Source organism: Falco biarmicus, chromosome 1 (genome assembly GCF_023638135.1).
Source record: "Falco biarmicus isolate bFalBia1 chromosome 1, bFalBia1.pri, whole genome shotgun sequence".
NCBI classification, from domain to species: Eukaryota; Metazoa; Chordata; class Aves; order Falconiformes; family Falconidae; genus Falco; species Falco biarmicus.
In genome coordinates, this window is record NC_079288.1 from 102,393,177 (window position 1) to 102,681,534 (window position 288,358).

Genomic DNA, 288,358 nt, shown 5'->3' on the forward strand with positions numbered 1-288,358 from the left:
CACGGTGCCCCTAAAAACTGGACTGCTTCAAATTCATACTGATAAATTGCATGAGAAAATAAACAGAAAGAATTTTATTAGTCTGCTTTGTAACTTTTGTTAATCACCATGGTAATTTGCAATACGGATGTCCTAGAGAACAGTGAGCTGAATGTGAGCCAGCAACGCATGCTCATAACAAAGGACCAGTGGTATCCTGGGCTGAGAAGCTTCCCTGGCAGGTTGAGGGAGGTGGGCCTTCCCGTCTACTCCTCCCTGGTGAGATGTGCCTAGGTATTTGTTGCTGTCCTGGACTCTCCAGTACAAGAGGGACATGGACATACTGCGAAGAGTCCACCCGCAAAGATGGTGGACTGAAGCATCTGTCACATGAGGAGAGAGTGAGAGAGCTGAGACTGTTCAGCCTGGAGAAGAGAAGGCTCCAGAGGATCCTAACATTGCATAGAAATATCTGATAGGAAAGGTAAAGAAGATGGAGCTTTTCTTAGTGGAGCCCAGAGACAGGACTAAGGGGCAACAGGCACAAAGTGAAATACAAGAAATTATGTTGAAGCATAAGGAAAAACAATACAGTGAGAGCAGCTGAACACTCACAACAGGTTGTTTAAAGAGGTTGTGGAGTGCCTGTTGTAGGAGATAATTTGAAACCTGACTGACACAGTCCTGAGCAACATGCTGTAGTTGAGCCTCCTTTGAGCAGAGGGGTTGGGGTAGATCATCTCCACTGGTCCCTTCCAGCCCCAATGATTTGTGGTTCTACTTGTCAGAATTTGGCTTGGGCAATGCTACATTCATCTGATATTAATGAAGATTTTGTGGTTTATATTTTTAGCTGTTCATCAAAGTATTTTGCTTAATGAATGTTTTGTAAAGTACAGCATGCATTGCAATGCTGTTCTAGTGGGTTTTGGCATTACATAAGTTTCCATTTGTGTCTGTGTGGGGTTTTTTCTGTTTGGTTGTTTTGGGTTGTTTTTAGGGTTTTTTTATATCAGAGTCCCTAAAATAAGTTAAAATGAAATTAAATTGACAAGCTGTGGGTGGAAACAGCCACGGACTGAAACCTGGGAAGGAATGTGGAGAGCATGGACAGTACAGTGACTGAAGAGCAGTGGTGAGCCAGGAGGGCCACAGGGCAAAAGCCAACAGAAGATGCCCATCCATGCTTCTGGGAGCTGCTTACTGAGGAAGATCCTTGGGCCCCTCGTCAGGGAAGATCCAGGGGACAGAAGCATTTCTGTAAGCCAGGTCGGGCTGTTGGATAGGAGGAAATCAAGGCTGAAAGTGTCCCGCAGAGTGTTTTGTTTGCTTTTGGATATTCAGATCAGGTGATGCTGAGTGAATCTCAACACAACTGCTCCAGGACAACTCAACCAGGCTGGGAAGATGATCAGAGAAACCCACGTTCGGGTGAGTTTGGAAAGAGGCTGGTGGCACACTGAGGTAATGGAGGTGGGGGTGGCTCAGGGACAGGCCTTGCCAGGATGAGGTGACAGTGGTGGGCACAGGGACACAATCGCAGAAAGCAACTTTAACTTCAAGGACAGACAGCTGCGAACAGCCAGGGAACCAGAAGCGTGGGACTGACCCCAGCCACCACGGGTAAGCAGTCAAGCCAAGAAATTGTGAGAAGCTGGGAGAGGCTGTGCAGTCTCAGTCTGCACGGCAGAGCAGTGTAAAGAGGGTGCCGTGCTGGCAGGTACAAGGCTGTGGCAAAACAGCAGCAAGCAATGGTATTCCAGAGACCAGCAGCGGCACTGGTCACACAAGTGCTTTACTGGTCATAGCAGGAGTGGCTGTAGCTCCCTGTGGTGGGACTGCAGGAGCAGAACCACAGTAAGTCCTGCAGAGGTTTTGACAGTGTTTGGGCACGCTGCAGCCTGTCTCCTCCTCCTCCTCCTTTTCTTGTGGGTGGAGGCGTGCTTAATGCTCATTTCCTGCAGCAGAGGTTGATGCAGTGACGGTATTTTTAGTGGGCACTACTAACTGTGTCTTTGAGGCAACACTGCCAGTTTCCAGTGTCTCCAGCTTGTTGCTCAGTCTAAAGTGGGTGTGTGCTTGGTCTTTGGGTCAAGTGTATTGCAGCTGAAAGTTTACAGAGGTGGTAACACTTCAGGACTCTGAGAGTTGACTGGAACCTCTGGGCCCCTCTGTAAAATAAATCGCTTTGCTATGTAAATGCCCTCAGCTGATGAGCAGCAGGTCATGATGAAAATGGTGAAGTTTCTGATCCATGGAAGATTTACCCTATCTCAGGTCCTGCAGGTTTAAAGAAAAGCAGCTGTTTAAAGCATAAAATAAAGAAACAAATTCCTCTGTGAAAAAAAGAAAAATGTCATTTGATCATCTTTGATAGCTTAGAAAAAACTTCACAGTTCTTTTCACAGAGACGCGGCACTTAGGGACATGGTTAGCAGTGGGCTTGGCAGTGCTGGGTTGACAGTTGGACTTTGATCTTAAAGGTCTTTTCCAACCTAAATGATTCTACAAAATTAAGAGGTACTGGGCTTTCAAAATATGTGTGACACAGCTTGTTATAAGGCCTGTCTGTGAGTTAGCTGTCTTTTAGTAATGAATGTACCTTGGAAATTATTTGGGGTTGGGTCTCTGAAAAGAAAAGCAGCAGTGGCAGAATGTTGTTTGTGTTCTTTGGGGGTTTTTTGCTTTAAATAGGTAGGAGACTGATTCTGCTTGCCCAGAAGTCGAGAAAGTATTTGGGGTTACGACAATACTTTTCTTGTTAAACACCTAAATGTCTCAATAGCTTTTGAATATATAGTGAGTGCAAGATTTGGCTAAAAGGTAAGGAAGAACCCAAACAATAAAACGTGCGTCTGGGCTTAAACTTTCCAAATATGCAATGGTTCCAGCTGTGGCCATCTCTGCTGTGAAGGAGCATTTCAAGAATGTAGGGATTTATCAGGGCTGGTTTCATGGCTGATGCATGCAGAGCTCCAATTTCAGCTCTGGGGTGGCAAAGCCGCCTCCTGAGCCCTGTCAGGACTCAGTGTGACCTCCTAACAGTAGCGATGCTGCTGAAGTAGAAATGCAAGATACATTTCTGAAGCTGTGCAGGTCTGGAGAACCCTCTCGCCTGGAGTTTCTGTACTAAGCCTGCCAGAGGAAAGGAGCAGCACCTGCAGCACTGGCTTCCCTAAAAGCAACACCGATGGCAGCAGCAGTGGCTGCCACAGGGACCCTATGTGCTGGTTGAAGGTGGAGCGCCACACTGAAAGGTTTAGGTGATGACGGTGCAAAGCAGTAACAGTAGCTCAGTCTGGCTCATCATTCTTTTCTGACTTGGGATGTGACCTGAAGAGCAGTGTCATGTACCTGTTCTGTGACAGCAGGAACATCATCCTCCACCAGCTGGGAATTCTCCCATGTTGCGGAGGTGGCTTGTAGGTGCCCAGCTTTCAGTGATGGTCACTGGGCTTTCATTGCCTTGTTTCCCTCAACTGTTTGGAAAATCATAATCTGACAAGCCTCACTGAATTCTGAAATGACAGTGCATACTCTAACCGTTATTTTCAAGTATTTCTTGTCAAGAAATAAAGGTGTTGCCCACCACCTTCCCTATACACTTTTGGACACGGTGTGTAACTGAAAGCCCACACTGGATGCTAGCTGCAGTCTCCAGGTCAGGACAAGCCTCAACCATGGTGCAAAAAATCCAGAGGAGACCATGAGTGTCCTGGAGCAGTACTAAGTGCTGTTATTCTAAGGGCAACTGGTCAATCAGTCGTTCATGCGCTGGGAGCGAAGGGAGGGAGCAGGCGGCTGGGCAGTTTTGATTTAAATGTCAAATTGTTTTGAAACATAGTCTGTGCAGTATGTAGGTCAGTGCTAAAGGGGCAGACTGTATCTGCGAAGGTGCTGAGAACGATTAATTTCCCTGGACAGAATTCTAGGGGTTTGGTGGTTGGTTTTTTTTTTTCAGTGTGAGCTCAAGTAAAGCTGCACGTTCTTATTCATGATGGACTCAGGTTTCGGACCATCTGCCCAAAGGGGAAATTTATCCTGGCAACTGCTGAAAGGGGAGCTCTTGTGGATTGGCACCAGTTTGTGTATAAAAAAACTTAATTTTTTTATTTTTGCTGCGTTTAGTGTAGCTTTTCAAGGATAGTTTATTGACATTTCCTTCTGTGTTCTCTAACCATTTGCATCAGCGAGAGCTGATATTTGGGTGCTTTCTAGCAGCTGCCAGGCATCTATCAGCCTCCTTCCACTACCATGAGCGAGCCCTACCTGTATTCCTGTGGGAAATTGCGATGACGGTGCTAGCTGAGAGCTCGCTTCTGTGTGAGTAGCCCGACTGACTGGTGGGTCTGAAGGGCCCCGCTGTGTTTTTTCACCAGTCAGTCAAATTTATGCTGGTAATTTTGTTAGTTACAGCGGTGAAATCACACGGGAGTGAAGGTCTCCTCTCGTGAGTTGAGAAGCGTGGGTCGGATCTGCTCTGAAGCACGAGGGATGGATGAGATAACACCTCTGCAGCCATCCCGACTGCTGTGTAGCTCTGTCAAGTCCTTTAAGTTCTTTAAGAGTTTCTTCAGTCCTTGGCTTTTTATATGACACCTAGCCTGGCTCAAGTCTGCGTTGCCAAACAATAGATGCTAATGGTGTAATATTATTTTAATTATATGTGTAATTAAACTGTGTAATATATTTTAAATCCAGCCTAATGGAATATTTAGGGAAGATTTAAAACCTCATCAATAGTCCTTTATACGAGCGTGAAGCTTGCTTCCCTTCCTCCTTGATACCAAGCAGCCTGAAGTTCGGTCACGGCCCTGCAGTCTCAAGCAAAACTTTTAAAACTTGGCTGATATGAAGTTTTAAATGAATGTACAAAAAAGTCTGAAAATATCATTTGATACTCTAAAATATTAACTTTAAATAGTGATTTATTACTTATCTTTTGCCCCATAGTTTGGTGCTGGTTATGCAGGAATAGATTTTTAGAACAGACTCTGTAACTGTTACACAGCCCTTCTTCTGGTGCTTTACAGATTAATAGTGGTCCTCAAATGGTAACGAAGGAACACATCTCAAGGGCCTGGGTTTTTATTGTGATTGCCAAGATGCCTGAAAAGAAGACCTGTGTTAGCCCTTACTTGCTTTTTTCTGTATTGTCAGATACGCAGAGTCCCTGGTAGATGAGAAGCAGGTGGAGGGATTATGCACAAAGAAGCCACTGGATGTATTCTATGCAGAAGGCTGCAAAGATTGTTTAAAGATGGCTTTGCTCGATAATCATGTCAGCCCTATTTTCTAGCACAGTTTGGCAAGTTCCTCTGAATGCTTCTCCTGGTATGTGCACACATAATGTGTATGTGCTGTGTGTCTTCAAAGAGTACAACTTCATAATTTAAAAGAAGGCTTGCAAAAAGTGCAATTTACTGAGTAAAATCTGTTTTTTCTGGAATCCTGATGGATTGATTTATCACTTCTGCAGTTTTTTCTGGAAGCTGCCACATCGTGGATTTGTGCCTTCTGGGTCAGAGATGAAAGGAGCTGGCCAGTGACTCTGTGGAATTGAAATAATATTTTCCGAAGGTACAGTAAAATTTTGGCTGTTGGGTTCAAATGCACTGTTTTGCCTCATCAGTGAAGGCTACTAATTCATATTTTTGCAGCAAAGAGAATACTTGCATTCTTTGTTGCAGAACGTCTTTAGGTGTTGCTGGATTTTTGAGCATGAGTCAAAAAGTACTGTATTTTCATTTTGACCTCTTTTTCATTAATTGCGGAAGAAAAATAACCTATAGTGTGGGATTCTGTTTGTGTATAAGTGTGCACTAAAGAGTTTGGATGTCTGTGTTCATCCAGAATTTGTTCATGGGCTCGTCAAAACTGGCAAATTATCCAGCACGTAAGACTGGCCGTGTGGTTGCTTTTGGACAGTTGGAATTATAAAAGCAAAATAATGCAGATGTCTTAACATTATGTCACCCCTGAAGTCTGTGAACATAATTAGAAATGCCTTTGGGAGGCTGAGTATTCCCCAGAAGTGTAAGCATTGCCGTATCAGATTGGTGGCTCTCCTGCTGCAGTGTGCCTGTTTCATTGCTGTAGCGCTCAGTGCTGACACCTTTCCCAAAGTCCGCAGCCTTGGAGAGGCAAGGGAAATTAACAGGGGAAGGAAGTGCACTGGAAGCAATTTCTCGATGATATCAGTTTAGGAGATGATTTAGTTTCACATTCCTATGCAGTACGGTGTTACCTCGAATAGTTTCTTTATGGTGCCTCAACCAGCGGCAGGCACTGCCTTAGGGAGGGGGAAACACTGTGGACAGCTTCAGCTGCGTGTAAATGTGCTCTGCTGGACTTTGCTTAAGCAAAAAGCAGGCATGCTAGGTTTTTTAGTCATGCTGATAAGTGCATAGGCAGAGAAGAAAGAAAATTTGCCAAGTAAGAAAGCATTACGGACCATCACCAAATCAATAGCAGAATTGTTCTCTGCACATGGATGTGTTGCTGCTTATAAAGAGCAGAGGCTGTTCTGCTGTCCTGTCGTAACATCAACCTACGCAGAAGGACCAGTGGGAAGTGTGCTCAGAAACATGCAGGAGTTTAAAATTATCCTATATGCATTATATATATATTTACATTTTTTTTAAAAAAAAAAACAACATGTATTTATTTTTGTATATGCATTTTCTGAAATCTCCCACCTTCCTGTGGATGTTTCAGTGCTTTCAATTCAAGTAAGTCAAACTTTTTTTTATGGGGGAAGACTACAAAGAAAATTGCTCAGATAGTACCGGTGGGTGTTGCTGGCGCTCGCTAGGCATGACACGCGGGCTGAACCACCCGTTGGGGGTGTGGGCAGGTACCTCAGTGCTGGTGCGAGCGGTGCTCTGTGCATTTGACCATAAAAACCAAAAGAACTTCTGTGTCTGTTGGTTTGTCCACTGAGTTAGCTTTGTAATTTGAAAAGCAAGGCCAGTTGTTTCTGAGTTTCGCTTTTGTTGACATTTTTTTCACTGACACGGTCTTGTTGAGGCAAGAGCAGTAATTTTTAGTAATTATCTTCACCTAGTTTTGCATATAGGAAGCTGACTATTAAGAATAATAGACCTTAAACATCTTTTCTCTAGAATTCAGCCAGTTAAAGATATTTCTTGGTAAATATTCTAATATTCCTTTGTCTTTGCCAACTTAAAGTATTCTGAAAAATAAAGGAAAACCAAAATCAAGTTATAAATTAAAAATCCCAGGAGTCTACCCATGTGATTCATACTTCTTCACCAGGTCTTTGTTTTCTCAGGTTTAGAACTGTGATAATGTGGCAGTGGCCTCCCTTGGAAGCCAGTGCTTTACCTTTGGGAAATAGTAGGCTTTTCTCTGGATGTGCTGCTTTAAATCCCAGCCTGTTTCAAAGCCTGGTACCTTCTGGTAGCTGGACAGGCAGAGGGAGGGAAGGGAGGAGCTGGCAGGGCCAGAGAAGCTCTGATGTTGGAAGGCTCCTTGTCTTTTGACAGATGTGTCTATGAGCAGTACCAAAAACGTGTAAGGACAGATCAGTGTCACCGAGCATATTCTTCCATTCTTAGAATTTGTAGCTTTGCAGTGTTTTGGTTTCTAAACTAAAAAAATAAAGTTACTAATTGCTAGAAAGTGAAGCAATCAAATACAGCATGTGATTTATGGCTTAGCTGTGGGCAGGAAATATTTGGAAATATTTGCTTCCTGAAGAGGTTAGTTTTATGTCGGCTGAAATTGAGGTTTTACTGGGGACAACTCCAGAAATGCCACACTGGGCCTTACCGTTCTGACAGCCAACTGAAACACTGCAGGTGATAATTTTAAAATAATGTAAATATAATGTAAAAAAATGGAAACCTTAATAAAATCAAGTTGAGATACTGATTCCATTGCTTAAATTGCAGCATTTGTAACATTCAAATGAAAGGAAGAGGGAGGAAAAGCACTGATTCTCCTGCCTCCCTTCCCTGTACCTATTCTTGGGCACCTTGCTAGGTGTCATTTGGCCAAGGAATCAAACTTGGCCCTTCAGGCAATTTGTGAGAGCAGAAAATGGGGTCAGCTTCCAGAAGATTTCGGGGCATATGCTACAAGGTCATTAGTCCTGGGCTGCACCCATGCCACAAGCAGAAGTGTGATGGACGTGCTGGAGGCGTGGCAGCAGAGTCCGTGTTGCCGTGCCTTTATTGCTAGGGCTGCCTATGCTGGGAGCCAGCAGTGGAGTGTGCTCTCCTTTCAGCAATCCTGTCTTCAGGTGTGCACTTTTAAATTTCTGTAGGGCAGCTGGAAAAAAAATAAACCAAAAATTCCCCATTCCAGTGTCCCACGTTTCTCTGAATTCAGGTATCTGCCTGCAGTTCTGCTAAACCAGCATTACGGAGTGGCATTTTCAGGAGTTTTAAGCATCTGTCAGTGGTTCCAGGATTTTCAAATGGACTTTAGTAGAGCAGCTAAATAAGATTCAGGTTTTAGAAAATGAGTTGTAGCCCTTACTTTCCGGTGCAGTGCTCACTGCAACATCTTGAAACCAAAGCTCTTGAAAACCTTTACACTTGATGAGGATATTAAGTAAGGCTCGAGCATTTTGGGGACAGTTGCAGGTCCTAAACTCAAAGTGCTGGAAAGTGTGTCTCAAAAAAAAAACCAACAGCGATGTCTTTGAAGCAGTACATTTCAAATACAGTGGTAATAGCTGGTTGTCCCAGATGTGAGTGGTAACAGTTAAATTCTGATCTCTGGGATGGCGCGTTGCTATTTTCTGCCAAGCATTTGTTGTTACTAAAGAACTTCTTCTGGCCCAGCCAATAACATTTTTCCAACGTATAAATATCTCTACATTCATAAGAATGTTGCACCCCTTAAAAAAAGTCAGCGTCAAAGCTGTTGGAAAATACAAAGTCTTCTTTCTAAGACCATTAGTTTCTTTAACTTAGTGTTTTAGTCTGGGTAATCTATGCAGTGACATCAACAGCCTTTGCCATGAAGATTTTGTAATGTGAGCACAATGTAATTTTTTAAATTTTTTTTTTAATCATGGGTGCTTTTGAATACTGAAGCCCCCCATGCTGTCTGTCTTTCCTTTCATAACACAGGGTTATTCACCATTTTCCCCAGCTGCTTTCATCCTGCCCCAGGTGTCTTTTTCTGTCCTGCTCCTCTCTGGTGAGTGACAGAAAAAAAATCTTCCATTGTTCTTAGTTGTTGTCTGCTTAGGTTTCAAAATTAAAAACCAGTTAGCAGCCATATCCCGTGCAAGAATGCTTTATTTCCATGGATGACCATCAAAATCCTCAATTCTTCGTGTTATTCCTACACAGAATGCGAGAAAGCAGCCAAACCCATCTGACAGTCAACTTTGCTTCTGCACAGAAAGAGCGAGCCTAATACCGAAAAGAGCTTACAAGGCATACGTAAATAGCTCCCTCAGTTCATCGCGTTTCATGCATCACTTTATATGCACCACTACTCCTGTTGGCTTCACAAGAAACTCTGCATCTAAGCAGAAGGTAAGGGAACGAGGGCTTTTTGTTGGAGCAGTCTATATTCTGCAGAGAGTGTCCAGTAAGTATATTATTGGAATTAAATATTGTAATATGATAACATATAATTTCCAAATAGTTTCTTATGACCCAGTAGAATCCTATTGTGGGGTGGGGGAAGCGGGGAATAACTCACTGTTAAGGATACATAAAGAGGTCTGACTTTGAGGACTGTCAGTTTTTATCAGACTTGCCTTCAAAGGAGTGTCATTCTACTGATAGGTCTTGGGGTCTGATGTATGTCCAGCTTGTTGAAAGTATTTATGATGGGAAATGGCATGACAGTGTTAAGATAAATGCTTCAGTCCTCAAGCATGGCTTGGGAGCTGTGTGACAGTGACAGGGCAAAGTACTGCTAAACAGTTGAGGTTTGTATTTTTTTTGTCACCGTTCAAATCACACCCAAATCCATGTGCTTTATGATTTTAAAGGAAAATTTTAAAAAGTCTGTGTATGCTTTTAAAATTCCAGATTTCAGCTGAAACTCAAACTATTAAACCAGCATAAAAGAATCTGTGCTGGAGAGATTTCCAGCCAGGTTGAAACACAACCGGTACTGGAATTTTCATTTGAAAAATCTGATCTTGCAGAACTGCTTTGTGTATTTCCAGGCCGTTAGAGTCTGGACAATCTCAGATAAGCGACTACACTCCGTGTATTTCTTGTAGCTAAATCTAACCTGCAGAGACTCACTCACACCACAGACAAATCTGCCTTGTGAAGAGGCATGTACAGCCTGGGAGTTTGCAGTGTTTGATCATGATTTCTGCACGTTACACAATTCACAAAGATGCTCTTCCACAGTCTTAAATGACCCAAAGATGTCCTTTAATAATCATCTTTGGTTTGGTGAAGCAGTTCCTGACTCCTGCACGGGATGATGGCTTGAGCTATGTGGACTACCCATACATATAAATTTGTAAATGGGCACAAATGTTTGTAAGGCTGGAGGCAAAAATACTAAGAGTGTATTTCTAAGCTGTATTTCCTGTGTCTTGCTTAAAATGACATTTTTAGTATCTGTGGCACATGGCTGATTAAGCTTAAACCACTAGAGCTTTAAATCAGGTTACATTGAGAAGGCTGTTATTTTGGGTTTGGTTGTAATATGTGTGCATGGATTTCTAACAGAAAAAACCCCCAACAACCCACAGAGTTGTTTCAAAGCATGTCACCTGTTTTTAAATAATTAGGTTTTTTCAATTAAGACTTCACCTATTTTTTCCTGTTGTTTGGATGAAGAAGCTGTGTTGTTCTTAACAGTATCTGTACACAAATTTGACAGCAATAAATTAAGAACTCTTATAGAAACCACAAAACAAATTCAGCTTTATTAATTTCTGGAACTAGATTCAGAAATATAAAACTGATTTGGTTTTCCTGAAGTTGAGTATCCCCCTACCAAACTGTAAGGGAAAGAATTCTACCAGAAAGTACAGACGTGTCCATTTCTCAAGGGCACTGGGGAGCTGCAGACCTATAATCACACTAGGGCTGGAGTGTAGGTTATCAGTAAGGAAATGTGTTTTTTTTTTTTTAAATTTTTTTGTTTCCTCCTCAGCAGTGATTAACATTCCCAAGAAGTGTCCAGGGATTTTTCCATTTTTAGAATAAGAGGCTGAAAGGCAATGTTGTGATAACCTTTTCTGATCCACCGTTTCATTAGAAGAGCGTTTGCTGCGTAGCAGGCCTGAATCCCACCTTTTGGGAGGCAGAAGCCCTTCAGGAATAGGATGCAGTGCGATGCGCCAGCTGCTTGCTTGCATAATTGTCAGCAGGAGGAAGAGGAGGACCCTTCTTTTAGTGTGTCAGCATGGGTTCAGTAGGATTAGAAACCCTCAACACTATACAGGCTGGCACAGCAATAGTTTAATGAGGAATATATCCTTCACCCTTTTTCACCAAAGTGTCGGTAGTTGGGATGGTGGTTCCGCATTTGTGGAAGCAAGAGCAGACACTGAACTGTCACGGCTATACCAGTATGCAGAATATTTTCAGTGTTTCATGATTAAAATGGAGCTGCTTGGGTTTTGGTTTTTTGGGGTTTTTTGGTTGGTTTTTTTGTTTGTTTATCTATTTATTTGTTATAAACGTATCAAGGTTTTTCCTTCATCCCCTTCCATTACAATACATTGAAGTTCCTTGGAAGGGATCACAGTGTGGAGGCATGGTTAGCAAACCTGAGCAAAATCCATTTAATTTGTTAACTTTTCCAGTCTCCCTTAGTCTCTCAGTACAGAAGCTGAAGCATTTTACAATTACAGAACATATTTGCCCATCTTTCGGGTTTCGAATGAGGATGGTCATAATACCTTCTGAATGAACACAATGACTTGGAAGTATCCCAAATTTAGGGAGATGAGTGCCTCTGCAGGTATGCTACGTTTTTTGTCTGCCAGCAGGCATAACAGCAAATCAAACTGATTTGAACCTGGATCTTCTCTTGCTTTGAAATCAGAAGTCATTCCTCTGAAGCATACGAGGGGCTGCATAAACACAAAACAAGTAGCTTTGGCACTAGGGCTTCGGCTGATGCTGCTGTGTAGAGAATCCCTACGGAACCCAACCTGGCAGGGCAGGGTCCCATGCTGAGCAGCTTTGCTTCATTTGCTGAATCTTTCTGAATTTCGTAGTTATAGGAACAAGTAAAAATTGCTGCTTTCTTCTGCCCATGTAAGTTAAGAAATGGAGGAACTGATAGGGTCTCTGCTGTGTCAGCTGCTGATTTTTACAAAATATATCAGAACTTTGAGGCTTTGATTCCAACTCTAAATTTGGTTAAGGTTTGCCAGTGGGTTTAAAAGGAGGGTGGGAATAGGGGCACAGGCAGGCAAGATAATCCATAAGTATCCTTTCTTTTGGAAAGAAGGCCAGAAATAATGCTCCTGTTCGGGGGAAAAAAAAAAAGTACTGAAGTGCTGAAGTTCAACATGTAATTGAGCTCTGTTGTGAATAGGGAAGAACTGATGTTGAAAGAGCAGAGGGTAATCACTGTCGATGGATCTGGTACCCTTTGCCGAAACAGAGAGTTTAGGGATTCATTATTGCAAGAAGTAAGAGATTGGTCCATGGGGACGATTTTTGAGCCCTAAATGCATCCTGCTGTTTTCTCACTTCTTGCAACAAAGGAATATAGAGAATCCTGATTTCATCTTTGCTGGCTTGTTGTAAATTAAGTCCCCCTTGTACAGGGAATTCATGTAGTAACTTCACACTGTGTGAAATAAATTTGAGTTCTGAGGAAAATAAAGCATGGTAGTTTAGTTTTTGCTCCCTTAGTGAGTAATCAGACAGTGTCCTCAGGGTTGAAGCAAAGGCGTGTGAGCAAACTGGGTTACTTCCTGGCCAGGGCATGGTAATGTTGCAAGGGCTAGCAATAAGGGATAAATGTGGGTTAAGAAGTGTGCTGGTGAACATGGAAAATCCTGCAAATAACGAAGTTTAGTCCAACAGAGATTAAGTATTTATTTTGCATTCTTTGCTTTTAAAGAAGAAAAATCATCGTGAAAGAAATCTCATTTTGAATGTAGATCTCATAGTCCTCAGAAGAGTAACCACTGAAGTTTAGCCAGAAAAAAAATACTATTATTTCCTCTTGAGGATTAGATTCTTGAGATACTCATCAATGCGTGCAAGAATATTACATCACTGTCCTCGGGGAATAACCATTTCAATCTTTTTCTGTGCCATTCTGTAAAACACTCAATGAGAATGAACCAATTCCCTGAATGAAATCTCAGTTTCTCTGGCCTTTTCCCTGCTGAAGAATCCTATAAACACAAAAAAGAATTAAACAGAATAGAGGAAACAAAGTTGCACTTTTTTATTAAACAAAAATAAAAATAAAAATCCACGACTTGCTATTTACATGGCACTCAGTCAGAAAAAAAAAAAAAAAAGCAAAGTGTCATTTGCATTTTTAAGTGCAAACAAGGTTAAAAAAATGCTGTCAGGATTTTCTCCTGGCACCCAAGCGATGAGCAGTTAGCCTTGTGCTGGCAAACGTAAGTAGTATGCAGAGTCGTAAAGCTCTTTTTTTTAATTGCATCGCTACACTGGTCTGGTTTAACTTAAGGCCCTGTATGTGTTGGTTCACTGTTTTAGCGAAGAGACCTCAACGGGCATCTTCATCTGTTTGATTCGCATTTCTCCTGGTATGGTCTGAGGCTTCTGCATCTGGGAATGTTTATCGTGTGGAGTCTGGACAGTGGTGCTCAGTTTTAGAGACACCATATGTCAGGTTTCCGTATGCGCGGCAGACGACTCGCAGACAGGAGGGAGCTTTATGTTTCAGTGCCTCGAACAAGACACTGGCCGATGGGCTGCCCGGTAGTTTGGCAGTTCCACAGTGTTAAAAGGAAACAGAAAAACCAGCAGGCAACCAAGCACGGGTTACACCCCACTTCTGCTGGGTTTTTAAGTGTAATAGTGACATAGTCTGTTAGGGACAGGAGGGAGGGGGTCTTCAGTCCTGCAACTTCTCGTGCACAGGAGGTTGACTGTGCTGACTGCTCTGTCTTGATATCTGTTGGGACAGTTGATCCAAAGAGAGCTGGGGTTTTTTTCCCCAAAAGATAGGCTACAGTTCAGACAGGATTGCCGAGTGGGTTCCTGGCACGTAAGTGACAGGCAGCTCTGTGCGACTGTTAAAAACACGTGATGGAGGTTTGACTTGTAATGCAGTAATCATTGCATGTTACAATGAATAGGCATCACAGTTAGCCATAAGCGGCGGTTCCACGGAGATGTAAATGTTGTGCGTTTACGTACGGGCACCACCATGATCTGCATGACAAGAATCATCACAAGTCTGCAGTATGCTTTAAATTACCCGTATACCTCAGCCCCTGCAAATATTTTAAATATAGTAAGAAAGTTGATAGCTATCATTTGGTATCTGAGCCTCTCATGGCTTGAATTAAAATTGGAAATCTTGCTCGGAGGTGGTTGAAGTCGTCAGGAAGCCCAAGCCCTTGACTGGCAGTGGCACCGGTCATTCTACCTGCAATAACAGCTGGTGGTAGAGATCTGTGGTCTTGGGAAATTTGTTGGAAGCCTCAAACTCTTTTCCTGGCAGTACAGTGTGCACATCATGGAAGTCACCCGTTGTGTTTGGCAGATGGAAGAGAAAAAAACAAACCAACCAAACCAGAAAAATTATTTGGTTTGTAATGTTAGTTATCCTCTCTCAGTGCATCTTTTGGTGAATGTAGAGTGGGACGTGGCAGCAGTGGTAAGGGTCAAGTTCACAGTCACACTGGAAGGCGCCAGGTTTCTGAGGGGTAAATCTGCCAAGTTTTATGAGCATCAGCTTGAATTCTGAAGCACCTTCAGACATGAGAGACTAGTCCTACAGGCTTCAACAGTGCAAATAAAGAACTGTGTGTTCTTTTGGGGTTGGTGAACATCCTCAGACACAGTTTTGCTTGGGGTGAATTTACTGAACTCATTCCTGTCTTGACACAGGGAATGTTAGTGATGCCAAGGATGTTGCCTCTAGAGACAATGTGCATCGAGGCTTTTTGAGTGAATGTAGCCATGGTGCTGTGAGGTCTGCGTAGAAGCATCATGCTGTAGGTTTCTTTATTTTAAATTACTTCATGTTAATGTGCCAGTGTAAATTAACAGGATCTAGCAAATAAGTAAAAGATGTTTCCCCATAGTATAGTATTTTTATTATCTCATGATACCAATAGATTTACAGTAATACCAGGGAAAAGTTCTCTTAGAAATGAAACTTTCAATGTTTTATCCAGCAGCAGAGTAAAATTTGATCAACAACATGTTCTGGAAATGTGCATTTCAATGTGCTGATTACACCTCTTGGTTGGAATCTTCGTTTTAGAAAGAAAAGCTAAGCAAAACCTATTGAAAGGAAATGTAATGTGGTCTGGAATGGCAGTTCCTTCATACATCTGTCCATTGGAGGTCACTCTTCCCTCCGATTGATTTATACCTTGTAGCGGACATCATTAGAGAAGCAGTGAGATTTCACCTTGTTTAGCTGCTAAGAAGGAAATGCTGCTGCGTTTTCTCGGGGGTGTGCTGTTGAGTAGTGTTGATTAAAGTTGCTAGCACTGGGAATAGTAAAAGAAATGAGAAAGCATAGTGAAAGTAGAAGAAACCATGACCAGCTATTGCTTTCTACCAGTCAGTCCCATTAACCTTTCCACAGGCAGCACCCTCAAGTCAGATGTTGATGAGTTTTGGATCAGAACCCAGCTACAGCACTAGATGAGTTGTGATGTTGTCGGGAGAAGCAGTTAGATCTGAAAATTCAGAGAAGAGCTTTCAGTAGTTCACTTAGATTCCCAGATGATGAAAACAGGAATCCTTTAAGTCATACAAAGTCACAATCCTTTCTTTAAAAGTCAGGCTGCTTGAAATAAAAAATGAAGAGCTTAAAGCATTGGTTTCATTGGAGAATTTAGGACTTCATGAGGCTCTCTGTAATCAACTTGAAACTAGTAGGACTAGTGTAGTACTCGTTTTCTGCATTGTTGGCCCAAAAATACCACTTTCTGAAGAGGAGATGCTATTACTATTAAGATGCACATTTTCAAAATGTTTAGCATTCAGTATGTTCCTACAGTTGTAGTCAGATAATGGTTCTTTTTCCCACCCTTCCTGCCCTTCTTGCCCTTCTTGCCCACCCTTTTTTTCCTTTTCTTTTCCTTTTCCTTGAACTGGCTTTTAACCAAACCTCACAGCGAGAATGCTTCTGTACTTGATGAAGAGAGGAGTAAGTCAGGCTCTTTTTTTACTCTTATTTGTATGTTTGGAAGTATTATTGGAATATGATAGTGAGTTGTTACTGTTGACGTCTGTGTGTAAGTAGGCTGTGGGTGCGGTAGGTCCGGTTCTGAGCTTGATGACAGTGCTGCAAGGGCTGTAGTGAAAATCTGGGCTTCTCTTCCATTTTTAAAGCTCCACGGTAGGCATGGAAAGGTAACTGTTATTTCCATGGGCTTTAATATATTAATTTTATTAAAAGAATAGTTGCATTACTACTTTGCTGTGTGAGGAAAAAGAGAGGTATAAAATTAACAGATACTACTCAGTATGCTATGCCGGTCTTTCCACTCCACTGTTCTGGCAGCCTTGCCTTGCTGTCAAGATGCTGCTCATGGAAACAGTATTCCAGTGTCATTACTTGAGTATACACTGGGCCTAGACTACACTGAATATTATTAAAGAAGCTCTGCCAGTGAAAGATGAGAAAGTTAGACTCATGTGCATCCTAAGTTCAAATAGGAACTAATAAGGCCCTTCCCAGATGTGTAGAAATTACATAGGTGCTGTCATAGGAGCAGCTGAAGGGAAAGGAGAATGGTTATCCTCACTATGAAATAAATGATGGTCTGAAAATGTGAGAGAGAAATTACCTAATCATTGTTTCTTCACAGATATATCCCAGTGAAGTTGCTCATATGCACGTCTCTCCATATGTGCATGTTAAAATAGAAAACTCTCCTGTAGTGTTCTAGTTTTTGGTAGTAAGACTGTCTTGTCATTCCTAATATTCCTGCTTAGACCCAGAAAATCATGAAACCTGACTAAAGAATGTGTGGCCAGTTTTAGGTAATCTTTAATCAAATTTATAGATACTCCACAGGAAAGTGTGTTGAAGTTGCCCTGGATGTTTAAACTGCTCCTTGGAAAAGGTAACTCCAAAGCTTATGACAGATTTTAAGCTATTTTTATTTTTGTAACAGATATTTATAAAGCTATAATTTAGGAATTGACTCTGGATTAAATTTATGTGCACCTTTTCAGTGAGAAATCAAGCTGGAAATTGCTGGTGAACGAAATTACTAACAACTCCTGGTTTTGAGAGGCTTGGAAGCATAACAGGAGTAGCCTTTCTGGTTTCCTAAATTCCTTCAGACTTCAAAGGAGCTTTTTTACTGATTTGGGTTTGGCTTTTTAGGCTAACATGCACTCCAGTTCTTTATGTATTTGAACTTTGTGTACATCCTCAGAGTTGGGTCTGTTGTAGGGAGCTTGGAGAATTTATATTGTAACAAGTCCTCTCTTATCCTTTCTGTTCATGTAGGAATAGTATGAAATTCAGGGTTTATGTGGCAGTCTCGCAAAGGTCCCTTTGAGCTTGGTGGCAGCCTCTGCTGTAAGAGAGGTGAGATGCCCAGGTTTAGTGACCTGCCCCAGGTCACCCAGCTAGCCATTGGTGAGGACACCCTGCCCCGCTGCAGTGGCCACAAGGCTAAGTGTGCTGTTGAGTGGAGTCTTTACATGCAAAGATCGTTTGGAACTTGCATTTCTAGAGCTATTAAGTACAAAATACCCTATGAATGAATGAATACTGGGTGCTCGTGACAAAGAGCTCTTGCTGTCATTGTAGTGACACAGTTGGACTTTTTTTGCCCAGGAGGAACATGTGGATGAAGCAGCACATTTCTAAATGCCATTGAATGAGCAGCGCCAGCGTGGTGCTGTGGGTGCGAATAGCACTGTTGATGTACACGCTGATTTGCACACACATTTTGAGAACGTCTCTGCATCTGTTTCTGAAATGGCTAAGGAGGGAAGAACCAGGGAGATTCCCTGGACAGAGGAAGAAGAGGTTATGGAAGAAGCATGCTGCAGAGGAGGCTGGGGGGTTCCAAGGAAGTTCCAGCTGGCCTCCGTCCTCCCCTTCCCCACTCTTCTGTCTGAGTCTTGGAAGTCCCTTCTTCTCTGGCAGCCACGTGAAGCATGATGCTTTCTTCACAGTACACAAGAGGGGAAGTCAGGCGAGGCTGGCTTGCGCAGAAAGTGGTGATGGGAATCTTTTCTGCTTTGTTTCTTTTCTTGGCAGCGTAAGTCATTACGTGTAGGTGACTGATGCTGTAGAGGCTTAGGGCAGGCTGTGTGTGTGGGTAGGTGTGAGCGGGGGCCAGGGCTGGTACTAGTACAAAAAAGAAGGCAGACGCTGCCCTAAAAATGTGAGAACAGCTGGTCTGTAGAAGCTGTCTGTTCTGGCCCGGGGCGAGTGGATAAGCCTGTAAGTCTAAGAAAACGAGATATTGTTTCCTTAGGGAAGTTTGCTTAACTAATATACTTAATTTGCCAATGGTTTTCTTTAAATTAGAGTTACGATCCTTTGCCTGATTGCTTCAAGATGTATTTTTGTTTTTTCCTGCAAGGACTCTTAAATCCCAGGAGAAGCCCTTCATGCATCTGTTCTGGCTTCACTAGAGATAGTGATGGGTGACGGCTGTGATGCTGTAATTAGAGATGGCTGCTTGGTTAATAATGACACCTGTGTCCCCTGGTGACACCTTTTTAGTGTGAGTGGTTAAATGCATCCCATAAGCAAAATAAATGCATTCATTCAACATTCTGAAAATGTTATTCAGAGCTTGTTTTCCCAGGAAATAATATAATTCAGCAAAGTGTCAATTTGAAAATATTAGAATAGGCATGTGAGTACTGAACTTTTCAAAACCGTCACGTTCAGGGTGCAAACCTACCCTTTAAGACAAAGCATGTTAGATATATACTTTTTATGTTAGGTATCCTCATATGTTAGAAAAGTTAAGATGGAAGCAAAGTGCACAGTGCCAGCCTAGCCTAGTTCACAACAGCAAATCCAAAATACTCTTTGAAATTATTACTGGTGGCTCACGTGGTTGTAACTAAGAATGGGAATTTGGTAAACATGTTTCACAATTCACCTCTTGGAACTTTCCAGAGTCTTAACAGTGAAATACCAACCAGAAGATTTCACAAATTCTTTGTTATTCAGTCTCGGCAACTAAAATTTGCAAGTAACATTCTCATCTGTGCAAACGCAGCTGTATGTTTTGTTGTTGTACCGGGCTTCACCTCCTTTACTGCTCAGTTAAAGCTTGTTTAGCTTGCAGATTAATTAGCTATATGTCTGAAAATTTGAAAGAAATAGAAACAAAAATGAAAAAGCTACTCTTACAAATGTGTCTTAGGATGTTTAAGACACTTTATTTTTGGCAAATCCATTACTACTAGTAATAAAGGTTCTGCAGCTGGGACTGTGTTACCTGTTCCATTAATGATCCATCATGAGACAGGCTAAGCAGACTCATTGTGAAGGCTTTATTATCTCCATGTTTTCCTGGCTGAGCTGAAGACATCTTAAAATAACAATATTAAAACCATAGTGCTTTCAGAAAATTTATCTGATTTCTTTCAGAAAAAAGGGGTTTTTTAGATTTGAAGCTACCATTAGTCATACCCTGTGCCACTGTTAAGATTAACAAAAAAAACCCAAAACCACAACCCAAAACAAAACCAAACAAACAGATTCTATCAGAAAGGTCAATGTTGTCTTACCGCAAAACTCGGTGGACTAATAAATAGATTTCACCTGTTGTAAAGAAGAACTTCTGTCCAGTGTAATTCAATCCATGGTGTTTCAGGAGAATTAATTTAGCCTAAGGAAATCAGATTGAGGATGATGGCGCAGCACTGTGCTACTGTCACCACAATTGGTTCATTTTTGTTAAAGCTCAGCCACCGCAGCTGCCTTGCTGGAGCACTGCAGGGACAGAAAGCTCCATCCACCCCAACTCTGCTTCATCTGTCACGAGGCTGTGGCCATAATGCTGCTTTGGGGGACAGTGGGGATGTTTGTGTTGTCGCTTAAAAAAAAATAATCTGCTTAAACCCCTGCTATTTTGGTGCTTAGAACAATTTATTTGTGAAAATGTAAAACCTGTATTTCCAAGAGCTATTTTTGGTACTACATTAAACATACAGACTGCTAAGGGCCTGCTGTTACCTTAATTTATGTTGTAACATCTAAGTTCTTTTACACAGGATCTTGGGAAATCATCACGGATTAAGTTCATGGTTTGGTGCAAGTGCAATGAATTATGTGCATCCAGTGAAAATTATTTTAACTGCCTCGTGAAGGATAAAATTTCAAAATACTCAGTACTGATCTAATACTACTCCTTTAAAATTACCAGCCTGTTCACCACATGTTTGAGGGATAGTTCCTGTTGTAAAACTGTGTGACCTCACATATTACTACTTTCTTATGTATTTTACAAGAAGGTTCTGACCACTGCATTTTCTTAAGTGCATGATCTTGCTGATGTGTAAAACACCAGTCTGGGATTGTTTAGCAGACTGAGCTCTTCTTGGAATTTAGAGGGAAAATAATTTTCTGAGTCCTAAATAATTATAGATGGGAGCTGGCTAGAGCAGCTCATCTCTGGGTGGGCAGGTTTGTGTCTCATACCTCTCAATTCTGCCCAAGTCATTTATTTGGAGTTAATCATATCACTCCATCTAAATGTCTGTTCTTTTTTACCTATCTGGTTGGTCTCAGTAGAAAGGAAAAAATGAGCTCTCATTCCTGCTGTTGCATTGAGATTGTTCACAAAGGACGTGTTGGATTTCCAGCATGTAGGCATTTCAGTGGAGACAGCTGGCTTTCCAGAAACCTCCATACCTCTCACTGGATGTCATTCCAGTATTTACATGGGACTGAGCACTCCTGAATATCTTGGTGGGGAGTTGTTTCTGTACGGCTGGTGAGACCAGCACAGGGAAATGTTCTTTTTTCCTGTGCATTTTGGGTGTGTTTTGAATACAAGCTTTACCAAAAGCTACATTTTGAAGTCTTTCTGCTTTCCAGATGTCCTTCCTCTGCCCTCTCCTTTCTTGGGTGGTTTTGAATGCTTTTCAAGAATCAGCCAGGATGGCCCTCCAGTGATAAAAATGCAGGGAATGGACAACGAGATCGAGTTAATTATGTTTCTGTTCCTTTCATTCCTTAAATATATGTGCCTGGTGACAAGAGTTAAGTAAGAGGCAAAAATAAATGTAGATGTATCTTGTATGACAGCATGTTGGTGATGGGTTTCTGCCATAGATTTCGGGTCTGGACCTTCTGCACCAAACTGAGCTTTCTCAGAGTTTGGTGACCAATAAATTGGTCTTGGAGTCATGAGAAAATGCACTCAGAAACTTGGAGCTGTGCCTGAATACTCCCAAAGAAGAGGTGCAATTCAAGCAATACGTGTAAACGAAGGCTACCACGTATTCACATTTTATGGTCTCTTTTTTGCTTTGCTGGAGGAATGAGTGCAGTTTAAATGGAGCACACTGTTGATGCCAGATTCTCTCTGCTGATGCCAGTGGCCAATTCCTGGTACAAAGAAAGAAAAATACTACTTCAGCATTGCTTCATTGTTGCTGCAGGTAGATATTGGGTGAAATGGCAGAATCTTTCACTGAGATACCAAGAAGGGGAAAGTAGGGGTATCAGATAGCGTTGCCGTGCTCTGAGAGGTCCAAAAGACTAACCTGGCTGCAAGTCCAGGCCCAGCTGTTCTAGCTGGGGGTGTAAAGGAGCCTGCCTGGCTCCGCAGAACCCAACGTCAGCCCTCCCTGCGGGTTCTGCTGAGTGTCACCAGTGTCCTGGGGAAGCGTGTCGCTGCGGGGATGGTGGTGGTGGAGTTCTGCAGCCAGTGACCATCTACTGTCGGAGAGACTCTGCTTAGGAATGAGCTTGAGAAGGGAGGCAATCCTTAACTACCATCTGAACCCTTTGCACAGGAAAGGCTTGTAGATGAAAGGACTGAGTTTATATTCAGACCCTCTCAATAAGATATTAACTACACAAGAGGAGCCGTGACATATGGGCCAAGTTCCACGTTTTCAGAGCATATTTCAGAACTAATTGTGCTGACAAAATTTTATAAAGAGCAGCTCCAGACTCTTTTCTTTTTGGCAACAGTCGGTTCTGGCTGCTCACTAGCAGATGAACGTGCTTTTCTGGTTTTATTATTTTGGGCTTGGCTCACATACTTACTGTACGGATGATGGGGGGGAGGGGTGTGGGGCACGGAGAATTACCTACATTCATTAACCAGGCTTAAAATACTTGCAACAGTCAACAGCTTCTTAACGTGTTGCCCTGAGTGCCTGGGGAGTCGAGAGGGGGAATAGCAATAGGGTTAGACAAGGAGAGGCGGGAGCGAAGCCTGGAATAGGACCCAGGCTGTGTTGTTGTTTGGAGCCAATATAGATGGCTGTCCACGATCCAGAGGGCTGAGGTCTAGTCTGTGGAGAATTCCGACATGGTTTAGTCTAGACTAAACATTTTTGGATGCACTGAGTCTATTGCTCTTGCTCAGACTCCTCTGCCAGGGACTAACTGGAGCTGATGATCACCTATCCATGAGAATTGTGAATTCCATTTGGAAGGTGCTTTTTTTCTTCTCTGTGTTTTGGTGGTTTTTGGGGGTTTTTTTTGTTTGTTTGGTTGGTTGGTTGGTTTTTTTAAAGCATTTTACAGGTTTTGGCAGGAGGGTACTTTTGGCTCTAAAATGACAAAAATACTTTCAGCATAGATTCAGGTATAAATGTTAATATTCTCCAAATTCCTTGATTTTAAAGTGATGCCAGTTGCAAACAAACAAAAATCTACCTCTCTTTCCAATTTGGTTAACCAAACGTTACTTTCTCTATTTCTTTCTTTTCAGACTTAAAAAGCTCTTTGCTCCAGGCCTTGTAATAAGGAAAGCATTCTTTCCTTCTTGTTTTGGTAGGAGTTCATTATATGTTTTTCCCACAAAATTTGCATGTCATGGTAGAGTGATACGGGTGGGGTTTGCAAAGTACTTGCCCTCAGCCTGATGTTTCTCTCATTTAAGTCAGTGGGATCAGTGTTAGCCTGACTCTGGGCACGTTTGAAATCTCATTGTTGTTCAGACAGTTTGTGTTCATTCATTTTTTTTAGAATTCACTTTGTGTGAATGGACCTTGAACGCTTTTACCTCATACTGAGCTATCAGCATGTATTGACAGTGTGAACAAAGGGAAGGCGCTATATAGTGTAATATAATGAATTTTAGGAATTATTGTGGATTTGCTTTCAGTTTTATGAGGAGATATGAAGCATCTTCTTCTTTTCTTATCTTCAACCTTGTCAGGGAAGGCATAGGAAGAAACCTTAAGGGCAGATATTTTAATGGTTGCCAGTCAAACAAAGGGTTTTTTTGAGAAGCAATATCAAAAGGCAGTCATTGTTAAAATTAAGGGGGCTTTAATTAGTTTTTTGTGTGTGTTTACATAATGCTAATTCAGAAGCAAAGAGATTTTGTAAAAGCTGTGAAGGTTTTAATAATGCAATTTTAATCAGTATACCTTTCCAAATTCTTTTAAAATCAAAACCAGATCCAGAAGTAGTGGCCAAGGGAGCTGCAGAACTGGTGAAACACTAAGAACCAGAAACTTTGCAAAGGAAGGCTACTTATCACATAAAGATCTTCAAGCTGCTGTCTCATGAGACAGTATTTATAAGAATAAGGTAGCCTTCCTGTGATTGGGATGAGATGAAAAGTTGCTGTGGGACCAGATGTTTGCGTAAAAATAGTACCAAAGCTAACATGAAATCACTTGCTGTTAGTAAAAGAATTGGTAGGTAGGCATGATACAGTATTTGGGACTTCAGTAGCCCGTGCATCTGTTGGAATCCAGGGTTGCTATTTTAAGTCTGAATAGTTTTCTCTGAGAGGACCAGACTTCGCAATATACAAATCTCTCTGGATGCAGAAATCCACCTGAAGCTGGTAAAAGTGTAAGGGCTGGGAGTAAAAGATCTAATAATCACCGTTGCATATGTTACTGTAAGAATCAGGAAATTATTGTCTTCTCTTTGTGTGGTGAAGTTCGTTTCAATACTCGTTCTGAAAGTCATAGCTCAGCTGTCTGGCTGAATGAGAAGAAATGCAGACTGCAAGGAAAGCTCTCCTTGCTTACTCATGGCTTCATAATTTCTATGGTCAAGCCTGTTATGTCATGGGTCTGTTAGTTCTGGCTCCCATTTTGACACAGCTGTCATACAGCTTTATGCTTGACTCCTCTGTCTTGTCAGGAGTAAAGGCTCCCTGAGGGGCACTGCTGCAAGGCTGCTTCTCCCTTAGGGCACTGTGAAGTAATAAGGAGGACATGAAGTAGCACTGGCAAGGATTTTGTCATCAATCTGAGCAGCTTTGCCAGCAAGAGCTCTGCTTCTTTGTTTGTTTGCAGGTTTTTTATTCACATTCCTGCTCCTTCCTTGCAGGTTCTACAGACCAATCTTTTAATGCTGCCCATCAATTTCAGAGGAGGATGCTCACTGCTGTTGAGGAAATCTCAATATTCTTTGCATTAATTGTGAACAAGCTTTCAGGAGCAGTTGTAGCAAGACGTAGAACTCCCAAGGTCCCATCTTCCTCTTCTCACAGTCGGAGCTTCTAGAAATCTTGAAGTCTTCCAAGCTTATTTTGGATCTCCTGTAGGGATTTCTACAGGAGTCTTTGAAGCGGTCCGGCTCTTGCAGAGAAATCTTCTCCTGTAGGGTAGTATTCCTGCTTTCTCCTGCCTTGTCTGTGCCCTCTCATTTATTGGAAAGACTTCTGAGAAACTGGCAGCTGACCGACCCTCAACAGGATCAGCTGTCCTCCAGTTCTGTAACCAGCAGTTAGTTGGTTTTTTGCAAGTTATTTGAGAAGGGGTGGATGAGGACTTGGGAGCAGTGCAGTGTTCTTTGAGACAACTACTAGATATTTTTTTTTAGCGGTCTTCAGCAATGCTGACTGTATGATGCTGTCGAAAAGGCTGTGGGATCTGGCAGGAATTGAAGAACTTTTGTCAGCAAGCTGAACTAATTGCTTTCAGTGAGTCCTCAGACGATTGTGATGGTTCGTTGCTCTGTCTCTTGTAAGGTCTTTTAAGTGCTGAGTTTCATGCAACTTAAACTTGTCCACCCTATTTGTTCAGTTTCTTTGCTAAGCCTCCAACAGCGAACTTGAAATTGTAATGCTAACTGTATTTACAGTGCTTAGTGGTTTGTCTTCTTTCCCCTGGGTCTTCGTGTAGGACTTTGTCTCCTTGACATTCCATCTATACATGAGAGAAATTGTTAAATGTAAGTACATGCAAATAGGAAGTGAGATACAATGAGGATTTTTTGAAAACTGATGCTAATTCCAGTTTCTAGACTATTGTCTGTCAGTCCAGACAGCGGTTCCTCTTGAGTCGACGTGTCTCAGTCCTGTGGTCTCTTGACTCACCTTTGTGGGTAGATTTCAGATGCCTGTACTGAACGTGAAAGTCCTAGTAAACAGCTGAGATGTGCTTGTGAGACTCTCTCAGCCATGTCATCTGCCTTCCTCTGCATCTAGAATATTCTACCATCCTTCCTGTGTCCAACCAACATCAACTCCGAAAGTCAGCAGGTCAGTAGAAAAAAGGATCATATTTAGTGTTGTTCGATGGAGGCTTTTGGCGTGAAGCTGTGGGAAGCACTGTGATGTTGTCAGGCTTTTCCTGCTACCTAGGGAAAGGATTGCGTGGTGGCCCCACTGATGATTGCAGCTCTCTTTTTCAGGGATCAGAGTGACACAAAAGTTTTGCATGGTGTAAAATTTAGCCATTTGCTCTTGTGAAGGCGAGTACCTGGCTTTTCATCGAATGACAGAAGAAAGTCAAGGTAAAAGGCTACTGTTGTAATTGAACTTTTTTTTTAATTATTTTTAGGAGTCCAAGGCTGATCTGTAAATAAAGCTTTTGCACTCACTTGTAAGAGCTTATGCCAGCTGTGTGCCCTCTAATTACATTAGCCCAAGAACTGAGGTGTTAGGAGCATCACCAAGTACTACAGGAGCTGCCAGGAGTGATTTCTTCCAAGCACTGATGCATAATTTCAGCCTGTGCTGAAGTCAAGATGTATTTTAGTGGTAATTCTTTCACTCCCTGCTATGGTGTTACTTCGGTCGTGTCCTTTTAACAAGCAAAATGGAAAATGCTGGAGAAATGCCACATTGAAATACATAATGCAAGGACGGAAAATATCGGGTTCTTACATTGTTGTAAAAATGAGGATATAAAAGACCTAAAAAAAATAACCCAGCGATGTTATTCTCAAACAGTAGAAATAACAACCCAAATTATATTTATTAGTATCACACCATTGAAGTCAATGAATTTGTCTTGATTTAGACCAGCAGAGTTTCTTACCAGACACACCAATTACTATTGTATTTACTATTGTACTGTTTTATGGAGAGAGGGCTGTCAAAAATGCAATTGTTGAACTTTTTATTCAACTCATATGCATAATTCCAGTTTATCAATTAACCATAACCATATCATTAATCATAGTTCATAAAATTAAATACAATATATTTAATATAAGAATAATATATAATAAAATTATTCATCATTTTAAGGTGGTGTTTTTGGTGAACTATGCTGGTGAAAAAACACATTTAATGCAAGTTGTACTTGGGAGATGTGCGAAGAATTTTTTCTTAAATAAACCTGGGGTAAAAAAAAGAAGCAATGAAATGTAGAAGAGGCCTTGTCACATGGTTTGAATTTACCTGGCCCACAGCCAGCAACCACAGATTTGATTTGTATACCAGCAGGTCACTGGAGACCATAGCATTTGTATTAAAATGCACTTACCTTTGTTAAAAGGCAGTATATACAGATAGTGTGTGATAGATACAGTTACCAGTTTTAATAGAATTACCCTACAAAAACCAGCAAGAAAGCTGCCGCATGCATCGATATGTCCTCTTCTGCTGTTTCTTCTATCATTTTTTCTTGATGTTTTTGCTGTAGTTAGACGCATTGCCTATTGTTAGTTCTTCTACAACGATAAAAAGGAGACCCTTTACATCATCATAATAAAACTGAAATACATTGCAACAGAATTAGTCCATGTATTCAAAAAGGGGTTTAAGGAGTCAATAAATATAATTATTTGAACTAATTCCATAAAGGAATAAGACTGACACGCTGCAGAGTATTCATTGGCTCATACTTTTGACTGGCTGCATTACACTTTGCATTGGAGGAATGTACAACTAATTTTAACAGAAAACACACAAGTGGATATTTTTGTAGGAGAAAATTTTGTAATTGGTTAAACCAGACAAAAATAGATTTCCCAAACTGAATATGAAATTCAACACATTTTCCTTGCTTATAATGGACAGATGCTTTAAACAAAGAACAGACAGTTTATCAGCAATACTCTGCTGTGAAGTGGTGGGGCAGGCAGTGGGAGGATGGAAGGAATGAACTCAGGTGGACAAATGAAATGGACAAACTGTAAAGGGCTGGATTTCTTTCTTTAGAAAATAACTGCCAAGTAGTTTCTTGACTTAAACAAAAGGGCTAAAGTGAGACATTTTGGTTATATCCTCAACTCAGCCGTCATTGAATCACAGAATAGTTTGGGTTGGAAGGGACCTTAAAGATCATCTAGTTCCAGCCCCTCTGCCACGGGCAGGGACACCGTGGACTAGGATTTAAGTACAAAGCTGTGCACAGCACACTGAAAATATACTACTATGCCTCTAAGATGCTATTGTTGACAAAGTGTGTGAGTTTTAATATATGGACCAGGCTTTATTTTTTGTACGCAGAAATACAAGGAATTGAACTATATGGAAGCAGAGAGCGAAACCTTCCACCACGGGATTTTGGGATGTCATTCTTACTGGTGGGAAGACTGCACGAAGAAGGAAGGCAACAGCCCTCTGTGGTACTCAAGCTCACACCACCTGTACTAGTAGACATATTCAGAATCGGACGTAAGAGCAGTCACGCGTATGTGGTTTCTGCAGTTCTGCCCCTTGTCCCCTGGGTCAAGCAGGGAGCCTTGGTGCTCTTGGCTGAGTGTCTTGGGGCAGTGGTCAAGCTGGATGCTGCAGTTGGCAGTTAGTGGTTTGGGTCAGCTCTGGCTTTGCATTTTCTGTTCACTGCCTTGGATTTCCTTTAGCTTCTCTGCTACAACATTTGTGTGCATTATAATAGCTTTATTTGCACAAGCACTGATTGAATCTTTTATTTTACTTAGATGATTTCCCCTTTGACCCATGTCCCCTTCCACCTTGCTGTTCCGGGAACTGATTTCTTTCCTTGAGGCAGTGGTGAGGGAATATTGGCTGTTGTCCCTCTTAAGTCAGAGGCTTTATGTATGCAAAGCCAACGTTCCCTTCTTTTCTCTTTTGTAATCTCCTCTAACATATTGCCAATGTGTACGTTATTTCCATCTGCTGACACTTCACTACCGCATGTTTCAATTTAGATAATGTGAAAGAAAACAAAGCTCTAACAGGGCTGCTTGATCTGTGCAAGACGGTCGTGCTCACTCAGAGCTGTCTGGATGGGAAGGTGTTTCTGCCTGGCTTCAAAGTCACCCAAACGCCGTGTGCTGGGGAGATTGATTTCCAGCTCAGATAGGGTATTACATTTCACTTAAAAGGTTGACTAGAGGGACAGAGGTGGAAAGGGGGATAGTCTAATGGGAGAAGATGGCAAAAGAGGTTAGAAGCGGAGGAGAGGAGAATGAACAAGCCTAGAAAATAATGGATGGAGTGCAAAGGGAAGGAGAGTGCCAGAGATGACAGAGGAAGCACAAGGATCATCAGAGGCTGCAAGAAAAGAATGGGAAGGGAGAAGCACAGACAGGGAAATAGTAACTTTACAACAGTTAAAATTCTGGAAATGGTGCTTTTATACGATCCCTTAGATCATGGTACTTCTCCCTGTTGTTATCACAGGCCTCTCCTGTATTAAACTCCTTTCTGTGCCTTTATTTTTTTTTTATTTATTTTTTTATGTATATTTGAAAGGCAGTATAGTGAATTATCTTCCAAACTGAGCAAACTTAATATCTTAACCCAGAATAAGTCAGAGAGAATAATCTCTCTCTCTTTTTTTTTTTTTTTTTTTAATCCATAGCACATTAGTTGCTTATTGGTATTTCTTATTTTGTCTGGTTTTGTCTGTGTCTTTAGCGTTAGAAATTCTTCATAATTTTGCCCTGGCTTTCCATAGGAATGGGGTTAAGCCTACTAAAAGAGAGCAATTGTATATATAAAAAAAAGAGTATCAGGCAAGCATTAGCCTCTTGGGAAAAGGAATTCCAGTAAGGAGCACTAAATTTCAGAATATCATAAAGCTTTCCTTTAAATTGCAAAGTTCTAATTTGAAAGTGATGAAGACCTGGCCCCTGTCTCAACTGGTCAGCTCCCCAAGGACTCTTTTTCATCCTTCAAGCCTGTGACTTTATTCAGTTGTTTGATTGTGAAGAGAAACCTTAGAAAAACACCTTTTTATATTGAAATATTTATAGCTAGATATCATAATATTTTTCCAGAAGCCAGCTGATGACAATTAACAGATAGCAGCAGCAGCAGTACATTTCATTTTTACAGAGCAATAACTCATTTCAGGAGCTGTCAAAATTTAAGGCTGATGATAGGATTATTATGGTGGAAAAACTGAGGTGTCAGTTCTGTTATTCCTATCAGGCTGGGAGTGAAATCCTATGGTAGTAATAGCAATCAGGACAGAGTCATTAATGTATTAATAGAGGAACAGTATTTCTCTGTCTCCCCGCCCAGCTCTGTCCCTGGCTGTATTTTGATGCTTAGACCACCCAGGCTCTGAGGTGATTGCTGCAGCTGAAGTCTTTGTCCAGTTCCAGAGCATGGCCAAGAGGAGTAAGAGTGACAGAACGAGTTGCAAAATAAAAAAAACAAACAGTGAAACCTGAAGAGTTTGCTACTGTTTTGTATTCCTGGGATGCAGCCAGGAGGATGAGACTCCAATACTGAGGGAGGGCAGGTGAAGGAGAGTATAAACCTAGAGTTCACTTAGCCGGTCTAGAAAGGAGAAATGCTAGATGGAATGCGAATGGTGATGTATAAAGTGATCAGTGCTTACTTTTTTGTTCTTTCATCCTTTCATAGGTGATGAGAACAAAGACATACCTGATAGAGTAAAAAGGGCAATGGGCTTTGAACAGATGCTGACTAAACATCTGTGGGATGTTTAGGAGCTGACTTAAGCATCATATAATAAAAAGAAATGCTGAGGTTAGGTTTTCTAACGGGCTGCATATTTTGGTAATTACTAACCATGTCTCAGTCGTGATGTGGAGGACAGTTCAGTCGCAGCTTTAGGGAGTGCCTAAGTGATTTCTGTGGCCTGTGGGTTGAGGGGTGGTTGCTTTCTTTGTCTGGAGTATATAGTGCTCAATTTTACCAGCAGCCAGTGTGAGTAGGGGACTAGGAAAATAAGTTATGTCATTCAGCTTGGCAAATTCTGAGTTTGTGTTAACCAAGGATACAAATTGTTTAGTGTAAGTGAATTTTGTGTTATTAGCGGGATGAGAGTTACGAGTGGGATATGTGAAGTTTACATGCAGCTGCTGTAGGAGAAGCACAGAGATTGGTACGTTGGGACAGAAAGCCCTTTGCATGTTATGCTGCAGAATATTTATGTCACGTGTGGGACTGTAAGAGAACATTAATCTTCATCCGTTTTCCATCCTCTGGCTTCAACCCGTTCTTGCCAAGGGAGGCTGCTGTTGGCATCATCCTGGGCTCTGTGCGGAAGGAGTCATCTTGCATCGTTCCCCAACAGAAAACAATCCATTTGTGCCTTTCTTGTGGGAAGAACAAATTCTGTGGGACTGTCACAGCTTCCCTTTGTTCTGACTTGATGGGGGGGTTGGGACTTTTCTTTTGCATGAATAACCTGAGAGAAGAAATCATTGCTGTCCATGGAAATGAGAGAAAATCGATGCCTGTGTCTTGTGTAAAGGAAAGAGGCAGGAGCAGCAAAGCTGCCTCAGCAGCTCGACTCCTAGCTAGCCTGTCCTGCAGTGTTGTATTGATTGGGCTTTGTCCTGCGAGTGGCGGGGCCTGTCTTCCTTCAGTTTGTGATGGTAGGAAAACTCATTTACCAATGCTTGGGTAGTAAAATTGACCTCAGGGGGGTTGGAGGAGATCAGTCGATTTGAAAAAAATCTACACCTTACTGAAGTTTGCTGGGTTGAAGCCATCAGATTGAACAATTAACGTGTGTCAGAAAACAGGAGTGCCTCGGTGGGGAAAAAGGGGGTGGGAACTGCTAAAAAAGAAAACATCTTGTTCTCTTGAATGTTTTCCAAGCAGTGTCTGATCTAGTTTTGCAGAACTGTTGTGAGGATTTCTGAAGTAGTCAGCCCAATGAGGGTGGAGAGACCCCAAAACAGTGTAGGGTAGGAGTGGACTGGAATCCATGCCTTGGTGATGTACAATAAAAATCGACAGAAATGTGTCTCTTAGCTGAGTCACCTAGTGCATTACCATACAGCTCCGAGTGTTTGTATGTGATTGCAGGTGAACTTGTAGAAGAGTCACTTTCAGTTAGGTAGGAGGTAGGAGAGCGAACTGTCGAAAAGCACAAACTCTGTAATCCTTTACAGAAACAGGAACACCATTGCCAGCCTCCTTTTGCTGCTGGATCAGAGTCTCAAATTGTCTTGTATATGCAAGACTGCATGAAATCACAGCTCTTTCATTCCTAAAAGTTCAGAGCTACTTACTTAGTGGAGATTGTGACAGTATTGTGATTTTTTTTGTGCGATGTCCAATTTGAATGGCATGATTTTTTCAATAAATTTGCCATTCACCATGGATTAAGTTGGAGATAAACACAATATAACACATCTCTAAGAGCAGGCAAGCGTTTTCCAGTTCAATGAGAATGAAGAAAGTCCATTATTGCCATTTATAGTCCAGTCTTTCAGTAGTCTAAATATTGCCATAAGCAGACCCTGAGAAAAGTATCCTGTATTTCGGAGTCTTCAGCTTTTCATGGTACAGAAGCACCTAAGCTGTCTCTGCCTTCTCTAATTTCTTTTGGTTTGGGGTTGCTGAGACGGTGGTTTTGTTTTAGTGGCATCTGAATGAAGTCAAGTATTGAAGACTTAAGAAAATCCTGCCCAAGAATCACAGATAGTGCTGTAGGGGCTGTTCAGACCTTTTGAATATATTCACTTTTAATACTTTCAGTAGGACTACTTTAGGAAATATCAGCTGTCCCTGTCTTAATTTTTATTTTTCTGTGGACTTTTCATCTTCACATTTAGATTCTTGCCTTCTGAATGTCTCTGCCTTTTTCATACTTCACTCTCTGTTTTGATATTTCTGTTGCCCTTGCTATTCTCTACTCTTGTACTCCCTTTCTAGGGAAGTATGAATATTCAAGTGTTAATACTGGAATGATTTTCAGTGCTACAGTTTCAGCTCTTAAACTTGCAGCTTTCCCTTGCTTTCCTCAAGTTGATGGAATCTTCAGTTTGAGAGCAGTCGCATTGATTTTCTGTGTTGATCACAGTAGTTATTTAACATAAGAACAGTGGAATTGTGTCTTAAATTTTTTCATTAATTTAGCCGTGACTGAATGGGACAAGGTGCTGAGTAACTGACTGTAGTTGACCCTGCTCTGGGTTGTACTAGAGAACTCCAGAGGTTCCTTCCAGACTCAGCTATGCTGTGATTTGTGGCGATCTACTTTTGCACCCAGCAGACGGTGAGAAGGTGGAATAAGTGAAGCTTTCCAACCTACTAGGATACTTCAGTCTTCTGAAAACAGATATTAAGAATCAGACTTCTCTGTCCTGGACCTCCGCAGAAGTCTGCATCTGATGCAAGCTTTTTCTTCCAAAGACATCCCTCCTCAGCCAAGCCTTTCAAGATTTATTGTCAGACAAACGTTCAGTCAAATTTTTCCCTGAATGCTTTTGGTCAACACACGTTCTTTATTAAGTATCCAGAGTAAAACCCACAGTTGTATCATTTCAGCACAGCTCCCCATCATTCTAGTAGAAACATCCAGCTGACACAGATGACACTTTGACAGGATGTAAAAGAAATCTTCATTAGGAGAATACCTACCCTTCTTCATTTGCATTTGTTCTCTTTTTTCATTGCATTAGTACAGGTTTTTCAGCTTGTTGTTTTAAGAAATGCTCACTTTTTCTGAAGATTAATAAGATTTCTGTATGGTGGGTTTATTTAAAATATTTGAAAATGTAGGACGCACAAGTCTGACTTGAGTCTCATTAAAAGAACTTAGCCAAAAACGGAAAGCCTTTAGAGGCCTATTATAGTGAATTGTAGTAATTAGAAGCATGAATTCTGTCTAACTGCTTCAGTTGATCTGGAATTTTTCCCAAAATCTGCAGAAATTTAAGGACCGACGTCTGTCCAGATAAAACACACTGCTTTGGCTGAACAGTCAACACTGTGAATAAGTACTCTGGTTTCAGGTTCTTTAGAGGGCTCAGCACCTCTGGCAGCAGCAAGAGCAGCTCTATCGGGTTGGTCCAACACTGCTTAAGCTTCTGGAGATGCATTGATCGTAAGCACAGATATATAGTTGTGGACACGCCAATGTCTTTCACTGTCAGAGCTGCTGTTACAGATGTGTCCTATGGAGCCAGCAGCTATCGAGACCCCACTGCCATCCATGTGCCTTCTAACCAGGACAGAGAGTATTGGAGGGACTGCAGTGCTGTCTCCGTTAGCTGTATATTCAGAATAACATTTAAACAAAATGCTTAGGTAATAGCGGAAACTGTTTTGGCTTTGCCAAGCATATATATGCTGTTTTAGTTACGTACGTCAGAAGTAGTGACTTGAATTCTTATTATCATCACTTACAGAAAAGACCTGCTTAGCTTTCCAAGGATGAAACAGAGTTTACGGGGTCCCCTCCTATAAAGAAAAATCTGTTGTGGTATGTTCTTATGGGTGATGCCTTTTTAAGGGCAGATAGTCTGTGGGATTCTCCAGGAGAATGTAACATTGCTTTTAGTAAAAAAGTTAATTAGGTATTCAAAGGAATAAGAGGGAAGCCAGATTAAACGCGTTACATGCTTATCTTGCCATGATTATGTGTTGCTCTTTGCAGTAATCCCAGTCTGTTTTCTATAGGAGAGACTGTTCTGTGAGAGTAAGGTGACAGTTCATAAACCTACAAACAAATGGGTAGTTAGATTAGCAATGGTCAGAAAATGTTTCTGTTTAATCCGGTTCATCTGAGAGGACAGAGTAAAGAGAAGAAATTAATTTTGTGCTTGGATGGCAAGAGATGAGTTTCATCATTGTGCATGGATGGAAGTGAACTCAGCTTTGTGTCACTGGCCTCAGTAGTGGCATGTGGGTTTCTGGCATGTTCACTTAGATTTTCTGAAGGACTTGGGGCTATGTTTTCAGGGACTTGGCAACCACCATTGCGGCCAGAGTTCTGAAGGCGCTGTGAGCAAAGCAGCATCCACTGAGACAGTTCAGCTTGGGTTCTCTGACTTCCCCTGGAGATACGGCCCTCACTGTGTTTCTAACTTCCCCCAGCTGTAAGATGCAATTATCACATATGTGAAACATTTCATATTCCTTCAGTAAATCAGCCTCCACAGACACATACTCTCAGAAACCTTTGGCCTTGTAAATCCTCCTGAAAAAAAACCCTACTTTTCTTCCTGTAATAATTTCATACAGGTGAGCAGTGGGAATTAAATTATATCTCAGTCTCCACTGTGAACCATTCAGGATGGTGAAAAGCTTAGAAACGAATGTCCAACACCATCTGTATTGTAATTTTGAATGTAGTCTCCCCATTGTTCTTGGCACAAGGTTTTAGGTAAATGTTCCCAAAGAAAACAGTCACTTTGTGTAAACTATCTATATATTGTCTGCTTTAATTATAAAAGCATCAAGCGGCATTTCCTTCCCCATAAAATTGCCTAGCCTTATATTGCCAGATGTGGCAATAAGTCATATAGCTGTAAATCAAACCAGTCCCTTTCTTCATCAGACTAAAAGCTCTGATTCTCAAATGCTCTTTGCTATTGCTTCTCCCTCAAATTTAGAAGGTCTTGTTACAAGATGATATGTAAATTTAATCTCCAGTTCTTTCCTCAGTTTTTTTCCAACACTGGTAAGCAATCTGAAATGGTGAGGTATGACTGGTATTGCGCAGCGCTTGTCGGGAGCTGGAATGGCCTGGAATGGTGCCCTGGAACCGATTCCTGATGTACCGGAACCGCGTCCCTGGCTATATGTATTAGTCTTCTGGCACCTCCTTCCTTGCAAAATTAGCTAGGTTTTTGCTCTGCTGTTTTATGATGTTTTACATAGCGCATACATTGATGACATCCATCTGTTGATTTACTGTGATTCCGAGACCAATAAAGAGCTGAATGTAAAAGCTGGAAGGGTAACTAATCCTTTTGAAACCAGGCACCCACTTGCAAATTCAAGTGACTTTCCATGTAGGATTGTTGGATAGAACAATTTTTCAAGTCAAAATTTAACATGGAAGCCGCATTTCCTATTTTCTAAATAAGAAAGTTATCTTTTACTTCTTGGTCAGTCTGATTTGCTCATTCTGAGCAGAATTTCATTGGATTTTGCTGCTGCTTTGTCTTTCCTCCAGGGTAGCAGTTTGCACTCGTCTTAAAACTCTACTTATTTTCACCTCTGAGTTGCTGGAGCCTTCAGGGGACATCTCACTGTTTGCAAGGTATAAGTCAATGCAGATTTTCTTTTGAATTCCACACATTCATATCTTGCCAGCTGAGGATATTTGGATCAGTCCTTCCTGAAGAAAACTATCTGTAGAGTTCTAAGTATTAAATTCAGAACACTTTCCCAGTTTGCTTCCTAGAAGGTGCTGGTGTTTAAGTGACCTGCAGGAGAGGCTGAAAGATGTAACTTGTGCCCTATTAGCAGGCAAGTACACAAAACCCAAAGGATTGTTCCTGCTGATGGTGTGTCAGCCTGAAATGTTGAATTTTGACCAGCAGGAAAACAAAATCAAACTTCTTAAGCACCTACACAATCGGTTTCTTGCAGCGGGAAGCTGTAGCAAATATTAGGCCCTTATCAGCCAGTGCTCTCTTGGCAAAGCCAATTGCTCAATGTGTGCTAATTATTAAGTGGTGTTTAAATGCTTCCCTCTCTATCTTCAGACCTGTTGGTGTCAGCAGGCAAGGGGAGAGAAAGAGAAAACTTTTGGTACAGAATTCACAGAGAGGTATTTTGAGTATCAGCTTGAAGGCAGTATGTCTCCTGACTTTGAACAAAGTCTGTGTTTAGTATCTATAGATATTTATATGCAAAAAATCAAACAACCGGGCACTTAAACCCATTGCAAAGTGGACTCACCCACCTGTCCAGGAGGCTGGAGTACTGAGGGTGTATATTTATTGATTTATTGACTAGAAGAGTTCTTGGTCCAGTATGGACTGATTAATTCCTTTGACTAGGAAAGGTTTAATCTGTATCATTGCGTCTGGCTATGGTTTATTTCTTTGTGACATTATCTGCATGTTTTGTTCTTCTACTCTGTAACTGTTATTGATTCGGGTTTCGCTTTGCCTTGATGTAGTAATAAAAATGGCAACTACATGAAGCTTTTTGCGTGTTAGCCAGACATTATTTTGTCTGAGTCTAGGATAAGGTAGAAGCCCCTTTTTATAGGACATTCCATTAATAATGTTTCTTTTGTTGTACATTTTTACTAATAAACTATGTTATTTCTGCACAGTAGCTATGTAACAGTATTTTTTTTTTTTCTCTCTGGGACTAACATTTCCATAAATTTGTCTATATCTCTGGTAGTGTAGTGGCAGGTTTGAACGGATTTTTAAATACCTGGGTGCACAATTTTTAAAGGATATTGTATATACCTATTATGACTGAAAAAGCATGTCATGGACCTGTGAAATTAGGGCTTATCTACATGAGGAGAGACCTGATTTCTCTGCAGAACTGTGACACTGCAACACCCATAGTAAAGCAGGAGATGGAAGACTGTAAGAGAGGGGAAGCACTGCAGATCTCCTGCGCTGTCGGTCAATTGGGTGTCAGGAGTAGTTTCAGTGTCTTATCATGTGGTTTAGGCACTGCTTTGGGAAAAGATATACAGCTAAGGATGATCTCTGTAGCTTTTTCTAACCCTATCTTCTGTCTGTTCCAGGGAAATTGAGACAGTTGCATGTGTGTTTTTGTAGACCAATCACCCACCTTTTTCATTGCCTTTTGCTCATACTGGATTCTGCCTCTCTCCAACATGATTTGGTCCCAGGAATGGACCAGTCAGAGCCTGGAACCTGAAACTCAGAGTGAAAAGGTGGGCACAACCTCTTCATACCAATGGAATAACTGCCCTGAATTTAGTGGGGTTAAAGCAATGTGAAATTGTGTTAATGAGATCAGAATGCAGTTTTCAACATTTCAAGTTGAGTGTATTTAAGTGGTTTCCTTAAGGTCTTTAAGCAACTGCCTTTTTACTATGCAATTGCTTGGCGCAATTATGACACATTAAGGTTAGCTAGAAAAACATACCTGCTGCATTTTTTTGTAAATACTGTTCTATACAGAAACTATACATTGGTTAAACTGGAATGAGTTAATGGTGGGATTTCTTCAATTGTATTTCATACTGGAAATGCTGTCCTAAAAAATGGTGTCTCTTGAAGGGATTGAATCAAGTGATGTAAAGTAATAAGGGAAGGAACAAAAGTGCAGATAAATGTAATCATGTCTTTAGATTGCTGTGTTTGAATGTAGCATGCTGCCAAGTAGGTTAAATAGCATCATCTTTCAGTGAAAAAGCTGCTTGAAGCTGATAATTACAGTGCCTTTGAGAAAGCAAAGTCTGTTCATTATAGAGTAAATACTTTATGAACTATGAATCTCTCTTTATCTCATGCAAAACTATTTTAGATTAAATCTCTTTCCAATTTGTATTGTTCAGATAATTATATTTAGCTGGGGTCAGAGTTTGGATAATGCATTCCCAGCCCTTGGGTTTATTAACTGGCTCCAGGACCAGACCACAATGTCAAACAGCCCAAAGAGGTTTCAGATTTACTCTGTGTTTTGGCTCTTTTCAGCTGTGCTGCTCCTTCCTGTTGCAGTCTAATCAATGTAGCCATTTGATAAGTGCTTCTCCATTATGTGACTTGCCTTATTTGCTGAAGTTTTGCTTTCCAAAGAGAAACATCCACTTAAAATGCAGAGTCTTTGTTTAAGACCACATTCTTCAGAATGAGCCTCTTCCCAATTCCAAGTAGTAAACCACAGTTAAAACAGTAACAGAAAGATGGTTACACAGCAAGGATCAAATCTGAGAGTAACATCTGGATTTGTTAGTATGAGCAGTTGGAGTATGCTGAAGTGCTGCTTTTAGAGCAGAATTTTCTCTGCGTTTGGCATTTTGGTCACCCTGTGTATGTGCTTGGTCCCATTAATTGTAATGGGATGTCCAGGCAGAGCAGGCTGGTGCAGTAACAGAGCTGAAATCTGTTGAGGGATTAAAAAGGACCTTTGCAAATGCAATTATCTCTGCACCATAACCAGCATCCTGAAGAAGCTCCATGCAGTCGCCTTACTGTTAAGCCAGGCATGCGCCTGACATGCTGGATAGTTTGTTTTGCCTCCGTGATCCCATGTTTCATTTGAAGACCTCTTCCTCAAACACAATATCTTTCCATGTCCTCTGAAATATGTGGAAGTTTTAAAAGCATTTCCTCATATCATCTCAGTTGGGAAGAGAGGCTGTTCTCCTCTCCAGAGTTTTACAGTGATGAGCCCCCACATCATTGTTTCTCCTGTTGTTGCTGGCAGCTTGGAGCTCTGCTTTCAAAATGAACAGAAATGCATCAGTGGTGCCTTCACTGTGAGTTTCTGTGGGCATTAAATCACTGATGCCATTGGCGTGACCTCTTAAGGGTTGCCTTTCTTTGGATGGTGTGATGCTGCATACATTGGGAATGTCAGCCAATGTTTCTTTTACTGTTGGTACCCTCAGTTCTTGCTGAGGCCTGCGTTGCCAGTCCATTGTCGGCAGTTGCAGAGAATGAGCTGTTGCATGTTTCTAGAAATGTAACTTGAACTGCATGTAATTTGATTTTATTCAGCGGCCTGTGTACATGAACTTCCAGAGACTGTTCTCTAAAAAAAAAAAAAAATAAAAAAAAATCAAGTGATTCTTTTCCCTACTGATGAGATACCTTTCTGGAGGAAGAGGAATTGGAAAACCAGACAGACGTGGAGTGAGATTTGGGGCTGGTATGCAAACAACTACCTGGCACTGGATGACACACTTTAATTTGGTGTACCTCTAATTCCATTTTCTTTCTGTGTATTTTACCTGTAAATTTTGCAGGATTGTGTCTTGTCATGTGTTTATAGTACCTTGCACAATAGAGCCACGGTCTTGGCTAGCTGCTCTAGCCACAGTACTAGTGACGATGAATAATCGTGTATTACTTTCCTCAGATGTGGTTATATGCCAGTTCATATATCTTTGAGATATTAAAGTAGATTTCTGATGAACGTGAGTAAATTTCCTGTCTTCTGCTATATGTGTTGGAGCTTTTATTTGTCTGCGAGTCACACAGAAAATCTTACTCATTAACAAAAAGGTGATCGAAGACAGGCATTGTTTGAGAATTTTCATTCACACTTGTTCATCATAGCGTTCCCCCTGCCCCCCTACCATCAGTTGTGATACAGTCACGGAAAACTTCTATGTAGTACTGAATGCATCCTTTATGGCTGGAAACCTGCATGTTTCCTCTTCCCAGAAAACAGAATTCGCAGCTTACATTGCTGAGTGACATTTTTTACAAGTGTTTTCACTGTTGAACAATTTGTTTCTTTTCTCTGTAGCTTGAGGAAAAGGATGTAAAACGAGCCAGAAGCATCGCAGAAGTCAAGGCGTGCGGAGGCGCGGCCAAGCAGTGACCCCCACAGTGATAGGAATGGCTTCTGTTGTGACAAATTGCAAAGCAACAGCTCTGCCAGTGTGACGCTGGCAGGGGCTGCAGCAGGCAGATTGTACGCAGAAAGGAGTAATGAATTAGCAGGTGAGCATCTCTATGTCTCATTAGTCTGTCTGGACACTTTGTGGGTTTCCAGCCTGTGGTGCAGGAGAGCGCTTCAGCAGGTTATTGTTGGAATGCTTTGGCTGCTGAACAGAGTAGGGAAGAAGGTGAGAATGGAGAACAGAGAGAGGAGGAGTTACTGATTTGGGACCAGAGCAGTATAAAGGAAGCTGGGCATTCAAGTTTTCTGCCTTGTTCACGGCAATAAGCAACCTGAACTAAAAGATTTTTAACACATTTGGCAATTTTTCCTGCAGAATTACGATGTGAGGTTTCTTGGTCTTTTCTTGGCTTCTTCCAGTTTTAAACTACTGTCTCCATCTTGACCAAAATAATTGCAGCCACCACTGCTGTTGTTTTTGGCCTGGCCCACTCGTTACAGCCTGTCTATGGCTATGTACCATTTGCAGAAGCAGCTGCATCACCTCCCCATTTGAAATCAGGTACCTGAAATAACCGTTAGTTTGGTGAGAAGAATTCTTAGCTCCTTTGCATAATAAAGTTAGGCTCCAATTTTTAAATATTTTTCTGTTTGTTTTTAAAGTCAGAACTAGCCCAATATCTTTCTGCCTTAATTTCAGTGGGAAATTTTAAGGTACATAGCACTAGTAAACCAGCCTTGTTATTGATGCCTGCTCTGTGCATGGACTTCTGGTTTGCATAAATCAACGGTTGGCCCCACAGGCTCGTATGCACCCCTTCATGAGCTTGATGTAAGCTAGAAGACCCTAGCCTTGTGTTAGGTCTTCCTGAAGGATGCTTGCCTAGAGTCAGCATTAAGATCTTGCTGTGACAGCAGTCTAAACCAGGAACATTAATCTTCAGTAAGAGGACTCCCTCGTTCAACTGCCACAGCCATTAGCTACTTTGCAAAAAACAGTGGTTTCAGCTCAGGATTTTCTAAAGTCACAGTCTTGGCACCAAATATTTTGCGGTAAATTTCATTTCATAGATTGGACTACACCCAGCATTCTGATTATAACTAGAGTATCTGACACATCCTATTTTAAAGTGCAGATCATATTGTAGTGCATATATGTGAAGAAACAGCAAGCCAGCTTTGCTCTTAAGTGATGAAAACTAATTTCCTGGAAAGGTAGCTGTAAATTTGCTCAGAGCTTTAAGCAGCAGAATATTAAAATGTGTCACTTCTGGACATGCAGGCTTGTATTTGCTTTTTTGTTTCAACTCCTTCTTGCTTGATTGTAACCCTATGTTAGGATTTAATTCTAAGAAAGAATTTTAACCAGTACTGAAACTGAAGAAATATCCAACTCCTTTTTAAAAATTATTTGCTTAGTTTGGAGCCCCAGTTTAATTAGGAAATCTCTAGGAGAGGATTTAAAATCAGTAAGACTTTGTTGGCTATGTTTTCCATATTTTTGCTCCTAGGATAATTCCTAGAAAAAGAATGCAGAGTTGTTAATAGTACTCATCTTGCTTTCCTTCATCTAGAAAGCTGAAGGAGGAACGCCTTTTTCCTTTCAGTGCCGATGAGTCCCGAAACAAGATTTTCCCCTGGTCCAGTCCCCTCCTGCGTACCTCCTGCTGCAGATTTCGTACACCCACCTCAGGGGAGCACAGGGCAGTTGAAAATTCTGTCTTTTACTCTCCACTCTTGTAGTAATCATAAAACTGGGTCAGGAGCTGAATTTTGTAATGAACAATGAACAGCTTAATGACAGGATTTTAAAAAATGGAGGAAAAATATTTAGAAGTCTGTGATGTGAGAAAAATTGAGAACCAACAGAGATATAAGTAATGAATAAATGTCAGGTGCTTGAAGTTACAGGTAGCTTGCTAGACTTGAAGAAGCAAACATCTTTAACCTGCCATTAAAGGAAGGATAGACATAAAAGCTATTGCTTTTACGCATAGTGATCTTGATTCTGTGCTGAAATTTTGAGCTTCCAGTCTAGAACCATCCCTCACCCAAATTCTGTATGCAGCAGTGCACATCTTGCTTTATAACCTTGTGGATCCTGGTTTTGGCAGTATCGTTTGCAGGTTGAGCTCTGTTCTTCCAGATCTTGCAAGTGTCAGCTGCTAGGTGCAAATATAGAATTCTGTTTATTTTGTTTAATCTCAAAACCAACATTATATCTTTAAGGCAGCATCTTTTAAAATTATTATCAGTTAAGTAATTCATTTTTCTCATTTCCTGCTTTTATGTATTCAATTCAAATGATTTGTACGCTTACTAGGTTAGGCCTTCCCCTGCAAAGCACTCAAAAAGCTAAAAAAATAAGAGCACTGATATGGGATTATATTTATTTCAGATTCCTTGTGTGCTTAAGTTTTTTACTGTAGTATTTAATAGATTCCCAAGGAAAACTTCTGACAAGTGCTTTAGGGGTAATCTGGTTTATCTACCTGACAGTGAGTATTTTATAGCATTTAATCCAGAATTGTTATTCAATGTGTACCTGTGTAGTCAAAACGGAATCTTTGCTGCTGTCATTTAGGAACTACTCTTGTGCATGTGATGACATTGTTTCAATAAAATAGAAGTACTTAGCTTAAATTGTAGCATAGAAGTGTTAAGCATGTCTCCCAGGTTGATCAGACGTGACTTCTGATTTTAGATGCCTGTTTTGAAACAGTCTATGGGAAAGAGCCTGGTTTTAAGCTTTCTTTTTAGTGTCACACTGTACTTAGGAATATTCATGTTCCTTGGTGGCTCCACAAAGGAGGCCTGTCTGTTGGGCAGCTGTATGTATTCCATTAACAAACACATGATCCTGCCATTTTTTGAACCTCAGGTTAGGTTCTTCAAGCCAGTGTTCTGAAGAGCGAGTAGAGTTAAATTCCTCTTATTGTGGGAAGCTCCAAAACAACACCAGCTCTGCACTTCGGTCATGTAGTTACAGGGTGAGTTATGGCAAAGTCCAGAAAAATCTGCTGGTCTCTTCTGTGTGGACATCGTACACTTATGGCTTCACCCTAAAAATCTCAGGCCTGTGTAGCCAGTAAGTTTGAATTGTCCATCTGAAACGGTCACTTAAAAAAAAAATTAAAATAATAAGTCTATTTGGAAAGGCCATCTCCTAACAAGGAGTGGGGTAAAAATGGGGCTTTCTGACTGCCAGCATTTCAAGGTTTTAGCTCAGTCTTTTTTTTTAACAAAGCTAACCTTCACGGCTGTCTAATAAAATGAAATAAGAGTGAAAAGTTCAAATATTAGACTTTCCTGTGGAGTAGGTTTCATGGTAGCCTGACAGCCAACATCAACAGTATGATAGTAAGGAGTTCATGTTTCTGTCTAGTCTGTGGTGGCCTGCTGAGATGGCATATGCCTGGGAGTGAGTGAAAACCCTCATGAGAAAACCTAACTTGCACTTCATAGAGACCACTAGTTCAGTGACTGAAGGAGATTTTTCTTTTCCTCTTCAGTATCTCGAAGTAGGTATCATTTATATGTCTCTGTGGGGGAAGAATGGGAAAGCACATGGTGGCTCAAAAAAAATGTATTTTAATTTGTTTAAATAGCTGCAGAAACCTCAGTCTTGGATCCTGAATTGGGTTCTCGGTCAGATTCAACTGAAATCCATAACTGGTTGGGAGAGCAGAGAGCAGAAGTTCTCACAGCTCATGCACGCAAGGGAGCATCTTTTGTTGCTGTTAAGGTTATTGATAGGTTGTGCATGTGTGTGTGTCGAGGCAATAAAAATAAAATTATTTTCTCTCTTAAAAGGCATCCATTTCTCCCATGGAAAAGCAAGCATATTGGATACATTGGAGCTGACAAAATGGAATGTGGCTTGGCTTTGCTATCTGGAGAAGTAACTCAAACCAGGATTTCAGAATAGAGGGGGAAAAACAGGAAGAAATCTTTGTAGCAGCATTCCCTTAGAAATCTTCCACTAGGCCTTTTTATCTGGTTGTTGTTGGTGGTGATTTGTTTGGTTTTTTTCAAAGTGAGATTAACTATGTTTTCAGTTTGTCTGCTAAAAGTAGTATGTATTCATCCAGGGAAGAAAGTGTCAACACTTTCTGAAGATCAATGAGAAAGTGTAAATTTACCAACTTCTTTAAGCAATTGACTCCAAAGCTTGAATTGTTTATGGCTATTGTCTTCTTCATAAGCAACATTTCCCCTCACTGTGTGTGTTGTGGGAATGCAAAAAGACCCCAAACCCATGCACGTAGTGCATGAAAATAATTGCCCACAAAATAATTTTATCAACAGAAACTAATGCACAGGTTTTGTGAAAGTGACAGTCAAGGACAGAACCTCGTCCTTGCTTCTTGTTAGGTGCTAAATACAGAAGAAATGTGAAGGAATGCAAATTCACGGGCATTGTTCTGTGGAGTCACTTCTGGAGTATCAGAGGCAGGTTTGTAGAGTGATTCCTATTCATCAGCCTTCTCCCCTAGCAGTGATGAGCTAAATTAAGTGGACAGGGATTTCTCTTATCTGTTATTCAGCTACTGAGACAAAACACAAGTGTTCCAGAGAAAAGCAGAGAGATACCTCGCTAAGCAGCAGACGCTCCTCTTTTTCAGCTCATTCCTGAGCTTTTCCCCTGAGCAACTAAAAGCATAAGTCCAAATGTTAGATTTCTTTAGAGGTGACCAGTAATTCAGCTGTTTTCTTGATCATTTTGAAGAAAAAGCAGACTGCTGATGCTAATTCTTGCAAGGCTGATAGATCAGTTTTATATAAAAAACTAAGATCTTGGGGTTTTTAAACTCACATTATAAACTACACTGTACAGTCAGGGCATACAGTGAGGGAGAGATATAATCAGTAAATACTAAAGTATGTTTAAAATTAGCAGTATGCTCCTGAACCCAGTTAGACGGTTTCTGAAATCTGCATTTGGATCTACATAAGCAACCACACCACTTTGAGCTTGGCGACTTCCTTTCCTTAAAGGAGGTTGTTCTTTTTCTCAGAGAAGGAGTTCTAACTAAATCTCTCAAGTAAAAATTAAAAAGGGAGACGTATGTATGTGTAAAAAGTAGGGCTGCAGTAAGATTGCAGCATAGTGTTTACCTTGAAGCATACTCCATGTCAGTGAGATGCAGCCGTATGCTGGAAGATAAGGACGTGAATCACAGCCATAGGAAAACTGAGCTCACCGCTTGTGCTGTCTGTGAATTTATCATTAAACATTTAGTTCTGTGAGCACCACAAGCCTAGTTTTCTAACACATTTGTGTCTCACTGAGGACTGATTTTGGAGGCTAAGAAGATAATCTTGAACTGAAGCTTTTTCAATGTATATGGCATTTTCAGGACTTCTTTCCCTGTGAGGCTGATGATGCAGCTTTTCTTTTAGGACACTTGGACAGTCTTCTCCTTTACCTTCCTGCCTATACTGCAAAATTTGCAGGAACCTGGTTATCTTGGAGATCTCCACTCATTTGCCAAATTCTGTTAAAATTAGACAGTGAGACCAAAACTTACTAAGTACATGTGTATACACAGTGATCAATAAAATTTTGTTTCTGTAGTAAATTAGAAAAAAAAATGTTTGCACTTTTCAACCATTTACCTTCCACTGATTCAATTTTCAAGAGGTCTTAGTGGCCTGTATGTTGATTTCTAATAACTGTTGGCAGTTGTGAAGATGAAGAACCTGAAAATTTAGCCCATAGCGACAGATCTTCACTACCTTGATTCTTAGCAAACATTTATGCTGTCACATTTGTTGAGAGTAAGACCAAAGATCTTTTTCCACTAACTTCAGACAGAAGGAAACAAGTGACTTGTCTCACTGATGAGTTCTCACAGTGCAGCAACCTTGGATCCACTCCTGTTGAAAGCTTTGCTCCCCACTTCAGCCCACCCCCCAAAAAGGACAGTCAGGCAGAACAAGCCCTCACTTCTAATCCCTCTTTAATGAATGCCTCAACTCTGTCCTCCTCCTTCCCTCCCTGTGCATTCCTCTATAGCTTTAAAATGTGCTGCTTCCTTCTGGAGTCACCGTCCCTCCTTAGAGTGCAGGGTCTTCTCGTTTTTCACAGGGCACTGAAGCCCCTGGTCGTGCGCAGGAGTTACGTAGTCAGTGTAGATGTCTAGAGTGACCTCTGTGAGCGAGCTTGAAGCTGCTTCTGCATGCTGTGAGTCCACCCTAATCATTCCAATTTAAAAAAAAAAAAGAAAAAAAATATCCAGAAAACAGTTTCATGTGTCTGTGTTTTGTCCAAGTTTAATGCCCATAGAAGAGCCCACATGGATGGGAAATACAGTGGAAAAGAGGACCGGGGAAAGGAATGAAGAATTAATGTTGGCAATGGTGTATGGAAAGAGATTAATAGGAATGCAATAACAGCCACCCTTAATGTGAGACAGAGACCTTTCCAATTCAAAATAATGAACAGAAGTGAGTTTCCTCCCTTACAAGATATTGAAGGCAGAAATCGTTAACTTAGACAAATGCTGGAGCTTTGGGGCTTCAGTACATATGTTTTCAAGTTTTCTAGTCACTGGGAGATATTGGAAAAATATTTTCCTAGATATTAATATTGTCCTTGTTGTAAAATATATTCCTAGACCAAGCATTTATTTTAGAGGACTCTAGCAAGTCTGTATTTTTATTAAAAAGCCAAACAAACAAAGACCTTTTTTCTATTAATGGCAGATGGTAGGCAAAACGTGAACCTGCAAGAACAGGAAAGGCCCAGACTCTGCTATAATAGTTTCAGAAAAATATACCTTGGGTTGTGTTCTAGCTGGCAGGAAAGCTACTTACTTTAAAAAGAGATTCTTTTAAGTAGGAAGTGAAAGATTGCTCATCAGTAAGACCAAGAAGGTCTTGAGTTGCACCAATCAGCAGAAGTTTTTCCAGATGTGTTAGCTTGGGCTCCGTCTTTTCTAACTAAGGAGAAGTCTTCTTTCCTATCATACTTCTTTTCACTTGGTGCCTCTTTTCCTTTTGTTTCTTCTTGCCGCAACAACATCCTGCATCAATCTTCTTTCTAGGGTGCTGAAGACTGATTATCCCTTTGATGTACTGACCCCTTGATGAGGTGAGATACTCAGCTGGTAGCAATCCATGGTTTTCTAAGGAACTGCACTAGTGTATACTAACTGAGGATCTGCCCTTCTCTATATCGTTGTATAAAAAATGCGGATGTTTTGGTATAGGTAGAGTGGAATTAATCTAAGTAGCTATGTCGGTATTTGGGGAGGGAATCTGAAATAGAGCAGTACGTAACGGATGAGTTGCTGACTCATGCGGGGTGGGAAGTTTCAGTTATCACAGGCCAGCTGGATGCAAACAAAAGTGCAGATGGATAACATCAGTGAAAGCTTAGATGAAAAAAATGTGAGGATGCTGGGATGAGACAGGAGAAGGACTGTGAATGATATTATAGCACAAATAAAAATGAGAATAAAACATCACTGCGCTGTCAGCACTTAAAAGCAATCAAGAGAGCCAAGTCAAAGTCCAGGAAAGTAAAGAGCCTCCTGTTGCCTGCTGTGGTCTTTGGACTGGCCCCGCCAAGTGGACTCAATTTTGCTTCCAACGGCTAGGTATAAAGACTGCTCTTCTCCTTCAGCTATTTTAACAGCTCTTTTGGGCAAGAAGACAAATACTTTATTGGACAAATGTGATAGCCAGGCCAGAATATTTCAGGATATTTTCAATGCTGGTTTCTTTCTTTTTAGTGTAGCTGTTTGAAAGGATAGTGTTTCTGCACACTGTCATAGGAGGGTGTGGGTTTTGGGGTTTTTTTTATGTTCAGCGCTTATCTTGATGCCAAACCATAACTTCATTTCTTTGGGGTTTGGACTGGCAGCTGAGTAATTTGCTGCAGCTGAATAGAGCAACTATGTGAAATGCAGGTGGAGGCTGAACGTGTGAAAGCAGGCAGTACAGTCAAATCCTCAGTGTGAGGGAAGGAACCACGGGTCTCTCTTCTGAACCATTTTGATATATTTGCCTAGTGGAAGATTTGAGCAGAGAGAGGAAAATCAGTACTCTTAAGAAGTGGGGAGTGGGGTGCTTTTCCAGGAAGATTTAAGGTAGAATTTAATTTTACATGGGGCCTGCCATACTCGAGGTATACCAAAGTAGTTTATACAGTAATGTGTTAAATATAGAAAGGTGACTTGGCAGGAACAGAGCAACCAGTCAGTTCACACATAGAACACATCGCACAGTAAATGAAGGGCTTCAGTAGTAGCAGGGATGTGAATCCTGACCTCTAGCAGCTCCTGCTGGGGTGATTTTAGGGAATTACTGTTTGCTGCTTTCCACTCTGCCCCTTATCAGAGGGGTACAACTCACTTCTGGCAAAGATGACTGAGGAAGGTAGCTTTTAAATCATCCCCACATGCCTTGCCAGAGCTCATGAATTAGAGCCAAAGCTTCTGGCTGTCAGAGCTGGGTGGTACATAAGAACTGAAGCGTTAAGAGAAGACATCAGCTCCTTTCGGAGGTAAGCAATTGCAATGCTGGCTGAGTCAGGTTATTCAAAAGCTGTGGTTTTGTTTTTCTAACAGGGTTAGTTCCAGTCTGTGTCTCATTAAACGGCTTGCATTCCTGGGAAAAACAGCCAAAACGTCAAAAGGCAGTGCTGGCCAATAAGAGACTGTTTAGCCTAAAGAGGAGGCTCAGAGGGGATCTTATCAATGTACATAAATATCTGAAGTGAGGGTGCAAAGAAAGAGCCAGGCTCTTTTTGGTGGTGCTCAGTGACAGGACCAGTAGCAACAGGCACAAACTGAAGCACAGGAGTTTCCTCCTGAACATCAGGAAACACTTTTTTCACCGTGAGGGTGACTGAGCACTGGAACAGTTGCTCGAAGCGGTTGTGAAGTCTCCTACCTTGGAGGTACTCAAGAGGTGTCTGGGCATGGTCCCTGACAACCGGCTGTAGGTGGCCCTACTTGAGCAGGAGAGTTGGACAAGTTGACATCTAGAGGTCCCTTCCAACCCTAGCCATTCTGTGATTCTTCCAATGGCCACGTTTTGTTAAGCTTAGATAAATCTGTTGACAAGGAGACTTATTAACACCTTGCTCAGTTTTAGTTGAAATGAGGGTTGGTAAGCAGTAACTGGGTCAACTGACTATAATTTTTGCAAAGCTGATGTACTTTCTTCTCTTATCACCTTAAGGATTGGTGCTCTCCCCCAGCCCCAGGCAGGTACCATCGGTGGTGTACAAACCTCCTGAAACGGATCAGCCACTTGAGAGAAAAGAAGCCTTGATGCGTAGGAGGATTTCCTTACACTCATTTCCTGACCCCTTAAACTACAGGTTTCTGCTTTCTCAGTTGTGCAAAGCCACAACTTGTGGGGGTATTTAATTACATAGGAAAAGGAAAGAGAGCTTGGGGAAGAACACTCGTTTAATCTGTGCTGTTCTTTTTACGAACACGGTAAAATGAACAAAACTGATGAAATTTACCGCTAGGATTCAATAGACGCAAGAGACGATTGCTAATTCACAAAGTGTGCTCCTCATTATAGCCTTTGTTCCTTTAAGGAAATAAAGATAAAACACACGTGTGAAAAATAAGGAAACGCAATGGGAGAGCGTACTCTAAACTGGGTCAGGAGTGCACTAATGGCTTCATGTGCCCTGGTTCTTGCTAGGATCATTGAGGACCTTGCTGGTGCATGGGAGAGGAGAAGGTAGGAGAGGAGGCTACACTTTCCTTTCAGGTTTATGCAAAACCACTTAAAACTTCAAGCAGAGTCAAAGAAATAGCAGGTTATGATTAGGCCAGCATGGAGTGAGGGATACTGACCTGTGTCTGAGGTTGGTTGTAAAGGTCATTCTATATTTGGGTGAGCTGTTGAGCACAAAGTTGCTGATTTTATACTCTTCATATCTACGGAACCCAAAATTTCATTATCTGTTACTTGACCAGCTCTCAAGACTAGTCTTTGGGTGATCTGCTCAAGAGCCAGGGTCTAAGGTACTATGGAAATGTTTGCTTCTTGTATTTTCAGTGATCAGCTGAGCAGACAGCATCTTTTGCATGGGTATATGCCAAATTTGCATGTACTCCATTTTTTTACACTAGCAAAAGTTGTATTTATATATCTGATCGACATTCACAGATTCAATTTGATATCCAGAGATTGGCTGAGGAGTCTGGGTGTGCAATTGCAAGCTTGTCTGCATGTAAGAAGTTTTTCAAACGTTTGTCTCTTCATATCTTTACAGAATCTGATTTATGTAAAATGAAATGTTATCCTGCACCGCTTGTTGGTAGTAACTAGAACTGCACAAAATACAATTAAACCACAGACCATATAAACTTAATTCAGATTTCATTACTGTCTCAAGTTAGGAAAGCTTTCCTATAAAACTTGGTCTAATACTTGAAAACCTTTTAAATTACCTGAGCTGATGAGTGGTTTTGCTGTTTAAGTCATATGAAATACATAGTTTTACATAGCTGTAAAGAAAATTAGATAAAATCTTGCACTTTTTATGATAGTTGTCTTTAAGGTGTTAGGTTCAGTAAAACCTGAGGTTCAAATAAAACTTGGAGTGTACCTACCCATGTGGATCACCAGCAAAAGTCATTTTTGCATGACTTCTGCACGTTGCAGCAATAGATAAGGGGCTGATCAGTGGTCTGTTTCCCTCAACTGCTGTAAGAAATCCCTTGTATGTCTCAAAGGGAATGCCTGTAGTGTGATCACAGAATTGAGTGCGAGGTATTGCAAAGATTCCTGTGCTAGTTTTAAGCTGTATAACTGTGATGCTGTGAGCAGCCTAGGCACTGCAGTCTGAACCTCAGCTCAGACTTATTTATCTAGTCTTTATGTTGCTGCAGCTGGACTTATCGCTAAAGCTGGGTTAACACAAAGTGAGCTTGGATGCAGTGCTGCATTGCATTCATTCCTGTGCACTGGAAAGAAGAGGCATCTTCCTGGTTGAGGAAGAGTAATTGGGATGCTTAGAAGTAGTAATTCACCAGTCGCAAAAGACACAGAGTTAATGTACTGCAACAGATAAGACAGAAGTTACCAGAATACGCTACTGCTAGCCCAAAGGGTTTGAGAAGCAAGCTAGAAAATACTGAGAAAGTCCAGAAATACTGAGATTTGCAGTCATATTTTAGTATTCTATATGTTTGCTTTTTAGGCTTTCCACCTATAAGGTTTAAATACTCAAGCTGTAACATGTGAGCCTTAAAAGTCTTTTGATTTTTATCAAGGACAGTTGAAAGTCTATGCCTGTGTTTCTTCCAGGGCAATTAGAGACACCATGTCCTGTGAGACTTGCCAATACTGAGGATGACCGAGAGGCACTTTGTTTGCTATTTTTGATACACATCAAGGAAGTTTTACAGCAACTGCTCCTGTCATATTTCCAATTAAGGACTCTGCTTGGATGCAGAATGAAAAGGATGCATCAGGTAGCAGTGCTCTGTCACTCCGAAGCAGTGACTCCTCTTGCTTTTCCTGGCTGAGCAAGTATCTGACCTTGCCTTCTGCCAGACGAAGTGAAATATTTATCTGTCTTTTGCTTCCTCCTTCATGTACCTGGCTGTCTGTAATCACTTATCTCCTTGCTCCTTTCTTCCATTACCTCGTGTGGTTTTGGTTTTTTTTCTTCTTTTTTTTTGTAGTGCCCCTGCTTAGCTAATCTTGAACATGCTCCAGAGTTGGAGCTGCACAACCTTGTTCAGCACAGTTCCCTCTGACTCTGTGACACTGGAAGAACAAGACTGAAGGGCTCAGCTATTTGATTGACGTATCTTAATCAGTGTTTTGTGTAAGCAATAAGTGAAAAGGATCAGCCAATGTCCAAGTGCTGGTAGAATTAAGGAGCATTTTCCACATCCAGCTGAAACAGCTGGGGGAACATTGAAAACTGATTTTTAATTTTTGTTAGATTTTTATGCCAGTGACTGTATGTAGATCTGTAATTTGTGTCTGTTTTGTAAGCCTGCCTTCCCCCCGACCCTTGTTTATGAGTATTATTTCTATTTGAGTGAATGGAAACACAGCAAAGATAAAAACTATTCCCCTAAACAAAGAAAGCTATTGCGAGACCTTAAGTGTTTGCGAGTTCACCACAGTGGCATTTGTTCTGTATTGAATGTGGAATCGGCCAGCTGTAAGCTGGCATTTTTACTTTGCCCAGTGTATTGAATTCCGTCTTTCTCCTGTGCTGAATTCAAAGTTCTAGCTGAGTGTAGAATGAAACCTATGAAAAGACCGTGATATCAAATGTCTTTTCCAACAAAGTAGGAAGGGAGCAAATAGCAAATTGATAGACTAGAAAAAGGACTGTGCTTCATGCTACGTGGCACTCTAGAAGAATCATTAGATGAGAGCTTTTCTAAGGTATTTTGTATTGAATAGTGATAGGCTAAGCCCTTTTCCTCCTTTGAGGTTTTGCATGTATCTTTTTCTTTAAGATGCAGTTCTTATATAGATGCTAATAAGAATCCATGTTTACAAATTCTAATTACTTGGATATTTTAATAAAGGGCATTGTACTGTTGCTGAAGATCTGACAAGGGGAAAGCTAGGTGAACGGTGATGATGGTGAGTGAAACAAATGGTAGCATTTTCTGATATTTTAATTTTGTCTTGGTTTTCCTTAGATTATGGACTTACCCATTGGATGCTGAATGCTACACATGAGTTTTGGACCTCCTCCTGTAAGTTGTCCTGAAGTCAAAACCTGTTCCACTGTACAGGAGGCTGAGGGAAAGCTGAAGAAAGACACTGAGAAAGCTAAAACTTCAAATTAAAGTTGGAAACTGTAGGGCAAGGAATACCCTTTAATCTTACTTGCTTCATTATTACTTTAAGCCCATTAAAACCAGCAGAATGCTTGGGCCCCTACAAGCTCATGGTGGTTCATGTTCCTCCACAACTTCTGAATTCATTGGCTGAACTCAGCTGAACCTGATAAATCAACACAGGTATCAGAGTTCCTACAAATGACACACGTTGTGTGACTTGGCATATTATCGCACACGGCTTGAGACTTGGTAAAGAGCCTTTTTACATTGCCAATCAAAGGAAAAGCTGCAGTCAGTGTGTACAAGCAAGCATGTGATAGGAAACTGCAGGAAATCAAACTTGATTAGTTCCAGTGCTTGGGCACTTGCATTTCTTCCCATTCTTCTCTCCTGCTTTTCTCAGGCTCCCTCAGCAGAGTGAAGAAATAGGAACATGAGAAGAGAACAAGCTTCCGAGACTAGAACTACATTTAAAAATTAGGTCTCTCATTTCTAGTTACTGTAGCAGCTTTCTGAATTTCAACCTAGCTTAAATGAAACTGCTAGGAAGAAATGCAGATAAAGCCTAGTAAGTTGTAAGCCTAATTTGCAGCAAGCCTTTGGCTCAGGTGAAAATGGGATACTGTTTAGGAATGGCAAAAGGTACCGTGATTTCATTCATGAGATATTTAAAATCTGAATGGGTTTTTTTGGAGAAGTGTTTATGGGGGTAAGGAGCCAGCGAGGCTTTTGTTTTTAATGGGTATGTATTTGCTTTTTGTCACCTGGTATTCTCTGGAAGAGTAAGAATCCCAGAGTTCATAGTAACTGCCTGCTGAGTACTGTTTGTGAAATGAAGATGGAAAGAGGAGAGATTGATGTCCCTTAGTTATGCTGGTCTTGATACCATGGTATCCTATTAGAAATAATATTGGACATAAATAAACCTGAGCGTTTTCTTAGTTTTCAGATGCTTTGCAATTTTTAATTGTGTTTAAAATTAAGTGTTGTATGTTGCTGGGACAAGCCAATGCTGTAGGGAACTTCCTGTAACCAGGGGCCAATAAAACTAAGCTTCCCGTCTGGATAAAGGTGTGCAAACCAAATAAATTGAGTAAGTAACTCTATGTTGTTTAAAGTATTTTCCCATATAGTTATCATACAAAAGTGAAACTACTGGGCTTTAAAAACTCAGAGAGACAGAGGGGGGAAACCCCAAGTTGCAAAAATCTGCACAGAGCACTTCTCACTTGAAAGGGATGCCTTGAGGTGTATTTCTACTACTTGACTATAGGCACAGAGCTGGTTTTATGATACCTAACGTTGATGGTGAAGCTGGACTAGATTCCCTAGCTCGTGTTTTTTCTCAGATACTCTTTTTTTCCCCTTGAGCTGTGCTGGAAAACCTGCTGGTAATCTGCACTCCCAAACTGGTGACAGGATTAATTCGAGCTGAACATTATCTTTACAGAAAAAAATGATAGGAGGAGGAGTTACAAGAAGGGACTGCTTTCTCCCTCCAGATGACTTCTACCTGTAATGAATAGAGTTCACTGCTATTGCAGTGACAAATTTTAGTAGAGGCTAACTTTTCACCTCTGAAATTAGGTGCTTAGCTTTTAAAATATATTAACTATTCCTCCTTTTAACAATGTTATATGCGCATAGGCATGTCCATTTGTTTGTCATAAACATTGATGGGTTCAACTAACAGACAAAAAAGAAACAATAAGCAATGAAGAGTCTCTGTTCATACATATTTTCCCATATATTTTCATGTGTATATATGTATGCATACCTGTGTGCAAGTACACTAATAAATTGAGGTGAATTTTCAGATACTATCCTGCAATTTGTTGCTAACAGACTGGAATGTGCAAATCAACCCACAACAGTCCTAAAAGAATACCCTATTTAGTGTTTTAATCGGGTTTTTAGATGCAGATAAGAACATTCAGCCATCTCGTGCTGTTCTGAGGATTTCTGGAGAAGCATCAGAGGGAGGAAATACTGGTGTTGCAGCCATTGAACTACCAACTGCCTCTGTCTGTGCCCGAGCACGGCATTCCCATCAGAGAGCAGGTGTTCTTGCAGGTGAGCTTGTGAGATGCTGTAGCAAAGTGCAAAGACTGTTCCAAGATCACTACTCTCTTTTCCCACTGTTCAGCCTTTCCTCAGCCCGGCAGCTGGGAAAGCATTCTCAGTAGACACGTGCTCCGTATTTTAAATCTTCCTTATCCACTGACCTCTTGCAGAGGCAAGCTGCTGGGTTGGATAGGCGTTGGGTCTGATGTGTTCAGTTGGTCCCATGTTGCCATAGTCTTACTTGCTGTTTTCTGTGTCTGACTGCACATTGAATCATATTGCCGTCACCTTGTCAGGGAATAGACTTTTGTGTTTCTTTTTCATGGCATCTCTCAACAGACATTAGGTTCAGAAAAATAAATTTTGCAGGGAGCCCGGCTCTTCCCAGGAACCCAGAGCAGATCTTACTTTTTCTTTGAGCTTAGTATTTGCTCAGAACTCCTGAGGTGAAAAAAATATTCATTGGATAGAGGTTTAAAAGCAGAAAACCAATAATGAAGGAAGAGGTTTTTCTAAAGAGCTGCTTTCCCATCTCACTCGAGTGTTCTCTTGGTTTGAATGCCAGTAAGAACAGCAGAAGTCCTTTTGCTTTAAATCTGTTTGGTCCTTGCTTATGACACACTTGATGGCTGCTTGGTCCTTGTGGGATTTACTTTTTCCTCTACCCCATGTAAATTCATCAGAAACAGATTGCTGTGGTAGTTCCCCTCTTAAACAGTATATGAGTTGTTGCTTTCTCTTGCAAACCCCTTCTTTTCCTTTTCCCAGAAACAGCGAGCAACTATGGTGAATGGATTTCTCTACAAGGTTATTTTACAGGTCAGGAGGTTAGCTTACTTTTGTCTTTTGATTTGAAGGGTTTCAGAAGAAATCCTCTGTGTGTTCTCCTGAATTGTAAAGGCTGGTAAGAATGAGAAGCCAAAGTCATCCATTAATCCACAGGCAAAGTACTATTCAAGCAGCTGCAGTGAAAGCTCTCACATGCTGCCCTGGAAATAACCCCAGCCTTGACGTGGTAAGACAACCCTAGGTAAGGTCAGAAGCTCAGTTCTCATTTTCATTTAAGCTTCTGGTTTTAAAACAGTATTTGGAGTTGTCCCTTGTGGTTATTTTGATGTCTTACAGTGAATGGATCCGTGGGGGGGTGGGGGGAGCACAGAGAAGTGGAATCCAGAGAGGCAGAGGTTTATCTGCTGAACATTGCTAGTCTCTCATCTCAACTTACTGTTGTTTTGGCTTAAATATTTAATGACTATGACCTCATGTGAGAGCAGCAAGTGGTATCAGGATTTTAGCTTAAGCTGCTTTGCAGAGACAAAGCACCTGTTTTAATTCCTTCTGGAAATGGAAGTGCTTTGGAAGTGTCCCAGCAAATTCAAGTCAAAGTAGTAATACTTGCCTGCCTGTATGCTTTCCCATGACATGTGTGAATTTGAATGATCTATGTACACTGTGGAAGAGACTGAAGCTCATGGCCGGGATTTTCAGGAGGGCATGAGAAAGCTGGGGGTCTCCGTCCTGATGGTTTGAATGCTAATCCAAGTATGGCACTTCTGTGAGCCTTAGGTCAAACCTCTTTTAACTTCTTTAAGAATCCTGCCTGTGCTACCTTCCATGTGCATTGGGGTCAATGTGCAGTCCAGAACATGTAACACAGTGAGTTCAGTGGTTTTGTGCATAAAACTGTTTATTTAGATAAAATATAGCTGATAGTGCTAGAGTTAGATTGTGACTTCACCATCTGGTCCAAGTAAGGACCAGTGCAATATGGAAGTTGGCATGAAAGCAACAATGATGCAAAAAAAAAGTCGTAATTTCTTTCCCTATTACAAGCCCACCTAGATTTGGGATGGGAAGAGGGGGGCAATCCCAAAATTCAGCCAACTGTATAGCCAGTATTTCTGGCTTAAGGCCTGATATTACTACGAATAGACGGTTACAGTTTCTGGAGACGGTGGATAGGAACACTCGCTCCATACCTAAACGGTGATGATGCTAAAAGAATGAGTTTCAGAAAGAGCTGTCCCCACCCCCAGTTGAAAAGTAAAGTGCTCTAACATCTCACTTCACTGAACTTAAGCAGTCTTATCCAAGTATCTGTAGTAACAACATCTAGGAAGTTCCAGTGGTGTTATAGTCTCTGTGTGAAGCTTTCTAAACAACAATTATCTATTTCCACTTTAGTCACATGTATTCCATACTGACAACAGAGGCTTAATAATGTCTTCTGTCAATTAAAAGAGTTAAGAAGGAAGTTATTGCATAGGTGCATTATATATGCAATACATGCAGATCTACAAATAATATTAGCATTTCAACTTTCTGGTTGCATCTCCCTATAAAGTTACTGAAGTTTCTTGTATGCCACAAATATTTTCTGAAGTACTTTCTTTTATCTGAGTACTTACTCATAAATCTGAATTTATGCCTAGATAAGTGTGCTAGCAGCTTGGAAACATGTGCTAGTAGCTCTAGGAACTTCCTTCTCTTTTCTGTTTTGATCCAGCCGTCGTTCTCTTATGTGAGACCTGTTGAGTGGGTTGGCATCCATAAGATTTACTGAAAGCACTTTGTACTGTGGTTCTGGTATGTTTATTTGTGACAGATAATTTTCCTGCAGAATTGGGATTGGCCAGAAATAACAGTGCTCATCCTGATCCTGCCATTGCATCCACAGGGACAGCTCCTTTGTGTTGCATGCTCTTCATCGCAGAATCTCAGTTTGACTTTTTGCTCTTGGTGTTGACTTCAGTTTGCATGATGGTGTACTTTTTCTGTGATATTGGACTGAAGGAAATTTTAATTCCTTATTATGTTTAATTATTCATTCTGGAGAATCCCAGTTCAAATATATGTAACAGATAAGAACAGTTTGCACCTGACCTTGGTGAGATGGATGGTGTATGCATCTGTAGCAATACAGCTCCCGTGTATTGCACATGAGGAAGAAGCAGGTGGTCCTTTCATGGAGAGTAACCTAAAGCATTTAAAACACCTGATGAGAAGGTTGACTTCATCCTAAGTAGAGACTTACAAGCTTTCACGTGCATCCAGGTGTTCAGCTGTGCAACATCACCATCACACAGGGAGGGGACTGATGTCCGAGTCGCATGACACTGAAAATGTGCTGGCCCTCGCAAGCACCAGCAGTCCTCCCAGAACCACACACAGTTCTGCACTCGCTCTATGTGAGTCGCTTGTATGCTCAGTCTGCATGGAGGTTAAGGGTGGGGTTTTTCCCTTCCTTAAGTTAGAATTGCCCATCCTAACTGGGTGGGGAACTTAATAGAAGAGAGTTAAAACTTGACTTGGAGCTTAAATTATTCTAATTAACTTGGGAGAGACCTGCAATGGCAGTGCACAGGAATCATTGTTAGATGGCCTAAATTCCTAATAAAGGCCACTTGTCTCTTGGCTGGTTTTATGTCTTTCAGCTCAATAATATAACAGAAATAAGGCTTTGTGCGCTTCGAGGTTGAGCGTCTGCTTGGTACTTTGCTAGGTATCAGCTGTCATGCAAGATGCATTTAATGCAAAGATAGTGGCGATAGCGGCACAAACTCTTTGCCTCTTTTCTTTATAGACACTGACATCATATAATTCAAAGCTGATGTGTAGGGGATGGGACATAGCCTGCAACTTCACATGGTCCTGGTAAACATGCCCTTTGAGCCACTGGCGGTTTACAGCAACAGTGGCGTCTCTTGGGTTCCAACTGTGGTCAGTGTTAAAAAATGCTTACAAAGGGGACTGCTGGCAACCATCCGCCAGTTGTTGGTTTTAATCTTGTGATATGGAATAACCTTTTGTAATAGAGTCAAGGAAATGGAAGTAACAAAAACTACTGACGTGATCAACTTGAAGTATTTCGTGAGGTAATCAGGTAACATCATAACCGTTTTGAGTGGGCAGCTTCAAACTGGAGACATTCTCACTGGCTTGCTTAAGAAAAAGTCTTTCAATGGGATATTAGGATTTTTACATTTCATTTTTCCTTTCTGCGGTGCAGCTTTTGTCTTTTCTGGGTTTAGAGTCGAGCCAGGGTAGTTAATTTTCGTGATGTTTGAAAGGTAAGGGAATGCTTCAGTGTGCAACCTCCATCCCTCCTTACAGAGACTTTTATTTGCGTGAGGCAGTGAACCAGGGTACTGAAAAAATATTCACTTCATCTCTCTGCATTCATCCCCCTCCCCAAAAATTTCTGTAAGAATGGGACTAAAATCAAAGTACTTGTTAACAATTTACAAAGGAAAAGGGTCCAGCTAGTGAAGCCAACAGGAGGTGTACATGCAACAGGGTACAATGCTAATCTGGTTCATATTATATTCTGTCTAATTTTATAGCTTTATGGGATTACTCATGAATCAAGCTGCTTCATGGAGGGCATGGCCTTTATGAGAAGGCTTTATGGTGTCTTTGTTGTCAATCAACAGTTTGTCTAGGCTGCCACAGGTCAAATTTATGTAGCATGTGCTTTGGAGTAGGTTGATTCAAGGCAGACATTATGCTAATGTGCGCAAATAGTAAATAAAAGTCTGCAGAAAATGAGAAGCTTCAGCCAGTCAGCTGGTTGTGTGGGGCGTGCATGTCTGTCTGCCACACTGGCAACAATTCTTTTGTTGATGGGTAGCCGCTAGGGGAGGGTCAGCCATGCGTTCGGCACAGTTGTTTCAGCTGACCACAAACTTCTTCAAAGAAATAGATACTTGAAGGGTTTGTTTGCAAATCTCCCAACCAGAAGGAGACTTTAAACGACATGGTGCATCTCTTTTCTGTGGCCATTACACTAAAGCCCCAACATTTCCTAGTGAAATTTGCTTCTAGAGTAAGCCAACATGGATGGCACTGCCTTTCACAGAAGAATTCTTACAGGGGACTTAAAACCTTCTGGCATCTTTCTCTTCTTTGTCCCCGCTTTCCTTCTGACAAGTATTTCAAGCATTGGAACAGGCTTCCCAGGGAGGTGGTGAAATCACCATCCCTGAAGGTGTTTAAAAAATACATGGGTGCAGCACTTAGGGACATGGTTAGCGGTGGCCTTAGAAGTCCTGGGTTAACAGTTGGACTTGATGATCTCAAAGGTCTTTTCTGACCTAAATGACTCTATAAGTTTAATTTTACCTGCTAATATACTGGGAGTTCATTCCCTGTTCTTTCCACTAACTGTTTTATGTGCTCTTTTGGCAAAATGTGCCTGATCACCTTTGCTTTAGAATTCCAGTGTTCTAGTGTGTTCACAGAGGTCTTGTTGGGCAGTACTTTGCTGCAGAAGTAATACATGTTTGTGCCTGAACAGTTATCTTAGGACATTAGCAGCACTGCAACATTTGTCATACTTCCATTACTTATGCCCTTCATTGGTTATGAAGTCCTGGGAATGAAATGTTACTGAAATCCAGTTCCTCAGGCCTGGCTGGCTGCCCTAACAGAAAAGTGTGCTTTGACAATTCCAGAAATTCAGTCAAGCTGTCACACTTCAGCTTACAATAAATGCTATGGAAAGAAAAGCCACTCTGTGGTCATAATAGTTATAGCATCTGTCCCATTTTGCCTAACTGGGGGCAGATTTCCACTTCAAAGACAGTAGTGGGCAGCATTTTCTGCGTTACTTAAGCCCTCGGAAGGTACCATTTTGCCCAATCAATGTAAAAGGGGAAATGGAAAGTAAAAAAAAAACCCCAACACCCCCCCCCCCCCCCCCACCCCCCGTCAAATATAATTATTGAGAGTGTGTGTAAGCAGCCATTCATGTGCATCCAGCAAGTGCTCTGCCTCACCTGTTATCTATAGGTGTATATTGTCTCTCTGTCTATATACAAAGGAGGTTGCACAGCTCCCCACTGTCCAGAGGGCCATACATATAAAAGTGTAGATTGGGAATTTTTACAGCCAGAAAAAATGCTAGCAAAAATAAGTGTGGATAGCATGCAACAGTTCCCAGACCTCCAGCGTGCAGGTATAATTCAAGTCTGTTCCTCATGTAGAGGCAATTCTCTAGAATTTTGAGACAGAGGATGTGCACACCACGCGCTGGCCATGCAGGATGAGAAAGATGTTTTCCGTCTTTATTTTCTTCTGAAGGCTTAAGGTAAGTACAAGCATTTAAATAGGCCTTTGATGCTGTTGGTATCTGTAACAGTGTGTTAGGGTCACTGCCTCAGCAGTTCCAGGAACTTCTTGCAACACAAGAACCGCTGATTTCTGTATCAGTACCACAGGCCATTAAAAGCCTGGTCTTACTGGATCTTATTTTTAGAATGATTTATGAGTATTTGTTTATTCATTGCTTTTGAGGATTTGAGGTGGTTTTAATTGGATTTTATTTGGCACACATTGTTTCAAAATTAACCACCTAAAAATAGGAACCATTTTATGGAATGTATCTATTATATGGTAGTCACAAGTGCTGCCTCTTTCCACTACTTTTTATTTTTCATAACGTACTTTACAACTGTAATTTTCATGTCTCACATTTTTCTCTCCATTTTCCTATGTCCTGTGGTTAAATCTTGACCATAAATCTTACTCTGCTTTGTTAAAAATAATAGGTCTACTATGTTTCTTCATTTAACAATCTACTGGATTAATAGTGTCTTTAAAACAATTAAATATGGTTGTGCAGTTTAATATTCCCAGTTTTAGTGCACCATGAAGGAGAAACTATAGCTGTTTTCATTTACAGAGTGCTTGCATTTCATAAGCTGTCTGGCAATTCTTGTCCGACACCTTGGTACCGAAATCCCTTTCTTATAGTGCTGTGGTAAACACACCAGAAGGGTAATATCAAAAAAAATTTCTTGCAGTTTTGGAAATCAAATGACAGAAGTCATTGGATGGCAAATACAAACTAAAATGTTAAATGTGGTATCTCAGCAAAAAAGTGGCTTTGGGAAATACAAAAAAAACCCCAAAAACTTGGGAATACACAACTTGAGTTATCATACAGTGGAGCTAGAGAGGCAGTGGTGTTTTGGATTGTAACGCAATATTAATACACCTGCACGATGGTAGCAAGAAGGTCTGGAGCTGCTGGCAGCACTTTTGTTACCTGTGACAAATTGCGTGGAGAGCAGAAGAGACATGTCAGCTGCAGCCAGGACTGTGCTGCATGATGATAGGTATATGACTAACTATACAGGCACGCAGAAAGGGATGGGTTTCCATTGGGGAACGTAAACTTTGGTTCTTGTATATGCCAGCTTTTGGAGTTTGGCTGGGTTTGGGTTTTTTGTTTGGATATCTTTGTTTGTTTGTTTGGGGGGTTATTTTTTTTCCTCCTGTAGTATGACTACAGGCCTGCAACTGAAAGGTCTTTGTGTGTTGCCTTTTTATTGTGTGTGCTCACAATGCCTGCTACAATGGGGCGCCACTCCATGAATGGGACCTCAGGCATTACTGAAATGCAAATATTAACAAATTTTAAAAATGAGGCGCAAGCATTCTTTTCAGATGTATCCTGTGCTGAGAAACTAATTTACATTGCCTTAGATTTAATAATCGCAGCATAGGCCTCCTGCATCTCTAATTACTTGGAAGGGAAAAAAAATTCTACTTTTCATTAAGCCAACGGTTAGCTGGAAACCTGATCTGGTCATGTACACATACTCTGGTTTCACAGTAAAAAGATCTAGGTCTCCAGTCTCCCTGCCTGGTGGAGGATCCTGCCATTTGGTTATATTTAGTTCCTTTTTTGAGAAGGAGAACCTGAGACACAATGTATCAAACATTTAAGGGAGTTAGGCTTTGACACCAAAGCCAAATTTCAGCAGAGCTGGTATCTGGAAGTAAATAACAACCTGTGGTTTTAATGATAAAGATTAAAAGAGATTAAAAGGAAAAAAGAAAACAAATTAAAAGAAAAAAAAAAGCCCAAGCAACGGATGTACTTTTTGGTTTGTGGAGGTGGCAAAGAAAGTAAATTAATCTGTAAATACCATATCTAGAGTGTCCTGTACCTTTTTCTGAACCAGACTGCATTATCCCTTCTTAAAGAAAGAAAGATGTCCTCCATGGCCCTCTGCTACAGCAGTTCTTACGAAAACAGGCAACCATCTGCATGATGCTTAGAAAATATGTTTGGTTTTCTCAAACAGGCATTCACAGTGGATGTCTCTGCCATTTGAAATAGGCAGCTTGTTTTACCACAGGCTAATTTTTAGTGATAGTCTGTTTTGGAGAGAATAGAATTAATGCTTCCCAAACTGACCACTATTAAGAAAGGATGGAGACTGGCAAAGAACACAGTAGATCAGAAACTCAGTAGATTCTAATGACTCCTAAATATCAGGAAATGTCACTGCAAAACTGAATATTAAATCATGTGTGCATACATGATTGGTGAAGACCGAGATTTTTCTAGACTGTAGATATTATTCCTAGATGTTATAGTTCAGTTTACTAGGGTCTTATCTCAAAAAAAATCTAGTATTTGAAAGCTGTTATGAAACAGCATTGCAAAAACTCCTGTGTAGTTCATTTCTGTTGGTTTTATAGAGGGAATAGTCTTCTTTTAAAGTATCTCAGTTTGAATTCTTGCTCCAATTAAAACTTGCTTTGGACTTGTTTTGTGTTGCAGGCACTTCTGCTGTGAGAGAACATGAGATTTCATCCAGACCATGCTCCAGAACCTTTATAATCAGGTAATGCCATATTTTAATCACAGTGTTGAGCACTTACTCCCATGAGTATTATCCTTGCACTCCAGAATCTGGCCCTGTGCAAAACCTTTTAGACTTCAGTGTCTAAGGTTTTTGCTTCAGGGCCTAACCTTGGGTTCATAAAATATTTGTAGCTGTCAGCCTAGTGCATCAACAGAAACTGCACAGATGCAGAAAGCCTATCTGATGAAGCATTAGGAAGAATAATTTTAGAACTGCAAATACTTAACAGACTTTTAACAGATACATATACATATGTACATCCATATATACATATATAATATGTGTGTGTGTGTCAGACTTGAAATACACAGAGGAAAATCTATGATTTCTTTGACATTAGTATGTCCAAATTTGTCTGTTAGAGATGAGAAATGTCTTCAACTGCACTTTCAAATACTGCCTTGTTTTAAGTTTGTTGCAGATACTGAGTCTTATATTAGAAATAGCTGATGAGGCATCCAATTTTAACACCTTATTTATGCTCTCTTACAGTTCTGTGAAACCTTGGTTCTTTGCTCTCAAAGACCGCAAAACAAAGTACCTGCTCTGGCCTCCAGGTCTGTCTTTTGTGTATCTTTATTTCTTTGGCGTTTAGAAACTTTCTAAGCTAATTTGGAAAAGTTCAATCTAGGACACAACATGCACAACCTTATTGAAAGAATGTTCCTAAAATCACAAAAACAGCATTAAAAAATGCCAGAAGTTTGGTTCCCCGCACTGTTGTGTAACGGTTGGACCGGATGATCTTAAAGGTCTTTTCCAACACAAATGATTCTATGGCTTTCTGCACTTGGATGTTCCATTCAAAGTTCTGTTCAGCAGCGCTCCATGCAGCTCCTGGATGACAAGGAGCCATCAGAACGGCTTTTTCTGCAGAGTTCCTGTGAGATGTGCAGTGAGTTGCTTAAAGCAGCTCTTCTGGTGTATTGACCGGGGTGGAGAGCCTGACCTTGTACATTTGTAAAATTGTAGAGCGAAATCAAAAAGAGCACGGCTTGAAACTTAGCTAGATAAAATGGAAGAAATCGAGATCAAATAGTGAATTGCACCTATAATTAGCCTGCATGAAGCACCAGAGATCGTGCTGGTCCATCTGTCCACTGTAGAAAATGGGTGGTTTACAAAGCACTCAGGTATGTTGTATTATGGAAAAACCCACGAGGAAAACAACACTGTTGTTTTCAGGATTTGAACAATGTGCAGTGAAGTCTGAGGTCACATAGTTAGTGAAGTTAACAGAATGTGGAATTGCTGCACATTAAGTGAATGGTACCCGTTTTGTGCATGGGATGAGGGAAAAGTCCTGTGGGAGAAGTGGTGTGTTACCAAGTTAATGCCAGTCAGTGTATTAATGCGCAGACAAGAGGAAGCTTAGGCTGGCATCCTGAGTTTAGCGGTTCTGAATTGACAATTCTGATTCTGTGGCTTCGCAGACTTACTGTCCTTAACTCACCTTTTAATATATAATTACGTAGCTAGCAATTTACAGGACCTCAGCCTTTCTGATTCTGGTCTTTCCAAAAAGTAGCTCTTGTACAATATGCAACTACCCGCTGTTATGGTCCGTGGAGTGTAACAGGCTGCGATGCTGTTATGCTTGTAATAATGGATACATATCCAGGCATTCCTACTGTTTCAGGAAAAAGTCCTTTGGGTTTTTTTGGTTGGTTTTGGTGTTTTGTTTTTTTTATTTTGTGTGAGAGAATATAACACAGTTTGGGACCTGTGTTCTCTGACACAGCAGGGCTGCTCCACAGGCTGGTATGGTTAAAATATTCAAGACACCTCCTGAAAATCAAGACTGGAGGTCTCCTCTTAAACGTTGCTCTGAGGCAACTTGTAGTTGCAACTGAGGTTTCATAGAAGCAGCATTTTCCTTTTCCTGTAGATGTATGATGGTTTCTGGCAGGCAGTTCAACTGAAAAGATGATTATATTTATGCTTTCACACGTGCATTCTGAAACCCTTTTGAGTAGCACCAGTCCGCTTGTTTGTGCTAGATGGAGGCCAGTGTAGAGACGTATTTTGGTTGGTTGTGACAGATCACAGGAGTGGTAATACACAAGGTACAACAGAACAGTCTCATTTTAAATGGGGATCCAGATGTTTCCCGTATTCACCATCTCTCGTAACACTAGCTGATCCTGACCCTGACAAAATTCAGTCCTTGCTTCGAATGCTGCTAAAGCGTGAAAACGCAGGAGTGTTTTACCTCTGGCTCCCAAAAAGTGTTTGTAAAGCTTTTTGTTTCTCCCCTGGGAATACCCCAGTGGTATCCATTACCAACTTGTTACTGCATTGCCTCAACTGTGTAACATCTTCTAGGCAAATATAAGGGACCAAAAGCGTGTTCTTGAGGGGTTTTGCCCTCAATCTCTATGTGAGTGGATTGTGGTTTCCATCTGGGCTAGGTGATGCTGCCTGTTGTGCAGCAGAGGTTTGGTTGTGCGCCAAGCTCCCAGGCCGGAGGGCAGAGGCGGCTTCGTGACCAGACTCTGGCCCGGTGGGAGCCTGGGGGGCTCCATAGGTTTTGCTGCACTGCCTGGGGTTGATCAAGGTTGATCAAAAACGAGAACTTGGGGATGTTGTCATAGGCCTGGGGGCTCTTCTCGAAGCTCAGGTGGCTGGTGGGGTGAATGGCGGGAAAGTAGTTTTTTCTTTGCAGAAAGCCTGTGGGTTGCAAGCACGTGGGTGAGAAGTAGTGGGGGGGCTGAGCACGCTGAGGGGCCAGTAGATGAGGGGGTTTCTGTGTGTGCATGCAGGGGCCGTGTTGATGGTAGGCCGGGCCACCTCAGGTGCGGGGGCTGCCCCTGCCACCTCAGCCCCCTGTCTCAGCCCGCCTCAGGTGCAGGAGCTGCCCTCGCCGCCTCAGCCCACCACCTCAGGTGCGGGGGCTGCCCCCGCCACCTCAGTCCTCCACCCCACCCGGCCGCCTCAGGTGCGAGGGCTGCCCCCGCCGCCTCAGCCCGCGGCCGTGCCGTGCCGTGCCGTGCCGAGGGTGGTGGCCCCTGACGTCGGTGTGCCGGGCCGGGCCGAAGGCGGAGCCGCGCTCGGGGGCCGGTGCGGCTTTATTAGCGGCGCAGGTCGGGATGCGCGGCGCAGGCAGGGCGCAGCGAGCAACAGGAGGCGGCGCGGAGACTCGCCGCCTCACCGCCGCTGCCCAGCCCGCCCGCCCGGCCCCGGGGCGCCGGCGCTAGCGGGGCGCAGCCTGCGCTGCCAGGGGCGGCCCCGGGGGGGGACTCGCCGCCGCCGTCGCAGGGGCGAAGAGGAGGAGGAAGAAGGAGAAGGCGCCCGGCAGGAGGAGCGGGGCCGGCAGCGTGCGGTGTGGCTGGGCGGCGGTCCCCGGGCGGCCGGCTCGTGATGGTGCTCCTGCCCCTGTGGGTAGTGGCAGCCGCGCTCCTGGGGGTCCGCGCTGCAGCCAGCCGGCAGGTGAGGGCCGGGGGGGCCGGACCTCCCTCCCTTCCCTTCCCCTCCCTCCTCTTCCCTTCCCTTCCTTTCTCCCTGCAGGGAGCAGCCGCGGGCCTCTGCCCTGCCCGCGGGGTCCCTCTGCCAGCGGCCCCGGGAAGCTGCCGCGGCTGCCCCCCCCTCCCTCGCTGCCCGCTCCGGCCGGCCGGCCCCGGGCTGCCCCCAGGCGCTCGGCCGGAGCGCGGCTGTCGGGGCTGGGACGCGCCCGCCGCCGTTCTGCTGTCGCCCGGGGGACGGGCAGCACCGGCCGGGGGCTGCAGATGGGCTTTGACAGCTGGGGAGCCGCCGCCGTGCCCCCCTCCTTGTCCCGAGCGTGTTCCTTCCCCTACCGCACCCCGCAGACGCCCTACCCGGCTGTCCGCTCTCCCGGCGGGGCGGGCAGCCTTTACCGGGCAGGCAGCATCCTCGGCCGGGCCTGCCGCGGCCGGGAGCTTCGCCCGGTGCCCCGTGCTGGAGCTGGGCCGGGCGCCAGGCTGCGGGCCCTGCGCTGCGGGGCAAGGCCGGTTGCCTTTCTCCTCCTCTGGCACGGAGGGGACGGGCAGCTGTCGGCAGCCGTGCCCCCGTGCCGTGGGGAGGCCTGCCTTGGGCCGCTGAACTTTTTTTGGCACAGCATCATGGTGTATAGAATGGGTTGTTCAGCATCAGGATTTCTTAGCAGCTCTATTTATGTTAAACTTCTTATAGACACTGTCAGTACGTTGGTGGGAACAGCTGCCTGTGCAGTTAAGGAGAAACACCATCCCTGAAAACCAAAAGCAGAAATGTAAAAAGATGGTGCAATACCGACCAAGTAATTTTTCAGCCTTCTCAAAGCACTCTGCTGTCGCATGTTGCGTAGCGATGACACTAACAACTTTGTGCATGTGTTTCTTTTCTCTTCTGCAGGCTGGTAAAGAACAACAGATCCAAATAGGTAAGTCTTTTTAACTATTATCGCTGCTATCGCAATAGAAATAAAAGTAGTAAGCTCAACAAAGTAGTGTCTTTTCTGGAAAAAATTATCTGTATGCAGGCAAGCATTCCCTCATGTACCCCTGCACCGTTGCCACCCAGGAGCATTTTAGTTGTGCAGGGATGTGGCATTACTTGAACTTGCATGCTCTCGCCTTATGCCTTCCTGCATCCCAATACATCCGCGCCTCCCTTCTTAAATATAAACCCACAGAAGTTAGAAATTGCAGGATGCTTAAACTGGCCATCTGAATAGAATGGCACATCAGCTCTGGGCCAGATGCTTTGTCTTCGTTTCTTTGTTTCTGAATCAAGGAGGAAATGCCTACTCTGTTTGGCTGGCACCAACCATGTCTTCATAGCATTTTTCTTCTGTATTGGAAGTGTTCAACCTTTTCTTTTAGCTGGAAAAAAATTGTCTGATGCTGAGGGCTCTTTGTATTCTGTTGGTGGCACAGGGTGCTTGCTGTGTGCCTAGCGACAGCAACACGTTGAGAACTGATATACTTAGGTAAGATGTTGTAGAGCAGCAAAGTTGGTGTCTGTGATGAATGAGGGTACTGGAGTGAAAGGTGCTTGTTAGTGCCCGCGGGGTACTTGCTCTCTGACTCTTTTGTAAAGACAGGAAGCTTCATGTAATTAAGAGCATGCACAGGCAGTTTAGTTTCAGGAGATCTGCCTTCATTTAAACTAACAGATAATTTAGTGCTCTGTGGGATGGAAGAGGTTGCGGAAGGAAGGTTGTGGAAGGACGTGGAAGCTGGTGTTCCCTCTCCCAGGGTGTTAGTGCAAAGGTATGGAGTCTCACATACTCCTTAGCTTGCACAGTTGTGAAATGAGCCTTTTAACAATGTGCTGCTGAGTGTGAGTGTCTGCACGCCGGAGTGTGCTCTGGAGCTTTTCAAGGAGAGGAGCGGTAGCAGTGGGAACAGACCCCAGGCAATTCTATTTCCAGTCGTTGTTAGACCTCCAGTACTGAGGTTTTGGTTCAGGTTTTGAACTGAGGTTTTGTTCCAAAAAGAATTTCAAGTATTTATCTAAATTTTGGAGGTCTTGTCTCAATTTCAGTTCTGGCACTGCATTCTTCTGGGCTTAGGTTGATTTCCACTGTGATCAGTGAATAATGGGAATTGAGACAGTTAGGTACATTTAAACCTAACTGGCAAACAGACTTTTTTTCCAGTGGTATGCTGATCCTGTATTTTATTTCCAGTCGTTTCCATGAGAAATGGATTGTATTTGAATTTCAGAAACCATAAGCTATACAGGAATGCGTCTTTTAAATTACACAGTACATCAGACAAAATTCCTTAATCTGGAAAATCACTTTTTGTCCTTTAGCTTTTTCCTTTCTTTCATGCTCCCAGCTTTGCTGTAGTCAGGAACATTTGAGGCACACCGGAACTGCAGGAGAGAGATGATAACCGCATGGCAGAGGGTGAATTGGGCACCCCATGCAAAGCCCCAGGTCCGTGTGCTCAGTGTGGGACGGGCTGTCTGCCTGGTTCTCATGGCACCTGGGAACCTTGTGCAGCTGATGTGACCTCATCCTCCTCTACCTGTCTCTCAATTATTTTTTCCCCTCTTCTCTCTACTCAAGGTTGTGGAAAAAATTAAGGACAGGTGGGAGGTGAAGAGAGCGTTGGCTGGTGGGTCTGTCCACTTGCAGATCCATGAGTCCATGGTCCCAAGTGTCCCGTGGTGCGGCTAGGCAGTACAGGACCCCTTTGGGATGGGACTCAATGTCGATGGGAGCCCAGAAGGAGTGAGCTGCTGGCCCATCTCTGTCTCCTCAGCACAGCCACGCTGCATCCTCAGTAGTTTTTTGGTTCAGGCTAGCAAGACTGAGAGTCTTGATGGCTCTCCAAGACTAGACTGTTTGCGAGTAGCTCTGGCTTTCAGGGATCGATGGTGCTTTGTTGAGGGGAAATCTGAATTTTCAAAGCAGAAATAGCCAGTTAACACTTAGAGTCATTGGGATTTGTCCGACGCTTTGCTTTAAGACTTATTATTTATTTGATCCTGTAAATTCTGATTGAAAAACTACAGCTTACTCGGTTTAGAGTTTTAATGACGATGGTGCAACCTGCATTCGGATTGCCTCCAAATGGGCTGTCCTACTTTCAAGTCCCTATGAAGTGTCACTTTGCATCGGTGTTGTACGTTTTGATTTGGCTCAGGGCTGGCTGCTGTCAGCAGCTAATCTTTTCTCATAACCTGGAAAGTCACTTAAGACAAATTAAAGCATATAGGATTTTATTTATTTTCTTTTTAATATCGGTACAGAATGTATTATAGAGGTAGGGAGTTACCCAAGTTTAATTAATCATGTTAATGCAAAACATACTGCAAATGCCTGGAAACAGTCAGGAGGAAATCATACTGTTGTCACTTGTGAAAGAGTAAGCCTGGAGGTTCTGGCACTCGGGTTGGTGCTGCATCTTCACTTTTCCTGCCTCAGCCTCCCACGCAGCAGAGCCTCATTGCTGCTTCGGGAAGAAAATTCAGGTGTCTGACCTGCAAAATGGCAGTGCCAGGCTGCCCTGCCGCCTGGATAGAGCACGTTTGCCTGCAGTTCAGCAGAGACGGTGAAAATACCACCAAGAATTTCTTGAGCGCTCTCTATCCGTGGCACAAGCTGACAGTGAAGTGAAGGAATTGAGGATGCTAGAGAGTGGTATATACCATGTGATCCTCTCTTCTTGCAGTCCCTTGCTTTTATTCATCTAACTTGCAGTGTCTAGCACTGAAGTGTACTGCGTTGCCTCATCCCTGTTGAGGTGCCAAGTTGTGGGGGAATTCTCAAGAAAACCATCCCCCTTTTCTATCTTGTCTTTCTCGCTAGGCATTTCTGCCACCTAAAGGCAGCCAAATACAGAGTGAATGGTAGTTCTGAAGAGATTTAGGTTGTTGAGAGGTACCAAAAGTGCTTCTTCATTTCTGGAAACCAGCAGCCAGTGACAAAGGCAGAAAACAGTGGTGGCAAAACCCTAGCTAGGGTCGTCTTGTTTGTCACTGCACCGTCTTGTCTTGGTGTTAAGCAGCACTTTGCTAAGTGACAGGAACAGCTCTGTGCTCATCCTGTTGTGGTATCTCTGGGATAGAAGGGTAATCTCTCAGAACATGAGACACCTTTTTATTGAATTGCTGTCCTCTTAATTCCTAAGCAGCAAGTAATTATTTTTTTCCCAGTACTTCCACTGCAAAGCTGGATGTCTGCCCTCCAGCAATCTGATTATATCATAGCTTGTGAATTCCTTTCAGAAGAGGCAGGCACAGTGATGTTCTGGACGTGTTATGTTAGATCCAGTCTTTTTGCTGAGGTAGCTGAGCTTCCAGCCGTTAGAAGCCACATTTGGATACAACCTCCAAGAGAGGAGGGGGAGCTCTGGAAGCTGAGAGTAGCTCACTGGTCATCCCATCATGTCAGGGGCTCGGCATATGATGCTGGGACAACGTGGATGAGATGTTCTCAGGAGTTCCCGCACATATGTTTCTTTGCGCAGTACCCAGCATCTTCTCTGCCGAAACAATTGTGCTCTTGGTATAATTTTAATAGGTTTCCACATTGCTATTCCTAATTGAGAAATTTGCTAGCAACATAGAGAGGCAGGAGTGATTACTGCACACAGTAATTAATCTAAGTCTCATTGCTGTGGCTCAGAAGATGTTTGGGAAAAAACGATGCTGCCAACACTTGCAGTGGACGTAATTTCATAGGTCATGGTGACAGATGAAGGAGCTCCTGTGATCTAAAAATTACTTTGTTCACAGAAGTGGGTCCTCTGGCTGCAGTGCAGAAGGCTGGAAAAAGGAGAGTCCTGTTAACAAAATCTATTTACGTGCAGTGTGAGCCAAAAAATAATCAGAAAAATCAACACTCAGTGAGGTTTAAATACTTTTTAAAAGAAGAAAAAAAGTAATGTCTTAAAACTTGGGTAGCTTGGTGTAGACATAGAAATAATTTGTCTGAACTTTCAGAAATGTGTTCTTTTCCACTGATTTCAATTTAGACCGTGCTTTTGAAATTTCTCTTAAGTAGATGTTTATGCATTTGGAATTCTGCCGTGAGCAACCACATAAATGATTTTTGATCAATGTATTTCACAAAATTGTATGCCTAAAAAAATAATGCTCTTCCAAATGCAGGTGATAAAGTCTAGGACTTTTGAACCTTCATTGTCCACAGTGGTTGTACAGTGCCAAGACAAATGATGTGAGCCAGTTGTACTAATTCTTCAGTTTCATGTGTATTTGAGGGAAAAAAAGTATGGAGAGCCTTCTTCTGAGGCATTGTCTAGCTAATTATGTTTTGGCACACAATGAAAGAATGTGATGTTCTTTCTTAAGTGCTTCCTTTCAACTTAAACATTGTGCAACTGGAGCAGCAGTTTAAAGCCCGATGAAAAAATGAAGAAAATTTGAAGTGCTTTTTCTATTGCTCTGTGTTTCTTCTCTGATCCCTACTGTAAGCTTTGAATTAGCAGAACAGATTGACTCTGAAATTTTAGCGTAGGAAAGGGAACACCTACAGCTGGAATAGCATTTCCTAAGATCATACAGTCTGTGGAAAAAGGGTAATATAAGTCAGTGGAGGAGTTTAGATGTCTTCAATATTCAGTCATGTCACATTTAATTTTAATTGCCTTTGAACAAAAGGCATTTCCTCTTCTAGCTCAGCATTCAGAGACTCTGGAAAAGGCTTTTGCTGACTCAAAACCTTGACAGTTCTTATTTTCCACCCTTTGTTCCTACCCTCTTGTGGCTAGCTGGCTGTTCTTGTTATTAGCAAAATAACTTTTTTTTTTTGCCTCCGCACGTAGAAATCTGGGAATACTGCTGCAAGATGTGCAAAGCAATTTCTCAGTTGTGTGGTGAACTCAGAATTTGATCACCAGACTGTGGTCTCTGGCACTGAATGTCCCGCTTTAAAAAAAATAATAAAATAAAGCCACAAAGAGGCGAGGTAAAAGGAGGAATGTCAGTCTGTGAATGAAATCTCATCGCTGAAGCGCAGGGAATGTGAGGATCTAGATTTTTACTTTGACCCAGTTAGGATGTACAACCCAGCCGCTCTGCCTCCTTGTCGTGACCTGGTGTCTAATTAATAAAAATTAGTTTAGAGTTTTAGTTTGGTCCCTTCTCTAAGGAGAAAGATTAGCAATCCTTACTCAGAATTCCCAGCGTTTTAGATGGGAATTATCTGAAGGATAATGTCCTAATTAGGATACTGGTTTTAGAGCCTGGTCTTGTAGGTGTATTGCAGAACAGGTTGTGTTGGCTGCTACTGAAAAACACAAGGTGACTGCTGGCTGTGGGACATGGAGTTTGTTTTCAGAACAATGGTCTTGAAAATGATAAGGAATTTTCACTTGCCTGGGATATTGTATTTGTATATTAATTTATAGTGCAAGAATTTATATGTCCACATACATCCTGCTAGTATCATACGTTGTTTTCCTGTCAAATCCCTCACCAAGTGGCATAAAAGAAAACTGGGGAAAGAACAAGTTATATGAAGCCATTGAATGTATGAGTGTCTTAAAATAAGCAGCCACTGCTACCAGGAGAGAGGAGCTAGCTACTGAGCTTTTTCTCTGTTAATTCTCAGTTCCAGCATGATTCACACTGGGAGCAGGTAAAAATTAGCTCTTTTAATTAAGTGTATTTATTTGAGGAGTTCTCAGTGGCACTTTGTGGTAGCATCTGAGCTACCCAGTTGTGGAGATTTTTAAATGAAAAGTGTCAGTTGTATCACTCTAATATTGCTTTGGCTAGTTCTCTTGGGAAGAGAAGAGCTAAAGAATAAATATTTCTCTGCTAAGTGTCTTTTTAACTCTCACGTGGTCTAATACGCAGGTGATAAGATGTAGGCATTGCTCCAATTCTTGGCAGCGGTTTGGCCCACAGCTTGTCCTCGCCTGGGAATCTCTCTCCTTCTCCTTTAACAGGATGAAAATTGGACACTGAATGTCCTGATTACTTCCAGATTACAAAGGTCTTGCAGAAAAGATAAACTCATTTGATGGACTTGTTTTACAGTGATGTGAAATTACTTAAGGCAATGGGAAACACGTGTGTGTCCTGATGCAGGGCTGGAAATGAGATAAGCGATAACAGGAGAAGACCTTTCTGTGAGCAGAAGAGAAGATTCTCTTCCTTTTCTCATCAGTGCCAGAGAATAGCAGAGGGCGGAGAAGGAAAAAGTGACTCTCTTAGGTTAATAATGCTATTTTCAGGATACAGGTAAGGTACTACATAGAAAGAAGCTTTTCTGGGCGGTGTGGGGTATATTATATTCACTTAGGCAAATTCAGAACTCAATTCAAAGGTTTCCAGTAAGTTCATGCAGCTGCTAATTAGGCAGGAATCCTGAGCTGGCCGGTGAGAACCACAGAAAAATGATAGGCAAATGAGGCTTTCATGACTGCTCTTTTTCTCCTGTGGCATTGCTTGCATGGCCGTCGCTTCTGCAAGTTAGCTTTGGGGTAACTTCTGCTGGAAGGTGGTTTCCCACAGCCTTGTCTGGCCACACCATTCAGGTGTCCAGGGGTGCTCTGATGCTGGTTAGAAGTATTACAGCACTGACTTCCCCTTGGAAGCATGCCTTGTGTGTAGGACGTGTTGCCTTGGCTAAGGGTCCTGTCTTTGAGCTTCTGTTAGCATTGCCTGAAGGTTTCTTGAGAGCTATCAACAGAATGCAGTTTTGCTGTTTTCATGTCTTCTGTGTATTACAGTAAAGCACACATTTTAGGTACAAATTTGTCCGATTCTGTGTTGTGTTTTTTTAAAAATAATTAGTTACTCTGTTGGTTTTGACCTCTGTTACTCAAGTTACACAAAGAGGAAGGGCAATAGCAAGTTGCTGAGTAAGGGGATTTCTCAGAGGAGATCTATAGAGGGAGTAGTTACTGCTTAGACTGCTGCTAACATCAATTAATTGATCAGTGGTATATGATAACCACTGGATTCTTTTCCCTATTTCGGTTTTCTAAACTGCACAAATAGGTATGGAAATTGCAGTTATAACCAAGCATGGCACTTCATTTTCCAAATCTTATGAGAGTTCTTGACATGGGAGCAAGCAGTTCTGTTTAAGGTGTATGAAGGAGTTGCATGGCATTTCTTACCAGAGCATTCAAAAGGATCGTTGCCTCTTCTGCAGCTATAAAGCAAAGCTGAACCCCAGGAAACTCCACAGATAAATGTAAATTAATATCTTTTGGGTTTCTTTGTAAGTTTTATGAAAACAATCTTATGAAAGACCTGGCTCTTGAAAATTCTGGCATGTGGAGGGTATTTTGCATGTGCTTAGTGTGTATTCCCGCATCTGTGGTGAGTGTCTGCTTGAGGTGTGTAACTGGGCATGGCTTCTTGTGTTTGTTCACATTGGTGTGATCCATATGCTTTCCCTGAGGTTGAAGCGGCCTTCCTCTCACATTATCCCTGGTTTGTTGTACCTTGCTTAATATGGGTAGACTTGATGATCTTAAAGGTCTCTTCCAATCCTAATGATTCTGTGTTGATGTGTCAAATGCTTTTCTTCTTCTTTCTTACATGTCCTCTCAGTGTCTGCATAGAAGCAGTACAAAACATTTTTATAATAACGCTTGATGGTGTTAAGAGTAATAAGGGTCTTGCTGTAGGATACAGCAATTTATAAGCCTGAGGGTTCCAGCTAAAGAGAGCAGTGACGTGTACCTGGCAGTTGCATCGGTTTGCTTACAACCAGACTAGCTATCTAGTAGATACTTTAATGCACGTTGGTGTGGTAAGTGGCACTGTCACCTGTCCTTTTAAAAAATGTACAGGTTTTTGTCGTTCTCCAGCTGAACTTTTTGGAGTGATATAGAGTAGCTCTAACAGGAATCCTAAATTGGGAATTTTGGAAGGGGAGATGCGAGGCTGAGGGTTCCTACCCATCTGGCGTTGGATGTTAGGCCTGACCATGCAGCAACGGTGTTGTGTTGTATTGTAAATGAGCTGCAGCTGGAGTGCTCCCTGAATGAGCATAGCCTGTAACAGCCAAGGCAATGGTCTGTTGCATCCTTGCATCTACTGTTCGTTTTGGTGACACACGCTTGTGTGGCTGCACATCTGGTCTTCAGTCTTCAGGCTTGTTCTATGCTCTTGTTCTAATTTTAGTTTGGTTTTGGGTATTTCTCTTGGCAGAATTACGAAAAAGCAGACCGAGACCGTATGGGTTAGTGATTCCAATTAGTACCAATGCAGACGGAAGCTACATCTCCAATATCCTCTCTGCAAGTCATCAAAGAAGATCAACGCGGGAGGTATCCCAAAGCCCCAAACAGCTGTATTTTAATGTCACTGCATTCGGAAGGGAATTCCATCTCCGGCTGAAACCCAACACTCATTTAGTGGCTCCCGAGGCCGTAGTGGAGTGGTATGAAGACTCTGTTGAAGCTGGAAATGATGCTGGTAACACGAGTCAGACTAGAACAGCTACAGAGAGATTATGGAAGCGAGAGCCCCTGTGGACCAACTGTGCATATGTGGGAGACATAACTGACATCCCAGGAGCTTCTGTGGCTATTAGCAATTGCGATGGTCTGGTAAGGCTTGTTTAATGGCATTAATGTCTGGTGTTTTACCACATTATATACAGCTTTTGTTGCTTTTAACTACATGTTGCTAATGATATTAAAAGAACTTCATTTCTTAAATCCTTTAGAAAATGCCTCAGTACGTATTGATGTATACAGTCCTACTGCTTTATTCTGGGGTAATTTCTCTGAGTTTCATGGACAAAGTCCTTAATGTCACTGGTGTGAGAGACAGGAATCAAACCGGTATTTTGTTGGTTTTCTTTTTTGCTTTTGTGAGGTGTTACAAATGGGAAAATTAATAACCTGGTCATTTTAAAACTTGAATGATGAGCTTTTGGTGAGTGAATGTAGAATTTGGTGTCCGGATTGTCACTGTGTACTTCTTGGGTAGCAAAATTACAGGCTGCCTTCTAGTCGAAGAATAGCAACAGATTTAAGTTTTAAAGGGTTGGTTTATAAAATAAACATGCTTTTTGTTTTCTTACATGAAGTTTTGCTTCATCAGAAGGCATCATTCAAGTATTGAAGGGTTCACACCTATAAATGGCTCATTTTCAAAACTGCGCTGCCCAGATTGCTGTGTTAGTTTAAAATGCATGGTATTTCATTGTGGCTTCAGCAGATGCTGTGACTGGCTTGGTACACAAATCCCATATTGAAAGACTGGGCATATATTGAGTACACATACCATTCATTAATTCAATCATGCGGTAAAGACAGCTAACAATACTTACCTTGTACTCCTGAAGTAGCAGGAGCAGTGGTGGGACGTGACTGCAACATCCAGGAAGATGAATTTAGTAGTTACTCTACTAATGTTCAGGAGAGGAATCCTATGAACAAGTCTGCAACATGTATCCCTTCTTGGAAAAGGGTTTCCCTCATTCCATCACATGCCATATGTTAATGATTTGATTCCATTTTGTGATGAAAAACGGCTAGCAAACCTCCTTGCCTCTGCAGCGTGTCTCGGTCACTGTATAAGAAATTGCATAAATGTCTCAAACTCCTACTTTGGAGCCTAGGGTGATGCACAACCAAAACTTTTTGACTTCCCTTACTTAAAGAGAGGAATTACTGCCGGTGTTTACATCTGAGATGATCAACTAATGTTAGTTTGGCATGTTTTGGTTGTTTTTGGGGTGTTTTCTAGGAGAATCTGTTGGTGGTGTGCTGTGTTCACAGATGCTACGCAGACAGATATAGCTTCAGAGGTGGCTCTTACAATGAATGAGACCCCCGGGTTGGGAGCTGTTTTAGAGGTAATCCTGAATGAAGATCTTGTGTTAAGTGAGACAGCATGTTAAGACAATAAATTGGATTAAATGGAATTAGATTAAGGAATACAGCAGCTTCAGCAGAGATTGCCATGTGGCTGACAAGCTGCTAGTGTTGTGTTTTCAGTTGAATAAAATGAAGTAGTTGCTGTCTTCACAAACCTCCACATGTATAAGAAGACAGCACATAACAAAGGAGTCCTAAGAACAAGAGGTTTCTCGGTTGTGTGGCTTATTGCCACTCTCTGTTCCCATAACACCCAGGAGAAGCCCTTCATGTGTTTTCCATGGTTTTAGGGACCAGACTAGGAGGACTGTGCTTTTTGGTTGAGGAGGAGAGTGGGTGAACGCTCCTGGGTCACTACTGTCTTTGTTCACCCCAACCCAAGCTGTTTTGTGCAGTCTTTGAGGGGCTTCTTCAAGCCCCTGAACCACCCACCATATGGCAGGGTTGGAAGCCAACCTTGCCCATGCTGCTTTTGCACCCATCTTGCCAGGACTCGAGCTGCTGCACTGCATTTCACTTTCCTGCCTGGGAACGCCTGGGCCAGTAGAGAGCCACTGTGGTGGCTTTACTGCTCCCTGCTTCGGCCAACCAACATGAGAGCAGCTCACATGTTGAAAACCATCTTTTTGAGCACTTTTGCTTGCTTACTTTACCTAGCTGTTGTAACAGTATTTTGGAGCTCCGAGTGTGAAATAAATAAATAATCTTGAAGATTGATGGGATTTTAGATCTATTATTTTCTTCCTCCCACAGCTCCAAGGTTAGCAGAAGTAACTTGAAGTTAGCATTTCTGTCTTCTTTCTTGCTGTACTATGCATCTCTCAACCAAGCTAGAATATTTGATCCTCAGTGTATCCTGAATATGTGAAGAGTGAGATAATATGGCTTAACAGAAACTGGAACAAGAGTGAGAAATTCTAGGACCAGGTGTCTGTTAGAAAGATATATTTTCAACTTCAAAGGAATTTAGATGCTCTCCAGCACAGCCAGCTAGGTTCTTGCCTTTTGGGAGAAGAAAGGGAATCACAGTGGTAGCAAGTCACTCAGTGTGTAGCTTAGAGAAGAAGTTTGATATTGTAAATAACAGAAAAAGAACACTTGGCTTGCCAGAAGTTGGCAAAAGACCTCACAAATTTTATTTTGTGCCTGAGGGGATTTTTAATTATAAGTCATAAGATGCTGGCTGATGGTGGGGCAAAACTGTACTGTGCTAACACATACATCACAGACATTGCTGAATTTTGCATTCTTTAGTGTTTTCTCTTAGCACTAGATGTGTGGTTATAAGGAACATAAGGGTGCTAAGTTTCAATTCCTTGATCATAAATATATGCAATAATTGGCATTTGCACTAGTAAAGCAAGATTTTGCCCATGGTCTCTTCCTGAATCTAAACTTACATTTAAAAACCAAAATATTTGAACACTTTTGTTTTGAAATAGTTTACATATCTACTTCTGCAGTAAAAGTCATCTGCATGCTATCAGTTTTGCAAATTCCTATCTTCACATCTGCTTAATATCCCTTGAAAATAACCCTGATTGTTTAAAAAATTGCATGCGTGTACATGCACTCGTCATAGCAAAAGAACAATTAATTAGTCATGTAGATGCTGTGTGTTGGTTTTGTTACTGTGTTTCAGACAGCTGGTGCTTCCGCAGGTTTCCGTTGTGCATTTGTGCTGTTCTTTTGGTCAAAATAGCAACACTTATTGTCACGATATTTATAGTTTATCAAGTAATTGCCAGACTTGCAGCAAAACTTGTCACTGAGTTACAGTCATCAAGCGAAATCATCCTTCCAGTGTTCAGATGGCATGTGGAGAAAAGTTCTACATTGTCTCACTTCAGGCGGATTGTGCAGTCTGTAGTGCCTCGCAGAATTTGTCCTTCTGGTGCCTGCTATAGTTATTGCTGCTTTTATCTAGTCTGTATGTTTGTGTTAGTAAAGCTTGCTCTGTGGTGGCTGGCTGTTGAAGTTCAGATGGTGCTGGCGTAATGCAGAAATGTCGGCCCAGCACTGGTAAGAGAAGAGTGTGGTGAAAAACCCAATGCTTTTTCTAGAAGTTTATCCTAGTGTTGTGCTGACATTCATCAGCTGAAAGCAGTGGCGTCCTTGGGGTCTGTGGGCTTGAGAAATGGAAGCCTATGATCTCTTACCAGAGGAGGGTAAAAAGAGAAAAGCTCTTAATAACTTGGATCTGCTGATGGTGAAATGGTAGTTTCAGAGTCCGCAGCCTAGATTTAAGTCCACTGATCAATCCCTTGCCCTTTTTTTATTTGGCTTTGGTTTAGTCAGTGTTCAGAATGTGTTGTAACGATGGAAGGACATACAATTGTGTGGGCATGACAAGGCCAGGCAGAAGGCTCTGCTTACCCTGACAATGCTTGCAGGGTGTGTGTGCTCCCCTCACATATTCATAGTCCTTAAATGCTTGCGTTCCTGTGTCTCATTTTTGTCTCCTTCTTGCTTTTCCTTCCTCTTTAGTGCCTGTACAGTAACATCTCACCTTGGTACTCTTTTGCTGACCATCTCATTAGGCTCAGACTTACAAGGGGGAGTAAGTATTAGTAAAGGTTATGGCAAGCCTTCAGGCTTGAGTTGCCTTGCCCCTTCCCTGTTTACATATGAGTAGTGTCTTCCCTTTTGTCCTCCACACAAAGATCAGATCATTCAAACTGTCATGAAGAACTTAATTTAATATACCTGATTTAGCATGTCAGACCATGATAAGGTGCCTTCTCTTCTGGATAACTGTGGGAATGTGGTTTATGTGTCTGTGCACTACATGAAATGTTTCATCTAACATAGATTCCTAAGCAAGGTACTTAATCTACTCCCAGGTAAGCATATTCTGGACAGTATTTTTGTGTCTGACTCATGTGGTAGGCCTCCTGTTTTAAGATGCTACAGACGGTTGAAGGGCCTACCTATTCAAAAGTTAGTGAAGGTTTTCTGACCTTGTAATTCATTGCCAAGTATTGGTGCACATCTAGAGGAGCATATGGTTTAGGAAAGTGGGAAAATAACTGCAAGATGTTCAAGAAGGTGGAACTCAGTTGTTGGCAGGTGGCACTTTTCATGGGCTGCTTATGCCCAGCATGGTACTCTATCTGCTGCGGAAGGTGCAGTAAATGACCAGCCTCCAAAAACCATTACAGGTGATTCAGATTGTAAATAAACAGAACACAGCAGACTTAGCTTTTAGAAATAAAAAAGTATAAAAGTTTGTATCAGTCTCTACCTTTTGTTGTAAAGGTGACAACTTCAGGTTCTCTGTTAGCTTTCTTCCTTTTGTAACAAAAGCCGGACAATTGTTGGTATGCAATGCCTTTACTTACACTTTGAGCTGTGTTTTTATAGACAAGTATCTCCTTGTTTGAGTTGTGATCTTGTTTATATTCACACATATGCAATGCCAGGTGGGAACGTTGGCTTATGTTTCTTACAGAGCGTTAACCTTACTTGTCCTAAATGAAAGGGCCAGACCCAGTGCAATGAATGTTTAATCTTTGACTTCAGATACCAAGTAAAATGTGACTTCTTTTCTTTATTGGAAAACTGTGGTCTTCAGGGCCAGGGCTGCACACACTCATTTGAAAGTACAACTGTTTGCAAATGGAGATCTTCACTAGTCTACCTGCCTTTTAGTGTTCAGCTGTCAAACCAAGGAAATCCTTGAAGACAGACCAACTGTCAAGAATAAAAACGCCCAAACCTGCTCAGATCTGTCATTTCTGATGTGTTGTTCCTCTCTTGCTTATTGTCATCCCTTTTTTCTAAGGGTATTGAGACTTGAAGAAACTTGTATGCGTCTTTATGATCTATGCTTTTACACAAGTTCATGTGCAGCTGTCGGTATTTTGGGAATTTCAGCATATCCTCAGAGTTTGCTTTTGATTTTCTGACGTGAGTCCCCTAGCACAGACCTCTTGCAAGTAGGGACTCCTTAAATGTTAGCCTTTGCTTTTGTGTCTTAATTCCACCCTTTGTGAGAGGAAGCTGATGAGGGTTCCCTGCCCTCAGTGGTTCTGGCATTCTTTTCAGCAATGGTTATAGATTTATTTGAAGTGTCAGAATAGAAGGATGTACAGAGATGTGCACGTTATTTCCTTCTGCAAATATGTGTGAAATACAGGCTGTGGTATCCCTGAAGGTGTTTAAAAAACACATAGACATGGTGCTTAAGGACATGATCTAGTTATGGACATGGCAGTCCTGGGTTAACAGTTGGGTTTGATGATGTCAAAGGTCTTTTTCAACCTAAATGATTCTATGATTCTGAGCTAAGGGATACTTGCACAGAGACTTAAGCCTAGGTTCAGGAAAAGCCTTAAAAATACACTTAGGTTCAGTCATGCGGTTAAGTGCATACTGGGATCTAAGCAGTTTCGGAGCATTTCGATTTGTTTCAAATGCTTTTTTATTACCATTTTGCCATCAAGACTGAAGTATTAAGACTCATTTCTTGTTCGTGTGTTTGGTACTAATGCATCGTTTCAACATGATTTCCCCCAAGCTGGCAAACTAAACGGATAAACAGCTTTCTGGGAGCTGCTGGTGCCTTATCTCAGTGTATTAGAATAGCATTTTGCAGACAAACACTTGAACTGCTGCTGAGCATCTAGTTACAGCATGTAGGATACTCTTGGTGAGGTTATTTCCAGCATCCTGAAGAAGAATATTAGGGAGCCACTGTTGAGCAGGGGTGCTGTGGGAAGGTGATCAGGGCATCTGGACTTCTTGGTGTGACAGCAGTGAGCATCTAGTGGGGTGCAGCTGTGGGTGCTCTCAGGAGGGCCAGGATGCACACTGAGGCTCAGAATGGGACTATCCCCTCAGTCCTGGAGGTCTCTCCCAGTCCAGGCTGGGAGCAGCGTGGGAAGCTGTGCGCTTCCACTGCCCAGGCTGCAGCCGGGTGGACATCTGGTAATCCTGTACCTTCTGGGAGCGTGAAACACAGGAAAAGGGAATAAATGGCTAGGGAGATAGAACCGCGTCCGGACTGTGCGCTGCTCTGCCCAGATGGCAGCAGTGTCTTAGACTGATTTAATGTTCTTATATTCGTGTGCCCTGCCCTATTGCGCACTTCCCACAGTAATTACATCCTTGCAGTGAACTCCTTTAACCTGCCCTGCCTGTTCTTACCACTTGAATTTTGCTATACTTGGCAGCCCTGCAGACTTATTAACTGGCTTGATGGGTTGCAGCTGCCTCTTTGGATAGACAGACCCCATCTGGTAACCTCAGCCTGTCCTCCCTGTTTGACTGAGCAGCCTTCGGTCACTGTCAGACTGGGCTTGGACTTCATCCCTGTCGCCTCTCCAGTATGCAGCACTTCCTACTAATAGAGTAGAGGCTAATACAGGCTTTTCAGATGTAGCAGTCCACAGTAAAGGGATTTCTCAAAGTTCAGAAGCTCCAATAACTTGGAAACCCAGTGCCATCATGTTGCTTATTTAGGACTTCAGGCTTCTTGCATAAAACACAGAGGGATGGCTTTTGAGAGGGAAGCTGATGGTGATTGAAGTAAAACGGCAATGTAGTGTAAAATAATACAATGCAGACATTCTTTTGTATGTCTAGTTTGCTTCTCCTTGAGGTTCTCACTCAAAACAAGCGGGTGCATCATCCTTACTTTGTACCGTAGTCAAAGTTCATGCAGATGGTTCCTCAAGCTCCATTTATTTCTTCTTATTTGTTTTTGTAAGCTCTTCTAAGGAGGCCAGATTTGGGCTAACAATAGATGTGCCTCACTTCTCAGCCCTTGGGTCTCCTTCTCTCCTCCAGCCTTGCATATCTCCCATTCTCAATTAAAAGAAATTGCCCTTTCCACCATAAACCCTTCCTTTTCTTCCAAAGCTGTTATCGAAACTCATTTTTGTAAAGCTTTCTCTGTCACAGTAAAATGCCAAGAGAATTTCTGTCTGCAAGACAGATACAATGGGTAGGTGCATGAATTGCTTGGAGAGCATTAGCAAAAGATGATGTGAACAGGAAGAAGGTCTGAAGTCTTCCAAGTCCTGGCTCAGCTCTTGCCCTTCTCTGCCTCCTGCCCTGTTCCTTGGGGAACCTCAGCCTGTGACCAAAGTAAGAATAAACTCAATTGAAGAGAAAGCTCTTTTTTTAGAGGTGCAGGGAGACTCTCCTTGCTTCAGCAGGTAGTTGTAGAAACCTATTGTTTGTACCAGCTTCTGGCTGGCTGTTGAAAGATGGTGAGTGGGGGAAACCTCTGTGCTTTGTACTTGAGTGTACATAGTAGGAAGTAGTAAGAAAGGTTATGCTCAGAGTTTCCACTTGATTGTATGCTTTACATTTTCAAGGCTGATTGAACTGCTAATTCCTCCTCTGAAATGATAATTTTCCTATGGGCTGCAGCTCCCTCTCCCTTTGTTCCAAGGATTGTGTGGTCATAGGAAAAACTGAATAGATATACAGTAGTACTGCTATGGACTTAACATAGACCAAATTGGGCCAAAATATAGAGAGCTGCACAAATATCTTTCATAGCACGGAAATATGTGATCAGTTTGGGTAATAGGTTTTCCAAATGGAAAAAGTTGTCATGTATTTTTAAAATGAAGCAGAAAAAGCTAGAGTCCTGATGGTCTTACTGACCTGAAGAGATCCCTTCAGGAGCTGTTGTTCTGCATGGAGAGGGATGGGAGCAGCCCTGTCTGCTTCTGCTTCCCTCTGTAAGAGGTGCTGAGAAGAATCCTGGCTAAGGAATAATGGGGAGTGTGGCCTGATCTAGTTAAATAAATAAAACAGATGAAGTACATCATGCATTCCCCCCCATCATGGTCCCTGTCTGTCTGACTAATGATACAAAGAAGGCTCCTGCTGTGGCAAAGAGTGTGGGGACTGCTGGGGAACATCAGCGGAAGGATTATAGATCCCTTGGGCCTTGGAGTGTGAAACAGGACCAAGAAAATCCCTTCTGAGAGATGGAATCATGGAAAAATTTGAGAATTTTTTTTTCTCTTCCTCTCTGGTAGCCTTCCCTAAGCGTGATTTCTCAGGGGGAGAAGGAAAGAGCAAGAACTGGGACTGTAAGCAGACTTCAGTGAGGTATTTGAAGTCTAACTTTGAAGTAACTCCATTTTCCCCCTCATCACTTTAATTATAGTAATTCCGTGCTTAAAACTGGGCACTCATGATTCCTGACGCAACACTGGGCTGCTGGAGCCTACATGGTTCCTCCAGGGCCCCAGCCAGGGTTTTTCTGCAACACCGCTGTCCTATGGACATGGCAATTAGTCGAGGTGTCTGTACAGGACACTGCAGAATCTTTTAAGGTTTTATTTTCTAGGAGCTTGACAGTCTCCTGTGTAAGCTGTCCAAAGATTAAGTTCCTTGTCCAAAGCTTTAAGTTCTGCTTAATCGGGGGAAAAAAAAAGGTGGGGGGGGGGGGGGGGGGGGGAAGGGGGGAAACCCATTTCTGCTTGCTTAATAACAGCCATCTTAACAGAAGATGTCTGTTTTAATAGTGTTTGTAGTTATTTTTGATTCAGAAATGAGGTTTTTCTTACTTAACAGCATATCCATTCCAAGATTAATGTATTTATGGATTCTTCCACATTATTAGCCAGATAAAATATGTCTGAACACATCAACTTCATGCTGTGTGCTTTTGGCTTCAGTAGCAGCACAAATGAATTCAAGATAGTGCAGATTTACACTGTGTGTAAACCTACTAGGTAATAGTTATATATGTATCTGTCTTAAATCTGGAGGGCTGTCCCAGCCTGGTTTTATTAAGATTGCTGTATCTGCTGTGAAGATGCTGGGATGGGTTACACTTCACATGTTTTAAGACAAGCCTTATATCGCCACACATGGTTTCCTAGACCTCTGTTACCAGAGAGAACTTTGCATCCCTTGCTTTATCAGAAAAGGTATTTAAAGTACAAGCCTACTGAGCAGTTTTTTTTATGGTACTTTAATTGCCCTTGGATCCCTTCCCCATTCGCTCCTCCTGCACTATTCCAGTAATGCCATGGTGTCAGCTTGCTTCCCAGTTCCCCACTCGGGTGTCTGAGGGTGACTGTGTGGGCCCATGCATGTGTATATGGGCATGTATGAATATTTTATATATAGAGAAACCTTTTGCTCCTGAAGAGGAGTGTAGCAGTTAAACTTGAAAATAGCATTTTTTTAAAGTTTATTTTAAAATATTTTTCATGTGGCATATTTTAAGGAAAGGAAGTCTGTGTAAAGTAGTATATTTTAAGTGTGCATTACTGTCTGGAGGTGTTGTGTCTTAAAAAGCAGAATGACTGTGTTCTTATTGTCTCTCTCTGCTTACTCTTCATTTCACTGATGGAATAGCTTACAGAGGCGAGAAAGCGGTTCATCTATGAAAGGGATGCTTGTTTATGGCTATGAATATGTGAAAATAAACATCTGTCATGCGTGGATTTGGACAGGTTTGAGTTTATATTCCAACAGCATGTCCCTACAGAACAGTTGTGGTTTTACAGCCCTTCTTGAGCTAATCTTAATGGAAAATAAATTTTGCTAAGCTCCTCCTTTGCCCTTTGTATGTAGAGTACACCTATACTAGTGTTTCTGTGGTGTGGGTACTCTGCAGAGGTGGGGAAAAAAAATAGAAAGTTTTCCTATTTCTGCATAATCCAACAAAAACATTATCCCTTCATTTCACCCCTGGGATACCACTGGGTCTGCTCTTGAGTCCAGATTTTTCCAGACTGCAGAGCCCAGGGGGAGCAGGAGCAGGCGCTGAACACTTCACGGTCCCTGTCAAATGAGTGTGATGGAGCTGGCATAACTAGTGCTGGCTTTGGTGTCACATCAGTATCTGATCCAAAACCTTTCCAATATCGAGTGTCCTCATCCTGGCACTTGCTTTTAAGTAACCTGTTTCATGAATAGCAACACAGTGAAATTCAGTACTCGTTTCATCAATGTTTGTTCTGTGAGTATCACTCCAGAGTAAATAAATTTCTGCTGGCATTTGTGATTAGGTGGCGTGTGGCTGAAAAATGAGGTTGGTCTGAGACTTAAATTGCTTCCACTTACTGGAAGAAGTTCCGTTAAGCTTTCAGGGTTTAGCAACAGCTTGCTGTAGCATCCCAAATGTAGCTTCCAGCCTCCTCAGGAGTAATTTGCAGTCACTCCATGGCAAAATCAATGATGAAGGGTATTGTAGGATTCATCCTTTCATAGTCTTCCCTTGCTGATGCTGTACCACCTTTGATTTTCAAGATTCTCAAGAGCACAAGTCTTATAAGGAGCGACTGAGGGAACTAGGGTTGTTTAGCCTGGAGAAAAGGAGGCCCAAAGGGAACCTTTTCACTCTCTACAACTACCTGAAAGGAGGTTGTAGTGAGGCGGGGGTTGGTCTCTTCTCCCAGTTACCATGCAATAAGACAAGAGGAAACAGCCTCAAGATGTACCAGGGGAGGTGTCATTTCAATATAAGGAAAAAGTTTTTCACTGAAAGGGTGGTCAAGCATTGGAACAGGCTGCCTAGGAAGGTGGTGGAATCACCACCCCTGAGGTGTTTAAAAGATGTGTAGATGTGATGCTTGGGGACATGGTTTAGTGGTGGGCTTGGCAGTGCTGGGTTAGTGGTTGGACTTGATGATTTTAAAGGTCTTTTCCAACCTAAATGGTTCTGTGATTCTTCTGCTGTCTAAGACAGAGAGCAGGGACACATCGCCGTGCCGTGGGGAGGCAGCAGGAGGCTTGGGCTGCTGAAGCTTGCTGCTGTCACCTAGGGCACTGCCATTAAAGTCCAGCCTCCAGGTTTTAGCTTTTTGGTGGATTGGAAACAAGTCAGAATCTGGCTTGAGTTTCATTTTTGCTGCAGTTTTTAATATTGATTGTTCTTGCCTTTCTTCAGCTTAGGCTATCGGAGCAGGTATTTCAGACAGCAGAAAGACTTGTCCATTCCTGTTAATGGGGAGTGTTTTAATGAGACCTCGGATGAAAGTTCCTTAAGCTTCTGGAGTGAAGACATGCTCTGCCAGAGCAGAAGCAGCCTTGCTAGCCTGACTTAGGTCCTGCCACACTCCCCTTGAAATCACTGTTACAACATGTGGTTGTTGAAACCTTAGGAGACCATATCCCAAGCTGATGTTGTTCCTCAGTAGGTTCCTTTTCATCACCTGCCCTGCTTTGCTTGTAGACAGGAGATAGATGGAAAACCAGAATGATCTGTTCCTTCATGGCTGACAAGCAATTCAGAGTGGAGCCAAGCAGTGTAATTGGCAAGGGAGTGATGCCTGAACATTTGCAGACACTGCTGCATGTGCGTCTTGCGGTACCTTCTTGGAAGTAGTCCTGTGTCACAAATACCTTTCCATCAGTACTCCTGATGGCAGCCTTGTGTAGGCTCTCTGTTTTGGGAGCTGCTTGCCTGCCTGTGACACTTTCATTCCACAGGAGTAAATGAATTCCTGGCCACAACAGATGAGTTTGGGAGTCCTCAAATGACAGAAATGACTGACAAGGCACTTCTGGGGCAGTTTGGATGACAAAGGCTAATAGATATCTACAATAGCCCAAAGATATATTTTGACCTTTGGGTTTCATGTCAGTTTGTAATTCTGGTCCCTTGGAGCAGTCAGTTGGCCTCTGAATTGTTTTCCCTGACCTAGAGCTTCATTCAGAGACCTGAGAGCAAAGGTTGTCTGAGGTTTGTCCCCTTCTTCTGATGGCATTGGACTGAAGAAATGAGCTCCTGAAGTAGCCGTGGACATACCCTGCATTGTGGATATGCTGCCTCCAAACTCTCTTGTGTTCTCTTCCCTCTCTGGAGCTTATTTCTTCAGGACAAAATTCAGAATGTAGATGGGATGGAAACTGCAAATTTCTTATGGGATGTACATAGACATGCCACATAAGTCAGCTTGTTGCTTTCCTTCGTCTGCAGCTCCCTCTGAAAGATCACCTGGGCTGGGGGGCTCTGAATGGAATGATTTTAAGGGATGGTGTTGTACAAGGTGCTGGAATTCCTGCAATTTTTTTCTTGGCAGGCTTGAAAGGCTGTTTCCCTCTTGGGAGTCCCTTCTGCAGATGGATCCTTGCAGGATGAAATAAGGTTGGAATGAATAAGGGAATAGTTTCCAGCAGCCTGCTCTTAAAGTTGCCGACACTGTCAGGTTTTGAGGTGGTGTTGGGCTTCTGCCTAGTTGAACCGTCCCTCCTATATCTGTGTCTTTTGCAGGAATGTGTTGCTTTAACCGTAAGTATCAAATAACAACTTTTTCTGGGGAAGGATCTTACTATTTCAGTACCTTCCCGAAGTGGTACTGAAGGATTGTGTTTCAGGTAGGATTATTTCCACCCTTGTACTGCACAAGGAGTTGGGTGGCACACCGGCAGTGCAGTAGATGGGCGGTAGCAGTAAGAAAATAAGAGTTTAGAGACTAAGACTGCTTGTGAAACAGCTGTTGGGGCCTGGGGAAAAAAATAAGGGAAACGGATAGGAAAAAAAAATTGGTGAATGCATAAGGCTTCCTTTATCACATTAAATAGGTTCCTTTGCTTTACATTTACTACCTACGTTTACAGCTGTGCTTACTACCTTTCCATTTGTCTTGCAAGAGTTTTTTTTAAGCCGGTGTAAATTGTAATAAATGTCTGTTAAAATGTTTTAAGTGAATTGCTGAGCCCCTGCTCTGCCGTGGTTGATCTTTTAAGATCAGAGAACTGCAAGCTCTCAGCACCTGCTGGCACCTCAGAAGGAGACAACTCCATTTTGTCAAGCATTACTCTGTTTAGCAAGTGCTTTGAGCCTAGGGGAGCACATGCCTTTTTGATGTCTTAAGGATCACCCAGTCACAGCTTTTACAAAGGTTTTGGGACCAGCATTCCTTTATGGGTGGAGACAGGAGATTTTCTTGGTCTGTAGTAGACAGCCCATCTTCTGGGAAAAGGCTCTTTCTGTGCAAGATCAGATTTTTTTTCTCACCCGACTACTAGGCTGCAATAGCTGCCAATGAGAGCAGCCTTTCTTCTGTCCAAGTGGAGAACTTCTAGGAGTAAATGCCTCACACTGCAACCAGCGTGCTGGCCTCAGGGGTATCCATGCCATGGCCATGGAGATACTCGGAGGAGCAGGGGCAAATGATCCTTCTCTGGTGTCTTTGGAAAGGCCTGGGTTTTACCTCTACCATGTCCAGGGGGAAGGCATGATTTTCACGTCTCATTAATTCCTATTAAGCATTTCTGTAGGTTTTGAAGGAAGTAAATTTCCAGCGATCTTTTGTGGTCTTCTCCCTTAAGCTACATCCATTCAAAAAAGGTGGAGGTGGTTTAGCTTTTTTTGGAATGGGCTCATAGGAAGCATTTGCAGACAGTTTTTGGTAGCTGTTTTGATATTTGTCTTAAAACAAGGTCTTTATCCTCTGTTGAGGAAAGAGTAGCAGCAGGTTATTAAGTAATTGAAAGCAAGGATGAAAGTAGAATCAATCCCATCTGTTTTGACAGTCCTGCATAATTCCTATTCCTTCAATTAAGAAGAGATAAGATGACTGGCACCAAAACTGTTTACTGCTGTGTCTTCTAGGCAACACTTGTCTAGTATTGTTTTCTTCTTAGGATTTCCGCATGTCTTTTGCTATAGCGGCAGTAGCAGTGAAGATGATGTCCTGCCTGAAAGTGCATGTTGGAAGAAAGTGAAAGTAACACTGGTTTATGACACAAAAGGAAGCATACCAGAAACTAGAAAACCAGCCTTAGCTGGAATTTACAGAAAGGCATAATTGTTTAACTGGCTTTGAATAATGTTTCCTCTGATTGTAGAAAGTTGAAATTCCAGAATGGCCATCTGCATACCGAACTGGCCAGCCTTTGTGCCTGAATGAAGAGTCCATCAGAAGCAAATGGCTGTATGAACCGTTGCTTCACCAGGCGATGCAGTTCATGCATCAGCAACTGGATTTTCAGAAGTATCAGCTACAAATGGATGGGCCAAGTGCTGCTCGTGTGCTGGGGAGCCAGAAAGTACAAGGTCAAGGAGGAGGCTGCTTGCCTCAAGTCGTGGTATACTGGGGGTTGGAAGGAGATGAAGCTGGCATCTGAGTGACCTGAAGTGATGAAATCCAAGTTGCCTACGAACTCTTTAAAAGAAGACTTCGCCTTGGGGGATTCCTGGGGGCTCTCTGGAACGTCCAACAGGAATAGCACAAACCAGTTCATTTGGGAACTTGAAAACTACCCCAGGTTTGCCGAATTGTCTATGTGCTACATAGCCACAAGTGGAAGATACGATGCTAAAATGTCTAACACCATTATTAGTCTCTTTTTTTCTGTCTTTCTAGATTGGAGAGAATATTTGAAGGCTAATTAAGACACTTCACAGTACAATGTGAGTTAGGTGGAGGTGAGAGTAACAGGCAGTTGGAGTTTTAAGCTGCACTGGTTGTGCTAATGCTGAATATGGAGGTGTTTTAATCAGGTCATCTTCTCTAGAAAGGGATTTAGGAACACGTGTCTGTAGAAAGGCTGCATGAAAAAGCTCCGACTCTTCATAAAACTAAAATGTCTCGGCTTTGCCACACTTTGAGACTTTTATGTATAGTTTATTTCCGATTTTGAAAAATTACCCTTTACAACAGAGCATGGTTTTATGTGTAATTCTTACCCTTTAAGCAATACATTTAGGGGCTCAAGCTGCTATTTATGGATCAGTATAACTCCCCCCAGTTCACTCCATCTCCTGTGACTGAGAGTAGAAGCAGTCACTGGTAGTACAGCAGCCTGCTTCTACTGTGAAGCTGAAGACTGAGGATTTACGTGTTGCCCCTGTTTGCGGCTTCTCTGCTCTAGGTACTGCTGCTTCAGTGCTATCTTCTGTTTCATGTGTGAAGACCTACTCCAAAGTCAAGGAGGAGGCTATCTGGTACTACTTCCTGATTTGGCGTGTAGGAGATAAGCCCATGCTTGCACAGGTGGAGAGCAATCAGTGAATGTGTCTGAACTCTGTGAAGTGATACTGCCCTTAGTTAAAAAATGGTCTGAAACACATTGCTGGTGGCAGGGTGCTGCTCTGGATATCTGTTTTGTAGCTGTTATTGAATCACAGCCTTGGCTATGCATTTTTACCAAACAGTGCTTCTGGACTTTTGCTTTTTGTTACCAAAGCAGCTGCTTAAATTTTTTTTTTATTCCTGGAGGCTTACAGCTAACAGTTTATAAATTATCCCAAGCTTATTAAAATTACTAAGTACAACACTTTTTATATAGTTTTAGTAATAAACCCCAGATTGTATAACTTCTGTGAACCCTTGATAACACACATAGTGCACATGAATTGGGCTCTCATTCATGTTCTGCCTTCACGTATCACATGTGGTAAAGTATGTGTCTCAGTAAAAGTAAATAGATACTGAAATAGTTGACGTTCTCACAGCTTAATCCTTGTAACCTCTCTCAAAGTTCTTATTGATGGTAGAGGTTGTACTGAATTTGAAACTGTATTTTATAGGGTACAGATACAGAAGCCATATTCAGTAATGCCTTCTTTGATGTTCCTTGTTTATTCAGCACTGCACTTACTTGTATCTGGAATTTGACCTCAGAGGCACATGGCCTGAGGTTTGCAAAGGAGGCAAGAAACAAGACTGGACAGAAAATACCGTTTAGGGTTGTTGAGAAAAAAGGGAAAAAGGGGAGGCAGACAAGACAGGTTTGTCTGTTGTAGGAGCTCATCATCCACTGTACCAGTTCTTACCTTCTTTAGCGGGTCACACTGCAACTCTAATCATCACTCTCTGATTTCGGCTCTGGAAGAGTTATGGAAATAAAAGTTAGTCAGCTCGACCTCTTGACCTCATGTTTCATCAGGAGTTTCTTGAAATGATGGATAAAGTGGCAGCACTGTTGTTCCTGTTAATAGGGTGAAATATTTGCTTTCACTTTGATTTTAAACTGATACATAGGTTTCATAGGCTACTTCTGTGACTTGGCTGATAACTTTAATAAATTACTTTGACTTTCTTTTATAAAAAGAGCAGCAACCATGCAATAGTAAATTAACTTTCTAATCTTATACAAATCACACTGTCATTTGTCTGTCTTCTTTTATGCCTGACTAAATCACTAATGTGTAAAACTACATTCACTTTTCCTTTGAGAGATTTTACCACAATGGTGGGGTTTTTTTGCAGAAAGATGTGGGATGAATTTGAAGTAATGAGTCTGATGTAAATGTTACTAGCATTGGCATTTCAATACTTTGAAATCATACTTCCCAGCTTTTGATCAACAGAGTATTTCCAAAGTAAAATACATCCTTTTCCTGTTTCTTCTCAAAGTTGTATCTGAGAGGACGACTGTTTTTCACCCTTAGTTTTATTATCTCAGGAGTTTTTTTTTAAATAGGGACATCTTTGTTATCCACATCGGTAGCTTGCCCGTAGCATTAAGTCCTGTTTAGCAGAGGACTAGTGAGTGCAGCCCTTCCAACTGTGGTAAAAACCAAGTGCTTTTTGCAAAGCTAATTTATGTGCTCTTCACAACATAAATTAGCAAACCCTGTAAGTTGATACTTGTGGAAATGGACTTTATTAAGGTTGATCCAAGCTGTCAAGTGTCTTATTCATAGAATCATAGAATGGTTTGGTTTGGAAGGGACCTTGAAGTTCCAAACCCCCTGCCATGGGCAGGGACACCTTCCACTAGACCAGGTTGCTCCAAGCCACATCCAGCCTAGCTTTACTGGTTCTCAGGAGCTCATACAGCTCTAGAATATCAAGCTGTATAATTAGTCTTGTCTACAGTTTGTGGAAGTGACCTATAGAAGAAGCTCCATGGGGAGACCGGCTGCAGCCAACTGTGGAGGGAGTAGCCCAGAGTCAAGTGTCCATATAAGCCTGCTTGCCTCTAAACCTCGTGAAGATGATGCAAAAAATAATTAATTCCTACTTTATAAATACAGCAGAGAGGATTCAGGAGGAGTCTAAAAGGTCACTTGAAGTACCTTTCTGCTGGCATTTCGGATGGATGCCGAGTGGGAGGTCCCCACCTTCCTGATTTGCACTGGCTGTACATGAGGACTTGAGGTGCCCATTGCCCTATGAAATGGGTAGAGTTGATGTCAGCCTTGGAGCTCTTTGGGTGTCTTTGTCTTCCACAGCGCTGAATGCTCTGCAGTGTGAAGTGCACTGTGTGACGGGGGAAATGGCAGCCTGCGACCTGGTCAGTTGTTGCCTAATGCAGGAATTGGTGTTATTTGATAGCTGGAATGATTGTAATTTGTGATAATTCTGTGCCAGCGTTCATGACTGATATGTACGGGCAGCAGATAAATACATATTGCTTTTGTGTACCACCATAGACATGGTGCTGCTGACCTCAAGTGTCTGCTTTTCCATCCTCCAGATCATGAGATTTTCATATTTTGGAATTATTTCATTTGCTTTGTAGTTTTGGAGTATTCAGCACTTGATTTGCTTATTTTTTCCTTCTTTGAAGGCTATCAAATGTCCTTGCTCTTTGTTTTCCTTTCCACTTTTTAGAGGAAGATATGACTCTCCTGTAATCCCATGACTCCAGGAGTTGTGAAAACACCCAGTTTACTGCAAGAACTGGCAACACTGTGCATATAAAATTTACCTGTGGCAAAGGGCCCAAGCACCCCTTACCATGCACCCACTTCAGGCTCCTTTCACAGAAGTGAATTTTGCCATTGCCTGAACCATTTCTCCATAAAATAGTTACCAGCATGGAGCTGCTGTAATTGCCACAAAGACAAAACCTGTACTCTGTAAATTTTTCTGCAGAGGTATGCTGGGCTCAGGGAGGTACTGAGCATGTTCCATGCATACTTTTCAGTTTTTAATAACTGATATTCTAAAACCACAATTCCTTTTCTAAGGACAAAGCATTTTGCATGCCAGTTTTGCACGGCAGTTTGCCGTTAAAATGAATCTGTGTGGGTTTTCCAAGAACAAAAGAGAGATGCGTTTTTCCACATAAAATCAAAGTTTGTTTTTTTCTTTTTGCTTTCATATAACTCTTAAGGAGTTCCATTGTTGGTTGTTTTTTTTTTTCTTAGACTTTCTGAAAGGAGAAAAAAGTAGCCCGACATTTGGTTTAAAAGCAAGCATGAGAAATTTCAGCATAAAGGAATTTTCTTATGTATGTTTATAGAGGAGGTTAAATAGCTTAATTTCAGTCCTGTGCAATGACCCAGTAATATTTGCCATTTTCTTTTCTTCTCTGCAAATTCAGCAGAATATTGGTTAGTTTGGAGGCTCTTCTAAGTGTCTTTTGCTTCTTAAAGCTTTGTGTCAATTAGTGTCTTGAGAGAGCTTCAATTCCTTGGAGAAGCAAGCAGAAATTATGAGGAGGGATTCTGCTCTCTCATGGGATACAGAGATTAATGAGGCGTAGTTTTAATTTTAAGTACCGTATGTTTTAAATGCAATTGCAGGTTTCTGCAGGAACATCACTCCATTTATATTATCCACCCCGGAATTGTGTTTATTGTGGACCAATCGTTTCACAAAGAGATTCTCACTACTGGCCAAGGAGTGATCACTGTCCCTTTTATTTTTGGTTCTTACTTTTCTACTACATTGCAGAATGGCCAGTTGTGCCTGGCTTTTGACCAGATTACTTTTCACAGCATAGTGTCAAATTAGATGAGTAATCACATAGCAAATTTTTTTATTACTTGGATTACACTGAGTGTGATAGATGTGTTTAAAATTAAGAACATGTTTGTATTAAAAATAGTGTATTAGCCACAGGAAGAACTCTCCTTAGTTAAGGAAGTGAGTGTATTGTTTCTGGTCAGCTTGACATTCAATATTTTAGTATGAATGTATCTTACCTTCTTATTCCTAAATTGTGTCTGTAGGTTGGAAGAGGATATTAAAAATTCCTATGTTTTCATCCTGTTTCTGAATCTTCATCCTGGTATTCAGTTGAACAAGAAGTATTTTTCTTTGTAGCTGCGGAAGATTTTTTTTGTTGTTGCAAAAATCTGATATTAAATGATTAGTCACAAACTTCTGCTGTGTGAATAATTCAGCCGGCTGTGAAACCTGAGCAATATGTACTCTTTGAATATTTAATTTGATTTAAATTTGGTTTTAATCTTTTTAAATAAATGCTATCTCACTCTTAGCACTTAATAAGAAAAATCCTCACACTGCGCTATGCTGTCTGTGTTTAATATCCTTCAAGAACTGAGACTGAAATGATTCAGGAGCTCTTGCTCTAATTCGGAAATGTGTTGCCAGAAGTTCTGCAACAGATAAAACATTGATATAAGAGGGATTTTATATCACATTGATCTTCTAGAGAGGAAAAATGAGCCATTGAATTCCTACTTGCTACACTAGAAATAACTCCAAGGGTGCCGGTGCTGAAGGAGACAGTAACTGTGGATGCTTTGCTTCCAAGCTGTGGCGCCAGCCCAGAGCCCTGGAACCTTGGGAGGGTCCATGGGGCTGGAGGCACATCCATGTGGGAGGATGAGATTCTTCTGCAAACCTCCCTTCTCCCTCTGTAGGCACCCAGCAACTGTATCAATAACATCTGTTTGTCGAAATGTGCGGAGCTTTGCCATATTACTTTTTCCAGCATTCTTCTAATGTGTAGTATTTTTTTATATGCCAAGTATGTTGAGGCCATAAATACTTTAACATGCAGAAGATGTGCAGTGAGAGAAGTATGTCCTTTTGGATGGCTTTTCCCCTTCCCTGCCAGCCCTGCGAGACGGAACTCGGCAGGGGCTGGATCCCCTGACATGACTGAGAAGCAGGTTCTGGCAGAGGCATGGATAGCAATCTCCAAGGGACATGCCACCCACCCCAGCTCCCTGGGGACAGCCCCTGCCGTCACAGGGCTTGGAAACCCTCTTTGGTGGGTGGCGCTGCCTGCTGGATTTAAGAGTGTACCTTGGTCTGCTCATAACTTCATGTGGTGGCAAGGTATTTAGATGGGCATCGTCAGAATCCTGGTGTGTTATCATGCTGGTGAATGCGTGACAGAAGGGCCTGTTTGATCAGCATCGGAGAGTGAGGCTGTGCATCCATGCTGCAGGCTTTCAGCTCTCTCCACCTCTTCATCTGCGTACTCCCAGGTCTTTGCTTGTCCATTTAATTTTCTTTTAATATTCTTTTTAAGCCTACTCAAAGCATGGAAGCCTGTTGATGCTGGCTCCCTGTTCTTGGGGAGCACACAAATTGCCCAGGCTCTGCAGCAGCGAGGAGCCATGGTCCTGACAGAGTCCCATCTCCACAGTCTGTCCTGCAGACAGAGCAATTGGTTCTTTTTTATTTAGCTGCACTTCTGATAGCAGCTTGCAGCAACACATGCTGTGGGCAGAGTGATGGCCTGTACCTCCCTCTTCGAGTGGACTCTCTTTGCATTTTTAGTGAGGTTAAGAGAAAATTTATAATTTAGTATAATTGCCGGTAATTTGAAATGAATGCCGTTTATAGTCGCTTTGGTAAGCTTTCTGTATCAATATCAGATCTTCTCTGTACTCAACAATTTTTAAATTACCTGTAGCCACTTTTATCAGATCAGTACTGTATGTTGTACATAACAATGTGATAAAATAATACAGATCAATAAGCCAAAATTACTTGGAAGTGTCATAAATGGAAGAAAATGTGCGATACTCTATTGCTTTTACTTTTCACTTTATTTTGATTAATCGTTATATACATTGACCAATGCAAGTTAGACAAGCAATAACCACATAAAGCAGAATAAATGGAAAAAGAGGGGAAAAAAGCAGGTAGTAGGTATATGTTACAGATACTTGGAGCAGTAGGGGAATTCTTCCCTGGTTTGCCAGATGTGTTCAGTGTACAAGTAATGGGACTCGCCTGTATGTATGAAGTTACTTGACTCCATCTATCCACAGAAGTCTTGCTGATTGTGATTTCTGACGTGTGCTGTGAGGGTATTACACAGATGGCTGAGCTCATCCTTCTTGTTTGGTACAGAGCACTAGTGGTTGTGGATACCGACTATGAAGTGGTGCTTTAGGAAGCTAGACAGGGAGACGCTTTTATCTACCAGATCTCTTACCTAGCAGGAAAATGTATGTGTGCTGTCATAAAGGTGTCTGTAGGCATTCTGTCACAGATTTTAACCTCAGTAGATGATGGACATGCTTTAGTATGAGAGCAATACATGTCTCTCCATTCTAGCTTAATAAATGAAGCCATAGGGCTATGCAAATGTGCTTGTATCTGCCAGTTCTGTTTAGCGGTAGACTGGACTCTCTGATACTCCTTTTATATTACTGTTTTTTCATTCATGTGATACATTCTTTGCCAAAATTGTACTCCTTTTTTCTATGTGTGTCAGGAGCTGGCTGCGTAGGTCAGTGATACGCAGCTATTCCAGCAAGGTGATGGCTTGCCCCGTTGTATTTATTTAACAAATGCAACAGCTGATGTGTATGCTTTACACAGTGCGTGTGCTTGGGTAGATCACCCCTCTGAGTCACCCCAGCAAAAAGGGGTGTCAGCAATGGGCTGCTGGTACTGCAACATATGATGCAGATTGGTCTTTGTCTTCACTGTTGTCAGTACCTGGTTGGCTTTTTCCACAGCATTTGATGGTGTGTGTCTGTGGCATGATGGGGCAGACAGAAAGGCCCCTTGCAAAAAGGCTACAGTCAGCCATCAGCGCTGGATCTACCAGAATAATTTGTCAAAATACCAGCCCAATCCATGCTCTCTTGAAGGACTGATCATTTATGCTTGGTAAAAAAAAAAAAAAAAGGTCAAGGGAGCGAGTAAATTCACCAGCCAGGTGAATTATCCCTCCAGGTTATGTATGTGCATAGAACAGCTGTGACTTTTTTTGTTCATTTTATCTCCTTAAGTCTCTCAAAAATTGTTTTAAGGTGGAAGAGGGTAGATTTAGATTAGATATTGGGAAGAAATTCTTCACCGTGAGGGCAGCGAGGTGCTGGCAGAGGCTGCCCAGAGCAGCTGTGGGTGCCCCATCCCTGGCAGTGCTCAAGGCCAGGCTGGACGGGGCTGGGAGCAGCCTGGGCTGGTGGGAGGTGTCCCTGCCTGTGGCAGGGCTGGGAACTGGAGGACCTTAAAGGTTCTTTCCAACCCAAACCATTCTGTGAATCTGTGATTCTGTCTCTGATCCCCGTCCACAGAGCATGGGGTACACACAGGCTGCTGCCTTGCTCAGGCTCAGAGTCAACTTGCCTGCCCAGTCCTCAAGATCAGGTGCTTGTTTGCAGCAGAGGCTGAAAAAAGACACTGTCCACATACTGTGAGGTGGCAGCCTGCACCTGTAACACTGAGTTAGCATGAGATAATGCATTTTATTGTGTGCCTCTACCTAAATAAAGATGCGTGCTTGGCACTTGAACATTCTGGAGTATAACACTCTGGTTGATAGTCACGAATTGAAGAGGGGCATCGTGGGGCAAACTCTACAACTTCAGAAGTTTCTAGAATATTTTTGAAGAAGAAATCCAGAGAACTGGTTGATTCTTGACAAAATATGGATCCGATGTAGCATGAGAAATAATATCCGCCCAGTGAGTTGAAGGTATAACCCTGGAGCTGTACATGTAGGAAACTTATAATCAATTTCCACCCACCATAGCTCTGTTTTGGAGAGAGGCAAAGGGAAATGTGCTGTAGGAAAAGCATCTTTCTTTGCTTTTATTTTTCTTCCAATAAATCAACCAGTGTTCAGTGCGACTCCGAAAAGTTTTCGTCTTTGGATTAAAAAGGCAAGCAGCAGGTAGCTGTGACGCAGGTTTTGCACAGTCATTGAACTGAACACACCTTAAACTAACAGAGAGGGTGAAAGGTAGTAGTGTTTTTGCGCTGGATCTGTGTTTTTAGACGAGGCAGCACCTTTTTTATAAAAGCATGTTTATATTGACTCCTTAAAAAGTTTAGACTGGAGGGCTGTCTCCAGAAACTGCCCCCCTCCCCTTTTGCCAAGTCCCATGTGTTTGTCTTGGCAGGATGCAGTGTCTGCTTGGCTGGTGCTGGGATATTAAATTGAGGGAACACAGAGCTCTTGATGCTTTTCAATAGGGCTTCTATTTAGTTACGGCAGGATAGAGCTGTCAGCCACCTGTGATTGTCCAACAGGGAAAAAGGGAGAAATAAGAAGGGTGGGGGGAGAGCCCTGGAAACATTTTCCAATTTCATCAATAGAATGGTCAGAAGAAATATTTTGGGAGGTCTCAGCTTTGTGTTGGTCTGACTGATGAGTCCTCCTGCTGCAGTTCTGGCTCAGTCGGCATTGGTGGTGGGTGAAATAAATGATGATGCTAGCTGAAACTACACTGGTCAGCACAAGCAACTTTATTATTTTAACTTATGTGTGTGGAGAATCTTTTAAGAGATTTTGTTATGAGCCAAGCAAGCCATTGGTGGCCCAAAGTGAGAATCTGAGAATCACGGAATGGTTCGGGCTGGAAGGGACCTTAAAGACCCTCCAGTTCCCACCCCTGCCAAGGGCAGGGACACCTTCCACCAGCCCAGGCTGCTCCCAGCCCTGTCCAGCCTGGCCTTGAGCACTTCCAGGGATGGGACATATAGAATATGTATAGAATATATTCATCTATCCCAATTCTAACACTTATGGATGCTATACATATTTCTGTGTTTCCTTTTTAATGCATGTGTGGAAATCGATTCCTTTAGTTACTGTGTGGGAAACTGGGGCAATGAAAGTCCATCTTGGGTGCTCTTGGAAAACATGGGTGGAAGGTGAAAGTAGGCTTGGCATACACAGTATCCCTCTTCATTGGTCTTCATGAGAGAGAATGATGCTCAGCTTCTGTCTGTCAAATAAAGACCTCTTCTGCTTCTGTAAAGGAATGAAGCTGGGTTAATTATATTGATAATATACAGCTGTGGGCTGGCTGATGTAGATAAGGTGCAGCTGTGGCTGATTCTGTTGAGTGGTTGAGCAGCCAAGGAATAGAGACGAGGAAGAAGCAGCGAGAAAAGAGAAAGCGTGAGCCTGCCTGCCCACCCACTCACCCACCTTGGATGAGGAGAGACTAGGAGAAGGCAGCAGAGGGACTGGCGTGAAGAGTATGTTGGTATGTGATGGTAAAAGACCTTGTTTCAGCTGGTAGTTTGGAGAGTGTTGCGACATGCTTCCACCACATGCTTTGAAGAATGAAAGAGGGAAAAAAAATAAAAATTGGAGAAATCTCCAGCAGGAAGGGAGTAATTCCTTTGCATTTGTGCAAGCTTGGAGAATACGTTGCTGTTTGTCTCGATTCTTTCTCTGAGTTACTGCTGCCAGTATCCTACTTCTCTTCCTTGAGTTCAGAAAAAGTGTGTCGAAGGACTCTGTTGACTACGGTGTTCCACTTGGAGAGATGTCTTGGTTTTGGAGCAGATGACAGTTCCACCGGGTGAGACGGGAGGAATACATGGCAAGAGGTATATGTGCTATTGACTGATATGTAGCCAAAGAGGCCCTGTCTTTGTCACATGAAGGAAGAATTTCCATCTCTGTTTTTAAGGACAGATGGCAAGGTGGTAGAGGACCCTCTTTCTAAGTGGGCTTGTCTCCTCTTTGAACACAAGCTTGCGATTCTTTATATAGAACAGCAAAGTATGCAATTTCACAGACCTAGGTGTATTTGGGCCCTTTTCTGCTGACCTTGGGTAGTTACAGTCCCTTTGCTTGCATTCAGGTGACAACTGATCTGAAGAGATGTGGGCTCTGGAAGCCTTACTGTATACCTGGCAGACAAAACTTGTCATTGTTTGCCCATGTTGGTTGCAGTCATTTGATCTCAATCTTAGTCTTCTAAGCAAGCAGACTGATCCTCCTGGGCGCAGTCATTCCCCTAAAACAGCGTTGACTGTCTTGTGCAGGCAGTTTTCCCTTTTCCCACTGTATTCTAGCTGTCCTTGGACTGGAAAATAACTGTCTGGCTCTTTTACATGTGCCTGCTTCCACGTGCTCTGATAAAGAGCTGTTGTCTTCTCATTTCTACTTACCTTCTAGGTAAACTCCAACTACATAATCCGGTTTATTACACCACATTTGCAACTGCATGCTACTGGAGGGTCCCAAGTTGGAATTTTCTGCTAGAGGGAAAGTGATTTTTGCATCCTCAGATCCCTGTGCTTATTGCTGATTTATTTCTTTACATAGCTTGCTCATTTCTTACCAAGGACTATTCATGCAGCCCAGCTTCATACAGACAAGCTTCTACTGCTGGGCAAACTGCAGCCTCCTTATTAATTTGCTTCTTACATTGTTGACAACCTGCTCCATTTAGACGTGAATGTAGAGCCTTGAACGTGATGTTAAATTTTATTTTTTAATCTTTTAATCTCTCCTATTTCAAATCTTCACGGTAAAGACACAGTAAGCGGTATTTCCAGATTACTTTCTGTTTTACAGAAAGTTGTACATATCCTAAGCCAGATAAAAGGTGCCTGTAATACAAATGGAGATTCTCATGTAGGTGGGATGCACTGAGGCTCTGTTGCCCATGTATCCCTCGCAGTGCAGTGTACGCAATTATAGGTTAGATGACTGACATTTTTTGATCATCAAGTTTTATGCCTCAGGTATAGATAAAGCATGTCTGTCACATGTATTCAGCTGGTGTGGTTACCGTTGTGCTAAAAGCCTGTATAATGGTTAGCTTCAAGAAATCTACATCAAATAGATAAACGTTTCACTTGAGGGTGCTGTGAAGGAGCTGAACACCTTGTTCGTTGCATTCGGTGCAGTGCAAAGGCACTGCATCCTCATAAAAGCAGTGGAAAGCAGGTGAAAAGGCATTTAATCTCAGAGCATGGGCTCTTATAGAAGAATGTGGAGCTCACTGGCACAGCAGTGTAACATACCTGTGTACTCGGTGCTGTCAGAAGCAAGCAGCATTGATGTCCATCCTCGGAAGAGCGATGTAAGCACTGAGTGTGCCATGGGGTGGGCGTTTGCAGGCTGTTCTCCAGGGCTGGCTCCAGCCAGCTGGGCCTGGTGTGTCTGATTCACTGCTCTTTGTCCTCTGTAAAAGACCTGGATTAAATAGGTAATCCCAATTAACTGCCAGAAGGGTGTTTACATATTGCTCCTAGTTTCTAGCTGGGAGGCAAGAAATGGCAGAATAGGAAAATAAACCAAAAATTCAGTTTTGAAGTCTGGAACAAGCCTGGTGACAGAGTTGGTTAGAAAAGCTTGAATGGAGCACAGAGAGCAGGTGTGATGCCAGGAACAGTTTTTCATTGCAAGGGACATTATAGAATGTGATCTCATTTCTTTCTCATCTAAGTGAAAAAGGTAGGTATTAAAAATGTAAAAACAAAACAAACAAAAACACGAGAGAGAAAGAGAAACCTGATGCAAGCAGCCTACAAAACCAGCTTAGCAACAGAAGTACTCTTAGTCTTTACACTTTACTCCCGTGCCTGCCACATTGGTCTGGGAGCAGCTATGCCACAATTTGCAAATATTTCAATATTGTATTTCTGATTTGATTAAAGCAGCCTCACGTGTTCAGTTCTCACACTGTTCAAAGCTGGCTTAGGAGAAATAGCTACTAATTAATAGCTCTCTTCTGCAGAGTACAATGTCAGTGTTTTAAAAACTGTTTCTTTGCAGTACAAGGGCATTAAGGACAGCTGAAAAACATAATTTATATAATTACATTCTCTGTGGTAGATCCATTATGTCTTAAAAAAATGCAGGGTTTTCAAGTTACAGATACCAGCTGAAATATAATATTATAAAGGTAAGTGCATACATAGATTAAAAAAATAGCAAGGACACACAAACACTGAGATGAAAGCATTTTGCACTGAAAATAATAATTATCTTGTGCACTCACCACCTTTAAGTCAGTGAGGTATAGTTGACCCTGTCAGTATTTAGCTATAATTTAATATCATTCTACTTAAATGTATACAGCTTTAGTGATATAAAAACAAGCAGCTCATAAACCCTGATGGATGGAAGTATGTAGAGCTCAAGGTGATCATGGTGCCAGTTGTCACCTCACTGGTGGGGCACAGAGGGGTTTCTGCGTGACTGGCTGCCATTTCAACGAGTTTCTCATTTACAAATAGTGTTGGGCAAATGCATCCTGAATCTTTACAGGCCAACCTGAAAAATGGAAGACTTCTTCCACCCATACCCTTTAAGATGCCCTCTGTTACCCCACCGCTGACAATTTTGGCCCCTTCTGATTGAGACCTCAGCGTGATGGTTTGTGCCCTTCAGGAGCAGCTGTCTCTGAGCATCGCTTGATGGGAATGCAGCCAGCAGCCGGTGATGGAGCAGTGCTAGCTGGAGATTTATCAAGAAAAAGGGAGAGTTCACTCTATCCCAGGAGGAGCTGACGTGGCACTTGGTCACTGAAACCACCGTTCGCCCTCTTCTCTTGGTAATTATTATACTGGTGGTTTCTGATGAACTTCTGGATACGTGGCACGGTTTCAGTCACTGTGCTCCCGTAAGCGCTCCTTGCTGGTGAGGTTAAGTGTGGCCTCCCTGGGGAAATGGCGCGTGAGCTGAGGGGAAGCCAGGGCTGCGTAGCTGTGGCTGTGCTGGCCTGTTGCTGCCAGGGAGCTGGCTCAACTTCTGCAGTGCTGGTCCTGGTTGCCTGCTGAGGCCGCCCCTGGAATCCTGGGGTCAGTGCTGGGCCCCTCGCTGCCAGGGGGACACTGAGGGGCTGGAACGTGTCCAGGGGTGGGGAAGGGGCTAGGCCACAAGTCCTATGAGAGGCGGCTGAGGGAACTGGGGGCGGTTCAGCCTGGAGAGGAGGGGGCTCAGGGACCTTCTCGCTCCCTACAACTGCCTGAAAGGAGGCTGTAGCAAGGTGGGCGTCTGTCTCTTCTCCCAAGTAACAAGCAATAGGATGAGAGGAAACAGCCTCACGTTGTGCCAGAGGAGGTTTAGACTGGGTATGAGGAAAGACTTCTTCACTGAAAGGGTGGTCAAACATCAGAAGAGGCTGCCTGGGGAGGTGGTGGAGTCACCATCCCTGGAGGTGTTTAAAAGACATGTAGATGCGGCACTTGGGGACATGGTTTAGTCGTGGGCTTGGCAGTGCTGGGTTAACGGTTGGACTCAATGATCCTAAAGGTCTTTTCCAACCTAAAAGACTCTGTGATTCTGTGATAAAGCTCTTAGGCTGGAGCCTGGGGAAGGGTCATCGTGCCATGTCTTGCTTTCTCTGCTCTTCCCCTTGGAGCCTGCATTGGCCACTGCTGTGTGACAAAATCTGTGAATTGGTGCCCGATTATCCTGCAGCCTGGCTCCTCGTACAGACCTTGCTTTGTTCACATTCCCAGCATCTCAGAAACTTCAGTTCCTTGATCATCAAGGTGGTATGGCCTGGTGGTGGTGGAGGATCTGATGGTTGCTGGTACTACAGCACACATACTTGGATCTACTTGAAATGGGGACTCCTTGAATCATTTTGGTCACACCTGCTTAGTTGTTCAGGGTTGTTTCCCAGCATTTGTATACAGATACATGTAATACTGGGTTTCAATTGACAGTGTGCCTGTAGCCTACTTGGTCTATACTGGTGTGTACTGATGGATCAGGGGTCCTACCACTCTAGATGCTGTGCAGACACAGGTCATGAACACAGCTTTTGCTGTCAAGAGCTTACAGATTTCAGTGAGACAGAAGGGAGCAGATGCAGACAGGACAGGAGGTGGGAAGCGTAAGACATTATTGATGAATACAGTAGACAGAGGTCTCAGCACTTCAGAAATCTTACCCTTTGTCAAGCTTTCTTCATAGGCAGTTAGGCAAGTGAGTGTGCTGTAGAGGGAGTTGCATGAAAAAAAGAAGCTTTTGTGTTTGGGGGGCACCATGAGAGGACAGTAAGAAGGAAAAAAAAACAGAACTTGGAATAAAGCTGGGCAGTGGAGACTGGCATCAAAAAGTGAGAACATTTACTGACCTGGTTGCATTGAACGTGAGATGATAGGTAGGATGGGGATATTCTGTCGTAGGTTTAATTTGTAAAATAAATGCACTGTAGACTTAACAGCCCAAAGCATTTCCTACTCTCCAGTAACATGCAGTGGCAAGTATTAGCAGCACTTGACTTGATAATGGCCAGTAGTGTGACTCTGCTGCCTTACTAAACACACTCTTTCACTTTCTGACACGTGAGGGTGGCCTTTTCAAAACACACCTGGGAATTAAATGACTTGCCCTTATTGCAAGCCACTAGAAAAAGGGCATTTAACTTCCTAAAATACTTTTGAAAATCCCACCCATAGTGTTTACTGACGTTAAATGTATCCATTCTTAATGGTCACTCTACAGTTCTCTGTTGTGCTCTCTGAATGAATGGTTCTTTCCTCTCTTGCAGCTAATACTCCATGCATATTTATACAGAATCACGTTCCCCCTTTAAATGCTGTTGATTTTGGCTCCGTAAACGATTCCTTACTTTAACCTGCCCTTGTAGGTTATTTTCTCAAGGCTTGATATTGTTTGTAATTCCCCTATTGTTGTCTGTGTCTTTTTGCATTTGAAAAGAAAAAATACATATGCATTTTCCTGTGGTGTTTTTTTTATCAGTGGATTGTCCAGTAAAGAATGCATCGTTGTCTGTCATCTGGGAAGTGCTTCTAGGTGGGCTGCCTATGCCAGACTATTGGCCTTGCTCCCAGTTACCTTTTATTATGAACTTGGGTAGGACTTGCTCCTGCATTGGTTTAATTCAGCAGCAGGGTTTCCCCTCAGTTTGCTATGCACCATTACTTCTGGATTGAGGAGGACAGAAAGAGCTGCAGGCATGAAGCACGACGATGCTCACGAGTTGTTTAAAGGCAACTATCGGAGTTAGGCAGCAAGGTGGGTGCACATAAGGTGCTAATCGAACCATCAGCGGGTGTCCCCTGCGATAGCCCTCGAGGGGAGTTTGCTGCCCATCTAAAAATGGGAGAAGTGAGTCTGTAGGAAAGCTAAAAAGTTAATCCACTTCCCCCAAGTCTCAGTCAAGGTTGAAATGGTGCTGAGAACAGGCGGGTTTATTTCCAGCCACTGTGCCACAAAAGGCTTCTTTTTGCTTTCAGCAGGTTTGCTGTATTCCCATTTTAAGAATGAGGACAGTTCTAGATAAACTTCAGGGAAACACAGATTTCAAACTGCGTCTTTCACTTGATGGAAACTTTGAACATTGTTAATTTGTAAGAAGTAGTAGTAAAATTAAATATCATTCCAAGATTTCAGACTATGCTTTCCTGTATTGCTCCATAAATGTGCTTTTGAGGAAAAAAAAAAATTCCACTACATACTTCTTTCTTGAAAATCCACCGCAGTCTTTTCTCCAAGTGAGCCTTTAAAAATATGTCCTCTAAACACCTGCTTTTCTCTCTAGCTGGTAGGGAAGAAAATGCTGGGTTAGCAGTAGAGTTTACAGTGATGATTCACTTGAATATGCAGTACCTGTTTATGCATCTCTTTCTCTATCCATTTGGAAAATTTCAAGCTCTTCTATTGATGAAATTTGGGGGGGGGGGGGGGGGGAAGAATAAGTCAGACTGGAAAGCAAGCTGGATTCTGTATTCATGCTTGCCTGTAGGCTGTTAAAATGGAGCAAAACTGTCCCTGTTTATTCTAAATCTCATTTTCCAATAACAGGGAAAAAACCCCAGTGTTTATAAAAATTTGTCTGCCATCATTTACAACGTGCTCTGTAAGATAACACCACTATAGTAATTTTAACTCTTAAGCGTCAGCCATAGCATGTTAATATTTGTACTGTTTACTGTAGTGGTGAAGCAGCATAAAGGTGAGTATCTCAAAAGTGTGGGCAAATTAATTGTTTAAAAGACTGAAACTTCTTCAGCTTCCACACAGATGGTACAAAATCATACCTGCAAATGAAGCAAAGTGTAAACAATGCTAAAAGGTGTGGGAGAGATAAGGAACAAAGTGAGAAATGATGCTGAACAAAACCCACATGTTTTCTTGTTATTGTAACCAACATACACCTTTTATTTTACTTTTTTAAAATCCATGTTTTTCCTTCTTCAGCCCTTTAGGTTTGACCCTTTGAATACAAAGCTACAATTGCCTGGTCTCTGCTGTAATTCTTCCTTTTTCTTGGGACTGCGGGGAACACTGTTCTTCCAAAAATCACGTTGCCGGTGTGGTAAATGGTCTGTGCTTGCAGCCTTCAGTCTGTGTGAACCATTTGACAGTGTGTATTTTTAATTAACTTCTCTGCTGTGACAGGGGAAGTTGCAAGTTTGTACTGGAGGTCAGATCCTTGCTCTTGCACCGGATCAGCGGGAGATGTTGCTCTCTAGGAACCCACCCTATGTTGGTGACAACTGGTTGGAAATCCAACCCTTCAGCTCCATTTGCAGAAAAATTGTGTGATGCTTGTTCATGATGATGGGCACAAATCCCCTCAACGCAGTTCAGAACCTCTTAGATGGTTAGCCTTAGCCACCACCGTAACGATGCACAAAAGGTTGAGGTACACCTTCTGTGTGTATAAATAATCATCCATACTGTTTTAAAATTAAAAAAGACAACAAAAGCTGGTATGAGATACAGTCCGACTGAAGTGGGATCCAGCCTGGAAGAGAGACAGGACCTGGTCCTGCCTGTGATCCCAGGTGTGTGCCAGGGCCAGGAGACCACTGGTCATCTTCTACAGAAAACCCGGGGTGTGCTGCAGTAATTGTGCTGGATAGTAACAGGTCAGTGCTTTGCGGATTTAGGTGCCAGCCTGTTCTGTGATGTGTTTGCAGGGAAGGGTCTCCCTGAATCAATGCCTTTTATCTCAGTGGTTATACTTTGTAAATTTGTAATTTGTAAATTTAAATTTGCATTATTTTTTTTCTTGTGATCCAAGTGATTAGTTGAGCATGATTAGGTGAAATGGGATGTTAACTTTGGGTACTATTCCTCTTAATGAGCAATTAGACTTTTAAAATAGCAACTGTTTCTGTCTTGTATTAATCCAGCCATGTTACCGGCATCTGTGATGTTAGGAGGCTTTTGAGGAGCAGACAATGAGTTGTGGCTGAAGGGGGGTGGAATGTGTTAGGTCTGTCAAAGTGTTTTATACAGTTGTGAAAATGGAAACTGTGCTTGATGCTTGCAGACTATTCTTATATTCCTTTTACAGCAATGCACACCCATTCTCAAAAATATAATTGTGGCTCTTTGTAGTTTTAACACAGACAAGGAAAAGCTGGGAAGCAAAGCCAAGCTTCGCTTTTGCAGTGAATGCTGATTTTGGATAGAACTACTTCCAACTCACGGGCAACAGCTTCCTAGAAAATGAGTAATTTACAAAAAAATCTTTATGCCAAGACAAGGTCTACACCAGTAACATAGCAACTGTAGGTACAAAACTTAGTTTTGCTCAGAAAAATGGCAAGCAAATAGCCATTAGAATACAAAGGGGACTTATTAATTCCCAGTCTAATTATGTGTACTAGCCACATGTAAAACTGACTTGTGATGCTAACCTGAGTTATTCCAACCAAAAATCTCACTTACTGCTGCTACTCACGTAATGAAAACGAAGGAAGAATGTCTTATTTAGGTTGATATAGTTTAGCAATGCTTCAAGAAATTCATTAACTGAAAACTGGAGTGTAGATGTATGAAAACACACAGAGCATGGAAAGCCTGTGGTGGGGTACTCTTTGTGACATTTTGAATGTTTTTATTAAAAAAATTCTTTTTATACTCTGTCATGTACCTTCACAATTCTGTCTACTGGTATTGGACAAATTATCTAAGCTTAGACTATGGTAATCTCAATTTTTTTGGGGAAAAAAATATCCGTTTAGGATTGCCATAAATAAATTTGATGGCATTCAGAGCTGGAGCATGGAACTGCACCTGTACCTCCTCCAATGAGGCTAGGGAGGCCCTGGAGCAGTTTGCAGACCTGTCAGGATGGTCTCCTTCGGGTTTTGTGTTGGTTTGTTGTTTGTTTGGTTTTTGGTTTTTTTTTTCCCTGTTGTTCATACTTTGTATGCATCTATGGTTGTAGTCAAAGCCAGAACTGTAATTCCTACTTTACATGTTGTGAAATCTTCAGTTGCAGCATTACAGTAACTGCGTGCTCCTGTAGGGGTTTCTTTGGTTGGAAAAAATGCATGCATCAGCTATAGTGAGCAAGCAGCAGCTGTTAATGTCCTGCCCTATTTTATACTTACAGAGTTATATATGTATACACACACACCAGACCTAATCTTACCCATGGGACTGATGCAGGTGGGCTGGGAACAGGTGTTTTCACATGCCTTGGTTTTTAGCTGAGCAGAGCTTGTGCCTCGACTCCAGAGCAAAAAAAACATTGCTGGAGTTTTACTGTCAGTTGGCCGTGGGGCCAACACACCAGCCAACACCGTCAGTGCCTGCACCTCTGCAGAGGCTGTGCGGGGCAGGGCTCGGGTGAGCTTGCACTGTCTGCATTCCCTGCCCTCGGCGAGACAGCCTCAGCCACAGGACCGTGTCCGTGGGATCCAGTGGGTCAGGGGATGTGCTCTGGTAGCCATCCCCAGACCGCTTACTTGCAAGGAGGAGAACATCACTATGTAAAGGGAAGGTCATAGGGATAACGCTTGCTAGTAGCTGCTCTGCTACATTTCATACAATTGTTCATATTTTGTATGTTAATGTCTTTGATAGTAACTTGCAGACTTCTCAAAATATATATCCCTTTGGTGTTTTCCAGTATTTTCAAATATTTTGTAGCCATTTTCCCTTTACATGATGTTCTTGCTTTCACTGGCTGTGCTGGAAGTTTAGTCTTGCTGCCCTTAGGTACAAGCAGGGGATTTTAAGTGACTGTTTCCTTGAGTGTATCGCCAGATTTCCTTCACTGTTATTTACTGTGATTTATGTTTGAGTGCCAGCAAAGAAATTTTTCCTCCTGAGCATGAGTGTCTCTTCCCTTAAACTGGACTTAATGCAGGTGTGACTTAACTCCAGTGAGTTTAATTGTGGTAATCACCAGGATAAATCTGCCTTGTCTGCAAACCTGTCCCATGGCTTTTGTAGGTGGAAGACATAAAGAGAAAGGCTTTTGAAGAATTGTCAATAGCTACATAGTTATAGGTTAGAACACTATGTGTTCATTTAAGTAGGAAACCATATGGCTTCTGCTGATTTTAATGAAGTTCAGTGAAGGGCCTGAGCCACAAGGCGTTCAGAATATATATGGGTTAAAGATTAGCAGAACGTTGCAGTACACAGTGCTCAGCGTGCCATGCTTAGATTACAGGACAGCTGTGTATAACATGCAAATGGTAAATTCCTGTATGACTTTAGTCTTAGTTGTGTTTTTGAAGGGGTAATGCATCGCATTTGTAAACCAGATCTTCCCTTAATGCCAGATGAATATCCCCAGAGCACAGAGGGATATCACCTCTGCAAGAAGTCCATGCAAAGCAAACACAGTGGTAATTTGAGTCCTACAGTGCATCAATATGCTGAGTGTTTCATGCTTCGCCCCTCCTGATATTTGTTTTTAAAGCAGCAGGCCAGGTCTTTAGGCTCTCAAATGACATATTGGCATGCTTTCTCTCTTCCTCACCAGGCTGGAATGATAAGAACTGATAAGGATGAATACTTCATTGAGCCTTTGGAAAGAGGAAAGCAAATGGAAGAGGAAAAGGGAAGAATCCACATGGTGTACAGGCGATCAGCTGTAGCGCAGCATCACACCGATATCCTCCCTGATGTCCATACAGAAGGTACAGTAGCCCTGTGTTGATGGTTTAGAAATCTGTTCCATGTAGCTTTTGAAAGAGGCAGGTTTGACTGTTTGAAAAGGAAGCCTTTACATGCTTTGCTGAAATATGCCATAAGTCATACACGCAGTTTCTCTGCCAGGAGCAGCACATGTGCACTTTCATCTAGGAGAACTGAACTTGGCCATGAAGTGTTCTCATCAAGAAATGCTGAAAAATGTTTGGGTTTTCCTTCCTTAAACCAAAAACAAAGTTTGTACTGATTTAAGTGGAAGCAAGTCTGAGCCCTGCTCTGTCACTTCAGCTGACACCAGCAGGGCTGTACCCCGAGTTCAGCATGGCCTTGGCCCCCGTCCCACTGAGTCCCCGGTGGGAATCTGATGTTGATAAGATATTGTGGAACATGAGATGTTGATGGAAATACTCATATGACTTCAATGTTTTAAGTTGTTACTAAGGCTCACCTGCCCATACAACTTTTATGTGAAGATTGGGTCCTATTTCTTTCTGAGTAATAGTTTAATTGTGCCAATGACTGACACTGTTTACCTGCTTCTACTGGTTGCAATTAACACAGTTTGAAGGCAGTTGTGTTTTGACTTATCCAGGGATTCCCTTTGATCTTCAAGATAATGTGGTTGGTCCATCTGAGAATAATTATTGTGTAGTTGAATCCATTTGCATGTACATCCCTGCCCCCCCCCCCCCCCCCCCCCCCCCCCCCTTTTAATATTACACAAATCCTGGCAAGCTAACACATTGCGTAGTGAATGTTGAGGTTTTTGATGCCGTGGGCTGAGGATGAAAGAGGTGGCTCCATTCCCCTTCAGTGCTCTCTGCCTTTTTTCAGCATCTCTCAGCTTCTCATATTTCTGTTCTTTCTTTCTGTTCCCACGTTCTTGGAACTTAAAGGGGTTTGAGAAGAACTACTGCATACAATACAGAGAAGTAGAGTTAGAGACTAATATTAAACAGAGAGGAATCAAGCAGTCCTCCTTTGCTAGTCCTCACAGACTTAAATTATTTGATGTGATTTTGGAATCTTGTCTGAACCACCCAGGCTCATTGACTGGCTCTTCTCCAAGACCTGTGCTGCCAAAGGTACTTTGCTTTTGGTACACCAACAAGGTCATTCAAATCTAGCTTGTGCATCTCAGTTGTGTGATCGACTGGACAGTGCTAAATAAGCCTTTGCGGTAGCGGCAGTGGCTCAGCACTATGTTTCTGCATTGAACCACTTTGTCAGCTGGGCTGGCAGACTCAGACCATGGTTGGGCACAGTGCATGCTTGATAATGGACCTTCTGGGTCTGCTTTGGTCAATTCAGCATCTCTTACAGGTTTTCATGTGCTGACATGTACATAGTTTGAATCCATGGAAGCCTTTGCAAATCTCAGGTAGGTATGACTTGGGGAAGGTTGGCAGGAGCACGCAACAGCTGAGACAAATTATATTTCTAAAAAGCACATCATCATACTTGAAGATTAATGAGACAGTAACACCTGAATGATGAGTCCTACCTCAGAATCATTGAATGTTGTTTGGGATTTGGCCAGTCCTTTGAGGGTCTTCTCTTCAGCATCTTCCCATCCTCATTTGGTTAGAGGGAGCACTTGGGAACAGGAGCTAGCTACCTTTTTGTAACTTACAAAAAGTAACTTTTTGTTAGTGTCAAAGCCATGTGTCTGTAGCTCATTTCTTGTCTATCAAGAAGTTCAGACCAAAAAGGCTGGTTTCTTGTAGACTACTTTATTTCCATCTTTTTGGCAGAGGGGACCTGTTTCTGTGATGCTGTGCACTGTTATTTTAGCATTTGTCTGGAAAAGATCTATGCAGTACATAATACAGGTCGTCTTGGCAAGTGGAACCGAGAACCAGAAAGGTGGATATGGATGCCTTGAGGGCATTCCATGAGAAAGGAGCATCATGCAGGGAACCAGAACTTGATCAAACACAGACAGATGAAGGGAATTTGCTGCATCCCATATAGCGCTGAGAAAGATACAGCTTTTTATTTTAAATGGAAGTGGAGGGCATGAGAGAAGAGAGGTGCTTGTGTCTGCCACTTGATTACAAGGCTTGCCAGTCTTGTCCTGACACAGCTGAGTGTAGTGTGATGTTCCTGGGAGTGCTCTGAAGCCCAGACAGTGCTCTTGAGAGCTGGGCTGTGCAGATCCTGGCTTACCAACCACAGCCTTTGGCTGTGGTGCAGTCCAGCAGTCTGTGTCCATGGTATGCTCTCGTAGGTGTTTTTACTGATGTATCACATACATGTTCATATGAAACATCTCTATATTTCAACTTCTGTGATACAAAATCTGACAATTAAGGAACCCAACCCAGGCCTGTTGCTTTATTATTAGTAGTATTGTCTATCATCTGCAAGCTAGTTCTCCTCCCTCCATGTTCTTTCATAATTTTAAATGCATATTCAAGGAAAACTTCACCCGCTTTTGTACCACTGCGCTTACAACTAACTGGTGCATATGTTTTTAATTTAAACTTCCTAGAGTCATCGCCATAGATTTCTGGATAACTCATATGCAAAACCATACCTAGCTGAAGGTGCCTGGTGATGACAAGGTATGGTCCAGTCCTATAGACCATGCAGCTTCTTGTGGTAGGAAAAGAGGGGTGGTTTATGATTCCTAGATTGCAGCCACATTTTAACTGAGTTCTATTCCTGTAAGACACCCAGACCATTCGTCCCAAAAGCTTATATTCTTGGATAAAACCTTACCTAACGTGAAATAATTGCTACTACAAAATAGAAAAATATTGTATGGGATTTTTTGCTTCCATGTTTATGTATTCTGGCGCTATCTTGGTTTTGCTAATCTGTAAGGTCATTTACAAGATCAGGCGAGTGGTGCTTGCATGTCCATATCTGTGCCTGTTGAGCTAAAACAAACGTGCAAATCTTATTAAAGTTTGTCTTTACAGAAGATTTTTAACCTTGTTTCCAATGGACATTATAGAAAAAAATCCTCTTGATTATTGCCTTGCCAAACGGTTCGATGTACTAGACAAACTGCTTTTTTCTATACAGCTCATTTTCAGTTTAAAAGTGGCCAGAGAACCTCTCAACAGCCCACGTGTAAGAATGTCAGCTGATCCTGGCACAGATGAGAGTGTGGCATGCCTACGCTTTTGTGAGAGTGCTGTAGATGTTGCAGCTACTGTTGGTATCTTGAACTTTCTCCTGAGGAGGTTTCTTAAAACATGTTAGATGAGTTTTCTTCTAGAGATGAGCTTCCATTGGTCTTAATTTTCAGATGTGTCTAAAGGTCTCTTTTTGCCAGTGCATTGTGAAAACTGGAAGACTTTCTGATCTTTCCTGTTTTTCAAGGAAAAAAGTTAGATGGAGGCTGGCTAATTTTCCCTCCTGTTTTTTTCAGGAACTTTTCAGCTGAAGTGATTTCTTTGCTTTTAGCACCTTCTGTTAATGTTGACTGAGCCCCAGTTACTGACTCCTCCCAGCTGGGTAAATCATGATCTTTATTGTACTATTATCCTTATGAGGAATATGTATGGCCTGTGCGATGGGTTAATGTTATGGCTTTTCTAACTAAATAAATGGTAAGCATTACTCATGTTCACAGGAAATCTCTCTTACTTGCTTTTGACAATTTAAAGCTTCTGCACACATTTCAGTTCAGGAAATAGATCTGGCAATTAAACCACTGTAAAACAGTTTGCAGTGGTTAAGTAGTCTGCAACATAAAGATGCATGAAAATCTTTATCTTCTCTGCCCCTGCTCCCCACCCCACATGCCCAGGGCAGAGGCAGAAATGCGGAGTACAGTCTGCTGGCGGTTTAGAAGTTCAGCTGATGCAGACAACAATCCAAGGTTTCAGTAATAAATGACAGATGACTCAAGGAACTAGACATTAAGATAAAAAAGTACTTAACATTGTTGTCAGTGAAGTTGTTGTAAAAACTGGGAGATGTGTAAAAGCCCTCCTCCACAAAGAAGTAGGACATGCTGCGCTGTGTTCTCTTAACAAGAAGTCGGTTTTATAAGATGCTATTGTCATGCAAGAGTCCAACTCCAGCTATACGGAAGAAGCTCTCAGTCTCATGGGACATATGGTATTCCTGCAGGATTTTATAACATTTGGGAATTTGTTGGATTTTTTCATTCAGGTGGAATGAGCATAGGAGCTCTAAGCCAAAAAACCTACCATCTGAAGAGCAAGGTTTCAGCACAAATTGCAATGCAGCAAAGCATTTATTGGTTCAGGTGCTGTGTTCTCATAGAAATAAGCACGCGTGTATGATCTATCTACTCCCCTGTCCTGTTTTTCTGTAGTGCAGTTATTTGTGACACAGTTTCAGCAAGCTTTCTTAGAAAGGTGGGAACCAGAAATCTGGGTTTCTGGAGAAGATACTAGGATGCCTCATGCTACTGGATCATGTGGGTTTAACCTTTCCACTTCTGCAGCACCCTAACCCTAGCCCTGAAGCAGCACCCTGTGCTGATCCCTATTTATGGTATCCATGTCTATCTACAGCCTCTTCAGGGAGTGGCATGCACCACCCTGTTGTTTTCATCATCTGCTTTGTGTAGAGATTGGTTTCCTTAGAAGTGCGTTATATGAAACACTCAAGAAATCAGGTGGGAAATCCTGCCTCATTTATTTGAGGAATGCTGTAGGATGATAAATCCGTTAACATGTATGGATAGCCTTTGGTTTTCCTTCCCTCTACATGCCTGTGCTAGGAGGAGTGCTGGGGAGCTTCTGCATCTTCACACACTGAAACACTGAAATGCTTATGCAGCCTTTTTTTTTTTTTTAAGGTTTTGGTTTGGGGAGGGGGAGCTTAACCTTTTTGATTAACCACAGGGAAGAGCCCCTCAGCACTCTTAGCAGAAGATGGGAAGAAATGGGAGTATTTCAGAAAGAAAAGTGAAACGATAAGATAACACATGCTGCTTTTTTTTTTTTTCTTTCTTGCTTTTTATTTTTTTTATTTCATCATCCCTCAAGTTAAGGAGCTGGAAATATATACCAGCAGCTGAGCCTTTAAAGAGAGGGTACATATATCCTTTGAACTAGTGGGCATTTGGTTTTTTTGTGTGTGCACCCAATTTAGACTTTTTGAAGGAACCCTTCATTAATTACTGCCTTTTTATACCTTACTCTTTTCAGTCATTCTGTTGTGAATATGATCTGTTGCATATAAATGGCCCTGAACATTTGGTAGTTGTTTTAGGCTCAAAAATGCCAATGCCTTCACTCTGGAATTGGGGAAATACAGATAGTTTTCCATATTTTGACAGACTGGTAGCAGGAGTGATTATTTGTGTTTCATGGGTAATCTATCTGCTAATTCAAAGGATGCTTGGTTTTACTGTATTTCTTGGAACCTGATTTTTCTTCTGCTAACGTGAGACAATGCAGGGACCTGCAAGAAGTAGTAGGTCTTGACTTGTTAATGTTAAAATAATTTCTAAAAGCGTCAGTCTAATCGGTATGTGTGGTCCCCATTGCACGGCGTAAGCCTGTTTGCTGGTTTGAAGTGCTGAGCTCGGGTTAGTTCTGGACAGAGGAAGCTCTTCCTCTCCTGCAGGATGGTAGCCAAGGCCTCCCCTGGGAAGTCCCAGCTATTGAAAACCACTTAAATGTAGTAGGATGTGACGCAGCATCAACGAACGTCAAGTGGATTTCTTCGCTGGGAACAGAAAAGACTCTTGAATATTCTTCCTTGTGAAGAACTGGGTCAGACAGGAATCATGCAGAAAACCATGTGAAAACTAGTCAGCTCATAATGTTTAATGTAATAGTGACCTGGAATGACAATACTCGTACCAGATTTTCAAAATAATGTATACTGTCCTAATTTTTGTCTGAGTTTGAGAAAATGATTGAGAGCTGATATCTGTGCTCAGAAGTGAGGTGGAATCAACCGTCATGAACCTGGGAGGAAAGAATGAATGAACAGGTATGTGCTTACAGCAAGTGACGATGAGTTGGGACAGGCTGCTCAGGCTACAGGAGACCTTGTTAGGCTTGATAGGAATATAGAGAATAGGTGGCACTCAGATTTCCTTGAAATTCCCAGTTAATGCAGCGTGCTTTTGCTTGGCTTGTGCTGGAAGAGAAACACAACCCAGAAATGCATTTATGGACAGCAAGGACTTAGCAACCCAGTAATCCTAATGAATCTTTTCAGCTTTAGAAAAGGTGATGGGTGCACAGAGGGAGTAGGGAGGTATTCTTTCCACTGCCAACAGCCTCTGACCATCCGTTAATCTGGTAGTATGAAAGGGGGGGAACTCCTAGTTTGAGCTTTGAGGGGTTGCCATGTTTAACCTACCAAATGGTTATTGTTACACTGGAATGAGAGAGCTCCTTAGAGAATAACCCTTTTCTGAAGTACTGCTACTTTAGTGTTGTCCATGTCTGGTCCTGTATCAAGGTAATTTATGCAAGGCTTTACACTATTTCTGAAAATATTTTAAGTAGTTGCTCTACTGTGAAAAGCTCTGTGACTTGGCATCCCCTGCTAATGCAGACATACCTTGTGGGGCAGCAGTTTGCAGGATGCCACTAAGCATAGCTATAGCATTTGTCTACTTTATACGGTCACTCATCTGGGGAGCAGAAAATGCTCTGCTTGCTGTGTGTCGATGCTCAGTAAGAACACTGTGCCAAGCAAGGAGGAGGTAGTCATACAGCTTTTGAGGCCACTTTTTTTTTTTTTTTAAGACACTGGATGTTTGTTTTTAAACATCTGGGATGAGCATCTGGTTAGGTGTAGTCTGGGAATCCTATCATAGAGCAGGATGATCTCTAGAGTTCTTCATGGGTGTAAATATGCACCACTGTCTCCTAATGGCTTTTCCATATTAGATTGCCCTGGGATGACATTTTGTAAGCTTGACTTCCCTGGTAATGTAGTCTTGATCCTAAAGACACTGAACATCTGTGCTTCTCATTTCACTTGAGTACTACAGGTACTCACCATCAGTGTTCACGTCATGAGTGTTATTCCCAAATAAGGTCTGCTAAAGAAAAAATACTTACTCTTAAGGGCAAAAAGAAACAAAAATCAAAAGACCACATATTGAGGGCAAAGGGTCTGGGGGACAGAGAGCAAACAAGCTACACATACAAAGCTAAAACTAGAAGAATGTATAAGACTGTCATGTTAAAACATCATTTAAATGAATCTTTAAGATTTTATCACCAAAACAGCTTTTTCGCTGAGGAGCGGAAAGAAATGCTGTCTCAATGAGCCTGAGTTGGAAGGGTTTGTAAGTATAGTGATGATATCAGTCTGTCTGGACAGGATGAAAAGGATCTGTTCTCCTTTGTCAATAATCTGACAGACATCACCAAGATGTGGGATCATTAACCTTATTCCTTGAAAGCATTCAAGAAACAATAGAAACAGGCAAAGAACTGTAGAGGTCAGGATCAAATTTATACCCAGGAGGCCTTCTTTGCAAGCTCTACTGAATCAGGCTCAGGAGTGTGGTAAAATAAAATCCAAATTGTATTTCTCAGAAGCATAGAAGCTTGTTCCAAGTCCACTGGAGTCAGTGAGGAGGCTCAGATTTACGTCAGTGGGCTGATGCGGCAGGTTTTGGATCATATTCTGCTTGAGCTGATCATGAAGAGTTTGATTTATCTTTCCTCCTGTTCATTCACTTATTATTTCTTTCCATGCACTTTTGTTTCGTATAGTATAATGATGACAACCAACCTTAAGCTTGGAGGTTACACAGAATGTTAAGTTACTCAAAGTTTTCCTGTTTTATCTCCCTCTTCACATCATAGCTTTTTTTTTTTTAAATGACAAACTATTCACCCAGAGAGCACTTCAGATTAAAGTATTTCTGTAATTACTTCCTAACAGTGGGAAACAAGGAATAGGAGCCTTTATCTCCCAGCTTCCTTTCAGAATTTTCATTTTCCCTAAAGAACCAAAGTGCTTGTGTGGCTGATGGGGTTGCCATGGCACTGGGTTCGAATGTCTTTGTCCCAGGTGGGAAACATGTAGGAGGAAGAAATGATTTGGGAATTGCTCCTGGTTGCCTGGGAATGAAACCCTGGAATAGAGGTAGAAGAATGGGAAGACTATTGCCTGCTTTGAAGACCTCCCTCGGCACTTCCCCAGGCACATTAGTGTTTCTTAGAGACGTCGTCATGCCAGGAGGTGCCTGAACTTTTTCTCAGCAGAATTTCTCATGACCTGTGTTCTGACGGAGGATATTTTAGATACTGCTCAGCACACCACACAAGTTCGTGCATCAGTAATGACAGGGAAGACGGAACTGATTTCTGTGGAGACTTAGTACACCACGTTTTGTCACATGCTCTCTTACAACATAGGCATTCTTGTGTAAGTTTTGTTGATGGCGATAACCTGTGCATGTACTCATCTAAAGACATCCTGCCTCTTTTATCCAGAGCTGCTGGAGCTTTTGCTTTTAAATCAGCCATCTTCTATAAAAGTGAAACTTAATAGGATTCATTGAAGTTCTTGATGGAATATTGGTGTGTGGAGTTAGGTTTTGTCTTGCTTTTTCAGGTAACACTTTGCTTAATCGAAAGAAAGGTAGTCAGCAAAGTACTTCACAAACAGGAACAGCACGGCATGGTACAAAGGAAAATGAGTACTGTTTTTTTTTACAATACATGGAGGGAAAAGAGAAGGGATCTGAAGAGGAGGAGAAGTGGGAGGAAACATAATGAGAAAACCATCAAGCACTTCTAGAAATGGAAGTAGATGAGTAATATCTCTGAGTGTAATGGAATTACAGCCCTCTCCAAGGGTTGGAGTGTGCCTTTGCACCGCAGTGCTCTCAGCCTGGTTAGGCATAACCTGAACTAGATTTAACCTCCCTTGCTTGTGTATCCATGTCAGTCAGTACAACTGTGGGATACAAGAAGCTGCCTGCGTGTATTATTGGATTCTACAGAGCCACTGTGGCTTTGGTCTCAACCCAGAATGCCCCCTGGTCAGCACGGCCTGGGATGCCTGTCCTCTGTCAGCTTTTGTATGGAGCGCTAGCCGATGGTTTCGTTTCAGATCTGCTGTCTTTGCCCTCAGAGCTCAAGGCTGGGCTTGGCCCACTTGACCTCAAGTGGAGTTTGGGATTTGTCTTGTATTTGGCAAGTGTCTTTGGGTTAGTATTTCCTGTCTCTCCTCTCTTTTTTTACTGATACCTGTCACCAGAGCCATACAGGGAGACTGGACAGTTGGGTATGGAGTTGGCTTAGTGAGGTGTTTTTCCTCCCAGTTCAAGTCAACTCGGTATCATGTATTTTCACACATGTGCTGGGTAGTGCAATTTAGCAATTAGTTGCCAGAGCTCCATAAGGAATGCTAGTGTCTTCCTGTATGCAGTTATTTACATTCCCCTTCAAAAAATAAAACCAACCCAATTCTTCCCTTAGATGAACTTCGAAAATCTGGGATGTGAATGTAGAAGAATTAAGGTGCTTGCCTGTAGACTGTGAATTAGACACTGTGTTCTGAGATGTCTCTCAGTCGCCTTTGTGCAGCTATCTGTGTGGCCTCTATGGCTCATTGTTTTGTAAAATCAAAGCATGGTAACTCAGCAGTTGTTTTCAATATTTCCAAGGATGGAGATCCCACAGCCTTTCTGAGCCCCTCTTTCAGTGTTTGATTACCCTTGTTATGATGGTTTCCCCACCCCCCCAACTAATTGGAATTTCCCTTGTTCCAACTAATGTCCATTACCTCTCATCCAGTAAAAACTTTTTGAACAGTCATGATCACTGCGTCCAGACGTTCAGGAGGCAATGAGGTATCTGGGTGTTTCTTGGCAGATTCACTACCCGTCTTTGTTTTTTCACAGTTGATTTAACAATTGCTCTGCATGAAAGGTTGAGTTAATATAGAAAAAATGCATTTCCATGAATCATAACTGGACACGTGAGACAACAGGGCTGAAAAGTGTACGCTGTCAACAAGCAGAGAACATAATCTGCTGTGATCAAACAGGAGGTCTGGGGCAAAGCTAGGAACAGAAGAACATGTTTGCTACAGATACTCATCCCTGCTGTTAAAATGAGTTGTAAGTGTTAGTAACATGTACCTTGAATATAATTTCAATGCATCTAATAAATTGTATTAATGAAGTGCACCGCTTCACACCTGCTGCACTGCTCATCGGTGAGGCTGTGGTAATGAAGCTAAGGTTCAGAGTGATGCAGCACTTGGGGAAAGAGTTTCTTCATGGGAGCCAGATAATTATAAAATTAAATGTAAATATAAGATCCGTAGTTTCTGCTGTACAGGCTTTATCCTGTTTGCACTGAAACGTGTATGAGTAAAAGAAAACCCAGACTTCATAGCTGAGAGAAAGCTTGTAAAATTTTTTTTAAGAAAGAAAAAAACTGTAGCAGGAATGGATCAAAAAGCACTAGAAAGTGACTTATGCACTTGGTCTGTGTCAGGGAGGTTGCGCTTACCTCCTGATGATGGGAGTAGGGACATCCATCTGTTTAAGTCGTCTTCAATTCTTGGCAATAACAAAGGGAAAAATATTCTTAAATAAAACCAAGGATAAAGGCTTGATTCCAACTGCAGGCACCCAAAGCCAGAGTAGTAAAACACACAGAAATCTGTATGAAGGGAAAATTGAACAAAAAGTGGATGAAGATCAGTACATGCGACTTGCAGCCATTCCAAGGCTTATACACTTTCCCAACAAAAATTCCTTATGCCCCCGAATTACATAGGAAGTAGAAAAATTTCAATGGCTAGCAGAGATTTTGAAATATTCTGTAAGGAGCTGTTCCCATGTGCTTCGTGTCAGCTCTGAGCAGCTAACTTGCTGGAGATGATGCTTTTCAGAGCAGTGTGATTCCCCGAATGAGATTCATAGTGTCAACTATACATGTAGTGAAAGAATAAACGGCTCTTGCCGAGATTTCCTCTCTGCTGCTAGTTTTGTTCCTGTTGTTTGAGGTGGGAGGCCAGGAGAAGCTTTGAAGGGAGGAATAAAGTTAATATAAGTAAACAACTGTCAAAAGTGCGGGTCAGCATTGTAGAACTGAGCTTCCTGGCTGAGGCAAGAAGTACTTGTTTCTGCCACTGAGTTCTGTAAGAAAGCTGCATGTGAGGTGGTTAAAAATGCTGTGAAGCTGGCTGGTAGCGATGAGAGCAGAGGGACCAGTGTGGTGGCACCTGGCAGTGCATGGAAGGGTGATGCCTCCTGTGAGCTCTGGCCAGCCCTCTGCCTTGCCCCAGCTCCGCTCATCTCCAGCTGTTCCACTAATGGAAAGCAGAAGAGCTGCCTTATCATGATGAATTTATGTGAATTAGAGGTCAGGAACATGAGGAAATGAATCCTCCCACAGTTTGCGGGGGCTGGTACTTGTTTATGTGTTTTACATGCGCATCATACAAATTTAGTACTGAAATGTGATATTATGAGAGCACTGAGGGACTCTCACTGAAAGAAATGCTTCTCTTTCAGTCAGTCTCTGTTCCACAGTTGACTTTCTTAACCTATGTCTTTGGTGGGAAAATGAATTAAAATGTAGCCATTTGTGTCATAATATAAAATGCTGATTTTCAGGCCATATGCCTGTTGCTGGATTTTCTTCTCCTGAATTTTAAGCAGTTTGGGCATTATTCCCTACTGTGAGACGCCTGGTTTTAATGGGCTTGTAGCTCAGTGTATATTTAGAAAGATTTTCAGAAATGCAGGAATAGGTAAGAATCCAAACCGAGGGGGAACTAGGCAACTTAATTCAGTTCCTAGCTTTGAAAATTTCTGGGTACAATGTGGTCATCCCAGGTTTATAATAAAGAAGAAGGAAAAGTGGTCTTTTGTACTTCCAATGAGTGATTCGGATGCTTGCAGAGACTGGCTGGCAGGCTGTGCTCCTCCTTGCCATGGTACATTTCCTCTGCAAGGGTCTTGTGGGGTTCCTGCCTGGTGACTCTTGCCGTAACTGCATGTATTGCACCAAGATGTCCCCTGGGGCTCACAGCATGCTTCCGTTTGTCCCTCTAAAGTGCTGCATAGATGATAAGAGTAAACTTACCTTGTTTGTCTTACGTGGGATGACACAGTATTGGGCAACTGGAGCTGATAGGAATGCACATGGAAATGACTAACGTGAGAACATCATCCTTGCAGTTAATTGTGCTCCCAGCAGACCAAGTTTCTTCAGATCCATTTCTGGGTTACAGAAGCACATAAATCTTTCCAAAATGCAATAGTAAAACACCACAGAGTACAGCATGACCCAGCTGTTGTTGCTATGAAAACAGTGGGCTTTTTTTGCCAGATACGCCTTGCTTAATAATTGTTTCGAGTATTCTAATAACATGGGATAAGATTGTCAAGATAGTTAGGATTCTGGAGGTTATTAAAAGGCACACAAGTCTTGAGTCTGCAATTTGGGTTGAAAGAGAGCGAATTGCTATCTCAGGGAAGCTGACTTCTCCTGCCATAATGAAAGGGAGAGGCTGACCTGTGGGAAATCTGGGTTAGACTGTCAAATACTGTGTGGTTTGGGAAGAAAACCCAGTGAGTGATGAAGAGCTTTGCTGACTTGTACCTTTAGGAGTAGCCAAGGAAAGCTTTTTGTTTGTGCGTTTTCCTTTGCAGCATGACTGGCGGTGCCTTCTTTTTAAACATTCCCTGGAAAAGTCTGAGGACATGTCTGGAGGAGACATGCAAGTAACGGGTCGGGTGCCTCTCTGGTGTATCCTTGGAGTCTGAACTCCAGCCAGATCACAAGCAGGCTGCTTCATCTGAAAACATGAGTGATGTGTGTGCCAGAGAGCAGGTTTATCCCAGACCAGAGTGGATTAACTAAATGACTTGTAAGGCTAATGAAAGTAGAGTTGATATGCAGTTTTCTGTCCTGGCCTTTCCTCTCTGCTTTTCTGTAAGTCAGGGAAAAAGGACTGTGTGGGACTCAGCAGGCATTGCACTTCAGAGGCCTTTCTCATACTTGAATATTTGCTTATGCTGGGCTCGTGACTTGAATCAGTAGGTAAAAGCTCTCCTTTCTTTTGTTAATGGTAAGGGACTCTGTCCATTGGGTGGCAAGAAACAGTAACATTTTCCTCCTCCCATGTTTCTGCATGGGGTGCCTAAATGTGAACCTAGGCACCTGAAAAAATTGGGTTCATGCACTCACACCCTCCATGGAGGACAGGGAGCAATGGGGTGTGAGTGCTTCTCTGAGGCACTGTCATCTCAGGTCTGTGCTGGGATAGACACAATGCTGAAAAGATCTTGGTCAGATCTTAAAAACATCTTAATCTAAACCAGACCTTTTATACACCTTTGCGTGCTCTTCCTGCTTCCCTCATGCTTCTTTTTCCAGAAACTTTACAGAACTCATAGACTCATTTAGGTTGGAAAAGACCTTTAAGATCATAAAGTCCAACCATTAACCCAACACTGTGAAATCCACCACTAAACCATGTCCCTGAGCACCATGTCTACAAATTTTTTTAACACCTCCAGGGATGGTGATTCCACCACCTCCCCAGGCAGCCTGTTATATGCTGCCTATTAAAGCCTAGCTATCTGAGGGTGAGGTGGTGCATCTACTCATGCACTTAAAACAGCTCTGTAGACCCACTGGTGAATTCGAGAGCCTGCATCCACTGTGTTTCTTCACTGTAATGTGCAGGCAGCTGCTCTGGTGTCTTTGTTTCTACTTGGGAACTGGTCAGCTATTGCTAAACATGGGTTCTGGCCCTTTAAATAACTTTTTATTTGCTGCAGGAACAGAACAGAATCACAGATTTTTCCTGAATAAAGCTTCAGGGTTGTTTGCTGCTTTTTTCCTAACAGACAGCAGAAGATCCTCTGCTTGTGTCTTTGTAAAGGCCTGTGAATCATGGAGCAGCTATGCTAAAAAGGATCACAACTTGCCATGGTCCTGTGTTAATGAAGCTGCCTTACAGAATTAAAGTCAGTGGTCTGAATTAGTGTCGCCTGTATGTTAAAGAGCGTGTTGGAGACAGCAGTACAATCTGATTGCTTGTAGATTTGATGGTAAGAGAAAACATCAGAAAGTGTTCTCAAGTTCCAGGAAAGATTGTAGTTGCACTTTTCTTTCCTCAGCACTGTATCTGTTAGCAACATTAAGGTAACAGGTAATAGTGACTCTATTAACTATTCATCAACGCCAAAGAGTGATGTGGCAGTCAGTGACAGGTTTGCAGCTGTTTCCTGCCCTGGAGCATCTCATTAATCCTCTGGGCCTGAAGTTTTTGGGTGTGTTTTCTTCCTTTCATATGAAGGTTATTGTTGTAATAATTTACTAATTCAGTATATACTCTGCTCCATTACACTCAGTCTCCTCTTGAATGTGTTTCAGTAGCGCTGCAAAGCAGTGTGCCTATATTGGAGATGGTCCACACATGCGGGTACTGAAAGTCTGCAGTTTTTAGGATGCTGGTTTCTGCAGTCCACCATTCCTGCTGGCAACAATGGACCAAATGGGAATGAGCTGCCTCCAGGGCTCACCTTGGACCAGGTCTGTGGGAGCACTCACCACCCAGCTACCATGGCCAGCTGGCCAGATTACTGCCTGGCATGCACCTACGGCTCTTGTCCACAACAGGAGTGCCGGGAGCGAATTTTCTCCGAATCAAAGGGTTTGTCCAGCATTGTCCCAAGTGGTGGGACCCTGAGTCGTATTGCCTCCTGCCTCTCCCAGCAGCTCTGCTGGGGTAGGAAAGGGGTATACTGGATCATGTCAGTTAGAGGGGACACTGGGGAAGAGAAGAAGCTGTTGAGGATGTTCCTTCAGAGCTCTGAAAGCAGCTTGAGCAGAACCACTGGGGATGGTTGCGGACTTCTCTACCAAATATTGCAGTCCTGGTTGGCCTCTAAAAATATTTTATTTTAATTTTTTAAAAAATTAAAATTTCCAAGAACAGCTGGCCCTAACGAGGCTGTGGGTTTGAGGTGGTTGTGCCCCTTAAAAAGCAGAAAACCTAAACCAACCGACAAACCTTTCTGGCAGCAGGAAAGCCTGCCTTCTTGTCTCTCCCCTGCTCCTTTAGACAGCAGCATGGAGCCTGCTTGCTCACTCTTTTTTCATAGCAGTAACAGGTAGTTAGATCCCTCAGCTCATTGGCTTCAGGGGTGGATCTGTTGTTTGTCTTGCTGCCTGGGACTGTTATCTTCTAACCACTGAGCGGGGCGCCTGGGGCATCTACGGTCCTGTTTTAATATGAGAGGAGTTACCCTGGAAAGCTCATCGGGAATAAGGCAAGAAACAGTTCCAGAGAAGCCAGTTTACAGGAGAAGCTTGAATAAATGATGTGGTTGCAACATTATTAAAATGTTTTCGAACTGTAAGTTGTTAAGAAATTAGTTTGTCAAATAGGGAAAGATTGTTGGTTTGTGAAAAAAATTGTGACGGTAACAATTTTGTTTTATTGAGAACTTGAGAACCTATGATTTTCACAACTGAAAGCAGTTGGAAAGACATCATAAATGCCTCTTTCAGATCACATCCATGTTACCTTTCTCATAATATAGAATGCATTTAGTGCTTGATACTTTTTGTCTTTAATGATTTATTTTTCACATAGGTCTTGGACTTCCCGAGTCCAGCTCCAGCTAGAAATTAGTGTCTTGTGCTTCTGCCATTTTTGGACGTAGATATTCATTTGACTTTGAAAATCTGTGGGTTGATGATAAAGATTCTTTGTGGGTTTTTTTCACTTGCTTAGGGCAGAAAGGAAGGCTATAGCGCTTTTTTTTTTCTTTTTTCCCAAGATTAGTTATTTAGGAAGCAATCTCGGAGTAAAGCTGGAGCTTTTTATTGTCTAAACGATGTATACAAACTGTGGTATGCATACCACAGCCTACTTGAAAATGGTATGCACCAGCTGGCCAAGCCATGATGCACATGGTGTGCTGTTCGAGAGCATCATACGGGGCAGAGCTGGGTACTGCTGCCTCCAACAGCAATGCCTGAGCAAAGCGAGCTGGGCAGCACCAGCCTGTAGGGAGTAGGAAGCTCTGAAAAACCCTCATGCCTTGTGCAGAACAATTTTCAGGTTAAGTGACACTGCATTCTGATCTTCCAGGTTTTCTCACAAGACAGAGTGAGTATCTCAAACTTAACTTAAAAATCATGTTGTTGAACATTTCCGGATGGGTTAAGTCCAAGATACTTGCTCCTTTGCACCCTTGTACTTTTCGGAGTCAAATGTCATTCACTTGATTTTCTCCAGATTGTAAAAAAACCTCATTGTTGCTCAATTTGCACGCATGACCCCTTTCATGTGGAGCAATGTTGTTACTCAGCTGCTCCAAATTCTGAGTGTCAGATAAGAGTATGCTTGTTAATTTTCCTAATGCCATTTCATTCGTATGCGTTGTTTTGTCTCGATAGGTTACCTGGTTTAGGCTTCCTATGTTGTTCACCGAAGCTGTTTGCCCTATTTCTGGAAAATTCAGCTGGTACTTCTAGACTGAGAGTAATTCTGTTTGTTGCTTTAATTTGATCTGCGTCCAAAGCTGTTTTGAAAATCCCTGAAAAATATCTTACAATGAAAGGGTAGCTCATTGGGCTCTGTGGCCTACGAAAAAAATATAATTAATATTATCACTAATTATATAACTGATAGCATCATAGGTTTTGTTGCTTTTCAGTGAAAGTCCTGGATTTCTTTTTGAGATCTGTGCTAGCAACAGAAATCCAGGTCACAAAATAATTTATTGCCTAATATTTTTTTAAATGCTCTGTTTTAACCAACACTCAGTGAGTATCCAGGATCCATATAACCCATTGTGATAACTGTTGTAAATAGTTTGTCCTTAACAGTCCTTGAAATGGCACTACCATACCACTGGGTTCTGCTCAGGTTCTCCCACAGCCAACTCAATGGGGTTTTTTTAACAGTAATTGCAAATGAATTTGCAAACAGATGCATTTGGGTCTGTGCTTTGGTATTTTAATGGTATTTCTCAATTTGCTTTCACAAAGTTGATTCTTGGTTTATTTCAAGTCCTTTTTCTTAATCAGTTTGCAGAGTTTTCCCTGCCAGGAATAAGTAACAATATATTTTCATTACTTCTAGTACTTCAAAGGTTCCACGTTTCTGATGCCCAGAACATTTACTACTAGAAGAAAAAGGAAGTCTTCCTTTAGTTAACAGCTGCTCTTTAATAGGAACACAAAGTGGGATAAATCAATTAAAAGAATCTACTATTCGGGAGACCAGCAGTTCAGTTCGTGTAACGCCGTGGAGTGTTTCGGTGGCTGATTATACACTCACTTAATTGGGCAAAGGCCGACAAAGCTCTGACCTCTGCAGATCTGCTTCGTTTGCTCTTTTGTCAAACATGCTTTTTATTTTTACTGGCGAGACAGACTCATCATTCATATTTATTTTTTTACATCTGGAGTTTGTCAGGCTGCTTGGAAAAATATGACAATGAAAGACATCTGGGCATCCCATCCACTTTCTATTTGGAAACATCTGCATTGTTATTAGGAACTTCTTGCTAGCACTGCAGTGAGCAGATGCGCTCTCTTTCTGTCTCCAGGCTAATTCACGATTGCTTATAGTGAAAGAAATTTGATAGGCACTAAAACCCAAATACCTGTTTCTTGACCGGGCTTTTTAATACCACGTATTTTTTAATACCACATGTTTAGGATGCCTTAATGTTTGTTCCTGTGTAAAGAATAAGCCTGTGGCATTTGTGGGGGGAAGTGATGGAGAAAAGCCAGCAGTGTCTCCTACAGGTTATTGGTTGTCCGTATCTATAGAACTAAAAAGCATTATAGAAGCTAAGCACTTGTATTCTTGACTCTTTGCCATGCAGGCTGATTCACAGCTGTTCATCAGATGTAATGCGCCTTGTAAACCCAGAGTCCTCTGTCTCAAGCTGCCCTTTCTTCATTTTTAAAGAAATCTGCATTAATAATAATAATAATAAAATATCCCTAGTCTTTCTTTCCTTGCTTAATATGGAAGAGCTGCTGAACTGTAGTGGCTACAACTAGAAACCATTATGTGATGAAGCTTGGCTTTAACTGTGGTACAGGCTATATACACTGAATTATGTAGTTACAAGAACAAAAAAAATGGTCCGTCCTGAGTTCTAGTAAAGGGCTGCTTGGTTTGGTAAGCTGTCTTTGACATTAGCCAGGAGGTGACATAAGGAAAGTGTATATGAACAGCCCTCTGGTAATGCCCTCCTGCCTCCCATACACCCCCCAGCATGCTGCAGTGTTAGATTAGACTTCCCAGGACACTATTCAGCAGCCATCCAGGGATCTCTCCTACCTTCACGTCTTTAATGCTTTCCAAACTTCTCTAGTAGCAGTGTCTTCTGCCTAACTTAGAGAGTTTGGTACTTTGGAGGGCTTCTGTTCATTTGAACCATTACCTGCCAATTTTATTTGATCCCCCTATCTCCTCTATTAGGAGAATATTTTTCGTGTAGACATGTTGTGGCTTTGTGCCGTGGTATCATGTTTTGCTTCTGTGCCTTTTCTAACAATAAGTGCCTTTTAGAGAACTCTCTGCATTGAATTTAATATCTCTTTTCTGAGTGTGTAGGTAATGACACACTGTCATTGCACAATGCATCTGTGTATGTCTTGCTGTGCTTTCCCCCCTGTATTATTTTTCAGCTGCCAGTATGTCCTAATAACTCTGTATTTTGCACTCCATGTACAAGTTCTACAATTAACTTTTGGTGTCACTGCTTTAATAATCAGAAACGTTATTTTGTGGTGTTACCTTTCCCAGGTAACTGGTGAACATCTTGAGTAGCACAGCTTCCAGCATAGATTTGTTTTGTTCTTTAAGTGGCTGTTCCACAGAAGGGAGGTTGCATTACACACCACCTGGCTCACATTTTATGCCCTATACCTTGTGAAAAGCATAATTCTTCTTATTGGGGAGGATGAGCAGAATTGAGTTCAGAGAGCATATTCCTGTCCGACACTGCTGAAAGACAGACCTCAAACAGGTGAATGGAAGTTCTCACCTATTGATGGGACTGCCCTTAGAAGCTAATTGAGGTCAGTAATTCAGGTTAAATATTAAAAGATGCTTACATTGTGGTAGAATCTGCCTTTGAATTGGTATGACTGAACTCAAATTCAGAAGAGAGTAACTTGATTTGTCTGTGAGGTCTTAGCACTCTGCATACTTTCATTTATAATCTCCAGGCATTATTTAGCATTATTTAGCATATTTTCAAATAGACTCATTCTTCTCATGAGGAGCGGGATCCACACTGGGTATATATTGTTGATATGGGTGGTGCTTTCAAACTTTCTACTTCTTGGGGAATTCCTTTATTAACAGATAGTTTGCCTATACATAATTTCCCAAAGGAGCATTTTCTTCCTAGGAGGTTTTCCCATGCACACCTGACAGTGAGCCAGCTACCTGGCCATAGGACTTGGGACAGCTTTTTTGGCAATACCTTGAATATGTGTATGTTGTGCTTACAGCCTACGCACACATAAACTGATGTGAATCTAGCTAGCTTAGCAGTTGCTGGCAGATCAGCGCAACAGTCCCCAGCCCAGGCTTGGGAAGCCTGGCGTCCCACAGAGCACAGTCACATCCACGGTGGTGCTGTGTGAAGAGTGGCTCTGCATTTTGTGTAGAGCAGGTCTACCATAGAGGCTGCAGCTGGGTTTGTCACTTTCATATTAAGACGTGAACAGCTTTATTAAAATTAGAGAACAAAGAACTGGGCTTAAAAATCCCAACTGAGTTAATTAGCTTTAGGAGATCTGATACAGAATAAAGCTTTGATACAGAATATAGATAGTACAGTTTGTGGATGACATCCTTTTGGCCTAGAATGACCTCACTTTGTTCTATAATAAGAAGCTAAAGTGGTGATGCACTGTTTTTCTAAAATTGGGTTGTGTTTGGACTGGATAGAGAGGTTGATGTGATGCAACTGGTAAGACATGGAATACCTGAGTGTGACTTTAAAATGTTTGAAATGCTGGAAGGGAAGTAAAGGTAACATTATAATGGTGAATAGGAATCCTGGTGAAGATATGTAGCATCAAGAGGGTAGGGTATCTCAAGTAAATTATGGGCTTAAATGTACCACAGGTGATGAGCTACTAACTGGGAGAATTAGCTGTTTTGGAGATAAAATGGACATGATTATTTGTAGCGTTTTTTTCCCCAAGTGGCAGCTCATCTTGTTTAAGCTATGCCATAAAAGACTATTTTCGTATTTGCTAAATGGATACCACAATAATCTTGTCACTGACTAGAGGAACGAATGGCCATGTGCTAGAGTATATTGCACTGATGAGCATTATATGGAGCCATGCGTTGTATTGACCAGTCAAAGCTGTTTCTTCGGAGCAGCACACTATACACTGTCATGGTGAGCATGTACAAAGTCCAGTTGCTGGTGGCATTCCTAAGAGGACAGTGTTGTGGTCAGCAGCATTGTTTAATGTGCTGATCAAACAAACTGGATGATGGGAGTGAATGCAGCTTCAGTAAATTTAGAGAGCACACCAAGCTTGGGTCTGACCCAGCATGGCCAGCAGGACCAGTGCAGGGACCGTCCCCCTGCACTGGGCACTGTGGGGCCACACGTCGAATCCTGTGTTTGGTGCTGGGCCCCTCGCTGCACGGGGGACACCGAGGGGCTGCAGCGTGTCCAGACACCAGAGCAGGGCTGGGGCACGAGTCCTATGAGAAGCGTCTGAGAGAACTGGGGGTGTTCACCTGGAGAGGAGGGGGCTCAGGGTGGATCTTACTGCCCGCTACAACTACCTGGAAGGAGGCTGTAAGGAGCTGGGGATTGATCTCTTCTCCCATGTAACAAGCGACAGGACCCAGTCGGAGGCAGCCTCAAGTTGTGCCAGGGGAGGTTTAGGTTGGACATTAGGAAAAACTTCTTCACCAAAAGGGTGGTCAGACATTGGAACAGGCTGCCCAGGGAGGTGGTGGCATCACCATCCCTGGAGGTGTTTAAAAGACACATGGATGTGGTGCTTGGGGACATGGTTTAGTGGTGGGCTTGGCAGTGCTGGGTTAACGGTTGGACTTAATGATCTTCAAGGTCTTTTCCAACCTAAATGACTCGATGGTTCTGTGATTCTGAACTGGGGGGGATCTGTTGGTTTGCTGCAGGGGAGGGCTGGTGTTTGGGATCCCTGGCCAGACTGGAGAACTGGGCTGACAGGAACCTTGTGAAGTGTCAAAAGGCAAATCCTGCACCTGCACTAGGACAAGCCCCCACACCAGTAAGGGCTGCACCAGCTGTGTAGGAAGCAGCTTCACAGGGAAAGACTTGGGGAATGCTTACAGCAACCACCAGCCTCACAATTATAACAGTAGTGTATTGAGACCTGGGGATAATTACTAAATATAAGTTTCTGAACTATTATTCCTTACTCGATGGTGTTAGGAGTGTCTGCACCATCTACAGAAGGATGCACTGTAACCTCCTTTGTTCTTCAAAGAGATTTTTATATATGGTCATGGAGAAATCAAACGTCACGTTCCTAAGACTCAAGATAGAAGGCTCACCCAGACTATTGCTTGCTGTTTGGGTGAAGTTTTCAAATCTCCGCTGCTTGACGTTAGCTTTTGCCTCATTCCAGTGTTCCTTCCTTCCTTTATTAACTGTGTTAAGAGAAGTGACCTATTGATTCATAGAATTATTTCATTGCTTGAAGGTTAATCCTGAATTTGTTGGATGTACTAACAACGTTTGGTTTGGGATTTTCCCCAAAGAGGAAAGATCAATAAGCAATTACATTCAAAATTAAGTTTGTTCTGAAGGCTCATAGATGAGAATTTCAAAATGGGAATCTATTTCTATTTGAATGTAGAATGCTTCTACTTAACTCTGTGTTTACTGTGGTGTCATACAACACCTTTTATCCTGCCCTGGTCACTATTGATTCTGTTAGCTTATCAGCAGCTTATCAATGGTAAGAATTGGAGAGGCTGGTACATTTGTGTACTGTGGGACTTGAGTGCTCACGTCCAGGTGAAATGAGAGAGAGTTGGAAAGTACGGTTTTGCTTGAGTGACTTTTATAGAGGAGAAAATGAAAACCACCTGCTGGATGACTGAGGGTTCTCAACAGCATGGATATTTTTGGCATGTTATCCTTGAGCCAAAAGCATTTGCTTCATCCTCAGGAGGTGGGCATTTGCCTTCCTTTCTCTACATCAGGTAAGCAGTTTCCCATTTTAAACTTCTGCAAAGGTAAAAGACGGGATTCTGTCTCTAATGCCAGGGAAACTGAGGCAGCAGCTGGCTTTCCAAAGCAGGGAAAGCCAGGTTCCAGGAAGGAAAGCCAGCTGCTCTGCTGGGAGGGTCCCGCAGTGCTTTTCCATGGAAGAGCAGAGTTGGACAAGAGCCTCCATGAAACCTTTTAGTTCCTTGGGACATAACAAGCTGCGCTCAGCTCCTTCTCTGAAGGTTTATTGGGGATGATCATAGTATTTACTGCTGGAGTGGGATTTTCAAAGACCCTGTAAATTCTTACCTCAAGTAGAAGTGGGTAAGCTGATACCCCAGGTTTGGAAGACTGCTCCACAGTCAGTGACAGAGCTTAAAACCAAATCTAAACTTCTGAGTCCCAAGGAGATACCCAAGTCTCACTAATGGCTATATTGAATTTCAGCTGGCATGACTGAGAGCTGACTTGGATATTGGTTTTTTCTGTTCAGAAATAGAATAATCTTCTTGCTCTGGTTGTTTTATTGAAACTTTTTGTTGTCTTGTTTAAACCCAAGACCTCATTTGTGCAGGTCAGCATGTTTTGTTGGTGCTCTCCCTTCCTCTTTTTATGTGGTGTTATTGGAGAATGGCTTCATACATAGTTTTGCCATTATCTTGGATGATATCGTGGTACATGTACTGTTTGGGAATAGCTTGGGTTTGGAGACATTTGTTGGTCTTGGAATGCTGACTTACAGTGCATTCATGGAAAAAAAAGCAGGAACCAGAGTTCAGCAGCGTTCAGTGATAGTTTATAGTTGGAGCTTTTCCTTTATATTTATGCCAGTGGAATTTTGAAAAATGGCTGGAATTCTGTGTGGCAAGAAAGAGAGGCTTATTGTCTGTGACTAACAATGCATTTTTTAAAATTGGTACTATTTGCTGTCATGCCACCTCTATGATTCTGCTATATTGGTTGCTTCTGTTGCCTCTTCATTTTAAACAGCTCTTCTTCTAGTTTTGCTTGTTACTTCTGCATTACTCATGCCATCCTCCTTTGGGGATCCGGCCAGCGCAACCACGCTATCAAATTTGAATCCAGTGTGGGGATAAGCTAGCCTTTGTGTTAGTTAGTAACTGAATCCAAGGCGAAGTCTGCATTTTTGGATGGCAGTACTGAAATTGTGTGAAGTCTTTCAAAAATGAAGAGCAAAAATACCGTATGGACCTGTTTGGTTCATTGTCTGCCTTACTCGTTCAAGGTAGGTAGTCTTCAGGATCAAGTACTCCTGCTTTTAAGTAACTTTTAAGTCAGGAAAGAAAAACTGGTTTCCTGTAACTTAGACTCTCACTTCACTTGTAAATTTAGCAGTACTCCTCTTCCCAAGTATCGGCCACCTGTATTTTGCATGGTTTGAGAGATCTTTGCCTGTATCTGTGTTGACGTACAACAGGCTGGAGATACAGAAGTTTTGCCATTCACCAGTATTATTTAGAATTCAGTTGAGGACAAAATTTGGTTTAACCTTCCCAGAAAAATTCCCAGAAAGGAATATACCTGTGCTTAAATTAAAAAGCTTTTTTTCCTTCTGTGGGTCTCTGAGCCCTTGAAGTGCCTGTCTGCCAGCACTGCTCTACGTACTAGCAGAGACAAAACTCCACTGTTTCTTATTCTGTCTTATCTCTGTTAGGGATGCCACTAGACAGTTTATGCTGCTGGTGGTGAAAGTGACAGTGTAGGTGCATGTTAGATGGGGTAAAGGGTGAGGATAAGAGTCTTGCATTTGTGGAGGTCTTTGCCCGGTAGAGGCAGAAGGGTGGCTCAGTGTTGGGGGATGCCCAACTTGCAACTGTGAGAGACATTGTACTCAGATATGGTGTACAGCAGTTTGGGACACTGGAAGCATTTCAGCAGGAGAAGGGAGATGTTAACTGCTGCTGTGGGTGTTTGGAGTCATGAAACTCTCGCATCTGCAGCAAAGCCTCTGGGCTGAATTAGGCTAAGGAGAGAGGGAGGACTGGGAAGGGCACCAAAGCATTGCATCCCTCTTCCTGGGCTGCTCCGAGAGCTGCCATGGGGAACTTCACCTCAGAGAGAGACGTCTGACTTATCATTTATTGTTGGGGATGCTGCAGCAGCTCAAGGCCTGAACCAGGATCTGGGGGTGGAAAACAGTACTTGTGTTTCAGATGTGGTGGGGGACTGTATCCCAGGCTGCTTGGAGTCTGGAAAGGCAACATGGCATAGTCTAGTTAGCAGTTGGAGGGATGAAATAGCTCTTGTAGTTTGATAAAACACATCTCCCTATTCACTTACAGGTTGAAAGAGGCTGTCTTTGTAGTGCTGCTGAATGAGAGGAGAGTTGCAGACTGAAATGGCTGGTGGTGAGAGACCAACATCTACAGCTGTAGTGTTGTTGCAGGGATCAAATTCTGACGCTTGAGCGTCTTTTTGCCTGTGCTCAGCTCAGCGCTGTGCATATCTGTATGCTTGGTTGTGTTTTCTGCTGTAAACTGGTACTTGCCAGCAGCGAGTTTCACCTCTCAGTATCTCCTAATCAATCCATATGACAAGATTCCCCTACAAGTTCTAGCTAAAGAACTAGTTTTACATGCTGCTGCTTTGCCAGTCACAAAACATATCAGGACCATACTGCTGCGCCATTATCCATTCCCACTCATGTAACTCTGTCACACAAATTATCAAGATACTTGGCAGTGCAAAGGGAAATTATCCTCTACAACGCCATGTGTTTTCTTCTAACACCTGCTTCAGCTTTCCATAAACTGTGCTCTTCATTTCGTTTGGTGCCTTGACCTATCTTTCTAGCTGCTATTCGTACAGTATTCCTGTGCTCCTGCAACACAAATAATATTTGGCTATTTTATAGTCAAATATTATTTATTTTTTTATTTTGTAACTTTTCTAAAAAGTCATTAAATTTACTGATTAACATCAGACCTTAAGAGGTCCTTCCATGTGTCTAAAACTGTGAAAGGACAGACTAAAAACTCAGCAATTAATCTGACCATAATAATCTGGACCTCTAGCTTTTCAAAGTCAGAGAAAACCCTCAGGAGTTTTAACTCGGTATTACATGGACATCTTAACCATCCTCATTCAGTATGGGATTGTTACCAGGCTGTCTGATAAAATTAAACCTGCTCTGTACGCAAGTCCAGAGATCGCTTATGTACACTTTAAAACATTCTTGTTGTATTCTGGCCACCCTTTTCCCCCTTCATCACCCCTTCCCGCCCCACAACAGTGTGCACCCCAGGGCTATTTTCCCTCTAGCATTTATATCTGCCTTTTGAGGAGCACTGTCTCTTTTTGTCATATTCCATGGAAAATTCTTCCTAAATCTTCTCCCATCTCAGGTTATACTTTTTTATAATTTTTTTTTTCGCCATCTCTGTTAGCTTTCCACCAGACTGGAGGGCTCATTAAAGCATACTGTACAGGAAATCGAGAGAGGCGCAAGAATGGGACCCTGCTCGCCAAATAGGGAAAGTTGGCAACTCTAGCAGGGAAATTCCTTGGCTTCAAGGAGCAGCTTCATAGAGAGAGTGTACTCTTGAAGAAGCATATGGGGCACAAAATGCTTCTTAAAATGCTTCTTGAAATGCGGTTCCATGAATAAATGGTATTTTGGATAGTCACGCATTATGGTGAGGCTCTGTCAATGATGTTCAAATATTGTCTTCAGATTAATTTGAGTAGAAGAGTTGGAAATTTGTAGTTTTATCAAAGCGGTCTTGAGATCAAACTGCGAGTGTCAGGAGGGAGAGGATCAGTTCTGGGCATGAAGAATTTAACAGCGTGTGTAGTAATCTCCTAGGGAAGGTGTTTCCAGCAGATTTCTCCTCCTGTGTCAGATGGTGCGGGCAGAGCAGAAGAGAAGCTCTCTGAAAAAACTCTTCTCCCCTTAGCTACCGCTTTTTGGAGCAAACGTAAATTGCACCATCTTTCAGGCCAGAAAGAGATGGAGGTCAGAATGGGAGAATTTATGACTGTGCTATTTTGGACGGGATTGGGATGGGGAGAAGGAGAGGGAAACGATGAAAATATCCTGTGTGGAAACACTGTGAGTTATATTCATAACACATCTGTGCGAGGTGCAGTTGAGGTTGGCTCACTGGTAGGAATTTGGTGAGATGGAAAGAAAAAAAAGTGCTTCTTTGTGTAAGAGTCTATATAAAAAAGGAAAGTATCAAAGGGTGATGAATCCATAATGAAATAACTTCTGTTGCAGTTCCTTAGGGCATGGTGTTCTGGGCATTGCAGAAGACTTTTTCTCCCTCCCTGGAAGCAAACAGGAAAGCTAATGTGGGATTCTCTTCTATTTGTAAACCAGTTTTGTGATATGGTAGTCAAAATTAAGACTTGTAAGCTGTGTATTTGCTGGTTTTTTCATTGAAAGTACTGTGACATCAGTACGTACGTAATGTCAAACCGTGTGGTTTTTATAAGTATGTCACACCGGGGTCATACTCTGTAGAATTATAGCCAGAGCTGCAGGTAGAAGGGGTTCTGCTTCATGCAGAATTGTGAGATTTGAGAATTGGTTTTCAATTCAGGACTGCTCCCTCCCCCTTTTAGCCCAGCCAGTTTTAAAATTCTCTCTTTACAGAAAATGTATGACTGGGAGGCAGGAGGGGCTTTGACTGACTTTCTGTGATCTCACAAAATTTGCAGTAGCGTGCATGTATGACGCTGAATATTATTTTGCAACAAAGAATCCGAATTTGTCAAGCCAGAATGGCTATCTAGAATGTATTTATAATCCCCTGCTTCAAGTTAGGTGTAGTTTTTTGATTGTTTTGTTTGGTTTTTTTTTAAACAAAACCTATTCCATCTTCATTATTCCAGTCAGTTCTTTTGTACAAGTTAGTCAAAAACTGAAGTATTTCAGCTTGAGATAGCGTTGACAGCCAGCTGAAACAGTCCTCAAAACTTCAGATATCAAGGTTTATAAAACTGATCGTTATACATACTATGTTTAGATATGTTAGATTATATATATGTGCATGTACAATACATCAGATGGTGCTCTTGAAGAAAGATAGCTTTATGTGTGTACGGTTTCCTTCTTACAGTGTAGTAACAATGTGCAGTGTTTGCTAGAGGATGAGTTGTCGATGGTTTGAGTGTTGAACTGCTTCACTCGATATTGTAGATAACCCGTGCACATTGCCATGACTCAAACACAGCAAGAGTCTTTGCGCTGAAGTCACCAGGCTTTAGATTAGATCCACAATCTTACATATTTGCCCACATCAGAGTTTGCTGGGGACTTTTGGGTGGAAATTGCCACACTCTGGGCTAAACATCTGAGGAATGTTTTCAGCTGTGGGAGAACTTTGCCAAGATCGTCCTCGGTTGCCATCTGTTGGGGTACATGCATCAAGCTAACGGCTTTGCATCCTTCAGCAGCCTGTCATGCATGCCGACTTTGAGCTGAGCCCTGGCTCCTGATGCCGCCTGGCAGCTGGTCGCTAGCATTGGAGGAGCCCTGCCTTGGACTTGGGTCCATGTCGCTGCAGGTGCATGGGCTCATCGAAAGGCCAGTCTGCAAAAAACAGCTGTTGGGCTTTGTCATGTCAGAAGGTTGGAATCCACTTAGTGACAACTGAACAATTAAGGACAATTACGCTTTCAGCTACATTAACGAGTAACTCGGTAGTAAGACACTGGAAGGAAATGACCCATTGTCGAACACCCGCGTAATGTGTGACTCATGGCATCACTGGAAGGGTGTTTGAAGTTCTCTTTGTTTTGGTAATATGGACTGCATAAATATTTTTCCCACATTTTTTTCTACTTTTACACACTCAGTTATTCCTTTTATGTGACTGAATACTGTGAATTCCATTCTCTGTCTCCTTTAAATGTTTATCTCTGCATAAGCCATCTGACAGCTGAGTCTGCCCGTTATGTTCGCAGCCTTGGCTATAGTCTGCACTGTTGGCCATGTGAGGAAGGCACGTGTGGAGTCATGAAGCAAGTGCTGTCCCCTGAAACCTCCTCTGGAAAAATACTCTCCGGGGTGGGGTGGCGACTGGTAAAGCAGAAGCACATTGAGCGTAAGGAGGTGAAGTTCGCTCACGAGGCAGGAAGTGCTCACCTGTGGCCTGGAGTTTCCCAGCAAAGTTACTGTACACCAAATTTCACCTCAAAATTATTTATAGTATTAATTGAAAAGCACAGAAGCAGCAACAAAGATTGGGTAAGACAAGATGTTGAATGAAACCCTTTAATGTGCTTTCCATGTCATCATTTTGTAGCTTCTGCCAAGTGGATGTTACATATTTCTCTTGTCTTTCCTGTCTTTTTAACGAATTAATGATTTAATACGATTCACAGTTCTTATCTGTAGCAGTAATGCTCCAACACTTCAACTTTGTCAGGAAGCTCAAAAACCAAGTACTCCACTATGTATTGCTCTTAAGATTGTTTCTTATGGGTGCTGACTTGAGTGAAGCAGTTGGAAACATGGTTTGAAATGTTTAGCTGTGTGCACTAAGGAAGTGCTGATCACTGGTCAAGGTCCGTTTGAAAATTTGAACTCCAAATCACGGTGCTGCTTATACTCCTCCTGTCCATATGAGCATGCTTCATGAGAATATCTTTGTCAGTGTTTAGGTTAACTATTTTCTCCTTTCAGCTTTACCAGCTCAGCTGAATGGTTTTCTTTTTTCTGTTTTCCCTTAGAATTGCAGCTGAATTCTTTTCATTAAATTCACTGACACAATAAGTCTAAATCTCAAGTGTGTGGAAAGTGAAAAGTTATTGGTCAAACACAGTATTTTTTTCCTAATCTAAAGTGGGATATGATTGCTCTTGCAGCTGCTGGATAGCTGTTGTAGGCTGTCCTTACGGTTATGACATAATTTACCTCATTCACTTTTGTGAGTGCTGTTTTGTTGAAATGCCACCACTAAACATCTCTTCTGAAATGAAACCTGGTGATTAATAATACGCAGAGATGCTTATTGATTTTGACCATGCCTTACGAATATGACCTAATCTATCAAAGTGATTCCTTTACAGACATCAGCCTTCCTGGACAAAAGACAGACAGGTGTCATGTCTGTGTGGCCATCTCAGTAACAGTCGATACCTGGACACATTAGAAAACCCAACAAACCCAGCCCAGTGTCTGTTGTAACCACATCAAAAGAGAGACTGAAGATGTCGAAAAATAATTTTGCCTTTTCTACCTGTCAAGAGGTTCATTCAGTTTAGAAGGGAAACAAACCCAGCTATTCCTTGTGTTATACCTCTTCTGTGGACAGACGTGAACATATGAGAGCTGGAAAGAAACTGTTTCAGTCCCGATAAATTCAGAAATCTTTCATTTCTTTATGTGCAAAGTTTCTATCTTTGGCATTTTGATAGAGCTTCATCTCTTCCCTCCTCCACTTTTCATTTGGCCTTTTAGACTTCAGGTGTTTTATTCCATCAGGCAAAATGTCCTCTCTGGGCAGATTTCAGAGCTCCATCTCTACCGATAGTGGCACATCAGAAGGCGGCTGCTGAGGCAGCAGAGAGAACCGAACTCTCAGTATTAGATGGTCATTAATGCTCGTTTGTGGTGTTAGTTCAGACTCTTGGAGGTTCAAGAGAACCCAGTGCAAGTCAGCGAGAAGTGTGTTCGTGTCTCTTTCCCTTTACAGAAAAATAAATTTGAAGTACCTTTTTGAGTTTTCCAGTGTGTTGCCATCAAAATGTTCTCGTACTTCAGCATTTTTCAAGTAGCAGGTTACCGTGCCCCACCTTTTCACAACTGACATTTTTCCTTGGATTTTTACGATGTGTTTTCACTGTTGGTAATTACATTAATGGAAAAGCTTAGCTGCATCAGCTTCAGCTTTTCACAGCTCTCCTCTCCAGCTGGATAGCAATTTTGGCTCAGGCTGTGTTAGTAATGCGTAGCCCTTCGGCCGAAGCTCCTTAGCAAGGGAGCCATGCCTTCTGCTTCTCGCTAGGCAAGAGAATAGAAAAGCTGCCCTGGAAAAGGGCAAAGACTTTTTCCTGAGCTGATGAGAGAGCTTTCCCCTTGCATGGATCAGACTGATCCACTACAGGGATTTTACGTCATTTGTGGAGCTGGTCCACAGCACATATTTTAAGATTTTTAGTTTTAGGCAAAGAATTGAATTGCATGTTGGCGGCATATGGAAGTCCTTCCTCAGCAGTTACCTGGCTCCACACCTTTCATCCACAAGAGCTAGGGAGAGTCATTTCTCTATTTACTACTGTTCTGCTTTCTGCAAAGCACGCCTCTGTACTGTAAATAATACAGTATTGAAGGGAGCTGTGCTCCGTCTTGATGTCTTGCTGCTCTGTCTGGACAGTGTAGTAGGCTTTGCAGACTTTCAGAGGCTTAAGGCAGATAAAGCAATGATTAGAGTGTAATTGTTGTTGACAGTAGACAGCAAGTTGCTTGGTAGAGATATCGACTGAGTACAGATGAGCACAGGCCATGCCATGCTCCTGTTACACCTTTATTGTGGCAGTAACAGGCTCCACATGTTTAGAAACAGATTCACAGTGTTTAAACCTAAGCAACTGTACATAAACACATCTCTCCCTTTATCTCAGTGAAATGAGCCACCAAAGTAGTAGTTGGGTGTCCCACACAACAGAAGGTGGAAGAGCCGCTTTGGTGGGAGAAAATGATACATGAGGAAAAAATGGTGAGGGAAGTCTAGTCCACAAAGAATTTTGTTAAGCTTTTACAACTAAGAAGCTGTTCTTTTTCTGATTTTTGCTTTTTCTCTTTCCCACACCACCTGCAATTTATCTACTTATAAATACAGTTTCCTAGTTTCATTACCTAGTAGGAAAACTTTCTCTTGATGCTGGTTCTGCCATGCCAGAGGTGTAGAGCTCCACTGCCAACTACTTCGAGACCAGTGGGAGGTCTACAGTAGCAGTGGTAGTTGGTCCTAACACAGCTACCCTGATCTTCTCTTGATGTGTTCTCAGGTTAGCTTGGAAATCTTACTAGAAAGCTCAACATTTCAGAGTTGAAATAAAATAGAATAAATGTCATTTTGACTAAGACAGGAGGGAAGTTGTAAGCCACCTTTATAGACAGTAATCGTAAACATCCTTGGTCAATAGTGTTCCTTACATCAAATTCACTAACAAAGCTAAATACTGAGAAATACTCATTTGTTTGGATATGAGGAACTCTTTCCACCGTTAGGGAGATGGTAGGCAAAAACTCACCTGCAAAGATGTCTGTAAACAAAAGATGGCCACCAAGGAAGGTAGTAGCTAATCGCTGACAGTGTTGAGTGCCACATCTTAACTCATTTGCCTTTTCAGTTATAGAAGAATAACAGGTGGTGAACAGGTCAGCGGAACCTTGCTTCACTAAAATGTGTTTTAAGAGAGTCATTTGTGGCATGCTTCCGCCCAGGAATGGGAAAGCAGATGATGTGGTCATTTTTAAATGTTAAATGATCCTAGGGATATTTCTGGAGGTAGAAAATACAAGCTTTAATCTAAGTTCTGTGGTATTAAATGTGTTTATATATGCAGAGACTTGTGAAGTATGAATGCATTTCTTTTTCTTTGAGCTGTATTTTTTTGCTGCAGTTATCCATGTTTTTATGGATAGTTTGTGGGGACTGGTCCTCTACTCTCCACCTCCCCAAGCCCCCTGCTTTGATATAAAGATTAACCGTGGCCAGAAGCCAACTGTGTGGTGGGTGTGCTGCTGCTTCTAGTGACGTGTAAACTTCCAGGCTAGCTTATGGATGTGCCCTGCTAACGTACCTGGTGTTGGGATTTGAGATGAGGAAGTAGTCGTCTTCTAAGGTACATGATAGTTACAACATAGCAGCTGTGGGTGCCCCATCCCTGGCAGTGCTCAAGGCCAGGCTGGACGGGGATTGGAGCAGCCTGGGATGGTGGAAGGTGACCCTGCCCATGGCAGAGGGTGGGAACTAGGGGTCTTCAAGGTCCCTTCCAGCCCAAACTGTTCTGTGGTTCTGTGACTTCTAGTCCTTATCTGAAGCTCTTTGGGAAGAGCTCTCTGTTCTTGGTGCCCAATGGTGTGTACACATGATGTTTCTTGGGATTTATGGTCACCTGAGGCTGCAGAGAATGACCACAGTGTTCCTGGCAGTCTCCTCCAACCCTCTCTTCCCTAATAGGTATCTTTTCTCTTTCTGTACTTTCAAACAGCTGACACAAGCTGGATCAGATGCCTAGGAGTGATGAATCCAAACCAGGGCTGAAATAATTTTGAGACTTTATTATAACAACTTACTTAATGAGCACTGGGGGGCTACTTCTCCATTAAAGTAACTTCCTCGAGCACTGAAAATCCATAATATTGGTCTGCTACTGAAAATACCTGTTTAAAGAGTTTAGGCCTGGAACTCATCTGAGGCCTTTAGGGATCTTGGGGAAGCTGCCCAAAAATGCAGATGACTGAAGCCACCCAGCATTATTCCAGACAGTTCCGAGTTAGCAAATAAATTATGAATGCAACCTATGTTTTCAAAATGTGGTGGACTTTAAAGGTAACCCTTTTGTAATGCATTATTCAAATTATGAATCCAAGGACTCTTTAAGTGCACTCCTTTGTGAAATAAAAATTATTTTGAGATTGATTTAATGATATGTGAAGGCATGAGTACTTTTAGGGTTGTTAATGCAGAGCTCTTTGATGTTCCTGGGAGAGTGTCTGACTCTGAAAGTTGTGCACTCTGTGCTCTTACTAGCTGGTAACTTTGGAAGTAAAAGGCTGGCCAGTCTGAGCTGTAAGAGAGTCCTCACATACCCAAACATGTGCTTAGTTCCAGCAGACCAGGTATCCAGGTATGCATTTCAGGAGTGGACCAGTCTGGAAATTGCTGCTTTTTTCTCATCTGCAAGCTGAATACCAGAGCCTCTAAAGATGTGTTTTCCATGCTTCTAGACATTGATACAGCTGACGATTTTGCAAAATGTGACTTTTTTCTTTGTAATCTTTTGTCTTTTATGAACAGCTGTGTTTAAAGGGTTCACTTTGTGACTGATTTTAGCATTATGTATAAATGCACAGTTCTGGTTGTGGACTTGTTTGGACTGTACAGGTAGTACATGAAGCCATGTTGTCTGCTGCAATTATGACATGAAATGTCATGATAATACACTGATACTTAATTGAAGAACTTTGTCTAAAATAAGAAAGGAATGGATTTGCTTGCTTTATGTGTGTTTGTGAGCCACAAACTTCTGCTGTGTATCATGTATTAGCATGTAACCGCCAGTGTAAGTTATCAGCCAGGTCTCTTAAAAAGCCAGACCCAAATGCCCAAGCCTTCATATATGAAATTAAGTTACAGCCCTTACCTTATAGGTGTTCTTGTGGGATTAAAGTGCAAAAGCTTCAGTTGGCACTGACCAGGGAATAAATGCAACTCACTCCACTAATCTGGAGGGGAAAAAAAAGAAAAAGACATACTTCTCACTTATCAGTTTATTAGCAGTATCCCAAACTATGGTAAAAAAACTCAGACTGTGCAAAAATCATTTGTCTTTGCAGCCCCCTCTTGCCTACCTCCACTTTCAACCCTAGTTCTCGAGTCATTTGTGCAACCTAAATATGCCAGCTCCCAGCTGTGCTGGGTAACACTAGCAGCCTGCCTGCCTGCCATCGGCCAGTATGCCCTGGATGTCAAGCCAAGGCCATACTTCAGCAGCAAAGCATACTGAGAAAATACACACACACACACAAATATATATATATTTTTTTTTTTTTCACTTCCACTACCTCATTCTCTGATGAAGGAAACAAAAATGAACTGTTTCCTCTCCTGAGAGTAATTCCTGTGGGGTTTGCTGATGGGTAATGTTGTTCTTTAGTCAGAGCTTCCTTTTTTGAAAGCAGGAGTTTGTTGGGAAGCTGTTAAACACAGTAGTTACTTTCCTGGAAGGCAGCTGGAAGGCTCCTGCTTTCACTGCAGGAAGAGCCTTTCTCCATAAGCAGGCTGTTCCATAGTTTCTGTGCCCAGACACCATAGCAGTACTTCACTTTCAGGTGATGAGTATGTGCAAGCGGAATAAAACACCTCCTGTGTAGATCTGAAATAATTAAAATTTATTGTTAGTCTACTTGATGTTTTAACAGCCTGATCAAGGTATAGTACAGTAGCAATACTACTAACACATATAACTCATATTATCTAATTATTTTAAACATGCAACTCAAACTGATAGGGGGGAACTTGCAAATACCTGCCCCTTCTCTTGCTGTTGCGGCAGCTGGCCTGAGCTCCTCACCTGCTGACAGTGGAGCTCTTTCCTTGTTGGTCTAGGGTCCTTTCTGTGTTATTAATACAGGTTGTCAAGCAGGGTGTTCCTAACTCTTCTTTCTTACAGGTCTGCAGGCAGCGTTATGTCGTAATCACTTGGTTTTGTTAGTTGTTTTTTTCTATATATAGCACAACTCCTTGTGGTAGTACCACACAAAAGGAAGCTACCCTAAGGCAAGGTATGCGTTAACCATCAGGCTGTTGGCGAACTTGGCTGTTTCGGCTAGACAAGCCAGGCGGTGCCGTGGGCAGTGCCTTGTTACAGCTAAAACCAAGCTAAAAATAATGTCGAGAGCAGATGAGCCAGGGCAAGGCCGGACAAGTCCTGAGGCTGGTGTTAAGCTAACACAGAGCTGTGATCTGGTATTAGCGGTAGCAAGGCAAGGTGTCAATGTGATCCTTAGGCCATGGGGTTATACAGAAAGTAGGCTGTGAATTGTCACTCTCTGTTACTTCTCCCCCTTGCTATAGTAGTGGATGTGGAGAGCATCCTTTGGGTGCTCGTACGCTTCTGATTATCAAAGTAGAAGCCAACAGTCCTTGAGAAAAGAGCAGCAGCATCTTCAGAATGAGCTCGGTTTGATCCTGAGACGTACTCATCATCTTTTGGCAGTCATCTGCTAAACCTGGGGTATCTGAGATGGCTTGTGTTTTAAATCTCACTGCACCTGTGGCTCTTCCTGTGAGCCCATTGGAGAACCTGACACATGCCTTGTGTGAGCCTTTGTAGTATTTATTTCTTACAGCAGAGTGGTGACAGCTGGTTTTACTTAGAGTTGTAAAACCTATCGAAGGAGTTTCCAGCATGTGTAAATACCAAACCAGTTTATATCATGTCAGGACTATGGAAGGAAGGTCTTTAAAGAAGTGGTCTCATAGGCGTTTTTTGGTGTAGATCTGGCACGTGCTGTGGGCTTCATTCTTTTCTAAAAACAACTCCTGTCTTTTAATTTTGGCATGCCTTGGACGTATGCCTCCTGCTTGCTTTACATTAACCAGACTTGCTCTGGCTCTGGAAGTTAAAGGCTATATAGATTTATGCGGTAACTTTGATACCCAGTTACTTACAATAGCACTGTGCCAGCTAACACCCCTCAGCCAGGCATGTATTCTAGCTGCTTCTTATCTTAGCAGGATTGCATGTGTTAGAACCTCATGGCGACATTTCCACTTCTAGCAACCTTTCTTGCTTGCTTCTAAGACTTAGAGCATGGCAGGTTTGTAGACAAATCCAAAAGCGCTTTCCCCAGGAATCAGCTGAGTGCAGAACCGTTGCAATGGGAGCTCACTGTCCTGTTAGTGCCTCAAGTATGAGCTTGTGCCAGCAGACTCCCATTCTCCAGCAGTGAAAACTCTGGAACTGGCCGGAGTTCTTCTTTTGCTTTCTGTATTACCAGTTTCTGGTCATGGGATGGAAAAAGAACAGTTAATAGTTGGCCCAAATTCAGACATATTTAATTATAGTTTCCTTAATGGCGTTTTAAGTTCTGGCTTTGTTTTGTGTGTGTTTGCTGCCAGGTAAGGATAACCCACAGTTCTAGAAAACCCTCCTGCCAGGTGGGAAGCGATGACAAGAAAATTATGGGGTAAAATTCTAGCCATTTCCATTGGAAAAGTTTATCCCACGTTGGCTTTGTAAATGTCCACATATATACAGAATTATGCCTTTGGTGGTTCTACGTGGCTTCCTAAGTGCGCTGCTGGCATCAATCCATCATGATCGAGTGCTAAGAAGTGTTTTTGCTGATGATGCGTGGAAGGGAAGAGTCCTTTCCATTACATCAGAGCAACGCTGGCTCCACAGAGCCAGCAAGGAATATAGTGCAGAAAATCTTCCATCCCTCCCAGAATTACTCTGCAGCTGGAATTGCTAAGGTACCAGAGAAGCAAATATTTTACGGAAGCAGTTAGCACTTCTAAATATTTTCTTTTCTCTTTTAATTCCAACAACAAAGTAAGATAATGTTTGTGTTTGTGGCCCACTGAGTTCCTGCATTTAATGAGTAATCCTGCAACCCAGAGATTCAGACCTTCCCCTAATCCCTGTTTGTTTGCAATTCTACCAGTCACTGTCACCCTAAGGGTCCCACTGAAGAGAGCATAAACAGGACTGATGCTCCCAGCTGTAATTTGCTTAATCTTCTCAGGAGGGTGAAAGATTCCCAGACTGCATATGAAATCACAAGAATTGTTTTCTTCCTCTTTTCTTAATTTCTCAGTGCGGTTAAGCTACTGTGAAAGTGGAGCTGTGTCTGAACCTAATCGCTACTATTTTTATTTCACAGAATATTTCAGCAGGTCAGAGTCAGTATTACCTTGCACATGCAGGCAGTCCTGCTTCAGGCTGGGAGGTCCTTCTTCTGTTTTGGTGGTTTCTTCCTCCCAGGCTTCCTCTAAGCTCTCTTTGGTGCAGTACCACAACTCCAACAGCAAGTCACTCATCAGATGACCGACCACTGTTGGTCACTTTTGCCGCTTCCTCCTTAGCCCATCTCTAATGGCAAGCACCCTCTAAATAATCCATACCAACCTGGAAGGAATCTCATAGATGACTGATGAAGAACAGAAATGCTGAGGGGGAGGTGGGAGGGTATTTCTCCAAAAATCTTCATTCCATGTCTGATGTCATATCCCTGATCCTCAAGGGAGACCTTCAAAAAACAGATGAGCCTGGAAAATAAAAGTTCATAATCTTATTAGATAAAAAAACTCGGGCACTCAATGGATACTGGTTCAGTACTCCTCCCCAGTCCTCGGTGTCCTAAAGCTCTAGAATTGCTTACCCCACACCATTTCCGTTGGGAAATGCTCTGGCATCTTTGTCCCCTGCTAATGCCTCCTCTGCTTCGCAGCTACCCATTCCATTCCATGTCACACAACCTAAACACTCAGTATCTAATCAAACTTGGAACAGTTGTTTCCAGCACATGCTTCTCTTAAAGGTTTGTTGCTTCTGTTTCAAGAGGACAGCTTGGGTGCTTACAAGGTTGTCAGTGTTTTCCAGTTCTGCTACTGGCTTTACAAGACATGACACCTACTGACAAGCCTTGCCTTGTCACGTCCTTTGACTCTCGCAGGCACAGCAGCACTTCCATCTGCAACGCAGTGTATACCATACAGCAGAAAGGACACCAGGTGCATGTTCATGGCTTTAATTTTGCTTTCCCATGCCTTCATTGTTTGGCATCTCCTGGGCAGCTTTATGCATGTTGAGTTTTTCTTCTTAAGGCTTTAACTCCTGAATACCTTAAATTAATATTTTAAACACCGCATTATTTAGTCTGTAAAGCAATGCCTATGTTTGTTTAGGTTTTCGGTATTTTCGGACTATTTCTGTGTGCTGTATGACAAGCTGCTTTTTTGGCCTTTCCGCAGCCCCTTTTGCTACCCTCAAACTTTCTGTAAACATATTTACACTGCCCCTTGGCTCAGTTAGGTTTTAATATGCAGTTAAGTTAATATTCTGTTTGAGATGTGTTTTTTTACACCTCAAAATGAAATACATTCTCTATTGAATCTAAAACTGTTTACAAACTACAATGTATGTTCAAGGGATGGAAGCACTTTCTTCTCTTTAAAGTTCTGTATGTTTGCTACTGTTGCAGCATAGGTTTGGGTAGGTGAGGATGTGACCTGTCTCCTCCTCTCTGTGATAGACAGCAGCCACCTAGTTTCTTTCAGAAGCAGCCCTGGGAAGAGGAGGAGTGTTCTGACAGCTCCTGATCGGGGCTGCATCGCGAGCTGAGTCTGCACCAGTGGGAAACATTATCCACCACACTTCATTTAGATGAGAACCCAAGAGAAAAAAATAGGAGCAAATGCAGGACAGCTTGCTCAAATGCTACTCCCAGTGTCATTTGCTTCAGCAGGAGCTGTTTAGTTTTCCTTGGGTTTTCGTTTTGCTTTTGCAGTTAATGTAATTTCTGTTAAGAAGTAACCAAAAGCTGGAAGAATTATACGCCTAAAGAGCCAGGACTGTATTTGCCATGGGGCTGCAGTTCTTACATGGGAGGCACGGCTTCTAAACTGTTTTTCTCTGCCTAGTTATGCCAGTGAAAAAAATTGGGCATTGTGAACTTACAGTTCTGGTTTTTGTGTGAAATCTGATTTTTGTGCGTACATCTTCAGGTGTATTGCTGTGGACAGTTGCACGTAGAGCATTTCAGACCGTTTTGTTTTTAATAGGAAAGGTTTGCATCTTGGTGGTCCCAGTTTTCCTCACTGTCCGCTCACTGCTGTATGTTGCGGTGCCTCTGTCATTCACAGTGACAAAGAAAAACCTGGGTGCTTTTCTAAGACTTTTCAACACTTGTCCCTTTTCCACCCACATTTGACATGGTGCTGAGAGCAGCTCCATAAAGTAGGCAACACTGAAATCTCACCCATGTTTCTTCTTAGCCGTGAGGATCCTAGCAATCACTAACACTTCATTCCAGCAGGACTTTCAAAAGCAAGCTAAATGCCCAGCTCCCACTCTAAGTTGTTTTAGACCCTTTTGAAACCCTGCCTGGATGGTATAGGTCAGAGCTGGCTGGCTGTGGGACCACTTTCTCACTGGTTTTGTTGGGAAGCAGGCAGAGCAGCCCAACTGGCTTCTCAGGTCGTTTTCTGGTAGCTCAGTTTTCTATTACATTTTTCAGTCTTTTGCCAACAGAATTACAGTGGTCTTCCGAGAAGAGGAAGAACGATGTAGTTTGTTCTGGAGTTTTTTGGGGTTGGTTTCTATTAGCGCACAAGTGTTTTTTCTGCCTCCCTTGAGGGAAATGGTAAATCCAATTCTCTCCTCCAACTAACTGCACTGTGTTTCTGCAGAAGAAATGACTTGCTTTGTGTTATCAAAATTTCATCGATGATATTTATTTATTGTGAAATATCCCAGAGGGATGCCCTGTACGGTGCCCACCAGCTTCTGGAAGCACTTAGCAGACAGAGCCCTTAACGTACAGTGAAGCCACATTATTTTTATGGCCGACTGGCTTGGTTAGGGTTGCTTCAGATATAAACTTGTCCTTTTGTTTAGCCCCAAAAAAGAAGCAAGCAGAAGTTTTGGTGACAGTTAAGCAAAGAGTAACAACAAACCTATGTATGTATTCCACCAAAGACGACAACAATATGAAGGAACTGAATCACGGAGTCAGGATTGCAAGTCCCAGTGTAGGTGTTTTGCATGGGAAGGGGAGATTTAGGGCAGTGATGCTTAAGTAAAAGATTGATTGTTCTCATGCCACAAAGACTGTTGTGCTGCTGCTCGAAATTCATTGTGATGCTTCTGGAGTAAAAGGCAATTTCAGGCAATTCTTCAAGAAAAGGTAAAGCAGAATGCTTAACTTCATAAGATTTTTTTTTTTTTTTTTGAAGAACCTGATAAATCACAAATTTCAGCACATCCCAAAACCTGATGAGAACATCCTGTCATAATATATTTCCACTTGGTGACCCTGGGTGGTTTCTTCTGCAAGCACTGATCCCTTATAATTAGACAGCACCAGCAGCACCACAAAAATGTTGCATATACACAATTCCTGCAGAAATAAGTTAGAAGTCTGTTGGAACTGACTGGAGTCAGCATTTGACCCAAATGATTCATTTTTTCTTCCCTGGCTTTCCAAAAGGTGCACTTCAAAATAAACCTTAGTAGACAGAAAATCAGGGTCTCTCACAGCTTTATTGAAGTGCATATATTGACGGTTGTTATAATTAAGCAACCCGCTTTGTTTCTCGTACTATTTATTTTTAGTGAAAGCTCCACAGAAGCCAACAGGTATTTTTGTGTTCCTGCTGAAAAGCATGGGAGCCAGATGCTGAAACATCTGGTCATATGCCCCTGGAACCTTCTGGTTCCAAATCTCAAAGCCCAGATCTTTAGAAGGCATCACCATCTTAAATCATTCTTTTAAGGTAGCTAGTAAATAATAGACAGAACAGTCAGCAGAGCATGTTGTGGAACTGTTAAAAATCTACTGTAATACTTGAAACTCTTCTGTCTCGGTTCCATGGGTGTATTTAAATGGTAGATAAGCTTTTGCATAAAGCAGGTTGCTGAGATCCTTTGATGATTTGATCTGCACTGAGCGTAGATAAAATCAGGATAAAATCTCAGTCTTTGGCTTTAACAGGCTCGAAGCTACAGAATAAATCTTACATGACAGCTTTTTTTATGTCTTGAGGACAGTTGTGTTTATGAGTGCTACACAGACCCCTGGGAAGAGCGGTAATAACATTAGATACAGGGGTTGCAGAGAAGCCCTCTCTGAAATGTTCAGCAAGAGAACAAGAGGCAACAGTCACAACTGGAACAGTGGGAATTAGAGTAATTAATAGCAAAAAATGGTTCATTGCAAAGGTGATTCCCTGGATTGGCACCCAGAGAGGTGCTGGGACCTCCACCCACCAAGAGTTTCCAAGTGGCCAGGATGAGTCTCTGGGCAGCCTGATGTAGCTTTGAATGTGGCTTCCAGAGGGCCCTTCCAACCCCAGTGCTTCTATCCCTGGATCTCGTTCCGAGAGCGAGGTGGGAAAAGGTCATTTTCAGTTAGTTTCTTCAATTAGCAAGCCCTGTTTCTACCCTTATCCAGCCTTTTTGACCTGTTGGTTGGAGATGCTGATGGCCTTCCCTTGGAGTCAGCTGGAAGCTGTATGTGGCTGACTTCTCTGGGAAGGGTGTGAGATGTCCCCTCAGCTCTTCTCCAACAGTCAGGAATCACAGGTGCCAGCCGGCCAACCTACTAAATACCAAAATCAGCCTGATGCAGCAGTTACCTCTATGCAGTTAACTCCAGATGTGTTTTCTGTGGAGGATTCTGTGCAACAAAGAAAAATATCCTCAAAAGATGAATCCCTGGGGCTACATTCATCACTGTTTACTTCACAAACTTGCTTCACTTTTAAAATCTCGTGCTTTGTGAAATGAGTAAGGCTGCCTTCAAGGGTTTTAGAATCATAGAACCACAGAATGATTGGGCTGGAAGAGACCTTGAAGACCCTCCAGTTCCCACCCCCTGCCACAGGCAGGGACACCTCCCACCAGCCCAGGCTGCTCCCAGCCCCGTCCAGCCTGGCCTTGAGCACTGCCAGGGATGGGGCACCCACAGCTGCTCTGGGCAGCCTCTGCCAGCACCTCGCTGCCCTCACGGTGAAGAATTTATTTCCAATGTCTAATCTAAATCTACCCTCTTGTAGTTTAAAACCATTCCCTCTTGTCCTACCACTACAAGCCCTACCAAAAAGTCTCTCCCCGTCTTTCCTATAAGCCCCCTTTAAGTATCGGAAGGTTTAAACATTATCTTCAGGGTGTAATAGAGTGGCTGGTATCATCAGCTGCCTTTCCTAAGCGAGTCATCCTTTTCTCCAAACCCTTCTTGCATTTGATCACAAGAGGAGCTTACAGCTCATTTTTTGCACCCAGTAACTTTTCTCTTTGCTGTCCTGGATGCAGATGCACAGAAGTTCTGCAGAATAAAATAGCCTAAGCTGTGTAGCAGCCTGCAAGATCTGAGCTTTAAGACTGGGGGAAGGGCAGAGAAAAACAGAATGGCTGTCTCCACATTGGTAACACAGGTTTTGAGAGCTAAAGAAAATACAGAGCTTCAAGAAACTATGACTAGGAGAGAAAGCAATCATGGAAATTCATATTCATCCAGTGGTTAACAAGTAGAAAAATGTGCAACGGCTGCTTAGTGCAACTTTGGAAGTGACATTATGAGTTGGCCTAGTTTCCTTTCTTTGAGAATAGCATAATGGAATTTTTTAGCTGTTACAGAATACAGCTGTCCTTGGGGACATTTTATACATTAACACGCTCGTTAAGAAGGGAAGTACATTGATTTCAATTTGTCCCAAATCGATTTTTCATTATTTTCCTTTTGAGTTAGTGAAGTTGTGGAGCCTCCCTAGGCACTGTTGCCAGCTGTGTTTTCAGGAAAAGGCTATATTAGGCAGTTGTACGCTTGCTTCTCCTAAATTTGTCAGTGGGTCATAGTCTTTTGCCAGAAAGAAACTCTAGCTTATAGCTCCTGGGTGACCTCACGCCGCTCCTAGGGAGTCTGGCTGTGTGGCCCACGTGCCTGATGTGCGGCAGCGGGTCGGTGCGGGGGCGCAGCCATCGCTCTCCCAGCTGATGATCAGCTCATGCATCCAGGCTCACACACTGACAGTTTTACCGCTGCACCTCGACGTACACTTCTCCAGCACCACCGCCACGTCTTCACCAGGCTCAGAAGAGCCTCCCTTTGCATGCCTGCAGCTCTGTGAGCTCTCCTTTCCATCTTCGCTCATGCTTGCTTTCCATCTTCGCTCATGCTTCCTTTCTATCTTCGCTCATGCTTCCTTTCTCTCCATGGATCTGATCTCGGTTGATCAATTTTCATGCTGATACTTAGTATCCCTCCTGAAATGCAATTCCTGCTCCATTCGCAATTTTCCTCACACAATGCCTATTAAGGAATGTGTATGCAAGTACAACCCAATTCCTATTCAGAACCTTGCTATTAATACTAGGCACTAAACCTACGCTTCAACAGTGTAGGGCACTGTAACTCAAGACTCCCTGCTCACTGAATCACCCCGGCTCTACAGAGACAGGAGTATGACCGCAGGAATGAGGTGAGCCAGGCTTCTCTCCAGAGAGCGGCCAGTGACTGGGAGCAGAGCATGACTCACATCTTGCTCTGCCACCACTTGGAGACATTTTCCTTTTTCTGCACTAATGAATTTGAGCTGCTTGTCTGCTAGCTCAAACTTCTGTGGAGGTGAGAGAAGTGCCTCCAAAAGAGACAGAGGAAAAGGCATAAACCTTAAGGCCACAAGTGCAGTGGCAGCTGCATTATGGATTGATTCAGGAGGCTTGGATGGACATGGATCTCTTGTCTGGGAGGCTGGTGTCCTCGAGAGGCATCACCTCGCTCCTCAGTGCATGGCGTGACTTTGAGTAAATGAGTACCTTGGCAATGGGCAGGTTTGTAGTTACACTGCACTAATCTCTGCCTTGTACTTAAAGATGTAAATCTGTATTCTCTTGTTTGCTGGGTTTTCTTAGGCCCAAGGGAAGCAGGCAGGGACTAAGCAAGGCACCAGGATGTAGCCACCCGATTCTGACTATAACCTCATTCCTGCTGCTGCAGAGCAGTTCCTGCTTCCCTTGCTTGCTGCAGCTGGCTGAGGTCTCTCAGGACTCTCCCATGCCAGCTCAGAGGAGTGAAGTGTCGCTGTGTCACACTCAGCTCAGTCACACTGAGTGAAAGGTGGCCAAAAAAAGGATGCAACATCCAGATATATCCTGTTATTCCTTAAGTAAGTAAGCATGTGCGAGGAACATACATGTATAAGGAATGCTGCTGATACCAACAATGTTGTATCACAGAATTCAGCCCATGTATTTTACAGTATAAAATAAGATTGTAAGACTCTTCCATGTGAGAAATGCTTAGGATTCTCTTTAGGTATGCAGAGGTTTGATTGACGATAGCATTCACGAGATTAGGCTTGGGCAGATCACAGCTTTATTTAATAGTAGGGAAAGAGCTATAGTTTCATTCTTTTAAAGTCACACTCTAGGAAAGTTATATACTGCAACCCAGAATATCTTTTCTTTTTTAAAAAAATACAAGAAAGCATTTAGGCAGGGTACAGTCATGCCCAATTTTTGATGTAGGTGTTTGTGTTAAAAGTTCACTCTTTCTGAAAAAAAGGTTTGGAAGGGAGGGAGACTTTCTTGGTCTGCAAGGGGGGTATGGCTTTTAGAACACATCTGTAGAACATGTCTGGGTTCACAGAGAGGCTCTGTAGATATATTTGTGCTTGACAGAAACTTACCGTCTGACTCCAGCAGCATGGCTCCAAGTCTCTAGAGGTGGCACAAGGCGAGGTTAGCAGTCGTGGTTTTTAACAAAATACAATGACAAAGCATGTGGGGGAGATTTCCTTCTGGTGCATCTCTGTTCCACTACTTCATTTGCTACACGCACAAAACGCCTCCTGCCTTTTCTTGCCAGAGGAACCCCAGCTGGGCTGGAGGAAGATGTCATGCTTTGCTCTCCTCATTTTTGCTAGATGATGCATGGTAGACAGGCTCTGATGTGTGCTGTGAAAAAAGAGAAAGAAGAAACCATACACACCTGCACATGTGCATACAATGCTGTATGTTTTGACTTCCTACCCAAATGTTTGCATAACCATTTCACTGGGTGAAAGAGCACGGACTAATCTTTTTCTGACAGGTAAGATCATGATGTAAAAGTTGCAGGTGACTAGCAAAATAAAAAAGGAAGAGATAATGAACCAGCTAATTCCAGAATGAGATTAGGAAGGATTAGTCTGTCTAGCACAAATCCACAAACAGACAGATTCATTTCCTCAGTGCCTAACAGAATATTGCCATTCAGTGAGGGCTGTGTCTCCTTACTGAGTTAGACAGTGCACTCAAAGCTGCCGGGTAGGCTTTGTAGATTAACTTGCAAAGAACCTTTGTCTTCAAATGATTAATTTAAATAATTCACTTTGCTAAACATTGCTGTGATCTCTTCCCACTCATAACAAGGGCGTCGTTTCTCCAACTTTTGCTCATGGCTGAATTACTTGCCCTGTGCTCTAGAGAAGAGTTTTGCTAAGGGAAGGCTGGTTTCTCCGTTACCTGGTGCCAGCAGTGCCAGCATACAGGTAAGGGGGTGTCCAGAGGCATTCAGCTGGCAAATCTGCAGGACTGCCTACATGTAAATGTTCATCTCAATGCTGAAACCACGCCCGGATTTAAATATTTGCAGATTATGTGCTCCCTGCAGTGCTGATGCTCAGTAAAGTTATACCAGCTTCAAGCATCTCAGGTTTTCCTAAGCCCTGGATTAACACACAAAGATGATGATGCATTTTTATTTGAATGCAATTTTTCTTCTAGCCCATTACATGCAAGGCCTGTAATTTACAAAGGGAAAGGCACAGCACATGTGTTTCTTAACTATTGCCTAATGACCTCCAGAGATTTAGCTGTGTTTTGTGTCCTGAGTTCCAATAGCATGTGGCACTACTGATAGTTAATGCCCATTTACTAGCGCTGCAGATGTCTGGCTATCCCTCATCAGACACGTGGAGACGTGTATGAGTTGACTGAAGAAAGCAATTTACATCTTTTGTATTGGCGAGAGGGAGGGTCGAAAGGGAAAGGATGGTTGCATTTGTTATTTATTGCAGTACAGAAAGTCTGTGAAAGTCTTGCCGAGCACAGCCAGCGGTCTCAGTCATGCATTAACCAAGATTTTGTGCAAGAACCATTCAGACTGAACTCTGCCCCGCTGTCAAGAGTATCTGTAAGTACCTACTGAACACATTGAATGGAGAATGCTGATGCCTCTGCTGGTTGTAGCACTCATAATGCAGTACGTGGCTCTCCACTAAGATTTTTCCATGTCTCTCCTGCTGCAACATCCATAAATTTTTGAAAGAACTCCGGATTGTAGGCATTGTGGCGTTCTGAAAACTCACTCTGCCAAAGCTGTTAGCACAGAAAGCAGACAGAACATGGTTTCACTGCAATTTCACAGTAAACATAGGGGTTGGCTTTGTAATTAGTCTCGTTTGGAGCAATGTGGTGCATAGACCAGATGCAAACGTGGGTCAGCCTTCTGTAGAGCAGATTAGATAAAATCTCCAACGTGTTTGTGTCTACCTGCCTGGACGGTTCTGAATTGCACGTGTGTATTTATAAGAGTAATGATGCCATCTCCTGAACAGAACACATCCGAGGACACTTTCTGTGCCACTCAGAAAGGATGTCTGCCTGTCCCCCCTTCCCAATGCCTCGGCTGAAGCCAGTGAGCACAGAACAAACTTTTTAGAACTAGCCAAAATTAATGGTAATCAGTTATGGTAAATAACTTCAGGTTGTTTGAGGTATTTGGAACAGACTTGAATGCTATGAAAAGATTCATTGACTCTCTGAGCTCTTCTAAAATTTCCACCAGTGCCCTAGTACTTAGCCGAATCATGAGCAATGGCACAAAGAAAGAGATTTATTTAATGACTGGACTGTAGGAACATAGGCATCTTCTCACTTTGCGCTGCTGGTCTTGTGTGCCACGCCGTCATCCCTTTGCCCTGACGTTCTAGTAGGTGCTTGGCAATGGATGCAAATTGCCACATTTGCCAACAGAGCTATCATTAGTACATATAATCTGGGTTTGAGTCCAATTGTTTGACTCCGAAGACTTAAGTGCCGGGTTATGGAAAGCAGGCAAACAAGAGAAGATACAAACCACTCATGTTACCCTGCATTTTTTGGACAGGGCACAGCAGTTCACAGTGGGTGCATTCAGGGAGAGGACCCTACTGCTTTGCTTCCCAGCAAGGCATGGGGAAAGACAACGCACAGAATAAAGCTTGCTAAGTAATTACTAGCTGATAAGTACCTCAGATCAGCCTTAAAGTCAACAGTTGTTTGTGACGTTAGTGTTTCTGTTAAGGAGTAACTTAAGTAGTGCCAAGAACAGCAGACATAAAATTTTTAAAAAGCTAGTTGGCACCAGGAGACCTGTAGCTAGAGTGGACACCGTTTAATAGCCTCAGAAGCCCTGGTACATTTGATGGAACACGCTGCATACCAGGCTGAGAAATGGTTCGGGTTTTACCACTGAGCCCAGGCTGGGAGAGGTTTGGGGTTTCTGTGGAAAGAGGTATGCAAGTTGCATTTCAGGAGGTGGGAGGCCCAATGCTTGAAAATGTTTCCAGTGCTATTTTTCTTTTTTTCAAATCTTGGCCAAAAATGGTCATTACATTTCTTCCTAGAGTGAGGTTATTTTTTCTTGCTTTGTTGGGATTGCACACTTGAAAAATATTCTGTGGGTGCATGCATGGAAAATACTGGCATATTGAGAATACCCTCTGTGTGCAGAAAGTGGCTACGTATTAGAGAGGGGTGGAAAAAAAAGGAATCCTTTCTGCCTCACTCTGCCTGCTCGCATGCACACAAAAAAGAGATTCTCCTCTTCGTTTGAACCGCAAAACCACCTATTTAAGAAGGGAAGCGATGGCCAAACCAAAGGTGCTGCACAGCGCAGATAGTTGGTTCTTTCTGAAGTGATCTTAAGCTATTCCATTCATGCCGCGGGCGCAGTGGTACGATGACATGACTGGTATATTTCCGTTGGACAGTGCGCTCGGCAGCTTTGCCAGCTGCAGCAATTTTTAGAATTGGAGCTTGTCTATGAATTTCCCACTTGTGTGCTATCACAGGGTTTGCATTCTTGAGCGTGAGAGGGCTTGCGGTTGAATTGTAAAGCTGTTTGCAGACCTGGTCTCTCACCCACAGTGGCAGGCTAAGCTTCTGAAAACAACTGGGGACAACCTTGCCGTTTGATGTGGGGTTTGGGGAGAGTTATTTCTGTGTTGCTGCGAACCACTGTGATACTTAGGAGGGAAAGGCTTCCCAGCTAGTTCAGCCACTAGTTGAATCTGCTCAAGATGAATTACACCGTGGCCATCCAGCGCATTGGCCCTGATCCTGCTGTCCTTCCACAAGGAAAATTTGTGGAAAGTGTGGAAAATCTAGTTTACTGCGAGTCTTGCCTGAAAACATGTGAAGGGCCAGTTTATGTACTTGCGACCTTGGCTTTCATCAGCTCCAGTCCAGAGAAAAGGTCTTGAAAGCTGCGTCATTGTTTGCGGAAATGCCCCATTACAATGAGAGTCAACACGAGTGGAAGGCAGGACCACCCTTCCCTTTCATAGAATCATAGAGTCATTTAGGTTGGAAAAGACCTTTAGGACCATCAAGTCCAACCATTAACCCAGCACTGCCAAGTCCATCACTAAATCATGTCCCTAAGCACTGCATCTATACATTTTTTAAACACCTCCAGGGGACCCAGGGGATTCCACGACCTCACTGGGCAGCCTGTTCCAATCCTCAACCACCCCTTTGGTGAAAGGGTGGTTATTTACTACCCTTTCTATCCATTAGATGCTGGTTGCTTTAGCTGGGTTCATAGGGCAGGAAGATCACTGTGGATTTGTGGGCTGTGTCATCTCTTTCTTCTAAATGAAGGAATGAGGGAATGGGGATGGATGCTCCTTGACCGTTACGGAGCCAGAGACACAAGAACAGCCCAGTTCCTAGCAATGTCTGCAGTACATAGCTAGTTGTTTGCACCTTAAGATGTTCCAAACTGGTCTCTTTACTGTTGTTTATTGCTTAGAGCCTGTTGGTGTGCTGGCTTAAATTTAGGAAGAACTAAGTAGCCTACAGCTGTCTTTTTTCCTGTCAAAAATCCATGATAATGTTTTGCATTACTGTCCTAAGTGGAAGAAACAGCTTTTGAGTTATTGCAGGTACAAGGTATTGAATGCATCCCCTTAAAAAATGAGAGGATGCATTCAATAGCATAAACATTTTTTAAAAAATTAAATTCATAATGGTTCACCTGAACTCTGCCCCTTGACCCACGTTTTCAAGGGACTCTTCAAGTATTCTGTGATATTCACAGGAGAGGCTATTTCAGTGCCTGCTTTTTAAACAAAGACTTACAAAACTAGTAAGTCAGTCAGAAACTCTAGATTAGCTGTTCCAGTGATGGGGTATGACAGCAAAACACACAACACCGCTATCTGAGATCTTTTCAACATGAGCTGGGGCTGACCACATTACTTCTGAGCACTAAAGCCCCTCAAGTTCAGCATTGTGCAGCATCCCCAGTGAATACTGAGGCATCCAGTGTCTGTGGCACTCTGTAACGTGTGCCTGATGTGGTGCAAAAAAAGGAGGGAGGAAATTCTGCATTAGGAGGTCAGGTGTTTGCCCTAAGCCTCCTGCAGTATTTGGCCTAAAATTTTATGCTTGAAATAACTACCATGTGATAAACTGTAGAACCATATGGTTGAATGAATTTTGTCATCAGGTGCCTGGTGATTTCCCCCACCCCTATGCCACTAGAATAATCTCTTCAGGGTTCCTGATTTATTTTATCCAAAGAAGCAGTGACTCTGCAGGTAAGGATGTTGTGCAGGAGGTTGTTTCTGAAGTGGAATTGGAGCAAATGTTGATGTCTTCCTATTTCTTGTAGGGTCTCTTCTTGGTGGCCTCGGAGAGCTGAGCTCCCTGAACAGCAGCGTAGAGCAGCATCTGAATGAAACCCTGAGGCGACGCAGGCATGCGGGAGACGACGACTACAACATCGAGGTGCTGCTAGGTGTGGATGACTCTGTTGTCCGATTCCATGGCAAAGAACATGTTCAAAACTACCTCCTCACCCTCATGAACATAGTGAGTATCTTCCATAGTGCTGCACCGCTTGGTTTAGAATGTGAATGGCTTTTGCAGACTCCAGTAGGAGTATCTAAGAGACCACATTTGATAAAAATATAAATGTGATTGGTTTGCCTGCTAGTGGATATGGTTCTTTCTTTTCAATATGTTCCTTTAATTGGTCTTTTTCACAGTAGTTTTCTAGGGCATGTTCTAGAGTATTCCAAGAATTTGGAAATAGTTGACAGTGGGGAGAAAATGTGAACTTGATACATTTCTAGTAATTCCTTTCTCCTCCTGCAACACAGTTCTGAAGGAAACCTAGTAAAAGAATAAACATGCAGAGCAAAAAAGTGTTCTAGACACCTAATGGCTCTTTGAAAGAAAGCAAACCTTCTAATGATGTCTGTTCCTTAGCTTGTGTGGCAATATCCATATTTACATGGAAACTCCAAAGGAATGGAGACTTACAGAACGCTTTATCATAGTGTGTCTTATTTTTTGTCTATGTATACATTTCTGGTTGTAAAATCAATGGCAAGATACTATATGTAAAGCTATGGTCTGGAACTAGGCTGTCAGGTTGTGTGGAAATGCACATTACAGAAGAGCACAGTTCACACTGTGCATTAAAAGTCATGTACTACACCAGCACGGAATGCGGGAATTGCTCAAGCTTAAATGTTTTCTGGTTTTTCTATCTTAGAAGAACTCTGAAAGAAATACATGAAGGACATGTAAAGGAGATGTATAATAATCCCTTGCATTGTGTGGACTTTTCTTAATGCCTTTAAGTGTCAGACCCATATGGACACATCTTAGAAGCTGTGGGGATCATAAGGTTTTCCAGGAAAGAAAAACAATATCCTAAGGACAGATTGTAAGGGAACAGGCTTACAGTTAATAACAATTTGATGAATGTGAAAATGATTCGCGTGTTTTTTACACTCACGTTTTTATTCCTGAAATAATTTAAAAACTATTCCTTAGGCTTAGAAATCATCTTTGTAACATTTCTTTGTTCTGCGTCATGTCAGCCACCATCATTCCTGACTGAGAGAATTCAGTCCTTCCACTATTGTGAAGTATCAGAACCACCTTCTCCCCTTCATCCCCAAACCACCGTTTCAGCTCCCCCTCGTATGCAGCATTCCCCTTGAGGAGGGACAGCCGATGCGAATAGCACATACAGTGGATTTGGCCTTCAGTCCTTGGTTTATGGTTAGTTCGTATGCTTGTGACGATAATTTTTTTCTTAGCATTTTCTGCTCTTAATGCTCGTTCAGAATGATTGAGACATTACTTCTTTCCCATTCATTCTGCCTTTAGTCCAAGCTTTGATCCACATGGCTTGTGTCGCAATGTGTCCTGCACCAAATCCTTTTTTTTTTCCCACACACAGCTCCTGTTTAGTGCATATTGTGCCACCGCTGCATCATGCATGTGGCTAATCTGGTATGGAGGCTTAAGGCTGAAAATCTTGTGTTTCAGACTAAAAATGAGTTGCTATATCTAGAGGAGGTCTCTTTGCTCCCTTTGCAAGCTCCTCAGTCAGATAAATAAGCTATTCCTTCATAAGGAACTGTGCTGCCAGCAACACAGGTCCTGCATGTGCAAAAGACTGTACAGCTTCGGTACAGGGGAGACCCCTCAAATACTGAGGGTGAAACACAGTGCCAGGACCAAAGTGTACCCACAGGAATGGTCTCATTGTCATAAGACCCCAGATACCTTTTAGATGTTTAAAGCCAGGTCCTTTAAAAAAAAAATAAAAAAATCTTAGCACACAGCTTTTGCCTGTCACAGTCCCATCTCAGTTTTCCAAGAGCACAAACATGCTGAGTGTCTTTGAAAATCTACCCACCCTGTTCTAGCTCCCAAAATGAGGAACAGCAGTTTAAAAATTTAATCCATAGAATTTGAGAGGGAAAAAAAATAATCTATATGAATTTAAACCAACTGATATGTTTTCCAGGATGGCTCTGTGTAGAATTATACTGTGCTATAAATCTAGAATAAGAAACTCCAGATACACACACACATTGTAACTGGAAAACAGAATTTAGTCTGCTAGGTTTACAACCTGGGGTTTTGTTCAGTCTTATGCTTTTCCTACTGTTTCTGTAATTGTGAGCCTGTATGTTTGAGGTCACTGTGGTATTTTAGCGTGCCAGGGGAGCTGTTCCCTAACAATAAGCAAAGGGATGCTGTAGAATCTTGGTTTGATGACAGGGGGATGTTAAGTCAAGTAATGTCTGTGCTTTTGGTTTTGGAGCCCAAAGCATTTAATCATAACTTCCTCCCCTCCTCTGACGTGCACACAGAATGCCTTTGGCTGTGGTCTGTTAAGAGGCTGGGTGTGAAGATCCTTGAGGAGAAACAAGCCACCGGAACCTGGGCTCGTGGCTGCAGATCACCTCTGAGATGTGATTGAGTCAACAGCAAGACTTTCATGGCCATGAATGTGTCTAGCATATCTTTGTTGTTAGGAGAAGCTTCTTTTTTAGTTTTGAGGCAATCATAAAGCCCATGAGCAAGTCTTTGCTTGTTCCTAGAAGATCCTTAGCTACGGGGACCACAGCTGTTGCCGTCCCACCCACTGCTGACACCAGCAGACATAGCACAGCTGAAGTTGCCTGGCAGACATGAACTTGACTTGTGGTTCAGATTTAGGTTTGCATCTAGTGGTGTGAAGGTCCAGGACTGAACCTTGTGTATCTAAACGTGTATCTCTTTCTCTTCCTTAAAATGGGAGGCTCCAGATGAGGAAGAACTCAAGATGGATGTTACAAGCATTTGTGGGGATTTTTGCAAGGCTGGCAGTAACTCGCTGAGACTTGCCTTCCCAAGCGAGGAAGTTGAAGGCAGTTCTGCCATATATAACGCAGCATATGTGAGACAGCTCCTGGCTTCAAAAGAGCAAATATGTATGGACATTGCACTGTTTTGTTCCGGTGCAAAAAAGCGGTATTAAATCACATGGGTTCAACCCTGTGCCAAGACTGGTTACCATGGGCAGAGCGCTGTGCTGACACAACTGTACTGCTCTCGGTGCCAGCGCTGGCTCACAGGGAGTCAGGCACGGCACAGCCTTGCCATGCCATTGGGAGCTCCAGCCCTGGAGGTTCACTTCCAGCTGAAGAAATGCCTGAGGTGTTTCCCTATATGTCACATTTGTACATGCAGGCTGGAAAACCCAGCAGTGCATCTAAAACAGCTGTTACAGGTCAGCGCTAGATATCAAAAGTCCAAATGGGCTCATCTAGTCCAAAGCCATAAAATCTAGCACAGTCCCAAGCTCTGAGGTGAAGCTTTACTGTTATCTCAAAGCACGAACTGCCCAACTTACTGGCAGCCTGCCTTCCAGAAGGGCCAGGGGCTAAAATCACCCACTGGAGGGAATGTTGTTCCCCTGGGGTTGTTTTGGGTAGCTCAGTGGCTTGTCCAGTACTGGGCAGTTCCTTGAAGCGACAGAATCGACATCAGTAGGGCCTGCGGCGATAGGGCAAGGGGAATGGTTTTAAACTACAAGAGGGTAGATTTAGATTCGATATTAGGAAGAAGTTCTTCACCGTGAGGGTGGTGAGGCGCTGGCCCAGACTACCCAGAGCAGCTGTGGGTGTCCCATCCCTGGCAGCGCTCAAGGCCAGGCTGGACGGGGCTGGGAGCAGCCTGGGCTGGTGGGAGGTGTCCCTGCCTTTGGCAGGGGGTGGGAACTAGGGGTCTTCAAGGTCTCTTCCAGCCCAAACCGTTCTGTGATGATTCTTTGGTTTTCCTGTTCTTACCTTTGCCAGGAGCACATGAGGAGTTGTAGCCTCCATCTCCCAAACCCTGCCGTAGCGTTAGTGCCGTTCCTAATCCCCAGTGAAGCATCCCTCAGAGAACATGCAGGAGTGCAGCAGGAAAGCAAGTAGAGTGAAAACTGGCAGAGGAATGGGAAATGAGGTGCAAGCAGGACTGAGAAAGCCTAACCCTGCTCCCTCTCCCCCCACTCCTCTGTTCCCCCACCCTGGTTATGCCACAGAGCCAAGGCAGCCCTTCAGCAGCTCTGGGAGGAGTCTGTCAGGAGCCGGGTCCCATCTCTGTGAGGTGGTAGTGTGCCACACTGGTGTTGAGGCCACCTTTTGCAAGAGGAGAATTGGTTTTCACCACCATTTGTGGGGTTTTTTTTTTGGGGGGGGAGGGGGCATGTGGCACTGTTGGTGTATCTGATGCTTGGCAGCTAGCTCTTCTTTTGTGTTATGTCATCTCTCACAAAGTGGCTTTCCTCTCCTCTGCGCTACCTAAGAGAAACCCCTAACAAAGAGAGAGGATCTTGAAGGCACTGCATTCAGTTTAGAGGAATGTTTGGTTTTCAGCTAACAGAAGACAGAACAGTGAAACATTCGTAATGATCACTTTCAGCCAGAGGCAGCTATTACAGTGTTGTAAGGGGACGCTTAAAAAAAGCTTGATGTTTTTAGCACTGTGGTGTTGAATCTGAAATTAAAGGTCTCCTGCATTAGGCAGCTGACATTTGTTACTCCCTTGGGTACTTACTTCAGACAGAGCTTCCCTGGATTAAAGTAACTGAGATCAGAAAGGGCACAGGTTATACACAGAGGGCATGGGGTTACACTGAGGGATTGTAAGCAGGTTTGGACTTGGCAGTATTTATATCTTTCAGTTATTTTTTTTTCCTGAGAATAAATGCAAATTAGCCAGTAGAGCGGTACTTCCATGCATCATTCATTCTCAAATTGCAAGTGGCTTTTGACAGAATTTCTCTTTTGGTGATGAGCATCAAAGTTTTGTGTGTATCACCTTCTTTCTAAATAACAATTTAGTTTGTTGTCCACATGCTGAAGTCAATGAGAGCTTTATGATTAGCTTCAATAAGAACAGGCAGTGCCAGATATGTCTAAAAATTCTGCCAGAGGTCTCCATGCACACACACACTACCTGCAGTTCTTCATCTCTCTATCATTTGCTCTCTTTTTCCATTTACTCCATCTAGAAATGCATAGCAAGGCATAAACACATCACTTAATTCAGAGATCTCTTGACTTCTTCTACTCTCTAACCCAATCCTTTACCTGATAGTTATTATCTGAGATAAAGGAGAAAAATTAGATCAGCGCTTATTCTTTTCTGTGCAGTTCCACATGGAAGCAAGCGCTGGTACTGGTGGCCGACTGCAGTGTGCATACAGCAGACAGCTCATGCTGTTCTTGCGAGCAGCATTTCAGAAATGCCAGTGTCCCCTGAGTGGTGGCTTGTGGCTGTGCTAAACTGCGCAGGTAACTGGGATTGCTGAAGAATGCGAAATAGGAGTTAACGTAGTTTTGGCAACCACAGAAGGAAGTTAAATTTGAATCCAGAAAGGTTGAGGTGAAAAGTTAATTGTTCGTGTGAGTAACAAAATATTCTTGATACAGTCCTTGCAGGGAATCATTTTCTTTATACCACGTACCTCATGAGACATGAACAATAAATCTTCATTAAAGGTGATTTCGGAATGTATTGTCTTTTTAGCTTTAAAAACATTTAACTTTTTAAACAGCCAGCCGATACACTGTCCCAAAACACTTCCATCTTTTCTTAAACATCTGCAGCACCATCTACTGGCAGTAGAGATGTCAATGCAGGGCCTGTGCAAGCTGAGGCACCGCTTCCCTGAGTATTGAGCTTTTAAAAACTGTCATAATAAAAGGGTTGCCGGAAAAGCACACGTTCAGCACCGTTCCTGCCAGTTCCTTTGCCTCTGCTCAGTGCTTTCCTGGAGGCTGCTCTGTGTTGCAGAGCCTGGACACCTACAAAAATGAAAAACAATGAAACTTCACTGAGCCAAATACTTGCTCCTCTTTAAGTCTCTGTTGTTCTCTGTAAAACCCTTCCCTAGATAACGGAGGCCAGCAGCATCCTGGCTTGTGTCAGACCCAGCGTGGCCAGCAAGACTAGCGCAGGGACCGTCCCCCTGCACTGGGCACTGTGGGGCCACACGTCAAATCCTGTGTTTGGTGCTGGGCCCCTCGCTGCACGGGGGACACCGAGGGGCTGCAGCGTGTCCAGACACCAGAGCAGGGCTGGGGCACGAGTCCTATGAGAAGCATCTGAGAGAACTGGGGGTGTTCACCTGGAGAGGAGGGGGCTCAGGGTGGATCTTACTGCCCGCTACAACTACCTGGAAGGAGGCTGTAGGGAGCTGGGGATTGATCTCTTCTCCCATGTAACAAGCGACAGGACCCAGTCGGAGGCAGCCTCAAGTTGTGCCAGGGGAGGTTTAGGTTGGACATTAGGAAAAACTTCTTCACCAAAAGGGTGGTCAGACATTGGAACAGGCTGCCCAGGGAGGTGGTGGCATCACCATCCCTGGAGGTGTTTAAAAAGACACATGGATGTGGTGCTTGGGGACATGGTTTAGTGGTGGGCTTGGCAGTGCTGGGTTAACGGTTGGACTTAATGATCTTCAAGGTCTTTTCCAACCTAAACGATTCCATGATTCTATGAAAAGATGTTACAGCAGGCAGTGGGAGTCTTGCTGCTGACCTGGCTGGGCTGCGGCTTGGGTGTTGAGCTGGAAGAGGATGAAGGGGATGATGCAGCTTGTATTCTCTCACTTGAAATCTTTGAACTGTCATCTCTGAGCCCAGCTTGCTGTGGCAAGCAGACATGCTTGAGTAGCATGGTTCAGAAGGAAATCTCCCCTTTATTTCCTCACATTTCAACATCACAGTGGGCACCAAGGCACGTTCTTTATGGGCAAACAGCCTGTTCTGTAGATGGTGACTTTTTCTTACAAATTTGGGAGTCATGGTTCTTGCCTCTCATCCAGTTGATGGGTTATGGTGTGGAGGTGAATTGCAGGGCTTCAAGAACAGCCCAGGTCCTCTTTTTTTTTTTTATCACAAGATAAAAGAGGCTATGGCAGCTGTTTCTCCTTCAAAGCCACCCTTCTTCACAACCCTGATTTTTTATATTTTATTTTGTCAGGCTTATAACTTTCCTTATTGTCTGTCAAAATTATTAGTTAGGGAGCTGTTTCTATAGCATACAGTCATCACATGTTCACTTATCCCATGTATCATTTTACATCAATTTTAATGTAATATTGCCCTCAGCCTGTAGTAAAGGCTAATGGCGTGTGAAGGTGTCAACAAAAGAGCACGACTCACTCCTTGCCATTTAATCTAGTGATTCCTACCTGTGGATTGACTATTTTTTTCAAAGCTGTTTCATTTCCAGTGATGTGAACAGTAGAGCAGCTAACAGCATTAATCATCAAATTCTGAATTACTCAACATTCCTTCACTGTAGAACACTAATGAAGAAACTGCATTTTGCCCCATGCAAGTAAGATGTGGAAATTTAAGTAATTTGATCAAGGCATAAACAGAAGGTCATTGAGACTGTACAGTCCCCAAAACCCAGAGAGAGCCAAATGAAGCATTTGATGTAAGTGGAGAGGAACTTGCTGTGATGAGCAGAGGGAAACATCAGCAAAGAAACTTCTGTAACCTTACTCCATCAGTTCAGTTACTCTTAAATAATTTCTGTTGAAATATCCTATTAATTTAAAAAAGTGTTCAAAGACCGTAGATTCTAAGAGAAGGAAATGAAGAGCTGGTAATCAAGGTAATGCTGTTATCATATAGCGCTTCTCATCAAAAAATACCAAAGGAGGCCGCTATGGGCAGGAAAGCAAACTCAGTCTGAGTCCGCCAGTACTAAGAACAGAAGAAGGGCAGAGTCCAGGTTCCTCGTGTCTCTTTGTGCGCCCACCCAGCAGCAGCCATCCCTCCCAGCTGAAAGACAGAAGGGACCACTTACGCTGGCAGATCTGGGAGCTGGTCTGGGGAGATTATGATGATGGGTGAGGCTTTGCTGGACAAACGGTTTTACCCCCTGCCAAGTGATTTGAGACCTCGGCCCTCGGCAGGGCCACAGGTTGCCTTGAATTAGCTTGCAGCCCCTGCCTGGGCACCGTGGAGGTAGGGTCGGCGAGCACTGGTGGGTGACCCTGATGGGGGAATTGCACTGGGCCTGTGCAAAACCAGCGGTGCATCTGCAGCTTGCCATATGTCCCAAGCTGGAAAGGCCAGCTACCGAGAGGCCATACTGCAGGAGGTGCTCAGGGGGACCATCCAGCGCAACTTGGAGAGCTATGGGTGACTGCGGGTCAAGAGGCAGCAATTTCTGTGACAGGTGAGAATCCAGCCACTTTTCCTTTAGGGAGGAGGTCTGGCTCGAAGGTGCCTTAGATTCCACCATTGTTGTCTTATGTCAGTTTGGGAGTGTGGGTTCACCCATGACATTACTACTCCGTACAGGTGGGTGGGTTTCATACAGAAGCACTGAAGTCCCTTGGTTAGCATTTACCTCCCTTTCCAGTGCTCCTTACTGCAGTCTTTCAGTTCAGTTGCCAGGTGCATTGTTTTTGTCTGTTTGAACAATTTTTTATCCATTCAGTAAATAGATACTTCTCAACTTTGTCTGCAGAGTCTCACGGTTGTCATCACTGTCCCAGCGAGAGAGTACTGACTGATTCCTTCCCGTGCATATTGCTATTGAATTTCCTCTAACCCCTTTTTACTTTTAAATACTACAGCAGAGGCTATGTGGACAGTTGGCCATCTGTGGTACGTTCCACCAGCTCAGATCAGAAAAATCAGGCTTACTGGGGTGTGATTTATATATGTGTTTTGTACCGGTATCTTTGGAATGTAATTTCTTTTGCCATCATAAGCACAGTGTCGTGCAGTTACAGCAGTTGGAAAGTGCTGCAGTCCACGCTGATGTTTTCAGCACTTTTTTTAGCTTTGGGTCCTTCTGGTGAGGTTACAGGTTCTAAGATTTCCTGTGTTTCAGTCACAAGAGTACATACGAACTTGTTCCTCATGGGAATCCTGTAGTGCAGCCCTCCAAAGCAATCCACAGAGAATGGGGTAAAAACCAGTGTCACAGAGAAATCTTAAAGATGACTTGAATCTTGAGGTCAGTTCCAGGATCCTTTTTGTCTCTAGGAAAGTCACTCCTGGAAGGCTTATTGTTTCTTGGCACAATGGAAATCATGAGCATTTTTTCTGACACAAGCCATTGTGGGGAGCAATGCTGTTGCATTAATGGGAAGAAAATATGAGGTGCATAATTGAACTTTGGAATAATTGCTTCACAAGACGGGCAGTCTGAGTTATGTACCCATCTCTGTAAAACTGCCCTGCTGACAGTTCTCTGTTCTCAGCTGGTCCTAAAAGGGAATGCATTTTTAAAAACCGTGGGCTAAGATTGTTGTGCCAGGTCCCACAGTCTGGACAACTCAGAATGACCTTTCTTCCCTGAGGGGAAGGGGAAGTTCTGTTTAGCCTGACCTAAAAAAAAAACCCAAAGAACACCATAAACCAACCTCTAAATCCTATTCAAATATACCAGCCTCTGAACAGTGGTATTCATTTTTCACCAATTACCCATAATATAATACTAATTTCATTTTTAGGGGGATGAGTAACTTCACTGATGATCTTCAGATGTTTTAGCCCCATAATTTATACTCTGGTGGCAGGGCATTTCTCACCTTCCCAGACACAAGGAATGTCCTCAGGAAGAACAATTTTTGAGCCATCTGCATGATTCTGGTTTTTAAACTTCAGTTCTACAAACACTCTAAAAAGAGTCACTTTTTATACAAAGTGACCACGTAATTCTAATTTATCTCTGAAAAGTAGGGCAGCAGTCTTAGTTGCTTCTAAAAAAAAAAAAAAAGCAACTCTTCAAAACAAAACCCACCATGAAGTATTTCAGTTGTTCAGTGAGCAGTGGAACTGCAGCGTTACTCGGGATTTCTGTCTCGTGGCGGGGCTCTCTAATGGTGCATAAGCTCCTCTGGTGCTGGGAGCACTCTCCAAGCTCCTGTACATGTGTGTGATAAAGCATATGCAGTCCTGCCTTCCTTGTGCGTAGTAGTAAGACTGTTACTTCTAATCACCAGCTTATTTTCACAGAACTTCTGGATACTGAATTTCTTTGAGGTCTTTATTGGTTTGCAAAGGTTGCTGGAAAGTGGTAAATGGGGCCAAAATTTATTGGGGCCTTAGAACTGACAGAAGGGGGTGACTCTAATCTTTGTTGCCTTTGGAAATGGGACTGAAAACACTTGAATCAAAATTCTGCCTTTAAATGACACATAAGGATCTCACTGGAGACCTCTGCAGACCTAGTCTGGTGCAAAGCTGCGGACTGGTTTATAAGGACTCCCTGTGGGCTTCCAAGTTTGCTCTTTCCTGCGTGTTTTCTGCAGTCCTGGAGGACGAGAGTTTTGAGGTCTCAGGAGGTTGTCTTACAGATGGGTGTTTTCTCAGGCCAGCACTTGTTCGTAACATAGTAAGTCTTTCCAGACTGCATAAACTTGACATGCTTTCATGCAGCTGAAACTTTTTTCTGATGGAACACGCTGACTTGCAGAAATCAAGCATATTTGGAGATATCATTATCCTGTAAGGTATACTACAGTGTTTAGGTCTCTGGCAATGCTCTTGACTTTAAAACTTTCAGATGAAATTTTCCAAAGCATTTCTGGGATTTGGAAGCACTTCTCCCATTAATTTTCAGGTTGATTTAGAATCAAGAGTACTATTCACATCTGTAAAGCTAAACGCATGCCTACACGTGTACAGAAATGGAGCCTGGTTGTTCATGTCGTTGTCTGAATATTCTGCCTTCCCAACCCAGAGCTTCAGAATACAAAAATGGCTTTAAGTCAAATCCTCATGTATTTTCCGAGAACAAGCCTACGCTGAAGCTAACGGCACATTTCCTTGAGTGAGAGCTACTGGCAGCAGAGTATCTTTTATGAAATGAACAAAAATATGTTCGCCCACTTTCCCCACTAAAATACACATCCCATGTGTTTAAACTGATCGAAGTGAGACAAATGGTTGATGAAACAACTAGGAACAGAATCTGGAATTCATCCGCAGTTGGAGTGGCCAGATGGCATAGCAGAGATGGCCACATGGGTTTCTCTGTTGTTAAAGCAAACTCTATCTGCTTTTAAATCCCTCAGTGAACTTGAACACGCCGCTGTAACTTCACTTTCAGGAATAACCTCGTTTCCCTCATTGTGTTTATCAAATGAGTGAAATCAAGCAGTGAGATAAGTATTCCCAAGGTTTGAACTTCAAGTCTTGTTCTTCCCCAGTCACCTTTTCTATTGGCTTTGATCCAGAGGCTGTTAAACTTGAGAAAAGTCTTGACATGTACCTCAGAAAGTTCTATGTGAGGGAGTATGTGATGATGGGAAGCTTAGTCTGCATTTCTCACTGCATGGAGATGATTTGAGATGTGAATCCTCTTTTGAGAAGACTGTAGTGGTGTAAGCACTTGAAATAACATATATGTTGCCTTGGAAGTCTCTTGGTACAATCAGGGTTTTTGTCTTTTTAATTTTTCCTCTTTTTTTCCTCCCCAGGTGAATGAAATTTACCACGATGAATCCCTGGGTGTTCACATAAATGTGGTGCTGGTCCGAATGATCATGTTAGGATATGCAAAGGTAAGCAAGTTTCAGAACCAGTTCTTCACCTTCATCTTCTATGTAGTTACAGTCTATATGAATCACATGCAGGATTGTGGAAACAGAAGTCTACTGGAAAGCTAGTCCAGAGAACTGCTTTCCCTGCTTGGCATGTGCTAAATGTGCTTGTGCCCTCATTCCTGAGGCTGACCATGAGCATCCCTCAGCCTGCTCAGGCTTGCAGCCTAAATTCTTGCCCTTGTGAATCCTTCCTTAATCGGGAATTAAACCAGTTTAGTAGAAGCAGTCATCCTGGGTGACCAACATGGCTTGCTGATGCACCCCCTCCAAGCAGTCTGCTAGGGCAACTATCTCCTTTTCTCATTTTGTGTACACCCCTTTTACCAGATTACAACACACTCCTCCACTTTGTACCCCAGGTAGTACTTGTAACAGTACATTGATTTTACTGGTAAAATACATTCAGAGATTTTTGAAACAAATACTTGTTAAAATGTTCAGGATGAGAGGAAAGTGCTAATGCTGTTTAGGGTTTGACAAAGATCCTATCCCATTTAACTCAGACACTGAATTTGGGCAAGTCAAAAGATCAGTGTGATGTTTGTCCTGGAACTAAATTTACTGAGCTTGTAGGCACACACTGTAGTAGAGGTCCAACAGATCCAGATGTGTAATCTGTGCTCGTTGGTACACGTTTGCTGGCATTACAGTGTTTCTACCATTTGAGACATTGTCCTATGTATTGATATTATTCACTGCCTCCACACCATCTGCATGTGCCACTGCATGCTCATTCATCTCAGCTGAGGCACTTTGTCCTCTGGCAGTCCAGAATCTGAGCAAGTTCCAACAAAAGAAAGAAAAATGGCCTTATTTGATCCTAACATCAAGTGGTCTGTTCCTCCTGCCTGTTACAGGCTATATGCAGAAAGGCAGTTATTTTCATAGATGATGTGAACACTCATTAAACTGCCTTAAAAAAACCTAAAAAACTAAAGATGTACTATTACGCATGCATGGTCAGTGCTAGTGTGCACGTTTTCTGTTCTGGTAGGAGAGAAGGCTGTCGTGACAGTGATAACTCCTCTCTTAGGAAGAGAGAAAGGGGAACCTGGGTAGTGGTCCAAGAAAATCCAAACTTGTCAGAATTTTCTACCTTTAGGAGCTCCTGGGTCTAATGTGTTGTTCTTTCAGTCCATTAGCTTGATTGAAAGGGGAAATCCCTCGAGAAGCTTGGAGAACGTTTGCCGCTGGGCGTATCAGCAGCAGAAGTCGGACCCCAATCACTCTGAGCATCACGATCATGCCATCTTCTTAACCAGGCAAGATTTTGGGCCCGCTGGTATGCAAGGTAATGCAGCTGACCAGGAGCAAAACTATCGGGACTTGGAAATAGGAGAACAGCGGAATTGCATTGTTAGGTGATCCTGAGACAATAAGCAATGTAGGCCTTGATTCAGCAGATACTTAAGGAAGTGTTCAATTTTAAAGATGTATTGAAGCCTGGTGCTGTTGGGGAAGGCATGTACGCTCCTCAGACCTCCCGGTTCCCTGTTCTGGCTTTGGAAAAGGCTCATGTGGACAGGCTGAGCATGTAGTCATTACTGTGTCGTGCAAAGAAAGTTCTTCCTCCCATTCATTTTCTGTACTTTATAAAATAAAGTGAGTAGACCTTGCCATGGGAGTCCTTGCCATTTACGTCTAACTGTAGCAGATTAGACTTCTTACTTGAGAAATATAAGTAAATAGCGATTTACTTTCTTCAAACACCAGGTGTTTGTGCGTGTGTCTGCAGGGATCACTAGGAACGCTCAATATACTTTGCATTCAACTTTGCTTTTGTTTTATTGCATCGTTCACTGTACATTGCTTTTTATAGATGGCATACCAGCTGCTTTGATACCTGCATTAGTCTTCATGACTAGGGAACTAATGATAATGGGAAGTAAATTCACAACGCATGATTTATGTCAGTGCAGATAAAGAAAGGTCTGGGTGAGACCGTGTTTTGGCTGTCCAGCTGGAGATGTCTTAAGGATTTGTGTGCAGTACCTCCATGGTCCCTTCACCTTTCAAGGGGAGAGAAAGGTCTCAGTTCTCTTTCAGGTCTGGGCTGGCATGCCTGGATTGAAACTGGTTAGGTGGAGCTGTTAGGCAGACTTCCCTGTCATCAGAAAGATTTTAGCTTTTACTGAGGAAAAGATGTGCAGTATGCACCAGGCAGTGTGTCAATGAAGGTACTAATGCGCACACATGCAAAAAATCCCAGCCTATAACGCTACCTTTTAATTCAAGAAGAATCTTGTGCATCTTTGGTGATAAAAGTGAAAGTGCCTGAAGTAACACAGATGCCTGTGGAATCAATCCCAGTATGTCAGAGCTATTTACTCTGTTTGACAGCAATTGCAGAGACAGAGAAAAAATGGACAATCAAAAGAAAATAATCCTAGGTTCTTCTCAGGTAGTAAGTTTATGGGGGGGTGTCTTGTTTAAAATAAATGTAATGGGCAAAAGAATGAGACGTGATTTCTCTCCATAGGGTATGCTCCTGTTACTGGCATGTGTCACCCGGTCCGAAGCTGTACTCTCAACCATGAGGACGGGTTTTCATCAGCTTTTGTTGTTGCTCATGAAACTGGTCATGTGTAAGTCTAACTTTTACAATTAGATCACCAACAAAATACAGTGCTGTGTCTCCTGCTTGCTTCCAATGGTTTAATTTTAATAGCTATATGAAAGCTATGCTAATTTTATTTCCATCCCCCTGGAATGCATCAGTGGTTTAAGCAATGAAGAGATAAGTGGGGGAAGAAAGGAGGGGGAAGAGAGAGGGGGAACTTGTTTTCTCTAGGGTGATGCAGAAGTCAGTAAGAAACCTGGAAGGCCCAGGCAGTGGAGACAGTAGCTTGTCAAGCATCCTTAACTTCTTTCTTCTCATCAACTGAACATGCTGATTTGTTAGATTTGGCATCTCTTCAAGAATGATAAAATGGATAGAATGTTAGGGTGGGAGTAAAGATTAAGAAAAGTTCTCCCTGTTAGCTGTCTGGATGAATTAACGACAAGCACTAAGGATCTGATTTTTGTCATCCTTGAGTAGTGCAGGCTACTTGTTCAGTTCACCAGGAGGGATTTAGCCCAACTGGAGATGACCAGGTCACTTGGAGATGTAACATGCTAACAGTGTTAGCTCTTTGGATATGCACCATGATAACTGTTAGCTCTGTTCAAATAGCTGCTTTTGATAAATGAGTACACAAATGTGAGCAACTGAATGTCAGAATGAACAGCTCCCTAATGAGCAGAGTTGTTTACCTTCATCCAAAGCATATGAAGTTGTCATCATCTAGTTAGTTCATTCCTGGTACAAACAAATAGAACAAAGTATAAATTAAAAAGTATTCAGAGCATCCTTAGGTTCTGACATCAAAGATCAGTTTGAAATGCAGGTGATATCTGTAGAACGCAAAGAACAATTTCATGATTGTGTGCGCATGGAAAATTGTTTTCTTTACAGTTGTATTACCTGTGGAAGAGTGGGAACTGCCTGGGCTCTGACGCTGGTTCTTTGTTACAGGCTGGGAATGGAGCACGATGGTCAAGGGAACAGATGTGGGGATGAGACAGCCATGGGGAGTGTTATGGCTCCCTTGGTGCAGGCTGCCTTTCATCGTTACCACTGGTCCAGATGCAGCGGCCAAGAACTCAAAAGATACATACAGTAAGGACCCGTCAGTGCTCGGCGGTAGTTGTCGTACAGAAGGAAGCAGAAGCCTTTGCAGTTCCTGGGATGTGGGGCCAGTGTGCTGCCTGCTGCCCTCCGCTAGACGGTGAAGGGAAGACAAGAGGCAATCCCGGCATGAAGGGGCGAGCACAAGTGTCATAAACAGGACCCCCAATTGTGGAAGCCCTTTTTCTAAATGCAGCGGTACTGGGGCCTCACAGGAGTGGGATCCCCCAGGGTGGCCTGCCCTCTGCCTCCCAGCAGGGTTCAGCCTTCGGAGGCATCCCGGTAGGCTCCTCTGTGCTTCCTTGCAGCCCCGGCGAGATACTACTGCCTGCACGGCTGGCCTGCTCCAAGGGAGCCGTTTCCCCCTCACCCTTTTTACCATACTCTCTTTCTCCTTCAAATCAATATCAGAAAAGCTATAAGCCAGGAATGATGCTTCCTTGCTTAGGGCTGTACTCCAAGCCCATCACATCCTCGGGAGAGGAATGGTAGCAGGAGGCTTTCAGGCAGAATTTATGTTAGGTAACTGGTGCTTTCTCTAGGTTTTTGATTTCTCTCGGAGTTCTGCTGGGGAACGGGCAGGGTGAAGCCCTAAACTCAGAAAAGGAACTAGCAAAAGTTGTGGAAGAGAGAAGGCAGCATGCGTCTGAATGAGGGAGAAAAGGAGAACAGATCTCTTACTGTGCTGGCTCTAGTCTCCCTCCATGGAAGTACCTCTCCATCCTGTTCTTACTCAGGCTTTCTTCTCCATGGCTCACAGCTGGGTTAGCCAGTCAAAACTGATTGAAAACTTAATGCGTTGACCCAAATTTCCTGTAGAAGAAACCCTATTTGTAACGTAAAGCATAAAATGGCAATGGACTGAGACCTTAGAGCTTCAAGTGAAATAGCCAGTGCAGAAGGAGCAGCCTGCCAGTATCACATCAGAATTAAACAGGAATGAGAAAAAAGCGAGCCTTATTCTTGCTCTTTGCCTAGGGCAGGGCTTCATCCCTGTTGATACAGTAGATGTCAGGTAAGAAGGCTTTGTTCTCAGACCACTGCCCTGTTCCAAAAAGCTCCATAAAATCAGTGGAAGGACTCTGACTACAGGGGGCTTTGCGTCCAGCCCTGTATTAGGCATCATACTTCAGGCCGAAGCACATGGAGGCGTTGCCCCTTTGGCTCTGAGAGTGGAGCAGTGTTTGTTTCCTATCTCTGGTGACAGGAAAGTAAAGTGCACATTTCACATGTGTCGCTAGGGCAGGGAAGGGCTGGAGATGCCTCTCCACAGTCTCCACTAAATGCAGGGATTTTGCTGTAGGATCTTCCCATCCACTGCTCAGTCCCGCTGCACTAGGCGGTATTCCTTCAGAAGGGACTGTCGGTGCTTTGGGGAGCAATAACTATGTGAACAGGACAGAAAACAGGTTGTAGGAAAGGAGTATTGCCTTACTAAGAGTAAGTACTTTGACCTCCCTAATCAAAAAACCAAATCACTACATCTTCTTATGACTTTTTTTTTTTTCTGTGTTTCTTTCCACAGCTCTTACGACTGTCTCCTTGACGATCCTTTTGAACATGACTGGCCCAAGCTTCCTGAACTGCCAGGCATCAACTATTCCATGGATGAACAGTGCCGCTTTGATTTTGGCGTTGGCTATAAAATGTGCACAGCGGTATGTCCAAGGCAGTCATTGCAAAGACAAAACATTCATTCAGCAAGTTGGTGCCTGGCCTTATTTAAGAGCTGCAATATATGCATTTTGCTCCTAATTGAAGAGCAGTTAATGGAGTAGTTTAAACAGATCTATAAAGAGGAGAGAGATATTTATGGGTGAAACCCAGTCAGCTGGGTCATTTGGGTTAATGGTCAAATGGATGGCAGCACTGTCCATACGACACAGACCTGTGGTAGTGATCCTAAGGAAGAACGGAAAAAAACCCCTCATTTTCTTCCCATTTCTGGGTGTCTTTTTTCCTCTTCACACCAGCTCAAGGATGCAGGGAATAAGAACTGCCCTTTGCTTTCTGAAGATACTTTTGCCTTTTTCTTTTTGAAGATACTGTACTTACTGCTAGCCCTGTGCGTGAGATGAATTGACGGGGTGGGTTGAATCCTTATCTGAAAACTATTAATAATCTAATGTTGCATTTCATCACATAAATGTGCTGCGTTTCAGTTCCGAACCTTTGACCCATGCAAGCAGTTGTGGTGTAGCCATCCAGATAACCCGTATTTCTGTAAGACTAAGAAAGGACCTCCACTTGATGGGACAGAATGTGCCCCTGGAAAAGTGAGTATTGTGTTTTCACTATGTTTGTATTGAAAAAAAAAAACCCAAAACCCAAGCTGCATTCGTTTGGGTTGAAGGGCACAGAGGACAAGAGGGAATTGCCCAGCATCCCCTGGCAGGAGCCTGAGGAAGGGAAAAGAGGGAGGTGTGCTTTACCCCTGTGATATCCTGTGAACAGTACAAGGCTTACCCCAGTGCAGAGTAAGTTTTGGATGTAGAAACCCCAGTTGAGGTGTAACCCATTCTCAGCCTCTTCTGTGGCCTTTTTGTTACGTTTTTTGGATTCTTGTCTCACCTGCAAAGTGTCCATAGAGCGTCTTTGGGAATCCATGGTAGCAGATAATGCTGTTACTGTAGGACTGCTTAGTGCTTGTGGTCCAGACATCCTGTGGCTAAATGTTTGTGTAGGCTTGGGATTAGCTCTTTATTTTTCCCTTTTAATACCCCATTAGTGGATGTCCTGCTACTGATTCATTTTTCATTATAAAATTACACGCAAATAAATGTTTGTTTAGCAAATTCAATGTATTTTGAGATACAGGAGAGCCAGTTATACCATCTGAGTATGTCCTAGCCAGCAGCAAAACAACACCCTGCCCACTGACTAGCCCTCTGTCCCAGCCTATTTGCATAAGTGATATTTGGCCACTTGAGGGGGGACACTTGGGGGAACCCAAAAAACCCCAGCCGATCCTCAGCAAAAACTTTATCCTGCTAATATGCAGAATATTAAAATTCCCTCAAAAAGGTGGTAGTGACTTAGACTCAAATGAAGCAAAACTTACTTAAGTGAAGAGGAGGGTGGAACGTATTGAGTTTCACGTCTCTTCCCATGGAAGTGTTCAGGCTCAGGTTCAGCAGAGCTGCCCGCCATTCATGGGGCGGGCTGCCTTCGGGGAGGATGGTCAGTTGCTCTTGGGCCCGAAGTACATCGGCCCTCACCCGCTTTGTCCCCCAGAAAGTCTCTGCTTGCAGCCCGTTCTCCACGACATCCCTTTGCCTGTGAGCTCACCTCTGTGTGCTTCTGATATTACTGCAATTCTGCGTTTGGTTTGGGTTTTGTTTCTGTTCTCATCTCTTGTCCTTGCCCGATTTCTCTCAGTGGTGCTATAAAGGTCACTGCATGTGGAAGAACACTAACCAGCTGAAGCAGGATGGCAACTGGGGACCCTGGACAAAGTTCGGCTCCTGCTCACGGACCTGTGGAACTGGAGTTCGCTTTCGGACACGCCAGTGCAACAATCCAATGTAGGTCTTTTGGCTGGCTGGTATTCCCAGTCAGCTGGGAATTGTAACAGCTGTCAGTTTAAATGATATTTGCGTTTTGGATGGAGTCCACCAAACTCATGTCCTGTTCAAGCCCCTTGAAATACAGCTTTTTGCAGGGAGCCAGCATCGTTTTTGGAGAATCCAATTATTTCCAGGGGAAAGCCTATGGAAAACTATCCCAATGATTTAGCTGATGTATGAGAGAGTGAAAAGTGTGTGAGCTCAGCAGGCTGTAGGATAGACCTAGATAATTCCTCATTGTAAACCGACTGCTGGCAGCATGTGTGTGCACATATATAGTACTTCTGAATTTCAGCAGATGCCTTGGGGATGCACGGGCAAGCGCTGAGGTTGTACTGCAAGTGTGTATCTGCAGTGTAACTGCTCTGTTTCCACTTCTGTCACTTCACACACCTTTTTTTTGCAAAATTGTCTCTTAAATTAGAGTGTGAAATTTCACGGAACACAGATGAAGAATCCCCAGAGCTAGTGGCCAGAGGGTTTTAGAATCGCTTGGATGTTTTCTCCTCGCAGGCCCGTCAATGGAGGTGAGGACTGCGCTGGTGTCAATTTTGAGTTCCAGCTTTGCAATACAGAGGAGTGTCCGAAGCACTTTGAGGACTTCAGAGCGCAGCAATGCCAGCAACGCAATTCCCACTTTGAGTATCAGAACAGCAAGCACCACTGGCTGCCATATGAACACCCTGACTGTAAGTTCTGTTATTTGCCTTTATTAGAAGTCAGGCCTGGAATCTCCCGCAGCTTGTGGGGGTCTTGTTCATCAGCTGTGCAGAAAGCAGGAATAAGCAGGGGGTGAGATGAAAAATCAGGAAGAAAGGATGGCTCCTGAAGGAAAGAACAGGTGCCCTGTGAGACAGCTGTCATTTCCCCAACCCTAGGCCAGCTAGCCTCTCCTGGCTTCATCGTCCTCTTGGTGAGGAGGTGATGCAGCAAGAGGCTTGAGGCTCCCAGCTCCTGCTGCAGAATAGCCGGTGGGTGATCACAGTGTGTGGTGCGCTGTGCTGTTGAGCTCTGGCTGGCTGCTGTTGGGGCAAAGAGTGGAAAGCTGTTGGTTGGGCTGTGAAGAACCCTTCCTGCACTCTCTGCTGCACAGCTCTTCATCTGCCTGAGTGCCAAGGGTCAACATCTGATGGTAGCCGCTGGAAGCATTAACATGTTTTTCTAATGGCACTACTCGAGAGGTCCTTCATAGTGTTTCCCCACTCTTCCTATTCCCCCACTCTTTTTATTTTCCCACACTTTTGTAGATCCATCTGCCTTGGCCTGATTCTGTCAGTCTTTGCTACTGACATTAATTCAACCCAGTAATTAACCTTGAGTGACAAGGACAGCTTGGAGCACAAAGACAGATTCCTAGTTCACTGAAAGGTGTTGCAGAGTTGCTGGCATTTTTTCCTCAGGGATCTCCTGAGATACCCTTTACACGGATGGCTAAGGAGTTAGACATTAACCAAGAAATACATGTTCAGCCAGTATTTTCAGAAAAGGATAAAGACAGATTAAATCCTCCGTGCTTTTCACCTGGCTTGTGCACCATCTTCTCATAGACTCATTTTTCTGCTGTCATGTTTCTGCGTCCTTGTGATTTTGTAAACTCAACCCTGTTGCCAGTAGGATCAGAATGAAAGCTGCTGTTGAGAACGCAGTCTTCGGAGCCTCTTTAGAGGGGAACTGGCTTCTGTGAGAAGGTCTGAAAGTGACAGGCCAGGCCTGTAATTCACAGAAAAGGAAATCAGTTGCCTTTTTCCCCACAGCTGTCTGTTAAAGGTCCTTTCTATCTCTGTTGTGTTCTCTTCACTCCTTTATTGGGATAGTTTTCTGAAGCATATCTGGATTGCTGTTAATTTATACAGTTCCTCCTCTCTCCTTGCTACACAGCTAATAAGAGATGTCACCTGTACTGCCAATCAAAAGAAACGGGGGATGTTGCTTATATGAAACAGCTGGCGCATGATGGGACTCGCTGTTCCTATAAAGATCCCTACAGCATTTGCGTCCGTGGAGAATGTGTGGTGAGTGACAGCTTCCCAGGGTCACCGCTGAGTTTGAGCTGTGCCGTGTTACAGAACAACCTTGGTTAGTCAGTCAGAACGATGCAGAGATAAGGCTTTGCAGATGTTTCTGAATTATATATTTGCCACATCATATTCCTCATAATTCCTTGAGATTTAAATGAAATGAGAGCAATGGCACAGATCTGTTGCATGGAAATACTCCGCTTCTCTTTAACTGATGGTTTCATTTGCGTCTTTTTGCACTTAGTTTCATGTCTGAAAAGAGTTCTGTCTATTTTTCTGTCTTCCCTATCTTTCTTAGTCCTGAAGTACAGTGAATATAAAGCAAGAATCACTTCCTATTTTGCACATGAAAGCCATTATCCAGCACCAGATTTGCAAGTAATTTGTATTTCAATAAAATAGGTCAGTGTTGGATGGTAATTCCCTCGATGCATGGATTCTGTGATGGCCTCCCACCATAACTAAACTGACAATGACCAAGCCTTCTCTTTCGGTGTTTTGTTTTTTTTCCTGGCTCTTCGTTCTGCAGAAAGTGGGTTGTGACAAGGAAATCGGCTCTAACAAGGTTGAAGATAAGTGTGGCGTCTGCGGTGGGGATAACTCTCATTGCCGAACTGTGAAGGGAACCTTTACCCGCACTCCCAAAAAGCTTGGTAGGAATAGTATTTTGGATATAGTTTCTGTTGTCTCCGGTGTTTCTGTTGTACTTACTGCTTTTGCAGACCAGCAATGCAACCTACTTAAAGGTAGCAAAGTGCAAGTTGTGAGCTGATGTGCAAGAATAGTTTAGTCCCTGACTTTTCACAAGTTTTTCCTCTCAAACCTGAACTCTAGTTTTTTCAATGGAAGTCTGAATGTCTGTGCATATGAAATAAGCATACTGATCTTCATGTCAATTTTTTTTTTATTATGCTTTCTCACAAATTACAGCCCTTCAGTCAAACAAACAAATTAAAAATCAATTCAGCTGAATTCTGAACCAAATATAAAAATGTTTTGGCAGGAGTCCTCATTTCTCATACCCTTTGCGTTGCATGACTGAGGTCCAGTGGAAAACAGGATAGCATTCTCCTCGCTCAGAACTAAGAATGACCTGGTTAAAATTTTCAGACTGCGCTCTGGGGTGTTTTGCAACACATCTCATATCAATAGTAATTCAAGTTCTCCATGGTCGTCTTCAGAAATTTCTACTTCATCAGTTATTTGCTAAGCCGGGGCAGTACTACCTTGTACATTTTGCTGTGACTATCTGGTATTTTAAGGCTCCCCTGTATTGCTTCCCCCCCCAGCCCCCAGTCTGGGGACTACTCAGGGAAATATTTCTCCTGTATGACTAGGAACAGTTATTTTGGAAGTATTTGTCAGCTAGAACGAAGTGTTTTAAGACAGAGCAGAGAAAGACTGAGGGACAGCCAACCTGAATATCTGCGTTAACAGTTTAGAAGCTAGTAACTGCTGCCATGAAGCAAGCTTTACTGCAGCATTAATAATTACATGTGGACAGTGAGCAGACAATCTAAACTTGGACAGAGATAAGTTAGTGTGCGACTCTAACTAAAATACAAAAAATATTCTGCTGAAAAAAGACTTACTAATTATTACAAGCCAATTGGAAAAGTTTACTTATTGTAATTACCAAATGACAGTAGAAAGCCTTTCTGAAAAGCATGGCTCCCTGGAGGCTGATGGATTGGACACGGAATAATGAAAGACTCCTTCAAACTTCGGGAGCATTGGACTTAAGACTATGACTTTCAGCCTCAGATACAAGCCTGCGTATTTCTGGAGTTGGCAGCTGCTGTGCTTTTCTTAAAAAAAACAATCGGCAGAAATATGAGCTTAGCCTTCTAAGAGCATTTCTGATTTTTTCACTCAGAAAATGATTGGAATTTTGGGGGCAGAGAAGATAGTCGAGTCACAGCTTTGGATCCAGTCCAATAAGAGCTTTCTCTAACGAGTCTGGCTTCTGTTGCCTACACCAATGGTTTACAGCCTGTAGCTCGTGGTCCCCATGCTGCTGGAGCCTGCGGTTTGGCTTACTCCCTGGGGGATTAAGAGGGCAACCAAGAGGCCAGCAGCCACCAAAATATGCTACCAACCCCACCGCGTTCTGGCTCAGCACTTGTGCCTGTGGGCCACTGAGAGCCACCGCCTTGTCTGATGGTGTGATGCTGTGCAATCCGGTGTTTGCACAGCATTTTCAGCATCTGGAAAGCATGGCAATGCAGGGACAGAGCGCGCCAGGCGATAGCTCAGGGCAGACTGCTGTTAACCAGCCCCTTCTGTGCAGATGTTTATGAAAGTGATAGAAGTGTTTATGAAATGTTTATCGTTTTACCATAACTTTGGCAATCCTAGTCATTAAAAAGACTAATTGACCTCTTCCAACAGGAAAACATTTAAGCAAGAGGTGCCAAAAAGAATTCAAGTTTCTGGAAAATGAAATCTGCAAGTATCCAACTTAAAATCACCTACCTGATTTTTTACTGGTCTGACTTTCATTGACTATTAACATTTGCTAGATGTGTCTTAGTTCTGCTTTAAAGGCATTGGAACACAGAAGTAATTTATCCTTTACCCTTGTAAAGACCATCTGGCTGACAAACATAGTCAATGAAATAACAAGACTTGTCTCCCATAGCACTAATCACAGACGTTCTATTTAAGGGAAGACAAGAGGAGCATTTACATTGCCCAAAGGAGCTCGCAATATTTCCCTTTCTGAAACAAAGGAGTCTAAAAATATGCTGGGTAAGTGTCAAGTGCTTGTAGAAAGCGAGGCATCCATGGCAACTCGAGAGTTCTTGCCACAGTTCTCATCTCCACTTAGACATTGATAGATAATGCCAAATCAGGCAAAAGCTCTATGTTTCATATGCTCAAAAGACAATCAATGATAAGATTGGCAGATGCTGTTTGCGTAGTCACTCATCAGCCGAGACCATGATTTTGCACATTCCCAACTCTTCCTTTTCTTCACGTAGGTTTTCCAAGGAGCTGTAGTGTGTCAGGTGGATGACAAACTACCAATGTAGCCATTAGTCCCAGGATCCCCAGGGCGAAGCAGAATTACTTAAATGCTACATCTTGTGCTTGCAATGCATGAATAATAAAGCTGTTGTCATGTCTACGCTGCTCCTCTAGCAGGGCTGGATTACTTGGGAGGTTTGCATAGCACAGTACAAACCAGAGAAACTTACTTGGCTCTTAAAAAAGGGATCTACAGAGATACATCATCGTTAAATCTGCAGTTGTTTAACAGAATGTAATAGAAATATGAAAATACCATGCACTCAGAGTGCTTATGATGCTCTTGATTAAAACTTGATATAGAAGTACCTGTTGACAGGTCTCTAGGAGAGATTTTAGTCTTCCTAATGACAATACTTACTTAATGTTACACTAATTATCTGCAGTTTGGACTGATAAATAACTGAAATTTAAAATAGGAATAATTTTCTTTGGAAACAACTTTTTACTTTTAGCTGTAGAGAGCTGATTTCAGCCCTTTCACTGAAGGAGCAGCAATTTGATTGATGCATTTTACATTCACAGTTGTAAATAGTTTGGGTTAACTTCCATAGAGACGAGCCTTTTTGGATGTGTAGCGACAATATGCTCTGTACTACGCCCACCTTTCTCCAGTCTTTGATGTCTCAGGAGTAAATAGACACACTCGAGACATTAATATCTAATGTGACAGTAAGTAAACTCAAATATAACAGCCTGGCTGATGAGTGATTTGGAAAAAATAATCAGGAAGACTTCTGGTTTTCCCCCCTCATTATGCTGAGGAACATAAGAAACATATTTTTGCCTGAATTGTTAATTGATATGGCTGATAGCAGTGTAGCTAGTCAAGTGACAAATAGATTTGTAACTGGTTTCTCTTCTCTCCCTGAAAGAGAAGAAACACAAGGAGGTCCCATCAAATACGTTACAAAACTATTTGCTCAGTTTCTTTTTGACACTGCTTCTCAGTTGGTGACGGATGCCGCCTTCTGCAAGTAGGAGCTAGATCACATAGGGCGCTCCTAACCATGGCTATTACTTTTTCTTTCCATCTGTGCTTTCTCCATTGACTACTACACATGCCAAAGGGTACCTTAAGATGTTTGATATCCCTCCTGGTGCTCGACATGTGTTTATCCAAGAAGACGAGGCTTCTCCTCACTTTCTTGGTAAGTGTTTCTCTCCTCAGGTTTGGCTTTGAGGCATGATGAGAAGCATGGGGCAGTCATGCAGTAGAACCTGAGAAATGAGATAACCAAATTAGTGTTTTGGGTAAATATGTGCATTCAAAATTGCATGTTAAGGACTGAGTCCTACAGCATAAGCTCAGCAAACATTTACTTCTCATTTGGGGTTTTTCAAAATATTAAACTGATCCCAATTTGCATGTTTACTAATGCAAGATCATAATCACTCACATTTAAATGGGCACTGCCAGAGTGAAAAATGGTGTATTTTATTATGTGAATCAAATCCAGTGTCTTTAAGCATTATTTGCTGCAGATCATAAGCGACAGCTAATTTAATGTAAAGAAGTTTGGGGAACTTGTGATATATTTGCAGTCCATTTCATTTCAGATTTTCCTCGTGGAGGACAGTTCATACTGTTGTCAATCAATTTGTATCTTACCTCTTACCACTTTCTAATGCTCAGTGGGTTTTATCTCACAGGAGAAGGGTTAAATATGTGGATTTTAACAGCCTTTTAATCAGCTCCTCCTGTACTAGGGATAGTGACTCTCAGAGAAGCATAGCTCTGCTTTGGCAGCAAGTGGCTTCATGAAGCTACTCACTAGGTGCTGCAGAGCTCCTGCATTTGGATTACTATAATCACAGGAACTTGTAAGACTTGTGCATAGGTGGAAGGGGTTTTTATCGTGTTTTATGGTGCATTGGAAAAAGGTGTACAAAAGAAAAAATTAGTCTATCTTTCAGATTTCTAATGTATTGGCTTCCAGTTGAAGCCTCACAGTAAGAATCCCCACGCTGTGTGAGTTTTAAGATGTGGTGCAGGAACCCAAACCCAAGTAGTTTCCCAGGGGTTTAAATGCCCCGGCTCTTTGCTTACTGATTTTAGCATCTGATATGTACATCTGCATGCAAAAGAAATGAAAATGCATGGAAAAGTTGTCATTTTTGTTATCTGAGGAAAATAAGAAATGCACTTAAAGTCTGAGTTGTCTGTTGTAGGCATTGCCAGTAATACTGATTCTGGTCTTGGGCAAATAGGGAGGACAGGTGAGTCTCAAGACTTGATCTAAGTTCCTTGCTACCACCCGTGCTTCTTAGGAACAAAGCTAGTATGGGAAATGCACACATTTACGTGGGAAGAGGTGCTTCAGGCTGCCTCTAGTTCTGTATCTAATTGGCGTGGATAAAGAAGTAGAAAATCAAAGCAAATACACAAATGCATCTGTCAGCCAACTGGAATTCGGAGGCTGCATGAGGTGCCCTTGGAGGGCCTTTCTCTGAGCCAGAGTATCTACAGCACTTGCTAGCGTGGTGGGGTTTTTTTGCAAAAGGCAGTTCTATAATATATTCCATTAAGTTTCATGTAAACCACGGTGATTGCTGATGCTGCACAGGAGGCACGACTGGCACTGTTTTCAATCCTTTTAGCGATTAAGAACCAGGCAACAGGACACTATATCCTGAATGGGAAAGGGGAGGAGGCCAGATCCCGATCTTTCATCGACCTGGGCGTGGAGTGGGAGTACAACATAGAAGACGACATCGAAACTCTCCACACTGACGGGCCCCTGCATGACGCAGTGGTTGTGCTGGTAGGTTACATGCTGAGCAGTGGGAATACGGTGGGTTCATCATTTATAAGAAGTGCATGGCCAATGTGGGGCTGCATTGTTGGACACGAGTGGGACACTTTCAGTGGACCAGAAAAGGGCATTGCATGTCAAACCATGTCTGACATCGGCCTTACTCTTTAGCTGAGTAACTGATGTGGCCACACCATCCTTTCATCCTAGGTGTTGGTGTCGTGCTTGGCCAGCTTTGAATGCTAACCTAGAAACCTATCTCAATGTCAGCGGCTCTGTGTTGATCTTACCACTCTTTGTGCTAACTGTAACAATAAAAGCCAGTTTTTTCCCTCCTATGAGTTAACTAGCAGTTTCCATGTTTCCCCTAAGAGCCAAGCCTTGGTTTCTTTACTTTGCAAAGGAAAAAGTAATAGCTCTGATTTTGTACCACTGTTTGCATTTGATTATTAATAGATCATTCCTCGGGAGAATGACACGAGATCTAGCCTGACTTACAAATACATCATTCACGAGGATTCAGTACCAACTATCAACAGCAACAACGTCCTCCAGGAAGAAATAGATACTTTTGAGTGGGCATTAAAGAGTTGGTCACAGTGCTCCAAACCCTGTGGTGGAGGTAAACAGATGATGTGACACCTTCTAGTAATAATGACAAATTACCAAAAGTGGAAAAGTAAAAGGTGGGGGAAGTGAATGCTGTAGAAACCTTGGCCTCCCCATTTTTTTTAAAAGCAGTTCTTTATTTAGGGTGCCCAAGCTTAAAATATGACTGCCTGTTTATTCAAAAGAGTCACACTTCCACCCTTGAAAAAAAAAAGTCCTTTGTAGGTGTTTACATTCAGTACCCAAAGCTACTTCGGAAGTACAGACTCAGGTGTTTATGCTACTGAGCATTCCCTTTTGGTATGGACATTACTCTGACACAAAGAATGGGGAATGCAAATGTCAAAATAACTTTTAAGTCTTACATACATCAGTCGAGCAGGTGATGTGTTCTGGTAGCAGAAGCACTAAAATGACACTTGGGTTCCTTCCCAGGTAGCTGGTGACCTGCTGCTTGATGGTAAGGAGGTAATTTCTCCCCTGTTTGTACCATGGTTTGTGTGTGATGCAGAGGTGGGGCTGAGAGGTCATAACTGTCCCTTCTGGCCTTAAAAACCTCACGCGGTGTCATGTTATAAATAGCACCCACAGACCACTGCGCAGCAACCTCATGCCTGCCAGCTGAGCAAATTGTGAACACGTTTAAATACTTCGTAAATGTCTATCATGTAAAACCATTTACTAGGCCATAAAACTTAAACCAAAAACTGTAACAAGGACCTCGTTTTCCTAATTTTTCCAAAATACTTTCCAGGGTTCCAGTACACCAAATATGGGTGCCGCAGGAAAAGTGATAACAAAATGGTTCATCGCAGCTTCTGTGAAGCCAGCAAAAAGCCAAAGCCCATTCGTAGAATGTGCAATCTTCAAGAGTGCACACAGCCTCTGTAAGTACATCTTGCACAAAGACACAAACGATTGCTCCTTGTGGTGGGTGTGGAAGTTAGCCCAAGCCAAATCTGGTAGGATGCTGACAGCTTTCTAGACTGGAGTTCCTGTGTTATGTTTTTTTCTACCTGTGTAAGAGTAGTTATTGACCTTATTGCGTGGTTCCATCACAATATTGTATACTAAGAGCTGCCTCACCTGGCAGCAGTATGGATAAAAGTTGTGACAGTGTCTTATTCCTTTTTACTTCCCAGCTGGGCAACAGATGAGTGGGAATACTGCACAAAAACCTGTGGGAGTTCAGGCTACCAGATCCGTACCGTGCGGTGCATTCAGCCCCTTCATGATGGTGCAAACCGCTCCGTCCATTTCAAGTACTGTAGTGGAGATCGCCCCGACAGTCGCCGGCCGTGCAACCGGGTACCGTGCCCTGCGCAGTGGAAAGCTGGACCCTGGTCTGAGGTAGGCAAGCAGTAGTCACAAGTTAGTAATGTACCTTTGCTACTATCTCATGCCTCCCAAGTCAGATCTGCGCCTGGGCTGAAAGCTCTGGACTGCTCCGGACAGTTTCCCAAAACCTAAAAATCTGCAGCAGATGATGACTTCCAGCTTCATGGGCTTCTGCCACTCTCCAGGCTTCTCCAGAAAGCAGCAAGGAAAACGTTCACAATATCAGATAGACAGTCCTGCAGAACACATGTTGAAATTTTGCTTGCTTTTCTCCAAGTTTCCAACTTCTCACTTTCCCCACTTCTGAGGATAGCATAACATTTTTTAACCAGCTTGGACTGGTTTGGAATCACAGAGTTTCTGCAAGTGTTGATATTGTTGTAATGACTTAGGAGCAAGCAGCTGAACCCTACAGCTGACTCGGCGAACACTGAGCTTTCTCTGCCCTTTGTATTCTCTTTAGGTTACGCGGTCAAAATAGGTATCGGCTACAGGAGGAATAAATAGCAAAGTTCAGAATACACTCTAATAATACATTTAACATTACAGAAAGCAAGAACCAAGTTAAAAACCACCCTCCTCCTCTGCATATTTCTCCATAACATCAGCCTTCATTCATGTCTGCTTTCAAAACAAATTGCTGGAATGTGTAGCCTGACCTGAAAGCCAACCTTGGGCTATTTTAGACACATTAATTTCTGCACATTGCTGTGAAAGCTGAATGTCCTGAATTTCTTGTGTCTGTTTCGTAGTGTTCTGTGACCTGCGGGGAGGGAACCGAGACCCGGCAGATCATGTGCCGTGCTGGTGACCAGTGTGATGGAGAAAAGCCAGAGTCAGTGAGGGTTTGTAAACTCGCTCCCTGTAATGGTAAGAGAACCGTCTTAAAAATGACTGCATTAACAATTCCTGGCGCAGTGCAGCCGGGGGAGATAGCATGGTGCTGGGCTGAAATGTTAGACACAGATTTCATCCCTGAGTGAATTCCAGTGAAAACTAAAAGACCTATATTTAGGTCTGAATAAAAGTTAAGCTTTCTGTGTTCATGGTACAGGTTTCTAAGGCAAGGCAGAGCCTACACTTAGAGCAGGTAGTGTGCACACCAAACGTGTACTGTGTTTTAAAAGCTATTCCACTGCCAGGTGACAACCACACACCACCGATCATCTCTCACATGCTAGAAAACACACCCTTCCTCAGAGATTTTTCCTTCTTTTTTCCAGCTAAAGGCACCTTGTCATTTAGTCCAGCGTGTTACTGCTAACATGGCTGCAGGTAAACAGGCTGAAATGGGGGGTTTAAACATGTTAGCCTAAGTTGTGTGTACAAGAATCTCTGCTAAAGGTGAACGGCAATCCAAAGTAAACTCGGCTCAACTTCTAAATGCCGGGAAAAGTTTTGCAAGTCTGCCAATTGAAAATGAAAAAAAAAAACAACCCAAAAAACCCCAACAACCCAAACATAAAAATGGAACCACAGAGCATTAATGAGGTTCCTGGGAATCTCATGACAGTGTTCTCCTAGAATTGTTCAAACAGATTTTTAAGTTGGTTTTATGACAGCAAAGTGTTTCTTCCTTTGGGTCCTTGACTCTGTAAGATTTGGGGTTTGTTTGTTTTTTAAATCCCTCACGGTAGTCCTGACACGCTGATCACTACGTGGTAGAAGAAAAAAAGTAAGAGTTCTTAGAAGGCGCAGCGTGTTTTCCCACAGAGCACATCGAATTGCTTCCCGCAAGTCTGGTAGATGTGTCTGCTTTTGCCCGTACTTGTCTTCTGCCAGCATAAGAACTCCGAGCAGGAAACAATTCTGGGAGCAATGAAAAATTATAAAAGCTGTATCCACTAGGTGGGAGCAAATCCTTATCTATGACTGTAAACAAGATCCAAAAACTTGGTTTTGACTGGTGATAAAAATATTTCCAAACTGAAATAAATGAGGGCTATATCTTTGCAAAACTATTCACGTAGTTTTGATCTTGTGCCTTAAAGTATCACCTTAAGAATCTGTGCTTTAAGCATCAGTTGACATTTCCTTGAATAGCCAGCGTTACATTCCTACCTTTCAAAATCAAGCAGCACACCATCTTTTTTCTCCTTGTGAGAGTGCTACATCTCTTTCGCTGTAAATAATACTGAGAGCCCGGTGCCACTGGCCTGTAAGACCCACTTGTATGGGATATAAGCAACAGATGGCCTTGTACGGGGCCATTTACAAATTGCAGTTGCACTACATTGGTTAATACTCACTGTATTTTTAGAGGTTTTGATGTTTAATATGCACCCATCTCGCATGCCCCGGTGACTGAAGGATTTATGTGGTGAAAGGAGGAGGGGTGTCTAACAGCGTTCTGAAACGCTACGTGCATTTGCTAAAGAGAGAGGTCACAGCCGCGCACTGCAACAGCTATTAACAATGCGTGAACTAATGGCCACTGATATATGTGGCCTCGGTGCAGCAAACCTATAGCACGAGCTGCGCTTTATGGAAGCACTGTGAGCCATGAGGGCATGGACAGGTACACCGGGCCAAGTCCCTCACACCCCTGACAAAGCCACAGGGTCCCTGTGGGTTCTGTTCCTTGGCCACGCTACACCCGCCTCTCTGCTTTGAGCTCAGAGCTCCCTGCTCTGCTCGGGGCTTTGGGACGAAACTTTTAGCGAGCAGTAAGCAGCTGACAGTGTTCTTCCAGACCACACGGTTTCTTTTTCACCACACTTTTCTGATGTGGTTTCTACCACGTTCTATATATTTGGGGGGAATACAGCTAAAATATCGATAGCATTCTGTAATATTTATGTAGAGAAACTCTTTACACATGGTCATGCGTGGCATTCCTTTACTTCTAAATCTGTATAGCCTTGATTACTATTTTGCTTTTCAGGGCTTTAGTCTCAGCCATCAGTCTGTATCAGGTGGTTTTGACAAATGATTTACTGCCTACACGCAAGGTTGCTGAGAGTTGAACCTTAGCGGGGTTGTCATGAATATTTGCCACAGTTGGTGTGATTGCTTTTGCGCTACGTGGCGTATGAGCATTTTTCTTCCATTTCATTAAAAAAACATATGCCTGCCTAAGGGAGAAGAGCCACCAGGTCTTCCACGGTATACCTTGGTGGAGCCGAGTCTCATAGTGTGGAAAAATGAGGACATCTCCATAGGTATTTCATTTGAACTTTATATGCCTCTGTGATTAGGAGACAGGTGGCAGGATTTTATCCTGCAATAATCTGAGCAGCAGTCACATTTCTGTGGCTGGGCCAGATTAAAAGAAGGGATTTTGTGGTGTTCAGATGAACAGATGAGCTCTGTGTAAGAACCTGTATAAAACAGACCCTGAGAAGGGCTTGATATGAGCTGTCCCTGCTTCACAACACAAGATACTGAATGAAGAAGAAAACATGTTTTTAAATTGCAGTCCCTAAATCCCAATTTTCAGCATGTTTTCTCAGTGGGATGCTGCCAGCAAGCAATGTACTTCAGAGTTCCAGTGATGCCTTCTGTAAGAGACCTGTCAGTTTTGAAAACTAATGTGATATTTTTTTAGTTGATTTAAATGACATTCTAGTAGCTTCATCTTCTAAAGATTCCCTAGGGAGCCGATACGCTTTCTTGTGTCTTCTACTCTTAGTTACCGAGAAGCAAGTAACAGATTGTGAGAAGGAGAATTTTTACCATGATCATCAGCGGAAGGATACAAGCACTTACATACTGAATAGGAAGTGGTTGACTAGGTTGTGCAGAATTAACCTAACAAATAAAAAAAAGGGATTATGTGAGTATGCGACTCCAAGATTGTATTTACGGAACCTGCTGAAAGTAGATGAGTACAAAACCAAATCTTTGCACTATTGCTCGAGTCACGAAAGCTAAACCATTACAAACCAACACCACAAAAATTAACCGGGTGAGAAAAGGACCAAGTAAGATGCATTGGCACTATGGGAAAGCAAAAAATAGTTGTTTGGTACTTTCTTTTTTGGTTTGTCACTTTAGGTGATACTGTTTGCTTTGCCTTATATACTGATATAAATCACAACGTGTTAATGAGACAGCTGCCATAACTTTCCAGATTGGGTGCTTTCATTTGCATGGAAGCATAAAAATTGTTCTGTGTGTGATGCAAAGATTTGTGTTTCAGTATTAGCTTTTCTAGTTTAGATGAATTATAAATATAGCACTTGAATGTCCCATGCTAAATTCCTGCTGAAAATAGTCTTATAGTGCCTTCATGGAGTACGTATATTCCCACGCAGAGCTGCAAATTTAATGCTGGGTTTGTCAAGAACCAACAAACATCCACCCAAGGAAGCACACTGGGATTAGAAGCAAGGAAAACTTTTCTATTACGTGCCGCAGTCATATAATTTGCTTTTTATAAACAATGTCCCACAACCCCACTGATGTATGTGTGTGTAATTTTACTGAGTACAAGTGGAACTAAGCTGATTTACGCTGATCGAGAGGTTGGGCTACAGTTAGTATTTTAAAATAGGAAAACTGGGTTGCCTAGCATACTGTTAACATGTGTTGAGGCAGCATCTGTACACAGGTGAAAAAATAATCACGGTACAGAAAGGTTATTTAATTTCAGAGCTTAATATGTGGTGTTACGTGCCATCTGTTGCTCATTAAAATGTTGACTATGTAATTGCTAGCTGTGACTGGAGGACTAGATGTGGAACAGATCTTCTCAGTATCTGGGGTTAACTTTTGGCTTTTCACATTATAATTTTGCGTACTTCTATTTTGAGCAAAAATGGATTTAAGTAAAATCCATCAACACCATTTTAGGCCAGCCGTGATATCTTAGGGAAAGTCTGCTAAGGAAACCTCTTGCTGATCTGTCCCCAGAGTGTTTGAATAGTTACTGGATGCACCGAGGTACTCATTTGTCCCCATCCCTGGTTTTATGTCCTGCGAAGTGTTGCATGTTTGTTGGTTCCTGGTCTGATTCCGGAGTGCTGCCAGAGCCTTAGCACCCGATTCAGGAGGCGGAGGGGAGGCACCCATGCCCCACGTTCCTCAGAGTCCCAGCCGCTGGGCTGAGCGCCCCATGGGAGGAAGGCAGGTTAGGCTGGCAGGCAACACTGAAACACAGGGCCTGTTTTGGGGGCGCCCTGTAGATGTCCTTGGGAAAGTCATTCCCCCTTTGCCTACAGATGCGTTGGCTTGAAAACAGCAAGGTGCTCTTCTGAGCAGCGTGGACCCTGCTGAGAGGCTGGGTGCGGTGACCTTCCGAGGTGCCTTCCCGCATTACTTGGTTGGGTGCTGATGCTGCCGAGGCATGTGATAGTCCATGCTACACAGATAAGTAACAGTATAAATGAGCGGTAGGATGAGTTAGACACAGGGAGGAGAATAAAAAGGGAGTATTAAATCTCCTCATTTTAAAATCTTCAAATAGTGCAGTTCATTTCAAATGCTCAGAGCCAACCTCCCATCTTCTTCTGTGCCTTGATGCAGCTCTGCTCAAATACTGAGAATCTGACTTTCTGTGAGAGTGAAGTTTCAGTTTAAACTCACATTCTCCATACAGAATGCCAAACTGCCCAGCGAGCTTGTTACCTTGACACAGTCAGTACAACAGACTGCAAGGTTCAGAACAGAAATTCTTAACAGTGCGACCTACTCATGAGTGTTACAAATGCTCTGTGTTTGTCCCAGGCCTGGCAACAGTAAAATTTAAGACTTTACCTTTGAGCTCGTGTGACAGGCTGAAGGAGCCCGAGTACTGATGTGCTCTTAGCTTGATATCAAAGCTTTATTTTTCTTCTGGCTTCTTATGTTACTGCTTTCCTTTCCGCCTGTTTTGTCCAACGTGACCACTGCATCTCTGTCTGCGGAGCAAACACTTAGTCAATGCTGAAAGAAATAATTGACATTTTTGGGATCTCTGACAGATCCTTGACCTCCTGGAGATCTTTTCCCTGACTGAAAGGAACGCCACAAGTTTAACTTCAAGGCGTCTTACATCTGACCTATCTGTTAAAAGCTTTCCATTGGTTCTCCAGTTACGGTTAGGTCACAGAAAAACTTCAGACTATGTCCCAACAAAATTTTATCCAACTCTTAATATTTTATTTTAAGACATCATATAAAAGGCATCCTTGAGAGATTTAATGGGATTTAACTGGGATTTAATGTCTTTAAGGGAAGATTTTGTTATTCTGAATGGTGTTGATAGATAGTGTCCTCAGGCTAGAAGTGAAGGTGATTTGGGGTGGGTAGGACTACACCTGGCCTAGTAGGTGGGAGCTCTAGCGGGTTAGCACTGGAAAATGTTGTCTGTGGCCCTCCGCAAATACAACGTGCCTTTCCACAGCTCTTCACTTCTGGTGTGCACAGAAGCTGACATTTTCAAGGTGACTGCTGATTTCTTTGGTTCCCAGCTACGGTTATTTTTCAGGGTGAAAGTGAGTTTTGTCAGGGGATGAAGCATCTCAGGTGGCCTGTTCAGAGTAGCTCAAGGTTTATGAAACACAGGCAGAACTTTATCAGTGCCCATTTAAACACTGTTCGGGCATTTCGGTGCTCTTCAGTAGGTTTACGATCAACATGCATTTGTTTTGCAGATGAGCCCTGTATGGGAGACAAATCTATCTTCTGTCAGATGGAAGTGCTTGCACGTTACTGCTCCATCCCTGGCTACAACAAGCTGTGCTGTGAGTCCTGCAGTAAGCGCAGCAGCACCCTCCCACCGCTGCTCCTTACCGAAGCTGCTGAAACCACAGAGAAAGCAATGTTCAATCTGCCTCAGGCTTTGATGATGCCAACGCCCGTAGTGCCCCGCTACGCACAGCTCCTGCCCGCGAGAAGTTCTCTGGGCAGGCTTCCTTTTGCCGAAGAGGACGTGGGTACGAAGGTCTCCCCATCCAACGCCGAGCCCAAAGGCGCTGAATTTCCGCAATGGAGAGCTCCCCAGGCAAGGAAGTCTTCAAGGCTGTTTGCTTTGCTCCACCAGTCACCTGTCAACAGCAGCAATCTCAGTCCTCACGATGCCCTTGCACTGGCAGCAGCTGTTCCTGTGGTGCCAGCTAATAACACGGCGGCGGGTGCTCCTTCTCCACCGAGAACCTCAAGAAAGAGTGAGAAGCACGCTGAGAAGGGATGGCCTTCGAGGTCCCCCACTGTGGAAAGATGAACGCAGATGCCTTGTTGGAGGATAGCCATGGAAAGAGGCTCTGTTTGGCGCTTTGGGTTCAATGTCCTTACTTCTGGACACTATGGTGCATGCTGCTTTCCACAGGCAAGACACTGCAGGTCATCAACTCATTTTCCTTGTAAATACAAAGAACAAGAAGTGCTGGTTCACTTTCTAGTTGCTCCCGTCCTCCTCCCATGCTGTGTTACCTGGCTAGCTTGAACGCATTGGGGGAAAGCACCAAAGAATATTCCCAAGTTGCTGAGGGCGTCATCCATCAAGCTCTAGTAAGAAAAATGGCCCTGACCTCAGCACCCACCTCGTTATTTTTGGTTCTAAACACTCACTCATAGAAAACACCCCACTACAAGAGGTACCAAATGTTTACACTATACTTTTGTAATGGAACAACTGAATCCATAAGACTCGTTTTGCTAATTTATCTATATAAACGGATATTGTATGAGCAAACTTGCAGCTGTTGTGTAAATACTGTATATTGCAGAAAATCAGTATTATTTTTAAGAGTTGTGTGCTGTCAGACAACTGTTTACCTATGTTGCATTCTGGACAATTGCTAGGTGCCTGCCATCGAGTACTGCCTTATTTACATTCCAAGAGTTGATTTGTAAAGCAGCATTATCATAAAAGGAGGAGTTCCATTTTCGTTACAAATTACATCTACTGACACTAGGAAAGGGTTGGGTTTTTTGGAGTACCAACAACACGATGCTTTCTTTTGAAATAGGGAGGGGAGGCGGGGAGTGTAAACCTAAAGGTATGAGTTTACTTACAGCCACCCGCCCAGTATAAGTAGGTTTAGAAACTTTAGTGCAATTCCAGTCACCGGTTGGAAGAAGAATTTTATGTGCCTGTGAAATGAACCCGGACACCCGCAGCCTATACTGAGCAGCATTGCTTCAGGTCAGGAGTAGCAGTGCCGTCCTTTAAGCCTCCTTTCGCCGAAGAGGTCAGACCAGTGTAGGAAACCGTGTATATACTGTAAGTACTGTAATGTTCACGAGTCAAAAATGAGTTCTGCTTTCCAGATGATCTGTTTGTTATTTCTGAAGCTGAAAAAGCATCACAGAGGTAGAATAGGCGCTAACAAGAAATAGCTGTGGCAAGACTTAAAATAGATAAATTTTTTTCCTACTGGAAGCATTGATTTAAAGGTGAGAGAGATATTTATTTTTTAGCATGGTTCACCTCAAAATCTCCACAACCACAATGCATCTGACTGCAATAATGTACTAGTAATTTATGTCAATAACCATCTTGTTCACAGTCCACCCAATCGCACTCTCTCCTGTGTGTTGCTGTAAAGTACTTGTATATAGGATGGAGAACTAAAGATATTTATTAAAAGTTGATTTCTTGATAGTATTTTATGTACTAAATATTTACACTAAGGGCAGTTGACTATTCTTTTTGCCAAGATAAAATAGAGAGATGTAATTAGATACCTGTATGTGCTATGTCATACGGATAGAACAGAAATCTAAGCTAACTAAACTACTGTAGAGAAATTGTTGATCTTATTCTTTAAAAAAAAGAAAAAAAAAGTCTTATGACAGTTTTTATTACAGGCATCTTTAATTTCTAAACAGGTTATTAAAGTTTCACGTGCAATTTTTGCTTCCCCATAAAAAAAATCCTCATGACCCCTTTAAAAGAACAGTGAATATGTACCTCTAAAATGCTATAAAGTAGATTAGGACCCCAAAGATTAAATTCTAGAAACATCTGTAATGCTTATGCGGAATCACGAGGAAGAAATAAGGATGAAAATTGTTGCCAGAAGACTTTCAGAAGGCAATGAGAATGCAGGTAGGTTAACCCTGTTCGGGGAGGTACAGGGTCACGCTCTGCAGGAGGCATCTTGCATCGTGATGCGTGTAGTCTAACCCACGAAAGTATTGACACCTCTAAAGAATTGCTGCTGCCTTTCTGCAAGGCTTTTGAAGGTCCAAGAAATTAGTATTAAACAGACTGTACAGACAATCCCTGAGCCTCAAACAAATAGGGTGTGTTTGTTTCTTTAAAATTCCCCAAAAGTCAGATTCTCTTTTCTCTCTGTCTTTATCTTTTACATATATACAACGTGGGTGTAGATAATCCTTGTACCTTTTTGATTTCTTTTCTACCAGGCTAATTTCTCTTTCTATAAAGTGTACACTACTGATACTGTTTGTTGTATTGGGGAGCACGTAACAATAAAGTCTTTAACATAACAAGTCTTTCTCTGGTTTCATTCACCTGGGTTTTTTTTTTTCATTTTTAGGTTTCATCTTTTGCAAAGCAAAGGGCAATTTACATTGGCACAACCTTTACTGTCTTGGTAAAAAGCTCATTTGAATTAACTAATCAACTTGATTTTTTAGAAACAGGAGGTCGTCCTTTTACCGCTGGAGAGGGCAGGTTGCAAAGAAGCTGGGAGGGAAAGGAAAGCGTCCATTTCCAGTGATCCAAAGACTCCCTAGTACACATGTGAGCATCTAGGTAGCAGCTCCAACCCTTTTTTCAAGAACATGTAACATTTGGGGCTTGGCTTTTTGAGAAAAGCTGTCTAAGGGGTTCCGTGCCAGACAAACAGGAGACAGCTGCCCTCTTCTCCTTTACCTGGAAATGTTTTTTGAGCTGATGGGATTTCAGATCTGCGCCAGACGCTAATGACCAAAAAAACTCCACCTCACCCTCGTTATTTTAAAACAACTGCATGTTTTAAGAAGAGTCCTGGCCTTCTGGTCTATGTATCTGCAACAAGTTTTGAGACCACCCACTCTCAAATGCCTCCTTTGATATAATTGCTGTGTTTCTTGTTTACCCCAAGTCACAATGTCCCTGTGCCCAGAAGACAGCACGATGCAGGGACAAGGGGGGACACATGAGGGGCAGCATCCTTGCGAGCAGGCACGCAGCCCTGCTGAGCCAGGCTTGTGCTTGCGGAAGGAAAGGCAGCTCATGTCACGGTGCCCACGCTCCGGTTCAGCCACCCAAGGCAGGTCACGCTGCTGTTGCTCCAAAAGGCTGGTGACAATTTTTCTGTGGTTCTGGTTGCCCGATTTTGAGAACAGTAGATCTGGACTGGAACTTCTAGGGAAAAGGGAATCTGGTAAGAAAACAGGGAGGTCTTCATCTCAGAGGTGGAATCTAGAGGAACTTTGGGATTTTAACTGAGTCTACAAAAACTTTGGGTCTTTAACCCAGCAGAAGAGAAGCTGAGAGGGAGATCTAATTGCTGCTACAGGTTCTGGTGCGGTGGCTTGTGCTGGAATTGGCCAGTAGTGTTTCGGTATTTGGTCGGTAATTACTGATTTTAATGCTAAATTATGTCACAAAAAACCACTAAGTGACATTATTTTTTTTTAAAAGGGGGGTGGGCAAACCAGAAAATTAATACCAAGAGGCTTGTCATGTGAAGGGGCAGGGTTGGGGGGAGATTCCCTCAGCCCCGGGTGTTTGATCTGTCTCTCAGCACCCCAGGAAAGCCAAAACCCTTGTGCCCGACCAGTCTGTTGGTCCCATTACAGGGACCCTTCACTGAGCAGTCCCGCTGGATCGGGGGGTGATTCGACTGCCTCGGTCAGGGAAACATGGCAACAGCATCAGGGAGACCCTCAGTGGGTCTGCCCGCTTTATTCAAGTATGTTACCTGCTGCCAGCAACTGCTAGCACCCACAGAAGACTCACACTAACAGTTTACAGAATAACACTCTTTATTAATATAATCATAACAAATTAGGGTTTGCGATTGCTGGTGATGGCGACTGTCTGCAAAAACAAGCTTGACATGATATACAACCCAACTACATACAGCTAACCTGTAATCACTGATAACAGCCAGCGTGAGAGTTACTTAGCGCGCATAGAACAAAGTCCTTACCCAATAGCATCCCTATGGGGGGAGAAGACAAGTTCAGCCCATCAACCGATCCCAGAAGTTACGATGGAGTCTCCCCTAACTTCTCCCCTCATCTGTCCACCTTTTATACATCACAGCACATTGCATATGCATTATCATACATAGGACTGATTACAAGTTTCTCGCTTCCCATACAATCAGGGCACATCCCCAGGCAGCATTGCTGAGGGTCTCTGCTAACTCCGCACACTCTCCAAGCAGGGTTTGCCTCTTTCAGGGGGGCTATTTGAGTTGGAGGTTGCGATGTCCCGCTGCCACAATTACCTTTGTCCTATTTTCAACTCGTTTTCAGTTGATGTCAGTGGGTTGCAACACTTTATCGTCCTGCTTCCTCTCATAGCTAGAACTTTCCTCACTGGAAGGCTTCTTTCTGCATAACTTAGATAACAGTGTTCTTTTCACTATCTGTCCTTTGTTTCTCATCCCCCCAAGGCTGACTCCCTTGATTAGAAATCCCTTCATTCGTAACAACTTCAGATTGACTCAGACTGACCTAGCTTTGCGAACACTGAATCACAGTTGGGTAATCTGGGAGCTTAGACAACAATTCCCCCCGTCTGGACTGATTTCAGTCCAGGACTGGTCCATTTCCATCACATTTAGGTGGAGCTTGAGTGACTCTGGTCATAGATATCGTTGTTACTGATTGCTATCACGTACCCAGTGAGGTGCAGGCAGGTAACTTTGGGGTGGAGGTGTGCGTTAGTATTGCAATGAGATTATTTCATCTAAGGAAAGTAATTTCACCACAATGGTCAGTTCAGCAATGGACATCATCTCATATATTCTTCATGTGAGAACTGCTATGAAGCTTACCAGACCATCAGATTCCTCTTGCTGCAGGGAGCACGACAGAGCCTGGCTGCGGTGTCTCTGCTCCGCTCCACCCTCTGTCGTTCCCGTCAGCATGTGCTGAGCTGGCAGGATGCGTTGCTTGGGGAGCTGTGGTGATGTAGATTCCGTGCATGCCAGCCGTCCTGAAAGGCAGAGCTGTATTTTACTCTGAAAAAAGCTTTCTGTGATATTACGCTTCTATTAGGACCCAATTTTCTCTAATTCCCCCTCCCCAAGGTGATTTTCCCACCAGGCCAAATTTCCAACCCACTGCCTTGACAAGAGAAGTTCGTATCACTCAGTTTGGCTTCAGGTTTCAGCTAAACCTCTGTGTTCCGCCGAGAATTACGTTCACCAAGTAGGTTCTTGACAGTTTTAAGCCAGGCAAGTAAATCTGAAGTGCCTAGTTGAATTCGCATTCTTGTAGAGAGCACTAATACTAACACTTAGTACTAATACATAGGCAAGAGTATTTAAAAAATTCTATTGAAGCACCACTTGAGAGTCCTAAAAAGCTCTATTAATCAAAGTTCAATAGGCAACCTGTTAGGTAAATGGTGTGTTATTGGCAGGAACAACAGTTGTAAACTGGGCTGGTTTTCCACTTCTGGAACTGCTCGGGGAATGACGATACCTGAGAGGTATCTGTTCTAATGGGAAACTGCAACTTCAACTGCTCTCGCAACTTCCAGGTGCTGCCAGATGAGAGCTTGTTAAAACACTGCTGAAAAAATCCTGCAAGGCCCACACAGGTAGTTTTTCATGTGACAGAATTCAGGTGTTCATTCTCTTAAAACAGAAATATAATTATATAAATATTAAACAAAATATAAATATTACATAAGATATAATTTAAAACTCTAATAGTTTTTTGAAGTATTAGCGAGAGGTATCTGAAAAGACAATTTAAGCCTGCCATCGTTTGAATTGTCATTAAGGCAGAGAGATTCCAGCAGCTTTACCCAGTATCTTGGGAAGATGCCAACCATCTAGATTCAAAATAGAAGTCCTTTTCCTTTTTGAGGTTGTAGAATGTACAAAGGAAGTTCAGGCTTAGGGAAACTGATCACACTTGCATGTATTATTCACTTCGGGTTTTCCCTGGTTTTCTGAAGGAAAGGTTGTGCCAAATGTCCGATCCCTCACATGGCAGGTGTCGCACGGACTGCGCCTTGTTCATTGCAGCAAAAAGGGGGGGGGAAAGCCTCTGTTTTAAATTTTGTGTGGAAGTCTCTCGGTTCAGAAGGCATTAAGATAAGGGAGCGCTGATGGTGGAGATGGAACCAGCACACCCAGCTGGGTTATTTAGCAACAGCCTGTGAAGTGTCAGCTTCTAGGTAAGGTGTCCTCTTAGGGAGGCCAAAGGGTGGGCAGAGGGGGCAGCCAGTGGCAGGAAGGACGGAGACAGCAAAGCAATCTCGGCTTTCCAGGACTGGGGGGTTGGAGTTACGTGGAAGACCCTGTGCAGGAAGGCAGTGCTTTAGAAGGATCAATCAGCAAAATCACATCGTATTATTCAGAAAAATAAATCGCCATCTGCTAACCCACAGAAATACCTTCTCTTATTTATTATTTGTGTTTCAGGCTCTGAGTGTGAGGTCTTGTTGGACCGATTGAGTTTTAGGACCACATGACAGTGCTGATGTGGAAAGGAAATCCCCGTCCTTAGTTATGGGGTATATAATATAATGTATGGGGTATATAGTATTCTATGTTATGGAGAATATAAACTCTTTCCTTCTTCATAGATGAAGATGATTCCCAGGCTGCTCTAGGAGAGCTTTCTTCCCTTTTAGTTACAGTATTTTTTCACACTAGCTAATATTTTATTTAAAAAAAAAAAAAAAAAAAAAACAAACAAAAAACACCACCTGGGACAGAAGTGGAGATGTGATCCCTGTGATGCTGCTGAAGAAGCTGCAGTAGTTCAGGATGAGTAAGAGCTTTTTATCTTTGTCACTTGGTGTTCATTTTACAAGGGTAAATTTCTTTGGGGTACAATGCACAACATTTTAGCCAGTTACTTTTACTTCTGTTCCACATCATAAGTGAAGCGCAAAACCCCTTTGAAATTTGGTGGGTCATCAATCCAAATGTATGCACACGTAAAAGAACAGTGATTTACTCTGTAGGGATGAGTCACAGCTACTCCTTTCCCTCCTTGGAATGACTGCGTTGCATTGAACATGACGATTGCATGGGTATTCGTGAAATCAAAATTACAATAGTCCAACTAAATTAATTTCCTGTGTTTCATGGTACGCAGGTCCTGGACCCAGACACCAAAGGGTACAAGAGGAGCTCTTAGGTTCTAGTACCAATCCTAAATGACTTAACTATCTCTACAGAACTGAAGGCAAGGAAGAAACAGACCTTCCTACACTCAGTTTGTCCCAAGCCATTGCTACGCTCCTGTAAGAGACGGGAGAGCACAGGCCACTTCCCACACGAGGGTGGCTCTGTGAGACAAGCCTCTTCATGTAGAAACTTGAACACATTTTAATAGCACCATTAAAGAAAAAAGAAATGTAAAACTTAAAATGGCAACTCACTGTCCTCCTTTTATTTCCTAGGAAACCTAGTGCACAGGGGAAGGTGAGCTGGAACAGCCTGGCCATGTAGCCCAGGTTGTTCTTTCTTGCTGTAGTCAAAAATGGACTACAAAAAAAGAATATACGAGCAAGGGACACATAAGATGACCGTCTGTCCCCTGGTAGCCTTCCCCCTCCACGGGCCATGTATTCACAACCCCTTACAAAATTCTGGGTAGTTACAGTTAACAGATCTGAAAATGCAGGGCCGAATTCTCTTCCCCCAGTGGTTTTTACATCAGGTACTCTCTGGGTGTGACATCAGTGCAGGTGGCTCAAGTTATTGCAGTGCCAGTTGAGGAGGCTTATGCTCCTGAGGAAAAGCAATCACTTTTTAATGTGTCATTGGCAACTAGTAACGTTTAACATGCTTCCAGGCTCCCGTGACTTGGGAAGGAGGTACTGCTATAAATCACTGATAATTATACAGGAAAGCTGTTTAAAACTGAGGCGTGCTTTCTGAGCCTAAGTAAATGCATTTTGAAAGTCCTAAGTGTCTTGCTTAATCTCCTGTGTCACTTGCAGTGGCCGAGAATCTCTCAGCTGTTTCCAAGTCATTAGTGAAGAGGGGCTAAAAGCAAAGTAATCCGGACTCTCTTAGGAGAAACACGTAGGCAGATCACCCAGACCTCTGCAGGTAAATGCAGACGTGAAGCTTTCTCTCGCCTGAAATCCAAAGTATGCATGAAAAGCCAAAAGCATCTTTACAGGAGCCTTACCTTTGCTTGTTAGATGTTGGGGGAAAAAAACCCACGTAAGGCTACATCTCTCTCGGTGTCTTTCTGTGACCTTCCTCCAACTCTGAGCAAGGGGAATTTTCCTCCTGAAGGTGAGCCTGACATCACTGCAGTGGCTGTTCTTGATTTGGGGAGACCTGGAAGGATGCAAAGGCATGAAAACTGGTCCTTTCAGGACTTGGAGTGCAGAATGATGATGGATGAGGACAAAGGCTGGTTTTCCTGTTGCCTCACTCCCCTCTCTGCACTTGGATATTTCCTTCTGGTTAGAGACTAGATCCTAGCTGGGTGTTTTCCAGGAAGCAGTGGACAGTGGTGGCAGGAGTTAGAGACAAATTCGTGCCCTGAGGTGGAAAGCCTGCCACCAGCCTGGCTGGACTCACAGCTTCTTCCCTGGGGATGCCCTCATACCCTATGCCTTAGGTTCCTGCCATGCTTGAAAGAGATCTACATGCATGCATCCACTCACGCTGCCCCATACAGCAGCTGGCGAGAGGGATGCAGAAGACGAACAGTAAGCGCCTTGTTCCTTCCTCTCCCAGGCATTCACAAAGCAGGCCAGCCCATCGCTAACATTGCTCCAAATTCCTATTTAATGTCTCCCCCCAGCACACTCCATCGCTTGTGTGCATGGGACCCAACCCGCGGCCTGGGGAGCCCCGGCCCCGCTGGGGACTGTGGAATCAAAGGTCGGGCCCGTGGCTGCCGGGGGCCTCCGGGCCCAGCTCTTGCGCGGTGGTGCTGGGGCCCGGGCTTCTGGGGCCGGTCTTGGGGCTCCCGAGCAGAGCCGTGCCAGGGTGCAGGGGCCAGTTCGGGTCGGGGACAGCGAGTGAGTGCAGCGGCTCCAGGGCGCTGGGTTGGGGCAGGCACCAAGCCTGGGAAACGGAGACCCGGTCCGGTGAGTCCAGGCTCAGGAATGGGGGCTGAAGCCCCTGTGGGTCTGGGGCTCAAAGCTGGGCTTGTTGTGCCAGGTTCGGCACTCAAAAGCGGGGACAAAGAAGTCTTGTGTGCCAGAGGCTTGAAGCCAGGCTCATTGGGCCAGTGTTGGGTTTCAGAAACTAAGTCCTGTTTTGGGGTCAAACGCAGAAGCTACGCCCTGCATTTGGGGGGCTCAAAACAAGGCTCACATGGCCAGATTCTGGGCTCCAATGGGCACACAAGTCTTGTGTGTTTGGGCTCAGAAACAGGGACCAAGGCTGTTTTGGGGGCTTTAAGGCAGGCTTATTGGGCCAACTTTGGGGTGCAGGAACAGAGACGAAGTGCTGCATTTTGAGGGATTGAAGCCAGGCTCATTGGGCCAGGTTTAGAAACAGAGACACGTGCTGTGCCTTGGAGTCTTGGCACTCAGCTCATTTGGTCAATTTGCGGGTTCGGAGACTAAGTCCTGTGTTTTACTGTCTTGAAACCAGGGTCACTAAACCGGTTTTTGCGCTCACAAGGAGAGACCGAGTGCTGTGTCTGAGGGGCTTGAAGCAGAGCCTGAGCCCTGTGTGCCTGGGGCTTCAGACTGCGCTCGTGTGCCCAGCGCTGGAGCCAAGCACGTGGGCTCAGTCTGTCCCACGCTTTAGTGCTCAGGAACAGAGACCAGGTCCCATGTTTTGGGGGCAGGACAGGAGCCACTCTTGTCAGGGATGGGACTGGGCAGGAGATACAGCATGCGGGGCCCGTATGGCTGTTGCTAGTTCATGGTTTGAGCAGGGGCTGATCCTGTGGCTGAAATGGGGAGCTGCTGGGGAGTGCCAGCCCCATGAACCAAGCTGCAGCTGCTGCTCCTCTAGATGGGACACCAGAGAATCAGTGCCAAAACCCGCTGTGAAAGTCACCAGGCCCTGGATGGGCACCCACAGGGGGTCCTGTGCCAGGGGGAGGGCAACAAACTGCTCTCCCCAGCTGGCCTGCGTGCTTGCCCCAGGGCGGAGGAGTGGAGCAGGACCCAGAGCCTGTCCATCCCGCACCCACTGAGGAGAGGGGCTGGCAGCCAAAGTGCACACCCACAAGAGGAAATGCTTGCTCAGCCACATTGGGGCACCCCAAACGTGGGTTCATCCAGGGTTCTCACACCCTTCCAAGGCTCAGGACCAGCATATTTGCCTCGTCACTGGCACCCACGCTGTGAACTGCTGACCACAGATAAACTTGGTGGAGCAGCTCTATTTCTGCAGCATTCATGCTAGTTCTCTGTTGATCCAGATGCCCCTGGAGTCCACCTTGCCAGAGCCGCTTCTCTGCAACACCAGCCAATGCCAGGAGGATTGCAAAGCCACATCAGAGAGGCCAGCACTACCTCGGATGTTCGAGGTGTCCTTTATCCCTCAGGGATAGCTCTCAGCTCCCACAAATCAAAGTCCGTGTGTCCAAGACCAGGCCATCCTTTGGCTGAGGTATCTGCTACAGCCCTAGGCCCCCAGCAATGTCACCGCAGCCACCACTGAAGTTCCCACTTGCCAGCAGCTCCTGAGCCTCAGCTGCTTCCCCTGAGCCGCGGTTGCCCCCATGCTGGCAGCCCTGCGAGCAAGCGGCTGTTGTGCCTGGCACACAGCAGAGCTCTGCGGAGCTGCCAGAGCACAGGCAGCACAGCAACCACAGCTCCTGCCGCTGGGAAACTTCAGGGCCAGCAGTCAGTGCAGTGTCTGCCCCGGTCACTCACGGGCTCCCAGCAAGAAACCAGTGACTGAGAGACTGTGGGGCCAGGCGTGTGGATGGAAAGGGCTTGGGGAGGGATGAGTGACAATAAAACACTCAGTTTTTGGGGAGGGAGAGAAAAGCACGGTAAAAAAACGTGCAATGACTGCTGTGCAAAGTCAAAACTTTTTACCTTTAGTCTTCAGTTTTAACTTTACATCTTAACCTTAACACATGGCTAGCAAGCGCACACAGGAGACTGAGAACAGCTGCTTAAACATATCGGCAAGTAAACTGTGTTCACCAAAAGCTAAAGTATTAAACAAAAATGCATTTAACAACACCCTTGAACTCATCAGAAGCTGCTGCAGAAAGGCTGTTCTTGCTCAGGTGACCCAAAGAACTGCCAGAGCAGTTCTGGTCCTGGCCCTGCTGCCCCCAGCCATGCAGGTATCTAATTCCACCACCCCCAGCCCTGGCCTGCTGGGAAGCAGCTGCAGCTCTGGGGTTTTTGAAGGGAGAAACAAAACCCATTCTGCAAAGAAGCTGCTGACGCCTGAAGCTGGGAACAAGAAACTGGACAAACACCGGTAATGGAAGACTTTGGCATTCAGGTGCATCCAGGTCTTGGTGGTCGTCCTCCTGCTGCCTTTTATTTACCATGATTAGGGCAGTAAGGAGCTGCTTCCCCACTTTGGAGAGCCCTAGAAAGTTCTGACAGTCCATCTCTCATCCGCTCTGTGGATTTGGATGCTGAGACCGTGCCCCCAGGGAACGCCCCAACAGTGCAGCCCAAACCATCCCAGCCTGTCCAGGGCTGGAGATGGGCACAGCCCAGAACAATCAAGATCAAATGGCTCATATGGGGATCATGACAAACCCAGCAGTACTTGTGCGACACAGGGACCATAAAATCTGCCCCAGATGCCTGAACTCCACCCAAGGAGACCTCAGAGATGGCACCTGCAGCTGCACCGCCCTCCCCAAAGTCCCCATCCCCCAAGCCTGCACAGGCGGACACGAAGTGCAGCAAACAGGTTTGTGTTGCCAACAGGCAGCGTGAAGGGCCCTGTGCCCCAAAGTGGGGCAGGACATGCTGCCCACCCAACATACACATCACTGCCGACCCCCAGTAAGTGGTATGGAACAGGGACAGGCGTTTTGTCCCTGTCGGGAATCCCACCAGAGCCCAGATCCCCATGCTGACAGGCAGGCATAGTGACTCTCACACTGACGCAGAGGGGGTGAAGGGCGAGCAGTGCCCGCCTGTCCCACACCTTGTTCATGGTGTCACCCCAGGGGTACAACACATGAAACAAGGCCCCAGGGCGAGCACAGCATGGGAGATGGGGCTCGGTGATCCCTGGCACCCACAGCCAGGAACAAGCGCAGCCGCAGCTCCTGGGATGAGAAGCTGGGCACAAGCCCCCCACCCGCCACCATGGGGGCTCTTCACAGGGGATGTCACCCGCAGCCACCCTGCAGACCTTGTGCCCAGGGTTGCTCCCTGCGTGTCCTCCGGGCACAGGGTCCTGCACCCCCGGCTCAGCCCCGCGGGGCTGCCCAAGAGACAGGGCTGCCCCCCCCTCCCGCCCAACTCGAGGGTCCCACCAGCCCCACTCTGCCCAGCCAGGCCCAACACCCCCTGCCCCAACCCCGCTAGGGCGCAGACACCCCCAGCCCGGGCGCCGCCTCAGACCCGGCCTGGGCCCGGCCGCCCCCAGCAGCCATCACCGGGCCCTGCCTGGGCCCAGCCCCCCCTCAGCGTGGCCGGGCCAGGGGTGCACCGGGAGCACGGTGGGGCCCCCAGGTCGCTCGGACTTGGGCCCCGGAGCCCTGGGCACGGCAGGTCTCCTGCCCCCCAGCCAGGGCTCCCCCGCTCTCCTCAGGCCGGGGACCCCCTTCAGTCCCGGTGCCCCCTCCCCCCGTGCCGGCCGGCGCTGCTCCCGCGGAGGCGGCGCCCCTGGCGGCGGCGGGCGGCACTGCGCCGCCCTGCCCGTTGAGGCCTCGCAGCAGCGAGCAGCCGTTGCAGCGCCCCCGAGGACGAGCCGATGGCGAGGCGGGCGGGAGCAGCCCCTGCCGGGGCGCCGCCTAGCGGCGGGGGCGCATCCCCACAAGCAGCCCCGCGGGGCGGGGGCGGGCCTGGCGCTCTAACCTTTAATTTGATAAGTAATTCTGCTTCCAGAATGTGAGTAGCGCCTTCTCTGGCTCTGCCTGGCCCCGCGTAGCCCACCAAGGCCCAGAAGGCAGGGGCCGTGCTCCCTGCGCCTTCCCCAGGCCCTGCTGCAGGCCTGCTCCCGCAAGGCCTGTGGTGCTCCGCGCCGGCAGTGGGAAGGCGGCGAGGGAAGGGAGCACACGCTGTCCTGTGGAAGGTGCTCGGGCACCTTGCCACCCAAAAATGTGCTGACTGTTGGCCTCTCATAGCATCCACCTGGCCCGTGCAGACCCCTTCCCGGACAGGGCCCGACTGCTTGTTGTTGAGCACAAGAGCAGAATAAGGGCTGGTGTTTCAGACGGGACGGCCTTTAGCTAACCGCTGCCTGACGGAGGGACCTCTAAGGTTGCTAGTTGTTGTTGAGGCTGTTCATTTTTGTGTCTGGGTACCTGTTTTCAATGCACGTTACTTGCAGAAGGGGTAACATACAGCAGCAAGATGGAGGAAGAAAAAAAAATGTGACATTTTGTGACACTTGGGAGCGGAGAGCAGAGACCCGAGCTTCCACTTCTCTCCAAGCAGAGCAAGCTGTCAGGACAAAGCAGGCTTCGCTGGGAAGGAGATCTGAGGACACACTAATCCAACCCCACAGATCATTAATAACATCCAAGGCAGTCAACAACACTACACTGCCTGTGTCTGCTACAGGGACAACAGGGGAGCCAGCAAGAATTTGCAGAGAAAACAAGTGCCGTACCTGGAGTCAGGTACTGTGAAGAAATAATTTCAGGGCTGCCCAGAGGACCTGGAAGCCCAATTGCTGTTAGTTTTGGCGAAAAATGAGTAACTCTCACCCTAAAGCAATGGTGTAGCAGCAGAAAGAAACTCAGAGAAGTCAGTTTTGTACTAAGGGAGAACAAGTTACATATTCTTTGGAGACAGATGTGTCCATCCTGCAAATAAAAGAACACTGACAGAAGAAACAATCTACAGATTGGTGTCAGTCTGCCCCCAGGAAGGTTAAACATAGAAATGAACCCAAAAGACAGGTTTGCAATTGTAGCAAGTTTCAGCTTAGTATGTGGTCATTCCCTTCTAAGCCACAGTAAGTCAGTAAAACATCTTTCATAGTAAGAAATTAAGGGAGGAATGAATGCACGCCTAAAATCCATCCCAGCTGGATTTCCAGCAGCAGCTGTCCTCCCTTATCTGCTCAGACTGAAGCTCAGCTGGTTTTTTTTAAGATACTGTGTTTAGAAATGTGCTCAGAAGCATCCAGGACTTACTTGCACCTCTGATGTAGTCTCCCTTTAAGCTGAAATGCAGTTTTCAAGGCTGTCCAGCGTAACATCATATTTGAGTAACAAAGTCAAATGCTGAAGGTCTTAAGTATCTCAGATGAACTTTCTCTGCTGTTCTGCAGACATGCTACATCTGACATCCTAAACGCATGTATATCTGCACTGCTGAGCCCACCTAAGCTTCTGAACTTTGCTTCTAGAAGTAATGCTCCCCTCGTTTCTTTTCGCTCCTAAAAAAGTCCATACTCCCCAGACAACAGCATGGTCATCCCAGGCCCATTTTCCTCCCAACCCTGAGCAACCCATCTGACTCAAAATAAATCTCCAGTTACAGCTAATGTCCCTAGCTATAGAAAATTACTATAGCCAAAAATAATTTCTTTTGAATTCTTGTCTAATGAAAGATGGAGAGAAAGGGCAGCTATGTGAAACCAGAGGGGAAAAGAGTATGAAGTGTAAAAGCTGGCCAGTTTAGGTTTTGAAATTCCACTCAAGAAACCTTTCCCAGTGTTGGCTCTATTCTTGCCTGCACAGGTCACCATGTCAGGATGGCTATCTCACTGGCTTCACTGAGAGTTCAGGATTCGCAAAGGAAGCATTTTTTCAAGATGAAAAAAATCCCATATTAAGAATATTTGGGGGTGTGTAGAGGAATGAAGCTGGGTTAATTAACATTGATAATATACAGCTGTGGGCTGGCTTGGGGGTGGGTTGGCTGATGTGGATAAGGTGCAGCTGTGACTGTTGAGTGGTTCCTGCTAAGTAGTTAAATAGCTCTAAGGACTGTATGAAGGGCAGCTAATGGAGAGAATTGTGGAAGAAGCAGAGGGAGGGTGTGGGTGCTGGTGCCCTAGAGGTAGGAGAGGCAAGGAGAAGGATGCAGCAGAGGCAAGAAGTAGGGTGGGCTTGCCTGAAGAGTATGGAGAACAGCAGGAACAGTAGATGAACTGTTGAAACCTTGTGGGGCATTGGTGGCTGTGCCAGGGCAAGGTGTGCTAACTACTTATTGAAGTTAATCTGGTATGTGATGGTAAAAGCCTTGTTGCAGCTGGCTAGTTTTGATAGAGCTGCAACAGGGGTGCTTTTTGCTTATGTTTTTTCCATTTAAAATGCTTTCTGTATTCCTACCTAAATGTGTTCATTGCCACCTTACACCCAAGAGGTACCCTTTCAACACTTTCTTGTAGCTGAACATGCCGGGGGGGAGGGTTTCCCGGTATTTACTTCTGAGGTTCAAGAACAGTGAAAAAGGAGATCCTGCCTCAGCATGTGCTGTGGGCTACACAATGGGGAGCTCTGTGTAGCTTCTGTCTTACAAAGGGTATCCTCTTCCAGTCCTTCAGCAGCATCTCTGTGAATTCGTTTTAAATTAACTTTTCCTGAAGGTGTGGGCTTTGACTAATAGAGATTATTCCAGGTGAAGGCTCTCTAATACTCCAGGGAACTTTAAAAACCACCACCTCCATCAGAAGTACTTCATGTTGTGCTGTCCTATGATCCCACGAAGTTACTAACTCACTTGTACTTTCCTTGGGTTAATGAAGCCAGAGCTTCCTTCTTCCCTGATATTTCTTTCTGATGAGATCCCAGCCTTAACAACCAGAAATCATTGCTGCAGCATAAATCATGGCCTTACACTTAGTATGAAGTTTGATACCATTTTTTTTTTCCTTACCTGCCAAGGACTTTCTACCCTCTCAGCCAGTCCTCACGCAGTATGTTATGATGGCACACATGCCACTAACACTGTGCCTGAGAGGACACACAGGTGCTTTATTTGAAGATAAAAACAAAAGCACTCACCCTGAGCTTTTGTTTTGGGAGCTATTGATCCATTATAGAGGAGAGGGGATCAGTACCCTCTGAGCCTGTCACAAGCATCTACAATGACATCCTATGTGACAGCAGTGTCACAGTCTGCTTCAGGACCTACAAGAAAAAAAGCAGGTCTATAACCGCAATCCCAAGTATAGTTCATCTCCAGCACAGCTACTTCCCCTTTAACAACTAAAAGGCTTTTAAATTAGGAGAAGAAATTAGGCCACAAGATAGCCCCACAATGCACCCATACTTTGTGAGCCATTCTCAGGAAAAGAAAGCAAATATTCACACCATCACATCCGTGAGCAACTCAGCCAGGACACAAATGTGAATCCTGCTCTGCTGGTTGAATACTCCCATGCCCAAGGCAGCAGTACATCGTGGTGTATGCACACACACAAAAACAGTGCTTCCAGCTGAACAGGAACATTTCAATATTTTCCTGGCAGAAAAGGCTTCTTTTCTGAAACACGAGAATGAGGTGTTTCAAATTTCAGATTATTTTTTTCCTTTGTCAGGCCAGATGGGACTGTTACAAGCGTATGAGGCGTATAACAAAATACACATACCTAATCTAAGTGTGAGATTGATGCTCCTATCCCTGTACAGAATCCACAGAGACCTCCTTGCCTCTGCTACAGCCATCTGTGCTGCTGGCTGAAAATCATGCCAGCCTGGTACTCCGGACGGGTCTGGGATCTGGAAAAGCTGAAACCGTTTCTCCCTTGTCTCTCTGTCTCCATACTTATTATTTGAAATGGGTCTTTCTACTTTCAGCTTGTTGATTGATTTGAAAGTAGGCAGACTGAAGTAGGTAAATCAGGTAGTAACAGTTCAGTTCATAGTCTGTGTCCATCAATTGTTTTCCTACTTGAGGAACAAAAAAACCCAGGACTGACCTCACCACATAGTCAGATCTAATGATATGGTTCAGAAAGACCACTGCATGTACGGTAACTGCTAACAGCACATGTACCACACACGCTTCTCACTGCTCACCCTCACTGTGTGTCACTACAGAGAAGATGCTTTGACATCTCCTAAACCGAGATGATGTTTCTGCCTCACTCTGAAGGACATTGACAGCCTTGCTGGGAAGCCGGCACTGGAGGTGTCAGTGAATATGTCAGAGCTGCTTGCTTTCAGCTGCTGATAGAGGCATTCAGAGCATCCCACCAGGTCCCCAGCACCAAATGGCCTCACCTGGAGCCTCCACCACCCACACACCCTGCCCTGATGTGGCACCAGCCCTGCATTTAAGCTCAGAGCAGCGGCCTTATTTCTCGCTTCAGCAGTAAGCATGTTGTAAATTTTCTTCTTTTCTTGTTTGTCTTGGTATTTTATTGCTGTCTTTATTCTTCTGCTTTTATTTGGGTAGTGGATTTGGGCTGCCTTTCATTTCTGCTTAGATACTGGGGGGTGGGGTGGTGGTGGCTGGTGTCCTGCTGTCATTAGGTTTGTTTGTCTTCCAGTTCTATTGCAATCTGTCTGCATTACCTGAGTTAGTGGCAGTATGTGACCTTTTTTTTTTATTAACTTCTACTGGCCAATAAAATAAAGCTAGAGCATGTTCTCTTTAAAGCATGCCTGTTAATTTCTAGACATAAGCAATAAGACAAAGTTATCAGTCTGATTATAGCATTAAGGTAGAACTCCTTGTTCTCCTGGTCTTTGGCAAGGTTTCTATTATGTCTTTAAGTATAGTTCAGCTAAAAGGGCTGTTTCAGCAACATGTACCCATGGAGGGGTACTGTGGGGAGGCCCCTGAGAGCAGGGGCATTTCTTCCAGTTTAAGTCAGAGCCCTGGAGCTTCTTTTCTTGCTCAGGATATGGGGATGTGACCTGGGCCTGGAGTACTTGTTGGCCTTCATAAGATTCCCTTCTTCCACCCTTTAGCCACATGAGGAGGGAGAAAGCTGTTAGTGATCGTGGTGGGATGAATACTACCAACTTGTGCCATAGGGTCTGGGTGAGAGTTGGATTTTGGGGAGGCAAAACCAGGTAAGGCAAAACCTGTAGCCTTGATTACAAGGGCCAAGTAGTGTAACCTGGGGCATATGGGCTTTTCTTTTTTCCCTTGGTTCCTGCTGCTGATTTAAAAGCTACCCTTGCCTTCTTTCCAGAGAAGCTTGGTCTAAATGCTATAGCTCAGCATGCAGGACAAGAGCTTGAGAGTTGCACGCTGTGCTGGGCAGCACTCAGTGCCTTGGGGGTGGCTCTGGACTGCTGCTTCCCCCAGCTGTGATGGCTGGGTGTGTGTAGCAGAGGGCTGGCATCTGCAGAGGTAACTGTTAGTCCCTGACCCTGTTAACAAGCTTCCTAAGGCGAAGGGATGCCTCAGAAAGAGCAGAAGGGGGAGGCTCTACAATGAAACACATGCAAGAAACCCAGCCCTGATGTGCAAACCAGCCTTCTCCTTCCGCCCAAGGACAGCGTGGCTGCGGGTGACAGCCCTCTAGCCCCAGGGCTTGGTAGCTTGGCTTTGGGCTGTTCTCTTCTGTTCCTCCTCTCCCTCCTCCCTTCATCAGGCAGGAGCTGCAGGGTCTCTTCCCTCTCTGCTGTGCCTGGGGCTGCAGCCTTCCTCCTTGCTGCACTGAACAAGCGGCTGCTGCGGAGCTCTGGCACCTGTAAGTAGGGGTATCCTGGGCGACTGGGGTGGGGGGCTGCTTTTAACTTGGCTTGGGGTGTTGCTCCCCCGCTGCCATAGCTAGGAGCTGAGATAAAACTGCAGGTGCTTTGTTAGCAACAGGTTTTTGTGTGTGTGAGGTGGGATGCTGATCTCGCTGCTCTGAGGTGGGTGGGGGTGCCCCGACTGACCTGGGGATACAGCCCTGCCTGCATGGGACTCCTGGTGATGTCAGGCATCTACCTTCTGGTAAGCAAGCCCCCCCCCCCAACACGCTGCTGAAGCTGGTCCCAGGGCATGCAAGGCTGCAATACAGACTGGTTCATGCATGGGGGGGCATAGGAGGTGGCAGTGGCTGCCTCTGACCCAAATGGCTTTGGTGTTCAAAAGCTATGGGTGACACACAACAACATTTGTCTCCACCAGTAGGGACAAGGCAGCTGGTGTGGCCAGTAAGGACCACTGTGTTTGATGGGGAAAGCATCTGTGATGCTAAAAGTGCCGGTCTAAATGGGCTGGCTGCTTAACCCCTGTGCAGAGCTCCAGGCTTTTATAAAGAAAAGCCTGTTGCCATTCAGAGCACTGCTGTGGAGAAGGAGTGAGGAGAGCCATTTGTGTAACGTGCTTTGATTTTTTTTTTTTTTTTTTTTTCCTGGTTGACTCTACAAATGGCTGTCAATTTAAAAGGGTTGAAATAATGTTTTAAGGGTCAGTTGTCAAATGCTGATAGTTAACAGAGTTGCCCTGCTGAGTCTGGTGGATTTATATGCCAGGAATCAGAATTATGTTGATTTTGCTGTGAATGAAGGTGCAAAAAGCCTAGTACGGTATTTCAGAGCAAGTTTTGTGTTGGCTTTACCTCTGATAGTCCCTGCTGTATTTCTGTTAGTGCTAGCAGTGTAACTGTCCTCAGATCGAACACCAAATGTGCACAGGTGTATAGAGGAGAATTCAACCTGTTATTTTGAAGGGATTAAACATGAAAGCTCTTAATTTGAGATGGTTTCGGTCAAGGGCAATGCCTTTTAGTCCACTGAACTACTCATTTCAATCAGAATGGCTCTCCAAGGGGCTGACTTGGTCTTTTATTTTTCTCCTTAGTGACTAAGAGTTACTCCTGTTTTGCTTTCTACCTATAGCAGATGACCTCTAGCAGGAGAAAAGTATCTGGAGCTTGAAGTACCTCATTAACTAACTCGATCTATGGAAGAACAGTGCCTTGTTCTTTAAATCTCAACCATACTCAGGGGCTGCAAATTATAAAATGCAGTGGGCTCAGTTTCAAATATTCTGCTGAAGAAAGTGTTATTAATTGAACATAACATTCTGCAAGGGAGAACCATTTCTTGAGGCTTGCATTTAGGTTTCTGTAAGATGGCATCTCAAACCCAAGGAATGAACCTGTGCTGCTGCTTTTATTAAAAGGAAAATTTTAGCAGGGGAAACTTACTTCCAGCCCCTTGCTGCTTGAGGCAGAGGAGATATCTGATTATTTTCCCTTATGGCTATTGCATGTCCTGAACGCTAGCTTAGCTTACCTTATGCCTATTGAACATCCTAAATCCTGCCTGGTGCTGATGTAATTTCCTTTTTAATGAGCATCTCAGTAAAATTTATTTGCTTTCACAGAAATCTAAGACTCTTGTAAGTTAAAAGTTGAATTTATGTACCATGTGATTAGTTAAGCAATCCAATTGTGTAGACCTCACACTAAAGCATGCATCCTGCAAATCCTCATACGATGGGCTTCTGTCCATTTTGTTTGCACCTAGACATTCTTTTGCTGAATCTGCTGGGGCTGATGGTGCAGTGATGTACGGCAGTGCTGAAGGCTAAGGTACTCGCAGGCTTGTTAAGAGGTCTGTGGAGAGACAAGGGGTAGCAAACTGCCTGGAGTTGGTTTAGTTATTGCTGCTGTACAAGCATGCAGAGCTCTATAAAGGAGGGACAAGAAGATGGGGAGAAGACTGGTACAAAGCTGCAGGTTAATTGAGCCAGGTCCATGCTGTTTCCACAGCGTTGTGACTTGTGATCTGACCTCTGAGCACCTCTATGGTACGGCCACTGCCACTGAAGAAGTAGAATGGGACTGGATGTTGCTGCTCACAGGGCTGAGGTACCTGCAGGGTAAACTGGATCTAGGGTGAGTCTAACAGTGGTGGGCGATGGGACATCTGTGCCTTGAGCCACTGACCTGCTGAACACCCTGAACTCCTGTGAGCTGAAGGCAGGACTGGTGGACTGTGTGAGAATTGCATTATTTTTATGGAAGTTTAGCAGTTGGTAGTCTGGTAATAGCTGTGGCTGGTATTTGATGCACGAATGCCCTTAAACTAGATGAAGTGATTATTTAATTGTATAATGATAGATGAGTTTAAAACAATTTCCCACATGACATTAAAACTTAAGGATAAGGTTTTTTGAAAGCTTTGGCCTGATCTCCTTGTAGCAGGATTGTGTATCTTGAACCTGTTGACTAATTCTAGCTTTCCGACATAGTAAGTGAATGGCATCAAGAGAACTGCTTTGACAGAAAAGCAATTCTCTCTAGAAGGAAATCGTTAACTCCCTCTGCAGAAGGGAAGAGTTACTGTACAGTTAGTTTTCAACTGTCATTAAAATTAAAATCCCGAGGCTTTCATTAAAATGCTGCTAGTAATCAGGTGACCCTAGTCAATATGGGTAGAGGGTGCTTGTTTTGCCGTTGCCTTCCAGTGGATAAACCTAGGTTGTTAGAAGCATTATGATATGGCTGGTGTGGGTTATGTTATTTAAGGTACATAATTAAACTAACAGGTGAAGACAGCTTAATGGCCCATCAAGTACACTACACTTTTGATCATAAACTGCTTTGAGTACAGAAGCAAATGCTGTTGGGAACAATTGTGGCACACATGAGCCTCAGCTATCACTTGCTGAACAGTTGGCTTCAGGGGAGAGGAGAGCTTGGTTCAACATGTGAACTTGGGTTCATCGTGATGGAGACCCCAAAGTGCAAGTGCAAATTAAAATAAACCTTTTTAAAGCTGAAATACGTATGCATGGTTAACTTGCAACAGGTACATGCAATGGTAGTTTCCAGTAGCTATTTTCGATGAGCACTTGGCGTGGTGGTAACCTGGTGAAATAATGATTAATGCTAATCAGTGACAAAAGGGATCCTCATGGAAGAGGAGGTGACAAGGCACAACAGATTACCATGCTACTGGAACTGCTGGGTTCATTCATGCCACTGGTGCTGCATGCCACTCTCCTTTTTGTCCCTGATGGGATGCATCATTCCTGGAAAAGCACAGGAAAGGGGACATGGATGGCTGTGAGGAAGAAATAGCCTATGTTTGGACAGAAAACCAACTCAAGCTTGAAGGCTTGAACCCCACAGGTTACTGAGAGGTAATCTCTCAGTATGACAGGAGTATGTAAAATTTCTGACCTCTGTTAGAGGTGGCTATCAATGTTATCCAGGTGAGGCTTAAAATTTGAGTTGTGTGAATTGCTCGGTACATAATGAAAATCAAGTCACTGAGGCAGTAAAGGGAGTTCAGGAGTACTAAATAGCTTGAAATAATTACAGCAATTCATGGAAAGAATTGGTGGACTACTCTGTAAGTGAGTATTTAAAGTAACTGTGTAGATGTAGATGCCAATTCAGTAAAAGTGAACAGTTAGCAAAGTAGGAAGGTATAGGAAGAGTTCACTCCACTTCCCTGTTCTACAGTCCTACAAACTATTTAGCTCTTTCTAAAGAGATGATACTATGCAGGTTAAATCCTTGCTATAAGCTTAGCAGACTTTTTTAGTCTACACAGTTATTTAAGATTAGAGGTTACCTCCAGACAAATCTGACCTTTGGTTGTGGCTAAGTGTTGAGGACTCAACACTGACTTGCTGCACGGGTAGTTCACCTATTGTACCCTTTGTCAAGGCAGACTGTTCTGCTTAATTTCTAGTGAAGCATAATGAGATATTACACTACCTGGGAACTTGGGTGAGGAGGTAAAATGCTATTTAATTGTAATAAGGTCTAAGTATCGATCCCTGATGTAAAATGCAAACCATGTAAACACTGCAATTAGTTTCCAGTTAAGTGTGCAGCTGGCTGGGTTTGAATGAATATATACTAAGTGGTATAGAGGGTTTAAAAGGATGTGTTTTAAGCTATATTCCCCAAAATAATGTCAATATTATTAGACTTAAGGTATTAATTGTATGTGACAGTAAGTCACCCCAAAAGAAGCATTGGCTCAAGCCCTGGTGAAGAACAAGCATTGCTTGTATGTGGTGTTCTAAGACTTCCTTCTAATTGGAGTAGGCTGGTTTGTTTGGTTTTTTTTTTTTTTGGGGGGGGGGGGGGAACAGGGGATGACATCTTATTCTTTTCTAATGGTAGTTCACACACACCTGTATTTGTGTAAAATTACAGCAAATATCTGGAAGAAGGGTGTCAGTCTCATAACTCTGGACCTGTTACTGTGATTTTTGTCAAAAATGGATGCTTACTGGATAGCTTCATGTGGTTTTGCTCTATAGATACACTCTCCTTTCCCCACCAAATAGAGATTCTCAACATGAGGTTTGTATTGAGGCTTTCCGGTTCAGGAGAAGCAATGGATATACTCCAGATCATGGGCTCCATTTGCTTTTATGCCTGTCTCCTACTGGGCAATAATAATTCCATGCTAAAATAGATTTAAATCAAATAATTATGACTCTTGCTCATTTTTCACAATAAGCATAGATATAACCTAGTGCTAAAAAAACTTGTGATGTGCTATTTGCATTGGTATTGTTTTGGTTCAGGCTGCTGGCAGCCCAAATGTTCTCAGGTAGGAGAAAGGAGGCCGGGAGGGACAAGAGAAATTCTTCATTCCGCTTCAATAATTCTAGATAGAAACCAATTTTCTGGGTAAAATAAAATAATAAATAAAATTTTAAAATCCATATATTTTTCCAAGTTTTGTTTTTATAATATTTAAAAACCCATGCAGGAGGTTATGTCATAAATACTGCAAAACTCTGTTGTCCAAGCCCTTGGCTTCAGGAAAAAATGCTATCTTGGTTTGGCTTGAAGTGTAAGTGTTTTGGTGGCTGGGCTGAGGATAGCACTCGGGAAGCTCCCACTAGCAACCTTGTCTTGAGTTTAGTTCTCTTACAACTCTATACAAGAGTAATTTTTTTTTTTACTTCATGCTGATCTTTGTACTCAGATTGCCATAATGAGAGTAAGTACTTGACAGCCAGTCGGATGTCCTGAGTTTTTAATGCTGAACTCTGCTCAGAGGGATGGCTGCCCGAATCTCTACCTCTATTTGCATTTCCAGTTACTATTCTGCTGGCATGAGAGTCTTGTCATCCTTTGCCCATACAGCAGTACCTGTGTGACACAGTAGCTTCTGTAGTTACTTCAAAATAAGGTTTTAACTTTGAAACAAACCAACGTGAATTGAGGCTTATAATCAGACTTCTTTAGTGTTACTGTCAAAATTAAAGTCATGTTTCAGTTGTACCTGTGTTTGATCCAAGGGGTGCCCTGAAAGTCTGAGCAAACTATTCTGTTTTGGGACCTGGACTGCTTGCACTGCTCCCAGCCCTGCCCGGGGATTTGCTTGTAAGGCATTGCTGGCTTTTCAGCTACCTCGAGCAGCTGACAGCAGGAAAAGGATGGGTGAGAAAGTGTCCTAACCTGCTTAATTATTTACTTGGGACCCTATCTTCCTAACAGCATCGTCCTGTGTCACAGAATGGGACTTTCCACAGGGATGCTTGCATCCTTCATGAGGAAACACTTAATGCTTTGTTAGAGGCTTATCGTGGAGGAGCCAGCACAGGGCAGATTGTCTGCCACATGTCTTGGCAGTTTGCAGCTCTGCAGCAGATTAAAAACTAACATGTGCGTGCCACATTCCTGTACGGACTATAACTTGGTGTCACTGAACCTTGGGATGAGTTCTGGTCATTCCCTCTGCAGTGATGACAGAATCCTCTATGACCCCCATTTTGGGTGGAATGTGGCAAAAACTACATGACAACACCTGCTTCTCTGTACATAGTGAATTAGCTTGCAACCTGACAGATGGGTTCCTCAAAGGCTTTTTGTTTGCCAATTTTTATTCTCTTCTGGGACCATCTCATGATTGTCCCACCTTTCAGCTTCTGCCTAAACTATGATTACACTTGCTTCCTCCTCCTGCCTATTCCCCCAATTACTCTGTTAACTTTCAGTACTCCAAATGACATGGTTGTCGTCTCCACTTGAGTGCTCTGACAAGGAGTGACTCATGTGCAGAGCTTTGGCCTGCACATAAGATCAGATGATTCAGCTTTGTGCCTACCATCCAGCCAATATTGAAGGACTGTGGATGCTAAAAATCAGCTGCTGTGCTGGAAGGTGGCAATTTAGGAGGCTCATTTTTCCATTACTGGGGAATTTAGTGCTGCAGAGAGCCTGGCAGTGATCATTTAACAGTTCCTATAGTTTAATTCTCAACACTTACTGCTGAATGCTCGCTGGAGTATCTCTCCAGTGAAAAAAGCTCAGACGATACTTAGTACGGTTCCTGGCCAATCTCCTATGATGGATGGGAAGCTGCTACTTCTGGATCGGATCTCAAGAGGACTTTATTGAAATAATTTAAATTTACTGAAAGTGGCTCAGTTATGAACTTGCTTCTCTTTCTGAATTTAAGTAATATATTACAATGGACAAATATGAGCAAGGTATGAGGGGACCAAGAATGCCATGCTCAGTGTCTGGCGCTCAGGAGTAGTGGACATGTTTGTTCAGCCCATGTTAGCAAAGGAGTAGAGAGATCTGACAGCTTTGCTAGTCTACTTTCAAAACACTGCTAATGCTGCTGCATTCGGTAGCTATGAGTGTACTGGTGAACACAGAGAATGCTGCTCTTGCTGTATTAGCTTTTTTCTACAGCACTTTCTTGGAAGTTTTACTGCTCAGCCACAAAGACTCACTTAATGAGAAACTCATCAATTCTCTGAAGAATGCATGTCTGAACAGCAAAGGCAAGTTGCTTTCTGCCCTGTTCTGGCTTGTACAGCATTCATTCCTTTCTTATAGTAAGCCCAGTACTCTTCTTGATAGTGCTAGATTATGCAGTGTGGTGTATGGGGGCATGAGCCATCTAAAGGGAAGATACCCAAAGTATCAGTAGCTTTGAACGCATCCTAAGCACCAGGTAAATTGCAGACTTACAAAAGAATATTTCTCAGAGTCCTTGTGGTTTTGGTATAATGCTAGATCAAGAGGACGCGAATGCTATTGGGTGGCATGAAAGAAAACACAGGAACTGTGTTAAACCAATACCTTTAACTTGGCCTCAGTAAGAATTATGATAGCTTTCAATAAGGCATTGGATAATTTGTAAATAGATGTTCTCTCACAGATGTCCTAGGTTTCTGACTGAGCAGCTATTAATTTAAGGCTTGGGTGTAAGTCTCTGTTATCATGACGAGGACAAGCCCTGTACCAAATGTGTGGTATAATTTCCTTGCACTCTACTGAGCTGAGCGCCTTATGATTATTTCCCCTGTGCTGCTGACATTAGTGGTAGCGCCATCCCTGCTGCTGGCTGAGAAGACTAAGGCTAAAAAGACTCCTTAGATTTGAACTTTGAAAAAAGGCCTCTTATAAATGTGAAACTTTGAGATTTGGGTTGTGAACGGTCTTAGGGGAATTCTCTTGAGGATGACAAAAGGCCATTTCCAAGTATAAGACAGCTAAGAATCTTATGACTTGCTAGGCTTCTTAATAAAGTGGCTGGGTAAGTGTGCCTGTGTGTGGAAATCTTACTTTAACCTTATTTCAGGGAACAGTAGGCTGAGATTTTAGTTAAAATTTTAAACAGCCTGTGACACATCAAATGGAAAAACTTTAAATTCGGAAGCTTAAAGGTTGACTAAGCATTAAGCAAAAAAATAGGAGCATAATGACAAGCAGTAGGTAAGCAGCCTAAGCAACAGTGCTCCCAAAATTCACATGTTACAGCTATCATAATATAACATGCATGCAGAAAACATTTTCTATGTGACCAAAGTGCTGCATAACTTTCATTTTACTGTGTAACAAAGGTCTCACTCATCTACTGTTAAAAACACTGTCACTGCATCTGTTTATGCTATCAGTCCCTGTTCTCCTGGTGCAGTACGTTGTACAGATTCCTGATGGTTAAAAAGGCAAAACAAGTAACCGACAGACTTCCGCCCCATACTCAACTATGAGCCAAATGGGTTATTTCAGATTTTGAATATTCCTGGGCAAATTGGTAGGAGTCATGTATGTACTTGATAGGATAAAATTAATACACTGTCATCTTAACATCAACTAATAGCAAACGGCAGAAAATGCTTAGCTATAGGGAGGTTTTGCTTTGGTAGACTTCTAGCTTTAGTTTTCCTTGGTTAGTGTGGTAATAAAAATCAATGTCTGACATGAAACCTGTGTAATATTACTTGAATGTCAGAAGACTGAAGCAGAGTGGAAAAACCAATGCATTCTAGAGAAACGTAACAAACTTGCTGGGAGTGCCTCACCTGCCCTTAGCATCTTCTGATTTACATTTGAGATTTGGCTTTTCAGCAAAATGTTTTATATTCCCAGCTCAAGTGGATGAGTAATCTGCAACTAAGTCTTATTTCGTTTACTATACCAATCCTATGGATAGCATTGTGCTTCATAATTAGGATAGGAAAAAAATTAAGGTCTTTAAAAAAAAAAAAACAAACCACCAGATTACCTTGACAAAATATTTTCTTTGGTGCCAGCTTGGACTACTCAGATAAATGACTGCTAGGGGAGGATAAACAGTTTAAGTCCATTCATAAGAGTTCTGCATGCAACTTCAAGATTGGTACGTCTCGCTAGGATTGCCCATTTAAAAATGAGAAATTTTCTTCTCATTGTACACCTGTTTTTCTTCATGGAAGCAAATGTCAATAAGAAAAAAAATGTGTTATTGCAACTTGCTATTTTTCGTGTGGCTTTTCTTTCAAGCTCCTTTGTCCTAGATGAAAGCCTACTGTTCCCATGTGATACTCGGTACTTATTTTGAGATAAGGCACTCCAAGGTATTTCATATAAAATATTGTGTAAATTCTGATGTATGAAAAAGTAAATAAAATACTTCGAGTGAGTTCTACTACCATAATTCATAGATACTCTTATTCTTACAGTTTGTACTTTGCAGTTCAGGTCTTGTCTTATACAGACCGAATGCTTCTGCTTGTATGGCAAACTGACGTTAAGTGCAAAATGAGGTTAAAACTTACCTTAAAACAGTTTTGAAGAAGTTAATAACACTCTAATAGAATGTTGACTTGGGAAAAAGGCTGTCTTGCCTGTGGCATTTAGCTTGGCAAAGCCAGGTGTTCTAGTTTGTTAGTGACAGCTTCTGTCTGGAACTTGGTGCCTGGCTGCTGCTGAACCACTTTTTTTCTGTTCCACTCTTCTGGAAGGGAAAGCAAAGATGAGCGATGCTCACAATGAGCTGCGGACATACATCCTTTGTGTCTAACCTGTTGCCATGTATGATGCTATAATGAAGTATTTCTGAAATTTACAGCTAAGTGGGAGAATGTATTGCCACGTTTTACCTTTTTAGATTAAATGACCCCTATCTTACAGTATTTCCCTGGAGGTCATACTTTTGAACCCTTTGATCTTCCCTGTGACTTCCTATAGACTTCCTGCACTTGGTCCAACTCTGCGTTGAATTAAATCAACCAGAACTAAATGCAACAAATGAAATGAGCCCTGAGTACTGAACAGCATGGAGGTATTTGTGTTGTGTAAGTTTACATGCTGTTGAGGTGCCTGCCATTTCTGTATGTCATGCTGCTGTTGCCTCCCGTTCAGCGGGTATGTTGGTACAAACCCCAGATCCTTGTCCCTAGGTTCCCCCAGTTTTTTCCTGCCTCACTGCATGCTGCTGTGCAGTGTGCCCATGTTGAACAGTATTTTGATTTTAAGCTGATTTCCATAGGAAATGGTCTTTTGCAACCAAACTGCCTGGCTGGCAATCAAACTGCTTTCCCTGCTATTGCTTCTTCCAAAAACAATTGTTTTTCATTGAGGCAGAGGTCACTTGTGACCACTTCCCATTGTCATACTACTTTACATGCCCTACTTAATTCTTAAAAGTAGCTGCTAGTAGCACTTTACTGAGTTGGGAATGTTCACAGTTGATATTTTTTTTTTTTTAAGGCAAGAACAATTTGTTTGTCTTGTTCAATAGCTTTTTCTGATCCACTGAGTCATAGGATAATCTGTGCATTTGTCTCTTCCTTACTTCTAATACACTTAGAGAATGAGGTATTGCTATTTTTGCTGTCCCTCAGTGGCTGTATTTTGCAAGGAGGATTTTCGAACTTTTCAGCAGACCAGATGTGCTATCATTTCCCAAGGCCTCCAAGAAATTTCTATAGTTGACCCATTACTGAGTACAGAGCTCAGGATAAGGGAAGAACTGCTTTTTTAGCACTTGCCACATTAGATTTTCTTTCTCCACAACAACATCACACCTCTGAAGGATCCTTATCTTTGTTTCAGCTTCTAAAGCCTCAGAGGATTCTGTGATGAGATTTCTCACACACAAAAATCAAGATAACAAAAACAGATGGTTGTGCACAAAGGTGAAACAGTGTTGGCTGGCTCCAGTAGTCACTAGATTTCCTCCATGTGGGCAATAAAAATAATTGCATTCACTTCATAATTACCTTGAACTGTTATTGTAAAAATGGAAAACTGATTTTCCACATCCAGTGGCTTGAGATCGTCCTGGTTATGCTGTGAGACTTTATACTGCATATTTGTGTGCGGGTGCTGTTACTGGTGTTCAGCAGTGTATGAGCCTCACGTGTGTGTGGGACTGGGCAGTTTTTCACTAGTGGAGGCTCTTGCTTTACTTCTTTGCAGATTTTCCTCTGGTATATTAGATGAAGTAGGGAGGCCATGCTCTTATCCAATTACCATGTGGAAGCAAATTACTTTTATTTATCATCTTGTAATATTTATGCATTGCATTATTTTTTCCCTTCTCTCAGATGACTGATGTTTCTGCCTTCTGAGCCTCTCTTGGTTATTTATCACTGTCTGTTTTAGCTGACAAGTATCTTGTGAAAACACAAGGCACCACCTTCATTTCTCCTTCCAGCCAATCCTTTTCTACTTCAGCTTCAATATAATAAAAATCCATGTACCTTTTCCATTTCCTGTAAGCTATGGTATTTGTACAGCAAATCCTCTGTGTTTGCTGCAGCCACAGTACTACAGATTTTCATTAGTGCAACTGTGGTCAGACAAAGTAAGACACACAGCTCCAGTTTTGCCCTGAGGCTGTTTGCAACTTCTCGTTTATCAGTTACAAGCAAAAACTATTCCAGAGTTCATTACTGGAAAGACTGAAAGCTTTGCTTTACAATACATTGCCAAAAAAAAAAAAAGAGAGATCTAAGATATGTACTAAAAAAATAATTACAAAATTATTTCTCCTGCTTTTAGTGTGATAAGGTATCATTTCAGTTGTCTTAATGAACAGAATTACAAGTAGATTCATTCACTAGAATACTGCCACTGCACAGGAATGACCCACAAGGGTTTGTACGCCTGGGACAAAAGCCTTAAACCTGCGTAACAATTTGTACTTGTAAAAAGCCTAGAGAAGGCTGAGTAGCCTGCAAATGGTTGGGTATATAATGTGCAAAGCAGCAATAAAATCTGAACCACAGGTGCTCCTTCTCTGTTCTTGCACAGAGGAACAATGCTCCTCTAGCATGGAATGGCAAAGTGCTTCCTCATACCATCAGAGACCCCTCAGAAAGGCAAAGTACAGGGGGCAAAGAAGGAAAGACACCACTATCCCATTTGCAGGGCTGCTGACAGCACAGGTCCTGTTGGTCACATCGGGAGGCAAAAGCTATCTTCCCCAAGCTGGAGCTTTCCTTAAAGCACCACCTCTGGGAAGCAAAGGATTACAGAAGAAAATTAGTGTTAATTTGTAATAATAATAGTAAAACAGGATACATTTCTGGCTGTCCTATTTGCAGAGAAAGGCTAGAGAAGCCAAAACAGAGGAGCCAAATACATGGGGGTTTTGCTAGAGGATGAGAAGGGGCAGAGGACCTGGCTTTTGCCAAACTCTTTGGATTGGGTGCATGGCTACTCTTTGCCAAAATTTTCCAAAGCGGATGGGAGACCTACCAGGAGCACAAGTCTTGCCCTTACTTGGCACAGAGCAGAACTCCTATTTCCTTGCACAGCTGCATTTACTGTCTGAAATGCAGCAACATGGCTCGGGCAGCTCAATCCCTTGGTTTGTTTGCTCGCAACATGTAACAACTGTCAGATTACTAGCACCATTTATTCCAGTTCTTGGTATTTCACTTCCCCAGTGTTAAACCAAGCTCCTTGCTTACTCTCATCACTAGCCATCAGGAAAAGAAGGCCTGAACGCAAAAGCCCTCACATTTCTGACTTAATACCACTGGTTAGCGGTCTCAGAAGTGACTTGGAGCTACAGAGGAAACACTATAGAGTGTTTGGTTCCTTGTCACAGATTTGGGCCTTATCCAGCATTGCCACACCAGGCTAGGCACCCCTGCCATTCCCAGTGAAGGAAGCTCCTGTGGTAAGCTCTGCTTCTCATCTAGATGGTTATCTCCCTAGGCAGAGAGTGCTTGGGCTCCTGCTCCCTACTACCCTGAGAAACCGGCTGGTGGAGGACAAGGAAAGTGAGCAACAGTAAGTCTATTTCTTGTCACAGTGATGAGTTTTAGTGAGGCAGCATCCCCTGGGATTTATGAAGCACAGCTCCAGATCTGTGATCAGAGGAACAGTGTCAACTACTATTGTCAAATAGCTATATCTGTGTTCTGCTGACACTCTTCATCTTGGGCATGTTTGTATGCAAATGCATTGGCGCCTGCTATCTTGAGTGAATACCAACATCGCCATGAAAACACTTTCCACAGCAGTTGACTCTGTGGGGTCAGCTAAGCGTTTGGCACGTAATCCATTTGAATAAAAATATTTTCAATTGTTTTGAAAATATGTTGAATGAAAACAATAAAGATAAATAGTCTGTCTCCATAAGGACAGCAGAAAAGAATATACTACTACAGCTAGCCTGTATATCCTGCTTTGTTACAACACACAAGCAGCCATTTTTTTGCAAGAGAATATCAGATTCACATCTACCTACCTTAACATGCAGACATTTTAATGAATATATAAAAATACAGACCCGTTATAAACATTGTACTACTGTTGAATTCTAAAAATGGAGAAGACACCAGAACACAATGATTTCTTTCACTGCTCTGCTTGTTCCAAACCTGAGGCATATCAGAATAAATATTTTTTTTTTACTGCATTTGCTACCTGGAAGTAAAACAATTGCAGAGATGTTATTGAATTTCATTGACAAGCAAAATATAGACAAGCTACAATGCTTTCCCAAGAATTAGGTGTGAGTAAATATATCAGGGAATGATAGGCCGAGACAGAATATAAATTAGAAACTTTTAGGTAAAACTCAGTAAGAAGAACGAAGAAAAAACACCTGCCCTTTTAGCGTTGCTACCTAACACTCATTTTCTTTTCCCAGGGAGAGGGCTGCCCTACACAGAGTGACAACAGAATGTCACCTTCCATCGTTACTCCATAGATAAGGGAAAACCAGTGTACACCTCATCATCTGAGGTGGCAGCTGAACCTTAGCTGAACAAAAAAGGGTCCACTCCAAGTTTCCTTTCATAAGCAAAGAGGTGTACCAACCAGCATTTCCCTTCCCTCAGATACAAGCTCATCAGAATTTGGATACTCGTGCCTTCATTTAAATTCCATTTTCAGTAAGGAATTTGTAAGTGTCCTATAGGCACCTGCACTCATTCCTTAATTTTATGCCTTCTGCCACCAAGTAATTTTGCTATTCTTTCAAGTTAGGAACACCTCCATCCCCCTGTCTCTTTAGGTGTCTCCATGGTAGATAAAATACATGTGGAAGACAATTTTGAATTCTGCATCCAAGTCAGCTGCTGTCAGCTGTCAATGTCAAGGTGCCGGTGCTGGCCTGTTATGTAGGCTGGTACCATTTCTATGTGAGTTGTACAATATAGTATCTTATATTATTTTATATATGTGTGTATATATATATATATAAATATATAATACAAAAAAAAAAATGTTAGAAGTTTGTCACAGTTCAGATTCGATTTAGAATTTTGGTTCAGTGTCTTATGAAACTATAGGTTCTACAGGGCCAGAAAACAGATTGTGGCCCGCAAAGTTAATCTCAATCAGTTAAATTTGGAAGTAAGTAAGTAAATTTGGAGCATACAGTTTCCGCACCTACCTTAAATTGGTCTTTTCAGCTCCATCAAGCAGTCGAATAAAAAGTCCTGCGTCCCTTATGTTCAGGCCATTACACCAGCAAAAGCATTGCTATTACAACACAGCAGGCATAGATAATTGTAGCTTGAAACCAAGATAGAATCACAGAATCATTTAGGTTGGAAAAGACCTTTAAGATCATCAAGTCCAACCACTAACCCAGCACTGCCAAGCCCACCACTAAACCCTATCCCAAACACCACATCTACACATCTTTTAAACACCTCCGGGGTGGTGACTCCACCATCTCCCTGGACAGCCTGTTCCGATGTCTGACCACCTTTTTGGTGAAGAATTTTTTCCTAATATCCAATTTAAACCTTCCCTGGTGCAACTTGAGGCCGTTTCCTCTTGTCCCATCGCTTGTTACTTGGGCAAAGAGACCAACCTCTACTTTGCTACAACCTCCTTTCCAGGTAGTTGTAGAGAGTGAAAAGGTTCCCTCTGAGCCTCCTTTTCTCCAGGCTAAACCACCCCAGTTCCCTACCCAGATTCAATATCAAGAAAGTTCAGACTTGAAAAAAAAGTCTTCCTTAGTAAAAAACTTGTTGGTTTTGCCAACAATAATCTAATAAATTATAAAATAGGAGAATTTACTTCACAGTGTGAATAAACCATGTGGGAAAAGTGCTACTCACATTTTGTAGCAGGAAAACTGCAACATGGAGAGATGATGAATTTCCCCAAGACCACGTGAGAGTTCAGGAACACAGCTAAGAAATGAATCCAGCTATATTGTACTTCAGCATATTTTAAACATACTGTAATCCTTCATGTTTGTAGGCTTCTCTCCTGACCTATGTAGCTTGCAAGCAGGGAAGCAAAATCAACTGTGGTCTAATACCAACTGTACAGAAAAAGATTTCATTTTCAGTGAAATGGGATTGGATTTTGATACATTCAGGCACAAAGTTTGTGCTTCTTCAGAAAGCTTTAATTTAATCACTGCTTTTCATGGCTGAGCAATTTCACTGCTGCCTAAATGCCAGATTACTTTGAGTAAATGGATTTCTCAAGAACTCAAATTATCTTTTTTCCTCCACATAAACCACTCAGGTTGTTGATTTGTTAGCTTAACACAACACAATGTGCCAGTTTACATCCTGTCTGGCTTTCCTCTCCTTTGGGAAAGGAAAGAATTTATAGAGCCCACAGAAGGAATAGAACCCTCAGCAGTCTTACTGGTCATTTTTGTACACCTTGTTGTAAAAATCAAACTAACAGTATTTGTTGCTTTTCCTATCTGAGCAGGCTCAGAACACAGACCGTTAAAATAAACCGTGGAGGGGTGAGTATATGGAAGCTTTGCATGTATTTCAGCACACAGTATATCCAGACCAGTCACATTTCTTCAGATCAATTTCAAGCATACTAAAGTTCCCTTTTAAAAAATATCTTTTAAGGCACATTGCAACATGAGTAAGAAAATGGACTCAAATTCTTCATTCTATTGGCCTCACGTGCTGAGTTATAATGGGACGTACAAATACCTCTACTTAGAAGGCAATGTCTCCTATGTGGACTTCTACCTTCATCAGCCTCCAGTGGCAGCTGTTTTCATCATCTCTTACCTCCTAATCTTCCTGCTCTGCATGGTTGGCAACGGAGTGGTTTGCTTTATTGTCCTGAGGAGCAAACATATGCGTACAGTCACAAACCTTTTCATCTTAAACCTGGCTGTCAGCGATTTACTGGTGGGAATCTTCTGCATGCCCACCACCCTCCTGGACAACATCATTGCAGGTAGGCTGGTTGGCACCATGCAGCAGAAAGAGCTTGAGGGGGACTCGCCTGCATTTCTGAATGCTGGCTTCCCTAGGGGCCCTAGCGCCGGGGGTGTATTCCTGAGTGGGCTCTGTAGGCGTTTCAAGCCACTGCAAGTCAGAGGTGAGAAAGACAAGCCTCTAACCCACCTTCCGACTGGGGCTGTCCTTGCTGACTTGCATGTCCCTCATCTTTAGGAAGGGATTCTCCCACTACCAGGTCATATGTTTAGGAAGGCTTGGAGGATGCTACGAGTCAGATGCAGAGAACAGTCAACTGTAGTGGTCCATTCCCTTTCTTGTCTTGAGATCTCGTTTTAATGGGATGTTAAACCAAAAATGTTTGCTTTGCTGTTTTTTGGAACATCAGAAACTCACCCAAGGCATCTGGCAAAGCATTTATTTACTTAACCTCAGCCTTCCTAACCCCTGTTTTGGCCTGACAGAACAAAATAAATGTGTTAATTCTAGGGTGGAAATATCCTTTTATGTGTATAAGCATAGTGCTGCAGTGAGACCGCAGCTATTTCAACTGCCTGTTTCCTTCCAGGATGGCCATTTGGGAGCCTGGTTTGCAAGATGAGTGGAATGGTCCAAGGAATCTCTGTTTCTGCCTCTGTCTTCACTCTAGTTGCTATCGCCGTAGACAGGTAAGAGGATGCAGAGACTGTAAACTCTTGCTTTCATCTCCCTCTGGCCACGCTGAGGCCGATTCAGTAACCCACACAACACTGAAATAAATCAGAGGTATTTTGCTCCTAAGGCTATTAAGCAAAAAAAAAAAAAAAAAAAATTTTTTTTTTTTTAAATTGTGGCCAGGTCTAAAGAGCAGTCCTAGCAATTTGCTCCTCCAATGGTTTCTCTTATGAAGGTACAGCTGGGCTACAATTCTGGCTGCCTAGAATTGATTTGTTCCTTAGTTTGTAAACTAGACAGCAGAGGCACTACTACTGCTTTGGTTAAATGAAGTAGTAGAAGCAGCAGGCAGGTACAGAGACAGATCAAAAGGAGGAAATTTTAACAGCAAATGTGACTTTTTGTAAAGATTGATTTTACCAATGCAGCTCTTAAATGGAGCAGCTAAATGCAACTCCACTGGTTTATGCAGGATGAGATGATTGCATCTGTACTTTTTACAAACTGCACAATTTAAAGTGTGCACATATACTTGCCTGCTGGATTAAGCATTCCTTGAATGGCTTCTCCACATATGTCCCCTGGTATCTTTGCTACAGGTTTCGATGCATTGTTTATCCATTTAAGCAGAAGCTGACCATTTCAACTGCAGTCGCCATTATAGCGGTCATCTGGATTCTGGCCATTGCAATCATGTGTCCTTCCGCAGTCACGCTGCAGGTACAAGAAGAGAAACATTTCAGGGTGATCATTGGCTACAGCAACGAAACCCGCCCTGTATACTGGTGCCGGGAGGACTGGCCTAACCCGGGAATGAGAAAGATCTATACGACAGTTCTGTTTGCCAACATCTATCTGGCTCCCCTGTCGCTCATTGTTATCATGTATGCTAGGATTAGCATTGCTCTCTTCAACACAGCGATGCCCGTGGTGGGAAAACACAGCCAGGAACAGCGGCACAGTGTGTCCAAGAAGAAACAAAAAGTCATCAAAATGCTCATTATTGTGGCTTTGCTTTTCACCCTGTCCTGGCTTCCCTTGTGGACTCTGATGATGCTTTCAGACTATGCCAACCTTTCAGATATCCAGTTGCAGATCATCAACATTTACATCTATCCCTTTGCTCACTGGCTGGCCTTTTTCAACAGCAGCGTCAACCCCATCATCTACGGTTTCTTTAATGAAAATTTTCGCCGAGGCTTTCAGTCAGTCTTTAAACTTCAGCTCTGCTCCAGGGAGATTGTTCACAGGGAGGTCCCTTCCCAGCGAGGCCAAAGCAATGCCATTTTGCCAGCTGCCAACTACCAGACACCCCAGGATCACGCCTGTCAAAATGCTAAGGGAGAGGGGAAGACAGTTAAGAAAGGAAATTGGGTGAATAACCAGCAGGATTTGATAATGGAGGATCTAGAAGAGCCCTGCAGTGATAGGATTAAGTGAAACATGCTATGAACTGCCTAAATGATTTATGCCTAGCAGAGTTTATGTATTCGGTTGTAAAACTCATGCTTTGCAGCCCTTTCTGACAAAAACGTCAAGAAGTTTCTGTTTTTAAGTAGATACACAACTTCCACAATATCTGAACATTTGATCTAAGTAGGAAAACAAATTCAGCCCTTTCTGTTACCAGCTCAAACCAGTGGCAACTCTCCTGCAGTCAGCGATGATTCACTGCTCTTTAACTGGGCTAGAGCAAAGACATGATTAAAATGGGATTACCTTCCATTTATGTGACATAAGAGAAAAAGAGAGCTAAGATTATTGACTCAGATACAATTACTCTGGATACTCACTGATGAAGAGACCATTCATTCATTTTCTTCTGTGAATCTCTCAGAGCAGCTGAAACAGAGTTTGCTTGAACAATATTTATGGTATTATTCCACTAGCTGTTGTTAATACCTACAATTTTCTTGTGATACCAGGCAATGAACGCATCACTACTGTTGGTAGCATCCAGCTATACTGTGAAGCTGGAAAAAGGAGGGAACCACAAGACCTGAGCATATGCCCCTCCTGGGAGTTCAACTGTTGGAGCTCAGGGTAGCTCTGAGCCAGCGCGGCTGAGGGTGTCCCCTTGTTGCATCAAGAAATAATTTCATTATTGCAAATACGAATACACATTCTAATATGAATACACCAAAATACCTGCTACAGAGATTTAAAAAACAGTCCTCTGCTAAAAGCAAGACTAATCCAATAAACTCACTTCTTGATTTAACATAAATTTCTCTTTTTTCAGCTATGGATGCTTGGTACTACTCTTTCAGCTTCTTCTGTGAAGCCTAAACCTGTTCCTTGAATTTGTCAATCTGTTATTCTATAACTCTCATTAACTGAAATATTGGAGATATAGTCTGAATATTTGAATGGAACTCACAGGTTCCTGGGTCTTCTTCTGGTTGTACTCATATTGTTTCTGCCCAGACATTTTGAATGCCAATCAGTTCCTACCCAAATGATGAAAAGGTAACATCTTCAGTCACGTTCCGTTCCATTTCACAACCTTTTCTGGTTGCCCCCTTGTTAATTCTGTGATATTAATTATTGTTGCAGCCAGAGAAATAAATAGGAGTGAAAACTTGAGAAATAAAGGATAAAAAATGAATTTTGTGGTACATTTTGGAGGGAAACTCAGTTCTATTTTGGGGGGATATGCGTCACCTAAAAAGACTGCAATTTCAATACTAGCAGGAGATAAAACACCTTTAAGGCCCATTCAGTCTGTCAGAACTCAGCAGGTGCAGTGACCAACCTTGAAAGCATCTCACAGACTTCCTGTAATCAGTGAGGAATGGTGGTTACCGCAAGGACCAGCCTACACAGATCCGCTAAAGGATTAGAGCATCATCATGCCTTATCCTGTGAAGGTCTATCTATAGGGGCCAAACACCAGGTAAGGTCATTCCACAATGCAGTCCTTCTTCAGGTAAATCGGAGGTACTCCAATTCAGGTCGTGACATACTTGCACAATTAAGGAAAACTGACAACTTATCAAACTATGTCATCCCGAAATATGTTCCTTTCTGAATGCTGGAAAATAAAAGGAACACGTCTGGGGCACAGTGGGAAGAAAAGCTGCCAGAACAGCTCTGATTTCACAGATGGTTTTTATAGTGCATTTTATGTAGGCTGGGATTTTCAAAGGATCTAAGCAAATACAGATGTCTGATCCCATTGTGTTGAAAACCACAGCACAAAGGTTTTCAGAGCTCCAGATATTCCACACTTCCTGCACCCCTTCCGTCCAGTCCTTTGTCCTTCACTTGTAGGCTGAGAAAATGAGACCTGTTCTGCCTGTCAGTTTGCCTTGCCCGGATTCCCAAAGCTTATCGCTCTGTCAAGACTGGGACCGGTACTATTTAATATCTTCATCAGTGACATGGACAGTGGGATCGAGCGCACCCGCAGCAATTGTGCAGGTGACCCCAAGCTGTGTGGTGCAGTAGACATGCTGGAGGGAAAGGATGGCATCCAAGGGGACCTGGACAGGCACAAGGAGTGGGCCCATGTGAACCTTGTGAAGGTCAACAAGGCCCAGTGCAAGCTCCTGCACCTACACTGGGGCAATCCCCAGTAGCAGTACAGGCAGGGGGATGAATGGAGTGAGAGCAGCCCTGTGGAGAAGGACTCAGGGGTAGCGGTGGATGTTAAACTGGATGTGAGCTGGCAATGTGTGCTTACCATCCAGAAAGCCAGTCGTGTCCTGGGCTCCATAAAGAGAAGCATGGTCACTATACACCTTGCAGGGCATACCGTGTATTGATTTTAGAGTCCTATTTAATATGCTCATACTTGAGACAGCCTCTTGTTACAGTACGTGGGGTTGTTTCTCAAAAAGCTTTTGCCAAAGATGCGTTTTCCTGATTAAGACTAAGGACCAGACGAACTCCAGAGGTCCTAGCCAACCTGTATCATTTTGTGCTTCCGAATGATTCAGCAATGTCTTGAAAATATTTTGAAGTGCAAGGATATGCTCATGTTCACCCCAGTTCAGCAAAACATTCAAAAAATTAAAAAAGTACTCGAAATGCCCTGAAGCGCTTGGCTCAAGCTGGTGATTCTCAAGACAGCCTTAATATTTCACTGCAGAACAAGGATGCTGAAGTAAAAGCCATCAAATGGTTTGCCTTCACTAGATGCTGACCTGTGCTAAATGTAGAAGTTATGCTTTTAAGACAATTTCAAAATTAAAAAAAAATTGCTTTGTAAAAATTGATTTTCAGAATGTTCTCTGCCACCCCTAAACAACAAACCCCACTGTGACTGATCTGTAACTATCTATAACACAAAATGTCAAAAAGTTCTACAAGAATTAATTTAAAAAGCATTGTTTCGTTCTGGAAACACTGTCTGATGAAGTAATTAGCCTTTGTGGAAGAAACCGAAGGGACACTGATAAAAGGAAAAGAAAATTCTATGGGCTGACAGGATTTTATGAAGTATTTCAATTTTTTTAGGAGTACGCTTTCCAGCTGGACACACAGCTATCAGCATTTTCCCATTTGCCCTACATAAAAGGCATGTTCGTAAGACTATGTCAGTGAACACAGTTTGTCCTCTGGATTCCTGACAATCCTTGCTACCATTAGATAATTATTTCACGTCCTGCTTTTCCTTTTGTTGTGATTCCAGTAGCACTAATGAAAAGTCAGCATGTCTGGTTATGTGGTTCACAACCACACAACCAATTAGACATCACTGCACTTCGAACAGGTAGCTGAGAGATTAATCATTAAAAAAATAAGGTTTACCAAACTGAGTTGTTTTTAAGAGATGCCCTTATTTCCTCTAATTTCACAAGCTCAGAACAACTCCCACTAGGAGCAATTTAGGATTATTCTAACACCTAAGCCACCTTAACCCTCTCCAAGTGTCTGCTTTCTATTCAACTCGCAAAGTGCTCTAACAACTGATTTATTTCACAAAAGCAGGAGCGGGCTGAGGTCTCTACTTAAGTTTCTACTATTCATGCCCAGGGTGCTCACGTATAGGTTTTTAAGACAAACCTAAATAGATTTTTCAGCAGCACCAAGTGACTGATTCAAAAATCGTATCTGGTACTTCATTAGACACTTGTTTTTAATATACAATCTGTACAGGGAGCTTAATGCCACTTGCTTGTCCTCAGGACCAGAAGCATTCGTGATTTACAATCCATGGCTCAGAGGACCACAGACCTCACAGCACAACAGATCAAGTTATCATTTATCAACAAACCCCCAAATAATAAACATATGCCTTCCACTCTCAAACCAAATCAGAATCAAACATCCTTTGCCACACGTAAGGTATTAAGTTTCCAGAGTCTATTGTTTTATAACCTTCCTGGTCACATTACTCCTAAATGCTTGTAATTCCCGCACGTTAAGCATTCTTGTTAGCCTAAGCACCATTGATTCACCACCTTGTACTGCTCTGCTTTTAAACACCTCAAATTATTGTTAAATAGCTTGGAAATCCAAGTCAACAAATCCCTAACTGAAATCTGTAAACATATTTCTTTATCTACATTTGGGCCTGACAGCATTTTAAAAAGAATCTCTGAATGCAAATAGACCAAGTTGTTCAAATGAATCATATTTGAAACTAGTAATTTGAATTATTATGAATTATTTTTTGTGTTTTACCGGGCATTTATATGCTGCCTATAGGTGTAACACAGCAGAGCAAGCCAGCCGTACAGCACTGTTGTCACCAAATTCAGTGCTGCCATACGTGCTCTAGAAGCGGAGGTTATTAAGTGTCTCTCCGCTTCTCCCCCCCCCCCCCCTGCAGGCATTGCCATTTAAATGGAATAATAAATTGGTGGTATCTGTGCTCTAACTCCCTGTAGTGGCAGTCCTCCCACAGAACATACATTTGGACTGCATTCAGGATCAAGAAAACGTCCACGATGCATGGAACTGGATGAACATCTCTTTGGAAAAATACAGTAAGGAAGTATAGGGGAGCCAGTAGTTACTGGAAAAGACAATAGTCTCAAAAAAAACAGCTTTCCCTGTGACAAAGAATAATATGAAACCAATGTTGGCTTTGTCAAGAGCTCTTTATTGACATCTAAAAGAAATTACCCAGAATAGGAAAAAGATCATATTAAAATCAAGATTAGCTTGGAAGCTGAGGCATGTTACTAAATAGGGATATGGTTAAAATCCTCAATATATTTGCCTCAGTTTCTATTTTAAAGAAAAAGATTAAGTGTGTCCTCAGGCAAGACACAAAGGACACGAAGAGATAAAGATCATTTTGCAGGAATCACCATCTGCAGCTTGCTCTCCAGCAGCTGAACTGTACATTCGTTGTCTGGCAGCCTTCTCAGAACCCACTGACTTACAAACTCCTACACTGAGACGTATAAATACACCAGCTTACCCAAAAGGTTTTTGAAGCAGATCCAACAGCAGCTGAACTGCTATGGCCTTCGTGCTTCCCCGTGTGATACAGGGACCACTGTCAGATGGAGCACAGTGAGACCGCCTACCATCATTCTTCTTCCTCTGTGGATTGGGTTACTCCTGCACTTTTTAACATCACTGTCTTACTGCATTTAAATATTATTAAGAAACTTAAATGATCTGCAGAGGGTCCAGGTGACTGAAAAGTCTAGGTAACTGAGATTTTATGTAATAGGAAAGCTATACTAATTGCTAGAAATTCTATGTAATGATAAGATATACTGCTTGCTGAAATCTTTACACAATAATAAAACTCTAATTAAACTACAGTTCTGTGGCCAGCTGTTCCCATTCAGCCAAGGATCCTTAAAAGAACCTGCCTGTACCCAAATTATCAGATGACAAAACCCCAGAAAACCATCCTCCCAAAAAGCTACCTGGTATTTGTGAAGGATGAATCACCTCAAACAAATCACTGAAATCACGAGTGGATGCAGGCCCTGGCCTGAGCGATGCTGTGGGTGTGCAGTGCCCTATCTGGCTTTACTAACCTGGCTTGGCTTCAGACCTTCCTCGCAGCTACAGGCTGCTCCGGCTGACCTGGGACCTGGGATGGGACCAGCTCTGCCCTTCTCATTTGGGCGCTGTGGGGTTTGTGAGGTCCCTGTTCTGCTGCCCACCTTGGGTCCCGGCTTGCCCCCCTTGGGGCACAGCCTGCCCCTGCTCCTCCCTGCATAATAAAAGAAAACCAGTTACATATAAACTGTCTTGAGAAGAGTATGCATTTTACAGTGTCTTTTGTTTAATGAGCTAATGAACAGTGATACCAAGGAAATGACTAAATCAGTGACAACGGATGCAGACTCAAAAACTGTGTTCAAAACTTAGGTACCAGTTATTCATCCTCAGTGGAAGATGCTTCAACTTGGGATCACACAAAGGTCTGTCCAAGGTCAAATCTACTAAAATATTTTCACAAATCACATCCATCACGAAAAAGTATCATCTTTGCTATAAAAGCCATTTAGTCCTGAAATCATCTGACAGTTCATAAGAGCAAGTAATAAAAATTATTTTAGACAACACAAGCATTGGGAGATCATAGAATCATTTAGGTTAGAGAAGGCACCTAAGATAAACATCAGCTTTCAAGGTCAGTGTAAACCCTGGTGGTGGTTTTTTTTTCATGTTTTTAAGAAAAGTGTGTGTAGAGAGGGAGCAGCTAAACCAACCCTAATTTTCAACCTATGTGCACAGAGATACATCACAAGAGGCAGAAAGCTGGGACCAGTATAGATGAATGTGCACTCACTCTCAGAGTCCTGTGTCTGAGCCTGGTGGGCAACAGGAGCTACGGTGTGGTGCATCCTTTGCTCAGGGAGGAGAAGCTGGTGGGTTTGGAATTGATGGGTTTTAGCTCTCCTGCTAGGAGTGACTCACATCTGTCGGGATGTAAAGCACAAAATGAAGGCAGAATGCAGAATGAAGAATAAAGAGCAGGAAATAACCCAGAGACTGTGAGCATGAAGAAGCTGAGACCGACATTAGGGATGAAGAGCAGAAATAGTTTCTGAAAGGTTTTTGTGGAAGGCAGGCATTTGGCAGCTGTTCATGTTTACAAAGAGCAAAAGAAAGAGTTTGGCAATATGAAAGAGGCATGAGAGCTGGGGCTGGAAGCATTGAGATAACTGGAGTGATGGCACAGACCCGTGACGAGGGAAGCTGCGGTGGGTTAGGGGTCCTGGAATGGTGGCAGAATTGTCCTGGCCTACCTTTCATTTCAGATATTTTCTTTTTCACCGGGGCTCTGCTACTGTCCTTACATACAGCCACCAGTTTGAGATGTTAAACTGTGAACTGCTCCTTGGAAAAGGAACTGCTATGAAAAGCTGCCCAGTATCCCCGCAGGATCACAGGGTCCCTGCTGCAGGGTCACAGCAAGGCTGGTGGACGTGCAGCCTTGCTGAGCGCGTGGGTACCGATGCCTCATACAAGGGGTCATATGGTATTTGCCAAAGACGAGGAGATCCAAGCTGACAGCTTCTGTGAGAGTAAAAAAACGCTGGTCTACCACCTTCCTTATTTTGCATGCTAATTAGAGAAATCACTCTGTCTCAAGAGGAACCAAAAAAGTCCCAAATGACTAGGAAAATATACACACCTGTCAAGACATAACTTCTGTGATGAATAGGGCATGAAAGTAACAGCTGTATTTGCGTTTCTCTAACTTCTTGCTTCCTCACCAAGGTATATTTTAGACATGGCATAAGGCAAGCTTCAGTTTCCAGGGGTGAATCAATATGTTTCTTATATCAGCTCGGACTAAACAGAACTAAACACTGTATACATTCTGGCATTATACACTGTATAGCACTCTGATCTGAATTAGCAGCAGCAGCTGACAACCAGAAAGAACTGCCTGAAAACTATAAAAACTATCTGCCCCACCACGGGCAAATAGCTTTCTTAGGGTGTTCAGTCTCAAATATGACCATAAACATGTCTTCTATGAAAGGAGAAAAAAAAATACAAAAAAAAAAAAAAAAAAAGAAGAGGAAGAAAAAAATTCCCACAGCTATGCTATCCCTTCACAATTTTAATGTAAGAAATTTTTGAAAGCCAGAGAGCATATGTGGTTTACCCACTCTGTAAAACCTCCTGTGCTTTGGTTTAATAAACACTCTCAGTTTGCAAATATTGAGCTTTCCAACAGCAGTCAGCATCCAAAACCAGAACTGTTGGCTGTTCTGGGGATCGTAGTGACAGCAACCACCTCCTGAAAATATGAATTAATGTGGGTGTCACCAAACATCCAGCAGCACGGTAGACATCCCTCTCTTACACAGAAGATGTGTGCCTTGAAATAATTCACATTTGCTAACAGTTCCCCTGAGCTTTTATTTAATCAGCAGCCCCCATGCAACCCCGCTCCCCCCACTCACCGTACCCGCAGGCACGCTCCTGCCTGCTGGGCTGCTGCAGCAGGGTGCTCCGCAGGGGAGCAGCACCCTGTGTTCCCTCACTGTCTCCCTCCCAAACTGTTGCTCTACAGCACGGATCTTCCAGCCTTTCAAACAGGGCCCATCACCATCAAGACAGGCTTTTAGAAGAGACTAGCCCTTTCTGTAGGCAGAGAAAAAGCTTCCAGATAAGTATTTTTGTTCTGATCTGGTAGAAAAAGTGTTAAAAACCTGCTAACTGCTATGAATCATTCCTGGCTATTCGATTAACGAGAAATCAACTCTTCAACCAGAGGTGTCAGACTAGCAGATGCCACATAGAAACAGATCTCTAACTCCCCTTCTCAGCACTCGGGGACATGCTTTTTTCCACCGAGGATGTCACAAGCACCTCGTCTCGCTGGGTAAGTGCCTCCGAAGCCACCAGCACCCTGGCTCTGTAAGCAGAAGGAAAACTGTTCGCAGTTCTGTTCCTATAGCTCAGCCAAGGGCTCTGACTGCATTTCTGCATTTCAGTCCTCATTGCTATCAAACTGTCTCATGCAGTAACAGAAACGTTCTTCTGCCCCACGCTCTCGACCTTCCACAGCCAGTTAAAATGGACACAAACCCACAAAGCCATACTGCTGGCTTTCCTCCAGCTTGCTGTTACCATGTAACACAGTCTGGTTTAGCTTTGCAACTGTATTTCTTAGATATTCTGTTGTAGCTTTGCTATATGGTTTGTTTCAGTGTAATTGCTATGGAGAGACTGCTAACCAACCGCGACTGTGGAATTTTATGCTCAGAGCGGAAGAGGCACTTAAAACTTTCGATCGCTGAGAAGACTGTACGGTAGCTGAGGAGACTGCTGTACAGGTAAGTAACGAAGCAAACTTGGAGTCTCCTTGGACTCCTCATATAAGGGAAGTAAATTAAGGTTCAGTGATCAGTCAGCTGTAACTATAGGGTCAACTACTGTTTGAGACCCCTTGGAACACTCTGAGATACCTGTAAGGAGCATGCCTGACACTTAATCAACATAGTACCACCTATGGAATGAATATCTATGATTTTCCTGAGAAATATAATGCATAAACGTAAGTGTGGACTGTATAAGTTTGTTTGAATTTAACATATGGCACGCACATTAGGTGGGACGATCCCCCAATGCATCCAGTGCTGCAATAAAGAATGCCTGCTTCTTAATGCTACATTGATGTTAGGGAGTTTTCTTATTCCCAGTTTCGGGACATTACGAGATAGAGTGGTACACAGAGTGATGGCAGAGCCCTGCTGGTTGAACGGCTTTCCTTTCATTTGCCCATGGGACTACAGGAGCACCAGGCATCAGTGGACATCACAGATGGCAAACTATACCCTTTGCTGTTGTCCCGTAAGCGGGTTCATCACCCAGCGTGCAGCACCGCCTCGCACACCGCACTGAGTTGTGCCTTATTCCTTTATTCTGGTTGCACAAACAGGGCGCTCGGTGTTAACCCACAAACGCCCGGCTCCCCAACAGTCACAGCTTTACACTGTTCGTACAGTTCAGTAAAGACACCAGCCCTCACTGGTTACAAGTTACCAAACTCCTGCATTACTTCATATTCCCTTTCCCATCTGGTAAATAATTCTCTTGCTTCTCATGTTAATTAGTTCGCATGCTCAGTCTCGACTTCTTTTGGGTCTGGGGGGTTCCTTGAGCCGGCGGTCGTGATCTCCCCCCGCCGGAGTTGCCTTTCTCCTAGCTTTGCTGAGCTCGTGGCCCCTGAGAGCTTCCCATCAGCCCACCCACCCTGCGGAGCTGCTTCCTTAGTGAAGTTCCTTTTCTGGACAAAAGGATGTGCTGGTGCACAAAGTGCTTGTAACCTGCATCAACCCTTCACAAATCACTCGCTCCAACTGTCTCGAAGTCCAGCTGCCAACAACACATTCAATTCTGTCAACCACCCGACATCGTTGCCACTCCTTTGGCATGTGCCTGTGTATATCTTTGTTCTGTGCCACCGTCACTGCTCTACCCTAACAGCCATGTTACGTGGAAAGATGTGAGAGAAAGACTTAAGGAATGAATGTGGCATTTGCAGAAGATAATTATTTCCAAGCCGTTGTAAGGCGCTGCCTCTCAAAGTGGTGCTCCCTACGTCCATTCACTGAAGCACAACCCCCTGCGCTGTGCTGGAGCTCCAGGCTCAGGACACTTGCTTAGAAAGTGTCACTTGCTTAGAAACCAAAGCACAAACTGCAGCAAACACACAGATGTTTACGAAGGTGAAGTATCTCTAGAAAGGAATGGCAAAGCAAAACTACACTGACAAAGGCCTTGCATCTTGCTGCAGCATCTCAGCACTGTCCTTTCAACACTGCTTTCCTCTCTCCATTTTCTGCTGCTTATTAGCAAAAATCTCCCCTGCACCATGTCTAAGGCTGGAATTTGATAGTTACACACCCCACTCCTGACACCTCATTCAGAGCCCTGGGGATGCTGCCATCAGCGGTGACTTCCAGGACCCTCACTAGACACCACCTTTGACTGACTCTGCTATCCCACCACTGTGGGCCTTTGGGACCAAGCTGTCAATCTTTACCATGAAGATGAGCTGCCTAGAATTCTTCTCTTTCCAAAGGTTTTCTTCTCACTCCCACAAGCAGCTCTCTTCTGAGGGTGTGCCCTCACTTGGCATAATTTTCTGTCTAAACCCTTGCCATAAAAATAACGTTCAGCATTCCCATGTACTCTAAAAAAGATTCCACCCTGGCTTTTCAAGTTCATCACAACCTCCACCACCTTCATCTCATTGTCACTGTTCAGCAGTTTCTTCATGACTTGAGGATAAGCCAGCTGAAGCAATTCCTTTTCACCATGCTCTTTAATTGCTGACAAAAGGAAATCTCTTCAGGAAAGATACTTCGGGTTTCCTTCACAGAGTTTTAAAAACTGCAGATTAGGGCTGTTAGTACCAATGGTTTCTTTTATAGCTATCCTAGCAGGCGTCTCTAAATTCTGCCTCCCTAAAGGAGAGAATTGTGTTGTTCCGCTTGCCCCAGGAGACCCAGGCTGGTGGCACCCAGCCAAGAACCATATCACTTCAGTCAGGCACTCCAGAGAGCTGGGGAGCTGCCTGTTTGCTAGCAGAGAAGTGGAACAACCTGGAGAGAGTCTCATAACATTCACCAGCGTTTTAAGAACAGTAAATCAACAGCAACTCTAGAAACCACACTGTGCCTTGCTACTTCTCCACGGAGGGAGACATTTAAGCTCTAGATAATCCAGGGTGAAAGCTGTCCTCTTTCAGTGAAAAAATGTATCGGGACTCTGGCCTAGGCTCTGAGATATGCTTGGATTCTCCTTACCGAAGCTCTTGGAGCACAGAAAGGGCTTCCCCGTGCAAACGTGGTGCCTCCGAAGTTTCTATTCTATAGAATACTTAAACTGAATCTGAACTTGGAGCTGCTCCAAGAGGACAGGCACTCTCCTTCCAACAGAGTGGGACCTGTAGGAAGAGGAGCAGCAGGTACTGCAGTGAAGGGGCTGCGCCATATGGGTGGGCACAGCCACATCACGGCACCACGGACACTTGCTGCGACAAACAAGGATATTGCAGGGCATTCAGGCTAAAAGATGTATCTGGACAAACCTGCAGCTGAAGGGGTAATACGACCAGGACATGTTAGCTGACCACCAAAAATTACTTGAGTCCAAGTATCATATCACCTCTGAGTTCCGCAATATGTCACATCTCTGGCACTCCTGTGAAAATGTCCTGCTCTACGCTTGCCCCAGCGCTAGAAGCAGCTCCAAAGCAAGTGTACATTTAAGAGCTCAAAATCCAAAAGGCAAATGAAAAGAACTCAATCTGCTTTGTTTTTTACAGAGAAACAAACTAAGGATTTCTCAAGACTTCTCCTCCCCTCTGCACACGCTGAACGGACAACACTAATGGGCTGTTCTGGGCGTTCTCTCCCTGGTAGTGTCTTCACTACTTACCCGTGGCTTTGCCATTGCAAGCTTTTGGGTGCAAGGACCATTCCTCATTAGGCATCTGTATGCTGCCAAGTGAAAGAGGTCCTCTCTCACGCATGACATTTGAGGCGTACTGTTAATACTAACAATTAACTCATCATTATACTGCTAAGAATTAAGGGATAACTTTGCCATCTTGCAAAATGGAATATTTCATTGCCTGTCTCATTTGAAAAATAAATAGAACCTGTCATAGGCACTGATATTAAAATGATCCAAAAAACACTTAGCGAATACCCTGTAAATCTGGAAACCTTAACAAGAAATTCATGGTCCTCCATTTAGACACTTAACTGCTCTCCAATACTGTTGAAAATAAGCAACAAACAGCTAAAACTTCTGCCATAAGGTAAAGACATAAAAAAGAATAAGATGATATAAAAAAGAAAAAGGATGCTAACTAGCAGAATTACACAGGCAAGGGAAGTAAACATTGTTGCTAGATAATGATAAAAGCAAGTCATCAAAATGAAGTGATGCAAAGCCCGCAGAATACCAAGGGAGTAAAGCAAATTATGCAGTAATAAATGTGTCAAAATCCTTATCGATGATGATGCTGTGTTCTGTTTGCCTTTCCATCACTTTTTTTTGTCTACCAAATTAAAATAAAAAAACTTTTCCTCTAAATTACTATTAAACAACATCAATTTATTTACAAGCTCTTAACTTCAAAAGAAAAACATATTCCACTGAAGCCTGGCTTTGTAAGCTGCTCTTAATTGATTTTTCAACTCATTTCTAATTAAAAAAAATATAAAATTGTTAAATAGTCTTCGAAGTCAACAATGTATGCAGCGATCATGCAAATCCCTGCAGAGAAGGGGAAGAGAAATATCAGACACAAGCCATGCCCCTTAAGGTGCCCAGGTAACACTGAAGGAAGAGCAGCAACGGGAAAATTGTAAAGCAGAGATAGTGAAACCGCTAATTGCAGTACAGACTGTTTGGATTTACACTGGTGTAGTGGAAATCCTGTGCTTTAAGATAAATTTAAGTTTCTTCCTTACAATCGATACTTTTTATATAGACATTTGAAAACCTAATGCAGTCTATATCATTTTATGGGCAGTGCTATAGTTGGAAGGTGAAGGTGGTTTTTCACTGAAAATAATAGCTTTTTAGGAAAATGTAGCCCCTTTGGGCAACTAAGGATTCATGTTATGATAGCTCCCCAAGCACCTCTGTCAAGATTCAGCTATACACTACACCAACACCTTCTCTGAAGGACAGGTTACAATCTACCAGCCTTCCTGCAGAAACACCTGTGAGAGAGGACATCTGTGTATTTACACAGTTCCTTTCATGCTAGAGGAATATTTAACAGTTAAATTTACACACTGACCACACAATGCATCTGGGGACAGGAGAAGGAGACCAAGGAACTGCTTTGTCCTGGCTAGGAACTCCTCACATCAGGTCCCTGGAGGAAGGCTGCTAATAAGCTCTGTGGTGTCTGGGCTGGACAAGCGCTGCCTGAGCATTTCTAGCTGTCTTGCAACCACCTTGCAATAACTGATGAAAAACGAAACACCAAGTAGTTACTCGTTATAGCCAGTTACCAACATAACAACACAAGTGCACATCCGTGTCCAAATGTCCTGCTAGAAAAGGATCTTGTGTGCATGCGTGTGGGTGCAAGCAAGATTGCATGGACGCAAAAAGAATCCTCCTAACTGCAAATAAACAACTCATCAACTGACACTAGTCATCTCTGCAGACATTGCATTTCAGGGGCCAAAGGCCTCAACAGTCAACTGAGCATGGAAAAAAGGGTTGTCAGCTTTCAGCTCAGCTGGGTAAAGGCTCACAGTACCAGTGCTAGCTGGGAATATCAACAGCATCGGGAGAGAGTAGACTGAAAGTATTCATCAAGGATAATTTTTACAGCAAAGGAGATTTTGGGTAAGCATTTTCTTTGTAAAATTTGACTTCATTTTGCAGAAATGGCTAACCACGCCCCACCTGTGGCCACAAGCCATCACTCCTGCTGGCTCAGCAAGGGCAGAGACAACTTCTGCACCGTGGCAGATGCACTCTTGTGGGAGCCCGGCCTCAAAAAGCAACTGAGGGCAATGAGAGTCCCACATTGCAGTTCTCTTGACATGCAATGGGGACATTGCCCAATGGAAAACTCCTATTTTGGAAGTTTGCAGTTAAGAATTTGAAGCCCTTTGAATTTTGTTCAGTAGCCTACTGCTCCAAATATGCAAAATAACATTCACTGCCCTGACTACCCCACACCAGTTCTGGGTGCCAGAGAGAGCTTTACGTTTTTGCTAATCTCTGCTCTTTCATAGCTAAGCAGGCTAGAAATCTGTGGATCAACAATCTGACACAGTAAGTGCCAGGCGGGGGCACTAAGTGATATCTGATAGAGATCAATACACTACACCGAGGAGCAGAATCCACAGCCTCAGTAAGAGCCTCTCTGTAACAGCGGGGAGGAAAAAACCCAGTACTATTACAGAAAAATGCTTCACAGCCTAGATGTCCCTCATGCAGATGCCAAAGCATTCATGAGATTCATGTACTGAAGTCCAGACACATACTGGAGATGTTACTGGTTTTATTATACCCGTTTCAAAAAGCAAACAGAAAATAAGTAGATAATTGAGACTCATTCACAAACAGTGGACTAGATATCCAAGCGCACAAGTCCATTTTCAGGAAAGGAAGTCAGACTGGCTTAAAATATTTGGCTTGCTATAATACATACTGAATAAATAGAAGAGGAAGAAAGTCCATTTAAATGCCAACCCTAAGCTAGGAACTGTAAGGAATTCACATGGCAGGTGAAATGATGTAAGGGAATACCTGTAAATTTGAAGACAGAAACAGATGATCTATCCGCAGAAAGGCAGAAAAAGGGAAAATTTTCAAAAAAAATTTCTGCAATCTGATTAAGAGTTATTTCCAATCTTGCAAGTAAGAAGAATGCTAACCAGCAGCTGTTAAGGCTTTACTTTTTTAAGATCCAAATAATTTACACTAATAAGTTTTAGGAGAGATGAAGCTCTGTCTGAACAGCAAAAAATCCACAAACAAAAACCACCAACCCCCCCCCCCAAAAAACCCCAAACCAAAAAACCAAAACTGAACAACTGTGTCTGGGGAAAAAAAAAAACAAACCAGCAAAAAAGCCCACAACAACAACAAACCAGCAAAAAACATCTCAGTGAAGCAGAACAGGAGCCGAGCACCAGTTTGAGAAGGAGAGCATACCTGAGGAGACTCTTTGCCTGAAGGAGCGATGTTGTGGACTGCTGGACTTGGGAAGGCACTGGCTACGAAAGGACAAAGAAAGGATCAGGCTCCAGCACAGGCTCTGACCTCTTTACAGGAGACTGTTCCCTGATTTAGCACTACTGTCTCTGTGCCATGCCCTTACCCAGCAACTCCGCTCCTTCCGTAAGGGGTACTCCTGCCAGCTCTATTCAGGCCTTAGCCTAGTCCCAAGTCCATTCTAAATTTGTTATTTTCTTTTTCTTTTCTAGTTACTTTTACTTAATACTTCATGGCTTTGATGCTTCTTGGAAATCTGAGAACAATTTACACTGGCAAGGAAAGAAAAGTGCTTTCCTGTCAGGAGGGAGGCAGAAGGAGCTGGTTGTCTATGCAACAGGCATCTTTGCAGACCCTGAGCTGGCTGTGCCTAGGCATCTACTAAGGCATGTAGGCAGCCAGGAGGACAAGAGCAGTAATAGAATTGTGTCTTTGACACACTCTGTGTGTTTTATGCCTTTTTCAGGAGGTGGTTGACCTGGCTCTCCACCTGGAACCAGCCAGCTCAGTGTCACCTGCTCATTGCACCAATGTCACAAAGCAGAAATAACCTTATGTGCAAGGAAAGACACTGGAACTGTCAGCCTCAAATCACAGTAGCCCTCTAACAGCTAGCTATACTGTTGTAAAACTATACTATATAGTTTTACACCTGGGGGTTAAACTAGCAAATGCATCAACGATCACATATATTTGTACTGAAGGAATAAACACGTGCATATATGTGCCTACAGGTGCCTTCACTTGAAAACATCATCAACTACCAGAGCAAGCAGAAAAAATTCCTTGCTTAGTACTGCCTTGCCTACTTTCTTTTGCCCAATAGCTGTCAGATGGAAAGAAACAATTAGAAATAGGAACATCCTAGTCATTGTACTCTGCCACAGCTTAATGTTTTTTAACGGTAATCCACCTGAGACCCAGCGTGACTCTCACCACCCCATGGCGGTTTTAAGAACGGCAGTTGAGCAGATTGGCAGTCCACTGCAGCAAGAATTCAGCATACTTCCAGAAGGTTAATTTCATTATCTAATAAATAAATAAATAAATAAATAAATAAATAAATAAATAAATAAATAAATAAATAAATGAATGAATAAATAAATAAATAAATGCAGATCTGAATTATGCTTTCTAGGGGAAGATGAAGTCATTTTCTAAGCGGTCTGCCCAGACAGTTTCTGAAAGGCAAACGCTTTTGACATCCTTTCATTAAGCACTGAAAATAACATTTTCCTTCTGATGCAATTCAAAAGCAGATGACAAAAATTGAGAAGTTGTTACTAAGTGGAAAATATACCCCCAAACAGGCCTGGTCCATGGGTGTGTTACTCATCTGCTGATCTTAAAAATATTTGCAAATACCAAGGGGGGTGGGGGGGTGTTGGCTCCCCATTCTCTCATTTGTCACTCTATAAAAATTTAAGACACCATTTAGAAATCACCAGATATTTATACTTTCAAAATAATCCAAACAATCATCAGAAAACTGAAAAAATTTGAAGCAAAACACTGATATTTGGTGACTGAAATGCAAATCAGAAAACCTATTCAAGGAATTAATTTCGTTTCATCTAATAATATTTGACTAGTCTGCTCGTAGGCTATATGGCTATTGCAATACTTTGGTTGCACAGGCAGACTAATCTGTCAGCACTATCTTCTCAAAACAGAATTATGGTCTTCTGTTCAAACTGCCCATATAATTTGGTTTTCTCACAGAGAAATTAAGAAATTGCTCATGGCAGTTTGGAGATTAAGTTATCACAATAGAAAGTAAAGCATAAATATTCATGTAATAGCCTTGTGACCTGCTGGGCAGAATTTAGAAGGTTATGTGCACTACAAACAGATGAGAACCTCAAACAGAAGACAAAGACTCTCAAGTGGTATATGAAAGCACGTTTGAAAAACTATTTTTTTTTAAGTGACTTTTCAAATCAAACTTTTAAGCTGACAAGCCTAAACTTTCAACAGTGCTCCAGGATAGAGCCCACCTGGGACGATAAGAATATTCACACAGATGATGCATTTAAAGCACGGTTCTGGAAGACACTCCAGGACAGTACAGAGGGCACGAGTGCAGGCCGTGTTTCAGACTGTAAAGAGCTGCAAGAAGTACACAGCTCCCCAGGTGAGGTGGCATTTGCAATGACAATGGCTCAGCTTGCCTCCGAGCAAGGAAGCATTAAGCAGCATGCGCAGAGCCCCCAGGGCATTCATGTTTTCTGTGGCCTGAAATGTCATGCTTACAAAGAGAATTCCGAGATGGAAAGGCAACGTCAGGGTCTGTTTTGCTACTCCTAAGTAACCACTGCCACACTTGTGAATAGAAAATCACGCTTCTCCAGCTGACTAAATGGGGACCAGACCAGATGCAACTAATCACGTTAGACTGTTACACTTACCTTCCTTGTGAAATAATGTGCAATAAAACCTTATAATTGTCTGATAAAGTTTTGCCAGCACAATAGTAGACAAGACCCTAACAATAAATGAAAGTGTGGTGTAAAACTATAGCATGATCAGCTTCATTTTAGCATAGGTGAAGAGAAAGGCTTTAATCTAGGTATAATACACAGTATGGCCTTCACTTTCTAAATCTCTGTGAGCCATGAGCTAAGTGACTGTGTACACAATTAACCCATGAGATCTGAGTTTGATGATTAACCCACCAACTTGAACTCCCACTCCAGAAGAGGGAAAGGGAATGCTGATACCACAGTGATCCAGCTCATCTGGAGGTGCAAAGCAGCTCTGGAAATAGTCTGCGTGTTTTAGATTCACAAGGCAGTGAAAAAATGAGCAGGAGAAAAAGCCCTATGTAGTAAGATGTTTCAGTGACTAAATAAGCTTCTCACATTCTCTAAGACAGCATTTCAGTTGCAGACTTGTTACAGGATAGTATTGATTCATAAGTTACTTGTACTTTTAAACTGGACAAGCTGCGGAGTTTCAAGGGTGCTGGTTGCTGGTTTTGCATATATGCAGCAAATCAGCCTTACTTTGGACAACCATCCCAACAGGCTTCCAGCACTGATCTGTTTCAAAATAATGTGTCCTTCATCAGCAGAAAATAAAAGATAGTCCTGACCCCTATGGTTCCCCGTGCAGCCAGCTGGGACCACCAGAGGAGCTTCTGGCCTGGCCCTGAAGCCAGCCTCCACCTGCACACACAGGGCACCCCCCACACTCCCCAACTTGTCCCTCAGCTGTTCTGCTTGATCTTCGCAGGCCAGGCTACCCAGGCATCATGGTGTTGGTAAGGGTCACGGGCGAGGCATGCTGAAAAATGCTCAAAGACATCTAGGGAATAGCTTTGTCCTCTTGTCTGCAATCCCCAAAAATTGTAGGTGGAGTAAGTATTTTCTGCTGGTTCAAGAGCCAGGAGGGAAGGCAGGACACTAGACTTATGACTGGACAAACCTTGTTAACTACTAGGCTATGATATACCAAATTCTTCCAAGGAAATCATGTGCATGGGATCTTTCTGCGTATACTGCACTGCGCTGTTCACATCCACAGAAACGATGATCCCCTGAAATAAAGTGGCATAGTTGAAAGTATCTTGGAGGGAAGAAAACCGAAGGCACTGGAACTGTATATCTACATATAATGTGCTTTACCGCACAGTCAAATTTATCATTGGACTGCTGACCTCCTACCTGGGAGGTCAATTAATTCCTGCTTTAAATCTACAGAAATCAGTGAAGCCCTGCCAGAGGTGAATCCTGTTCCACACCAATTTCAGAATAGCAGAATATCTTGTTGCTAAGGTTATCCTGAAGGCTAAAATCAAGTCCAACTCATTTCTGACAAAGCTGCAGTTTATCTGGAAAAAAGATAAAAATTGCACAGCAGGACAGTTCTCTTTTGGACACAGTAAGCTTATGAGTTTAATACACTTAAACTATTTAGGAATGCATAACTAAAATCAGTCACAACTTTCTGTATCTAGAGTCATGCAGTAGATACATGTCAATACAGCCCATTCCATTTCACCCTTTGTCCCACAAGGACAAAGAACAGAGATGGCAAAAGGAGCTTTGCCTTGTAGGCGGCTTTTGGAAGCCTCACGTGATTTGTGAAGGTTGGTTTAAAAAAAATAATTAAAAAAGGCTTTGGCTGTGAGCTTTTGCATTCAAAGGTTTAATTCTTCCTTCTCAACTGAAACACCCTGCTAAATGCAGAGGAGGGAAGCTAAATATTCACAACCGTAAAGATGTCTGGAGACAAAGTACTTCATAACATTCCTACCAGGCCAGATTTTGAAGTGGTACCAGCTCTCTCCCAAATGCCTTAGCTCCGAGCAGAGAAAGTTCTGCTCCAGCGGAATCTCAATAAGGGCTGTAACAGCAGCCGCTGCCCACATGCCCTCCAAACGGAGAACGTGGCTCTCAACCTAGTTAAATGTACTTCACCTACAGTCACAAGTAGCCTAACCACTGAGGAACAACTACGTTTACCATTCCCCACAACTGATTGTAAAGCATCGTGAAGACTACAACAAAAATTACATTTGGCACTGTTTATATTTCTCATGTCCTTTACAATTCACACAGACAATATAACTATTTCACAGGAGGAAGGGAAATTGCTTTCTCTGATTTTTTGGTGGTTTTTTTGTTTGGTTGTTTTTTTTAATATTTATACTTCAGTAGCTGCAAAAGAATTTGGCAACAGAAAATTCCCCCAGCATTTCCAGCCTTATTTTGCCAGAGTTATCAGCCCTCTGTAAACTCAGTGAAATGAACTCTTAAGCAACGCTTGGACATGAGCTGGTTGTGTGCCTCAGAACAACCAGGGTATTTTTCGGCATTGTCCAAATACACAGATAATCATGCATTCAAGTCAAAGCACCTTGATACAGTAATTACAAATAAACCACAAAATACAATCCATTTTGCTGCTCTGCAGGCTGAGCAGCAGATGCTAAGCCTCTGAGAAACATCCAAGCTTTCCCACTGCCTCACTTGGGGCTTTGGAACAGGTTTTTATTTACCTGCCTCACAGACATGTCTTCCTTGTGTTACCTGACAAACCCAAAGAGATTTCTCTTATAAAAGCTGCAGCATTCATTTCCTCTGCATTTATAGTTGCTGCTGCTGTTACAAGGCAAAGTTAGGCATTCCGGATTACGCGTATGACACAGCACACATCTTTCAAGAGAACAACCTTGGAAAAAAGCCCTTCAGGCTTAAAGATGTGGAGAAAATCATGCTTGTTCCCCTTTCCCTGCTCTCACACACCAGTATATCAGATAAACTGTATATTGTTTACAATGGCAGCTGACGCATCATCCTGTGTTGCCAGCCAAACAATATAGAAAAAAGGAAAAAGACAGGAACGTAGAGAGATATAGACAGAGCACAAGATTATTCTTCTCAGGTGAAAGAAGATGCCATCAAGCTCTAAAACTAGTTCTCAACTCAGTTCTCTCCCAGTGCACCCCTCAGCCATCTGAGCCTTAGGAAATGAACTGTGCAGGCAGGAATGGTGCTGTGTCCATTGCAGGAATGGTGCTGTGTCCATTGCAGTGCTGGGAAGCAGCACAACATCAGCGACATGCTGCCAGGACAGTGGAGAGCAGGAATGGTATAATTCCTGGAGGCGCTGCAGCAGCCTGATGTGACAGGTGAGCAGCTGGGTACCATGGCACACCGGGAGTGCAGAGGGGCTGTGGAAGACTAGGCAAGACCATCAGCAAAAGTAAGCATGCCTCCACGCTTCATTATACTGCACAAATTCCTGCTAGGAATGAGGCCCACACATGTCATCTTGGATGCAACAAGTCTTTTGTCTCTGCCAAAGCCACTTTGCTGACACTCGCAAGAACACCGCCCTGAGGCTCACCCATCCCATCCTGCTGTGCTGGAGCTACACGTCATGGGAAGTTCAACCCTCCTCTCACCATAACCTTCGATTTTTCCTCTGTGCTTTCTTTCCACTGTGCAGTACATCCTGCAGCAGTTTACAGACCCATGGCATATCCTCCTCTTTACACCAATTTTACCAGCTGAGACAGCTCAGTGCACATCGCAAAAGGTACCGATGACCGTTTCCTCTTGCAGAGGAAAACACGTAACCTAACAAGCCACACAAGCCCACAGAGCCCTGTCAAGAAACAGTTATAAGGGAGCCAATTCTTACCATTACCCTGCGGGTAATTAACAAACTTTTCATGCAGATGGTGGGCAAACAGGAATGTAAATACAGCTGGGGGGGAGAAAATCCATTAACAAGAAACATGCTGAGCCCGTTAACAGTGCAAAGTAGGAAACCAAACAGATACTGTTACTCAGAACTGCACACTACAATACCAATGTGAATTGAACAGCTCCTGAAAAGTTAACACTGCTTCTAGAACACTGAATAAATGGTATTTAATTTTTCACACAGATTGTTTTGCAGCTAAGGGTCACGTTCTTTACCTCGAGAACCACGCTCAGTTCTTGATGGGAGTCAATGAGGGAGGGAGTCAATTCCAAGTGTTGAAATGGTGAGCCAAGCCAGGGACACAACAAACACTCTAGAGCAAGTCTCCTACCCCGCTAATGGCTCACACACTCATTCTCTTCTGGACTCTCCATTTCTAAAAAGACATACAGAAAACAGTATTAAACTCTGCATTGCTTTTTACTCACTGCTTCCTTTCAGCAGCCTGGCCCTGCTGGATCTCCTTATACTTGATATTCAAACTACTGAAACACTGATGGCAGCGAGCCATGCTGCTGTACAGACACCATCCATAACCGAGCAGACTGACGCACAGTGTAACGGTCGTATTAGCAAGGAGCAGAGCCAGCTCCACTAAGTATTTCATCGCACAAGGCATTGCCTTTGGACGTTTAACCTTCCTTGTGTTCTGCAGAGAGGGAAGATCATGCCGTTGTGGGAGGACTGCCTGTGGTTTAGTGCAGTAAGGATTACAGCCTCTCCTCTCCAGCAAGTGGAACTAGCTGCTGCCAGACACAGATCATAGGGTGCAAGAGTCGTTACATGCTCAGGTATGGGAGCTGGCTGTAGGCAGCTCTTTGCTGTCTTCCCAAAGGCAAATGGACACACACACGCTTTGCAAAGCCCTCTGGCCCATGCAGGCAAAGGGGAACCCAAACACCCTGCCCAATGTGCACAGACCTTGAGGGTTCGAAACCCATCTGGCTCCATTTGTTCCTGGCTTTGTGCATAGTTCCCATCATCCCCAACTCGTCTTTTATTCTTTCTTTGTGTGTAAAATCCTGTGCTTCTCATTGGCCAAATTTTCCATGAAAACCTGTAAGCCATCACCAAAACCTGATTAATACAACAATTACTCTGTAGCAGGCATGACTAAAGTCCGAAATACGAAAACAAGAGTAATCCTCATACATACAAATGCACGCAACATAAATAATGATCAAAGATGGTACATCCACAAGTAAGTTCAAACATCCAAATGCTTTAAATTTTTTTGGTTTGTGGACCCTAGATGAAGGTGCCTCCCTCCTAATGCCAGACTAAGGACACAGCCTTTCTTTAGCTACCTTCCGTGGAGCAGACACAAGGGTCTCACAAACCAGAGACCACAGGCTGCTAAGTCAAAGCTGTGTACTTTAAACACTTACTTTCATTGCAAGGTGAGATTGAAATCTCAAAAGCTTTTTAGAATCACACTGTGAAAAGACAGAAATAATAACCATCTCAGTTCTACTGATAGAGAACTCAAGTGCTGAATACTAACGCGGACACACCAACACCCAGGCCAGAACAAGAACAAAAGCTACCCAACACCCGACTTCCACGACAAGCCTTTCTCAGAAGGACAGGAAAAAGGAGGAGGGACAGGAGATCAGGAAGGTTCTTTCGGGGGAAAAACATCCAAAGTAGCCTTAACCACCTCTGTGGTCCCTGCCAAACTCTGTGGTTGCTCATATAAAAATATCTTTGCCTGATGCAGGCTGCTCAGCTGTAGCTCAGCAGCATCACCGAGTAGTCTTGGACCACCCGCACACACAGAAGGTGAAATGGGACTCAACACACTGCGCTCCTGTGCCAAAGCCAGCCCAGACCAGCTCCAGTGCTGCTGGCTTCACACACAAGACCCAGAACCTTCTCCCAGCACCAGAGAGGTTTAGCCAGAGCTGATGTGCCTGGACACCAGCAATGCCAGTTTGAGTTTAAGGCAACAGGTATCAAGCGTGTATGGTCTGGAGAAAGCTGAACATTTCTCTAACAGCTGTGCAAACCTGGACTCATCTCCATCCCGCTCCCACTGAAACTCACAGCAGGCAGGACATGCTCGTAGGCGACAATACCCCGATCATCACGAGGTGGACAATGACAGACAGGCAAGCCAAGGCAGTTTTGCTTGGCCCCCCCAGCTCTCCAGCCTTGCCTGTGTCAGCCTGGGAGAGCGACCCACCCCCCTCTCCCGTTCTGTGTGTTTGAACTGCAGCATCCTCAGAACAGGGGCTGTTTTCAAAGCCGATGAACATGCAGTTGCAGTGCCTACACGACGCCTCTCCAACGTAAGAATAGAGAGACCACTGCTCTCAGTTGGAGTTTCTGCCTCGGCTGGAAACATAATTATCCTCCCACAGCCTGGGAAGTGGTTTCTGCAGCCAGGGCACTGTGGAGCGGCTGAGCTGCAGGTGTCCCTGTAATGACAGCCAGGGCCGAGCAGCGAGACTGATGCCCTCCGTAGTGTCTTCCCAAACATCTCAGACAAATTCATTTGCAAAGAATAAGCAAGCACATAAATCAGAGCAGTTTTAATAAGCCTACTCCCTCACCCTGCAAATCAATTATAAATTCTGTAGACTTTTTTTCCCCACCTCCCTTACAAATGATGTAAATATTTATCTCCTCAGTAAGACGCCCTACAGAAAGCTTTGAATAATGAAATTCTCATTGGTTTCAAATGTGTACTCATGCTTTTGCACTCTTTTGTGCTCAAATAGCCCAAAGGTTCAGATGTTTGCAAGATGCTGTTTTCTCTTTTGACATCAAGCACTGAAAAGGAAGGCAATCTGCATACAATGTATTTTTCAAACCAACTGAGATGATACTGTATTCTTTTAATGACACTCTACATTAGACCTTAAGGTAACGGCTTCGGGAAAAAAAAACTTATTAGTGAGCATGCAATTTAGGCAAGTTAATGAAAGCTAGCTTTATTCAAAGGAATCCATGATGACACTGCTTCAAACAGCAAATTACTGACTACATAAATCTCACTCTGGGCAGTCGTGGCTGGGAGAACACTCAGGAGGGAGGCAGCAGAAGGAATTTTCCCCGAGTTTCACAGCAGCAACCACCTCGAAAACTAGAGTTCCTGCAGTGTCTGTTCAACTTCTGACAAAGTTTTCGGGAAAGGTTTACCTTGAACTCATCAAAGACTGCCTCGAAGATTTCAACGCTTAAGTCATCCATTTTCCTTCAAAGAAAATGGAAACGCTTTTGCGGCAGGGTTCAGCATATGGCGTCACAGTGCTTTAAAAGAGTGCTGGCCCATGCTCCGACCTTCTGCTCCACCCCACTTGAGCTTATGGAAGCCAGGCTCCCCTGTCCTCCAGGATAACATGGTAAGGGTTTCTGTCGAAACTTCAGGCTTATTTAGACCACAGGGATGGGCTTTGGCTTATTCTGTCAATGAACAGAGGGGGCAGTTCCTGAGGGATTCTCCCCAGGGAAAGGAATGCTTCCTGGGTGCATTCAGAAAGAGGGGAAAAGAAAACAAGCTCACACACCTGGCTATGGCAAAGCCTTCTCCATCCTGACACACGGATGCATGCACATAGACTCTGCAGCTCACCAGCCAAACCCAGGGCGATGGGCAAAGGGAAAGGAAACATCCAGAATTTAGGAGCAGGTCTGGGAGTGAAAAGAAGGGGCTGCACAATCTGTAGCAAAGGCTGTTACACAGGGTGCGCCTAACCACATGGTTTTTATCCTGAACTTCAGGCAAAAGCTGCCATTAACTCCTACCTGACAGGCATTCACTGCACAGACACTCTCCCCCTTTCTGTTGGAAGCACACCAAGTCAGAAAAATCCAGAGAGGCGACCAGGGCACAGTCAACCCCCAATAACTCAGTGCGGTCTCCCTTTAGCTATACATGCTGTAACCCTGCCTGCTGACACAAATCAAGCTTATTTTCTCTATTCCTTTTGGTGCACTAAATAATTCCTCATTAATACCTAATTATTCATTTCTTCCAATTGCCCTTTTTGCAGTGCATACAGTCACATCAACTTTTCTGCTCACCATTAAAATCCTTCTTTGAATGTTGACACATCCATTTTTCTGCCAGCTTTCTGACAGCAGAGCATCACACCGTCCAGCTGGTCCATGAGCATTAATCATTTCATGCTCACAGAATTTCATTATAGCTGAGGAGCCAATGCACAGTGGTAGCAGTCTGACATAATAAGCCCACCAGTGGAAGCATCCAGAGAGACTAGCACCTGTGGTCTTTTTCTTTAGAGGAGTCTTTATTATTCTTTTAGCAGCTTAGAGCGTATCTGCTGGCTTTTAGCTGTGACTGCTTTTCACAGCCATCAATCAGACCATGGAATATTCACTGAGACACCTAGCGAATGACAAGCCTGTTGCCACTGAGTATCTACAAAATTAGCAGGACTCGCCCAACATCAGATAAAGGCTACAGCAAGAACAGGTCTATTTTTTCATCCTGATCAGCTTCTGCTTTCCATAAGAACAAGTCATGCTGTACTCATCCCTTGCTATTTCGGGGACAGCTTCGGAACACTCTTTTACCCAAAGGGAGTAAAAGCCAAGTTTTGCGTGGCTGCCTTCATATCATTTGGGCTTTTTTCTCTCGTTGCTTGCTTTCTCACTCAGATTTTTACCTGTTTGTTTCTGTTAAGACATTCCTTGCTGGTATTTAATTTTTAACATAGGCAGCATTAAGTTCTTGTGCTTACAGGGATACACACACACATTAAGAAACTCATAAATGGTTTGATGAGAGTAATTGCACTGTCTTCAGAGTGATATATTGAAAGGTGCCCTGAGAAAGTGTTAGCTCTCGAAACACAGATCATCAGCTGGCTTTTGGTAGCCTCAGCTGACACAGTAACTGCCATGGCATCTACTGCATTCATTCCCATAGAGCAGACATTTGACTTGCAACACGATAGCCAAGAGGAACTGGGCAGCTTTCAGTCTACAAGTGTTTTCCTCTTCTCTACATGCACAATTACCATTGAAAAGCTGTAAGTGGAAAATACAGTGATTCAAAGCTGTACATTTTCACTCATCATTACTAGCAGCATCAACTGAAGGACAGTATTTTCCTTGTGAGTTAAAAACGCACATGGCTGCCCAGCACTGACCAAAGCAATTGATATGAACATGTCTTACATTCACCAATACCAGTTTGCACCTTTTGTTGTGCCGTGGCAGCAGCTACCTCTTGACATTCACCACTTCCTCACTAGTCTCATCTGCAGAGGCTTCTCTAATGGAACACGAAGAAGCCAGTGTCTGGATTCCCCAGTGTGTTTCACTTTATGTTACTGTGTCAGCTGATGCACTGAAGAGCATCCCTTAAGGCTGTGCCTAAGATGCCTGATATAACCTGTAACTGGGAAAACAAAGGGCTGGTTGCAGGCCAGCACAGTTAATGACTGACCCAGTTAAATCATCTTAAAGCCTCAAATGGTGCCTTTCCTGGGATGGTGAAAATGTACTACTCTGAGAGGACATATATTTCCCTTTCCCTGTTTATCAATCCCAACACAACTGGGATTCACATTCTTCACATGTGTAACTGCAATTACCAAGATGTCCCCTGCCATCTTTAGAATCATAGAACAGTTTGGGTTGGAAAGGACCTTAAAGATCATCTAGTTCCAACTCCCAAATCTAGTTCTTTCCCCAAAATTGTTTAAACCCCATTGAGCTGGCAAGAGTGAAAAGCAAATCTCCCAATACTCAGGGAATATGCTAACTTCCACTTTTCTTTTTTTTCCTTTCATAATAAAGCATTGCTACTTCCACATCTTTTTTTAATGTTTCAAATGCTTGTTTAAAGCAAACTGTCTCACATAGATGCTAAGCATGACAATAGGAAATCCCAAGGCATGCAATTTATTGGCAGAGATAACTTTCCAATTCCTCCTCTTTTCCCATGCTAGGAAGATTTAAAGAAGAGATTTGTTCTCTTCATTCCCTGTAGAATTTTACTAGCAGCTTTTTCCTGTGGAGTAGTTACAGACAGACAAACATACAGACTCTTCCCAGGGCATTTTGTTCTGATTAAGAGCCCATCAGCAACTCCAGCCCACAATTAATAAGTACAACTTCCCCACTAAGCTGCCATTTGCTAGAAGCTGAAGTACATTGCTTGACTCTTGTGTCTCCCACAAAGCCCAAACAAACTGGTGGGTTTGGGTGCTGGGGCTGGAAACTGCAAACTAGAACTGCATTTGGAAGAGGATTGTTGCAGCACAAATTATCAGGCTGCAACAAGGCTTTTACCATCGGTCAGAGTCTACTGTCCGTGCTGTTTCTCCTTCCTCCAGAGGTCAAACCACACTGCTCCTCCTCTGTCCAACCACCTGTCCAACAATCCTCAGAGCTATTTAACTACTTAGCAGGAACAAGCTACAGCTGCACATCATCCATGTCCATCAACCCACTGCCTCTGAGGCAAGGCCACAGCTATGTATTATCAATGTTATAATCAACCCACTGCCTTCATTCTTCTACAAGGATTTGAATGTTAAGAAAGTTGCCCAAATCCCTTGTTCCATAGCAGAGGGTTTTTAACCTGGCAGCCAGCCCTTCTACTCAATCTTCTTTAACACAGACCAACCTGAAATCAGCCTTTCCTGAGGATGCATCACATTAAAGGCTTCTGTACAGGGGAAAGAATTTGTTTCAGACTGCTTTGATTTTCCTCTAAAAAACAGCATTATTTGTTTTGATAGCTCTTTTTAAACTTCTTTATTTTTCAGCAGTACTTTTTGCAATTTTTTCCAGAGCAAGTTGCCCACAGATGGCAAAACAAGAGAGAAAAATGCCAGCAACACCCACACAATGTCCAGGTCTACCTTCTGTTCATAACTTAGATGCAAACATCATCCTCCACAACAGCTACATACTGAGAGAAAACCTTAAGGTGAGATATAAAAATCTCAGGATGCAACAAAATGCAGCTGCCTGTCCATTAAAAAACAACCCTCAAAGTCATCCATCAGGTGGAACAAATTCCCATGTTTAGCCTCCACAGCATAAAGTGGGAAAAGAAAAAAAAAAAAAAAAAAAAAAAAAAAGAAGGATGCGGGAGGAAACAAATCTTTATGAAACTTAGTTTGGAAAGAGTGTAAACAGTAGCCTGACTGCTAAGGCATACCATGCAACACCCTTGCACTACTGCAATCCACACCAAGGGAACCCTGCTGGTACCTTGCAGAGCAAGGAGCCGACCTTTCCATGCCAACGCGCTATCACACACCAGCTGGAGCCCACCCTATGCACTACGCATTTATTATGTGTTAAGTCCAATGAGAAGCAGTGTCTGTCCTTGGCTCCAGATACTGAAAAACTTTGTTATTTCCCGATTTTGCTGTTCACAATTTTCTAACTTACAAAGCAATTGTTTGGTTAAGACTGCCTGTCCTAATATTGTTTCAAATCATCGTGTGGACCTAAACCTTTGAAGTTAAACATTGACCCTTACCTGAATTAAGCTTAAACACAGCACGGTTACTTCCGTCAGCACGAGCTTTTACTTAGATGTAAGCACAAAAACCACAAGAGCCACCTATTTCCTCCAGTACCAGCATTAGGAAGTCCTCATGTGCCTAGACACAGGACCTCAGCTCCTGCTTGAGTATAACCTAAGCCTATCCCTTAAACTAGTCCTCAGTTTCAAACCTGGCTGGTTTGTACACAGCCTACTAGAATCCACTCGGTTCCATCCCAACTTGGAAAGAGGAAAAACCCAACACACCGATCCCTCACTGTAATCACAGCCCTAATTCTGATCTTAAAGATAGTCCAAGGGGTTACATCAAATTAATTAGAAGGCAGTCAAGGCCACTTCGGTAAGGGCTGTGCCTTTCTCTGTAGGCTTTATGGACTGCAGCAACCAAGGTGCTTCAAAGTGTATAGCCTGAAAGCAGAACAGATCTCTTAAGTAAAACCCTGTATTAGCAATATGCCAGTTATAACTGGAAAAAAAAATATTATCAGAAATCATCAGCTTCTGTGGCTATCACTTCATTTTAATCACATAAATCATGCAAAATTTAGGAATGCAGCCCCTCGGTCTATCCTACTGTGAAACCTAGTTCTGACCCCAAATGTGATCCTAGAATTTAACCCAAATGAATAAATTATATCCCTTATCAAAATACTCATTGCAAAGCTAGAAAAAAGGGAGCCCATAACTTGGAAAGCTCTATTACCATGAAACAAATGTTCTCCTTTGGGAACAGCAGACCCCACCAACAACCTTGCTGCATATCCATCATGATGACTAACACAAACTCAACAAAACCCACAAGAATAATGATTTTGTGCTACTTCGAAAAGCTTTCATCTCTGCCTTGCAAAAGGTAATAACTGCATAGTCCCTGCTTTCCAGAACACCAGCCATTAGTTACCTCCAGCTTCCTGGAAAATCTGCGCTAGCACAATGTGACAGTTACTGCCACATCTAGGCTAACCAGAAAGCATTAGGCTTCACCAGTGACAACCCTCCCTTGACTGCTGCAGTGTGAGTGAGATCCGTCTACAAATGGAGCTCTCAAAATATCCCTGAAATTTTTTTATAATCATACCTTTAAAATAACAAGATGGCTCAAAATGGCAACAGCTCAAATTACAGCTCAATAAATGCGAAAGTCCCTTGTCCCGATCCTGGAAGACTTACATACATACACATACACTTATATACACATTCATAAATAAACAAATGGTCAGGCAGTCCTTGCTTTCAGAACTCCTATCCCAAAGCCTTGCCTTTCCTGCCTGTAGCTGCAGGAAAATCCAACATACTATTAATAAATAAGCTCTGCTGAAAGCCATCATCGCTCCAATCCTTTAGGTTTGGCAAGACTTCGCAGTGAACAGCCCCAAATTTCCAAGCCCCAAATTCTAATCCTAAATCTAGATTTCTACTAAGCTCAACAATATACGCGTGGCCAGTAAATTGTTACAAATCACATAATGTGACAAAAATAACCCCCTGATTTTGCAACGCAGATTTCACAAGAGGTACCAGGCTCCCAAGTTTAGGTCTCGCAGCCACTAACTCCAATTCTAAAACAAGATCCAGCAACGGCAGAGCAGACATGGCTTTGGCATGGCCCAGAGTCCCTCCTAGTACTACAGGCGTTACAAGATGCACCAGTAAACAGAGATTATCACTTGCTGGCTCTACAAAAATCGACCCCTAGCTCAAGCTTTCTGTGGAGTCTGGAGATACATGGAGAGGTCAAATTTTTGTGTGAACCAGCAATCTTTGTAGGGACCAGCCTTTACTGAAGGGTCCTTGCAAACAAACCTCACAATCCTGCTTGCCCTTGGCCTCCTCAGCAGTCTAGGCAAGCACAAACACACCAAACCCCAATACTAATATTTGTTCCCATCATTAACACCAGTCATTGCTGAAAACAAGTTCTTCAGTTCTGAAGCTTCCCAAGACGTAGCAAAGGGACTATCTCTCCCAAATCCTCACCACAACAAGAATCACTCATTCTAATACTTACTCCATTAGCATCTGTCAGTTCTTTAAAATGTTGTGTAGTTAGAGCTCATCTTTCCTTTCCTTACCATATTCTAACTCTAAACCTTGTCTTCTGCAAAGTTTGCAATCAATGTAGCATTACCAGAGGTGCCTCTTCCTTTTGCTGCTGTAACCAATACATTAAGAAATAACAGTGCTCCTACAGGCCTCCGTATCTACTACCTGTGCACAGCACCAGATCTCATCCTACCCACTCAAGGCATGATAATTTCAGTGATAAGCGATAATCACCCATTGCCCCCACAAACCAACCCCAAACTCTGGTTTTTAGCTTGCCACAGAGCCTCTAATTTACAATTCTACGTTATGTTAGTAGCTAACGCAACATTAGCCTTTCCTCTAGACCTCTGCGCCCACAGCAGCTCTAGTTCACTTCTTTCCCAGCCAGAGTCTAGCTTTAACAGGGACCACAGAGCAGCCACAGACACTTTCCTGAATGTGTCAGTCATCGCCGTCACAACACACCCGCATCTAGGTCCTGCGTGTCACCCACCCTTGCAAGGAACATGGTTCCCTGTCTAGTCCAAACACCCTAGAACGTCGGGGGGCATTTTTTGTGTGGTTAAACAAAGCACACTTGCAAGACTGTTTTAACCATTCGCTTGTATGATTTCTAATTAAGTTGAAACAATTAACAGAAAGAAAGGGTTTCCACCTGAACATACAGGTTCATTTAAATTCCCCTCTGCGCCGTCCCCCCATTATGTTTACACTACTTCAACCCATTATGTGCAACAAACCAAAACAAGCAGCTATTGTGAGAGTTTCTGGCCAGAAACAGATTTCCTACCATGTCACCGGAGGGATATGCCAAAGACAGCTTGAAAAGAAAACAAGGACATATTAAGAATCTTGACAACAAATGATACAACCTAATTAAAAGACTGCACAATGAATAACAGCAGGTTTTTTTACATAGCAATTAGTTGGCTTGCCTGTGAACAGAAGAAATACAGATGTTGAATATGAGAATAACAGTAGGTCTCTAATAGGTGGTGATACCATGTTGCAGATAAAAGTCAGGACTGTTGGAGAAGAGAGGATTTTATTGTTGCCCCAGAAAATACATGTATTTAACTGATTCAATTTTTGACAAATTCATGAATTTCACAGCATCCTGAGCTTTGGAGCTGTTACTGTGTGTGTGAATGCATCAGCAAAAGGCACTAAATAAGTTACCTTTCCCACACAGCCAGTGCCCTGTTGCTATTTTCCTAAGTGCAAGGGGAGCAGAAATTGCACTGGAGCCTGGCAAGCGAATATTCCTGTCGGACTCCAGTGAGAGAAAAGGAAGAAAGCAGCTCTGGTCAAATAACCCACAAGACATTTCACCAGGTTTCTGCTTCACACTTAACAGCTTCAGAAGAATTAACAAACCCACAGGTGCTCCAGAGCACCACTGACTATGTTCCATTAACAGAACTACCAGACTACTGCCGTGAAAGGAGACATGGGTAAAGATCTCCCAGTTGTCTCCAAATGCTTTGGTGTGGGAGGGACGGGGTCACAGAACCAGGGAAAGTGGGGAAGTGGCTGACAAAAAAAAAATCCTTCCTTCCCTTCACGACCTCCAAAAGACACAAAAGAAATTATGAAAGGAAGCAGGTGGCAAAATCATCAATAGAACAGCTGTGCCAGGAGACTAGCGGGAGGTAATTGATGATTTTAATGAGATAGTTAGATTTGCTATTTTGTGTCTTATTAGAGCCCTGGCTGGGCACCTCCTCTCACACTTTCAGTGCATTCATTTTCTTTCTTACTGTCAGCTTCTCTTCCTTTCCTTCCTCATAAGTTTCAAACTGCAGGACCGAATCTTTGCAATCAAGTGACAACAGCATTATTATTAACACCGAAGCCTCTCAGACGCTGTCATTGTGCAGAGAATTGTGCTAGCGCGGAGCCATCCGCTAGTGCCTTCAGCAATTATCGGGAGAAGCAAACAACTGCGCACCTCTGTTCGGAAAGATTCGAGGTAATCAAAAATAATCTCACTTCTGTCTCTCTGAACTGCAATCAAAGCAGTCACGCAGAACAACATGGACTAGTCTTGGAAGGCTACCATAAGGACAGGTGGTGATGTTTACATCTTAATGACCAGACCAGACTATCTTAAAGACCAGACTATCGATCTGTGTAAACCAGCATGAATCTGCTGAAAACACCACAACTAAATCACCTTTTTGGAGCAAAAGCTATTATGAAAACCTGGGGAAGTGTTCACAACTGCCATTTAGAAAAAAGAAAACTACATGAAAGGGCATGGAGAAGCCAGTGGCATGAGGCAATGTTTCAGTGCCACTTCCCATGTTGAGCTAGCCTGACATGGGACACAGTCACTCAGCTGGAGCAACACTGTTAATCAAGCTCTAATTAACGAACCAGGTGCAATGCCTGCTACCTGTTAGGCTGGCCAGTGCCTCACTGTCACATGCAACGGAGCTGCTGAAGCTCACCAGGCGCAGGCCACAACCTTCTTGCAAAAAAAATTGTGCTTAACAGGATACCTGGAATGACAGATCCCAGCATTCATAGGCACAGGGGATTTTTGGCTGCTTACAAATACTCAGAATTCCACAACCCCCATAGTCCTGATTCAGTTGGGTAAAAAAATCCAACCAAACCCCCAAATCCACAATTTACACTAAAAGCATGCTTCTTACTAAACACAAGCATACAAAAATAATTGAAGGCAGAGAGGAAAACACAGACCAGAAAAAAGGCAAAAAGAAACAGGAGGGAAAAAAGTTAAACAGAACACCCCGAGAAAACAACTAGTTATTTTGTCACAGACTCTCTCCTTAATAGCTCTTTTTATAATGTGACTCAAATGTTCTGTGTTGAAACAGTTTCTTCTCGATAATTACAAAGGAGATAAACTATGTATTATAGACAATTACTAATAATTTCCTCTTTTCAAAAAAAGGCTTGGTTTTCTGTTGAACTGTTTGACATATCCATTAGGTTTTGGGGGTTTGGTGAGGTTTTTTTTTGCTAAAACTGACAGGCCTGGACCAAACAACCACCAACACAAACGCTCCACAGCAAAATTTGGGCAAAGTATTTATGTAATTTTATAAATACTCTCCTTTCACGCTACTCAGTCCTTATTGCACAACTTCATTTTTTCTTCTCCTCTTGACTTAATACATTAAGTTTATTTTCAGGCCTTCACAAGTTTTCTTTTTGGCTTTTGCAGCTCTTGTTTATACCAACAATTGAGTACATGAGACTATAGAGCAAATTTACTGCATCCTTTGCTTCCAAACAACCTCTCTCCAGCCCAAATCCAATTTCTCACAGATGCAAACTGAACTAACCAAAGGCAGTTGTTCCAACCAGCACCCAGAATTAATATTTTCCTGTTAATCTTGATAGCTCATCAAAATAACCTCAGCAATCTCAACAACAGTCCAGACACATTTATTTTCAAAGGAAAATGTCACTGATGTGACACAGTTCTGACACCAGATTTTCTCCCATTTCTGGTGTCACGGGGAGACAGAGATAAATGCAGTTCCTCAGACCTTGCACCCCTGAACACAGCCACCGAACACAAGGCTAACTTGAGTTTCAGTGAGATCCCAGTAACCTGTAAAGCTGTGTTAAAGCCAGCACAAGCCAATTGCTTCACCTGGGACTATCACCCATTTTCCTCCAGTAAGTCTTCAGCATGCTGTCTAAATAAAGAATGGTTTTCTTCTGTCCAGAGGCGTAAGCCCGGATCCTCTCCATGACCAGTGCTTGCATCAGGCCCAGCCAAGAGGCTTATCAACCACCCTGGCATTAGCTGTCAACCCTGTAAGACCTGAAAAAAGAGAACTTGGGTTCCTGCTGCCCAAAACCGATTCTCAAACTCGCTTTCACAAATAATTACAACATATACCTCTTAACACAGCTGACAAGGCAGGCAGTTAACCCTGTCTGACAAGGTCTATAATCTACTTCTGGAGGCTTTGCAAGACTCGCCTCTGTCTGGCCATAACCCCAACGTAACCCTCATCTGTCCTTGCTGCTCAGTGACTGGTACTTGCCTCAAAGCTCTCGGCCCCCCGGGCAGCAGCAGGGCACGCCTGGAGGTGCGACCCACGGGGTCTGCCCCTCAGAAAGGTTGGGCTGGAGAGCAGGCAGAGTAGGTTCGGTGAGCGACCTGTGGGTATGCCTGCCAGCGATGGATGTGTCAGGGAGATGCTGGAAAACTTGAGTCCAAGAAAGTGGGAAAAGAGAGCATCTTCTGAGCCAGCAAGGTTGCACATGAGCCATAGACTTTTGATCTAAGAAGGTACCACAAAGTATAATTATCACTGCTGGGGACAAGAGTAGTGTGATGCTACCATTAATTTCAGTAAGACCCTTCATCATCTCACAACAAATGACCCATGTTGTTGAATTTGACTCAAACACCCACCAAGAAACCAAAAAGAATGAATCGTCCTGGGAGACTGGTGCAAAAGCAGACCTTGCGTCAGGCCAAAAGGGGTCTGCCGAACTGCTGAGGTGGAAAAGCACTTTGCTAAAATTCCTACATTGCCCTGGGAGGTAAGGCTCCATCATGGATAGGTACAGACAGATGGAACACTGTCAAAGCAGACAATGCCGAGTACACCGAGGGAAAGCACATTCCTGCTGTTAGATGAACAAGTGCTATTGATAGCAAGAACAAATACTGCTTCTTAATGGGTTGGACAGATCAATCCCTGTAATGTTATTTAAATGCAACTCCTAAAATTTCATCTCATGTAAAATACACACAGAAGTTCTAAAGTCATTTTGTGCTTGAAAGCTTTCCACCCAGAGCCATTCTCTGGACAGAGGCGATACACTCAGGCAAGCTATATAGCATACTCTGTTGCTGCTGAATCTTTCATCCATAAATAAGCAACCCTTATTAACCCAACATCACCTTTGTCACATGCCTCTTAATTTCTACCATTTTTCAGAAAACACATGTAGAACCAAACTGGATTTTTAAAAATGTCATCTTCCTATCGAGTTAATCCCAAGCAGAAAGGAAAATAGAAACGTACCCAGTGAAAGCTTCCCTCGAGTTAACCTATACCACTGTCAGAACAGGGTGCCATTTCAGCGCAGGCGGCTGGGGCGGGGAGGAGGTTGGGGGTTGCTGACCAAACACCAAAGTATTTGGTATAGCTGTGCTGATTTAAATGATTTTTCCTGACCTAAAAGAGAAGGGGAAAATAAAATTAAGTACACTTAGAAAATCAAAGGATCCTTGTTTTCACGCTTTTGTTCCAATTTCTCCCTATAGTTTTTTTTCCATTAAAAATTAGAGATGACAGCCAGATGAAATATAAAAGTGCCCTATTTCAACATTTTTATTCCTACTTCTTTCAGGCATATAATTATGCTGAATTTTATTGTTGTATTTTTAGCCTAACTTTAACAGAACTATTTTCATTACATACCACACCTTGTTACTCAACCCTTGGCCATTTTACTTTGAACAAAGTAGCAGATATCTAGTACACTGGACCACAAGAAACACTTAATGAGAACTGAACCAGAAACAAACTGAAACAAGAGGATCTGCCAGGCACAGGGCAATAATTATTGCTTGCTGCAATAATCTGTCAGAAACAAGCAAAGACAAAATCAACGAGCAAAAATCCTCCAGCCGGTAAATGACAAAAACTTTGTGAAAATGCTTTCAGGTCCTCTAAAACACCCATATTGGAATTGTATCTGGTTCATCACAGAGCCATGCTGCAAGATTCACAGTTGAAGCATTTTCCTCTCCTTCTGCAGAGACTGTTGAGTTTCCACATCCTACGGCACTAAGGGAACAGAAGAACTTTCTCAGTGAAACTGATGGGGGTGTGTCTCTTTACAACCAACTCCATTTAACAAACATCCCACTTTTGTGTTTGAACATTTTCTGTCCAAACCATTGAGAACCACAAGGCTGAGGAAAAAAAATTATAAAAAAAACCCTGTGACAGACTCCACCAGTATCAATTATAGAGAGAATTCATGAAATGAAATACCTCAAAAACATGACAAAGAAAGGTTTCGAGATATTTCAGAAAACAGAAATAGATTCATGCCTTCCCAGTCCACACCAATTCTCTTAAGTCAATTACTTCTGACCTGTGCAGGTAAGGCAAACGCTCAGCTTCCTCTGGGGTAAACGCTGTATAACCCACATGGATGTTAATCCTGGACAGCACCTATAAAGAACTTCTAAAATGCAAAACTAAAATGATCTTTCCTGGTAGAAAATGAGTATTTAAAATTAGCCTTTCAGAAATTTTGGACAAATTTAATAACATCAGTTTTGTACAATAACCACAGTCTATGGACATCTCTCCATCCCAGCTGATAACAAGAAGGATAACTAAAGGAAATGCATGTAAACGCAGTCAGTTATTTGCACTGATTTCCTAAAGACTTTTTTACAGTTGGATACTCTTTATACTTTTCCCCTCATTGAATTGATTCCTGGATAGTGATGAAATTAGCTATTAAACTGAAGAAGTTCTTCATCTCTCAAAAGAGGATGGTACTAAGGCCCATGAAAAAGGAAAAAAAAAATATTAATTAAAACAAGGACAGTTGAGTTTCCATGTAATGGATACATTTAGCATCACATTTTTTTTTGAAGTTCACACATGAAACTGAGCAAGAAATACATTCTTGTTTTCTTCTTCTACCAACAGAGCGCAATCTGGAAAAAAAACCAATAACTATTCATTAAAATTCTCCAACTCCAACCTCAAACCTCATCTAATATTATGCATAATACACACTAAGGCACCGTATCAACCTTGCTGTTACCCTTTCTTCTCACCATGTTTCCATCTTGTGCTGGCTACATCTAATAAAATACACAGCTGAGATTTTTAGTGAAGATCCTGGGCAGCTACCACACCATTCTTTTGAAGAAAGAAAAGAGGGGGGAGGAAAAAAAACCCCACAACCACTCCCCCATCTCCAGAATCAATTTAAGAATGGCACAGAAAGGGAGACACAAGCTATGAACACACTGGCTCGTAAACACCTTTAATTCTGTAAGCGGTTTCAGAGTTCAGTGAGGACATGAACCAAACCAGCGTCATTTGTGTGCCTTGCCATTTCAGAATTAAGCCTTAAATGCAATACTGATTCAAAAACAGCAACGAAGGGCACAAAGGCAGGAAGAGGCAGCGGCTGACAAGCAGAACGTCATCCTTTGTGCCCACAGAGCGCTCCGGCACTTGCGTCCTGACCGCTCTAAGCAGGCAGGCAAGCCCTCAGCCAGCCCTTCTGGCAGCTGATGGTGTTCAGCACTGAAATCCGCCGCCACACAGTTTCTCTCCACACATGGCAAAAAGTCATGTTTAACCAGCCTTTATTCTTCACTTCTACTTAAAACCGTAACTATTTCTTTAATCTCTTGCTTCTTGCGAAGTCTTTCACATACAGGCTCATTTGTCAAGCTGCTGGTTAGTCACACAAAACAGTCCTCCTTTTTATATATATATATATATTTATATTTTTTTTTCTCACCATGGACCTTAATCTAGTATATCACCAGTTACTCAAGAAAAGCCTCATCTGACAGCTAAATGCCTTGGCCTGTTAGACAACCTAAACAAACATCAACTTCCACCCACCTTATTAAATAGGATCAAGGTTACAGTAAATAGCCTTCTGTGTCACAGAAATCTTACACAGAGCCCCTGCACGACCACACTTCTCCAGTAAGTAGGAAGGGTTGCGGTTTAATCTCATTTTCTCACCAAAGCAAACTAAACTGGAAACAAAGTGCACACAGAGGAATCGTTTAAAGTAATTGGCACAGTAGTGAAGCAAATAGCTTTATTACATACAAAAAAAAAAAGGGAAAAGTCACACACCATGCACACTAAAATTGACTTTATTGAACTGCAACACAAAGATCTTCACAGCAGGCAATTGCAGGAGTTAAACACAGGACTATCAAAACAGCATCTGGGGCTTGGAAGAGTAAAATCTTACAAGGTTATGGAGGCAGGGGACAATGCTTGGGAATAAGGCCTTACTGACTGGAAAGGATTCATGCATCAGGGCTAATGAAGTCTGCAGCAAGAAGTCCTGCTCAGCCAGCAAGTGAATTCAGGCAATTTAGCAACAGCAAGGAGTAGGATTTTCCACCTTTTACTCAAATATCATTGAGGGATGAAGCTTGACTTAACCATGAAGGTTCCTCATCTCCACCACCCCCGTCCCAAGCCCATCAATGAAGACTCTTGCTCAACCTTTTGCCAAATCTAACCAACATGCCCACCTGGCTACCAGTCAGACCAAACATTGGAGAATAAGCCAGCGGCAGCAAAGGGCAGGCAGGACTGAAGCAGCCCACTGGAGAGCTAACAGCAAGCAGCAACCACTCTGCTTGGCTCATGCATACCTGCATTCTAGTCAAGGCTATTTTCTTCATTTTCATTCTTTGACCACAATTATTCTGGCAAGGGAATCTTAAACAAGCCTACACAATGGGAAAATATTTCCCAAAATGAGGTCTAAATAAATTTGAACTACAGGAAACTTTATTCCCACAGTGAGAAAAACCTTATGAGAGGACCTAGAAAATGCCAGTGTGATGTATGACTATTTGGAGTTACAAGCAACTGACATTTAGGCTGTGAACAAAAGGGCAATAAACTGCTTCAGCAGCTTGTCACGCTGGCTGCTGCAGGATGTGGAGCTTTCCTGAGATGTCAGGTATTTCTCTTCCAAGCTAAAGAACACATGAGCAAACAAACTGGTGGTCCAAGATTATTTTCTTTGTACTTCAAGTAGCACAGACCCAGGAGTAAGTGGAATCAAAGGGCAGACCTACAAAACTGTCTTCCTGCCCTCTGCTCTCTCTCTACTTTCTTCTTCTGGAAGTACGTATATGCCATTCACCAGAGGCAGGAAAAGGACCTTTCCATTCATTACAAAACCTACCTTAGAAAACCAGGGCACCATGTTCAGCAGCATTTGTTCTTTGCGTTCCTGCTCACTGTGCTTTACTTCCACTTCATTTCACTGGTTCTCTTCTGGCAAGCTCATTTCTGGTTTGTTGGGTTTTTTTCCTTTAAAGGTGTTCTAGCAAAGTTTGTTTTAACTGTAACCACCACGTAGAGAAACAGAAGGAATTCTAAACATTTAATGATTTAACACTAATCAGCCCTGATGTGCTGCAAGAAGACCCATCTTATAAATAGGGGTTAGTTGCAATTCGCGACAGGAGGTACACACCAGAAGTGTAAACTATTAGCAAATATAATTTTTAAAACAACTCCTGTAAAAAAGGCTGCTTCTTAAACTTAAAAAAAAACCAAAATACTTAAAAAAAAAACTAAAAAAAGTTTAAGGAAGAGAAGCTACCAGCTGGGTAATTCTTCCAATTGCAATGACCCCACTGCAGAGCTAAGTTTACCATTCAATCCATACAGGTTTGGGAGAAAAATGTGATAAGTAAATGCTTCAGAACAAACAGAAAGCCTTTTGGCCACCAAAAGGTCTGCCTCCTTTTATTGTTTAATTTCAGACTGCAGAGCTCATCAACTAGCTTTCAAGAGTGAAGCATGAAAACAGCTTGGTGGAACCATGCTGTGCCAGCCTACTAAATCGGTCCAGTCATTTCTCCCCTCCCAAAGGCACAGCATTTATGGGCCAGGTGGAGGCAGACATGACCGCCAGCCAGATCACACTTGTAGACATCAAAAGCAAATCTTTCCTCAACTCAAGTGTATCCAACTGGAAATAGAAACCAGGGTGTACTTACAGAGCTGCAAAATGCTAAGGGATGCAGAGACTCTGCAGACTCCCACAAGGCCACGGAAGGAGGGCCACGGAACACCCAGGGAAGGTCACTCAGCCAGGCAGGAATGAACCAGCCCTCTCCACCGCAACAGTAACTCCTGAGCCATCTGTGTGGTGACAGTGACATGGCAGTCCCACCACCACCAAGAACCAGACAGGAAGAGCAAGTATAATCTGTAAAATCACCCTGCCTCAGCCTGTGCCCCTTACCAGGTTGTTAACTGTAAGTGGTTACTAGTGTTAATTTGAAATGCAGGCTTACAGTAGAGGATGGACTCTGATTCAGGATACAAGTACCATGATTAATGCAAGATCAAGTAATTGTTAATAGAAGAGCAGCGAAAAAGGCAATATTCTCATATATTCCTGTAGGGATGTCTACTCTTGGGCATGACAATTGTTTAAAAGACCAAAATTTTATGGTTTTCTGATGGTTTTGAGGTTCAACAAGGCCAAGTGCAAGGTCCTGCCCCTGAGTTGGGGCACCTCCCCCTATCAATACAGGCTGGGCAGAGAATGGATTGAGAGCAGCTCTGAGGAGAAGGACTTGGGGGTGCTGCTGGACAAGAAGCCCAACACAGCCAGACAATGTGCACTCGCAGCCCAGAGAGCCACCCATGCCCTGGGCTGCACCCAGAGCAGCGTGGCCAGCAGGGCAGGGGGGTGATTCTGCCCCTCTGCTCCGCTCCAGTGAGACCCCCCCTGCAGTCCTGTGTCCAGCTCTGGGGCCCCCAGCACAAGGAGAACACGGACCTGTTGGAGAGAGTCCAGAGAAGGCCATGAAGATCATTAGGGGACTGGAGCAGCTCTCCTGTGCAGACAGGCTGAGAGCTGGGGTTGTCAGCCTGGAGAAGAGGCAGCTCCGGGGGAACTTACAGCACCTTCCAGTGCCTAAAGGGGCCTTATTAGAAAGATGGGGACAGACTTTTTGGTAATGTCAGTAGCAATAGGACAAGGGGGAATGGCTCTAAACTAAAAGAAGGTAGATTTAGATTAGATATTGGAAAGAAGTTCTTCACCGTGAGGGCGGCGAGGTGCTGGCACAGCCTGCCCAGAGCAGCTGTGGGTGCCCCATCCCTGGCAGTGCTCAAGGCCAGGCTGGACGGGGCTGGGAGCAGCCTGGGCTGGTGGGAGGTGTCCCTGCCCGTGGCAGGGGGTGGGAACTGGAGGGTCTTCAAGGTCCCTTCCAGCCCAAACTATTCTGTCATTCTATGATTGGTTAATATCAAATAACTCCTCTGAAGACAAAGTCTATTTATTTTCCTCAGAAAGGCACATACAAATTGTTATTGAACCACACTACAATTGCACAAGCCAATTCCAAGTACAGTTCACAAACACAGGTTACAGCCTCACCATTACACCATGTCACTAAGACATTAAAACATACAATCATGCGGGATTTCTTGGTAGCCAGCTGTTACATGCATTGATCTTCTGCACATAAAGCCCCAGAGCCATCATTACTTTACAGATGTGGAGGACAGGAAACATGCTTAGTTATATGCATCTCCTGGGTGCAATACTTTAACAAGCAGGGAGTAAAGAAAAACTTTTCAGCACTAGTTAGTAATGGCAGTATTTTAGTATATCCATTAACGGTTTTCTCTGACTCTACCTGGTAAAAGCATACCTAAACTAGCAACTGTGCTCTCCCAAAACAGAGTTACATACCCACATATTTCACTGGTGCCTGAAAGAGCACCAAGCATGTGAACAACCCAAGCCTTCAACTCCAGGGAACGTTAATCCCTGCACTCAGTTTTTGCACCCATACCTTCCTCCTCCAAACAGCCGGTACAAGCATGGGAACTGGCACAGCTTCTGCCACCGGCTGACCCAGTCCAGGAGCCATACCCACTTTGTGCCAAAAGGCAGAGCTGAAACAGCAGGCATGGCATAGCAGTAGAAGATTTGTGTGGCTGCAGTCCTTAGGCCAGCAAGGCTGAATCAGCCTGTGCCTGTATAACTCACACTGGGCCCTCACCTCTGCAGAAGCTGTTTGCTAACCCAGGAGGCACAATCATTTCACAAGTCAGCTTAGCAAACTGTTTCTGCTATTGTCCTTGTTTTATCACCTTTGCTCCTTCCCATGCCTCCAAGTGTCAGGAGGAAAGCTGCACATTAATACCTGTATCATTTAATCTCACCTAGACGTAACCATCATCGCACCTGTTATGCTGCCGTGTATCACTATCATTCAGCAAGTCCTAATGCTGAAGGCTGCACTGCACTGGTGCCTTGGAGAGGATTAATTAAGGCATCTAGGACAGCTGCAGTAAACACCCTCCACCCCTCTCCAGGTAGCCTTTGCTCTATTAAACAAAGTTTGCTTTTTCATGAGAGCTGGTTCATCTTTTCCCTCTTATACTTTACTTTGAACTTTCCAGTGCTACACTTGCAACGCTCCTTTTGGCAAGTAGAACTTCACAAACTGCCCAAAGGCTTTGTATCCATTTTTCCTTTCTAAGCAAGCTGGACTTTACCATCCTTTCAGAAAGGGAAATTTATTGTTTTGAGCACTATGGTCTGTTATGCCAGCTCAGCATATCTAAACTCGGCTTAGAAAAGGTTTACTAAGTTGTCTTTCTGAAGCCACAACATCCCTGGCTTTGCTTTTCCATTAAATATTTTGCTACCTATGCAACTAAGGCCCTTTCAGTGCTCTGAAAGAGTCAGCCGGGGAATCAGAAACAATCAACCTGTCAGTGGGGGCTGTCTGCGCAACATGAAGAGGATTACAAGCCTGTCACTTCACACTTGGCTTCTGACAGCAGGTCAAACTGCTGGAGATTCATTGTTTAAGTGAACGTCAGGCAGACCAGCAACATCACTTCAGCACAGCCATGGACAGGTCTGTTGCAGATTGCCTTGTGGAGATTACAGAGCTGAGAAATTGCTTCTGTGCCAAACACATTATAAACCCTGCATCCACCAGCGAACTGTCATTGCAGGAAGAAATGCTCGTTTTAGGACCACAAGTAATCTATAAGATATCACTGGATTTGAATCTACAGTACAAGTTGTAAGCACCAGTTAAAAATATATCACCTTATAGGTAAATTAAGGGCACCTAGTCATCCAACAGCAGCTCAAAAGTACTGATTACACACCTCACCAAAACTGCGTTCAAAGAAATACTAACATCTTCAGAAGCAATTAATTTTTGTATTTGTTTTTTTTAATTAAAACCCCAAGAAAGCTTTTCAGACCCATTGGAAAAGTTCATCCTATTTTTTTGGCAAAATTCTGAGACTTGTTTCCAGCATCCTGACATTCATTTCTTTTCTTAACTTGCACATAGCTGCTAGCATTAGAGCTATCTCTAGAAACAAATAGAAGCAGGTTGTCTGCAAGTTCTCATTTCATAGTTCTTGTGAACATTAGTATAACATACAACTCAAAGTATGCATTTTTAAGTTCAAATTTCATGCCTACAGAGGAAAGATTAGGTACGATAATACCAAAAGCTAAATGCCAAAAGAGGGCCAGAGCCAACCACTGCTTGACACTATATGCCAAGTACAAAGTGGATAAGAAGCAAGCTCCTATGCTCATCTAGACAGAAAATTAAAGAATCCTGTAAGCACTAAGCCACCCCAGGGTAAACGTTAACCTTTGAGTGAACAGCCTTGTACCAGCAACTTACACAGCATGCCTGTGACTGGAAAGACAACACACAGGCATTAGCTGCTTGTTCAGGGCTGTTTGTGCTAGTCAGAGCATCACCAGGATCACCCAGGGACATCAGTGAGCCCAAGAAGGCCAGGGAGCCCACATGTGAGCTACGGGTAGTGCAGGGTACCATCTTTCCTGCCAAAGCCAGGCAAACTGTGGGGGAACTAACTAAATAGCTACACAGAAGTTACTTTTCACCCCTTCCGCCACTGCTAAGCTTGCCCTTCAACCACCCCTCTGGGTTCTGACCTCATAGACTTAAATTGGGAAACGGGTCACCCCAAACTATTATCGGCCTTTAATCTTTTGCCAGAAAAATCAGCATAGGCAGCATCTTCCCCTTCTCTCTCTGCAGACATTTAAGTCATGCCTTGCTCCTCAGCTGTCTTCCAGCCCCACCACACAAAAACACATCATAAAAGGCAATATATCGGATGGTTTTCCTGGTTCTCTTTGAAACTCCTGAAGTTGTTTTTCCGAGCTCTCAAATGTCCTGTTCTTTGACTATTTGAGTTATTTATAGTCCCAGGGTTTATAGTGTTGCCCTGTGCCCCTTCCTTACCAGCCCCGTACTCTACACTGGTTCATGCCCCTGCTATCACACTATCCTTGCCTTGTACACCATAGCATTAGTAAGTACCAAAACATTTGACTGCAACCTAAATCAAAATGTTACATTTAAGCTATAGAATGTTAAAACCCAAGTTCAGATTTGGCAATAGCACCCAGTCATTAGAAAATGCTGTAATTTCTTTTGCTTGTTGCAGGTGTGCTGAGAACAGCTCCACAGATCAAGACAAGTTGGAAAAGTGATACATGTCAGCCCTGAAGCCTTGCAAAGTCTGTACTGGGTCAGCAGTCTCTTGCTAACCATGGCAATGGACTATCTTTCTTAGCACTAAGTCAAGCAAGCACTCTAAAAGGCTGTTGATCTAGAGCACTGAAATTCTCACAGCTACCTCCACCTTCTTGCCTGGGCAACACTCTTTCCAGCTGCCTGCACCCTCACTGCTTATCGCCTTCAAAATAAAAAAAAAAAATAAAAATCAAGTTTCACCTGGATTGCCCTGGTTCTATGCAGCTCCCATAGTTCAGCTAGTGGATGAGTGGTATCAGCACCAGGAGCAAGTGACACTATCAGGACTCACACCAGTGCTGAGGTACCTCTGTCTTGCACTGCACATAGCCCTTTCAAGTAGGCACACTGTTCCACTAAAAGGAAACAAAGCAACAAACAAATTCAGAAGTAGGAAGAGACATCGGAAGTACGGACTCTTGACCCTAGATGGTACTACTGCAGGGTATGAAGTGGAAGAGAAGTTTGCAATGATACCTTCCTTGTCCTCTGTAAGGTGCCAGCTACAAGGGAGCTGCAGACCCAACCCAACATCCCAGGGCATGATTGTGTTCCCTGATCTGATCAGTGAGCTCCTGGGTAAAGCACGACCTGCTTTAATGCAACAGCCAGCAAACCAAGACCCAGAGACGGAGCCCAAGTGCCAGACTGAAACTACAGGGCACAGCTCAAAGGACATGCTACATGCCTGCTAGCTGCACGCATGCTGGGACAACCACAGCACCAGCAGCCACCGAGCTTCTCACGGTCTTGCTGCTGCACGGGCCTGTGGCCAGGTAGGGCTCAAACCTCCACGCATCACAGCAAGCCTTGGTTTTGGCCCAGCTGCTCATTTCCAGTCACGACCAAACATCCAAATGTCTTCCACCCACTACTCCTCTGCCCTAAGGCACTGTATGTATACTACAGGCACGTTGCCACGTATGGGTTAAACAGCCATAAAGCCATAACGTCAATACCAAATTTGTCTGCCCACCAAGTTCTATACCAAGAACATCCTGAATAGGAGGAACATTTCTCCCACTCTCCAAACACTGAGACCTCCTCACTGCAGCATCTAGTTCAAGTAACACAAACTTAGTCCTGGGCTGTGAAACAAGGGATTGACAAACACCTAAAAATCATCCCTGCCTCCAGGGTACGCAGGCTTGGGAAAAAGCCCTTCCCACTATGCTCCTTGTATATTCCCCCCCGCCACTTGTCTCTGCTGCCATGTTTGGAGGGGTTTATCTCAAGCTGTATTTAATTTCTGTTCAGTGCAGACACCTGGTGGCCAAGGTGGCGATGGCAAGTGCTGGTCAGGCCAGGAGTGACCAGCACATCAGTGTTTGCTGCCTGCTTCAGAAGCGGACGGTGCAGTATGCCCACTCACCCCAGCTAGGCGTGCCAAGCCTTCTCCCCTTACAAATGGCAGCTGGTGGTAGAAAAAGATTTAGGCAGGGACGATGTGTTGCCTTAATCTTTCTCCCTCTACCTCAGCTTATTTCTTCCCTTCCTCTAGCTTCAGGGACTTGCTGGTCCTGGATCTTCAGTAGATTAAGAGGTACTTCTGTAAAGGAATAGCAAGCCCAGGAGAAAACAGGCTGGGATTTTACCTGCATGTTGAAGAGCACATCCCCAAGCAACATTAGCTTTGTAGATGCTCTATATTGCAATTAAAAGCCTCAGTCAATCCTGCACGGCAAAGCGAAGCAGTTTTTAACTCCTCTCTCCAGGCAAGAGAAATGAGCTGACAGTAGGTACCGTTTCCAGCTGACCTGGCCCTCACCAGCAGCTGCAGTCCCTGAAAGAAGTACATAACGCCTTACTCTATTAGTGTGAGCTACTGCAAGCCCTGCGGCACCAGGATTTGAAAACTACGTTTAGGTCAGCAAAAAAGCCTCTAGCTGGTGCAATTAACCGATTCAACTGGCAGATGCTGAAATTTTTCCAAGTGCATAAAAAAACTAAAGGAAAAGGTGCTGAGCACACTGGAGTCAGAGGTACTTCAGGCACAGGTTACTTAAATTACTTGGAAACTGTTTTCAGTCTGGCTTTTGACTGCTGCCTCCCCATCACTTGGCGCTTTCCAGAAGAGCTATCATTGCTGGCTAGGTCAGGAAGGAGGGAAGGGCTATCAGACTCTGTTTGGAACCCCTAGTCTCACTTCCAGTGAGCAATGACACTTGCAGTGCCTGCAGCAATCACCTGAATTCATGTCACTCCACAGATTGTTCTGTGAGACATCTACTGAATGACCTAGCCACATCAGACAATCATGGAAAGCTCTAATAAACACACATCAGCATTAGCCTTAGTACTTAGGACATAACTGAGATAATGCAGAGAGTAGAAAAAATACAAAATTATACCATTTATCTTGCTAAGTGGTTTTCAAGTGGTACATTAACACTACTTCATTGCAATCTTGAGAGCTTCAAGGAAAAAAAAACAACAAAAACTACTAAACTACCAAGATGTCAATTTTATTATACTCCTGTTATAGAACTACTCCCAAGCAGGTTTTCTGTGGTAATCTTAAATACATGTGTGTTTCAGAACCCTCACACTTCTAAAGCAGTCACTTAAGGAGATTAAATTCACCAGACGCTTTGGTTTGCCAGTCTCTAATTTGTACTTTCAAAAGATTTAAGAACATTCTAAATCAGAATGAGGTTTCTTGGTGACAGAACAGCATTAGATGAGGAAAACCAAGAGACTTTCCATAAAGTTTTTACCACAGACTATCCATTCCCATCATTATCATCTTTAGTATCTTTTTTTTTATTTTAAAAAAGATACTGACTTTGTTTTCAAGTGTTTACATCAGTCAAGGCACTGCTCCTTTGACTGCTGTTACCAGAAAGAAATCACAAGTTGATTTATACCACCTACAAATAGGTAAGACTTAAAGATGTCAGCTAATCATAATGCTATTGATTTTTTTTCTGTTAGAGCAGTTTTCCTTTATCTATCTTTTTTATTCTTATTTCCATCCATAAAAAGGAGTCTAAACTCAAAAACATGCAAGTGTCCTCCGTGAGCATACACACAAGACTGATGATAGCTCCTTTGATGGAAGCCAAGTTTCTGAATGCCTGCTGCAAACACAAAATCAAACAAGATGCAGGTTCCTAATTTAAGGTAATCAAGGAGTGCATTTCTCATTAAGGGAATTCATTTTAGACGGGTTTGTGTCACAGCACTACCAAAACTCACTGGCTGCAACAAGGCTTTTCCTGCCCCATACCAGGTTAACTTCCATAAACAGTTCCTGCACCTTGCCCTGGCACAAATCCCCCACAAGGTTTCAGCAGTTTATCTACTGTTGCTGTTTCTCCAGCCTCTTCAGGACTGTCCACCCTGCTTCTTGCCTCTGCTGCATCCGGGTTCTTTCTTCTCCGGGCTCCTCTTCCAGCCAGCCTCTCCTCATCCGGGCCCCCTGTTTCTCCCAGGGCCTCTCCTTGTCTCTCCTATAACTGGGGCACCCTCTGCTTCTCCCAGATCTCTTTTCACCCAGTGCTCCTCTTCCATACCCCTTAGAGCTATTTAACTACTTAGCAGGAACCAGCCACAGCTGCACACCATCCATGCCAGCCGCGGAAGCCCCTGAAGCCAGCCCACAGCCGTATGTTATCAATGTTAATTAACCTGCCTTCATTCCTCTATAATTCCTCTACAGGTTTGTGATAAACAGAAGGTATTACCTGGACAGGCCTGGGAAATCAACCTCTCTCCTTACCCTTGGAAGCACAACACCACGTGCCTCACGATTCTGCCTACACCGAGTCACAACGCTTTCCACACCGCAGGGACCATGAGCTTCCCTGAAACTGGTTCTCTGTGTGGCACAGCCTGCATTGCCCAGCTACACAGTGCAACACAACAATGTGTAAAAGAGTGAAATAAAGGAAATAAAGTGAAAATTCAAACAACCAAATGCGTCACTGATGCTACGCACAAAACATGTCTTACCTGACAGAAGAGAATAAGTAGCTCCTGGCCTTGTTGGTTTATTTTTCAGCTGCACTGCTTAGCAAGTGGGCAATGTACTCAGGCTCCCAGCCACCACCTGTTTGAGAAGCACCACATGAGACAAGTATCTGCAGACCAGTTTTACAGGTGTTTAGTTAGTCCACTGGGAGACAGACGGGACACTCTGCCTTGGTGCCGCACCTCCATTCTGAGATGCCTCCAAGCAGTTTAACCACAGCTGGCCCCACTGCCCATCTCCATGCCTGCCAGACAGCACTAACGCCACGTCAGCTGCACACCTGCAGCAGTTCAAGTTAGGCTCAGACCAAGCCCTGCCACTTCTTGCAGCATAGCTTATTTATGTTTCAGAACGTCAGTTCCAACTTTTTTAGGTATAACTTAAGTTTAACCTAAGAAGAATCGTCTGGCAATCATTACCCAAAAAATTCCAGTGCATCAACTTTGTCTATTACCTCAACAAGTTCAGTTAGGCTTTGGGTCAGAAAAAAACACACTTGTATCCAAGAACTGCCTCTAATTACCATTACCTGAATTATCCAGGTATTAGATAAACTTTCAAACAAAACACATAATCTTAACGGAATCATCTGGTCAAAGATTAGAAGCTCTAATATGAGCTTTGTAGAGCACGTGGATGAAACCAGTCACTAACCCACTCTTCTGCATCAGCATGTGGTCCCACACTCGGGGAGGAGTTCAGACATCGACCCCAGAAAGCAAGGAACAACCTCTGTGTAGCACATGATATACAGAGGCTTTGACATTGCTCAGGCAGGAGAAAGCCAGCTGCAAATGTTGTATCCCAACCCTTTGTTTTACTGCTTATCAGTATGAATCTGTGTTTACACGTACTTCCTGAAAAGTTTTCCAGCTTAGAGGATTTGGGAAGCATCACTTCATCTCACCCTGCCTTCCAGCCAGCCGACTCAGACAAGCTTGGGGTAGCCACTGAAGCCAAAGATTCACTGGAACTCCTGGGTCAACAGGCAGAACAAGTGGGTAAAGGTACCAGGTGAGGTGGGTCAGGGCACCTGTTAGTGCCCTCAGCTCCCTGGCATGCTCCCAGGATTTTCTGCCTCCTGTGATGATAACCAGCAGTGCCAGCCTGCTGCACCAAGCCGTTCCACAACAGGCTATCGAGTGCCCTCTTCAAGGGCTCCTTTTGATAGAAAGCTTAGAAATGGTTATGGAAAACTTAAAATAATTAAAACTCTCAATGTATGTACAAAGAGGAGCTTCACAGTATGACTTTGCAAAGTAGGCCTGGTCCTGGGGCCCTTTGTACTGATAAGATGGACCTGGGATGCTCGTGTGCTGATAAGAGGACACTGGTATGGGATCTGTCCTGTTTTTTGGTTGCGAAGAAACTCGAGATAACGACTCCCACGACCACCACCAGGAGACAGTGTGCAAGCGCAAATGGGAGGAAACTTACGTTAATGACTTCTCGGTAGAGTAATTATCCTAACCCAACCGATTCTCGGGGATTAATTGAATATGTATGAATGTATACTTTAAATCACACGTGCACAAAGAAGTTGGGGCAGCAGGTGCTTTTGGAATTATCCACCCTGTTGCTCGCCGGTGAATTAAACATACCTGCTTTATAACCTATCCTGCGTTATAAAGTTTAATCCTGCACGTCCCTTTCAAGAGAGGAGAGAGCCCACCCTGGTTTGAGGGGAAGAGGGCTCCTCAAAAAGCAGTTCTTCATGCCTCAAAGTAGCCGCTGCTAAAGACATTTCACAGAGGACAACGATGAAACCGGCTGAGCAGGCACTTGAACTCAGTATCAACCCAGGGCTGCTCCCGCGCAGATCTGTGACAGCCAAAACCGAACCTGCTTTGACACCGGCAGCCCGCTTCTACCGGGCAGCACACAGTGCACACACCAGCTACCAACTGACATCAACCCCCCACCATCTATACCAGCCATACATATATGTATATATATAACTATGTATAACTATACCGTACAGAAAGGCACCTGCTCCAAGGAGATGCTCCTACCAAGCACAGCAGCATTTTTACCGGCTGACGTAAGGACTCAGCATTACACCTCACCAGCACTGCACAGCCTGCATCAGGCAATTAAACGTGCCCCGTGCAATTAACACAAGGTGAGGGCTGAACAAAGCATTTCGGAAACAGGCTGCCATCAGGGTGGTTCCAGAGCGCGCTCAGGGATATGGTGACAGGTGCTTTATTTCAATAAATACAAGGTTTTGTACCTAAGTTCGGAATACAATTTTTTATAGGCGTTATTTTCAAACATTTGTATTCTTACATGTTTTTATAACAGCATTTAAACCAGCTTTAGCACTACACACGAATTCTGCTCCCGGTTGTATTACAGAATAAAACTCTGAAAAAACAAATAAAAATCTGAAACAACAGATTAAAAAAAAGAAGAAGAAAAAAAGGAAAAAAATACAAGAAAAAATAAAAAGGGCAAAAAGAAGAAAATGGAGAAAATAAAGGGGAAAAAAACCCCAGAAACAAACAAATAAAAAGGCGGGGGGGGAGGGAGGTGGGGGGCGGACAGGAAAAAGAGACAAAGAGAAGAGGGGAAAGAAAAAAAAAGACCAAAAAGGGGGCGGGGGGGGAACACGGACCTAATACAAGTCCCCGCGGGAGCCGCGGGGTGCAGCCACTGCGGAGCCGCTGCCTCAGGCCCCAGCCCCCAGCCGGGGGTCCCGGCGCTGCCGTAGGCGCCCCCATCCCCCCATCCGAGCCCCGCGGTGCCCGGCCCGGCCCGGGGGATGACCCGCAGCCCGGGGGTCCCGCTTCCCCCCGGGGGAGGCCGCCGACCCCCCGCGGGGCGTCCGTGGGGCTGGGGGGGCGCCCGCCAAACCGTATCCGTATGGATCCCAGCCCCACCCCCCACCCCCCGAAACCCCAGACGCTGCTTTGTAGCAGAACAAGGTTCTCCCCTGCAGCCCTTTGCCTTTAATTGAAATAATTGCCCGTAATTGCAGCCTGTCTGGCTGAAGCACCCCCGGCGAACCGCTGCCGGGCCCTGGCGCAGATGGCGCCTGGCTTGCTGCGGCACAGCCCCGTCTAAGTGACCGACTGCTTTGGGGCGAATGCATGGCAGCGAGATGCCCCCCACTGCCAGGCGGGGGGACCTGGGCACCTCGCTCCTGTTGGCTGTCCCAAATCCGCTCTGCCCTCAGCCCAGAGGACCTGGTCTGGCGGGGGGACATCTGGTCTAAAGGGGGAACATCTGGCCTGGAGGGGAGCGGAGGCAGCGAGGCGGGGGGACCCTGCCTGCGGTGTGCGTGGGGCCTGGGCAGATCTGGGGTGCGGGGCGCAGTGGTTGGATTTCCATCCCTCCGGACCTGCTTCCCTGTCAGCAACGTGCTTCCCAGGCAGGACCACGAGGAGCACTTCAGCTAGATTTTTCTCCCTTTTCCAGGTGTGTCTTTGGACACTAGAAGAGGATATCTTGTTGAATTTTCAACCTTCAGGGGGTAAATGGGAAGCTTAGCTCCAAGGAGACCCCGCAGAGTTCTATGACGCTCCCAGCAGAACTCTGGGATGGGGCTGGGACAGGCATACCCTGGCACAGTTTGGCTGCCGAAACCTGGCTGCCAGGACCGACCCCTGGGCGCTCTCCGGCTCAGCCAACGTGCTCGTCGGTGCTGCTGCAGCCCCCACAAAGCCAGAGGCCCCAGCTCAGCAGCTGCAGGGGCAAGAATTCAACCCAATGCCATGCAACTCACCGAGGCACACTGGAGCTGAGCTTCCCAGGGTAACAGCGACATTTCCCCAGCAGCACGGGATGCTGTTCATTCTCCTGTGTTTAACACCCCAGTGCAGGGGTTCACCGATGTTGCCCATGCTCATGGGATGGTTTCATGGGGATGGAGACCCGGAGACAGAGACCGGCACCAGTCACCAGCTGTCAGGCAGCCACAGTGCAGGATGCGCTCCGGGAAGCCCAGCCTGGCATCTTATTAATTATTACCCCTGATGAGGGCTGTTGTGCAAGCAATTCGAAGGGATGGGGAGGGCAGCCCAAACCTACCTCCAAAATCCTGCCCTAGTTGCTGTGTGGGGTGAGCGGGTGGGCACGACCTGAGCCGCTGCTGAGTGGGGATGGCTGGCAGGACCACCCTCCTGGCACATATACAACATTTCATTACATTAAGTAGGTGTTTATGTCTTCTCTTGGGTTTTTTCTGATGTGTTTCTCAATTTCGCTTGGATCCTCTCTCTCTCTCTCTCTCTCTCTCTCTCTCTCACACACACACACGCACACACCCCCCCACACACACCCCCCCCCCCCACCCCCACACCCACACCCCCCCACCCCCCACCCCCCCACCCCCCCCCAATTCTTCATTGACTTCACCTGCCAAAAGGATGAGACTGGAGAGAGCGGAAATCTTATGTATGGGGCATCTTATATATCCACATCTCCTGTAGCTGGGCATCGTATACACACACCTTATAGAAGCATCCGAGTGCAGGTGAGCACGCACACACACACACACACACACACTCTTATTGCATTAGTGAGAGGCATCTTGCAGAACCCAGATCCTGTGGGATTCAGGCACAGCAGGATGATGCAGGCAGCTGCTCATCCCAGAGAAGCCAAATTTATGGGCAGCACGGGCAGGAGGCTGCCATCATGCCTGGGGGAGGAGAGCTGGCTTTTTCAGCCTAACACACCACCACTTCTCGTAATTTTTCACATCCTGCACCATGCATCACCCTGACTGCAGTAATTTTACAAACAGTTCTCCTCCACCTGGTTTAACCCATACCCAGGCTTTCGTCCCAAACAGGCTGACTGTGGCGATTAAACAGCAAGCTGCTGAGAAATTACAGCTTGACTCCTACAGGGTAGTCACAAAAGAGACCAAATACCTGTGTTCATACCCAAATAGCCCATTACCCAGGTTGCTTCTGCACAGTGTGATCAAACCCTCCTCTGATCTCTAATGGTTCTGAATCCTCCTGAGCATCCACTGTCTCTGGTTTTATCATATATAAAATGTATATATATTTTATATATATGTATATATATATAAACATTGTCACTGTACTGAAGAGCATCTCAGCTGGCACGTCCACCTGTGGGGGGCTGCTCAGAGGGGAAAAAGGACCTTTAGTTCCAGTAAAAGCAAGAAAACCCACTTCCACATGCATCTGGCTGTGCACACAGTCCTGGTCACCTCTGTCTAACCCCGAGCCACCTGTAGACCATAGCCACTGCAGGACTGTGCCAAGAAACAAACC

The 288,358-nt window shown here is 43.3% G+C and overlaps 2 protein-coding genes and 2 long non-coding RNA genes across 6 annotated transcripts; 3 read left to right on the forward strand and 1 right to left on the reverse strand.

Moving 5' to 3' along the window:
* The first annotated feature begins 40,043 nt into the window (after positions 1-40,043).
* Positions 40,044-56,002, forward strand: LOC130141021 (uncharacterized). Of its 2 annotated transcripts, XR_008820417.1 has the most exons (4): positions 40,044-40,236; positions 52,786-52,842; positions 54,847-55,002; positions 55,851-56,002. It is a non-coding gene; the product is annotated as an uncharacterized LOC130141021 (long non-coding RNA). The 2 variants fall into 2 exon arrangements; XR_008821148.1 differs by lacking the exons at positions 52,786-52,842; positions 54,847-55,002; positions 55,851-56,002 and adding exons at positions 51,422-51,588; positions 51,802-51,941.
* A 7,567-nt stretch (positions 56,003-63,569) lies between these two features.
* On the forward strand, positions 63,570-198,377 carry ADAMTS3 (ADAM metallopeptidase with thrombospondin type 1 motif 3). 2 transcript variants are annotated; one of them, XM_056354428.1, is made up of 22 exons: positions 63,570-63,632; positions 68,004-68,031; positions 76,242-76,642; positions 111,429-111,585; positions 161,110-161,309; positions 172,735-172,818; positions 173,995-174,151; positions 175,340-175,445; positions 176,378-176,521; positions 178,056-178,188; positions 178,693-178,806; positions 179,909-180,054; positions 180,610-180,785; positions 181,975-182,108; positions 182,644-182,767; positions 186,215-186,295; positions 187,746-187,909; positions 188,357-188,522; positions 189,264-189,396; positions 189,652-189,859; positions 190,600-190,717; positions 196,423-198,377. In XM_056354428.1, exons 1-22 carry the CDS (start codon positions 63,609-63,611, stop codon positions 196,989-196,991), a joined length of 3,567 nt encoding a protein of 1,188 aa, XP_056210403.1. In that variant the 5' UTR covers positions 63,570-63,608; the 3' UTR covers positions 196,992-198,377. The 2 variants fall into 2 exon arrangements, with proteins under 2 accessions (XP_056210403.1, XP_056210395.1); XM_056354420.1 differs by lacking the exon at positions 63,570-63,632 and adding an exon at positions 66,743-67,082.
* Positions 198,378-203,589: 5,212 nt separating this feature from the next.
* Positions 203,590-211,662, reverse strand: LOC130143872 (uncharacterized). The gene is made up of 2 exons (XR_008819901.1): positions 210,710-211,662; positions 203,590-205,215 (listed from the first exon to the last, which is right to left on the reverse strand). It is a non-coding gene; the product is annotated as an uncharacterized LOC130143872 (long non-coding RNA).
* Positions 211,663-215,548: 3,886 nt separating this feature from the next.
* NPFFR2 (neuropeptide FF receptor 2) lies at positions 215,549-233,994 on the forward strand. Its single transcript, XM_056326774.1, has 4 exons — positions 215,549-215,604; positions 231,408-231,747; positions 232,318-232,417; positions 233,003-233,994. The coding sequence occupies exons 2-4, from the start codon at positions 231,420-231,422 to the stop codon at positions 233,841-233,843; spliced, it is 1,269 nt and encodes a 422-aa protein (XP_056182749.1). The 5' UTR covers positions 215,549-215,604; positions 231,408-231,419; the 3' UTR covers positions 233,844-233,994.
* The last annotated feature ends 54,364 nt before the right edge of the window (positions 233,995-288,358 follow it).

What these genes read in the sequence shown, in the direction of transcription:
- ADAMTS3 (XM_056354420.1), top strand. Translation starts at nt 67,014, where the DNA reads ATGGTGCTCCTGCCCCTGTGGGTAGTGGCAGCCGCGCTCCTGGGGGTC. An exon ending in AGAACAACAGATCCAAATAG is followed by an intron (nt 68,032 to 76,241) that starts GTAAGTCTTTTT and finishes TTCTCTTGGCAG; the next exon opens with AATTACGAAAAAGCAGACCG. An exon ending in AAGCTGGACCCTGGTCTGAG is followed by an intron (nt 189,860 to 190,599) that starts GTAGGCAAGCAG and finishes TCTGTTTCGTAG; the next exon opens with TGTTCTGTGACCTGCGGGGA.
- NPFFR2 (XM_056326774.1), top strand. Translation starts at nt 231,420, where the DNA reads ATGAGTAAGAAAATGGACTCAAATTCTTCATTCTATTGGCCTCACGTG. An exon ending in CCTGGACAACATCATTGCAG is followed by an intron (nt 231,748 to 232,317) that starts GTAGGCTGGTTG and finishes GTTTCCTTCCAG; the next exon opens with GATGGCCATTTGGGAGCCTG. An exon ending in GTTGCTATCGCCGTAGACAG is followed by an intron (nt 232,418 to 233,002) that starts GTAAGAGGATGC and finishes TCTTTGCTACAG; the next exon opens with GTTTCGATGCATTGTTTATC.